The sequence below is a fragment of the Pseudophryne corroboree genome, chromosome 10 (assembly GCF_028390025.1).
Source record: "Pseudophryne corroboree isolate aPseCor3 chromosome 10, aPseCor3.hap2, whole genome shotgun sequence".
Classification (NCBI taxonomy): Eukaryota; Metazoa; Chordata; class Amphibia; order Anura; family Myobatrachidae; genus Pseudophryne; species Pseudophryne corroboree.
In genome coordinates this window covers 15263261-15551618 of record NC_086453.1, presented here as the reverse complement: position 1 = coordinate 15551618, position 288358 = coordinate 15263261, and the positions used below count along the sequence as shown (strand labels likewise).

Genomic DNA, 288358 nt, shown 5'->3' with positions numbered 1-288358 from the left:
ATTACATACATGCACACTTACAGTCATACATACTTACCTATGTTGACACGAGGCTCGGTCCCCTTGTCCACGTAGAATCCATGGGTGTGCGTCATGCACACTGCCGGGGAAAAAACCTCTGCCCACCAATGTATATAATATATCCCCTGGCCACCAATGCATTATGTCCCCCGGCAGTGTGCATGCAGCATGTGTTCTCAGTACACAGCATGTCAATATGCATGCTGTGTACTAGGAACACATGCTGCATGCACACTGCCGGGGGACATAATGCATTGGTGGACAGTGGATTTTATCAAATTCATTGGTGGCCAGTGTTTTATACATTGGTGGCCAGTGTGTCATTGGTGGCCAGTGGTTTACACATTGGTGGCCAGTGGGTACACTGTCCTATACTTACCGAAGACGCGCTGCTCCTCTCTTCCACGATGCTGCGGCTGGCTGTGCTGCGGCTGCGCTCCTCTTCACTGACGGCCAGGAGTTCCTCTGATGACGGACGGACAGGCGTGGCGTTCCGGCGGCGGGGCGGAGGATCGTGAGGATCGTGAGTATCGTTCATCGCTGATACATACACAATGAACGATACCGCACATTGTATATGTCGGTATCGTTCAGATTGACTTGCATGTATCAGCGATGATAGACCAGCGATGAACGAGCGCGGGGTCGCGCATCGTTCATCGCTGGTATATACACACTGCACGATTTGAACGAGTTCTCGTTCATTACTGAACGAGATCGTTCAAATCGTGCAGTATTATCTACAAGTGTGTAGGGCCCATTAGTGGCCCTACACACTGGCCGATTTTTGGAAAGATATGAACGATCTCGTTCATAAATGAACGAGAACTCGTTCATATCTTTCAGTGGGGAGACTGAAGCGATGAACGATGCGCGTCCCCGCGCTCGTTCATCGCTGGTCTCCCGTCGGCTGTGCATGCAGGCCAATATGGACGATCTTGTCCATATTTGCCTGCACTTCAATGCAGCCGCGTGACGGGGGGAGTGAAGAAACTTCACTCCCCCCGTCACTGCCCCCCCGCCGCCGGGTCGCTCGTCGGCCGTATCCGCCGTCGGGCAGCTCGGCGGCGGGTCGGCCAGTGAGTAGGGCCCATAAAATGCAGTAATACTGAGCGATCAGTCAGATGTTATAGGCCCTACACACTGGCCGATTTTTTAAAAGATATGAACGATCTCGTTCATAAATGAACGAGAACTCGTTCATATCTTTCAGTGTGGAGGATCCTGCGATGAACGATGCGCGGCCCCGCGCTCGTTCATCGCTGGTCTCCCGTCGGCTGTGCATGCAGGCCAATATGGACGATCTCGTCCATATTTGCCTGCACTTCGGAGGTCATTCCGAGTTGTTCGTTCGCAAGGCGATTTTAGCAGAGTTGCTCACGCTAAGCCGCCGCCTACTGGGAGTGAATCTTAGCTTCTTAAAATTGCGAACGAAAGATTCGGAGTATTGCGATTACACACCTCTTAGCAGTTTCAGAGTAGCTTCAGACTTACTCGGCATCTGCGATCATTTCACTGCTTGTCGTTCCTGGTTTGACGTCACAAACACACCCAGCGTTCGCCCAGACACTCCCCCGTTTCTTCAGCCACTCCCGCGTTTTTTCCGGAAACGGTAGCGTTTTATCCCACACGCCCATAAAACGGCCTGTTTCCGCCCAGAAACACCCATTTCCTGTCAATCACACTACGATCGCCTGAGCGATGAAAAAGCCGTGAGTAAAAATACTAACTTCATAGCAAAATTACTTGGCGCAGTCGCAGTGTGGACATTGCGCATGCGCACTAAGCGGAAAATCGCTGCGATGCGATGAAATTTACTGAGCGAACGACTCGGAATGAGGGTCTTCAATGCAGCCGGGTGACGGGGGGAGTGAAGAAACTTCACTCCCCCCGTCACTGCCCCCCCCGCCGCCGGGTCGCTCGTCGGCCGTATCCGCCGTCGGGCAGCTCGGCGGCGGGTCGGCCAGTGAGTAGGGCCCTTTAGAGGGGGAGGCTGTACCCAAGAGCTTACGTTTAGTGTATAGTTACTAAAAGTCGATTTGAACGATTTTTTGGTCGATGTGTGGACGATGTTTGGACGATTTTAGTAAATGTATTAGTAAATCACGCATTAACTAGCAGATGATTTTTGATATTGTTTAAATTTTTTTTTATAAATAATCTATTAGTAAATATGGAATTTAGACCCTGAAATATAAAATCGACCAAACAGCGACCATTAGTAAATATACCCCTAAAACCCACATTTACTAACAGATGAAATTTATTTTTGTTTTTTTAAAAGGATGTCAAAAATCTTCTGTGTGATTTAGACCCTGAAACACAAAGTCGATCAAAACATCGACCCCCCCCCAAAAAAAAAATGTTTTTATCAAAATCGACCCAATTCGCCTTTTAGTAAATATACCCCCCAGTGTCTTAATTATCAGTTTTCTAAATGCACTTAGCACCCTTCCCCCTCCCCCACACACGACGTCCCGCTTTCTATGTACTGATAGACCGCGATGACCTTGTCCTATGTTTGTCATTTCTTTGTCACAGCTGACGACCAAAGTGATTGTGGCAAAAAGACGTGTGAGTGTGACCGGGAGATTACGCTCTGCTTCCAGAAATATAACGTCACCTACTCCGACAGGAATAACTATTATGACAAGAAAGGCAAATGTAAAGGACTCGAGCCCAACTGCTGATGCCGCGGCCTCAGCCTACGGCTCCAGAACCGGGATGAGTCAACATCCCAGTTACAGCGTCGGCGCTTCCGTATTGATTGATACTTGTGCTTAATCTTACCGCTGTCTAATCACACTAGAATAATAATATTGTACGATGTAATCCTCGGCAATGCCTTGGGTTTACTCCCTCCCTCTCTCTCCCCCTCTCTCTCTCCACCTGTCCCCCTCTTCCCCCCTCTTTCTCTCTCTCCATCACGCCCTCCGCCTTTTTCTGGGGTGTGGATCGTTGGGTCAAACCCATATGGTCGATATGGAACAGGTAGACACATGAAAAGGTCGACAGATACCAAAGGTCATCAAGGAAATGGTTGACAGAAAAAAAAAAAAGTTGACAATTTATTTTTATTTTGTTTTATGGGTGTCATTTACCATTTTAAGCCACGTCACCCCAATAGTGCACCGCTTCCCTTCGATGGCTCCCTGCACTCGCCACGATTCGGGCAAGGTTACTGTTCCCAATCGTAGTCCACGTGGATGGTGAAGTATGAAAAAGTGTAATAAAAAAAGAAAAAAAGTCGTGTCGACCATTGTCATGGTCATTACCATTTCAACCTGTCGACCTTTTGTATCTGTCAATCTTAAGCACTGTCGACCGTATTGGGTCGACTTTTTGACTGCCGACCTATCATCCACCATTTTTCTGCTCCTCTCCCTCCCCCTCTTTCTCTCCTTGTACGTCTGTTTCTCCGTAGCAGCGCTTCGTTTTATTATATAGATTAACCCTTTCAATCTTTTCATCTGTATTATTGTACTGTATGGGACGTCCTGGCCTTTTCTCCTGTACAGAACGGGTTTTCACCTCTGTACGCGGGCTGCGCATCCCTCTGCGCTTTTTCCTTTCCTGCTACGCTGTTATGCACGCTTGGTTGTAGCGAACGCTTTGATATAGTGATTGGGTGATTATCAGGAGTGTCTGTGATGTCACCATGAGTTACCCTGGGTTCCAGTGCGTGGCGAAGTGGTGACATCATTCGTGTCACTCCAGGTTTAGATAGATATAGATTTATCCTGCTGATTACATGGAGGCCGTGTTCATGGAGACGCATGGAGATAACCATTCATTACAATAAAGTAGAAATTGCATTCACCGCCTTGTTGTCATGTCTCATTTCACTGTGTGGCTTTCTGATACGAACGCGCAGTGCTGTATCTACCAATGGTCCATTCTGGTTCTTTAGACCAAAAAAGTATAGGCCCCACCCCTTCCTGAGGCCCCACCTCTTTCTAAGAAGCCGCGTCCCCTTTTAACGACGCATGCGCATGAAGTCATGCAACCGTACTGGGTGTCACCAAGGCACGTGACCAGTGTCGGACTGGGGTAAGAAGGGCCCACCGGGGTATATGCAGTGGTAGGGGCCCATGCTTAAGGGTGTGGCCAGGCAATAGTGGAGGTGTGGCCAACCACCACAGAAGCCCGGCTAACCATAAGAGAGTGTATGGGCTGGGCCCATAGTCCTGTGCAGTATACAGTAACATATGTATAATGTATAATTAAAGTGCACTAGGATACAGTCTGGCACCTAATCCCTAGAGGAGGAGGTGGGCCCACAGGCAGTCGGGCACACCGGTGGTTTCCCCTGTTCCCCTGTGGGCCAGTCCGACCCTGCACGTGACACCTTTGAGACATGGCGGCATACCTTGTTGGACTTTATAATACAATTTAGTACCTACATCAGCAATAACAACGATGACAACACAGAAGATTCTCGACATAATGTATTATTTGGGCATTTACATTTGTGGCTCAGTGACCCGTGGATGTGGCTACTGGTCCGCAGCTTTCGCACCGTCACATGTGACCTAAGCCACTCATCTGATAGGCTAGATCTGAGATGATGATTTTTATCTTATCTCTGATTGTCATGAGAACCAGCTCAGCAGATGCAGACGTTACTCCTGATGCAATCTTCCACCTAGTGCTAAGGTCATGGGTTCTCATGTTATTCTCTCCTTTCATTGCAGCACTGGGGACACCGTGTGGTCATGTTTGGGATTGCATCCCTCCGATTGCGTACAAAGCTGACAACAGTCTCTCGTTTCCAGGGGGGTAATTCAGACCTGAACGCTGCTGTGCGTTTTCACACAGCGGGCGATCAGGTCCAAACTGCACATGCATATGCACCGCAATGCGCAGGCGCTTTGCACGTGTACAAAGCGGATGGCCGCTCAGTAGCGGGTTTGTGCGACGGATCCATTCGCACGGGCGTAAATTCCGGTCCCGGACAGGCTGAAGTGATCGCTGCGGCTGAGTAAGTCCTGGGCTGAGCAGAGACTGCACAAAATCTGTTTGTACACATGCGTTCGCACACTTGCACAGCGAAAATACACTCCCCTCATTGGCGGCGACTATCTGATCGCAGCAGTGCAAAAATCGCCCGCTAGCGATCAGGTCTGAATTAAGCCTTACTTACCAGCCCGTCAAAATAAGGGAACAACATAACAGTAATGTCAGCCCTGTGCAAAACACTTGAATTCCGCCTGTAGAGGTGAGGAGCAGCGTTAGATTTTTATTATATAGAATATGTCCAGTAATAGATTGTCCCTTCACAGCAGGTGGGTCTATCAATCAATTCTTCACTTCCACAGATGGGCAGTGCAGATCCGTAGAGGAGGCATAGATGTGGTTAGAGCTTCAGTCCAGGCACAGCAATATCCGTGTGGAGTTTGTATGTCCTCTCGGTACTTGCATGGGTTTCCTTCAGGTGCTCCAATTTCCTTCCACGCTCCAAAAATTTATATTGGTAGGTTTCTCGGGTCCCTACAAAAATTACCCACGGTGTGTACTGTATGTGTGTGTACATGTGATAGGGAATATAGATTGTAAGCTTCACTGGTGCAGGGACTGATGTGACTGACTGATATATTCTCTGTAAAGCGCTGCGGAATATGTAAGCGATATATAATACCTGATGATGCAGACATCTGTACATTTTAGCGGCCCTCTAGAAAACCAGGACAAAATTATAACTAACTTTCATTTTGGGAATTTTCCAAGTCGCAAATCTAACGCAATGATCATATTAACGCTACAAAATGTAAATTCTTATATTAAACTGCGCGGGTGGCTGTGCCCTATGTATGTATGGCGGAGTTATCTGTGAGGTATCAGAAAGTTACAGACTGGGAAATATTATGGACTATTTTTTTACTAATTATAATTGACACGTCATGGAAATGTCCTCCCACACATTAACACCAACACTGCCCCCGGATGGACGGCCCAGTGGGAGATGTTTATATGCCCTGCAGATAAAACAGCAGTTAGACATATCTGGGGATTTGATCGAATTGAAGAGCTGTGCATTTTATTTCCGCCAGAGATTATACTGTGTACGTTTTGTGTCTCTGACATTTTTTAAAATCCTTTTTGCCATTGACTGTATCTGCAATGTTCTACAGTATATCCAACTCCCTGTACTTCGTTATATTGGGATTCGGTTAAGATGGCGGCACTCGGGATCCCAGCAGTTGCAATACAGACGCCGGAATCCTGAACCCCTGTCAGAATGTCGACGCCGGAATCATGACAGGGTGAGGAAACTGACGCTGGAGTCCCAACCGTAAGTATAGTTGAGGGGTTAGGGTCGTGGGAGGGTGATTAGGTTTAGGCGCTTCCCCGGCGGACTTAGAGTTAAGCTGCCGGGGGAGGGTGGATAGGGTTAGACCTCCATCAGGGGGGAGGTTAGGTGTAGGCACTAGGGGGGGAGGGTTAGGGTTAGACTGCGGAGAAGGGGTGGGGTTGGGTTAGGTACCACAGGGGGGAGGTTAGGATTAGGCACTAAGGGGGGAGGTTAGGGTTAGGCTGCGGGTGGAGGTGGAGGGGTGGTTAGAGGTTGGCACCACTGGGGGGGAGGTTAGGTGTAGGCACTAGGGGGGGAGGGTTAGGGGTAGGCAGCGGGGAAGGGGGTGAGGTTGGGTTAGGTACCACAGGGGGGAGGTTAGGTGTAGGAACTAGGGGGGAGGGTTAGGGTTAGGCTGCGGGTGGTGGGGGAGGGGTGGTTAGAGTTTGGCACCACCGGGGGGAGGTTAGGTGTAGGCATTAGGGGGGAAGGGTTAGGGGTAGGCTGCGAGGAAGGGGGTGGGGTTGGGTTAGGTACCACAGGGGAGAGGTTAGGGTTAGGCACTAAGGGGGAGGTTAGGGTTAGGCTGCGGGTGGAGGGGGAGGGGTGGTTAGGGTTTGGCACAACCGGGGGGGGGGGGGGGGGTTAGGTGTAGACACTAGGGGGGAATGTTAGGGGTAGGCTGCGGGGAAGGGGGTGGGGTTGGGTTAGGTACCACAGGGGAGAGGTTAGGGTCAGGCACAAGGTGGAGGTTAGGGTTAGACTGCGGGTGGAGAGGGAGGGGTGGTTAGAGTTTTGCACCATCGGGGGGAGGTTAGGTGTAGGCACTAGGGGGGGAGGGTTAGGGGTAGGCTGCAGGTGGAGGGGGAGGGGTGGTTAGAGTTTGGCACCACCGGGGGGGGAGGTTAGGTGTAGGCACTAAGGGGGGAGGTTAGGGTTAGGCTGCGGGTGGAGGGGGAGGGGTGGTTAGAGTTTGGCACCACCAGGGGGGAGGTCAGGTGTAGGCACTAGGGGGGGAGTGTTAGGGCTAGGCTGCGGGGAAGGGGGTGGGGGTGGGTTAGGTACCACAGGGGGGAGGTTAGGGTTAGGCTGCGGGTGGAGGGGGAGGGGTGGTTAGAGTTTGGCACCACCGGGGGGGGAGGTTAGGTGTAGGCACTAAGGGGGGAGGTTAGGGTTAGGCTGCGGGTGGAGGGGGAGGGGTGGTTAGAGTTTGGCACCACCGGGGGGGGGAGGTCAGGTGTAGGCACTAGGGGGGGAGTGTTAGGGGTAGGCTGCGGGGAAGGGGGTGGGGGTGGGTTAGGTACCACAGGGGGGAAGTTAGGGTTAGGCTGCGGGTGGTGGGGGAGGGGTGGTTAGAGTTTGGCACCACCGGGGGGGGGGGGGGGGGGGGGAGGTTAGGTGTAGGCACTAAGGGGGGAGGTTAGGGTTAGGCTGTGGGTGGAGGGAGAGGGGTGGTTAGAGTTTGGCACCACCGGGGTGGAGGTCAGGTGTAGGTACTAGGGGGGGAGTGTTAGGGGTAGGCTGCGGGGAAGGGGGTGGGGTTGGGTTAGGTACCACAGGGGAGAGGTTAGGGTTAGGCACTAAGGGGGAGGTTAGAATTAGGCTGCAGGAAGGGCGGGTTAGGGTTAGGGGGTAGGGGAGAAGGGGTAACATACTTACCACGCTCCTGTTGGGATTTCAAACATCGATATTCCAGCATCGGTTTTTGTGACCATCGCCATCCTGTCCATTATATCACATCAAAAATAGAATAATTTTGTCCTTGTTATTCTAATGAATCCATATTAATGACTTGGCCGTGCTATACCTTATCTGTAGTAACTCTTTACATGCCAGGACAGTGTTAACACCATGAGCGCTGGTCTGGTAACTAAGAAATAGCATAGAGTGTATCAGTGGGTACATTGGTGTAACGGAGCTTTTTGGGGTGATATCAAGGTGTGGCAGATAATAGGGGGTAAGGATGTGACAGAACTGTAATGGGGGCGATTCAGCAAATCTGTAACTTGGGTTGAAGGTCAAGGCAGGTGCAGAATTCTGTGTAACCCGTTACAGTCAGCACCCGCGTCAGGGCTGCAGGAGGGGCGTCCTTTTGTGACGTGAATGTTTGCAACTTTGGGGACGTCACGCAGCCACTGAAGCCCGCTCCCCACGCACGGTCCGGCCACACCTGCACCTGCGTTGGCCGGACCGCGCCCACAAAATGACCGCCGTGCTGCCCCCCCTCCCGCCTCAGACAGAGGCGATTGCTGGGCTACGACAGCCGTCGGCTGTCTGGCATGCGCCGGCGCACTGCGCAGTTCCGTCAAGGTCGGCCGCTGTGCGAAATAGCACAGCACCGATCAGCTCGGAATGACCCCCCTATTTGCGAAACAGACGCTTATCACAGAGATAAGAGAAATTGCGTATTGCCAGGGGTAACGTTGCTTTAGTTGTGGTATCAAAAAGATAACAAGTTACTTTTATGACCCTCGCCGCCCCATGCATCTGCCGTTTGAGGGCCTGATGCCAATGTGTGTGTAAATGGCGTCGCAGCTGGGATACAGTACTCAGCCTCTGTGGGAACGTTTGCAAATGTCGCAGCCGCCAGGATTTGTAGCGAGACGCACATGGCCCTCGGATAATTGTATATTTAATGAAAATCCAGCAAAATTTCACCTCAGACCATTACACAGAAGGAATTATTAGCTGTAACGAGTATCAGACGCAGTTATCTGAGGACGGTCTCTCCAGCCTCCCGGTGTAACGTAACGTCATACAGATCAGCAGCACCCACAGCGGAACGTAGCATTCTACAATAACAAAGATGTCTCCTGTTCTTGCAGGGTCCACCTGTCCCCTGCTACAGGTGGAACATGGCTCCCTCACTGATTCTCCTCCTCCTCTGCCCAGGTAAGCATCTCCTGTCCCCCGGACAGTGCTTCCAGTATCTGAGGCTGGTGAGACACAGGGAGCATGAGGCTGGTGAGACACAGGGAGCATGAGGCTGGTGAGACACAGGGGGCATGAGGCTGGTGAGACACAGGGGGCATGAGGCTGGGGAGACACAGGGGGCATGAGGCTGGGGAGACACAGGGGGCATGAGGCTGGGGAGACACAGGGGGCATGAGGCTGGTGAGACACAGGGGGCATGAGGCTGGTGAGACACAGGGGGCATGAGGCTCGGGAGACACAGGGAGCATAAGGCTGGGGAGACACAGGGGGCATGAGGCTGGGGAGACACAGGGGGAATGAGGCTGGTGAGACACAGGGGGCATGAGGCTGGGGAGACAAATGGGGCATGAGGCTGGGGAGACACAGGGGGCATGAGGCTGGGGAGACACAGGGGGCATGAGGCTGGGGAGACACAGGGGGCATGAGGCTGGTGAGACACAGGGTGCATGAGGCTGGTGAGACACAGGGGGCATGAGGCTGGGGAGACACAGGGGGCATGAGGCTGGTGAGACACAGGGGGCATGAGGCTGGTGAGACACAGGGGGCATGAGGCTGCGGAGACACAGGGGGCATGAGGCTGGAGAGACAAATGAGGCATGAGGCTGGGGAGACACAGGGGGCATGAGGCTGGGGTGACACAGGGGGCATGAGGCTGGGGAGACACAGGGGGCATGAGGCTGGGGAGACACAGGGGGCATGAGGCTGGTGAAACACAGGGGGCATGAGGCTGGGGAGACACAGGGGGCATGAGGCTGGGGAGACAAATGGGGCATGAGGCTGGGGAGACACAGGGGGCATGAGGCTGGGGAGACACAGGGGGCATGAGGCTGGTGAGACACAGGGGGCATGAGGCTGGGGAGACACCAGTGGTAGAGAAGCGGCATACTACATGGGCCAAGTGGTTCTTATCTGCATCAAATTCTATGTTTCTACATGGTGGAGTCACATTCTTATGACCACCTCCTACATGTAACGCCGGTAGCGCGTAGCCCATGAAGTGCGTCGCGTGTCGTGCGCTGGCTTGGTGGGTATATAAGGCGTGTGATAGGCCGTCTGCACACATATCACTCGTTGCTGTCATGGGTAAAAGGGGCGATTTATTTGACTTGCACAAAGGGATAAATATCGGCTTTCTGGCCAAGGGTGGCGGTATTTCTGACAGCGCAGTGTGTGACCTGTCCGTGTGCTGCTGCGGTGAAGGTGTATCATGACTGGAAAAATGGCGCCATTGCGAATAGCCGACGTGGAAACTGTGGAGCACCGCGCGCCAGTGATGTGAGAGGTGAATGTTGGCTAGGAAGGTGCGTGAGGGCCGACACGCTACAGTGGAGCAGCTCACCGACATAATGAGCCTGGGGGCTACCACACGTGTGACTAACATGACAGTTCAGCCCATCTAGCTGCTGTCCGTGCCGCACACGGTGGTTACTCCGGCTATTAACTGGCGGTCTTAATAATGTGACTCCACCATGTATATATATATATATATATATATATATATATATATTTATATATTAGGTGATTCATCGCGCCCTACGGGCGCTCTTCACTCTGTCGTGAGGGGCTTTGCCCCCTTTACCCTTGCACGCTCTTGTGGCGTGCAATATTTGTATTATATGGAGTATTACCTTCAATCATAATTGTGTGAGTGGTTAAATATTGAACGGACAAAGGGCGTGTAATGGTTAAGGGGTCGTAGCCCCTTGCAACGGCGTTAACAGCGCACGCAGGGCCTGGTGAATCATCTAGTAGGTGCTGTGGTTGTGGGAGTGGCGAGTGCTGAGGAGATGCGGATCGGGGAGGGGGGCCGGGGTGCCGCGGGTGGGGGAGGGGTGGTTGCGGGGGTTGTGCGGGTGGGAGAGGGGCTGGTTCGGTGGTGGGGGAGGGGCAGGTGCCGCGGGTGGGTGTCCGGAGATGGGGAGGGGCGGGTGCAGGGGTGCTGCAGGTGGGGGTCCGGAGCCACCGTGGGTGGTGGAGGAGCAGTTGCGGGGGTGCCGCGGGGGTGGGAGGGGCGGGTGCGGGGGTGATGCGGGTGGGGGAGGGGGTCCGGAGCCACCATGGGTGGTGGAGGGGGTGTGGGGGTGCCGCGGATGGGGCCCGGAGGTACTGTGAGTGGGGGAGGGGCAGGTAATGCTTCTCCTGCTTCTCCTCCTGTTGGCAGCTAAGCTGCTGTCCTCCCTTTGGCAGTGGCTCTCCCGGAGACTCGCACAGCAGCCAGTCACTATTGTTGTCACCAGTGTCCCAATGCGCCGCATTACAGGGAAGAAGATGCACTCAATAAACTACAGCTCCCAGCAGCCCTAAGGGCTGGAATGCTTTGGCGCTAAGGGCTGCTGGGAGCTGTAGTTTATTTAGTGCGTCTACTTCCCTGTAATGCGGCGCGTTGGGACACCGGCGGTAACAATAGTGACTGGCTGGCAGAACTGACTGACTGGCTGAATCAATGTAAAAGGTGAGAGTGCTGTGCAGTGTCAGTGATACTGCACACCCACTGCACTGCACAGCACTGTCACCTGTTACATTGATTCAGCGTCCAGACATTACCCTCCGCGATATCACCCACTCTATCCGTTACATTAGCCATCTCGGGGCTTCCAGGCCGGCAGCCCAGGTGCTGTGTTGCGGAGTCAGGGTCTCTGGGGATCTGGGCGCGGCTGTGGCTGGGAGGCACTTCTGTGACATCACAAGCAGAGGAGGCTCCGGGGCTCAGAGAGTATGCGGCGCAGGGAGTGCTATGAAAACCTTCCACTGCGCCGCTTTCATACACATCTATGCCGGTGGCCGCAGCAGCTTTTGTTCCACCTGCGGCGCGGCTAGGGAGTGGGGATTGTTGATGCCGGAGGGGGCAGGTGGACTGGCAGCAGGACATAGGGGGTCATTCCGACCTGATCGTAGCTGTGCTAAATTTACTTACACTGACATGTGGGGGGACGCCCAGCACAGGGTTAGTCCGTTCCACATGTCAGGCCGCCCCCCCTCCCCCCGCACAAGTACAAAAGCATCGCACGGCAGCCATGCTTTTCTACTTGAAGAGTAACTCCCAGCCAGCGCAGCTCCGGCGGCTGGCCAGGAGTTACTCGTCGCTGCCCGGGTCGCAGCGGCTGCGTGTGATGTCACACAGCCACTGCGGCCCGCCCACCTCACGGTCCGGCCACGCCTGTGTTGGCCGGAACGCGGCCACAAAACGGCGGGCAAACACCACCGTGCCGGCCCCTCCCGCCCAGCGACCGCCTCTGCCTGTCAATCAGGCAGAGGTGATCGCTATCGGCTGTCAGCCATGTGCCTGCGGCACCGGTAGTTCTGACTGCAGCGAGCGATCAGGTCAGAACCGATTTTTGACTCTCCAAGCTTTCATTGAAAGTATAGGAAAAGGGGCGTGACCACGCCACTGTACCCGTGGTCACGCACCCTTTTCGAATTTGGGCCTATTTTGGGGTGTGGGCCTAGAGCTGCAGCTCCATCAGTCCCATTGTTAATCCTGCTCTGGGTACACACAGCAGCCAAAGGGCAGAGCCTCCCATTGGATGTCACCTGTGTGGGAGGGCGTTTCTCGCCCAATCAGCTGTGGACTGGGTGTGATAGACCTGCTGCTAACCCAATGAGAGCTCCTAGCCACGCCCAGTGTTAGAGGACCAGGCACAGAGTCACAGGGCTATTATATAGGAGATTAGATAGACAAATAGATGTATCTGACATCTGACCCTTCTCTCCATATATAGCATTTGTGTGGGAAACATATGGTAACCTTATACAGTTCGGGAGAATGGTAAATTGTGTGACCGGGAGAAATGCGATCCTTTCATATTCATACTATGGATGCTACTGTGGACTTGGCGGCAGCGGCTGGCCGGTAGATGACACTGACTGGTGAGTACACAATGTTTGGATTTTGTGAAACCTACTCTTTAGATAATGTGGGTCAGAATTGTTGAAAGAGGAATGCGCTACTGTGCAGACTCCAGTCTTAAGGCCCATACACACTGGGCGATGTTGAGCTGAAAGCAGGTCACTTTTGGTGTGTTGAGCTGCTTTCAGCTCAAAGCCGCCCAGTGTGTATGGACAAGCGATGAGCGGTGAGCGCTGATGCGCGCTCCCGCTTCATCGCTGGCAGCCGCCGGTCATCTGCTGGTATTACCAGTAGATGAACGGCATGGTGAGCGGCTTTCCATAGCGTCCTGCTATGCAAAGCCGCTCACCCCCGCTGACATCGCTGGGCAGCGTGGGAAAAGCGCTCAGTGTGTATGCACCTTTACTGTTCTCAAGGGAGACATCATGCCCTGTCCCAAGATGGCCACCGAGATCTCTACTGAGTTTTGGCGGGAGCCATCTTAAAACTGTGCAGAGTGAAATGATGGGAGACAGAAGTCAACTACTTAGCTTCTACGAAAGACCTGGTTAGTACCTGCTATTAAGCTGTTCCAGTATCCCTGCCCGTTAGCAGCATACACTCACTACCTGGGGAGCTGCATGTATCCCCACTCCGCTACATCTCTGCTCCATCACTAGTGTGCATGTAACAGTGAGTACAGCTGTACCGGCTATCTGTCAATAAGCCAACACCCAGGGCCGCCATCATGGGGGTACAGGGGGCACATCTGTCCCGGGCCCGCCCTCACATGCCAGCAGCTCTGTATTAAAAATGTCCCTCCCAAAATGGCCACCGCCACAGAGGAGGCAGTTATTCAATATACTAGAGGGGCCCTCTAGCATATTTAATAACTGTCTCCTCTGAGGCAGTGGCCATTTTGGGTGTAGGAAGGTGGCAGATGGCAGACCCTCAGCAGCAGACCCACAGTGGCGGTGAAGGGGGGGAATTAACTGACAATGAGCAGAACCCCTGACAACGAGCAGGTACAGTACTTGCAAAATTATTGTGTGGCCATAATATGGCGACAAGGGCATTAATGTGGGGGCATAATATGGTGTTAGGGGCAGTACTGTGTGAGGCATAATATATATATATATATATATATATATATATATTAGTATATATTTATTTTGATTTAACTCTATATATATATATATATATATATATATTTATAACTTTTTTATTATAATTTTTTTGGGGGCGGGGCTATTTTGTCAGTGCCAGGCCCCACCGTTTCTTAATAACAGCACTGCCAGATTGTGTTGCCATGTTCAGTGCACAGTACAGTACCTGATTGTGTCGCCATGTTCAGTGCACAGTACAGTACCTCATTGTGTCACCATGTTAAGTGCACAGTACCCTCATCTGAATGTTCCATCTCCCTTGGAGCCCTCTAGCTGGTGGCACTGCATCCTGTTTATGCAGCAGTGGCGATAAGGGACAATGATCTAGAATATTAGAATTGGTGGGGCCACCAAAAGACCTTCACCCAGAGGTGAGCGATAGTGACAGAGACAGCATTATGTTAAAGCAGCTATCAGCCATTTTGTATAATGGCAGCCATTCTAGATGTATTTCAAGCTATTTTTATAGGTTTATAAGTAATGCTGACATTTATATGATATATGCATGAGATCCTTAGCCCTAGCAACCTGTATAAGAAATATGCACTCCAACATATTGATAATGGTCAAGGATCAGCTCAGATGCATATATGGGTTATTAATCCTACCTACCCCTTTAAGAATGTATTAAGTGAATTTTTGTACTTGCATAAATGAAACTTATTATATGATAAGAAGTCAGTAGCTTGTTAAAAATGATGACCTGATAGGGGAGAGACTCCCTACATGTATATGTAGCTTGTTAGGCTAAGGAATTCACACCTGCAGATTTATAGTTGCTAGATAGTATTTTTTGGCAAGATTCACAGATATTAGCAAGATGCCCAGAAAAGGACCTTCAAACATTTTGAAGGAAATAGAACAATTATAAATATAAAAACATCTTAATAACTGTTGTAAGCTTTGTATTTAATAACTAAAAGCATGTATAATGCTATATGATAAGTTTCAACCCAACAAGCTATGTTTTGGTATTGATTAGAATGTTCATTGCAATAATCAATGAACATAGCCAGCTAGTATTTGTAATTTCCTTAAATGAATTACATAGATATTTCTGTGAGAAACTATTTTGTTAAGAGCAATATGATTTCTCCAGCTGCAGTCACAAGGACATTTAGTTAACTCCCAGGCTAAGATAAAACTTCAATTGCATGATGAGAACATTAAAGTAGTATGTTTTGGAATGTCCAGGTGACAATGGAAAGAAGGCTTTCAAGATTAATGTCCAGATGGCGCTTAGAGAAAGGCCTTCTCATTAAATTAATGAGCAAACAGTGATAAGAATATATATACAGGAATGCTATAATTGGTTTTATTAAATCATTGTTTATCTTTGCACACGGTGTACTTTGATTGGCTAACACACTGCCATACCTTTATTCCTTTGTTCATTTGTGTATAAATAAAGGCTCCTAAAGCAACGGGTCCGATCAGAAATGACTTGCAGAGCTTCTACATATCTCCTGTGTGTTGTCTCATTATTTCTGGTCTCCAGCCGGCTGCTAAGTACAGAACCATTGACTGATATTCAAGGGTATTAAACAGACGACCGAAGGACATTGATATACGGAGTCTATCTCCAACAATAGCTTAGAGGAAAAACTTAATTTTAAGTGAAGTGCTTTAAAATAGAAGAAAGAATGAATCTACGGCACCAATTAATGACACATTTAAAAACAAATAAATACATTGGATAGATTTAGAATTAGTTTGCAAAGTTTCCAAAAGAAGGAAGAAAGAAATCCATATAGGTGCACACAAGTACCTTCTGAAATACAATTGTATATAACTTTTATTGTTTTTAGAAATTAAAACATTCCCATGTGTTACTTTAAAAACTGTTCAATTGCTCATGGCAAAATAAAAACAAAGAATTAGGGGGCAATTCAATTTGCGGCGGGGCCAACTCCACCACTAATTGCTGCCGCATCGGACTGAACGTCGAAAGGCACAAAATCAGGTCGCGCATGAGAATAAAAACTGCACTGGATCCGCAGTTTACATGGAAGCATTGGTTTTCCGCACGTGAATTTCCATTTTTTTCATCGCAGGTATAGGCTACTTTACTGAATAGCCTTTCCCTGCATCACGATTTTTGCTGCAATTAGCCGCGGGGTTATGAATACCCACCTTAAAGTGAAGATAAATAAAGATCGTAATTAAAAAGATTTTTCCACAGGACAAATAACTATTTTTATTTTTCTTCACTTCAAGTCTTTGGGGGTCATTCCAAGTTGATCGCACGCTGCAACTTTTTGCAGCCCGTGTGATCAGAGTCGCCGCCTATGGGGGAGTGTATTTCAGCTGTGCAAGTGTGCGATCGCTTGTGCAGGGGAGCTCTACAAAAACATTTTGTGCAGTTTCTGAGTAGCTCTGAACTTACTCAGCCGCTGCGATCACTTCAACCTGTCAGGTCCCGGAATTGACGTCAGACACCCGCCCTGCAAACGCCTGGATACGCCTGCGTTTTCCCTACCACTCCCAGAAAACGGTCAGTTGACACCCCGGAACGCCTTCCTGCTGTCAGTCACCTTGCGATCGCCGCTGCGATCGAAATCTTCATTAGAACATTCGCTGCCTGGCGTTCCCCATCGCTGGACAGCGAAGTGCCTGCGCATTGCGGCTGCAGTGTATGCGCATTACAGACCCGATTGCACGACGGCGAAAAACTGCAGCGTGCGATCGAGTTTGGAATGACCCCCTTTGTTTTTATTTCACTATGAGCAATTGAACAATATGAGAATGCTTAGTACATCTGCCCCTTAGTCACCATGCGTAATAAACTATATCCTCTTTAGCTCTATGGCGGCGATTGAATTGTTTTATTGGGCGCCAGAATTAATGGACTCCCTTCAGACCAATTCAATTATTGCTCCTATCGGGCGCCCATTACCAAAAGCACAGAGTTTAGCTGCGCAAAGTGGCGAAACCCAACTGAAATACCGCCCGCAAAGTGAAAAGTCATCTAGACGCCCAAACAGGACACTCTTTGCGCATTTCTGCTTGCCACCTCATGACCAACCAGCAGAACAATTCTATTGCCCCAGTGGCGGGCTCTCAAATATCAACTCGCCCCCTAAGTGTTTCAGGTTTATACATTCAAGACCTTTACATTAGTCTGTATTTTTATTTGCGGTTCTAATAGGAAACGTTTTACGTTCCGTGTGTCCCGCCAGGTGCTGCCACGCCCATGACTGCTGCTACAGACGTACCTCCACAATCCTCTGTGATCCCTTCATGGTGCATTATAAGTTCTCCTGCAGGAACGGGGACATTACATGCGGTAATACTCATCATTCAAGTCTTGGTAGGAGGAGAGCCTGTACCTAATGTGGCCCATACATCAGACCTACGTTCCTCCAACCATCCAACTGACCAGCCGTCCAACTTGTCTGTCCACCTAAAACGCTGCTCCACACACCTAACCAACATTTCCATCAGAGCAGCCATCTTCTCTCCAACTTGTGATGTCACAGAAGAGTGCGGACAGAGGGGCTTATTCAGGAGTGATCCCCTGCGCAGTTGAAGCGTGTGAGCAACGGCTGATTATCATTTGCTCCCACACACTACCAGGGTATCATTCCAGACAACTAGTTGGCTGGTTGGGACGATATATTCCTGATGTATGGCCAGCATAAGAGCTTACGATCAGCGTGCATAGATATTATATCAGTACAGACATGATGCGGGTTGCTAAAAGGTGGGACTTACCTGTAGACAATGAGAGGCTCCATATTGGGTCACAAGTTTACCAAAACATTTCCAAAACGGCAATAGGACCAGCACCCCCTGTCCACTACTTACCCCAGACATCGCTCACACATAACGATACAGAAACATTTATCACCACGACTGAGGGATTGGCAGTAAGCAGGTCCCCAAGTACCATAAACCCGTTCTCATGCAGTATTTGCCTTTGGCAGTGTGATCTATAAGCAGGGCCGGACTGGCCCACAGTGGGACAGGGTAAAACCCCGGTGGGCCCTACTGACGAGAGCCCACCCCTCCTCTAGGTATCAGGTTCCAGACAGTGGTAAATTATCTTGCATGGAATATATTTATTAAGGGGCCCAGACCACACACTCTAGTAGTTAGCCAAGCCTCTGTGTTGGCTGTCCACACCCCCTCTGGAGGCTCATAACACCATTCAGCATGGGCCCCTTCCACTGCATTCCCCGATGGGCCCTTCATCCCCAGTCCAATACTATCTATAAGCAATGCTTCCCCTCACACAACGTCCCACCTCCAAAGTAGTGGAAGATCTAAATGGCCTTGTCCTTTCTTTCCCGCAGGTAACAAGGACCTGGATGGATGCGCCAGGCGGACCTGTGAGTGTGACCGGCGGGCCGCCCTCTGTTTCCGGAAACACAACGACACGTATTCTGACAGTAATAACAACTACAACAAGATAACGCAGTGTTTGGGGAATGGACCACCCTGCTAATCCCCATAGGGTTCCGGTTCTAGATCACGTCTGCGTGTCCTGCTGATTAAATGGGATTATAAATAATGTTTGCAAACACCTGTAAAAAGAAATAATTAATGAAATGTTTACAGCACTTTTATGTGCTAGCGCAGAAGTCCGTTTGTGGGTTCCGTTCATTAGCCGGTGTTGCGTCCCGCACTGCGGCGGTGGTCAGAGGCTGACTCACTATCTTTCCCTGACACTGCCTACCTTGAAGCGGAGTCTTCAGTCTTTAGGTCTTTCTCCGCCCGGCTGGTTCCCGAACGCTGTCTTTCGGTTCTCACACCCGTCGGCGCAGGCTGAGTGACGTGTTCGGATACCGGACTCTCCTGCTGTCGCTTTCCAACGCGTATCGGACCCGAGGGTCCTTAGTCCTGGATAGCGTCTATGTGCTCAATTTCTTCTTTTATGCTGAGTCTTTATTGGTTAATTGGCTAAATTAAAATCAATTAAAATGTATTTTGAACGTTACTATCTTCTTTGTTAGTTTAAATTCTGTTATTTACCGGTGTTTGCATTAGATATTACTGTGTCTAAAAGGTTTAATAATTTTTAAAGAATAAAATTATATAATAAATTAGTAGGAATGAATTGAAGTCAAAATCTATATTAAGCCCTGTGGGTTCTAACGTTTTCAGAAATATTTCCTCCTCTCCAGTTGGGGATAATTTTTTGTATTCCCATAAATTGGAGGTCAGAAGGGTTTTTGTTGTGGGTATCAGAAAAATGTTTGTATACGCTGTGCGTCTGTAGACCTATTTTAATATTGGTAATATGTTCTGCAATGCGGATTTTCATCTCTCTTTTTGTTTGTCCTACATATTGCAGGCCGCACGGGCACATGGGGACATTCACAAATTCACAAATATTGTGTGTGTGTGTGTGTGTGTGTGTGTGTGTGTGTGTGTGTGTGTGTATTAGAGATGAGCGGGTTCGGATGTAACGCCAGAATTAACGCCGGTTCGGTTTTATCTGGATGTTTCTTATTGGCTATCCAAAACACGTGACATCCGTGAGCCAATAAGATGCCATTTTGAGAACCGAGTAAATCCGAATAAAACCGAACCCGCTCATCTCTAGTATATATATATATATATATATATATATATATATAAGAAAAGTTTTTCCACATGCTTCAGAAGCAGCATCTCACACGTTAGTAGTATTGTAGAAACCAGAGGGCGCTATGAGTTCGAATGATTGTCCACAAAGAAGTTCCTTACAGAATTTGAAAAAATAAATGTTCAAGTGTATTCCAAAAGGACTTGATTGAGACCCCAACCTGGGACTGTTGTTAGATGAAATCATAAACCACCAATTGGATTATATTCAACCGAGCATTTGAATTCGCATCAGAGTAAACACCCAAAACACAGCACCAAAAACATCTGAAGTTTATTCATGACATTCAATACAATAGTACCTAAAAAGTTTGATCTTACATCATAAAAAGGTGTTTTATAGGAGACCAACGCTACATAGGAACAGATGTCAGAGAATGCCACCAACCACCCTAGGGTGTGAGCTCAGTGGTGGGTGATCTTAATGTAGGCGGTGGGTCCAATCACCTAATACCCTACGCGTTTCGTCCTTTACACAGGACTTCTTCAGGGGTAAAATCTTTAGAGAAATGGGTGTCATTAGATTTTGAATTATTATTCTACTGAAGGTAATTTCAGGTACATACCAAAATATGGAAAGAAAGGTAGATGACTACAGACTCCACCAACCAAACACTGTCCTTAGGTCTGTAAATGAGGCAGAGGGGATTTTTTTTTATTCTGTCTGCTTAAGGTGGAGAAAATAGAGGATGCTTATAATACATACCCAAATACGAAGAGAAAAAGTGGATGACTACGGACTCCATTGGCCAAAAAAATATCTTAAGGTGAATCCTTCATAATTCAATGGGACATAATATTCGTAGTCTACGTAGACAGGACCTAAATAATGGATATCAACAGAATAATCACTAAAGGGGACCACTGGCCAACCGTATCCCATATATATATATATATATATATATTGTCAAAGTCGAAAAATATTGTAATGCATACACCATGTACTAACCCCACACACATGCCCGCTGCGCATGCACTTGTTCTGCCGTGCGTGCACATATCCGCAATTTGCGTATGATCGCTCCCGCATTCCTGCGCGTGGTATGGGTATTTACGGCGGAGTTTGTGAGCGCATAGAGGGTTATTAGAACATTACATATTTAACCCAAATAGTGCACATTTTAGATATAGCTCCCTTGCACCACATCAGCGAGTATCAACAGTTTAAATGATTCCAGGACTAAGGGATTCACCTTTGCATGATAGGAAGGGACAGACTAAGGTTATAGGGTGATGTCTAGTATCCAGCTGTAGGGTATTTTAAGGGTAACATTCCGGTGTTGGTTAGAGGAAGATCGCATGTTCCAGTGTATAGTTATGTGCAGAAGTAGAATATAGATATAAACTGTATTTACTGTATATTATGTATGCGGCAGGAATCCAGAGGATACCACCCCCAAGAGCAGTTGAGAAAGACATCGCCCACCTTTTCAAATCAACCTATGACCTCTCCTGTAATGTAAAGATGCATCTCTGTGTCCAATGGACAATGAGATTACAGTAACCATTGTATTGTGTATGGAAGTTGTGTATAAAAAGCCTGTTGTTGCCTGGCCGGTCAGAAGACTCTGAACGCTATCATCCTGATGAGCGGAGGACTGGTCCAGGTTGCGCAAGCGATTATTCTCACGTATGTACATTTTCTGTAGCCATTATTCTGTTGTAGATTTCTCTTGTTAGCCTGTAGTGTATAATTTGTACTGTTATCCCTTTTGAAATAATCCACTGTGGCCTTAGAACCCTGTGGTTAACTACATATCGGTGTTGTGTCCTCATTTCCCTGCTAGGGTTTAAAGCATATTTAACTGTATAAGGTTTAAGAGTATATTGATAAGGTGTACGCACTGCGGGTACTTTATACCGTCAGCGCTACTTAAGGTTTAAGGTATAACATCATTGCAGTACTTTGCTGCATAAAGGTTTAAAGTATAATCACATCATTACATTGTATTACTAATAAGGTTTAAAGGTTATCAATTGAGTGTGCGCGCGCTGTGTGTACTTTGTACCCCCAGCGCGGCATTGGTACGCTAAGACCATACAACTTACGGGACTCTGTACGCAAATAGCGTGCAAAGTGCGTAGCGTGTATATTCAGTCTAGCGGCCGTAGCGGCTCCAAGGTAAAAGTGTATTTAGAGGTATAGCTTTATGGTTTAAGATAATATCGACATTATCAATATATATATATATATATATATATATATATATACACAGGTTGAGTATCCCTTATCCAAAATTCTAAAACCCACATTTTTGGGTCCCCTACTGAGATAATGACACATATCTATATATATTATATTATATATCTATATAATATATCTATATGTACACATAATATTCATATTGATGCTGTGCAGGTCAGTGTGTTCCTGTGTGTATTTGGTTATATGAATGTGGACGTCACAAAGGTAAGATTGAGATTTGAAAACTAAACATTTTTCCTTCTTTGTGCTGTTGCAGTCTGATCCAGAGTCGCACGCAACCCGCACGCAACCTACACACGATGCCAGTGTTCATGTATGTGAGTGAATTATTTGCAATTGATACATGTGCAAAAAACTTTATAACCCCCTACAGCGCCTGCGTTACCCTGAGTGAACACACAGAGGCGCTGTTGATGATTGAGATGCATGTTATCGGAAATGTGGCGGATAAGTGACAGGCGTTCCCAGGCGGTGACTGGGAGGTGGCTAGTAGTGCACGCAAGCATGGGCAGCTCAGTGGGTGTGGTCGGCCCCCGGAGAGATTAGGGTTAGGCTGCGGGAGGGGGGAGGTTAGTTAGGCTGCGAGGAGAGGGGGCGAGTTAGGTATAGGGTACGGGGAGGGTTCAGTTAAATTTAGGCTGCCGGGATACTAAGTGCCGGCATATCGTACTGATTCCGTGCGCAGTTTCATATTATACGAGATGACATAAGATTCCCACCAGCCCCTGAATCAGTGACCTGGTCTGTTAGTAGCCGGTAGATCAGCCTGTGTGGAGAGTTGGGCCAGCTGTTCGCTGGGATGGGCTCTTATCGGACCCCGTCTCCCGGCAAGAGACTGACATATGGGGAATTAACATTTTCACATTGCGGATTTGGGTGAAAATGATTTATCACATTCGCATAAAAAATGTGGATTGTGATAAATCCGTCGCTCTGTGTGTAACCCTGATCATGGTTAGGGGGGGTGATAAAGCAATGGGAATGAGTGTGGCTGCCAGCTATAGCACTTAGGTAAACGACACCCACCAGAGGTTGGGTATGAAATGTCGGCTGTCGGGAGATGCCGTCAGTACCGACAAGGGGTGGTATTAAATAGTGTAACCCTCCCCCTACCCCTGCCTTTTAGGTGCCTAACCTAACCTCCCATTCCCCTCCCCTTAACCCTAAGTCCCCCAGGGGTTGCCTAAACCTAACCCCCCATCCCCGGCGTAGTACTTACCTGCTTTGTGGTGTCGACCATCGGCATCCCGGCGGTTGAGATTCCGGCGCCGTGTCCTGTCGCCTGGTGTCGGCATTCCGTCGTGTTTCAGGATTGTGGCGCAGATATCCCCGGGATCCCGACCGTGGGGATTGTAACGGCATCCCCCCACCAGTGCAGCGCCCAGTACAGCGGGCATCCATCATCAACTCATCTCTAGCACTCCCCCATCTCCTGGGATTATTGTGGATTCTCATGAAATGTCTTGTGCTTTGTTCCTGTATTTGCTTTCTCTGTGTGTAATCAGCCACTATTTACCTTTCTCTATTGTGTACCTTGCTAGTGACAGGTCAGGCAGCGTTATTACACACCAGCTTATAATGGCTCTATTGTTACAATTCTGTGAACAGATTTTCTACTGCGTTGCGCTCTGAATTTGTAACGTTACTGCGCGTTCAGCTCTGGGCTCGGCTATTTACACCTGGTCTGATTTACACATCATATTCCACATGAGGGATTTCCCTTTGACGCCTGGTGATACATTCAGGAGCTGGGTGATTGGCACCAGTCCGCCGACTCCGCCTAGTGATAATTTGGGTATGCGGCCAGAATGTCTCCGGAGGGAAATACAGACACAAAGAGGTAGATTTTCTTAGGTGGGAGTTTTTTTTAGAACTGGTGACGTTACTCATAGCAACCAATCAGATTTTACTTAACATTTATCTAGCTGCAAGATAACAGACAGAATCTGATTGGTTGCTATAGGCAACATCACCAGTTCTAAAAAAAAGCTCCCACCTTAGTAAATTTACCTCAATGTCTGCAGCAGAAGCTCAACACTGATGATGTGGACATGTTAAAATGTCATTAATGATATTCTCAGGGACCCAGAATTGGACACCTGGCTTCCTGACCCGGCAATATATATAGCGACAGGGGCGGAGCCGGCATTGGGAGCGGTGCCGCCTCACCCTATGTAGTGAACGGGTCCCGGGTCCACTGATAACGCTGCCACTGACCCGGTATTCAACCTGAGAATAACACTGCTTTATTCCCGGGTTGAGTCACAGGCGACCCGGAAATTTGCCAGGGGGCCCTTTCAAACCGCACAGTGATCCGTGTCGACCCAGCAATATGCCGCGTCGATACCGGGTTATTTGTGCGGTGTGAAAGGGGTATTGGTGAGTTCTCTTTTTGCGAGTGTGGGTGGATGGAGAGGGGGAGACGCGGATCCGGATTTACCTATTTCCTGCCATCATAACTCATCCTTTCTGTGACGTTGATTTGCACAATGGTATTCTGTTACTTATATCATATATCAGAGACTTATGTTTCATGTGTAATGCTGAGATTCTATTGTATGTTCTCTTTATGTATCTGTCAGGCTTCAATACAGCAAAAACTTGCTTGCAAAAAAAAACTAAAAAACAATGTCATATTTGGCAAATGCTGATATTTCTATTGAGGTTACAGTTTGTGTTGAGGTTAGTGTTAGGATTAGCATTGAGGTTAGAGTTAGTGTCAACATTGGGGTTAATGTTAGGATTAGCATTAGGGTTAGTGTTAGGATTAGCATTGGGGTTAGTGTTAGGATTAGCATTGAGGTTAGAGCTAGTGTCAGCATTGAGGTTAGTGTTAGGATTAGCACTGGGGTTAGTGTTAGGATTAGCATTGAGGTTAGAGTTAGTGTCAGCATTGAGGTTAGTGTTAGGATTAGCATTGGGGTTAGTGTTAGGATTAGCATTGAGGTTAGAGTTAGTGTCAGCATTGAGGTTTGTGTTAGGATTAGCACTGGGGTTAGTGTTAGGATTAGCATTGGTGTTAGTGTTAGTGTCAGCATTGAGGTTAGTGTTAGGAATTAGCATTGAGGTTAGTGTTAGGATTAACATTGAAATTAGAGTTAGTGTCAGCATTAGGGTTAGTGTTAGTATTAGCATTGAGGTTAGAGTTAGTGTCAGCATTGGGGTTAGAGTTAGGGTTAGCATTGGGGTTAGAGTTAGGATTAGCATTGAGGTTAGAGTTAGTGTCAGCATTAGGGTTAGTGCTAGGATTAGCATTGGGGTGAGTGTTAGGATTAGCATTAAAGTTAGAGTAAGTGTCAGCATTGGGGTTAGTGTTAGGATTAGCATTGGGGTTAGTGTTAGGATTAGCATTGAGGTTAGTGTTAGGATTAGCATTGGGGTTAGTGTTAGGATTAGCATTGAGGTTAGTGTTAGGATTAGCATTGGGGTTAGTGTTAGGATTAGCATTGAGATTAGTGTTAGGATTAGCATTGAGGTTAAGGAGGGTACACACATAGCGATTTTTTTATTCTAAGCAATCTGACTAGATTGTTTAGAAATGAAGCACACATCGCTTCGTGTGTATGCCCCAGAGCGATAGCGATGTGCGGCCCCGCGCGTAGCTATCGCTGACTCTAGATTGTCCTGCATGCAGGCACAATATAGTCAGATTGCTCACTTTACCCGCTGGGTGAAGTGAGCGTCCCCCACCCCTCGCTCAGCACACATCGCGCTGGGCTGAGCGGGGGGAGAGATGTGTGCTGAGCGTTCTGTGATAGATCTCTCAGCACACATCTCCCCGTGTGTACCCCCTTTCAGCTTTAGTATTAGCATTGGGGTTAGTATTAGCGTTGGGGTTAGTGTTAGGATCAGCATTGAGGTTAGAGTTAATGTTAGCATTGTGGTTAGTGTTAGTGTATTAGCATTGAGGATACAGTTTGTGTTGGAGTGTTAGCGTTAGGATTAACATTCAGGTTAGAGTTAGTGTTAGTGTTGGGGTTAGTGTTAGCATTACGGTTATTGCTAGGGTTAGAGTTAGTGTTAGAGTTGGGATTAGTGTTAGCATTAGGGTTAGTCTCAGTGTTGGGGTTAGTGTTAGCATCAGGGTTAATGTTAGAGTTAGTGTTAGCATAAGGGTTACAGTTAGTGTTAACATTGGGGTTAGTGTTAGTATTAGGGTTAGAGTTAGTGTTAGCATTGGGGTTAGAGTTAGTATTAGCATTGGAATTAGTGTTAGCGTTGGAGTTAGTGTTAGCATTGGGGTTAGTGGCCCTCATTCCGAGTTGTTCGCTCGCTAGCTGCTTTTAGCAGCATTGCACACGCTAAGCCGCCGCCTACTGGGAGTGTATCTTAGCATAGCAGAATTGCGAACGAAAGATTAGCAGAATTGCGAATAGAAATTTCTTAGCAGTTTCTGAGTAGCTCGAGACTTACTCCTACACTGCGATCAGTTCAGTCAGTTTCATTCCTGGTTTGACGTCACAAACACACCCAGCGTTCGCCCAGACACTCCCCCGTTTCTTCAGACACTCCCGCATTTTCCCCAGAAACGACAGCGTTTTTCCGCACACTCCCATAAAACGGCCAGTTTTCGCCCAGAAACACCCACTTCCTGTCAATCACACTACGATCACAAGAACGATGAAAAAACTTTGTTAGGCCGTGAGTAAAATTACAAACTTTTGTGCTAATTTACTTGGCGCAGGCGCACTGCGAACATTGCGCATGCGCAGTTTGTGACTAATCGCTCCGTTGCGAAAAAATCTAACGAGCGAACAACTCGGAATGACCCCCAGTGTTAGCATTAGGGTTAGAGTTACTGTTAGCGTTTGAGTTAGCGTTGGAGTTAGTGTTAGCAATAGGGTTAGAGTTAGTGTTAGCATTGGGGCTAGAGTTAGTATTAGCATTGGAGTTAGTGTTAGCGTTGGAGTTAGTGTTAGCATTAGGGTTAGAGTTAGTGTTAGCATTGGGGCTAGAGTTAGTATTAGCATTGGAGTTAGTGTTAGCGTTGGAGTTAGTGTTAGCATTAGGGTTAGAGTTAGTGTTAGCATTGGGGCTAGAGTTAGTATTAGCATTGGAGTTAGTGTTAGCGTTGGAGTTAGTGTTAGCATTGGGGTTAGTGTTAGCATTAGGGTTAGAGTTACTGTTAGCGTTTGAGTCTGTGTTAGCAATAGGGTTAGAGTTAGTGTTAGCATTGGGGCTAGAGTTAGTATTAGCATTGGAGTTAGTGTTAGCGTTGGAGTTAGTGTTAGCATTAGGGTTAGAGTTAGCATTGGGGCTAGAGTTAGTATTAGCATTGGAGTTAGTGTTAGCGTTGGAGTTAGTGCTAGCATTGGGGTTAGTGTTAGCATTAGGGTTAGAGTTACTGTTAGCGTTTGAGTCTGTGTTAGCAATAGGGTTAGAGTTAGTGTTAGCATTGGGGCTAGAGTTAGTATTAGCATTGGAGTTAGTGTTAGCGTTGGAGTTAGTGTTAGCATTAGGGTTAGAGTTAGTGTAAGCATTGGGGTTAGAGTTAGTATTAGCATTGGAGTTAGTGTTAGCATTGGGGGTTAGTGTTAGCATTAGTGTTAGCGTTTGAGTTAGTGTTAATGTTGGAGTTAGTGTTAGCAATAGGGTTAGAGTTAGTGTTAGCATTAGAATTAGCATTGAGGTTAGGGATAGAATAAGACTAAAAGTACAATGGGGGTCCTTCAGACCTGATCGCTCGCTAGCAATTATTTGCAGCGCTGCGATCAGATAGTCACCGCCTATGGGGGAGTGTATTTTCGCTTTGCAAGTGTGCGATCGCCTGTGCAGCCGGGCGGTACAAAAAAGTTTTGTGCAGTTTCTGAGTAGCTCAGAACTTACTCAGCTACTGCGATCACTTCAGCCTGTCCGCTCCCGGAATTGACGTCAGACACCCGCCCTGCAAACGCTTGGACACGCCTGCGTTTTTCCAGACACACCCAGAAAATGGTCAGTTGACACCCACAAACGCCCTCTTCCTGTCAATCTCCTTGCGATCGGCTGTGCGAATGGATTCTTCGTTAAATCACTCAGCAACGATCCGCTTTGTACCCGTACGACGCGCCTGCGCATTGCGGTGCTTACGCAATTCTGACCTGATCGCAGCGAAAAAAACTAGCATGTGATCAGGTCTGAATGACCCCCATTGTCAACAGTTCAACAATGTCAACATTGTATCAGTGCGACATGGCTCATATAGACATTAGGAACATGTCATCCTGTTCAATGTCAACTTTACAACCATGTCGGCATAATGAGTGTCATCATTGTGAACTTCGACAGAATCTACCACACCCATAAATCACATGTAAGACAGGCGTGGTCTTCTGCATGACTCTGGGAACTCTCTGGAGATTGTATGAAGCTTTGCTGTCCTGTGCCCCCTGTATTCCCTCTGCGGGAGTTATCTGACTAGTAATTTGGTCACCGTGCCCCCCCTACCCCTCTGCCTGTTGTACTTACCCATTTCCCGAGGCAGTGGTCTGTCTCATCCAGGGGCGGCTTAAGAGAAGAGGGGACCCCGTGTGCAGACTTCTCTCTGTGGTGCCAAAGACACTACGCATGTACAGGTCTCCAGAAACATGGCGTCCGTTGTGTTTCCAGAGACTAATTTCTAGTGTGCATGTACGGGTCTCTGAAAATATGACGCCTGCCATGCTACCGGAGACAAATCTGTGCATGCGTGAGTCACTGGGAAAATGGCTGACGTGGACAGCGCACTCACTGCATCCATTATGGAAACATCTATGGTCTCATCGCTGCAGTGGGGTACCGTTAGAGCGCACCACACTCCTCCCACCGCGCTTGTTGGAGACATGACGGGCCTCAGACAATTATTGGCCCTCATTCCGAGTTGACCGCTCGCTAGCTATTTTTTGCAGAGCAGCGATCAGATAGTCGCCACCCATGGGGGAGTGTATTTTCGCTTTGCAAGTGTGCGATCGGATGTGCAGTGGAGCGGGACGAAAATGTTTTTTGCAGTTTCTGAGTAGGTCTGATCTTACTCAGCCGCTGCGATCACTTCAGCCTGTCCGGTCCCGGAATTGACGTCAGACACCCGCCCTGCAAACGCCTGGACACGCCTGCGTTTTCCCTACCACTCCCAGAAAACGGTCAGTTGCCACCCACAAACGCCTTCTTCCGGTCAATCTCCCTGCGATTGGTTGTGCGTATGGATTCGTTGCTAGAAGCATTGCACAGTGACGATGCTGTTTGTACCCGTACGACGCGCGTGCGCATTGCGGTGCACATGCATGCGCAGTAGTAACCTGATCGCTGCGCTGCGAAAACCGTCAGCGAACAATCAACTCGGAATGAGGGCCATAGTGCAGATGATAATATGATTGATGTGAAAATGTCTATCAACAGCTGACTTTAGTGAAAGTCAGTGTAGCGCAGCCGTCATTGCGGAGGTTTCTGCGGCACATGAGTATACATATAATATGTGACTATCCTGTACAGGGCAAGGAACAGGCTGGTTCCACCTGATGTCTTCCATCAGCCAGTGCAAACATCGGCTCCTCCGCCAACGCGGAAACCTCTCTCCGTAAACCCACTGTAATGGAAATCTAGTGTGAGTGCAAATATTCCTCGTATTACCACATAAACTGGCACCAAGTGGCCGCGTCCTCAACTGACCCAGAGGTTCAGTAAGATATTCTGCCAATCACAAGCGTTGTCTCACGCCGGCAGCTTGTGATTGGATGCGATTAAGACCCCTGAATCACTTCCTAAATGAGCAGTTGCATCTAGACTGCCGCACCCAGCGCAAGCTTGTGTCTGCGCAGGTACCTGCTGGGGATGCGGTCAATTTACCTACAATCAAAATTCCGACGGTCAAAAATACCCACAACCATTGACCGACGGCCAATATGCCAACAAGGTCAAAATACCAACATTTAAAATGTTGACGGGTCAAAAAGTCGACATGAGTTTTTCATGATTTCTTCATTGAAACCGACTTGTTCATACTTTTATCATTTCTGTGGACCTGGAGGGGGCCACACGAGGGGACACGGTACACTTATATGGTGTCCGTGCTGACCCATGTCGACACACACACACACACACACAAACAATGAAAACTCGTGTCGACTTTTCAAAAAATGTAAATGTCGGTATTTTGACCTTGTCGGTATTTTACATGTCGGTATTTTGACACTGTTGGGATTTTGACCGTCGGTCAGTTGTTCTTGGTATTTTGAACGTCTGGATTTTGATTGTAGGTATTTCATACTGATCCCAGCTGGCCTGGGCCGTGGAGTACATTGTATTAGCTGAGGAAGAGACACGGAGGGAGTTAAAGGCTCCTTATCCTGCTGTGACATTTGGGAGAACTCCGCCCAGCTGCAGACTGATACCTTTGGCAGGACTGCCCGGCCGGAGCCAGGGATGAGCTGGAAGGATCTGTCAGGGCTCAGGTGAGGAACACTCTACCTGTGACTCATTATCACCGTCTCACCTACGGGGAGATGAAGCCGTAGCTGCTGCAGGAGGACAGACAGATGGTCAGTATCAGAGCATAAATGCATTGCTGGCATCAGATTCACTGTATAATTCTGTAGCTTCATTTATATTCTGAGATATGAAGCAATGACCACGAGCAGCTCCTCGGATATAGGGGGCAATTCAGACCTGATCGCAGCAGCAAATTTGTTAGCAGTTGGGCAAAACCATGTGCGCTGCGGGTGGGACAGATGTAACATGTGCAGAGAGAGTTAGATTTGGGTGGGTTATATTGTTTCTGTGCAGGGTAAATACTAGCTGCTTTATTTTTACACTGCAATTTAGATTTCAGTTTGAAAACACCCCACCCAAATCGAACTCTCTCTGCACATGTTACATCTGCCCCACCTGCAGTGCACATGGTTTTGCCCAACTGCTAACAAATTTGCTGCTGCGATCAGGTCTGAATTAGGCCCATAGGACTATGCTGTGACCCTGACACTTACAGAATAACAATGTAGCTTCTTGTTGCAGCGGTGTCGTCCCATCTGCTGCTATTGGTGGAACATGGCCCCCTCTCGGCTTGTCCTCTTCCTCTGCGTAGGTAAGACCAGGAGTGTGGGCGGATGGTGGTGGATGAAGACCATCTAACCAATCCGTAGTCTGGGAACTGACCCTTCTCTTCTTCATATTTAGCGTTGGTGGGACAAACGGATGGTGACCTCACACAGTTTTGGAAAATGGTATATGAAGTGACCGGGAGATGGCCAATTCTTACCTATGCGTTCTACGGGTGCTTCTGTGGTGTTGGTGGCAGCGGCTGGCCAGTAGATGACATTGACTGGTGAGTACAGAATGTCTGGATTTGGGGAAAGCTTCCACTTAGAAACATTACACAACCCGTCATACCTCCTTGGTTAAATACTTTTATTCTCCTATTAATCCATTTTTGGCATCAGAAAAGATTTTGCAGGACATCTGATGCGTCTGTGTGCCGCTGCTCTCCTGATACACTGACTGCAGAGCAGAGCCTGGCTAAGGGGTGTATGTACTAAAGGCTTGGAGAGAGATAAAGTGAATGGAGATAAAGTACCGGCCAACCGGCTCCTGTCAGTTTTCAAACCCACCCTGTAACATGGAGGAGCTGATTGGCCGGTACTTTATCTCCTTCCTTTCACTTTATCTCTCTCCAAGGCTTAGTGCATAAGGGTCTATTTGCTAAGACTTGGTGAGTTATAAAGTGGAGAGAGATAAAGTACAAACCAAAACAGAAAGGAATACTGGCGCCGGCTGGATCTCAGAATAAAGAACGGATACAATTTTATCAGATAAAAAATTAATCATACATTTATTAAAATTATTCTAAAAAATAAATGAATAGCATGTGTGTTATCAAGGGGGTAATCAATGGAAAAAGTTGAGAGTCTCTCAAATTATCTAAAGACCACTTAGGTTTCCAATGGGGCAATATGCACTAATATTCTGGCTAGAACTCAGTCCTCCAAGGTATCCTCATAGGTTTCGGGTATAAATATTACCATGGTCTCAGAAGAAAGTCCCCTTGGTTCTCAATTGCAGATCGAGGTCCAATAGCTCCTGAGGAAGCTGGCGGTGATATAGACCAGCGAAACGCGTTGAGCCCTTCTCCATTTGACCACGGGCACTGCACCTGTTTTCACTTTGAACTATCTGGCAATCTTTGGACTTTTGGATCCTCCAGGACCTCTACAAACATCATTGATTTGGAGTCTCTGCCTATTCCCCTGCTGCTATTGGACCTCGATCTGCAATTGAGAACCAAGGGGACTTTCTTCTGAGACCATGGTAATATTTATACCCGAAACCTATGAGGATACCTTGGAGGACTGAGTTCTAGCCAGAATATTAGTGCATATTGCCCCATTGGAAACCTAAGTGGTCTTTAGATAATTTGAGAGACTCTCAACTTTTTCCATTGATTACCCCCTTGATAACACACATGCTATTCATTTATTTTTTAGAATAATTTAAATAAATGTATGATTAATTTTTTATCTGATAAAATTGTATCCGTTCTTTATTCTGAGATCCAGCCGGCGCCAGTATTCCTTTCTGTTTTGTTTTTTAACTCTTTGGGACTAACCATCCCTATACAGGCTGCCGTTGACAGCGCACTCACCAATTGTCTCGCTACTCTTAAAGTACAAACCAACCAGCTCCTGTCCGTTTTCAAACACAGCCTGTAACATGACAGGAGCTGATTGGCTGGTATTTTATTTCTCTCCACTTTCTCTCTCTTCAAGGCTTAGTAAATACACCCCTCCATTTCCGTCCACTTTATCTCTCTACAGGGTAAATAGATCCCAAAGTAATAACCAATCAGCTCCTAACTGTCACAGTACAGGCTGGGTTTGAAAAATGACAGCTAGGAGCTGGTTGACTGGTATTTATCTCAGTCCACTTTATCTCTCTCCAAGTCTTAGTACATAGATCCCTGGGTCCTAGAAGATACTAGTTTGAGCCCCTTTCTTCACTCTCAGCTGAGGTGACAAAAATCAGAGCCCAAGGGGTATATTTACTGAAGTTTTTAGAGGTGGCCCATAGCAACCAATTAGATTCTACTTCTCGTTTATCTAGCACCTTCTTGGAGATAATAGCTACAATCTGATTGGTTGCTATGGGCAACATCTCCACTTCTAAAAACCGTCGCTTTAGTAAATATACCCCCTAGAATAAAAAAAAAGAAAAATACGATTAGAGCAACCTGGGCCTTATGTGGGAAGGTTAGCGACCCCTAACCAGGTGAGCTTACAATCTAAAGCATATGGGGAATATGTGAGGTATAGGGTGTAAGAGGGACAGAAAGTCTCCAGAAACAGACCAGGTTTGGGTGCCTCTAACCTCGAGAGAGAGGCAGGAGCCACCGTTTTGCCACCGTTCCGTCCCACGTTTGCTGAAGAGAGTCAGATAATGACGATTGTACGCTGGAACAGGTGCCTGACTGTTTCTCCACATTCAGTGCCCAATGCACACGCCTTAGTGGTCCATCTCCCGTGGACAGATAAGTATTGGGTGGGAGAGGGTCTAATTATTGTGTTTTTATTTCCCATGGTTAATAAATGATATGGTATTTCAGCTGTTTGTGTATTAAGGTTATACATTTAGATGATACTGTATATCTGTCGATTGTTCTATGTTCCCCGCCAGGTGCTGTCACATTCACGATTGCTGCTTTGAAAACGTGATGTGGCGAGGCTGTAATCCGAAGACGGTGCGCTATAAATTCAACTACGGGGATGCCACATGCGGTAATGCTGATCAATATGGTGCTAGGGAGAGCCTAAATCCAAGAGCTTACAATCAGTGTGCACAGATCACTGAAGACATTATGCAGGCTCCTTATCTATTCTTCTATATAAATCTTATAAATGGCACATGTGGGGGCATCTTAAGCTCGTCAGAACACAATCGTTATAGTACTGACATGCGTGGGTGACAATAGCTCCTATGTAATGAGATTTAGACGGCCAAGCTCACCCATAAGACAATTAAATAAGACGAACATACAGCTGAAGGTTGCCGATCCTACACCTGTCCTGTGCTGCACATAGGGCCTGACTCGTGGTTGTAAGTAAAGCAAATTATAAAGCAGCTGGGCAAACCCATGCTGCACTGCAGGTGGGGCAGATGTAACATGTGCAGAGAGAGTTAGATTTGGGTGGGTTAAATTGTTTCTGTGCAGGGTAAATACTGGCTGCGTTATTTTTCCACTGCAATTTAGATTTCAGTTTGAACACACCCCACCCAAATCTAACTCTCTGCACGTTACATCTGCCCCACCTGCACTGCAGCATGGTTTTGCATAATTGCTTGATAATTTGCTTTACTTACAAAAATGAATAATGCCTATAAACAGAAAATGTCTTACGTGTGTCAGGTCGTTCCATTTGTACACAAAATGCAGGCGTCTCAGTTACACACATTTGCAAATATCAGATAAGCCGCCTGTCACGTGCAAGTACAGAGAGGACCTAAAGCTAAGCAATGGCAGTCCCTACATTGGAGTTTATCGATAGCTAAATTACCTGGAAAAACCATACAAACCTCCAAAATGGCAACCAAGGACAGCGGTCAAGCAGGGTGTCCTGGCAGGAGACGTCTGAAGACCCCTCCGGGTGGCTCTACACACTGCAGGGTGCATGCAGAATGTCCCTTAGATGCCTCGAACAGCAGTACTACTGCCTGTGGGGCAGCGGTGGTGCCACCCCCATGGTCCAACATGATGGGACTGCCTACGCACCCCACCCTACGCCCCTGACTGTGGGGCCATCACTCCCTCAAACAATACAGACACTTAATTACTGCTACAATTGGGGGACTAATTCTGGCTAATATCTTCTAGAAGGTGCTAGGAAAATGATAAGCAAGTTGTGATTGGTTGCCATCTCCACGTCTGAAAGCCCGCACCTTAGTAAATATACCAGTCAGTATATACTTATTATCTGATTGGTTGCTGTAGGCAACATCTCCATATCTGAAAACCCGCACTTTAGTAACTATACCTCATAGTACCCACTCTCAATGCGTAATTCATTGTCATCATTTAGTGAGGTGTAGTCGTGGTGTAAAGGATAGAGTGTGATTCCTGATTAGTAAAAAAACAAAAAAAACCAACAGAGCAACATCACCAAACAGGTAATTTCAACTTTAAACTTGTCATTTATTTTGTACTGTCTGGACATGGCTACTAATAACAGATGCATAGACACAATTCTTAAAAAGCTATGTGTGCAAATGCTAGGAGCTTAGGAGACAAAGGGGGTAATTCCAAGTTGATCGCAGCAGGAAATTTTTTAGCAGTTGGGCAAAACCATGTGCACTGCAGGGGAGGCAGATATAACATTTGCAGAGAGAGTTAGATTTGGGTGGGTTATATTGTTTCTGTGCAGGGTAAATACTGGCTGCTTTATTTTTACACTGCAATTTAGATTGCAGATTGAACTCACCACACCCAAATCTAACTCAGTCTGCACATGTTATATCTGCCGCCCCCCTGCAGTGCACATGGTTTTGCCCAACTGCTAAAAAATTTCCTGCTGCGATCAACTTGGAATTACCCCCAAAATACCAGAGCTAACTGCGATAATGACAAGGGATAACTTGGATTTTGTGGTAATTACAGAGTCATGGTGCAATGAGAATCATGACTGGGACATAGCTATACCAGGATACAATTTATTTAGGAAGGATAGAATGGGAAGAATAGGAGGAGGGGTAGCAATGTATGTGAAAAAAAGCATAAATGCTACTTTAATACAAAATATTGAAGATAAAACTGAGGCCCTTTGGGTCACCATAGAAACCGGGGAGAAGGACATTATTCGCACTGGGGTGATCTATAGACCACCAGGCCAGGGGCCGGATTTGGACAGGAACCTATTGTTGGACATCACTAAAATGGCTTTAAAGGGAGAAGTCATAATCATGGGAGACTTTAATTTACCTGATGTAAATTGGGAGGGGTCTTTTGTAAGTTCAGCTACAAGTGGTAAATTTCTACATTCCTTACAGGGAGCATCTCTCAAGCAATTGGTGAGGGAGCCCACTTGCAAAGACTCAATATTAGATTGAATTCTTACAAATGGTGACAGGATATCCAACATATATGTGGGTGAGCACCTGGGATCCAGTGATCATCAAGCAGTATGGTTTAGTATAAAGACAGGAACAAACTCCTGTCACACAAAAACAAATGTGTTGGATTTTAAAATGCTGACTTTATAAAAATGGGGAGATGTTTAAGTGATTCATTGGCGGACTGGAGGAACTTGGAAGGGGTGCAGGAGAGGTGGGAAAAACTGAAAAGTGCAATACTAAGTGCAACAGACATTTGTATCAAAAGGGTTAGGAAAAGCACCAGGAAAAGGAAGCCAGTGTGGTTCACAAAAGAAGTATCAACTAGTGTGAAAGCAAAAAAGATGGCTTTTAGGAAATACAAACAGACTCAAAATAATAATGACAAAGAGATATATCTTGACAGATGGAAGGATGTTAAGAAAGTGATCAGACGTGCAAAGGCAGAAGCTGAGGAGAAAATGGCCCAGTCAGTAGATAAAGGGGGCAAAACTTTTTTTAAGTATATAAGTGAAAGGAGAAAATCAAATGGAAGAATAATAAGACTTAAGACAGAGAGTGAGCATTTGGTGGAGGGAGACAAGGCAATAGCAGATCACCTAAATAATTATTTTTGATCAGTATTTACTACAGAAGGAGAAGGGATGGGGCCACAGTTTAGTTGCAAGGACATTCATAAAAATAAGGCAGATGAAAGTACATTTACAGAGGAGAAGGTCCTAACAGAACTTTTAAAACTAAAAGTGTATAAATCAATGGAGCCAGATGGGATACACCCAAGGATACTCAAAGAGCTAAAAGATGTGCTGGTTACACCTTTAACAGAATTATTTAACCAGTCACTAAATACAGGTGCCATTCCAGAGGACTGGAAAAGAGCAAATGTAGTCCCACTGCACAAAAGTGGAAGCAAGGAAGAAGCAAGTAACTACAGACCAGTAAGCCTTACATCAGTAGTAGGGAAAGTAATGGAAAAACTATTAAAAGACAGAGTTGTGGAATATCTTAAATCAAACAATTTACAGGATCCAAAACAGCATGGATTTACTGGTGGGAGATCATGCCAAACAAATCTTATTGACTTTTTTGACTCTGTGATGAAAATAATAGATCAAGGGGGAGCTGTATATGTAGCATATCTAGACTGTAGTAAGGCATTTGACACTGTCCCACATCGCAGACTGCTAAATAAACTTGAAAGCGTGAGAGTGGATTATAAAACAGTTAAATGGATAAAAACCTGGTTGCAGGATACGAAACAGACAGTTGTAGTAAATGGATTGCAATCTATGGAGGGAAATGTTACCAGCGGAGTACCCCCCAGGGATCTGTACTTGGTCCAGTTCTCTTTAATATCTTTGTTGGTGACATTGCAAAAAGTATTGAAGGGAAAGATTGCCTTTTTGCAGATGATACAAAGATATGCAACAAAGTAGACACACCGGGAGGGGTAAAACAAATGATTGATTACCTAGGTAGGCTTGAGAAATGGTCAAGAACGTGGCAACTACAGTTTAATGCTAAAAAAAATGCAAAATCATGCACTTGGGTCCCAAAAACCCAAAGGCTAAATATAGTATCACGGGTACTATAATGCAAACTACTGAGGGATTTAGGAGTCACTATTTCAAGTGACTTGAAGGCAGGAAAGCAATGCAACAAAGCAATGAGAAAGGCATGTCAGATGCTTGGTTGCATAACCATAGGAATCAGTAGCAGGAAAAAAGAAGTGATAATGCCACTGTATAGGTCATTGGTACGGCCCCATCTGGAATACTGTGTCCAGTTCTGGAGACCATATCTCCAGAAGGATATAAATACATTAGAGAGTGTACAAAGAAGGGCAACTAACATGGTGCATGGCCTACATCGCAAAACATACCCAGAAAGGCTAAAAGATCTTAACATGTATAGTTTGGAGAGAAGGGAAAGGAGGGACATGATAGAAACTTTCAAATATACCAAGGGTCTTAAAAAAGTTCAGGAGGGAAACATTCTTCAAAGGAAGAGAAGTATTAGAACTCGAGGACATACACTGAGACTGGAGGGGGGGAGGTTCAGGGGAAATTTAAGGAAAAATTACTTCACAGAAAGGGTAGTGGATAAGTGGAATAGCCTCCCATCAGAGGTGGTAGTGGCTAAGACTGTAGAGCAATTTAAACATGCTTGGGATAGGCATATGAATATCCTTACAAAGAATTAAGGTTCAAACAGGGTTGAGATTAACTAAAGGATAAAAAAAAGGGGGCAGACTAGATGGGCCAAGTGGTTCTTATCTGCCGTCAAATTCTATGTTTCTATGTATCACTCACATTCGCCTTTAGCTGTGCAACTCTAAATGCAGTAACGTTTCCCCCACAAGACGCCTCTCCTATGTGATAAAAGATCTACAGGGGCAGATGTACTAAGCCTTGCAGAGTGAAAGTACCAGCTAATCAGCTCCTGTCATTTTTTCAAAGACATAACACTGTAACATGTCAGTTTGGAGCTGATTGGCTGGTACTTTATCTCCACTTTATCACACTCCAAGGATTAGTACATATCCCCCCCCCCCCCCCCAGTGTCTAGTCCTAAGTGTGTAATTTCTTTGTTACAGCTGACAGCGACCTGTACGGCTGCGCCAGACAGACCTGTGAGTGTGACCGGCAGGCCGCCCTCTGTTTCAAGAACAATGACGAAAAATATTCCATGAGCAGAAACTTCTATGCTAAGAAGATCAAATGTTATGGGTTCCAGCCCCTATGCTGACACTTCGTCGTCTCCAGCGCTAGATGGAGTCAGCATGACAGCGATCGCGGCGGTTCCGAGTTACTTCCAGTTTTCAAATAACTTTATAATATTTGTCCTGCTTCTTAGCTTGGGGCGTTCCCGAGCTTGACCAATGTGTTGTTCGACAATTATCTGCGTTTCGGCCGGTCATTTACAGCTGGACAGTTTATTACAATAAAGAAAAAAAGCCATTTACCCTCTGTTGTGGTTTCGCACCTGGCCAGGGCAAGATGAACAATGGCGCAGATGGTACCGCACGGCCAGGCCTTCACGGGAAAACAGGCCCATCATGAGAGGAGAACAAAGACCAGTCTGCCATAAAACATAAGTATTAAAACTGTCACTGGCCACACCCACACTGTACAGGCCACACCCATGCAGTACTGGTCACGCCTATGCAGCACTGGACATACCCCTGCAGTACTGGACACGCCCATGCAGTACTGGTCACGCCCCTGCAGTACTGGTCATAGACCCTGCTCTTCTCACAATAGGTTCTTCATAATTTTCAGCTCCAGGCCCACGTGGCCCTTAATTCGGCCCTTCCACTAATAAACACTGCGTTATGAAGACTTGATTTTAGCAAATTTATCAGATTCATTATTTTCATAACCGCAACTCGTTTTTCCCATGTATTACTGTTGAGCCTAGCACTTTTAAATAAGAGTAGTTACCAGCCCGTCAAAATGACGGAACAACATAAAAGTTATGTCAGCGACGGCGGCTGTGCACTCCCAAATCGAGCAACACTTGAATTCCCCCCATAGAGGTGAGGAGCAGCACTAGCCTTTTATTATATAGGATAATAGTGAATATTTTAACCAACTATTCCTAAAGGTTTTCAATAGAATGGTGATCCAGCGACAGACACTCTCACCTATGAGGACAGAGGGCAGTTTCCTTTAATTGTTAAATGAAATATCTCTAACACATGCACTAAAAACAAGACGTGAACTCCGCATGGCGGTTACGTGTGTATTACACTACCTGCTACTGGCTCGCACAGATCACTGCTAATCTTTTAGTAAAGTGAGGAATAACATATAGACGATTTAACACTCTGAGAACATAAAGCCAATGGGTAAAGCATTTAATGTATCTGGTGCTGGGTGAGACCCAGCTAGAGTTTATTTTACATGTTAATGCAAATATCTAATCAGTCAATCATGTGGCAGCAACTCAATGTACCAAAACGTGTAGAGATGGTCAAGAGGTTCAGTTTTTCATCAACCTAAACACTAAGAAGGAGAAAAAATGTGATCTATTTAGATTTTTTTGTTTTTGTTCCTAAGAAGCCAAAAGGGTTCCACAGCGTCACATAAGGGGAATAAAACTGGTAATACACCAACTTTGACTGCCAAAATGCCTTGTTAATGGTCAGAGGGAACTGGTGAGAATGGTTCAAGCTTACAGGTAAGTGACAGTGACTCAAATAGCCACGTTCTAAGCAGAAGAGCATCTCTGACCACACAGCATAGTGTGCCTTGAATGGGAAGGGGTTCAGCAGCAGAAGACCCCACCGGTTCCCACTCCTGCCCGCTAAGAACAGGAAACAGGACAGACCGCCAACACCGGACAGACAGGAGACATGTCACCTGGTCTGACGAATCCCAATTTCTACTACGCCATGCTGAAGGGTAGGGTGACCCTGCCGTGGGGCAACAGTACAGGCTAGTGGTAATATATGGGAGGGGAATGTATTCTTGGTGCACATTAATACCAACTGAGCATCAGTAAAATAGAAACATAGAATTTGACGGCAGATAAGAACCACTTGGCCCATCTAGTCTGCCCCTTTTTTTTTTATCCTTCAGGCAATCTCAACCCTGTTTGAACCTTAATTCTTTGTAAGGATATTCATATGCCTATCCCAAGCATGTTTAAATTGCTCTACAGCAGGGGTTCTCAAACTCGGTCCTCAGGACCCCACACAGTGCATGTTTTGCAGGTAACCCAGCAAGTACACAGGTGTATTAATTACTCACTGACACATTTTAAAAGGTCCACAGGTGGAGCTAATTATTTCACTTGTGATTCTGTGAGGAGACCTGCAAAACATGCACCGTGTGGGGTCCTGAGGACCGAGTTTGAGAACCTGTGCTCTACAGTCTTTGCCTCTACCACCTCTGATGGGAGGCTATTCCACTTATCCACTACCCTTTCTGTGAAGTAATTTTTCCTTAAATTTCCCCTGAACCTTCCCCCCTCAAGTCTCAGTGTATGTCCTCAAGTTCTAATACTTCTCTTCCTTTGAAGAATGTTTCCCTCCTTAACTTTGTTAAGACCCTTGATATATTTGAAAGTTTCTATCATGTCCACCCTTTCCCTTCTCTCCTCCAAACTATACATGTTAAGATCTTTTAGCCTTTCCAGGTAAGTTGTGTGATGTAGGCCATGCACCATTTTAGTTGCCCTTCTTTGTACACTCTCTAATGTATTTATATCCTTCTGGAGATATGGTCTCCAGAACTGGACACAGTATTCCAGATGGGGACGCACCAATGACCTATACAGTGGCATTATCACTTCTTTTTTCCTGCTACTGATTCCTCTCCCTATGCAACCAAGCATCTGACTTGCCTCTCTCAATGCTTTGTTGCATTGCTTTCCTGCCTTTAAGTCACTTGAAATCGTGACTCCTAAATCCCTTTCCTCCTCAGTAGTTTCCATTATAGTACCCTTGATACTATATTTAGCCTTTGGGTTTTTGAGACCCAAGTGCATGATTTTGCATTGTTTAGCATTAAACTGTAGTTGCCACGTTCTTGACCATTTCTCAAGCCTACCTAGGTCATCAATCATTTGTTTTACCCCTCCCTGTGTGTCTACCCTGTTGCATATCTTTGTATCATCTGTAAAAAGGCATACTTTCCCTTCAATACCATCTGCAATGTCACCAACAAAGATATTAAAGAGAACTGGACCAAGTACAGATCCCTGGGGTACTCCACTGGTAACATTTCCCTCCATAGATTGCACTCCATTAACTACAACTGTCTGTTTCGTATCCTGCAACCAGGTTCTTATCCATTTAACTGTTTTATAATCCACCCCCATGCTTTCAAGTTTATTTAGCAGTGTGCGATGTGGGACAGTGTCAAATGCCTTACTAAAGTCTAGATATGCTACATCTACAGCTCCCCCTTGATCTATTATTTTCATCACAGAGTCAAAAAAGAAAATAAGATTTGTTTGGCATGATCTCCCACCAGTAAATCCATGCTGTTTTGGATCCTGTAAGTTGTTTTATTTAAGATATTCCACAACTCTTTCTTTTAATAGTTTTTCCATTACATTCCCTACTACTGATGTAAGGCTTAATGGTCTGTAGTTACTTGCTTCTTCCTTGCTTCCACTTTTGTGCAGTGGAACTACATTTGCTCTTTTCCAGTCCTCTGGAATGGCACCTGTACTTAGTGACTGGTTAAATAATTCTGTTAAAGGTGTAACCAGCACATCTTTTAGCTCTTTTAGTATCCTTGGGTGTATCCCATCTGGCCTCATTGATTTATCCACTTTTAGTTTTGAAAGTTCTGTTAGGACCTTCTCCTCTGTAAATGTACTTTCACCTGCCTTATTTTTATGAATGTCCTTGCAACTAAACTGTGGCCCCATCCCTTCTTCTGTAGTAAATACTGAGCAAAAATAATTATTTAGGTGATCTGCTATTGCCTTGTCTCCCTCCACCAAATGCCCCAAGCTTACCAGAGTATCGCTGCTGACTGTGTGCATCACCTTATGGCCAGTCTCCCCATCTTCTAAGGTGACTTCCAGCAGCACAATGCCGGTCACACAGCGCACGTCATCCAGTGCGCTCCAACAGCCGCCACAGTCATCGGGTCTCAGTACAGCACCTCTGGGATGTGGGGGATGGGAGCCCCACATTCACCCACCTTCACCTCCCGCACCGCCATATACTGCCCATTAAGTTGTGATGGCAGAAAAAAATTACGTAAAACTCCTGGCCCCATCTGGCCAGCAGCAGAGAAGATCTCAGTGAAGCCTGCTGTGCGCCCCCAAGCAAGGGGTGTCTCTATGCAGGTGCCTAATGGGAAACCGCCACTGGTTGTCCTCCTAAGGTTACGTTTTATTAATTAGAAAGGATTTTACTAAAGAACATTGGGTAATTGAGTAAGGGGCAATTATTATGACCAGTGGCAGGAGAACAATGGTTTATGAGGCCAGACGGGAATAATCGGACCCGTGTCTGGTCTCTGCTCATTACGTAATAACGTAATAACCTATAAATTAATGGAAAGAGGAAACCTCAGGAAAGTCCACGAGACTATGTCCTTCAGCATCAGGGCACAAAAGTCCAGTATGAAAGGCAATGTCCTTGACCCAGTGTTTTACTATTCTGCCGAGGCCACCAAGGGACCATACAACGCATCATGGCCAACCCAAGTGTGACGTTACCACACTGTGCTCCACCCTAGGTACAATACTGAATGTTGATAAGACACTGACTGCACTGAGTCATAGGGTTGTATGTCCTCATCTCAGCCTGAGGAACGTCATCATGACAGCCCCAACCAACACCGAGATCATACACATTCCATCAATCTCCTAATCATCCGAATAAACGTGCTTTACATAAAGTCTTCCCAGTGATTGTGTTACAGCTCTACCCAACGTCATGTCATTATTCTGAGGTTACATATCAATTAGGGAGGATGTTGGATCTGCGAGGAAGGACGTGGGGATCCCAACAGCCGGTATATTAACTACTTCCCGCGAGGAAGATGCTGCAATGATAGCCAAGCGTCGTAATCCGCTCATTGCAAACCCATGCGCTAGAGAAGGTCTCACACTGGGCCGTAGCCACCTCACATGACAGATGGTGGCAGGATGGGACAGGACAGGGCACGGTGCTGGGTCTCGGCACACGATGCACCCTGCTGACAGGCATCGACCGAGGTTCTGGGACTATCAAGGAGAAGTTGAACCAAATAAAAATGTAGAACTATTCCCATCACTTTTGTCTAATGATTTCACCTATAAGAGCCTGACCTTACTTTTGGACCCCTGCTCTCCTCCCTCACACTCCGGGCTCCCAATTCTTAGAAGATAAACCCGGAAATCAGGATTTTGGTACTTACCGATAAATCCCTTTCTCCGATTCCACAGGGGCCACTGGAGCGCAGTTACAATGGGGAAATAGTAGGCAGTAATTGGGAGCTGGCACTTTAAAACTCAAACACTGTGGCTAGCTCCTCCCCTACTATCTCCCCTCCAAGCCAGTCTACGTAAAACTGTGCCCGAGGAGAGCTGGAATAAACCAACGTTAAAGTAGGAAGTGGTTAACGCCGCCATGTAAACCAGGATAACACGAAACAAACCTGGAACCTAACCTAACAAAAGGTTAACCTGAACCCAACAAGCAGTCACATAGTGATCTGCGAACCGTTAGGTGAAAAAGGAGGAAACAGCGCTGGGTGGGCGTCCAGTTGCCCCTGTGGAATCGGAAAAAGGGATTTATCGGTAAGTACCAAAATCCTGATTTCTCCTTCATCCACTAGGGGCCACTGGAGCGCAGTTACAATGGGGACGTCCCAGAGCTCCCAAAACGGGTGAGAGAGCGCTGAGAGTCCTGTAAAACCGCTCGGCCAAACTGCGATGCAGAGGCCGCAAAAGTGTCAAACCTGTAAAATTTGACAAACATATGTCGGCCCGACCAAGTAGCCGCCCGACAAAGTAGTCATGGAGACCCCGTGGGCAGTCGCCCACGAGGGCTCCACAGAGCGCGTAGCATGCTTCGAAAGTGAAGACGGAGATTTCTGAGAAGCTGCAAATTAAGCCTGTCTGATGGTCAGCCGACTCCATCGGGACAAAGTCTGCTTAGAAAACCGGTCAACCACGGCGGGCAGCATCGTATAGAACACATAAAGAGTCCGACTTCCGAATGTCCGACGACCTATCCACATAGATCTTGAGCGCCCTGACAACGTCCAATGATCTCGAATCCGGAGAGTCCACCGAGAGGGCCGGAACCCCAAGAGGCTGATTGATATGAAAATCAGACACCACCTTAGGTAGAAAAGACATGCGAGTACGGAGCTCGGCCCTATCAGCATGAAACACCATGTAAGGAGGTCGACAAGAAAGAGAGACCCAAGTTCCGACACCCGTCGACCGAAGCCAGAGCCAGGAGAAGGACCACCTTCCAGGTGAGATATTTCATCTGCACCGATTCCAGAGGCTCAAACAACGAAGACTGCAGAAAAAAGAAGACCAGATTGAGGTCCCATGGTGCTGTTGGAGGGCGAAAGGAAGGCTGTATCCGTAGAAACACCCTGAAAGAAAGTCTGAACTTCCGGCAGCAAGGCTGACTTTTTCTGGAAGAAAACCAAAAGAGCAGAGACCTGCACCTTTAGTGAACCCAGTCTTAAGCTTGCCGAGAAACCCGCCTGCAAAAAACTGAGAAGGCGGGCCAAGCGAAAAACTGAAGGAGAAAACTGTCGACGTTCACACCAGGCTACCTAAGTCTTCCAAATGCAGTAGTAGTGAGACAATGTGACTGACTTTCTAGCCTGAAGCATAGCAGGTATAACCGTACGAGGAAACCCCTTCCTTTTCAAAATGGCCTTTTTAACAGCCACGCCGTCAAACGTAGCCTGCGTAAGTCTGGATAAAGAAAAGGACCCTGTTGTAGTAGACTGTCCCGTAGTGGCAGGGGCCAAGGCTTGGCTACTGACAACAGGTGTAGGGTGGAGTACCAAGCCCTGCGTGGCCAATCTGACGCCACCAGGAGGACCAGAACGTTGGCTCTCTTGATGCGTTGCAGAACCCGAGGCAACAACGGGAAAGGAGGAAAGAGGTAAATGAACTGGAAAGTCCAAGGAGCCGTGAGGGCATCCACGGCCGCCGCCGGTTCCCACTTTCGAGAGTAATACCGAGGCAGCTGATGGTTCAGGCGGGACGCCATCAGGTCAATCTGTGGTTTTCCCCACCGGAGGACCAGCTGACAAAACACCTGGGAATGGAGTGACCACTCTCCCGGGTGCATGTCCTGTCGGCTGAGGTAATCGGTTTTCCAATTATCCACTCCGGGGATGAATATCGCCGAGAAGGACAGAGCATACTCCTCCGCTCAGAGAAGGATGTTGGTGACCTCTCTCATCGCCGCACGGCTGCGAGTGCCGCCCTGACGGTTGATGTACGCTACCGTCGCGGCGTTGTCGGACTGAACTCTGACCGCTCGACCGCGCAGCAGGTGATGTGCCTAAAGTAGGGCGTTGTATACCGGCCGTAGTTCGAGAATGTTTATGGGGAGAGAGAGTTTGTGAATCGACCAGCGCCCCCGAAACCGATGTTGGAGGGTCACTGTCCCACAGCCTCGCAGACTTGCATCCGTGGTGAGGAGAGTCCAATCTCAACGCCGAACCGCCTTCCTTCCAACATATGCGCCGACTGGAGCCACCAGAGAAGCGACGACCGTGCCTTTGGAGATAGCGTCACCCGCTGATGAAGGAATAGATGAGATCCTGATCACGGATGTAGAAGACGCAGCTGGAACGGTCAAGAGCTGAAGCGACCGTACGGGAGAGCTTCGAACGCCGCTACCATCTTTCCCAGAGGGCGAATGCAGAGATACACTGACACCCGACGGTGTCGAAGTACCGACCTTAACAGCGTCTGCAGAGACAGGATCTTGTCCTGAGGAAGGAAAGCCTTCTGATTGGCCGTGTCGAGAATCATCCCCAAAAACAGCAACCGTTATGAGGGGCATAAGTGAGACTTCGGGAAGTTCAGGATCCACCCATGCCGAATCAGAAGCTTCTGCGTTATCCGGATATTCTGAAGTAACAGATCGTCCAGATAGGGAACAATCGTCACACCCCGCTTCCGAAATAGGGCCATCATGACCTTTGTGAACACTCTGGGAACACACGAGAGACCGAACGGAAGGGCCTGGAACTGGAAATGAGCGTCCTGTATCGCGAACCGGAGAAAAGCCTGATGAGGAGGCTAAAGGGGAACATGTAAGTATGCATCCCTGATGTCCAAGGACGCCAGAAACTCGTTCTGCTCAAACCCCGCAATAACAGACTTGAGGGACTCCATCCTGAACCTGAATACCCTCAAATACGGATTGAGATCCTTCAAGTTCAGGATTGGCCTGACCGAACCGTCCGGCTTCAGTACGATAAACAGGCTTGAGTAATAGCCCCGTTTCTGATGAACAGGGATCAGTACCTTTGTGGAAAGAATCTTCTGGACCGCTGCCTGCAAGGCAACTCCTCTGTTGCCCTGAAGTCCCACAGACGAGCTCCCACCCTGCGGTCTCACAGGTGGGAGGGAAGCCCGTCATGCGGTAGTAGCGGTGGAGGACTTAACCTCTGACTGGGTTGAGGCTGTGGAACCTCTGCCTCAACCCCTATGGCCACGGGAGGTGGAAACTCCTCCCCTGCTGGAAGGGGCACGAAAAGATCGAAAGGAGAGACCCCTATATGGCCTGCGAGGGGCTGGAGCAGCAGAAGGAAGATAAGTTGACTTACCTCCAGTGGCCTGAGAAATCCAGGCATACAGATCCTTACCGAACAGGACCTCTCCATTAAAGGGCAACGCTTCTGCTGCCCTTTTGGACTCCGTGACCACCTGCCACTGCCAGAGAGCTCTGCGGGCTGAAATTGCCAAGGCGAAAATCCTAGCTTCTAGAATACAGATGTCCTTGGAAGCCTTGCAAAGGGCTGATTCACGGATGTGTGCCGCCAACTGTATCAGTTTATCCACCGGCAAAACATCACGAATTCCAGAGGACAATTTCTCCGCCCAAGCTTCCATCGCCTTGTGGACCCAACAACCTACCTGTGCCGGGCGATGTAATACCCCCGCCGCCGAGTAAAGTCGTCAAGGTGGATTCCAACTTCCTATCTGACACTTCCCTAAGCGAAGTCGCTCCAGGAACCGGCAGAGGAGACACCTAAGGATCCACAATCGGAGAGGTCTCATAACGCTTCCTGCTATCTGCGGGAAAAGGATAGGAGGACAAAATTTTCCTTGATACCTGAAACTTCGCGTCTGGATGTTTCCAGGCTGCTGTTATGAGCGCATCTAGCTCCTCCGAAACTGGAAAGGTCACCGGCAGGCATTGGTTGGTGCCAAACCTTGAAGGGCGTAAGGCGTCCTACTCCGTCTCCTCCACCTGTAATACTGAGCGAATAGCAGTAATAAGAGCCTCTATACCCTGCTACTAGTTCAGAGTCCTCATACACCTGATCATCAGTATCCTGTATATCTATATCCTGTATATCTACCACCGCCTCATCTAATAGAGGAATATCATCGTCAGATTCGTGTAACAGAGGCTAGCAATCTCTGTAGAAGCCTGTGGAGGGGAACTAAAGGACGGGGCTTGGGAAGAGACCACTTCAACCGATTTCGCCAGTGAAACAGCCCATCACATAAAAGGGAATTATCAGACTGTCCCTGGGTGAATTTTACAGAACACTTGTGACATTGTAACATTTTCTGTGCTGCCTTGGAGCTGATGGCAGCACCCGTCACCCTCCCCCATACACACAGTAAACCTCCCCATTTGGGAATCAAACCCCAGTCTCCCACATGACAGACAGACAGACAGGGATATCCACCACTGTGCTAACAAAGATTAGCTTAGAAATAGGCAGAAGGGGATGGAGGGAGCGGGGAGCAGCGTAGCCACAGCAGCTATATGTATCCTGCACGTTACTGTGCAGAGGTAGTACACTATACACAAACTATGCCACTCTAGTTTGCCCCCTGCCCCACTGAAAAAGCTCACTGTGTCCTCTGATTGTCCCCTTCTCCGCGCTGCAGCGTTGTAACCTGGCTGCCAGCGCGCGCTGATCCCGGCGGTACAGAGCGGGATCAAGCTCCGCCCCCCTGTAATGGCGCCAGATTTAAAACTGCAGAGCGCTTCTGAACATCCCCGCGCCGGCTCTGTGAGCCGCGCTAAGCGGGGATCTGTCTGCGGGGGGAGCGGGGGAAGTGAGCCGCGTGGGCAGCGGGGGGTGAGCGCTGTAAATAAACTGAGTGCGGGGAGCGGTGATGCGAGCCGCCGGAGCCCAGAGCGGGAAGCGGGCAGGGGGGGAGGGGGGGGCACGCAGCGGTGTCCGGCCACATATACTCACCGCTGCCATGATGCCGGAATCTTCTGCAGACGGAGCGGCCCCGTCACGCCCCGCACGCAGCGGTGTCCGGCCAGCTCCGGAGAGTCTGCGTCTCCTTCAGCCGGGGCCCATCCCGAGCCGCACGCAGCTGCGATGGGACCCCGCCGGCAGCTTCCCACGGTGCAGACTGGCAGTGGCAAAGCTGCCAGTCTGTGAGTGTAAGAAAGAAAAATAAAAAATAAAAAATTCTTCAGAGAAAACCCAAGAGTGAACCAGCTCCCTTGGGCACAAAACAAAGGCTGGCTTGGAGGGGAGATAGTAGGGGAGGAGCTAGCCACAGTGTTTGAGTTTTAAAGTGCCAGCTCCCAGTTACTGCCTACTATTTCCCCATTGTAACTGCGCTCCAGTGGCCCCTAGTGGATGAAGGAGAAATATACATGATGAATTACAGCAACATAAGCATTAATAGCTTAAGGGCCTAATTTAGACCTGATTGCAACAGCAAAATTGTTCTCTAATGGGCAGAACAATGCACACTGCAGGTGGGGCAGATGTAACATGTGCAGAGATAATAAGAATTTACTCACCGGTAATTCTATTTCTCGTAGTCCGTAGTGGATGCTGGGTACTCCGTAAGGACCATGGGGAATAGACGGGCTCCGCAGGAGACTGGGCACTCTTTAAAGAAAGATTAGGTACTATGGGCGGGATGTATTAACATACATCGCCGCACCTCGCCGGTTACCGCAGCGATGTTGATCGCGTATGTACTAACATATGCGATCAACATCGCGATGCGGTGACGGAGGCCCCCCGCGATACCTGTTAGGTGGTCTGCGGGGGGTCTCCGTCACCTCCATGGGGTCCCCACACTGCCTTGATGCCGGGTAGCAGCAGCAGGCTGCCCCCGGCGCCTCCTCCCCCCTGCAGCCGGAAGGACGTCCGGCTGCGTTGCTAGGGCGAGGAGGAGATTACCTTCCGGGTCCGGGGCATCATGGAGGAAGGTAAGCTGGGGGGGAGGGGGGTCGGCGTCTGCGGCGGTGTCGGCGGGTTGCGGCGGTCGGCGAAAAGAAGCCCATAGGCTTCTATAGGGTATCGCCATCCAAAGATGGCGATACCCTGGACGCCGAAAACGCGGCGGTAGGGTGTTAGTAAATATGAAAATGCGGTAAAACCCCCGTTTTCGGGGGTTTTACGGCATTTTTGCTTTAGTACATCCCGCCCTTTATCTGGTGTGCACTGGCTCCTCCCTCTATGCCCCTCCTCCAGACCTCAGTTAGGGAAACTGTGCCCGGTAGAGCTGACATTACTAGGAAAGGATTTGGAATCCAGGGTAAGACTCATACCAGCCACACCAATCACACCGTACAACTCGTGATAACTATACCCAGTTAACAGTATGAACAACAGCTGAGCCTCATTCAACAGATGGCTCAGAACAATAACCCTATAGTTAAGCAATAACTATATACAAGTATTGCAGAAGTCCGCACTTGGGACGGGCTCCCAGCATCCACTACGGACTACGAGAAATAGAATTACCGGTGAGTAAATTCTTATTTTCTATGACGTCCTAGTGGATGCTGGGTACTCCGTAAGGACCATGGGGATTATACCAAAGCTCCCAAACGGGCGGGAGAGTGCGGATGACTCTGCAGCACCGAATGAGCAAACTCAAGGTCCTCCTCAGCCAGTGTATCAAACTTGTAGAATTTTGCAAACGTGTTTGATCCCGACCAGGTAGCAGCTTGGCAAAGTTGTAAAGCCAAGACCCCTCGGGCAGCCGCCCAAGAAGAGCCCACCTTCCTCGTGGAATGGGCTTTTACTGATTTAGGATGCGGCAGTCCAGCCGCAGAATGCGCAAGTTGAATCGTGCTACAGATCCAGCGAGCAATAGTCTGCTTAGAAGCAGGAGCACCCAGCTTGTTGGGTGCATGCAGGATAAACAGCGAGTCAGTTTTTCTGACTCTAGCCGTCCTGGAAACAGATTTTCAGGGCCCGGACTACGTCCAGCAACTTGGAATCCACCAAGTCCCGAGTAGCCGCAGGCACCACAATAGGTTGGTTCAAATGAAACGCTGATACCACCTTAGGGAGAAATTGGGGACGAGTCCTCAATTCTGCCCTGTCCATATGGAAGATCAGATAAGGGCTTTTACATGACAAAGCTGCCAATTCTGACACACGCCTAGCCGAAGCCAAGGCCAAAAGCATGACCACTTTCCACGTGAGATACTTCAACTCCACGGTCTGAAGTGGCTCAAACCAATGTGATTTTAGGAAATCCAACACTACGTTGAGATCCCAAGGTGCCACTGGAGGCACAAAAGGGGGCTGAATATGCAGCACTCCCTTAACAAACGTCTGAACTTCAGGCAGTGAAGCCAGTTCTTTTCGAAAGAAAATAGACAGGGCCGAAATCTGGACTTTTATGGATCCCAATTTTAGGCCCATAGTCACTCCTGACTGTAGGAAGTGCAGAAATCGACCCAGCTGAAATTCCTCTGTTGGGGCCTTCATAGCCTCACACCAAGCAACATATTTTCGCCATATGCGGTGATAATGATTTGCTGTCACATCCTTCCTAGCTTTTATCAGAGTAGGAATGACTTCAACCGGGATGCCCTTTTCCATCAGGATCCGGCGTTCAACCACCATGCCGTCAAACGCAGCCGCGGTAAGTCTTGGAACAGACAGGGCCCCTGCTGTAGCAGGTCCTGTCGGAGCGGCAGAGGCCAAGGGTCCTCTGAGATCATTTCTTGTAGTTCCGGGTACCAAGTTCTTCTTGGCCAATCTGGAACGATGAGTATAGTTCTTACTCCTCTCTTTCTTATTATCCTCAGTACCTTTGGTATGAGAGGAAGAGGAGGGAACACATAAACCGACTGGTACACCCACGGTGTCACTAGAGCGTCCACAGCTATCGCCTGAGGGTCCCTTGACCTGGCGCAATATCTTTTTAGCTTATTGTTGAGGCGGGACGCCATCATGTCCACCTGTGGCCTTTCCCAACGATTTACAATCAGCTGGAAGACTTCTGGATGAAGTCCCCACTCTCCCGGGTGGAGGTCGTGCCTGCTGAGGAAGTCTGCTTCCCAGTTGTCCACTCCCGGAATGAACACTGCTGACAGTGCTATCACGTGATTCTCCGCCCATCGGAGAATCCTTGTGGCTTCTGCCATTGCCATTCTGCTTCTTGTGCCGCCCTGTCGGTTTACATGGGCGACCGCCGTGATGTTGTCTGACTGAATCAGCACCGGCTGGTTTTGAAGCAGGGGTTCTGCTTGACTTAGGGCATTGTAAATGGCCCTTAGTTCCAGAATATTTATGTGTAGGGAAGTCTCCTGACTCGACCATTGTTCTTGGAAGTTTCTTCCCTGAGTGACTGCCCCCCAACCTCGGAGGCTTGCATCCATGGTCACCAGGACCCAGTCCTGAATGCCGGATCTGCGGCCCTCGAGAAGATGAGCACTCTGCAGCCACCACAGCAGAGACACCCTGGCCCTCGGGGACAGGGTGATCAACCGATGCATCTGAAGATGCGATCCGGACCACTTGTCTAACAGATCCCACTGAAAGATCCTTGCATGGAACCTGCCGAAGGGAATTGCTTCGTAAGAAGCTACCATCTTTCCCAGGACTCACGTGCAGTGATGCACCGACACCTGTTTTGGTTTCAGGAGGTCTCTGACCAGAGATGACAACTCCTTGGCCTTCTCCTCCAGGAGAAACACCTTCTTCTGTTCTGTGTCCAGAATCATACCCAAGAACAGCAGACGCGTCGTAGGAACCAGCTGCGACTTTGGGATATTCAGAATCCAGCCGTGCTGTTGTAGCACTTCCTGAGATAGTGCCACTCCGACCAACAACTGCTCCATGGACCTCGCCTTTATAAGGAGATTGTCCAAGTACGGGATAATTATAACTCCCTTCTTTCGAAGAGTATCATCATTTCGGCCATTACCTTGGTAAATACCCTCGGTGCCGTGGACAGACCAAACGGCAACGTCTGGAATTGGTAATGGCAGTCCTGTACCACAAATCGGAGGTACTCCTGGTGAGGTGGGTAAATGGGGACATGTAGGTAAGCATCCTTGATGTCCAGTGATACCATAAAATCCCCCTCTTCCAGGCTTGCAATAACCGCCCTGAGCGATTCCATTTTGTGTTCAAGGATTTCAAATTTAGAATGGGTCTCACCGAACCGTCTGGTTTCGGTACCACAAACATTGTGGAATAGTAACCCCATCCCTGTTGAAGGAGGGGAACTTTGATAATCACCTGCTGGAGGTACAGCTTGTGAATTGCCGCCAGTACTACCTACCTTTCCTTGGGAGTAGCTGGCAAGGCTGATTTGAGGTAACGGCGAGGGGGAGACGCCTCGAACTCCAGCTTGTATCCCTGAGATACCACTTGTAGAACCCAGAGATCCACCTGTGAGCGAACCCACTGGTCGCTGAAGTTCCGGAGACGGGCCCCCACCGCACCTGGCTCCACCTGTGGAGCCCCAGCGTCATGCGGTGGACTTAGTGGAAGCAGGGGAGGATTTTCGTTCCTGGGAACTGGCTGTCTGGTGCAGCTTTTTCCCTCTACCCCTGCCTCTGGGCAGAAAGGACGCGCCTCTGACCCGCTTGCCTTTCTGGGGCCGAAAGGACTGTACTCGATAATACGGTGCTTTCTTCGGCTGTGAGGGAACCTGAGGCAAAAAGTCGACTTCCCAGCTGTTGCTGTGGACACGAGGTACCGAGAGACCGTCCCCAAACAATTCCTCACCCTTATAAGGCAAAACTTCCATGTGCCTTTTAGAATCAGCATCACCTGTCCACTGCCGAGTCCATAATACTCTTCTGGCAGAAATGGACATTGCATTAATTCTAGATGCCAGCCGGCAAATGTCCCTCTGTGCATCCCTCATATATAAGACTACGTCTTTAATATGCTCTATGGTTAGCAAAATAGTATCCCTGTCAAGGGAATCAATGTTATCTGACAGGGAATCAGACCATGCTGCTGCAGCACTACACATCCATGCTGAAGCAATAGCAGGTCTCAGTATAGTACATGAGTGTGTATACACAGACTTCAGGATAGCCTCCTGCTTTCTATCTGCAGGCTCCTTTAAGGCGGCCGTATCCTGAGACGGCAGTGCCACCTTTTTTGATAAGCGTGTGAGCGCCTTGTCCACCCTAGGGGATGTCTCCCAGCGTAACCTATCCGTTGGCGGGAAAGGGTACGCCATTAGTAACCGCTTAGAAATCACTAGTTTCTTATCTGGGGAACCCCACGCTTCTTCACACAATTCATTTAACTCATCAGATGGGGGAAAAGTCACTGGCTGCTTTTTCTCCCCAAACATAATACCCTTTTTTGTGGTAACCGGGATAATGTCAGAAATGTGCAACACATTTTTCATTGCCGTAATCATACATCGGATGGCCCTTGTGGATTGTACATTTGTCTCATCCTCGTCGACACTGGAGTCAGACTCCGTGTCGACATCTGTGTCTGCCATCTGAGGTAGCGGGCGTTTTTGAGCCCCTGATGGCCTCTGAGACGCTTGGGCAGGCGCGGGCTGAGATGCCGGCTGTCCCAAAGCTGATACGTCATCGAACCTTTTATGCAAGGAGTTGACACTGTCGTTTAATACCTTCCACATATCCATCCACTCTGGTGTCGGCCCCGCAGGGGGCGACATCACACTTATCGGCTCCTGCTCCGCCTCCACGTAAGCGTCCTCATCAAACATGTCGACACAGCCGTACCGACACACCGCACACACACACACAGGGAATGCTCTGACTGAGGACAGGACCCCACAAAGTCCTTTGGGGAGACAGAGAGAGAGTATGCCAGCACACACCAGAGCGCTATATAACAGAGGGATTTACACTAATACAAAGTGAATTTTCCCCCCAATAGCTGCTTATTATCACAATTGCACCTAAATTTATGTGCCCCCTCTCTCTTTTTTACCCTTTCCGTAGTGTATACTGCAGGGGAGAGCCTGGGGAGCTTCCTTCCAGCAGAGCTGTGAAGAGAAATGGCACTGGCTGTGCTGAGGAAGATAGCCCCGCCCCTTCAACGGCGGGCTTCTCCCGCTTTTTATAACGTTAATGGCGGGGGTTTCTGCACATATACAGTGTTAAACACTGTATTATGTGCTTTTTATTGCCAAAAGGTATATTAATTGCAGCCCAGGGCGCCCCCCCCCCCCAGCGCCCTGCACCCACCAGTGACCGGAGCGTGTGGTGTGCTGTGGGAGCTATGGCGCACAGCTGCAGTGCTGTGCGCTACCTTATTGAAGACCGAAGTCTTCAGCCGCCGATTTCCTCCGGTTTCTTCCGTCTTCTGGCTCTGCAAGGGGGACGGCGGCGTGGCTCCGGGAACGGACGATCGAGGTCGGGCCCTGTGTTCGATCCCTCTGGAGCTAATGGTGTCCAGTAGCCTTAGAAGCACAAGCTAGCTGCAAGCAGGTAGGTTTGCTTCTCTCCCCTAAGTCCCACGTAGCAGTGAGTCTGTTGCCAGCAGATCTCACTGAAAATAAAAAACTAAAATACTTTCTTTTCTAGGAAGCTCAGGAGAGCCCACTAGGTGCATCCAGCTCTGGCCGGGCACAGATTCTAACTGAGGTCTGGAGGAGGGGCATAGAGGGAGGAGCCAGTGCACACCAGATATAGTACCTAATCTTTCTTTAAAGAGTGCCCAGTCTCCTGCGGAGCCCGTCTATTCTCCATGGTCCTTACGGAGTACCCAGCACCCACTAGGACGTCAGAGAAAGATAGATTTGGGTGGGTTATATTGTTTATGTGCGGGGTAAATACTGGAAGTTTTATTTTTACACTGAAATCTAACTCTCTGCACACGTTACATCTGCCCCACCTGCAGTGCACATGGTTTTACCCATTAGAGAACAATTTTGCTGCTATCAGGTCTGCATTAGGCTCTAAAGATTGTTCCTGTGCTAACTGGGAAAAGCAGAACACCAGAGACCTATTCAAGGAGGGTCATTGAGTAACATCAGATGAAGACGCAAGTTCTCAGAGCACAGCAGCCAGGTATTTGCTTCATTATCTAACATGCAGACGTCAGATAAAAGCCAGCTGCTGATTGGATACTGCGGATTAGGTAGGAATTTCCATAATGTGGATGTGCTGGTCCTCATTTTTATTCTACAGCAAATATTCCCTTAGTTCGAAATTCTCTGGGTCCATATAGACAACACAGGGGGGCAGGTAATCGGAGCATTCTAGCAGTTGGGCTTCAACACAGGTGGTCTACTTCCATTACGTGTATTACTAGGAGGTCTGTACCCATGATCAGGATTATTCTGTGAATGGCCCCATCACCATGAAATGAATTACTAGGCATGTTTGGGGTTAGTGTAATGTGCGCTTTGGACGAATGAATGAATGAATGAATGAATGAATGAATGAATGAATGAATGAATGGGTAACTATGGGGTGACCGACCGCGTTCCGTGCAGACATCCTGCTCAAGCAATTGACCAAAAATAAATTGTTAAACATTACGTTTATTTAAAAATATATATTTTCAAATACTATTCTCTCTGTTCCGACAACCTGCAGCCCAGCAGGTCGCGGTCATACATGTACAGTATTGGTGATTGGTGTGTGGCTGCGCAATCTCACAGCCGGAACCACAAACACTCAGGGGAGGGGAAAACATGGCGGACACGGACAAGGCACAGGAGATGTCAAACGAGTATCTTCATCCGTCTGCCCTCGTTGAACGAATGAGGCGACAAAGCAGATGAAGAAAGATCCACACACAAGATGATGATGACCAAGCAGATGAAAAGATCCACACACAAGATGATGATGACCAAGCAGATGAAGAAAGATCCACACACAAGATGATGATGACGAAGCAGATGAAGAAAGATCCACACACAAGATGATGATCGCTTAGCCGTTAGAACGGATGAGTCAGCGGCAGTCAATAATCATCAGATATTGAGGGCTTCAAAAGCCTTTATGACCGTTACACGTGAGGGGTCGCTGTCCTCCTGCTGGTTATTGTCCGTGTTATTGCTCCGGAGGTCCTGCACCTTCTGCCGGTGCCTCTCCTCCTGACGTTTCTTCTTCTGTTGTCTCTGTTGATCTTTTCGCTGCTTGTTGCTCACCTGGAGAATCCAATGAACAGTAACAGTTGGGTAAAACTCCTTAGATAGGCAGGCATGGTATATCTCATTTACAGATTACTCACTGCATACTACCAGATTACAGAGAATGCTCACCACTCTAATGTACAGCGATATAGCCAATCACAAGGCCGATTACAGCGGCAGGTGGCAGAGGCGGAGCTTCTGCAACCGATTTATTGGTGCTGTGAAACGTGCAATGACTCTTATGGAGCTTTATAGCGTTGGTGTCTGGTTCCCTGTACACACACGTGTTCCAGCCATTTAATTCCACTTTCCCTATAACTGTAATATACGCTGGAATCTGCCACATGGAGAACCTGCAGCGATGTCTCTATACTTCAAGCAAAGGCCTTTACCTTCTGGCTCCGCCGGTCCCTGTTCTCCTCCTGGGTGTTTTTATCCTCTGCGCAGTCCTCCTCTGGCGGAGCGATATTTGCGTCGGGTCTGGTCTGTCTGCTGTGGTTACTCAGCACCGTGGATACGGGGCTGCAGTTCTCTGTATATTCTGGTCTCCGTTGGGTTCGTGTCCTTTCACGATCATCGGAGTCCAAAGATACATTCGTGTGCGGACACTGACATCCTTCGTCTGCAGAGCCTGCGTTGCCAGCTGCGGAGGATAGACGGCAACATTTATTACAGTGGCTCCATTCTCTTCCCCACATAACGCACAAACTTATTACTACATCATCACGGGGCAAAATATTCCAGATAAAAAGGGTTCTCTACTTCTAATCCCTCATTAACTATGCCTCCTACATATAACATAAGCAGGCTCCCAACCCCATCACTGATGACAATAGATCATTTTCCTCCAAAGATAACGCGTTTCGCACACCGAACAGCCCTAATCCAGAACCATAGCCCTTTGCCCAAGAGCCACGGTGCCAACCTGGCTCATTGCATCAGGTAACGGAGGCGGGGTCTTGAAATTAATAAATCTGGAACTTCTAGAACTGCCAAACAACAACAGACAAGGGAAGGTCGTGTTTTCAAAATCTATTTAAATTTCTACACAGTTCCACGTCGGCTTTCCCCCAGAATAACCAGATCTCGGGTCCCCTGCTCAGTTCTCTGGGAAGTCTGTTCCGTCATCTGTCACTTTGTACAATCACATTTACCGATGCGTTTCCTTTGCTGCTAATCCAACATCAGTCCGCTTCCAATAATTTATTCTGAATAAAGGAGGGGCGTTACCAGAAGTTCCGCTACCACCGGACTATACAACGTTATATTAACGTCCCCAGCTGTCCCGAGGGAAAAAACACTCACCGATCTGTTTCAACTCCTGGATCTGCAGAATGACGTGGATGGCCGACTCTATGTCGTAGCTCTCAGCCTCCAAACTCTGCAGGATGAGGCGAGCGTCCTTATAGAAGAACAACACATATACAGAATCAGTCAAGCCTGCACAAGCACACTGTATACAGATGACGCAGTAGCAGATTAGCTAAATATATTCCCCAAGAATCTGACAGGGGAGGACACGTCACCTTCTACAGCGTGGAGAAATGGATAAGTTGCCCAGAGCGGCCAATCAGCTGCTTGTTAACATTTTATAGCATGTACCTGATTAATGCTACCGGAAGCTTTGCTATGGACAGTTTCTCCACTCTTTATGAGGCTGGATACACCTCCCCATATGGATGTCTGCAGGGAAATTGAAGAGGGCAGTCCCACCGCCTGCTCTATAAGGTTCCACGTTCATTAGCACTGAACCATACAGCACTCATCCACCACCTAAAACACTTGGTTGTATTTCTCCATTTCAGCCTTACAGGTCTATTCAATTGCTGTCGGATCCCCTCTGACGGAGAGGATCCAACAGTTCACTATTCAATTAGCGAGCAAATCCGACAGGTTTTGGCCGCTTCCGACAATGCCAATCCAACTTTTTTGACATTGTCAGAAACGGGACTAAAACCAGTCAGATTCGGCTGCTAATCCGACAAAACACGTGGATCCGCGGCTAATCCGCGTGTTTTCTGACAAGTCAGAATTTCTGACTTGTCCGAAAAACGGCAGTTTAATTGAATAGGTCGAATCTGGATTCGACCTTAAAATGTCAGAAACTGCAGTTTTTCCGACAAGTCGGGAATTCAGTCTTGAATTGAATAGACCCCTTAGTGTAAGAACACAAGTTACCGTGCATCCGGTGGCGTTCTGTACTTTCTGGACGGCATCCCCCTGCCGCGCCGAGCGCTCATTTGGCAGACTGGACTTCTGTTTGCCCTTCCGATTGGACTCGTCCTTGGAAAGCATCTGCACGCGGATCAGAATGACACAATTAGGAAGTATTATTAATAATAAGTCTGGAGTAGGGCTGACAGTGGTCATAATATGTAATTCACTGCAGGGATTCAATCAGGGGGGGTGTTATTTATAATAGCCCCTGCCACTAGGATCCGGGCTTGCTGTCAGCATTGCGGGAACGGGATGATGTCACTCAGCCCCGCCCTTTCCAAACAAGCGATTGCATAAACTTCTACAAGCCAGGAAATAGTGGGGAGGGCAATTAAAGTACCAGATCTACCCCATCCAGGCACCCACAGATTCAGTGGTACCATCGCTTCCAAATGATGTGGATCCTCAGTAATACTAGTGAGAGTGGTGAGTGGCAGAAGACACTTAACATGCTCAATTTTGGCCAATTATACACGTGTGTGAAAGAGGGACACCCTCCACTACAGAAAGCATTTGGAAATCCAAAGATGGGGGTAATTCTAATACACAGACCTCCCCCCATCCTGCAATCCATAAAAACAGGGGCCAACTCAGTTACTGTGGTAGGTTGTCAGTTTTTCAAAAAGGACACATCTTGTTGGGCCAGTGGTCATTCCGAGTTGTTCGCTCGCTAGCTGTTTTTAGCAGCCGTGCAAACGCTATGCCGCCGCCCACTGGGAGTGTATTTTAGCTTAGCAGAAGTGCAAACGAAAGGATCGCAGAGCGGCTACAAAGTTTTTTTGTGCAGTTTCAGAGTAGCTCAAAACCTACTCAGCGCTTGCGATCACTTCAGACTGTTCAGTTCCGGATTTGACGTCACGAACACGCCCTGCGTTCACCCAGCCACACCTGCGTTTTTCCTGGCACGTGTGCATTTTTCCGAACACTCCCTGAAAACGCTCAGTTGACACCCAGAAACGCCCACTTCATGTCAATCACTCTGCGGCCACCAGTGCGACTGAAATGCTTCGCTAGACCCTGTGTGAAACTACATCGTTCGTTGTAATAGTACGTTGCGCGTGCGCATTGCGCCGCATACGCAGAAGTGACGATTTTTTTGCCTCATCAACAACTTTGAATGACCACCCTGATCCCTACACATTTTATGTGTTTCATTAAAACACCCAGAAATAAAAAAAAAAAAAATCAGATGCAGATTTTATTATGAAAACCTGGGTGTAAAGTTGGTCTTTTGCGGTGTTGGAAGGGTGAATGCAGATACAAGAACCACAAAGTATTTATTGGTGACAGGTAGAATAAAAATACACATTTGCTTTTAATTCACTTTCTGGCTGTTTTATTGAAAAGAAAAACACAGACTATTCCTGGGAATCTTTTCTGGGGAAAACAAGGAATAATTTGTGTGGATCCGCATACATAATAAGAGGATGTTGGAATAAGACCAAAGTAGGCTCAACAGCGAAGGGGTTAAAAAAAAGAAAAAAGTGAATTTTAATTGCCATTAAAAAAATAAATCATTTGAAACTCTATTTCATAACATTTAATATACTTCAAAATGTGTTCGGAGCAGCAATGACCAGCAGAAAAGTGGGCGTCCCCAACATTAGCTCAATACCCCTGCAGAACAGCACCCAGAGAGTTAAACCATCCAGGGTAGATGATCATTGGGAAACAGGAAGCACAAAAGGTTTTAAACAGGTGGGGAGCAGTGACTGGATGCTGCAGCGGCCGACCAATCGGCGCTCTCTCCGCCTCATCCCGCACCAGTGAATTATTCAGCTGGTTTACCAATCAGGGTACAGTTCTTAAACTATACAGTTGGCAACTCCTGAATAGCAACTCTGGAGGAAATCTCCAACAGGGAAAACACAGAGTGGCTGACAGTCTGGCGGACTTGCTTTGTAGAATTGCATTGTGTGACTGCATATACATAAGGAGGATCGCATCAAACTGTCCTAATGTGGATAAGATCACTGTCGGGGGCCTGGAGATCCTATGGCGGCAGTGACTGAGCAACAATTCCTGCATTTCTGTGATAATGGAATCAAAGGTAAAATAAGATTTTACTCACCGGTAAATCTATTTCTCGTAGTCCGTAGTGGATGCTGGGGACTCCGTAAGGACCATGGGGAATAGCGGCTCCGCAGGAGACTGGGCACAGCTAAGAAAGATTTAGGACTACCTGGTGTGCACTGGCTCCTCCCACTATGACCCTCCCCCAGACCTCAGTTAGGATACTGTGCCCGGAAGAGCGGACACAATAAGGAAGGATTTTGAATCCCGGGTAAGACTCATACCAGCCATACCAATCACACCGTATAACTCGTGATATGATACCCAGTTAACAGAATGAACATAACAGAGCCTCTCAACAGATGGCTCAACAATAACCCTTTTAGTTAACGATAACTATATACAAGTATTGCAGACAGTCCGCACTTGGGACGGGCGCCCAGCATCCACTACGGACTACGAGAAATAGATTTACCGGTGAGTAAAATCTTATTTTCTCTGACGTCCTAGTGGATGCTGGGGACTCCGTAAGGACCATGGGGATTATACCAAAGCTCCCAAACGGGCGGGAGAGTGCGGATGACTCTGCAGCACCGAATGAGAGAACTCAAGGTCCTCCTCAGCCAGGGTATCAAATTTGTAGAATTTTGCAAACGTGTTTGCCCCTGACCAAGTAGCAGCTCGGCAAAGTTGTAAAGCCGAGACCCCTCGGGCAGCCGCCCAAGAAGAGCCCACTTTCCTCGTGGAATGGGCTTTTACCGATTTAGGGTGCGGCAGTCCAGCCGCAGAATGTGCAAGTTGAATCGTGCTACAGATCCAGCGAGCAATCGTCTGCTTAGAAGCAGGAGCACCCAGCTTGTTGGGTGCATACAGGATAAATAGCGAGTCAGTCTTTCTGACTCCAGCTGTCCTGGAAACATATACTTTTCAGGGCCCTGACTACGTCCAGTAACTTGGAATCCTCCAAGTCCCAAGTAGCCGCAGGCACCACAATAGGTTGGTTCACATAAAAAACTGATATCACCTTAGGAAGGAATTGGGAACGAGTGCTCAATTCCGCCTTTCCCATATAAAATACAGATAAGGGCTTTTGTATGACAAAACCGCCAATTCTGACACACGCCTGGCCGACGCCAAGGCCCACAGAATGACCACTTTCCACGTGAGGTATTATAGCTCCACGTATTTAAGTGGCTCAACCCAATGCGACTTCAGGAAATCCAACACCACGTTGAGATCCCACGGTGCCACTGGATCACAAACGGGGGCTGACTATGCAGCACTCCCTTAACCAAAGTCTGAACTTCAGGCAGTGAAGCCAGTTCCATTTTGGAAGAAAATCGATAGAGCCGAAATCTGGACCTTAATGGAACCCAATTTTAGGCCCATAGTCACCTCTGACTGTAGGAAGTGCAGAAATCGACCTAGCTGAAATTTCTCCTTTGGGGCCTTCCTGGCCTCACAGCACGCAACATATTTCCGCCATATGCGGTGATAATGGTTTGCGTTCACTTCTTTCCTAGCTTTAATTAGCGTAGGGATAACTTCCTCCGGAATTCCCTTTTCCTTCAGGATCCGGCGTTCAACCGCCATGCCGTCCAACGCAGCCGCGGTACGTCTTGGAACAGACAGGCCCCCTGCTGCAGCAGGTCCTGTCTGAGCGGCAGAGGCCATGGGTCCTCTGAGATTATTTCTTGGAGTTCTGGTTACCAAGCTCTTCTTGGCCAACCCGGAACAATGAGTATAGTTCTTACTCCTCTCCTTCTTATTATTCTCATTACCCTGGGTAAGAGAGGCAGAGAAGGGAACACATACACCGACTGGTACACCCACGGTGTTACCAGAGCGTCCACAGCTATTGCCTGAGGGTCCCTTGACCTGGCGCAATATCTTTGTAACTTTTAGTTGAGGCGGGACGCCATCATGTCCACCTGTGGCCTTTCCCAACGGTGTACAATCATTTGGAAGACTTCTGGATGAAGTCCCCACGCTACCGGGTGGAGGTCGTGTCTTCTGAGAAAGTCTGCTTCTCAGTTGTCCACTCCGGGAATGAACACTGCTGACAGTGCTAACACATGATTTTCCGCCCATCGGAGAATCCTTGTGGCTTCTGCCATCGCCATCCTGCTTCTTGTGCCGCCCTGTCGGTTTACATGAGCGACCGCCGTGATGTTGTCTGACTGGATCAGCACCGGCCTGACTTAGGGCATTTAGTTCCAGAATATTTATGTGTAGGGAAGTCTCCTGACTTTTCCATAGCCTTGGAAGATTCTTCCCCGTGTGACTGCCCCCCAGCCTCGAAGGCTGGCATCCGTGGTCACCAGGACCCAGTCCTGTATGCCGAATCTGCGGCCCCCTAGAAGATGAGCACTCTGCAGCCACAACAGCGACACCCTGGCCCTTGGAGACAGGGTTATCCGCCGATGCATCTGAAGATGCGACCCGGACCACATGTCCAACAGATCCCACTGGAAAATCCTTGCATGGGACCTGGCGAATGGAATTTCTTCGTAAGAAGCTACCATCCTTCCCAGGGCTCGCGTGCATTGATGCACCGACACCTGTATACGTATTAGGAGGTCTCTGTCTAGAGACGACAACTCCTTGGACTTCTCCTCTGGGAGAAACCTTTTTTATCCTGTTCTGTGTCCAGAACCATACTCAGGAACAGTAGACGCGTCGTAGGAACCAGCTGCGACTTTGGAATATTCAGAATCCAGCCGTGCTGTTGTAGCACTTCCCGAGATAGTGCTACTCCGCCGAACAACTGCTCCCTGGACCTCGCCTTTATAAGGAGATCGTCCAAGTACGGGATAATTATTTCGGCCATTACTTTGGTAAATACCTCGGTGCCGGGGACAGACCAACGGCCACGTCTGGAATTGGTAATGACAATCCTGTACCACAATTTTGAGGTACTCCTGGTGAAGAGGGTAAATAGGGACATGCAGGTAAGCATCCTTGATGTCCAGTGATACCATGAAATTCTCCAGGCTTGCAATAATCGCCCTGAGCGATTCCATTTCGAACTTGAACCTTCATATATAAGTGTTCAAGGCTTTCAATTTTAGAATGGGTCTCACCGAACCGTCTGGTTTCGGTACCACAACATTTTGGAATAGTAACCCCGGCCTTGTTGAAGGAGGGGTACCTTGATTTCACCTGCTGGAAGTACAGCTTGTGAATTGCCGCCAGTACTACCTTTCTCCGAGGGCAGCAGGCAAGGCTGATGTGAGGTAACGGCGAGGGGGAGTCGCCTCGAACTCCAGCCTGTATCCCTGTGATACTAATTGCAGAACCTAGGGATCCACCTGTGGGCAAACCCACTGGTCCCTGAAGATCCCGAGACGCGCCCCTACCGCACCTGTCTCCACCTGTGGAGCCCCAACGTCCTGCGGTGGACTCAGAGGAAGCGGGGGAAGATTTTTGATCCTGGGAACTGGCTGCTGGTGCAGCTTTTTCCTTCTTCCCTTGTCTCTGTGCAGAAAGGAAGCGCCTTTGACCCGCTTGCTTTTCTGAAGCCGAAAGGACTGTACCTGAAAATACGGTGCTTTCTTAGGCTGTGAGGAAATTGAGGTAAATATTTTTTTTTGTGTCCCCCCCCAGCTGTTGCTGTGGATACGAGGTCCCAGAGACCATCCCCAAACAATTCCTCACCCTTATAAGGCAGAATCTCCATGTGCCTTTTATAGGCAGCATCACCTGTCCACTGCCGGGTTTCTAATACCCTCCTGGCAGAATGGACATTGCATTAATTCTGGATGCCAGCCGGCAAATATCCCTCTGTGCATCCTTTATATATAAGACGACGTCTTTAATATGCTCTATGTTAGCAAACTATTATCCCTGTCTTAGGGTATAAATCTTATCTGACAGGGTATCAGACCACGCTGCAGCAGCACTATTTATGCTGAGGCAATTGCAGGTCTCAGTATATAACCTGAGTGTGTATATACAGACTTCAGGATAGCCTCCTGCTTTTTATCAGCAGGCTCCTTCAAGGTGGCCGTATCCTAAGACGGCAGTGCCACCTTTTTTGACAAACGTGTGAGCGCGTTATCCACCCTAAGGGATATCTCCCAACGTGACCTATCCTCTGGCGGGAAAGGGTACGCCATCAGTAACTTTTTAGAAATTACCAGTTTCTTATTGGGGGGACCCACGCTACTTTACACACTTTATTCATTCATCTGATGGGGGAACAAAACACTGGCTGCTTTTTCTCCCCAAAAATAAAACCCCTTTTATGTGGTAATTGGGTTCATGTAAGAAATGCTTAACACATTTTTCATTGCTGAGATCATGTAACGGATGTTCCTAGTGGATTGTGTATATGTCTCAACCTTGTCGACACTGGAGTCAGACTCCGTGTCGACATCTGTGTCTGCCATCTGAGGTAACGGGCGCTTTTTTTGAGCCCCTGATGGCCTTTGAGACGCCTGGGCAGGCGCGGGCTGAGAAGCCGGCTGTCCCACAGCTGTTTTACGTCATCCAGCCTTGTAAGGAGTTGACATTGTCGGTTAATACCTTCCACCTATCCATCCACTCTGGTGTCGGCCCCACAGGGGACGACATCCCATTTATCGGCCTCTGCTCCACCTCCACGTAACCTTCCTCATCCCACATGTCGACACAGCCGTACCGACACACAGCACACACACAGGGAATGCTCTGAGGACAGGACCCCACAAAGTCCTTTGGGGAGACAGAGAGAGAGTATGCCAGCACACACCAGAGCGCTATATAATGCAGGGATTAACACTATAACTGAGTGATTTTTTCCCCCAATAGCTGCTTGTATAAACAATATTGCGCCTAAATTTAGTGCCCCCCCTCTCTTTTTAACCCTTTGAGCCTGAAAACTACAGGGGAGAGCCTGGGGAGCTGTCTTCCAGCTGCACTGTGAAGAGAAAATGGCACCAGTGTGCTGAGGGAGATAGCTCCGCCCCTTTTTCGCAGACTTTTCTCCCGCTTTTTTATGGATTCTGGCAGGGGTATTTATCACATATATAGCCTCTGGGGCTATATATTGTCATATATTTGCCAGCCAAGGTGTTTTTATTGCTGCTCAGGGCGCCCCCCCCCCAGCGCCCTGCACCCTCAGTGACCGGAGTGTGAAGTGTGTATGAGGAGCAATGGCGCACAGCTGCAGTGCTGTGCGCTACCTTGGTGAAGACTGATGTCTTCTGCCGCCGATTTTCCGGACTCTTCTTGCTTCTGGCTCTGTAAGGGGGCCGGCGGCGCGGCTCTGGGACCGAACATCAATGGCCGGTTCCATGCGGTCGATCCCTCTGGAGCTAATGGTGTCCAGTAGCCTAAGAAGCCCAAGCTACCACCAGTTAGGTAGGTTCGCTTCTTCTCCCCTTAGTCCCTCGCTGCAGTGAGTCTGTTGCCAGCAGATCTCACTGTAAAATAAAAAACCTAAAATATACTTTCTCTCTAGGAGCTCAGGAGAGCCCCTAGTGTGCATCCAGCTCAGCCGGGCACAGGATTCTAACTGAGGTCTGGAGGAGGGTCATAGTGGGAGGAGCCAGTGCACACCAGGTAGTCCTAAATCTTTCTTAGCTGTGCCCAGTCTCCTGCGGAGCAGCTATTCCCCATGGTCCTTACGGAGTCCCCAGCATCCACTAGGACGTCAGAGAAATACAGTTTCCCATAAGCAGAATGTAACGGTATAGCTATAGGCCATTTACAGCCTACAGTGCATCCAGGAGGTCTCACCTCTGTCTGCACGTTGGCCGGTGTCTCTGTGTTGTCATTAATGCGTCGGACGCTGTCATAGTGTTCTCCGTAGCGGTAAGCAATGTGCAGCTCGCGGACGTTGGGCTTATCAGAGCCTCGGATCTGCGGATAGAGAGAGCAGAGCTTCCTGAGTGGTGCAAACATGACATTTCCCTGTAGCTACCAGCAGTGTGTGTATTGGCAGACAGCTAGCACCGCTAACAGATGGACGCTGGCCAACCGCAGGATAACAATCTATGCCGCTGAGGAAGGCTGACATCACGTATCATTAGAGCTACTGTTAACGAGCTCCTCTCCGTGTTCTGTTCCAGTGCAACCTGGCCTCCCCAGCAACGGGCACAGCTATTCAGTATTTCACTGTATGATAATGCATAGCAATATGTCCGCCCCTACCCAGGTACATACAAAGACAGTGTGAAAAACTATTTGGATTTTCTAAATCTGTTTCTGTAGCACAACACCCAAGTCTAGGAATGAGTTCAAACTGCGGACAAATGTATAATTACATTTTTTTTTTTTTTTAAATGGCCGTACAGTAGCTCAATGGTTAGCGTGCAGCACTGATGTCCTAGGTTCAATTTGCCACCCAGGTTCTATGCTGTGTGGAGTTTTTATGTGCCCATCCATACTTGCCTGTACTTCCTACCACAAACATCCTGGTATGGTAATCTTTAGCAAAGCCTTCCAGCACTCACCATAACCCACCGCTCTATGCCCCCCCCCCCCCCCCCCCCCGTGCCACCCATCTTACCCTCCCCTATAGAGTGTAAGCTCTCATCCCAGCCCAACTCCGCTCTATGCTCCTCGCTCACTGTCTCTCCTCTGTGTCACCCCTGTCTGTCTGCCCCTCCCCTATAGAGTGTAAGCTCTCATCCTAACCCATCGCTCTATGCTCCTCACTCACTGTCTCTCCTCTGCGTCACCCCTGTCTGTCTGTCCCTTCCCTATAGAGTGTAAGCTCTCCTCCTAACCCACCGCTCTATGCTCCTTACTCACTGTCGCTCCTGTGTCATCCGTCTGTCTGCCCTCCCCTATAGAGTGTAAGCTCTCATCCTAACCCACCGCTCTATGCTCCTCACTCACTGTCTCTCCTCTGTGTCACTCCTGTCTGCCCCTCCACTATAGAGTGTAAGCTCTCATCCTAACCCACCGCTCTATGCTCCCCACTCACTGTCTCTCCTCTGTGTCACCCCTGTCTGTCTGTACCTCCCCTATAGAGTGTAAGCTCTCATCCTAACCCACCGCTCTATGCTCATCACTCACTGTCTCTCCTCTGTGTCACCCCTGTCTGTCCCTCCCCTTAGCTCTCCTGCTAACCCACCGCTCTATGTTCCTCACTCACTGTCCTCTCCTCTCGGTCACCCATGTCTGTCTGCCCCCTCCCCTATAGAGTGTAAGCTCTCAATCCTAACCCACGCTCTATGCTCCTCACTCACTGTCTCTCCTCTGTGTCACCCTGTCTGCCTGTCCCACCCCTATAGAGTGTAATCTCTTATCCTAACCCACCGCTCTATGCTCCTCACTCACTGTCTCTCCTCTGTCTGCCCCTCCCTATAGAGTGTAAGCTCTCATACTAATCGACCGCTCTATGCTCCTCACTCACTGTCTCTCCTCTGTGTCACCCCTGTCTGTCTGTCCCTCCCCTATAGAGTGTAAGCTCTCATCCTAACCCACCGCTCTATGCTCCTCACTCACTGTCTCTCCTCTGTATCACCCCTGTCTGTCTGTCCCTCCCCTATAGAGTGTAAGCTCTCATCCTAACCCACCGCTCTATACTCCTCACTCACTGTCTCTCCTCTGTGTCACCCCTGTCTGTCTCTCCCTATAGAGTGTAAGCTGTCATCCTAACCCACCGCTCTATGCTCCTCACTCACTGGTCTCTCCTCTGGTGTCACCCCTGTCTGTCTGTCCCTCCCCTATAGAGTGTAAGCTCCCCTCCTAACCCACCGCTCTATGCTCCTCACTCACTGTCTCTCCTCTGTGTCACCCCTGTCTGTCTGTCCCTCCCCTATAGAGTGTAATCTCTCATCCTAACCCACCGCTCTATGCTCCTCACTCACTGTCTCTCCTCTGTGTCACCCCTGTCTGTCTCTCCCCTATAGAGTGTAAGCTGTCTTCCTAACCCACCGCTCTATGCTCCTCACTCACTGTCTCTCCTCTGTGTCACCCCTGTCTGTCTGTCCCTCCCCTATAGAGTGTAAGCTCCCCTCCTAACCCACCGCTCTATGCTCCTCACTCACTGTCTCTCCTCTGTGTCACCCCTGTCTGTCTGTCCCGCCCCTATAGAGTGTAAACTCTCATCCTAACCCACCACTCTATGCTCCTCACTCACTGTCTCTCCTGTGTCACCCCTGTCTGTCTGCCCCTCCCCTATAGAGTGTAAGCTCTCATCCTAACCCTCCGCTCTATGCTCCTCACTCACTGTCTCTCCTCTGTGTCACCCTGTCTGTCTGCCCCTCCCCTATAGAGTGTAAGCTCTCATCCTAACCCACCGCTCTATGCTCCTCACTCACTGTCTCTCCTCTGTGTCACCCCTGTCTGTCTGCCCCTCCCCTATAGAGTGTAAGCTCTCATCCTAACCCACCGCTCTATGCTCCTCACTCCACTGTCTCTCCTCTGTGTCACCCCTGTTTGTCTGCCCCTCCCCTATAGAGTGTAAGCTCTCATCCAAACCCTCCGCTCTATGCTCCTCACTCACTGTCTCTCCTCTGTGTCACCCCTGTCTGTCTGCCCCTCCCCTATAGAGTGTAAGCTCTCATCCTAACCCTCCGCTCTATGCTCCTCACTCACTGTCTCTCCTCTGTGTCTCCCGTCTGTCTGCCCCTCCCCTATAGCGTGTAAGCTCTCATCCTAACCCACCGCTCCATGCTCCTCGCTCACTGTCTCTCCTCTGCGTCACCCCATGTCTGTCTGTCCCTCCCCTATAGAGTGTAAGCTCTCATACTAACCCCCCGCTCTATGCTCCTCGCTCACGGTCTCTCCTCTGTGTCACCCCTGTCTCTGTCCCTCCCCTATAGAGTGGTAAGCTCTTATCCTAACCCCACCAGCTCTATGCTCCTCACTCCACTGTCTCTCCTCTGTGTCACCCCTGTCTGTCTGCCCCTCCCCTATAGAGTGTAAGCTCTCATCCTAACCCACCGCTCTATGCTCCTCACTCACTGTCTCTCCTCTGTGTCACCCCTGTCTGTCTGCCCCTCCCCTATAGAGTGGTAAGCTCTCATCCTAACCCACCACTCTATGCTCCTCGCTCACTGTCTCTCCTCTGTGTCACCCCTGTCTGTCTGTCCCTCCACTATAGAGTGTAAGCTCTCATCCTAACCCTCCGCTCTATGCTCCTCACTCACTGTCTCTCCTCTGTGTCACCCGTCTGTCTGCCCCTCCCCTACAGAGTGTAAGCTCTCATCCTAACCCACCGCTCTATGCTCCTCACTCACTGTCTCTTCTCTGTGTCACCCCTGTCTGTCTGCCTCTCCCCTATAGAGTGTAAGCTCTCATCCTAACCCTCCGCTCTATGCTCCTCACTCACTGTCTCTCCTCTGTGTCACCCGTCTGTCTGCCCCTCCCCTATAGAGTGAAAGCTCTCCTCCTAACCCTCCGCTCTATGCTCCTCACTCACTGTCTCTCCTCTGTGTCTCCCCTGTCTGTCTGTCCCACCCCTATAGAGTGTAAGCTCTCATCCTAACCCACCGCTCTATGCTCCTCACTCACTGTCTCTCCTCTGTGTCACCTGTCTGCCCCTCCCCTATAGAGTGTAAGCTCTCATCTAACCCACCGCTCTATGCTCCTCACTCACTGTCTCTCCTCTGTGTCACCCCTGTCTGTCTGCCCCTCCCCTATAGAGTGTAAGCTCTCATCCTAACCCACCGCTCCATGCTCCTCGCTCACTGTCTCTCCTCTATATCACCCGTCTGTCTGCCCCTCCCCTATAGAGTGTAATCTCTCATCCTAACCCACCGCTCTATGCTCCTCACTCACTGTCTCTCCTCTGTGTCACCCCCTGTCTGTCTGTCCCTCCCCTATAGAGTGTAAGTCTCATCCTAACCCACCTCTCTATGCTCCTCACTCACTGTCTCTCCTCTGTGTCACCCCTGTCTGTCTGCCCCTCCCCTATAGAGTGTAATCTCTCATCCTAACCACCGCTCTATGCTCCTCACTCACTGTCCTCTCCTCTATATCACCCGTCTGTCTGCCCCTCCCCTATAGAGTTTAGGCTCTCATACTAATCGACCGCTCTATGCTCCTCACTCACTGTCTCTCCTCTGTGTCACCCCTGTCTGTCTGCCCCTTCCCTATAGAGTGTAATCTCATCCTAACCCACCGCTTCTATGCTCCTCACTCACTGTCTCTCCTCTGTGTCACCCCTGTCTGTCTGTCCCTCCACTATAGAGTGTAAGCTCTCATCCTAACCCTCCGCTCTATGCTCCTCACTCACTGTCTCTCCCCTGTCTGTCTGCCCCTCCCCTATAGAGTGTAAGCTCTCATCCTAACCCACCGCTCCATGCTCCTCGCTCACTGTCTCTCCTCTGTGTCACCCCTGTCTGCCTGTCCCTCCCCTATAGAGTGTAAGCTCTCATCCTAACCCACCTCTCTATGCTCCTCACTCACTGTCTCTCCTCTGTGTCACCCCTGTCTGTCTGCCCCTCCCCTATAGAGTGTAAGCTCTCATACTAATCGACCGCTCTATGCTCCTCACTCACTGTCTCTCCTCTGTGTCACCCCTGTCTGTCTGTCCCTCCCCTATAGAGTGTAAGCTGTCATCCTAACCCACCGCTCTATGCTCCTCACTCACAGTCTCTCCTCTGTGTCACCCGTCTGTCTGTCCCTCCCCTATAGAGTGTAAGCTCTCCTCCTAACCCACCGCTCTATGCTCCTCGCTCAGTGTCTCTCCTCTGTGTCACCCCTGTCTCTGTCCCTCCCCTATAGAGTGTAAGCTCTTATCCTAACCCACCGCTCTATGCTCCTCACTCACTGTCTCTCCTCTGTGTCACCCCTGTCTGTCCCTCCCCTATAGAGTGTAAACTCTCATCCTAACCCACCGCTCTATGCTCCTCACTCACGGTCTCTCCTCTGTGTCACCCCTGTCTGTCTGCCCCTCCCCTATAGAGTGTAAACTCTCCTCCTAACCCACCACTCTATGCTCCTCACTCACTGTCTCTCCTCTGTGTCACCCCTGTCTGTCTGCCCCTCCCCTATAGAGTGTAAACTCTCCTCCTAACCCACCACTCTATGCTCCTCACTCACTGTCTCTCCTGTGTCACACCTGTCTGTCTGCCCCTCCCCTATAGAGTGTAAGCTCTCATCCTAACCCACCACTCTATGCTCCTCGCTCAGTGTCTCTCCTCTGTGTCACCCCTGTCTGTCTGCCTCTCCCCTATAGAGTGTAAGCTCTCATCCTAACCCACCGCTCTATGCTCCTCGCTCACTGTCTCTCCTCTGTGTCACCCCTGTCTGTCTGTCCCTCCCCTATAGAGTGTAAGCTGTCATACTAACCCCCCGCTCTATGCTCCTCACTCACTGTCTCTCCTCTGTGTCTCCCCTGTCTGTCTGCTACTCCCCTATAGAGTGTAAGCTCTCATCCTAACCCTCCGCTCTATGCTCCTCACTCACTGTCTCTCCTCTGTTTCTCCCCTGTCTGTCTGCTACTCCCCTATAGAGTGTAAGCTCTCATCCTAACCCACCGCTCTATGCTCCTCGCTCACTGTCTCTCCTCTATATCACCCGTCTGTCTGCCCCTCCCCTATAGAGTGTAAGCTCTCATACTAATCGACCGCTCTATGCTACTCACTCACTGTCTCTCCTCTGTCACACCCCTGTCTGTCTGCCCCTCCCCTATAGAGTGTAAGCTCTCATCCTAACCCACCGCTCTATGCTCCTCACTCACTGTCTCTCCTCTGTGTCACCCGTCTGTCTGCTCCTCCCCTATACAGTGATCGCGCTGAACCGAAAAAAAAGTGGGTCCCAGGGACCCCTCACTTTTAAAAATTGGGGTCCTAACTGTCCTTTTTTGGGTCCCATCGGAATGAAGGTTCTTATTAATCTTATTAATGATTTAAATATAAAAACACGGACTTGATTTGGACACAACAAAAGTGTTGCAAGGGGGAGGATGGGGTGACGATGCTGCTGGGCTGTGTAGCATACAGGACACCCTGCACCAGAGCTGTAACTAGACATTTTGGTGCCCTTTTGGCAGAAAGTGAATTGGTGCTCCCCCTCCCATACTACAAAGCATGGATAGTGCGCGCCAAAGGCGCGCACCAAAAACGTAGGGGTCTGGCTTTGTGGGGAAGGGGGCTTGGCCACATAATAGTGCCAAATTACACCACACAGTAGTGCCGCTTATACACATTGCACCAGGTAGTACCTCCTATACACACTGCACCAGGTAGAGCACATTATACACATTGCACCAAGCAGAACCACCTATACACATTGTGCCAGGCAGAGCACGTTATACACTTTGCACCAGGCAGAGCACGTTATACACTTTGCGCCAGGCAGAGCACGTTATACACTTTGCGCCAGGCAGAGCACGTTATACACTTTGCGCCAGGCAGAGCACGTTATACACATTGCACCAAACAGAACCACCTATACACATTGTGCCAGGCAGAGCACGTTATACACATTGCACCAAACAGAACCACCTATACACATTGTGCCAGGCAGAGCACGTTATACACATTGCACCAAACAGAACCACCTATACACATTGTGCCAGGCAGAGCGCGTTATACACTTTGCGCCAGGCAGAGCACATTATACATTTTGCGCCAGGTAGAACCAGCTATACACACTGAGCCAAGCAGAGCACGTTATACACATTGCGCCAGGCAGAGCACGTTATATACATTGCGCCAGGTAGAACCAGCTATACACACACTGAGCCAGGCAGAGCACGTTATACACTTTGGACGGGGAGAAGCTGCGGGCAGCGCTATTGAATGGGGAGAAGCTACCGGTGGTGATTTGATGGCAAGAGAGGCACTGAAACAGTATTATTAGCAGAGACGCACTGGTCACTTAGAGACCTCTCTGCTTGTAGTGCGTAAAATGCGCTATAGCGCATATTTTGTGATCACTGGGTGTAGTGGGAAGAGAGTGAGGTGGGTGTAGGGGGAAGAGAGAAACTGACAGAGGGGGGGGAGACTGACAGAGAGCGGGTTGACAGAGGGGAAGAGAGAGACAGACAGAGAGAGGGGGCGGGACAGAGAGAGAGAGAGAGGTGGGGAGACAGAGAGGGAACGAGGAGACGGACAGAGAGAGAGAGAGAGAGAGAGAGAGAGAGAGAGAGAGAGGGAACGAGGAGACGGACAGAGAGAGAGAGAGAGAGAGAGAGAGAGAGAGGGAACGAGGAGACGGACAGAGAGAGAGAGAGAGAGAGGGAACGAGGAGACGGACAGAGAGAGAGAGAGAACGAGGAGACGGACAGAGAGAGAGAGAGAGAGAGAACGAGGAGACGGACAGAGAGAGAGAACGAGGAGACGGACAGAGAGAGAGAGAGAGAGAGAGAGAGAGAGAACGAGGAGACGGACAGAGAGAGAGAGAGAGAGAGAGAACGAGGAGACGGACAGAGAGAGAGAGAGAGAACGAGGAGACGGACAGAGAGAGAGAGAGAGAGAACGAGGAGACGGACAGAGAGAGAGAGAGAACGAGGAGACGGACAGAGAGAGAGAGAGAACGAGGAGACGGACAGAGAGAGAGAGAGAGAGAGAGAGAGAACGAGGAGACGGACAGAGAGAGAACGAGGAGACGGACAGAGAGAGAACGAGGAGACGGACAGAGAGAACGAGGAGACGGACAGAGAGAGAACGAGGAGACGGACAGAGAGAGAGAGAGAGAGAGAACGAGGAGACGGACAGAGAGAGAGAGAGAGAGAGAGAGAACGAGGAGACGGACAGAGAGAGAGAACGAGGAGACGGACAGAGAGAGAGAGAGAGAGAGAGAGAGAGAGAGAACGAGGAGACGGACAGAGAGAGAGAGAGAGAGAGAACGAGGAGACGGACAAAGAGAGAGAGAGAGAACGAGGAGACGGACAAAGAGAGAGAGAGAACGAGGAGACGGACAGAGAGAGAGAGAACGAGGAGAGAGAGAGAGAGAGAGAGAGAGGGAACGAGGCGGACAGAGAGAGAACGAGGAGACGGACAGAGAGAGAGGGAGGAAACGAGACGGACAGAGAGAGAGAGAGAGAGAGAGAGAGAGAGAGAGAGAGAGAGAGAGAGGGAACGAGGCGGACAGAGAGAGAGAGGGAACGAGACTGACAGAGCGAGAGAGAAAAGGGGGGGGGATGGAAAGAGGGGGGGGGGAGACAGAGAGAGAGGGGATAGATGGAGGCAGAGGAAAGGGAGTGATTGAGAGAGAGGCTTGTACTACTGTAGCATTGCTCGTCAGTGGTGTATATAATCTAGGGCTGCTACTTTGCATGGACACGGCTGCCAGTGCCTCTGCACATTCCTCCGACGGACGTTTGGCGCCGGGGACGGTCAGGACAGGGGTGTAATAGAAGTAGGCAAGGGCTGTGAGAGCGGCCCCAGTCCTCCCCTTCCAGCCCGGTGTCCGTGTCAGCAGCAATAGAGGGGGAGTTTAGATTAGTAAAACGCAGGCAGCATTTGAGTGGGAGGAGAAGGAGAGCGAACCTTTTACTGGCCGGGAGACAGGACCCGAGTGACTGGCTGTGCAGTGGCCGTCTTCATACACAGGCTCTGGGACACTGGCGGTGGGCGGGCGAACAGGCGCAGCGCTGGTCGCGGCATTTAATGAGTCAGTGAGACTCATTGTAATGCCGTCCCTGAACCAGCCCCCACCGCGGGAACAGACAGCCCCCCTCTCCCCACGCCACTTATAACGAGCTCTTACCGTGCACCCGACCCGACCCCCCCTCTCCCCGGCCACGGACCACTGGCGGCACTCAGAAGCCAAACCCCCTCCCCAGCCGCGGGTTACCCCATGTCACAGAGGATCGCTGCCACGGAGCTGCGCTGTCATGTCCTGACTGGCAAGGCTCCACCTCCTGTTTTTAAAGCCTGCCGCCGGGCCGCCACGCCAATCAATCTGCCAGGCTAGGGATTGGCTGCAGCGGAGCGCGTCCCAGAGGACTCACACATGTTGGAAAAGTGAGTCCCTGAACATCAATACCGGGTAAAAAACGCGCTATAGCGCGTTTTTGCGAACACTGCCTATAGAGTGTAAGCTCTCATACTAACCCACCGCTCTATGCTCCTCGCTCACTGTCTCTCCTCTCTGTGTCACCCGTCTGTCTGCCCCTCCCCTATAGAGTGTAAGCTCTCATCCTAACCCACCGCTCTATGCTCCTCGCTCAGTGTCTCTCCTCTGTGTCACCCCTGTCTGTCTCTCCCCTATAGAGTATAAGCTCTCCTCCTAACCCACCGCTCTCTGCTCCTCACTCACTGTCTCTCCTCTGTGTCACCCCTGTCTGTCTGTCTCTCCCCTATAGAGTATAAGCTCTCCTCCTAACCCACCGCTCTCTGCTCCTCACTCACTGTCTCTCCTCTGTGTCACCCCTGTCTGTCTGTCCCTCCCCTATAGAGTGTAATCTCTCATCCTAACCCACCGCTCTATGCCCCTCACTCACTGTCTCTCATCTGTGTCACCCCTGTCTGTCTGCCCCTCCCCTATAGAGTGTAAGCTCATCCTAACCCACCGCTCTATACTCCTCACTCACTGTCTCTCCTCTGTGTCACCCCTGTCTGTCTGCTCCTCCCCTATAGAGTGTAAGCTCTCATACTAACCCACCGCTCTATGCTCCTCGCTCACTGTCTCTCCTCTCTGTGTCACCTGTCTGTCTGCCCCTCCCCTACAGAGTGTAAGCTTTCATCCTAACCCACCGCTCTATGCTCCTCGCTCAGTGTCTCTCCTCTGTGTCACCCCTGTCTGTCTGTCCCTCCCCTATAGAGTGTAAGCTCTCATCCTAACCCACCGCTCTATGCTCCTCACTCACTGTCTCTCCTCTGTGTCACCCCTGTCTGTCTGCCCCTCCCCTATAGAGTGTAAGCTCATCCTAACCCACCGCTCTATACTCCTCACTCACTGTCTCTCCTCTGTGTCACCCCTGTCTGTCTGTCCCTCCCCTATAGAGTGTAAGCTCTCATCCTAACCCACCGCTCTATGCTCCTCACTCACTGTCTCTCCTCTGTGTCACCCCTGTCTGTCTGCCCCTCCCCTATAGAGTGTAAGCTCTCATCCTAACCCACCGCTCTATGCTCATCACTCACTGTCTCTCCTCTGTGTCACCCCTGTCTGTCTGTCCCTCCCCTATAGAGTGTAATCTCATCCTAACCCACCGCTCTATGCTCCTCACTCACTGTCTCTCCTCTGTGTCACCCCTGTCTGTCTGTCCCTCCCCTATAGAGTGTAAGCGCTCATCCTAACCCACCGCTCTATGCTCCTCACTCACTGTCTCTCCTCTGTGTCACCCGTCTGTCTGCTCCTCCCCTATAGAGTGTAAGCTCTCATACCAACCCACCGCTCTATGCTCCTCACTCACTGTCTCTCCTCTGTGTCACCTGTCTGTCTGCCCCTCCCCTATAGAGTGTAAGCTCTCATCCTAACCCACCGCTCTATGCTCCTCACTCACTGTCTCTCCTCTGTGTCACCCCTGTCTGTCTGCCCCTCCCCTATAGAGTGTAAGCTGTCATCCTAACCCACCGCTCTATGCTCCTCACTCACTGTCTCTCCTCTGTGTCACCCCTGTCTGTCTGCCCCTCCCCTATAGAGTGTAAGCTCTCATCCTAACCCACCGCTCTATGCTCCTCACTCACTGTCTCTCCTCTGTGTCACCCGTCTGTCTGCTCCTCCCCTATAGAGTGTAAGCTCTCATACTAACCCACCGCTCTATGCTCCTCGCTCACTGTCTCTCCTCTCTGTGTCACCCGTCTGTCTGCCCCTCCCCTAGAGTGTAAGCTCTCATCCTAACCCACCGCTCTATGCTCCTCACTCACTGTCTCTCCTCTGTGTCTCCCCTGTCTGTCTGCCCCTCCCCTACAGAGTGTAAGCTCTCATCCTAACCCACCGCTCTATGCTCCTCGCTCACTGTCTCTCCTCTGTGTCACCCCTGTATGTCTGCCCCTCCCCTATAGAGTGTAAGCTCTCATCCTAACCCATCGCTCTATGCTCCTCACTCACTGTCTCTCCTCTGTGTCACCTGTCTGTCCCTCCCCTATAGAGTGTAAGCTCTCATCCTAACCCAACACCGCTCTATGCTTTTCACTCACTGTCTCTCCTCTGTGTCACCCCTGTCTGTCTGTCCCTCCCCTATAGAGTGTAAGCTCTCATCCTAAGCCACCGCTCTATGCTCCTCACTCACTGTCTCTCCTCTGTGTCACCCCTGTCTGTCTGCCCCTCCCCTATAGAGTGTAAGCTCTCATCCTAACCCACCGCTCTATGCTCCTCACTCACTGTCTCTCCTCTGTGTCACCCCTGTCTGTCTGTCCCTCCCCTATAGAGTGTAAGCTCTCATCCTAACCCACCGCTCTATGCTCCTCACTCACTGTCTCTCCTCTGTGTCACCCCTGTCTGTCTGCCCCTCCCCTATAGAGTGTAAGCTCTCATCCTAACCCACCGCTCTATGCTCCTCACTCACTGTCTCTCCTCTGTGTCACCCCTGTCTGTCTGTCCCTCCCCTATAGAGTGTAAGCTCTCCTCCTAACCCACCGCTCTATGCTCCTCACTCACTGTCTCTCCTCTGTGTCACCCCTGTCTGTCTGCCCCTCCCCTATAGAGTGTAAGCTGTCATCCTAACCCACCGCTCTATGCTCCTCACTCACTGTCTCTCCTCTGTGTCACCCCTGTCTGTCTGTCCCTCCCCTATAGAGTGTAAGCTCTCATCCTAACCCACCGCTCTATGCTCCTCACTCACTGTCTCTCCTCTGTGTCACCCCTGTCTGTCTGCCCCTCCCCTATAGAGTGTAAGCTCTCATCCTAACCCACCGCTCTATGCTCCTCACTCACTGTCTCTCCTCTGTGTCACCCCTGTCTGTCTGTCCCTCCCCTATAGAGTGTAAGCTCTCCTCCTAACCCACCGCTCTATGCTCCTCACTCACTGTCTCTCCTCTGTGTCACCCCTGTCTGTCTGCCCCTCCCCTATAGAGTGTAAGCTGTCATCCTAACCCACCGCTCTATGCTCCTCACTCACTGTCTCTCCTCTGTGTCACCCCTGTCTGTCTGTCTGTCCCTCCACTATAGAGTGTAAGCTGTCATCCTAACCCACCGCTCTATGCTCCTCACTCACTGTCTCTCCCCTATAGAGTGTAAGCTTTCATGAGGGCTTTCCTCCCTCATATGCTTTTACCTCCATCACTTACACTATCACCCCCCTCCCCTGGAACAGCACCACACCTTTGGGTCCTTCTGTGGTATTATGACTGCACATGTAGCAGGTTTCCCATGTATGTAAGGCTCTTGCATTTGTTGCTTATTGTGTGTGCACTGTTTCTACGTATGTACTGTGTAAGGCGTTGCACAACCACTGAGGCGCCATACCAATAAGGGATAATTATAATAACTCATAGATAAAAGTAATGACTTTCTAAGCATGTGGCTTCATTATAACACAAATCGTCTTCATTAAGCATGAAAGGAAGCGGAATCATTACCTGCCACAGAGGGTTATTGAGCTGGTGAATGACCACGTTCACACTGCTACTGCGAGCAAACGCCACTATGGCATCGTTACCGGCGAACGTACCGGACTGCGCCAAGTTAGAAACTACGAGAAGAGAGACATTAAAGAAAGTGGTGCCGTCAGTCTGAGTCAGGTCAGCGTCCAGCTCTGGTCATCCAGGCTCTCACCGTGACGGTCAAACGGAATATCGTCCTCCACAAAGGGTTCAAAGTCGCCGCGGTGCTTCACCATGTAATTCACCGTCTCTTGCCGGAGCCGCAGGTGGTTTCTGGAATGTCCCTCCAACTGGTCTCCCAGCGCTCTAAATAAGCAGTTCCTAATGGCGGACAGGGCACAGGTAATAACGGGGTTACCAGTAAGATGAGGCTACTGATTACTGGCTCCTCAGAGCTAATGGGGGTACACAACCAACCTCTACTGACTACTGAGCGACATGCATTCAGGACTACAGCAATGGGCAAGAGTCAGTGCTGGCTGAGATCGGATTATGTGACATGTAAATAATATGACCATATAACTGATCCTACAGGTGGTAATTAAGGAGAAAAAGGTGGCGCTAGTCAGAGCAGGGGCTACTGGTCAGAATGAGAGCACAAAGATGACGCCAGTCTGTGGATGTTGGACAGGATGAGAGTACAAAGATGGCGCAAGTCTGAGCTGAGGCGCCAGTCTGTGGATGTTGGACAGGATGAGAGTACAAAGATGGCGCTAGTCTGTGGCTACTAGACAGAATGAGAGTACAAAGATGGCGCTAGTCTGAGCTGAGGTGGCAGTCTCTGGCTGCTGGACAGCATGAAAGTACAAAGATGGTGCCAGTCTTTGGCTGTTGGACAGAATGAGAGTACACAAATGGCGCCAGTCTGAGCTGGGGCATCAGTCTGTGGCTATTGGACAGGATGAGAGTACAAAGGTGGCTAGTAGACAGAATGAGAGTACAAAGATGGCGCTAGTCTGAGCTGAGGCACCAGTCTGGGGCTGCTGGACAGAATGAGAGTACAAAGATGGCGCTAGACTATGAGAGTACAAAGATGGCGCTAGTCTGAGCTGAGGCGGCAGTCTGGGGTTGCTGGACAGAATGAGAGTACAAAGATGGCGCTAGTCTGAGCTGAGGCACCAGTCTGGGGCTGCTGGACAGAATGAGAGTACAAAGATGGCGCTAGTCTGAGCTGAGGCACCAGTCTGGGGCTGCTGGACAGAATGAGAGTACAAACATGGTGCTAGTCTGAGCTGAGGCACCAGTCTGGGGCTGCTGGACAGAATGAGAGTACAAAGATGGCGCTAGTCTGAGCTGAGGCGGCAGTCTGGGGCTGCTGGACAGAATGAGAGTACAAAGATGGCGCTAGTCTGAGCTGAGGCGGCAGTCTGGGGCTGCTGGACAGAATGAGAGTACAAAGATGGCGCTAGTCTGAGCTGAGGCGGCAGTCTGGGGCTGCTGGACAGAATGAGAGTACAAAGATGGCGCTAGTCTGAGCTGAGGCGGCAGTCTGGGGCTGCTGGACAGAATGAGAGTACAAAGATGGCGCTAGTCTGAGCTGAGGCACCAGTCTGGGGTTGCTGGACAGAATGAGAGTACAAACATGGTGCTAGTCTGAGCTGAGGCACCAGTCTGGGGTTGCTGGACAGAATGAGAGTACAAACATGGTGCTAGTCTGAGCTGAGGCACCAGTCTGGGGCTGCTGGACAGAATGAGAGTACAAAGATGGCGCTAGTCTGAGCTGAGGCGGCAGTCTGGGGCTGCTGGACAGAATGAGAGTACAAAGATGGCGCTAGTCTGAGCTGAGGCACCAGTCTGGGGCTGCTGGACAGAATGAGAGTACAAAGATGGCGCTAGTCTGAGCTGAGGCACCAGTCTGGGGCTGCTGGACAGAATGAGAGCACAAAGATGGCGGACAATGGCCCACTGGGTTTAGTAACATGTCGGCTGTTAGCCTCCCCAGTTGCCTCGGCTACTCACCCGTCTCCCGGTACCTCCCTCAGCCGGAGACCCAACACCTGCAGCTGGTTCGCGAAACTGGCGAACTCTTCCGAGCCGTCATCATCCCCCGCCCGGTTCCTGCGCTCTTTGGCCAGGGCCCGGCGCGCCGCTCTCTCGTCCCTCTTCCGCTCCACCTCGGCCTTCTTCCCGGGCCGGGTGCGGACGCTCTGCTTCCTGGACATGTCACCCGGCTGCTGAGCGCCGGGAGCCCGGAGCGTCTGAGGCCGCTGGACGGTCACTTCCGGCACCTACTGACCACGTGACGCGCGGCTGGGACCAAAGAGAGGAGAAAGAAGAGGTACCAGACACGCCTTGTTCATAGTAGTGCCCTTGGGCTCTGAGCCTCTTACAGTACTACAAATACCAGCATGCACAGTTGCACTACAGCAGGGGGGAGGCTAGTTACCGACCTCCCGGGATTGTTATCCTATCTTTCCCCTAGTAATGTTTTCAATTTACAATATTAATTCCTACATATTTATTAGTTTCTGTTCTACTCAGTATTAAATATGTTTTTTTTTTTAGATGTACTTTATAAACAAAACAAAAAATATCAGTGGGACAGCTAAGGTGACCTTTAGCCCCTGGTGATACTGACTGGGAGCAGTAAGCATAGACTTTCTGCGTTTTCGGACAGTTAGGATCCCTCCAGCTCTGCAGATCTCAGTGGAGCACTGAAGATGGAAGCCCAGTACCATGCTTCCTGGTGCATATTTGTAAAAAAATATATACATTTCTTTATACCGCAGCAGATATTGTCATGTAATAATCGCATAGGAGGGCAACTGGCAGTGCAGTTACTCTCCCTCTTAAATATGGGCTAAATAGCTTCCTCATGTAGCCAGTGTATAATCAAAGTTTCCTCCCAGACACAAAAATGCCTTCATAAAAGAGCCCCTAGAGCTTGAAATGCATCGGATTACATGGACTAACCAAGGACTTCAGCTCTCACCACTAGAAGGGACCTAATTAGGAAGAGGTTCCAGAGCCACACTCCTGATATACATCCCCTAAAGCAGAGGTTCTCAAACGTGGTCCTCAAGGCACCCCTACTGTCCATGTTATAGGTATATCCAAGGCTCAACACAGATAGTTAAATCAGATTGACTGAGTTGCTAATTAGGGACCCTAATCAGGTTAGAGTGCAGATTCTGCTAAAAAGCAGACTCTGCAACTGTTTACACTGTGTGCTGGGGGCTGCCCAACGCAGGGCAAGGCCGTACAGCATGCTACGCTCCACCAAGCCACTGCGACCGCAAATTACAATGCAGTTGCAGCATTTGCAGACGACCCCCTGCTTCGAAGGCAGGCGCACCGCGGGCATGTTTATAAAATGGTCTGGCCACGTCTGAGTTGGCCGGACCACTACGCCTAAATGCCCCCTCCCCGACGGCCACTACTGTCAATCATAGTGCAATCGTATCCTTCAGGGATGATGCAATCACACGGTGACTGTGTACACGTGCTGTGCGGTCGCAGCGCATGCATACTGTATTGAAAATCGCTCAATTGCGATTTTCGGTACACTGCGATCTGTACTAAATAACCCCATAAGTCATTAATACCCTTTTTCCACCTACGAGCACGGGTCGCAGCCGGGAGCCTGATACGGGAGCTGCCCCCTGCTGCGACCCGTGCTCGGCCCCTTTCCCATCAGCAGTCACAACCCAGCATATGCCGGGTTGGTGACGCTTCTAGTGACGCGGCAGGGGCGGCGCAGGGAGATCACATGATCTCCCAGCGCCACCCTTCCATACAGTGTAAACGGGAGCCGTGTCGCATCGACACGGCTCCCGTTTACACTACAACCCAACCCGGATCATTCCCGTGTCCTACCCAGGTAGATAGCCGGGTAGGATTCACGGATCACTTGATCCGGGTTTACCCTTTTCCACTTGCAAAAAACACGGGTAAAAAGCGCCCCCGTGCATTTACCCGTGTTTTTTGAGCTAGTGGAAAAGGGGTATAAGTCACCTGTGGCCAAGCATGGATAAACATGAGCTGTTGAGGTGCCTTAGGACCGCGTTTGAGAACCTCTGCCCTACAGGCTTGTTACCATCTACCATCTGGTATGAGTTTTGGAAAATCTTGATTTTAACTGTATCATTTGTTGTGATATTTTTATGTTGCAATAAATACGTATATGTAGTAATATTACACTATTAGTTCTTTATTTTTATTGCATATCTCAACTGATACAGAGGCAAGAATAGGAATATCCCGTTGGGGAACATCAACCCTTTATAATAAATTCAACATATTAAGAATGAAGGGAATAAGAAGAATATAACAGGGGGCCTAACGTATTGTCGAGTTAGGTATAATTTACCGGCAGACTGGATGACGGCTGTCAGTATACCGGCAGCGAGTCTCCTTGCGGGCTCGCTGCGCTCACCACGCATCGGGCCTGGTGGCTTTCTTCGTTCGCCACAAGTTCTATTCCCACTCAGTTGGTGGTGTGGACCCACCAACCGAGTGGGTATACCGGGCGGTGGTCGGGATTTCGTCTGTTGGTATTTCACCGGCTCCCGGGATTCCTGCGTCAGTTTCCTTAATGCCAGGATTTTTACTGCATCCCATATTGTCTGATGAATAATTTATGCGCATTGATTATAATTATCATCCATTAATTTACCCCTTACAGAAGTTTATACAGTTTTACCCTATGCAAACCTTTCTGTTTTTTCATGTTTTGACAACATTGATGAAGAAAGAAAGCCTAGCATGTGTTGGATCTTAAAGGAACTTGAGGAAAGTATTGTTTTATTCTCCTCCCCTATCTCTAAGACATAGCGCCAAGTGTTGGACCTATCAGCTTTAGAAGAGAGCCTTACAGGATTCTAGTTTTGGAGGCATTTACAGTGGTTTACTGGCCCCCCCTCAGCCATTTCCCGTTCCAACTCTTTCGTTTTATCTGTACTGTAAGGTTCTCCTGCTCCAAACCATTTTGGACAACTACTGTAAGTGCAAAGTCTTTCTCATTGTAACAGAAGTCAGTCTTCTTGCCTCCTTTTGACCTTTCCTCCACACTTAGGGTTTGTGCTTCTCACTAGGCTAATTTTTAGGCACCTATGAAGTTTTCTCAAGCATATGTGGCAAACAATTGACTATCGTCTCCGTTTGCTTTTGGATCAGTTTGAACAGTTCTTCATCCTGCCTGGGCACTTCTGATCGTGAAATTCACTGAGGCAGATCTCTGCCATTCCCTTCTCCTTGGTTAAAAGTAGAAATAGTCTCCTGCCCTTGCTTGGTAAATCTCTGCCTCAGTCTCTGTCTCTATTTCAGCCACTGGATTGGGGGTCTACATTGGTTTGGTGCAAATGCTTCATTGCATTGTTGCTCCACCACTCCAGAGGATATTCCACCCTTCTCTACCATCCAGTAGAATAGGTTGTCAAGCTGATACGTGTATTTAGTCAACCTGAACAGTAGGTATGTAGCTCACAGCTGGTACAACAGCTCTACATCATGGGGGTAATTCAGACCTTGTCGCTCGCTAGGGTTTTTTTGCACTGCTGCGAACAGATAGTCGCCACCTACAGGGGGAGTGTATTTTTGCTTTGCAAGTGTGCGATCGCATGTGTAGTAGAGCTGTACAAACAGATCTTGTGCAGTCTCTGCGCAGCCCAGGACTTACTCAGCCGCTGCGATCACTTTATCCTGTCCGGGGCCGGAATTGACGTCACGCTTAGGCGCGCCTGCGTTTTTCCAACCACTCCCTGAAAACGGTCAGTTACCACCCAAAAACGCCTTCTTCCTGTCAATCTTCTTGCGAACAGCTATGCGAATGGATTCTTCACACAAACCCATCGCTGAGCGGCGATCAGATTTGTACCCGTGCAACGCGCCTGCGCATTGCGGTGCATGCGCAGTTCTGACCTGATCGCAGCGCTGCAAAAAACGCTAGCGAGCGATCAGGTCTGAATTACCCCCATGTTCCATGGCCCCATAGATGTCTTCTACAACTTTTATGGTGTCATGTTTGTTATTAGACGCGGCAGACTGCACCATCTTCATGGCAGGACCAATCAGGCTTTCCACAAATCTCTGTTGCTTAGCATTTTTTGAACTTTTCCGCTCCTCCAAGTACTCATTAGCGGTGTCTCACTATGACATTTATGCTTCTTGTTCAGCTGAAACAGGCGTGTCCCTTGAAATGTACAAAGTCACTTGTAGCCTCCCTCGATAGAATCTCTACAAGTTGACCCACCATTTCACTTATTGGCATCGTTGGTAGGGTAAGCATCATTGATGTCTCACCATAGTATAGAGATGGAAGGTGATACTATCGGGCTTACTCTGGCATTGGGTTTGGTATTTGGTGAGTTGGAGCCCCAACAACAGCACTTCCTAGCAACATCACTTTCCCACAACGTTGGTGTGGCCAAAAGAGCGTGTAGATATTCTCTGTATGAAATGTTCTCCATTTCCAGCAGTAGGACCATTGAAGCTGTCATTACCCATCCCCTTCCAATCAGTCACCTTGTTCCTCATGACCTTATACTTGTCTGAAGCATCAGTATGCCAATGTCATCTGGCCTTTGTATTGCTACATTTCAGAAATGGATTTTCCATCACACCAGGCCTTGGCTTCTTCATCCACCACTCAGCCACAACCATAGCAGATGCATATCCCTACACAGTGCCTCCATAGTACACACTATAACCCAGTGCCACCTGGTACCTCCCCATATCTGGCGGGTGGTAAATTTCAAAGTTTCACTTCTTCTCAAATGCAGTTCCTCTACTCTTGTTCTCTCTTGTAGATCTGGGCCAAACTCATGGTAAAGGAGTGGAGATCACACACACACACACACACACACACACACACACACACACACACACACACACACACACACACACACAGAGCATTTGTTAAAATCATTTAGAAGATAAGTAATAAGGAAATAGGACTTTGTCCTCAACAAAGATCATGTTTACTAGCGTTAGGATATACTAATACAACACAGGTGGGTTCCTGGTCTCAGTGCTGTCAGGAAGCCAAGTTAAATAGTTGTTTGACTGGAAGACATCAGGGAAATGATTAAAACAGGTCTGTGGGTTATCTTATTCTCAGTTAGGGGGATATACAACTCTGTTAGCCCACGTGCAGTACTGGGAAGAACGCAAACTGGAAAGTATTCTGCAGAAGGTTCCTTTCTATAAGACAACATTATAGACCTGATTCTCAGGTGGGCATTACAGCGTTCGCAGTAGCGGCCACCATCGGAACACGGAGCATTAATATACAGATGCTAATGTCAGCCTTCCCCTTGTGCACTAGCGTGTGACGGAGAGCACAAGTGCTGAGAAGCCCACTTCCAATGGCCGTGCACACAACTGCGTCGGTGGTTCTGAGCACTCCACCACCAGTGCACCATCACCAGTTGTGGCAGCCTATGGGCCGCTCAGCGATTCCTTCTGAAATTCCTCTAAGCGTGGCGTCTGTGGCTCTGCGTTTGGGAACCCAGGTGTTCTGGAGTTATAGCTCATGCATAGTAGTAGCAAATTATCACTCAACTGGCATTGCGCCCACCTCCGAATCGGGGAATATATGTATACAGTTATTAAAACAAATGAAATTTATTGATATACATTAAAAGCTAAATACAACATAACAATAACTCTATAAGGAGTAAACACACATACTGTATAAATAAAGTGAAGTCCAACATATGAGGTCAAAAATACCTCAACAGCCACTCAAGGTACAAAGGATACATCATGCATGATAGTCCGGGTGTATATATATATATATATATATATATATATATATATATATATATATATATATCCAGTAATTGTGGGAGTAATGCTGATTGTAAGCTTGTGAGCAGGGCCCTCCTACCTCTGTGACTGTTTGTTTTTACACAGTTTTGTCTTCTTCTAATTGTATGCAATTGCTGCACTATATAAGAAACTGTTAATAAAATAATAAAATGTGACATCGAAAACAATTTCCCCCCCAAAAAAAACAATAGCGTCCCTGCACACTGAACAATATCGTCCCACGGCCACATCCAGAAGTAAGCAGGCTTTCCCAATATCTTTAGAGCTGAAGCTAAACACTAAAGCTATCGGACATCGTTAACGACCTGCGGGCGCGCTCATTGTGAACGATATAGGGGGTCATTCCGAGTTGATCACTAGCTGAAAATGTTCGCTGCGCAGCGATGAAGCAAAAAAACGTCACTTTCACAACGGTCGATGTAGTTTCACATACGGTCTAGCGAAGCTTTTCAGTCGCACTGGTGGCCGCAGAGTGATTGACAGGAAGAGGCCGTTTCTGGGTGTCAACTGAGCGTTTTCAGGGAGTGTTTGAAAAAACACAGGCGTGCCAGGAAAAACGCAGGGCGTGTTTGTGAAGTCAAATCCGGAACTGAACAGTCTGAAGTCATCACAAGCGCTGAGTAAGTCTGGAGCTACTCTGAAACTGCACAATTTTTTTTTTGTAGCCGCTCTGCGATCCTTTTGTTCGCACTTCTGCTAAGCTAAAATACACTCCCAAGGGGGCGGCGGCATAGCGTTTGCACGGCTGCTAAAAACTGCTAGCGAGCGATCAACTCGGAATGACCACCATAGTGCATACACACTGCACGATGTGACCGATATATTGTCCGATCCACCGCATATCGTCAAGTGTGTACCCAGCCTAAAGTTAGGTACACAATGGAGTGATGGGGATTCATTCCGACATAGGAACAAATCCCCGTCAGCCCGAATTGCTTGTACGCCCTGGGGCAATTTTACTGAAGGATGGAATGACCACATTCCACCATATATTAACATAACACAGGATGCTAGCAACGGACGCTTGGTTTGATGTGCAGCACATCAAACCAAGTGTCTGTCGCATGCGACCGTGGGAGCGCGCAATCCTGGGTACACACTGCGCGATGTAAGCAATATGTCGCACCAAAACGGCATTTTGGTGCGACATCGCTCTAGTGCAGGCCTGGCCAACCTGTGGCTCTCCAGCTGTTGTAAAACTACAAGTCCCATCATGCTTTGCCACAGTTTTGGTGTTAGGGAATGCTAAAACTGTGGCAAGGCATGCTGGTATGTGTAGTTTCACAACATCTGGAGAGCCACAGGTTGGCCAGGCCTGCTCTAGTGTGTACCCAGCTTAAGGGGTATATTCAATTAGGGTCGAAAAGACGGCAGTTTTCGACTTTTTAAGGTCGAATAGTGATTCGACCTATTCAGTCCCAGCTGTTTGTTTTTTTTGACAAGTCTGGGAATTTAATTTGACTTGTCGAATAGTACGTGAATCGCCGGTATAGCTGCCGATTCATGTACCTTTGAGTGAAACGGGGCCAAATTTGACAGGATTTGGCCCCGTTTCCGAACATCTCAGTCCGACATGAAAAAATTTTTGTACTGAGATGTTGGACCCAGAGGAGGAGAGGGGGGAGAGCCACAGGAAGACGGGGGGGGGGGGACAGCCGCGGGCATACAGGGGAGAGAAGCGCTGCAGCAGGATGTCACACAGCCGCGCCGCTCACGGCAGCTTCCACCCGGCTCCAGCAGGTGAGGTCACGCTTGGTGGAGGTCACGCTTGGAGCTGGGTGGACACTGCCGTGAGGTCGGGCGGCTGTGTGACAGCCTCCTGCAGCACTACTTGAAAAAGTCGAATTGAGATGAGATTGAATAGGGGTTGTCGGATCCATTCCGACAAATGCATGTCAGAATGGATCCGACCCTAATTGAAAATACCCCTAAGAGAGTAAAGGATAAATTCCTAGATTATATCAGACAGTCCTCCAACTGATCTATCACAAACAACTCCTTCTGTGTCACATCAAAATGTTCAACTGATTTGTCATTATTCATTTGACACACAAAATATAAATGAAGAAACACATTGTTATCTAACTAGAAGCAGTGCGAGGTTATTCTCGCACACATGAATCAGGCTACAGAGGATCTACCTGTGTATACACAACAATCCTTTGTAGCAAATAGCTTGTAATAAGTATCAATTAGTCCATTATATTTGGGCTTGTGACAATAGCACATTACCATACCTCCCATTTGATGTCTCTTGTGAATAGGGAAATGCCGCGCCAAAGGGGGTGGGGACTCGGGTTCAGGGACGGGTCATCGGGTGGGGCCTAGCACCGTGACCCCCGTTTTCATAATTTTGGGGGCGTATCCAGCACTCCCTCAGTGGCTGGACAGCCCCCGGCTCCGCTCTTTGCACTGATAGATGCCTGGCTCTCTCATTGGCTCTCCCAACTTCTACCCCCCCATCTACAGGACACTGTAGCCCGTGAATTGGACAGCGGGACTGTCCCGCTAAATTCGGGACAGTCGGGAGGTATGAATTACCCACCATCATATGTGGATCAGTAGTAAAGTAGACTCAAAATATAAAGCCTTCCATAATTAGCAAATTAGCATAATCAATCATAGAGGCCCATTTATCAACGAGTGATAAAACTTGCCTATGATCAATGGCGCTCCAGCCAATCAGCTCCTAACTGTCATTTTACAAACACATAACAGTTAGGTTCTGATTGGCTGGAGCATCATTTATAATATACAATGGGCAGTATTCAATTCTTTTCACCAACCGTTCTGTTTCTGCTGACGGGTGTGGAATAATAATTTCAGCTCGCTACCCCAGGGGTATTGAGGGCACCCAACCCGTTACGCAGCTAAACCTGATTACATGGGCGTGATATACGCAATAATGGGGATCACTTTAGAAAGGAGATTGGGTGTGATATATTGTTTAAATACCACCCAATGGGTTTTATCATTCACGAGTTTTATTTCTCATTGATAAATGAGCCTCAGAATACCTGACTTGGAGAGAAAGTGTGCCGCCATCTGTTCTGTAGGTCTGAGTGGGGTAATCCTTACTGTGTGCACAACAGGAAACTCGGCCTAATTCAGACCTGATCGCTAGCAGGCGATTTTTGCACTGCTGCGATCAGATAGTCGCCTCCTACAGGGGAGTGTATTCTAGCTGTACAAGTGTGTGATCGCATATGTAGCAGAGCCGTACAAACAGATCTTGTGCAGTCTCTGCGCAGCCCAGGACTTACTCAGCCGCTGCGATCACTTCAGCCTGTCCGGGACCGGAATTGACGTCAGGAACCCTCCCTGCAAACGCCTGGACACGCCTGCGTTTTCCCTACCACTCCCAGAAAACAGTTGCCACCCACAAACGCCCTCTTCCTGTCAATCTCCTTGTGATCACCCGTGCGATCGCTTTTTTCGCACCATCCCATCGCTGCCCGGCTCTCCCCGTCGCTGCGGACCGACGCGCCTGCGCATTGCAGTGCATACGCATGCGCAGTTCAGACCTGATCGCAGGCTGTACGAAAACGCAGCCTAGCGATCAGGTCTGAATTACCCCCCTTCAGTGTGTCCAATTAATCGTTTCACCTGTCTGGTTTGGTGACAGGTAAAATTATAGCCCTCTTGGAGTCATCATGTTTCGTATGTGCATAAAAATACACTAATATGTTTAAAACAGATTTTGTGTCTGGCATTATTTTTCTTCCTTTATAGACTGATGGTCTATCTGGAATTTTACACCTTTGAACTGTGTGAATTCTTATAGCATTTGGATGCGAGGTCATTTCTCATATGCAGTAAACAAATCTGTCACTAGATGGCAGCACCTGCAAGCACTAGATGAACTGGTATTTTTTTTATTAATTTTGTAATTTTAATAAATTATTATCCTTTATTTATATGGCACCACAAGGGTTCCGCAGCGCCCAATTACAGAGTACTTATGCACTTAATCAAAACAGGAAAACAGCAACTTACTGTTGAAGACAATATAGGACAAGTACAGGGTAACTAAGCATAACTACACCAGAAGACGACATAGAGATAAGTTCCAGGTGGCCGAGAACTGCAGGATTTTGGGTAGTTGAGGATTATTAAAGTAAGAGAAGAATAAGCACATGAGGGAAGAGGGTCCTGCTCGTGAGAGCTTACATTCTAAATTAATGAATAAAGATTTTCTGTTTTACAAATACAATAAAAGAAAAACTGGCATTGTAAAGGAAACAGATCACCGCCATATAAAGTAATAAGAATGTTCCCCGTCCATCAAATATTTCTACATATTAAAATAAAAATAAAAAATCTCAAAAGTACCAGGGATACAGAAATTAAGAGACATTGGTGCCAAGGGAACGTGAGAAGGGATCCATATAACAAAGGAATACAATAATGGGAGTCATTCCGAGTTGATCGTAGCTGTGCTAAATTTAGCACAGCTACGATCAGTCACACTGACATGTGGGGGGACGCCCAGCACAGGGCTATCCCGCCCCGCATGTCAGTCCGACCCCTCCTCGCAGAAGTGCAAAGACATCGCACAGCGGCGATACCTTAGCACTGCAAGAGTAGCTCCTGACCAGTGCAGCTTTAGCGTGCTGGCCGGGAGCTACTCATCGCTCCCCGGCCCGCAGCGTCTGCGTGTGACGTCATGCAGCCGCTGCGGCCCGCCCCCCGTTCGGTCCGGCCACGCTTGCGTTGGCCGGACCACTCCCACGAAACGGCGACCAAACGCTGCCGTTCCGCCAGCGACCGTCTCTGCCCGACAAACAGGCAGAGGTGATCGTAGCGGCCCGACGGCCTTCGACCCGTCTGGAATGCGCTGGCGCACTGTGGCGCCAGCGCATGCGCAGTTCTGACCCAATCGCACCGCTGCGATAAACTGCAGCGTGCGATCGGGTCAGAATGACCCCCAATATACAAAAGCAAACATCCCAGTCAAATTACTAAGTTCCCCCATGCACAGTGTAAAGGCCCATACACACTGAACGATGAACGATATCGGTGAACGATTTCCCCAGAGCTTCCAGACATACTTGATGAAAGATATTGTTAACACATTACGAAACTTGCCTACATGGCGGCAATGCGCGCCCCATGCAAAATGCAAGATTCCGTTAGAAATGGGGATTTTCTAGGACTCGTGGTGAGGTTACGCAACTTTTCTACAAGAAGCGACCAGGCAGAAGTGCATAAAAAGTGGGAGAACCATCCTGACCCCAATTAAGTGGCAACTAAGATAGCGGGACCGTATAGAAGGCTGATAGTGGTCATAAGGAAAATAGTGCAGGTTCTTAAAAGGTGTCAATTGGCTGATTTTTACATTGTTTATATTAACCACTTGCCTGGCATGGACGCATCAGATGCAACCAGTCAGAAACGCCCACTAGGTGGCTGCTAAAAGATGATCTTTCAGTGGTCGCCTATATCAGGGGGACCGTGCACCCATGGCCCGTATCCTGTATGTTCCGATCACTGCTGGCTACAGTGACCGGGCATGTTTGTGGCAGCCCCCCTCCCCAGCCGGCTCTGTTGTGCAGCTCTCTCGTAGCCGTGGCTTTCCCCCCAGGGTGTCCCGATCACTGCCGAGCACAGTCCCCTGCACCTCCGGTGGCTATGTTGCCCAGCACATGGTCCTCGTCATGCCAGCTTCAGTCTCCACAAGTGCAGAACGGATCTCCTCTGGCTACCCGGATCCCCCAGCAGTGATGTCGGCAGTCTCTGACCGCCGACATCACTGCTGGAATTGCGCCCCAGAATGCCGTGTGGCCGGCATTCTGGAGCGCAAACACCAGGGAAGCACTCCAAGTACTATTTGACCGATCACTGCGGATGCAGAGAACAGATGCACCCCCCCTGGCGCATGCTCCGCTGCGCTCTGCATGTGGGGGAGGGGGGGATGTATGCCCATAGAGGTGGAGAGGGTGGGGTAGATCACTAATGGGGGAGGAAAAAAAAAGTAAAATGATGCTGGAGGGGGGGGGGGGGGGGGGGTTAAACTAATAATACATAAATAAATAAAACATTGGCCCCAGGGTAGGAGGAGGGGGTACAAAAAAAAAGGGGCTTTAACAGGGTGGGGGTTGAGGCGGTTGGTTTATACTGTAAACGTGGATTTTTTTTACTATTAAGGGGGTGGACGGGCACTATTACTAGGATTTAAGACCATTCGGGGGTCTATGCCATTGGGGGTGGGAATATATTTTATAATGGGGCCCTATGGAAATTGGGGGATTGGGGGGGGGGGTGCAAAACACCTTCTAGCTATATATATATTTTTTTTTATATATAAAATATTTTAATATATTATTCAAAATACTTTTTAAACTTTATTAAGTAATAATAAAAAATAATAATTTCTGAGCGATTTTGTGGGGTACAAATCGTCGGTTAAGTGGTTAATGGTGGAACTATTCCAGGCAAAACATGTTTTGGGTTTGTTTTTTTTTAACACATTTATGACTTTGCAGTATTATGGGTGCAGAACAATATCTGTATATTTCTGCACCTGGGCCCACCTGTCGCTAGTTCTGCCGCTGACCGACTCCTCTACATACCTGTCCCACATCATGTCGACCATTATTGAACATTTTAGAGAAATTCACCTGAAAGCTGACTATAATCCCCTCCAATTATTATTCATAGGAAGGGGTGCACCAGCGGTTCTGCACTGTGTCCTGATATTTTCACCTTGGCGTAAAGATTTTCTCCACCTTTTCACCTGCCCAGGGGGCATCGTCAAGATGCATTAAGTCGACAGGTCCGAAAGGTCACCAGGGGTTAGGCGACAAGCACAAAAGGTCGACCTGAAAGGTCACAAGGGGTTAAGCAAGGTCAACATGAAAATGGTCAACACAGAAATGGTCGACACAAGGTTTTTTGTTTTTTTGGGGGGCCACATGGTGTATACCGCATGTTATGTGACCACCATCAGTACAAACGTCTGCGCACAAAGTGGCAGCTGCGGATGCTTTAGCGCACATCTCTGTGTCAGCGGCAGCTCTGTCGGGCCAGGCCGGGTGCTGACACGCATCGCACATCTACAGCGGCAGTCATTTATCTGCGTCCCGGGAGAATGCATCGGAGCCTGGAAGGACACAGTAAGGGAGCGGTTAAGGGACGATGAACAGCTAATCCGCCGCACATGTAATTATCGCATTCCCACTGTATCTTATCTGATCATTTATTGCACACACACATACAGTAGCAATTACCGTACAAACCTACCTTGGACTGAAGACAATAATCTGCCTGTATATTGCCAGAGTCAGCACCGCGGAGAATCCGAAGTCTCATCAATAGAGGGATGTGACTATAGCCAAGGGCATTCTGATTGGACACTTAGGGTTCTGTGTACTAAGCCGTGGAGAGAGAGATAAAGTACCAGCCAATCAGCTCCCACCTGTCATTTTTCAAACACAGCATGTAACATGACAGCCAGGAGCTGATTGGCTGGCACTTTCGCTCTCTCCACTTAATCTCTCTCCAAGGCTAAGTACATCTCCCCCATAGTAACCCACAGCAGGGAATGTGCGACACACCGCACAGTGGGCTCTATACAGCAGCATGCGCTGCGATCGCATTCTCACTAGTCTCACCATAGTGTGCGCACACACAGGACCCGCACTGCGTATGTACAGGCCAGGGAGATACGATCGCATCTCACTATAGTGAGCGCCTCTGCCTGATTGACAGGCATAATCGGCGGCGGCGGTGATGCGCCAACACGCGGTTGCTGCAAGTGAACACATGCCCGCTCTGCACATGCCTTGGCAGCCAGACTGCAAAGGCAGGGGGCATCCACAATTCAGCGATGCAATTGCATTGCGATCGCATCGCTGCCGGGCGTTTGCACGCTGAGCGGCCTTGCCCTGTGCTGGGCGATCGCAGGCCGTTGCAGTTTTGCTAAAATAGCAAAACTGAAGCTCCCGTGTACACACCGCTCCCCAGATATTATTAATAGCAGACTTTGCTCATTATTTACAGCCCTGTGTATCTAATAATAACTTGGCTTCCTCAGCAGATATCATTATATTATTATTAAAGCTGTCTGCCCTTGTATTCCCGCAGTGATACATCATCATTGTGACACCGCCAGGGTAACGACAGCTTATACGCAGGACACTGGAACTCTGCTGTCATGTGACCTTCTTCCTTCTATTTACCACTATGTGCCATGTGCGGTATACCTGCCCATTTGCCCACGTAGTCGCTATGGGTCTTGCGATATTATTGACACCCGGCACCGTTCTTCAAAATGGGGGCCTGTTGCCCCAGCTTTGAAGGCCGTGACAGGTCCAGGGTCTGTGTCGCCGGACGCTGGACCCGGGTGTCTGGATCCCACGGCCAGCATGAGTAAGCTTCAGATTCCGCAGGTTGGCTGCTGCGATGGTGATGCGAGGACGCCTCTCGGATCCTCGCTAATGCTAACGAGAGGCGTCTATCTCCTACAGGCGTCTCCTGTTAATGACACGGAATTCCGCAGCCGCTTCCTTACATCTGTGCAATTCCTTACATGGATTGTCCGGTCATGCAGGAAATGTCATGTTCTGTATATGGCAGCTTCACACCATTATAATTATAAAACAGTAGTATATCTCTTCTCTATGGATTGCACAGCTAAGAAGAGCGGAGGGAAAAACAACAAATCACAGTTCATAAAAGTTCTACTTCACATCATTATAAATAGGCAAAGTATTAGACAGCTGAATTACGGGAAGATATTAGAAGATATATAATAGACAAAGGACAAAAAATACCCTTCCTGCGCTGAAATTTAGCGGCACTGCTGAAAGGTCCCCTGTTAGTAGGATCTTAACAAATAGAAATATACAATGGAAACAGAGGGGGTAATTCTGAGTTGATCGCAGCAGGATTTTTTTTTAGCAGTTGGGCAAAACCATGTGCACTGCAGGGGAGGCAGATATAACATGTGCAGAGAGAGTTAGATTTGGGTGTGGTGAGTTCAATCTGCAATCTAATTTGCAGTGTAAAAATAAAGCAGCCAGTATTTACCCTGCACAGAAACAAAATAACCCACCCAAATCTAACTCTCTCTGCAAATGTTATATCTGCCCCCCCTGCAGTGCACATGGTTTTTCCCAACTGCTAAAAAATTTCCTGCTGCGATCAACTTGGAATTACCCCCAGAGTGCGCTATAACAATACAACTGGTTGAAATGTATCACTTCTAGAAGAGGGACTTCTCTTGAGTTCTTTTACCCTTAGGAAACTCCTGATTGGGGCCTAAAGAGAAACCTACTCACCAGAAAAAATCACCCGACAAAAATTCACAGTTTAGTAAATGAGTACTTTACATAAAAGAAATTTTAATCCATATTCAGGAATTTGACATTATAAAACACCATAAAAAACAATGTTACAGTTGTTTAGTACACACATCGAAAATGCTTGAGATGTTATAATGACAGTCCTCCTCACCTTAACTGTGTGAGCTCTTGGAGGAATAGTCACAGCAAGAGGGATAGTGTACAATAATTGATAAATCCTATGCGTTTCGTCCAATCTTTTATTCTTCACGATTTTCATTACTTTCCTACATATCGCTTTAAGGCGAATGTTTAGGTTCAGCTCTGTTTGGGACATAAGGGATTCCAAACAAATCACTGCAAAACAAAGATATCCCTATTAGAGACATCGATATTGGAATTGTATATATTATAATTTTAGACAAATTTTACCCCTGAAGAAGTCCGATTGGACGAAACGCATAGGGTTTATCAATTATTGTACACTATCCCTCTTGCTGTGACTATTCCTCCAAGAGCTCACACCGTTAAGGTGAGGAGGACTGTCATTATAACATCTCAAGCATTTTCGATGTGTGTACTAAACAACTGTAACATTGTTTTTTTATGGTGTTTTATAATGTCAAATTCCTGATTATGGATTAAAATTTCTTTTATGTAAAGTACTCATTTACTAAACTGTGAATTTTTGTCGGGTGATTTTTTCTGGTGAGTAGGTTTCTCTTTAGGCCCCAATCAGGAGTTTCCTAAGGGTAAAAGAACTCAAGAGAAGTCCCTCTTCTGAATCTAGAAGTGATAAATTTCAACCAGTTGTATTGTTATAGCGCACTCTGGCCCTCATTCCGAGTTGTTCGCTCGCTAGCTGCTTTTAGCAGCATTGCACACGCTAAGCCGCCGCCTACTGGGAGTGAATCTTAGCTTTGCAGAATTGCGAACGAAAGATTAGCAGAATTGCGAATAGAATAGCGATTAGAAATTTCTTTGCAGTTTCTGAGTAGCTCGAGACTTACTCTGCCACTGCGATCAGTTCAGTCCTTTTCGTTCCTGGTTTGACGTCACAAACACACCCAGCGTTCGCCAGACACTCCCCCGTTTCTCCAGCCACTCCCGCGTTTTTCCCGGAAACGCCAGCGTTTTTTCACACACACCCATAAAACGGCCAGTTTCCGTCCAGAAACACCCACTTCCTGTCAATCACACTCCGATCACCAGAACGATGAAAAATCTTCGTAAAGCCGTGAGTAAAATACCAAACTTTTGTGCTAATTTACTTGGCGCAGGCGCACTGCGAACATGCGCTAAGTACTTTCACACAAAACTTTGTAGTTTTACACAAGCTCGAGCGATGCTTTTCAGTCGCTCGAGTGTTTGTTGTTTGATTGACAGGAAGTGGGTGTTTCTGGCTGGCAACTCAGAGTTTTCAGGGAGTGTGGTAAAAAACGCAGGCGTGCCAGGTAAAAACGCAGGAGTGGCTGGAGAAACGGGGGAGTGGCTGGCCGAACGCAGGGTGTGTTTGTGACGTCAAACCAGGATCTAAACTGACTGAAGTGATCGCAAGCTAGGAGTAAGTATCGAGCCACTCTGAAACTGCATGACATTTTTTAGTAGCAGAACTGCTAACCTTTCGATCGCACTTCTGCTAAGCTAAGATACACTCCCTGAGGGCGGCGGCCTAGCGTGTGCAATGCTGCTAAAAGCAACTAGCGAGCGATCAACTCGGAATGAGGGCCCATATACGTGTGTGTGTGCATGTAGCTGCTGCGTGGCTGCTATATCGGATATTTCACTCAGCGTGCTGCTCCTATATTCTATAACCTGAAGGGGCTAAGTGTGTCAGGTTTCTAATCAATATAGGTATTTCACAAGACATACTTGCTGTGTATTTTTCCTTGTGATTTATAGCCACTTTCTATATAGATTTATATATCTCCTGAATTACTGTTTGTGCTGATAAGAAAGTCACACTACACTGGGAATTCTTGCTAGGTATATTGCTGCTAAACATTGTACCAGGTCACGGCCGTAACTAGGGGGGGGGGCTAAGGGGGCATGCATGTTTGTTTTTTACCGGCAGTGCTGTGCTGCTCCAGTGAGACAGCAGGCAGCTCCCAGGGCAATGTATCTGACCCACCTGTCTGCCCACAGCTGGCTCCAACGATGTGCGGTGAGCTCCAGTACTTGGGATCTCTCCCATGTCGGCTACTGTCTTAAACTCTCCTCTTTGCCATGCAGTGCTGCAACTAGCGTGCGGTGCACCATGCAAGCTATAGAAACGCACTGTGCTCCCAATTAGCAGTATCAACCTCCGCTTTGCCTCCCAGATGCGGGGATTTGGTGTATTGCAGTGATGTAGTGTACCATATAGGGTATGTAGTGTAGTAATGTATTGCAGTATATAGGGGCCTGAAGTGCACTGATGTGGCGTAGCATATGTGGTATGTAGTGCAGTGTATAGGGGCATGTAGTGTAGTTATGTAGATCAGCGTGTAGGGGATGTAGTATAGTGATGTAGTGCAGTGGATAAGGGAATGTAGTGCAGTGATGAAGTGTTATGATATAGTGCAATGTATGGGGACACACAGAGAGAGAAGCATGTAATTGAACACGCTGGCAGGGCATGTGACACATAGGGCATTTGAGGCACATAGGGGAATATTGTCCAGTGGTAACCCCTACTGCCATGCCCCGGGTGACGAAAATCCTAGTTCCGGCCCTGACCAGGTTGCCTGATACTGTGCTTATATTATGTCAGCTACACGAAGCAACGGAGCTGGGGCTTTTCCCACATTGTGTGGTGGTGATGCCACAGATGTGTTGGAGGAAAATATGGCAGCAGAGAGTTCAGGTTCAGGGGGTTCCTTACCCCCCAGTGGGTCTGTAGCACCGGGGGTAACAAATGACCCACCTTGGGATACCTTTTCCACACTGTTGAATACGCTAGTAACTAAACTGACGCCCCCTGTGGGACCACCTGTGCCACTGCAGCAGTTTATGGTCCCTGCAGTTAATCCGCCATGGGCAGATCAAATTTCCACTCAGTTACAGCACTTGAACCGGTCACTGACTAAGTCCAAATTTCACTCTCGCCCACCTAAGACTAAGATGTCTTCTAAACGGGCCGCTACTTCCTTACAATCCACTGCTATCCCAGACACATCCTCTGAGGAGGATGGGGCATATACTGACCCCACAGACACTGACTCAGATGCTTCTGATGGGGAAGGGAAGTCAATGGTGGATGTCCCTGATTTGATTGAGGCTATCAGTCTCATTTTTCAGCTCTCTGATGAGCCCGGACAGATTTAAACTTAAGAAAGTGGTTAAACAAGTTTTACCTCATTCTCAACACCTGGCTGACATTCATCAGGAATCCTGGGAAAACCCGGGAACAAAATTCACACCGCATAAGAGACTGTTGGCTCGCTATCCTCTCTCTGCAGAGCTATGTAAAAATTGGGAAACTCCTCCGCCTGTAGATTCTCATGTGGCACGCATGGTAGTTTCCTCTGCTCTGTCAGTAACTACCGTCACCTCTCTGAAGGAACCGACGGATAGACGTGTGGAGGGTTGTTTGAAAGCGATTTACACCCTAACGGGGGCTGTGCATAGGCCAACCATTGCAGCGACATGGGCTGCTGAAGCTGTTGATGCGTGGGCTCAGGAGCTTGAGGCGGAGCTGCCTTGCAACGCATCTGAGCATGCTCGACAATGTCTCTCATATATTACCACGGCTATTCTGTACCTTATGGAGGTGGAAACCAATGCCGAGGTGCTGGCGGCCAAGGCTGCTACTATGTCTGTCTTGGCCAGACTTATCCTTTGGTTGAGATCCTGGTCGGTGGATATGGATTCCAAGAAAACCCTGGAGGTACTTCCTTTCAAGGGAGACATTCTCTTTGGAGAAGACCTCAACAAGATTGTGGCTAATCTGGCTACTGCTAAAACAGCTTGCCTACCCAGTACGGCTCCTTCCGTACAGAAGGCTAAAAGTACTTTCCCTCGGCCCTTTCGTCCTCCAGGTAAAGCAAAAGGTCAGGCGTACCCAAAGCAAGCTCGTGCTTCCAGATCTGCAAAGCCCAGACCAAAGCGAGCCTGGGCTGCCTGTCAGCCTGCTTCCAAAACTGACAAGCCTGCCGCATGACGGGGCGGGCCTCCCTCTGGGGGATCCCAGGGTTGGGGGCCGACTTCTAGGTTTTTCCAGGAATGGTTGAAGACCACCTCAGATACCTGGGTAAGGGAAGTCGTCACTCGAGGTTACGCCGTACCCTTCAAGAATCGTCCCCCTCATCGATTTTGCCTGACAGATGTTCCTCTGGACTCGGCAAAAGCAAACACTCTGCATTCGGTGGTACATTCCCTCCTGACCACAGGAGTGGTAGTACAGGTGCCTCTGGCTCAGAGAGGCAATGGGTACTATTCACCGCTGTTTCTAGTCCCGAAACCCAACGGGTACTCGCGGCCCATTCTCAATCTGAAGTCCTTAAACAAGTATGTGCGAGTCTCCAAGTTTCGTATGGAAACTCTGCACTCTATTGTTCTGGCCTTGGAGCCTGGGGACTATATGGTCTCCCTGAACATACAGGATGCTTACCTGCATATTCCTCTTGCAGTGTCTCATCAGCAGTACCTGAAGTTTGCAGTGGGCAACCTTCACTACCAATTTCGGGCGTTATTCTTTGGTTTGACAACGGCTCCCCGAGTTTTCACCAAAGTAATGGCGGTCATGATGGCTACACTCCGCCATCAAGGGGTCAGGATCCTACCAAACCTAGACGATTTGTTGATCCTGGCGAAATCCCCAGAAATTCTCCTGTGTCATCTGGATCTGACTGTCCAGGTCATGACAGCCCACGGGTGGCTTGTCAACTGGAAGAAATCATCCCTGGTTCCTGCTCGGAGCATGGTACACTTGGGAGCATTATTGGACACCCACAACCAGCGGTTGTTCTTGTCTCAGGAGAAAGTCCTGAAACTTCAGGACAGTATTCGATGTTTCCTATCTCGTCCGCAAGTGTCGATACATTCGGCAATGCAAGTGCTAGGTCTCATGGTGTTGGCTTTCGACATGGTGGAGTATGCTCAATTCCATTCTCGCCCTCTGCAGAAGTTAATTCTGTCCAAATGGGACGGCCTGCCTCACCGGATCAGATCTCACATGATCTCCTTGTCTCTGGAGGTCCGCCTATCGCTGAGCTGGTGGCTGCAGGACCATCGATTGAGCAGGGGCCATCCCTTCTGGATATCCAACTGGGTCTTGCTGACGACGAAAGCCAGTCTGAGAGGTTGGGGCGCGGTGTTGGAACAACACTCTCTCCAGGGTCGGTGGACCGAGGAAGAGTCTCTACTCCCGATAAACATTCTGGAACTGCGGGCAGTGTTCAATGCGTTGACAATGGTCCAGCATCTGATACAGAACAGACCTGTTCAAGTACAATTGGACAACGCCACCACGGTGGCGTACATCAATCATCAAGGCGGTACTCGAAGCCGCATGGCAATGAGGGAAGTATCAAGGATTCTTCAGTGGGCAGAACGCCATCTGCCGGCCATATCCGCAGTGTTCATTCCGGGGGTCCTAAACTGGGAAGCGGACTATCTCAGTCGTCAGGACGTACAAGCTTGAGTGGAGCCTCCATCCAGAAGTGTTTCAACTTCTCGTGGACAAGTGGGGCCTTCCAGATGTGGACCTGATGGCGTCTCGACACAATCACAAGGTTCCGGTCTTCGGAGCAAGGACAAGAGATCCTCAAGCAGCGTTCGTGGATGCTCTGTCAATCCCATGGAACTTTCGGCTGCCGTATGTGTTCCCTCCAGTGTCATTACTGCCCAGAGTAATACGGAAGTTCAAGCATGAAGGAGGAAACCTTCTTCTAATCGCTCCAGCGTGGCACTGGTTTTCCGATCTACAGGGCCTCTCGTTGGATCATCCTCTTCTACTTCCACAACGACCAGACCTCCTCGTTAGGGCCCTTGTGTTTACTAGGACTTGGCCCATCTGGCTTTGACGGCGTGGCTCTTGAAGCTTCCGTCTTGAGGGCCAAGGGTTTTTCTGAGGCGGTCGTTCGAACTATGTTGAAGGCCCATAAGCTGGCTTCTGCTCGGGTCTACCATAGGGTCTGGAATGCTTACTTTACTTGGTGTGCGTCTCATAATCATGACGTTTTCAAGTTTAGTACGGCCAAACTATTGGCCTTCCTTCAACAGGGCCTGGACTTAGGCCTTCGTCTTGCCTCCCTCAAGGTTCATATCTCTGCCTTGTCGGTTTGTTTTCAGAGAAAGATTGCTGCCCTACCTGATGTTCATACATTCACTGAGGGCGTGTTGCGGATTTAGCCTCCTTATATGCCACCTGTGGCCCCTTGGGATCTGTCGGTGGTTTTGGAGGCCTTGCAAGAGTCTCCGTTTGAACCTCTTGCCTCTGCTGACCTTAAGTGGCTTTCACTTAACGTGCTATTTTTGCTGGCTATTGCTTCAGCTAGAAGGGTCTCAGACTTGGGTGCCTTATCCTGTAAGTCTCTCCATTTGATTTTTCACCGTGACCGGGCGGTTCTTAGAACGCGGCCAGGTTATGTACCCAAGGTGGTGTCTTCCTTCCACCTTAACCAGGAGATTGTGGTTCCGGCCTTTAATTCTCCTGAGTTGTCTTCCAAAGAGCGGTCTTTGGATGTGGTACGGGTTCTCCGTATCTATGTGAAGAGAACATCCTCCGTTAGGAAATCTGATTCTCTTTTTATACTGTTTGGTTTTCACAAACGTGGCTGTGCCTGCTTCCAAGCACATTGGCCAGATGGATTAGAATGGTGATTGGACATGCTTATGTACAGGCTGGTCGTCCGGTTCCTGCTACCATCAAAGCCCATTCTACTCGGTTGGTTGGACCTTCTTGGGCGGCACACCGTGGTGCGACCCTTGAACAGTTGTGCAAGGCGGCTACATGGTCCTCAGGGAACACGTTCATTAGGTTCTATGCCTTCAATACTTCCGCCTCCCAGGATGCTTCCTTTGGACGCCAGGTTCTTGTACCCGCTACAGTGTGTCTGCTCCCATAAGGAACTGCTTTAGGACATCCCTGATGTTAATGCTTGTGGAACCCAGTGTACCCCGCAGCAGAAAACGAGATTTATGGTAAGAATTTATCGTTGTTAAATCTCATTCTGCGAGGTACACTGGGCTCCACAAGGGGCCCACCCTGACGCACTTAGCTTCTTTGGGCTGGTGTGGAATTAGACACTGACACCCTCTGTTGTGGTGAGTGTGTGGTGTAATTGGCTATGAGCGATTGTCGTCTGTAGTACCTGCTACTGCATTGGGCTGGTTAACTAAAACTGAGCTCCTATGCAGGGAGGCGGGGTTATAGAGAAGGCGGCGCTGTGCATCTTGGGAACAGTCAAAGCTTTGAGCCTGTTGGTGCCTTGGATCAAGATCCTACTCTACACCCCTATGTCTTTCCTTGTGGAGCCCAGTGTACCTTGCAGAAAGAGATTTAACAACAGTAAGTTCTTACCATAAATCTCGTTTTATTAGGCCCACAGTTCTTCAAATCCCACATATTCATCCAGTGCTGTGACGGCACTAATGCACCCAGAAAACTGTCCTAACACACCACCAATTTCAGCGTGATCGGTAAAAATAGGGTAGCTTCCTGCCAGCGCAGTCTAGCTGCGCCGGCAGGAGGCCCGCTGCGATTTTAGTGATCGATGGCGATAAGAAATTGCCCGTAAAACTGGGGCACAATAAATCTCTTCTATGGGGACGTCTGGGGTCATTACACTCCCATGGATTGCCACACAGCTTCTCTTGATGTGCCTACAAAGGTGTGGATGTACCGTGTGCCGGATATTGGAGACATACTGTCCACACCTTCCTCTGTGCCATTATATCCTTCCTATTTCCCTGACAACCCCTGCAGGGGAACTCTGCGAGCTGCTGTATAAACAACCCATTCCCCCACCTCCCGTGAAGAAGTGGTGTTCCCACCAGAAGCAGCCAGTGGCCTTATCTGGGCCCATAATAACACATCAAATACTGAGTTAATGTGTAAACCGCCTTTGATAAGAGGCCGTTGCTGGGCACCTGGGAGGATATCATGCTCCGCTGCCTGATTTCCCTGCAAGAAGGAAGAATCCAAAGAAACCTGTTCTAGGACTGGATGGTTCACCCTGACAGAGACACCTACTGTACCCATCGCATGGACGCAGAGGACCTGGCATATGATTGCTACTGAGGAGATATGGAGCCCGCAATGAATGCAGAACTCTGGGCATCCAATAAATGGTTGTATACAGCAGAACCCGCGGCTGACGGACCACCCATTCCACCTCCGTGCCCGGGATCTGTGGTTGCACAGCAGGCCTTACCCGCACTCACAGTAGATGTGCAAACACCCACGGTCAAGGCGGATGACCCCAGTTCTTCTTATCTGACCAATATGGACTGTCCTGTCTGCTTCAGCAGATATGACATCTACCGGGTTCCCAAGGAGCTGTCCTGCAAACATAACTTCTGCGCTGTATGTCTTAAGCTACTGATCCGCAACGATGGTGGAACCTGGCTCATCTCGTGCCCCATCTGCAGAGCTTCCACCGCAGTATTTGGGGGGCTCGTATGTACTTTGCAGAACAAAGAGTCACTAATGAGCAGACTGGAGAACCCTGGACCCAAATATGGGGTTCCCTGTGGAGGCTCTGAGACACCAGAGAGTGCTGTGAGACTGCGCAGTGATGGCCACGGAGTCTCGGATGATGAAAGTCATGGAAACCTGAGAATGGCGGCGAAAAGACTGGTCGTCCTCTTCATGATGCTGCTCATCATTCTCATCATCATCCTCCAGTTTGTGTATACAGGAATCATGAAGTGGGTGCTGGGGTTCCTACTGGGGGTGGTCGTCATTATCACTGTCCTGCTCTGCTTCAACCCAAACTGCAAGATGAGGCTGTCAAAGACAGGGAGCCAACAGAAAGATATTGTCATAATGTCACTGCCTGATACGTGCACTGCGTGATACATGGACTGAAACGTGCGCTGTGTGATATATATACTGTAACGTGCACTACAGAATGTGATACATGGACTGAAACGTGCACTGTGTGATAGATATATACTGTAACGTGCACTACAGACTGAAACGTGCACTATGTGATATATACTGTACATTCACTACAGTATGTGGTACGTGGACTGAAACGTGCGCTGTGTGATATATATACTGTAACGTGCACTACAGAATGTGATACAAGGACTGAAACGTGCGCTGTGTGATAGATATACTGTAATGTGCACTACAGAATGTGATACAAGGACTGAAACGTGCACTGTGTGATATATATACTGTAACGTGCACTACAGAATGTGATACAAGGACTGAAACGTGCGCTGTGTGATAGATATACTGTAATGTGCACTACAGAATGTGATACAAGGACTGAAACGTGCACTGTGTGATATATATACTGTAACGTGCACTACAGAATGTGATACAAGGACTGAAACGTGCGCTGTGTGATATATATACTGTAACGTGCACTACAGAATGTGATACAAGGACTGAAACGTGCGCTGTGTGATATATATACTGTAACGTGCACTACAGAATGTGATACATGGACTGAAACGTGCACTGTGTGATAGATATATACTGTAACGTGCACTACAGACTGAAACGTGCACTATGTGATATATATACTGTAACATTCACTACAGTATGTGGTACGTGGAGTGAAACGTGCGCTGTGTGATATATATACTGCAACGTGCACTACAGTATGTGATATATGGACTGCAACGTGCGTTATGTGATATATATACTGTAACGTGCACTACAGTATGTCATATATGGGCTGCAACGTGTGCTATGTGATCTATGTATAGTGTAACATGCACTACAGTATGTCATATATGGGCTGCAACGTGTGCTATGTGATCTATGTATAGTGTAACATGCACTACAGTATGTCATATATGGGCTGCAACGTGTGCTATGTGATCTATGTATAGTGTAACATGCACTACAGTATGTGATGTATGGACTGAAACGTGCGCTATGTGATATATACTGCAACGTGCACTACAGTATGTGATACATGGACTGAAACGTGCGCTATGTGATATATACTGCAACGTGCACTACAGTATGTGATACATGGACTGAAACGTGCGCTATGTGATATATACTGCAACGTGCACTACAGTATGTGATGTGTGGAATGCAACGTGCGCTATGTGATATATATATATATATATATATATATATAGTGCAACGTACACTTCAGTATGTGGTACGTGGACTGAAACGTGCGCTGTGTGATATATATACTGCAACGTGCACTACAGTATGTGATATATGGACTGCAACGTGCGTTATGTGATATATATACTGTAACGTGCACTACAGTATGTCATATATGGGCTGCAACGTGCGCTATGTGATCTATGTATAGTGTAACATGCACTACAGTATGTGATACATGGACTGAAACGTGCGCTATGTGATATATACTGCAACGTGCACTACAGTATGTGATGTGTGGAATGCAACGTGCGCTATGTGATATATATATATATATATATATATATATATAGTGCAACGTACACTTCAGTATGTGGTACGTGGACTGAAACGCGTGCTGTGTTTTATATATATATTATATATATATATATATATATATATATACTGTAACGTGCACTACAGTATGTGATGTATGGACTGAAACGTGCGCTGTGTGATATATATACTGTAACATGCACTACAGTATGTGATATATGGACTACAACATGCACTGTGATATAAATATATATATATATATATATACTGTAATGTGCACTACAGTATGCGATATATGGACTGCAATGTGCGCTATGTGATATATATACTGCAATGTGCGCTATGTTATATACTGCAACGTGTGCTATGTGATATATATACTGCAACGTGCGCTATGTGATATATATACTGCAGTATACGCTATGTGATATATACTGCAATATATGCTATGTGATATATATACTGCAACGTGCGCTATGTGATATATATACTGCAACGTACGCTATGTGATATATATACTGCAATATACGCTATGTGATAAATATATATATATAGTTATATATACTGCAATATATGCTATGTGATATAGATATATACACTGCAACATGCGCTATGTGATATATATACCGAAACGTGCACTGTGATATATATACTGCAATGTGCGCTACAGTATGTGATGTATGGACTGCAACGTATGCTATGTGGATATATATACTGCAACGTACACTATGTGAAATATATACTACAATGTATATGATACATTGACTGCAATGCGTGCTATGTTATATATGTATATAGATATATATATATGCTGCAATGTACAGTACAGTTTGTGATATATGGACTGCAGTGTGCGCTATCTGATATATGGACTGCAATGTACGCTATGTGATATATATATATACTGCAACGTACGCCGTTATATACTGTAACATATGCTATGTGATATATATATATAGGCTGCAATGTGCCCTATATGATATATAGAATGCAGTGTGCCCTATGTGATATATATAGTCTGCAGTGTGCCCTATGTGATATATATGTATGTATGTATATGGAAGAGAAGCGTTATATGTCTCATTTTGAGGCACGATGCCCAATGTTTCCAGATAGAGGACTTATATTTATGGCTACTCACTTGCCCCACTCGGATAGTCATGCACTTTTCCACTCTAAAGGACTTTAATTCCGTAGCAGTACAAACCTTGCGGCCATCAGGGCTTGTCCTATACTTTTACTGGAAATTGTTTGAACCATGTTGCACAACAATGGCGAAACGCGTTTCCAGATGTACTCTGGGCAATGCAATAAAATGATTCAGATACACAAAACTGCCGTCTGTAGTAAGCACCATCCTGATTTTGGTAACAAGCCACAGCTTTTGGGGTGAGCAAAGAGTGCGCTGCATAAGCGATCTCCTCTGTGTACTGTGTAATACAGTGTTTCCCAACCACGGTCCTCAAGGCACACTAACAGTCCTGGTTTTAGTGATATCCAGGCTTGAACACAGGTGACTTCATTAGTACCTCAGTTATTTTGATTTAACCATCTGTGCTGAAGCCTGGATATCACTAAAACCTGCACTGTTGGTGTGCCTTGAGGACCGTGGTTGGGAATGCCTGGTGTAATATATGGGATGTAATCAGCACTCTCCAGTATAAATACTACACACAATGTGACTTCTTCAGGTTTGTCTATTGTCAATAAAGCAAATATTGTAACGTAACAATAATCAGTTATATGGCCACTGAGATCAGTCTAATACGTGTCAGACTAAAACAAATTACTGGTAGCAGTAATTGAGGTTGTGGTGTTTTGTCTTTTTAAATACTTAGTATTGATTACTAGTAAACATATTAAGTGTTTAGTTAAGAATATAGTGCAAGTAGAAACCAGGGCCTACATATAATGTACAGAAAGCATTCTAGTGCCCGCCATACAACATACAGAGATCATTCTAGTGACCGCCATACAGTGTACAGAGAGCATTCTAGTGCCCGCCATACAACATACAGAGCTCATTCTAGTGACCGCTGTACAGTGTAAAGAGAGCATCCTAGTGAGCACCATACAGTGTACAGAGAGCATTCTAGTGATGGTCATACAAAATACAGAGAGCATTTTAGTGATCACCATAAAGTGTACAGAAAGTATTCTAGTGACTGCCATACAATGTACTGAAAGCATTCTAGTGGCATCAATATAATGTAGAGAGCATTCTAGTGACCGCCATATAACATACAGAGAGCATTCTAGTGACCGCCATATAATGTACAGAGAGCATTTTAGTGACTGCCATATAATGTACAGAGAGCATTTTAGTGACCTCCTTACAATGTACTGAAAGCATCAATATAATGTAGAGAGCATTCTAGTGACCACCATATAATGTACAGAGAGCATTCTAGTGACCGCCATATAATGTACAGAGAGCATTTTAGTGACTGCCATATAATGTTCAGAGAGCATTTTAGTGACCGCCATATAACGTACAGAGAGCATTCTAGTGACTGCCATATAACGTACAGAGCATTCTAGTGACCACCATATAATGTACAGAGAGCATTTTAGTGACTGCCATATAATGTACAGGGATCATTTTAGTGACTGCCATATAATGTACGGAGAGCATTTTAGTGACCGCCATATAATGTACAGAGAGCATTCTAGTGACTGCCATATAATGTACAGAAAGCATTCTAGTGACCGCCATATAACGTACAGAGAGCATTCTAGTGACCGCCATATAATGTACAGAAAGCATTCTAGTGACCAGAAAGAGAATGAAAAGGGTCTATTGGCGCCTGTGCAGACAGATGAGTTACTATATCTGATGGTTAGCAGCCACCTGGTGAAGAAGTAGCCAGCCTCTTCTATTGACAAACCAAGAGAAAAAAAAAATAAACCAGGTGTGTGCGTTTGACCATACACAATAAAAATATTACAGGTTGACCACCATTGATGCCCCAGAAATTCTACCATTAATAACTTAGATGGCTTTTGGTGCAAAAGTCACAAATCACAGCAAATTTCATTGAAGATCAGAACACGCGATAAAAACAAAATAATCTCCCCTGTCACCAGCACGGTCCACATTTCACTGCACTGGTGCTGAAAAAGAGCACACCTCTTCCCGAATTCCCTGGGCTGTGGTGGAATGGGTAATTCATAACAAAGTGAAAAGGTATTTGGAAATTAGGGGCAGATGTATAAAAGTGTGCTGTGGTTTCTGCTGTCCACAGCTCACGTAAAGCCTGCAGTTACCGCATCCCATTAATGTATCAACGGCGTGTTAACGGCGTGTGCTGTGGCTGCTGCGCGCCACCGCCGCTTCCCGCTTCCCTGCAGACGACAATGGGAGACGAAGAGCAGAGGCAATGTATGATTGCCTCTGCTGTCACTTTTCGTCTCGTAAAGCCGCCGGGCCGGAACGCCTCTCCAGGCAAGCGATGTGTGCAAAATGTGCACTGGCTTAGTTTTTTTTCATTATTTTTTAAAATAAACTTTATTGAACGTGGACATTCTTCTGCTGGTCCACAAAGCCTTACTGCACATGCGCCGGGGGCCTCCGGCGGCGCAGACAGGACGCAGGTGAGAAGGACACATGCACACACACTGCGTCGCCGAGCCGATGTGGAAGGTGTGCTATCGCAGGACAGGTAAGACAACGCCCTCCCACATTGGCGGCCACACTGGTGATACACGATAATGTGGTGATACGGCCCCAGGCACATAACGTCCATTAGGACGTTTTTCATACATCTGCCCCTTACTTCTGTATGTGCTTCCAAAAGGCTCCCAGTGTCTTACATGTAGAACTGGGTCTTCATAGTACCCTAGCATGGGCGTGTGAAGAAGGAAAGCTTCAAGTTAGAATGCAGTACCTAATCTGAATTGCCAGAAGTCATGGGATAACATTATGTAAAGGTAATGGTAGGTGGCGCCACCGTACTGTGAAGACTTGGAAATTGCCAGACCTGCATCTGTTGTAATCTGACAGCTCGTGAGTCAGTTTGAACCCCAGCTAGGCTGCTCATGGCTAGGCAACGTGAATTATCGGAGTTTGAACGGGTCATGATATGAGGTGCCTGACGTATGGACATTCCATATCCAAAGTTGTGCATTCTGCATTCCTCGATCTATGATGTCACATGTTTACCTCATGGAAGGCATCACCACCCACCGTGGAGAGCGCAGTGGCTGACAGCAGGTGCTTAATGATCGTGATCAGCAGTGTCTGGCCAGAGTTGTCCATAGTAATAGACAAGCGACACTGGCTCATATCACATCCACATTCAATGCAGGAGGTTCCAGATGCATATCCAGCAGGTCAGTGCAGTGTTCTTCAGCTTCCATGGGATATGGGAGCAGAAGACTCATCAGAGAGCCCAACATCGCACATAGCGCCTCACCTGGGCTCGTGACGTAGCTAATTGGAGTCTGGGGGAATGGCAACATGTGGCATGGTCTGATGAGTCACAGTTCCAGTTGTTTTGGGTTGATTGTAGGGTTCAGGTGTGGTGCAGATCCCATGAAGCCATGGACCCCAGTTGTCAACAAGTCAACGTGTAGGCTGGTGGTGGTTCCATAGTGGTGTGGGTTGTGTTCACATGGCATGGGTTGGGTCCGCCTGAACACATCATTGACTGGTAACCGCTATGATAATGCACTGTGTTATTGGTCCCAAGTTGTGCAGTGTTGGTTCGATGAGCATTCTGGAGCGTTCCGATGAATGGTGTAGTCACCACGTTCGCCCGACATGAACCCAATCCAGCATTTATGGGACATGGCGGAGAGGTCCATTCGTACCCAAGCTCCAGGACTTACAAATATCAGGCAGCTGTGGGAAGCTATCGAGATGACATGGGTCAACATCTTTCTTCCGTTCACTTGTGGAATCAATGCCATGTTGAGTTGCTGCACTTCGCTGTAGCCAGACGGGGTCTTTCACGATACCAGGCACCTACCCCATGACTTTAGGCACTTCAATGTATTGTATAGCATCACTTGCAAGATAACACATGTAGCTGCTCATTACACGTTAAATCCACTCAATTCATTGAGAGAGAGAGAGAGAGCACATGACTGTGTGAAACGCGTCAAAGCAAGCACTGCTGGATTGCAGCTGGAAGGCAGGGGAAAGTGGACAATCCTACCAATGTCTTCGCTGCTTTACCTCATCATTCGTAATGAGCGGCTAAAGATATTGGTGGTCATTCCGAGTTGATCACTCGCTAGCAGTTTTTAGCAGCCGTGCAAACGCTATGCCGCCGCCCACTGGGAGTGTATTTTAGCTTAGCAGAAGTGCGGACGGTTGTATCGCAGAGCGGCTACACATTTTTTTGGTATAGTTTCAGAGTAGCTCAAAACCTACTCAGCGCTTGCGATCACTTCAGACTATTCAGTTCCGGATTTGACGTCACAAACCCGCCCAGCGTTCGCCCAGCCACGCCTGCGTTTTTCCTGGCACGCCTGCGTTTTTCCACACACTCCCTGAAAATGATCAGTTGCCACCCAGAAACGCCCACTTCATGTCAATCACTCTGCGGCAACCAGTGCAACTGAAATGCATCGCTAGACCCTGTGCAAAACGGCATCGTTCGTTGTGCCCGTACATGGGGGGGTCATTCCGAGTTGTTCGCTTGTTAGATGCTTTTAGCAGCATTGCACACGCTAAGCCTACGCCTACTGGGAGTGTATCTTAGCTTAGCAGATTTGCTAACGAAAGCTTCGCTAATTTTCTCGTAACGATTAACCCGCAGTTTCTGAGTAGCTCCAGACTTACTATGCCACTGTGACCAGCTCAGTCCTTTTCGTTCCTGGTTTGACGTCACAAACACACCCAGCGTTTGCCCAACCACTCCCCCGTTTCTCCAGCCACTCCCACTTCCTGTCAATCACACTACGATCAGCAGAGCGATGAAAAAACTTTGGCCCTCATTCCGAGTTGATCGCTCGCAAGGAGAATTTAGCAGAGTTGCTCAGGCTAAGCCTACGCCTACTGGGAGTGTATCTTAGCTTCTTAAAATTGCGACCGATGTATTCGCAATATTGCGATTACAAACTACTTAGCAGTTTCAGAGTAGGTTCAGACTTACTCGGCATCTGCGATCAGTTCAGTGCTTGTCGTTCCTGGTTTGACGTCATAAACACACCCAGCGTTCGCCCAGACACTCCCCCGTTTCTCCGGCCACTCCTGCGTTTTTTCCGGAAACGGTAGCGTTTTTATCCACACGCCCCGAAAACGCCGTGTTTCCGCCCAGTAACACCCATTTCCTGTCAATCACACTACGATCGCCGGAGCGAGGAAAAAGCCGTGAGTAAAAATACTATCTTCATTGTAAAATTACTTGGCGCAGTCGCAGTGCGATTATTGCGCATGCGTACTAAGCGGAATTTCACTGCGATGCGATGAAAATTACCGAGCGAACGACTCGGAATGAGGGCCTTTGTTACGCCGTGAGTAAATTACCAAACTTTTGTGCTAATTTACTTGGCGCAGGCGCTCTGCGTACATTGCGCATGCGCAGTTTGCGACTAATCGCTCCGTAGCGAAAAAATAACGAGCGAACAACTCGGAATGACCCCCTTGGTGCGTGCGCATTGCGCCGCATACGCATGCGCAGAACTGCCATTTTTTAGCCTGATCGCTGCGAACAAATGCAGCTAGCGATCAACTCGGAATGACCCCCTTTGTCTCTTCTTAGTAATATTATTTGTATTGCTGTACAACAGAAACGGCATCATAATCTTTGCCCACTGTTTTCTTTCCTTCAATATATGTATTTAACAACATTCTTGGTCTATCGTAACCCACATGGAGGGTAAAAATAAGAATTTACTCGCCGGTAATTCTATTTCTCGTAGTCCGTAGTGGATGCTGGGTACTCCGTAAGGACCATGGGGAATAGACGGGCTCCGCAGGAGACTGGGCACTCTAAAAGAAAGATTAGGTCCTATCTGGGGTGCACTGGCTCCTCCCTCTATGCCCCTCCTCCAGACCTCAGTTAGGATACTGTGCCCGGAAGAGCTGACACTACAAGGAAAGGATTTGGAATCCAGGGTAAGACTCATACCAGCCACACCAATCACACCGTACAACTCGTGATAACTATACCCAGTTGACAGTATGAATAACAACTGAGCCTCACTGAACAGATGGCTCATAACAATAACCCTTTAGTTAAGCAATAACTATATACAAGTATTGCAGACAATCCGCACTTGGGACGGGCTCCCAGCATCCACTACGGACTACGAGAAATAGAATTACCGGTGAGTAAATTCTTATTTTCTCTGACGTCCTAGTGGATGCTGGGTACTCCGTAAGGACCATGGGGATTATACCAAAGCTCCCAAACGGGCGGGAGAGTGCGGATGACTCTGCAGCACCGAATGAGCAAACTCAAGGTCCTCCTCAGCCAGGGTATCAAACTTGTAGAATTTTGCAAACGTGTTTGATCCCGACCAGGTAGCAGCTCGGCAAAGTTGTAAAGCCGAGACCCCTCAGGCAGCCGCCCAAGAAGAGCCCACCTTCCTCGTGGAATGGGCTTTGACTGATTTAGGATGCGGCAGTCCAGCCGCAGAATGTGCAAGTTGAATCGTGCAACAGATCCAGCGAGCAATAGTCTGCTTTGAAGCAGGAGCACCCAGCTTGTTGGGTGCATGCAGGATAAACATCGAGTCAGTTTTTCTGACTCTAGCCGTCCTGGAAACATAGATTTTCAGGGCCCGGACTACGTCCAGCAACTTGGAAGCCTCCAAATCCCGAGTAGCCGCAGGCACCACAATAGGTTGGTCCAAATGAAACGCTGATACCACCTTAGGGAGAAATTGGGGACGAATCCTCAATTCTGCCCTGTCTATATGGAAGATCAGATAGGGGCTTTTACATGACAAAGCCGCCAATTCTGACACACGCCTAGCCGAAGCCAAGGCCAAAAGCATGACCACTTTCCACGTGAGATATTTCAACTCCACGGTCTGAAGCGGCTCAAACCAATGTGATTTTAGGAAATCCAACACAACGTTGAGATCCCAAGGTGCCACTGGGGGCACAAAAGGGGGCTGAATATGCAGCACACCCTTAACAAACGTCTGAACTTCAGGCAGTGAAGCCAGTTCTTTCTGAAAGAAAATAGACAGGGCCGAAATCTGGACTTTAATGGATCCTAATTTTAGGCCCATAGTCACTCCTGACTGTAGGAAGTGCAGAAATCGACCCAGCTGAAATTCTTCTGTTGGGGCCTTCATAGCCTCACACCAAGCAACATATTTTCGCCATATGCGGTGATAATGTTTTGCTGTCACATCCTTCCTAGCTTTTATCAGCGTAGGAATGACTTCAACCGGAATGCCCTTTTCCATCAGGATCCGGCGTTCAACCGCCATGCCGTCAAACGCAGCCGCGGTAAGTCTAGGAACAGACAGGGCCCCTGCTGTTGCAGTTCCGGGTACCAAGTCCTTCTTGGCCAATCCGGAACGACGAGAATAGTTCTTACTCCTCTCTTTCTTATTATCCTCAGTACCTTTGGTATGAGAGGAAGAGGAGGGAACACATAAACCGCCTGGTACACCCACGGTGTCACTAGAGCGTCCACAGCTATCGCCTGAGGGTCCCTTGACCTGGCGCAATATCTTTTTAGCTTTTTGTTGAGGCGGGACGCCATCATGTCCACCTGTGGCCTTTCCCAACAATTTACAATCAGCTGGAAGACTTCTGGATGAAGTCCCCACTCTCCCGGGTGGAGGTCGTGCCTGCTGAGGAAGTCTGCTTCCCAGTTGTCCACTCCCGGAATGAACACTGCTGACAGTGCTATCACGTGATTTTCCGCCCATCGGAGAATCCTTGTGGCTTCTGCCATCGTCATCCTGCTTCTTGTGCCGCCCTGTCGGTTTACATGGGCGACCGCCGTGATGTTGTCTGACTGAATCAGCACCGGCTGGTTTTGAAGCAGGGGTCTTGCCTGACTTAGGGCATTGTAAATGGCCCTTAGTTCCAGAATATTTATGTGTAGGGAAGCTTCCTGACTCGACCATTGTCCTTGGAAGTTTCTTCCCTGAGTGACTGCCCCCCAACCTCGGAGGCTTGCATCCGTGGTCACCAGGACCCAGTCCTGTATGCCGAATCTGCGGCCCTCGAGTAGATGAGCACTCTGCAGCCACCACAGCAGAGACACCCTGGCCCTCGGGGACAGGGTGATCAGCCGATGCATCTGAAGATGCGATCCGGACCACTTGTCTAACAGATCCCACTGAAAGATCCGTGCATGGAATCTGCCGAATGGAATTGCCTCGTAAGAAGCTACCATCTTTCCCAGGACTCGCGTGCAGTGATGCACCGACACCTGTTTTGGTTTTAGGAGGTCTCTGACCAGAGATGACAACTCCTTGGCCTTCTCCTCCGGGAGAAACACCTTCTTCTGTTCTGTGTCCAGAATCATACCCAGGAACAGCAGACGCGTCGTAGGAACCAGCTGCGACTTCGGGATATTCAGAATCCAGCCGTGCTGTTGTAGCACTTCCTGAGATAGTGCTACTCCGACCAACAACTGCTCCCTGGACCTCGCCTTTATAAGGAGATCGTCCAAGTACGGGATAATTATAACTCCCTTCTTTCGAAGGAGTATCATCATTTCGGCCATTACTTTGGTAAATACCCTCGGTGCCGTGGACAGACCAAACAGCAACGTCTGGAATTGGTAATGGCAGTCCTGTACCACAAAACGGAGGTACACCTGGTGAGGTGGGTAAATGGGGACATGTAGGTAAGCATCCTTGATGTCCAGTGATACCATGTAATCCCCCTCTTCCAGGTTTGCAATAACCGCCCTGAGCGATTCCATTTTGAACTTGAACTTCCTTATATAAGTGTTCAAGGATTTCAAATTTAGAATGGGTCTCACCGAACCGTCTGGTTTCGGTACCACAAACATTGTGGAATAGTAACCCCGTCCCTGTTGAAGGAGGGGAACTTTTATTATCACCTGCTGGAGGTACAGCTTGTGAATTGCCGCCAGTACTACCTCCCTGTCCTGGGGAGTAGCTGGCAAGGCTGATTTGAGGTAACGGCGAGGGGGAGACGTCTCGAATTCCAGCTTGTATCCCTGAGATACCACTTGTAGAACCCAGAGATCCACCCGTGAGCGAACCCACTGGTCGCTGAAATTCCGGAGACGGGCCCCCACCGCACCTGGCTCCACCAGTGGAGCCCCAGAGTCATGCGGTGGACTTAGTGGAAGCAGGGGAGGATTTTTGTTCTTGGGAACTGGCTGTATGGTGCAGCTTTTTCCCTCTACCCCTGCCTCTGGGCAGAAAGGACGCGCCTTTAACCCGCTTGCCTTTCTGGGGCCGAAAGGACTGTACCTGATAATACGGTGCTTTCTTAGGCTGTGAGGGAACCTGAGGTAAAAATGTCGACTTCCCAGCTGTTGCTGTGGAAACGAGGTCCGAGAGACCATCCCCAAACAATTCCTCACCCTTGTAAGGCAATACCTCCATGTGCCTTTTAGAATCCGCATCACCTGTCCACTGCCGAGTCCATAATACTCTCCTGGCAGAAATGGACATTGCATTAATTCTAGATGCCAGCCGGCAAATATCCCTCTGTGCATCTCCCATATATAAGACGACGTCTTTAATATGCTCTATGGTTAGCAAAATCGTATCCCTGTCGAGGGTATCAATATTTTCCGACAGGGTATCGGACCAAGCTGCTGCAGCACTACACATCCAAGCTGAAGCAATTGCAGGTCTCAGTATAGTACCTGAGTGTGTATATACAGACTTCAGGATAGCCTCCTGCTTTCTATCCGCAGGCTCCTTTAAGGCGGCCGTATCCTGAGACGGCAGTGCCACCTTTTTTGACAAGCGTGTGAGCGCCTTATCCACCCTCGGGGATGTCTCCCAACGTAACCTGTCCTCTGGCGGGAAAGGGTACGCCATCAGTAACTTTTTAGAAATCACTAGTTTCTTATCGGGGGAAGCCCACACTTCTTCACACACTTCATTCAACTCATCTGATGGGGGAAAAACCACTGGTTGCTTTTTCTCCCCAAACATAATACCCTTTTTAGTGGTAACCGGGTTAATGTCAGAAATGTGCAACACATTTTTCATTGCCGTAATCATGCAACGGATGGCCCTAGTGGAATGTACATTAGTCTCGTCCTCGTCGACACTGGAGTCAGACTCTGTGTCGACATCTGTGTCTGCCATCTGAGGTAGCGGGCGTTTTTGAGCCCCTGATGGCCTTTGAGACGCCTGGGCAGGCACTGGCTGAGAAGCCGGCTGTCCCACAGCTGTTATGTCATCGAACCTTTTATGCAAGGAGTTGACACTGTCGTGTAAAACCTTCCACATATCCATCCACTCTGGTGTCGACCCCGCAGGGGGTGACATCACATTTATCGGCACCTGCTCCGCCTCCACATAAGCCTCCTCATCAAACATGTCGACACAGCCGTACCGACACACCGCACACACACAGGGAATGCTCTGACTGAGGACAGGACCCCACAAAGTCCTTTGGGGAGACAGAGAGAGAGTATGCCAGCACACACCACAGCGCTATATAATCAGGGATTTACACTAACACAAAGTGATTTTTCCCTATAGCTGCTTTACATACACAGTTTGCGCCTAAATTTAGTGCCCCCCCTCTCTTTTTTACCCTTTGAGCCTGGAAACTGCAGGGGAGAGCCTGGGGAGCTGTCTTCCAGCGGAGCTGTGAAGAGGAAATGGCGCCAGTGTGCTGAGGGAGATAGCCCCGCCCCCTTATCAGCGGACTTCTCCCGCTCTTATAGTAATATTATGGCAGGGGATTTTTGCACATATATAGTTTTTTAGACTATATTATGTGCTGTTTGCCAATAAAAGGTACTCTAATTGCAGCCCAGGGCGCCCCCCCCCAGCGCCCTGCACCCATCAGTGACCGGAGTATGTGGTGTGCATAGGGAGCAATGGCGCACAGCTGCAGTGCTGTGCGCTACCTTAATGAAGACCGGAGTCTTCAGCCGCCGATTTCCAGGATGTTCTTCTTGCTTCTGGCTCTGCAAGGGGGACGGCGGCGCGGCTCCGGGACCGGACGACCGAGGCTGGGCCTGTGTTCGATCCCTCTGGAGCTAATGGTGTCCAGTAGCCTAGAAGCCCAAGCTAGCTGCAAGCAGGTAGGTTCGCTTCTCTCCCCTAAGTCCCTCGTAGCAGTGAGTCAATTGACATGCTCATTCCTAGCTATAGCGTACATAACTAACCTAAGCCACACTGGCCGTCTGTCCCAGAGTGTCTGTGTGACCCCAAAATATCTGTGAGCTCCCCCAGAATGCCATTGATGTAGCCCAGTCTGACGGAACCTGCCCACTTCCTCAGTGGCACAATTTGGAACTAGTTCTAAGAATTAAAAATGTCACCACATAAAGGTCATAACAACATCGCTATGACTTGAGACGACGCTTCATGGTGGAGACTTCGAGGTGACCTGAAGCGGTTGCATCGCAGCGTCACATGATCTGCCTGCACTCCGGATCAGTCCCTGGGTGTCAGTATGGGGTGGGCTGTAAGATGCAGACATTGCAGCGGGCTTGATTCAGAGCTGCAGCTTTGTTTGCAGTGGACTAATGGCTCAGCCGCCGTCTTGCGCACAGAGCCACCCACCACCAGCGTCTCACGTACACTACTCACACACATAAAGCAGGAGATTCAGGCGCACAGCGGTCAGTCAGACCACCGGACCTCTGAGCACCTATACTGTCTTAGGGCTTGATTCACAGATGTATGCAAACCTGTTGGTCTATGTACATTTCCGGTGTTTGTGGGATTGCGCGTGTGCTACACACGTCCTGCGAGATTGCTCGCAATTCCCCCAAGCCGTTTCATGGCCGACGTGCTGCAGACGTTTGAAGGTCGAGATGGGGCGGCGCTGCCTTTGCTTCCAGAAAACAGGGGGTGTCGGCCCTGTTTTCTGGGAGAGGCGAGGCCAGTGCCTGCGTCTCCCGCATTGCAAGCGTGCAGTAGGTGGCCATTCTGAGTGCGCTTAGGCTCATATGGCCGGACGCATTGTCTGTGATGCTGGCAGGAGGCGTATTTTTGCACAGCAACCGTATCCGCAGAAGCAGCTGCTGTGCGAATCGGTCATCTCTGACAGGCGTCCCTAGCTGCGAGCGGATTCGCAGCGGGTGACTATGCAACGTCCAGAAAACGGTTCTGACATGCCCGCGTTATACTAGCACTCCCGTTACCTCCCCAAGACGCCGGCTACCTGCCACTGACTCTGCGAATAAATCCTCTGTGCGTCCGCAATCGCTAATTATTAGCTGGTGCGGCTTTGGCGCATACGCAGGGGCACACAAATCGCCCCACAGCGCCCGACATTGCATGCACATCTGAATCAGGGGGGGGGGGGGGGGGGGGGTGTGTGTGTGTGTGTGTGTGTGTGTGTGTGTGTGTGTGTGTGTGTGTGTGAGTGTGTGTGTGTGTGTGTGTGTGTGTGTCTCATAATAACATGCTGGCAGATTATAGCACCTGTGCCAGGTGTCGCAGCAGCACCAGGTGAAGTCACCTGTCCCCATGGCAACCGCCCAGTGGAGGCTCAAAGTCCTCCCGCAGCGTAAACAGCGTAACTCTTCCCATTCTACAAACCCAGCGCGGCGTCCGCCAGGCATTTGGCGTAACCTCGGGCCGCGGGGAACGTGTCAGCGGCTGCTCTAAGAGCGTAGCTTTGGGATTCCCGGAGAGTTACGCTGATTGCGCAGATGCGGCCTGGTGTGCCGGGCAGCGGTTCCGGGACGGTGTGAGCGGGGGCACAGCGGTGGTGACGGGTGAGATGCGGGAGCTGTGTGATGGTGCGGGGCGTGTGATAATACAGAGGCAGGTGCTGTGTATAGGAGCCGGGAGGTCACACGTTACGCTGTGTCTGGGTGTAATATCGTAACACTGTATCATATTGTGATATATTTTGACCCTGTCGCCCTAATGTCTGTCTAACATATGGTGTCTATTTATCATCCGGATACCGCCCTGGGTAACTCCTCTTCATTACAGTGCTGGGAGGAGACGTGCTGTATATAGTGTGTACAGTGCTGTGTATACAAAGTGTCACCTCCACACGCTGCCATATACACTGTCACCTCCGCACACTGCCATATACACTGTCACTTCCGCACACTGCCATATACACTGTCACCTCCTCACACTGCCATGTACACTGTGTCACCTCCGCACACTGCCGCATACACTGTCACCTCCACACACTGCCATCTCCGCACACTGCCATATACACTGTCACCTCCACACACTGCCATATACACTGTCACCTCCACACGCTGCCATATACACTGTCACCTCCGCACACTGCCATATACACTGTCACCTTCGCACACTGCCATGTACACTGTGTCACCTCCGCACACTGCCGCATACACTGTCACCTCCACACACTGCCGCATACACTGTCACCTCCGCACACTGCCATATACACTGTCACCTCCGCACACTGCCATATACACTGTCACCTCCGCACACTGCCATGTACACTGTGTCACCTCCACACACTGCCGTATACACTGTGTCACCTTTGCACGCTGCCATATACACTCACCTCCGCACACTGCCATATACACTGTCACCTCCGTACACTGCCATGTACACTGTGTCACCTCCACACACTGCCGTATACACTGTGTCACCTCCGCACACTGCCAAATACACTGTGTCACCTCCACACACTGCTATAGACACTGTGTCACCTCCATACACTGCTATAGACACTGTGTCACCTCCATACACTGCCATAGACACTGTGTCACCTCCGCACACTGCCATGTACACTGTGTCACCTCCGCACACTGCCATATACACTGTGTCACCTCCACACACTGCTATAGACACTGTGTCACCTCCACACACTGCCATAGACACTGTGTCACCTCCGCACACTGCCATAGACACTGTGTCACCTCCGCACGCTGCCATAGACACTGTGTCACCTCCGCACGCTGCCATATACACTGTGTCACCTCCACACACTGCCAAATACACTGTGTCACTTCCACACACTGCCAAATACACTGTGTCACCTCCACACACTGCCATATACACTGTGTCGCCTCCATACACTGTCACCTCCACACACTGCCTTATACACTGTGTCACCTCCACACAATGCCATATACACTGTGTCACCTCCATACACTGCCATATACACTGTGTCACCTCCATACACTGCCATATACACTGTGTCACCTCCACACACTGCCATATACACTGTGTCACCTCCATACACTGCCATATACACTGTGTCACCTCCATACACTGCCATATACACTGTGTCACCTCCACACACTGCCATATACACTGTGTCACCTCCACACACTGCCATATACACTGTGTCACCTCCATACACTGCCATATACACTGTGTCACCTCCGCACACTGCCATATACACTGTGTCACCTCCACACACTGCCATATACACTGTGTCACCTCCATACACTGCCATATACACTGTGTTCCCCTCCACACACTGCCATATACACTGTGTTCCCACACACTGCCATATACACTGTGTCACCTCCACACACTGCCATATACACTGTGTCACCTCCATACACTGCCAAATACACTGTGTCACCTCCACACACTGCCATGTACACTGTGTCACCTCCACACACTGCCATGTACACTGTGTCACCTCCACACACTGCCATGTACACTGTGTCACCTCCATACACTGCCATGTACACTGTGTCACCTCCATACACAGCCATATACACTGTGTCACCTCCATACACTGCCATATACACTGTGTTCCCCTCCACACACTGCCATATACACTGTGTCACCTCCATACACTGCCATGTACACTGTGTCACCTCCATACACAGCCATATACACTGTGTCACCTCCATACACTGCCATATACACTGTGTTCCCCTCCACACACTGCCATATACACTGTGTCACCTCCATACACTGCCATGTACACTGTGTCATCTCCACACACTGCCATATACACTGTGTCACCTCCATACACTGCCATGTACACTGTGTCACCTCCATACACAGCCATATACACTGTGTTCCCCTCCACACACTGCCATATACACTGTGTCACCTCCATACACTGCCATGTACACTGTGTCACCTCCACACACAGCCATATACACTGTGTTCCCCTCCACACACTGCCATATACACTGTGTCACCTCCATACACTGCCATGTACACTGTGTCACCTCCACACACTGCCATATACACTGTGTCACCTCCATACACTGCCATGTACACTGTGTCACCTCCATACACTGCCATATACACTGTGTTCCCCTCCACACACTGCCATATACACTGTGTCACCTCCATACACTGCCATGTACACTGTGTCACCTCCATACACAGCCATATACACTGTGTCACCTCCATACACTGCCATATACACTGTGTTCCCCTCCACACACTGGCCGGCACGGCAACACAGAACAGTACATAATGAGATTTCCTTTGGTTGAAGTGATAATAGACATGAGCTAAAGCGGTGAAGACGTTTATGTTTTAGGGGCGTTGTCTTGCTGTGCGGTGCGCATGGAGTGCGCTTGGTGCCCAAAGCGCAGTGTGTTAGTTCCTTGTATACTTATTTACAATGAATAATTCCCAGGAACACTGGGCCTGATTTAGGAACAAAGTAAGAAAAAGCAGGTCATTGTGGACCTGGAAAACCGTGATACAGTGGAAGAAGTGCGGATACATGCAGTTATTTTGCATGTAGGGTAAATACGGTCTGATTCTACATGTAGCCCACACATGCTGGGCAGCTTTATTCTTGCACTGCAATTTTGATAGCAATTTGGACACACCCCACCTAACTCTCTGTGCATTATAAATTTGGCGCACCTTCAGTGCAACATTTGGCTGTGCCGGTATGGCGGTTCACCTGACGTCGTACTGTCTCAGTAGGCCTCTGTAACTTCCCACCTCATCATATATTCACTGAGCTTAGTCCTGATCATTTTGCTTTATGCGTAGGTGCGGTCACCTGGGTGACATCATGGAGGATGAGTCAGACGGACAGAGCGCGCTTCCCCGGGTCGTGCTGGGGAGGTCGTTAAGCGAGCCGTCTCGGTTTGCCTATGCCGGCCTCTGTGGCCTGTCACTGGCCCAGCTGTACCCAGAGAAAGAACAGAGGTACGATGTTATCCCTGAACCAATGAAAGGAATCGCCGCCGTCACCCTATTGTCAGCCCTCAGCCGTAATATAATGATACGTTGTCGCCATGTGCAGGGATTTCTGCTTGAAGTTTGTGGGAGACTTGGCGCATTGGCTAGCCCTGTGCCCAACCGTCATTCCCGCCATGGAGGCGTTCGCCAGCGGGTTGGGGAGAGAAGGAACGGACACGTTCGCACAGGTTCTCCTGGAAGATTCCGTCCTGAAGGCAAACCCGGCTATTATCACTCAGGTAACGGCGTACACTGCACATCATCAGGTGTCGCGTAATTCCCGTCTAATCCAGAGAAGCGGCTTCCTGTCCTCTTGCAGCCTACAGGGCAGGTTTAGGGGTATATTCAATTGAAGTCGAAACTGCGTGGATCGGCGGAATAGCTGCTGATCCGCGTGCTTCTGTCAGAAGCGGGGCCAAATCCGACCATCTCTATCCGACTTTAAAAAAAGTCGGATGGAGATGAGGGTGCGGGGAGCCGGGGGAGAGCAGCGGATACAGTAGCGTAGCCGGAGGATGGGGCACCACCGACGCTCACGCCAGCGTCCTCCCGGCTACAGCAGACGAAGTCCCGCTAGCTGGAGCCGGGTGGACGCTGCTGCGAGGTCTGGCGGTGGAACCCCATCTTATGGCTACGCTGCTGTATCCGCTGCTCTCCCCCGGCTCCCCGCACCCTCATCTCCATCCGACTTTTTTTAAAGTTGGATTGAGATGGTCATTGAATAGGTCCTGTCAGATCCATTCCCACAAATTCATGTTGGAATGGATCCGACTTTAGTTGAATATACCCCTTAGTCTCTCGCCTTACAAAGTGGGGGCTGCCTTCTCACGTGGGTGTGTCGTCATGATTAGAATGTCTGCAAAATGTCTCTGGTGGCAACTTACCTGGTATAGCAGGTCCAGCAGCTCCAGCCATGTATTTTGGGTCTGGCGGTCAGCTGATGAGACATCCGATGAAAACTCTCATCCTAACCCTACTCTCCCGCAACCTAACCTTACACTCCAGCAGCCTAACCTTACCCTCCCCTCCCGCAGCCTAACCATAACTCTACCCTATCATAGCCGAACCCTCCCCTCCCGCAGCCTAACCCCTCCCCTCCCACAGCCTAACCCCTCCCCTCCCACAGCCTAACCCTAACCCTCCCCTCTCACAGCCTAACCCCTCCCCTCCCGCAGCCTAACCTTAACCCTCCCCTCCCACAGCCTAACCCTAACCCCTCCCCTCCCACAGCCTAACCCCTCCCCTCCCACAGCCTAACCCTCCCCTCCCACAGCCTAACCCCTCCCCTCCCGCAGCCTAACCTTCCGCAGCCTAACCATAACTCTACCCTATCATAGACGAACCCTCCCCTCCCGCAGCCTAACCCCTCCCCTCCCACAGCCTAACCCTAACCCTCCCCTCCCACAGCCTAACCCCTCCCCTCCCACAGCCTAACCCTAACCCTCCCCTCTCACAGCCTAACCCCTCCCCTCCCGCAGCCTAACCTTAACCCTCCCCTCCCACAGCCTAACCCTAACCCCTCCCCTCCCACAGCCTAACCCCTCCCCTCCCACAGCCTAACCTTCCGCAGCCTAACCATAACTCTACCCTATCATAGCCGAACCCTCCCCTCCCGCAGCCTAACCCTCCCCTCCCACAGCCTAACCCCTCCCCTCCCACAGCCTAACCCTCCCCTCCCACAGCCTAACCCCTCCCCTCCCGCAGCCTAACCTTCCGCAGCCTAACCATAACTCTACCCTATCATAGCCGAACCCTCCCCTCCCGCAGCCTAACCCTAACCTTCCGCAGCCGAACCCTCCACTCCCACAGCCTATCCCTAACCCTCCCCTTCCACAACCTAACCCCTCCCCTCCCGCAGCCTAACCCTAACCTTCCACAGCCTAACCCTAACTCTACTCTATCATAGCCGAACCCTCCACTCCCACAGCCTATCCCTAACCCTACCCTCCCGCAGCCTAACCCTAACCTTCCGCAGCCCAACCCTAACTCTATCATAGCCGAACCCTCCACTCCCACAGCCTATCCCTAACCCTCCCCTCCCGCAGCCTAACCCTAACATAGCCTAACCCTACCCTCCCACAGCCTAACTCTAACCCTCCCCTCCCGCAGCCTAACCCTCCCCTCCCACAGCCTAACCCTAACATAGCCTAACCCTACCCTCCCGCAACCTAACCCTCCCCTCCTGCAGCCTCACCCTAACCCTAACGCTTTCCTCCCAGAGCCTAACCCTACCCTCCTACAACCTCACCCTAACCCTACCCCCCCCCCACACAGCCTAACCCTAACTCTCTCCTCCCGTAGCCTACCTTTAACCTCTCTCAGCCTAACCTTCCCCGCCCGCAGCCTAACCCTACCTCTAAAGTCTAATCTTATCCTAACCTTCCGCACCGCAAACCTCCGCTTCAAGTCCATGCTGAATGTCGGCATTTCACACGTTAAGATTGTGAACATGTCGACGGTCTGCACATTCGGACATGCTTAATGTTTAAATTTCAACAATGTCAACATTGTAATATTAACATTATGACTGTCCACATTGTAAATATTAACGTTTCTCTATCGTCCTAGTGGATGCTGGGGTTCCTGAAAGGACCATGGGGGATAGCGGCTCCGCAGGAGACAGGGCACAAAAAGTAAAGCTTTAGGATCAGGTGGTGTGCACTGGCTCCTCCCCCTATGACCCTCCTCCAAGCCTCAGTTAGGTTTTTGTGCCCGGCCGAGAAGGGTGCAATCTAGGTGGCTCTCCTAAAGAGCTGCTTAGAAAAGTTTAGCTTAGGTTTTTTATTTTACAGTGAGTCCTGCTGGCAACAGGATCACTGCATCGAGGGACTTAGGGGAGAAGAAGTGAACTCACCTGCGTGCAGGATGGATTGGCTTCTTTGGCTACTGGACATTAGCTCCAGAGGGACGATCACAGGTACAGCCTGGATGGTCACCGGAGCCTCGCCGCCGGCCCCCTTGCAGATGCTGAAAAGAGAAGAAGGTCCAGAATCGGCGGCAGAAGACTCCTCAGTCTTCTTAAGGTAGCGCACAGCACTGCAGCTGTGCGCCATTGCTCTCAGCACACTTCACACGGCAGTCACTGAGGGTGCAGGGCGCTGGGGGGGGGGGCGCCCTGGGCAGCAATGAAAATCCTTTTTTTGGCAAAAAATACCTCACATATAGCCTCCGGGGCTATATGGAGATATTTAACCCCTGCCAGAATCCATTTTTAAGCGGGAGACGAGCCCGCCGAAAAGGGGGCGGGGCCTATCTCCTCAGCACACAGCGCCATTTCCTCACACAGTTCCGCTGGTCAGGAAGGCTCCCAGGCTCTCCCCTGCACTGCACTACAGAAACAGGGTTAAATCAAGAGAGGGGGGGGCAAAATTTGGCGAAATTGTGATTTTATAAAAGCAGCTATAAGGGAGCACTTATTATAAGGCTATCCCTGTAAAATATAGCGCTTTGGTGTGTGCTGGCAAACTCTCCCTCTGTCTCCCCAAGGGACTTTGTGGGGTCCTGTCCTCTATCAGAGCATTCCCTGTGTGTGTGTGCTATATGTCGGTACGTGTGTGTCGACATGTATGAGGACGATGTTGGTGAGGAGGCGGAGCAAATTGCCTGTAATGGTGATGTCACTCTCTAGGGAGTCGACACCGGAATGGATGGCTTATTTATGGAAATTACGTGACAATGTCAACACGCTGCAAGCCGGTTGACTACATGAGAGGGCCGGCGAACAAATTAGTATCTGTCCAGGCGTCTCAAACACCGTCAGGGGCTGTAAAATGCCCATTTACCTCAGTCGGTCAACACAGACCCAGACACGGACACTGATTTCAGTGTCGACGGTGAAGAAACAAACGTATTTTCTTTTAGGGCCACACGTTAAGGGCAATGAAGGAGGTGTTACATATTTCTGATACTCCAAGTACCACAAAAAAGGGTATTATGTGTGAGGTGAAAAAACTACCTGTAGTTTTTCCTGAATCAGATAAATTAAATGAAGTGTGTGATGATGCGTGGGTTTCCCCCGATAGAAAATTATTGGCGGTATACCCTTTCCCGCCAGAAGTTAAGGAGCGGTGGGAAACACCCCTCACGGTGGATAAGGCGCTCACACGCTTATCAGAACAAGTGGCGGTACCATCTACGGATAGGGCCGTACTTAAGGAGCCACCTGATAGGAGGCTGAAAAATATCCTAAAAAGTATACACACACATGCTGGTGTTATACTGCGACCAGCGATCGCCTCAGCCTGGATGTGCAGAGCTGAGGTGGCTTGGTCGGATTCCCTGACTAAAAATATTGATACCTTTGACAGGGACAGTATTTTATTGACTATAGAGCATTTAAAGGATGCATTTCTATATATGCGAGATGCGCAGAGGGATATTTGCACTCTGGCATCAAGAGTAAATGCGATGTCCATATCTGCAAGAAGATGTTTATGGACACGACAGTGGTCAGGTGATGCAGATTCCAAACGGCACAAAGATGTATTGCCGTATAAAGGGGAGGAGTTATTTGGGGTCGGTCCATGGGACCTGGTGGCCAGGGCAACTGCTGGAAAATCCACCGTTTTTTACCCTAAGTCACATCTCTGCAGAAAAAGACACCGTCTTTTCAGCCTCAGTCCTTTCGTCCCTATAAGAGTCATATCTGCCCAGGGATAGAGGAAAGGGAAGAAGACTGCAGCAGGCAGCCCATTCCCAGGAACAGAAGCCCTCCACCGCTTCTACCAAGTTCTCAGCATGACGCTGGGACCGTACAGGACCCCTGGATCCTACAAGTAGTATCCAAGGGGTACAGATTGGAATGTCGAGAGGTTTCCCCCCTCGCAGGTTCCTGTAGTCTGCTGTACCAATGTCTCCCTCCGACAGGGAGGCAGTATTGAAAACAATTCACAAGCTGTATTCCCAGCAGGTGATAATAAATTTACCCCTCCGACAACAAGGAAAGGGGTATTACTCCACACTATATGGTGGTACTGAAGGCTAGGTGAGACCTATTCTAAATCTGAAAAATTTGAACACTTACAAGGGTTCAAATCCAGATGGAGTCACTCAGAGCAGTGATAGCAAAGAACAAGGGGACTATATGGTGTCCCGGGACATCAGGGATGCTTACCTCCATGTCCCAAAATTTGCCTTTTCTCACCAAGGGTACCTCAGGTTCGTGGTACAGAACTGTCACTATCAGTTTCAAGACGATGCCGTTGGATTGTCCAAGGCACCCCGGGTCCTTACCAAGGTAATGACCGAAAGGAGGATTCGTCTTCAAAGAAAATGGACGACCTCCTGATAAGAACAAGGTCCAGAGAACAGTTGGAGGTCGGAGTAGCACTATCTCAAGTAGTTCTACGACAGCACGGGTGGATTCTAAATATTCCAAAACCGCAGTTGTTCCGACGACACGTCTGCTGGTCCTAGGGATGATTCTGGACACAGTCCAGGAAAAGGTGTTTCTCCCAGAGGAGAAAGCCAGGGAGTTATCCGAGCTAATCGGGATCCTCCTAAAACCAGGAAAAGTGTCAGTGCATCATTGCACAAGAGTCCTGGTAAAAATGGTGGCTTATTACGAAGCGCTTCCATTCGGCAGATTTCACGCAAGAACTCTTCAGTGGGATCTGCTGGACAAATGGTCCGGATCGCATCTTCAGATGCATCAGCGGATAACCCTATATCCAAGGACAAGGGTGTCTCTCCTGTGGTGATTACAGAGTGCTCATCTTCTAGAGGGCCGCAGATTCGGCATTCAGGATTGGATGCTCGTGACCACGGAGGCCAGCCTGAGAGGCTGGGGAGCAGTCACACAAGGAGTGTGATCAAGTCTGGAGAATTCTCTCCACATAAATATAATGGAGCTAAGAACAAATTTATAATGCTCTAAGCTTAGCAAGACCTCTGCTTCAAGGTCAGCCGGTATTGATCCAGTGGGATAACATCACGGCAGTCGCCCACGTAAACAGAAAGGGCGGCACAAGAAGCAGGAGGGCAGTGACAAAACTGCAAGGATTTTTCGCTAGGCGGAAAATCATGTGATAGCACTGTCAGCAGTGTTCATTCCGGGAGTGGACGACTGGGAAGCAGACTTCCTCAGCAGGCACGACCTCCACCCGGGAGAGTGGGAACTTCATCGGGAAGTTTTCCGCATGATTGTGAACCGTTGGGAAAGACCAAAGGTGGACATGATGGCGTCCCGCCCGAACAAAAAAAAAAAAAAATGGGACAGGTATTGCGCCAGGTCACGAGACCTTCAAGCGATAGCTGTGGACGTCCTGGTAACACCGTGGGTGTAACAGTCGGTGTATGTGTTCCCTTCTCTGCTTCTCATAACCAAGGTATTGAGAATTATAAGACATAGAGGAGTAAGAACTATACTCGTGGCTCCGGATTGGCCAAGAGGGACTTGGTAACCGGAACTTCAAGAGATGCTCACAGAGGACTAATGGCCTCGGGAGCTAAGAAGGGATTTGCTTTCAGCAAGTACCATGTCTGTTCCAAGAGGAACCGTGGCATCGGCCTTTAAGAAAGGACCTGCTCCAGCAGGGACCTTGTCTGTTCCAAGACTTACCGCGACTGCGTTTGACGGCATGGCGGTTTGAACGCCGGATCCTAAGGGAAAAGGCATTCCGGAAGAGGTCATACCTACCCTGGTCAAAGCCAGGAAGGAGGTGACCGCACAACGTTATCACCACATGTGGTAAAAATATGTTGCGTGGGTGAGGCCAGGAGGGCCCCACGAAAAAATTTCAACTAGGTCGATTTCTGCACTTCCTGCAAACAGGAGTGTCTATGAGCCTCAAATTGGGGTCCATTAAGGTTCAAGTTTCGGCCCTATAGATTTTCTTCCAGAAAGAATTGGCTTCAGTTCCTGAAGTCCAGACGTTTGTCAAGGGAGTATTGCATATACAGCCCTTGTGTGCCTCCAGTGGCACCGTGGGATCTCAACGTAGTGTTGGGATTCCTCAAATCATATTGGTTTGAACCACTCAAATCTGTGGATTTGAAATATCTCACATGGAAAGTGACCATGCTGTTGGCCCTGGCCTCGGCCAGGCGATTGTCAAAATTGGCGGTTTTGTCTTACAAAAGCCCATATTTGATTTTCCATTCGGACAGGGCAGAACTGCGGACTCGTCCCCAGTTTCTTCCTAAGGTGGTGTCAGCGTTTCACCTGAAACAACCTATTGTGGTGCCTGCGGCTACTAGGGACTTGGAGGACTCCAAGTTGCTAGACGTTGTCAGGGCCCTGAAAATATATATATATATATAATTCCAGGACGGCTGGAGTCAGAAAGTCTGACTTGCTGTTTATATTGTAGGCACCCAAAAAGCTGGGTGCTCCTGCTTCTAAGCAGACTATTGCTCGTTGGATTTGTAGTACAATTTAGCTTGCACATTCTGTGGCAGGCCTGCCACAGCCAAAATCTGTAAATGCCCATTCCACAAGGAAGGTGGGCTCATCTTGGGCGGCTGCCCGAGGGGTCTCGGCTTTACAACTTTGCCGAGCAGCTACTTGGTCAAGGGCAAACACGTTTGCTAAATTCTACAAATTTGATACCCTGGCTAAGGAGGACCTGGAGTTCTCTCATTCGGTGCTGCAGAGTCATCCGCACTCTCCCGCCCGTTTGGGAGCTTTGGTATAATCCCCATGGTCCTTTCAGGAACCCCAGCATCCACTAGGACGATAGAGTGCGGATTATCTGCAATACTTGTACATAGTTACAAAAATCGGGTTATTATTGTTGTGAGCCATCTTTTCAGAGGCTCCGCTGTTATCATACTGTTAACTGGGTTCAGATCACAGGTTATACGGTGTGATTGGTGTGGCTGGTATGAGTCTTACCCGGGATTCAAAATCCTTCCTTATTGTGTACGCTCGTCCGGGCACAATATCCTAACTGAGGCTTGGAGGAGGGTCATAGGGGGAGGAGCCAGTGCACACCACCTGATCCTAAAGCTTTACTTTTTGTGCCCTGTCTCCTGCGGAGCCGCTATCCCCCATGGTCCTTTCAGGAACCCCAGCATCCACTACGGACTCCGAGAAATAGAATTATCGGTAAGTAAATTCTTATTTTTCTCTACATCCCTCTGACGCTGCGTCACATCCATCCTCTTTTCTTGCAGGATCTGGTGTCTTTTTGCCTCCAGGATGGTAAGTTTTGGATTTTCAATCACATTTTTTTGGCACTGATATCCGAATAGCTCGCTGCAGTCTGACTCTACGCACGACAATGCCGGTACAAGTGCCATCGCCCAGTTATAATTGCGCAGCGCTTGGTAGATCGGCAGCGGATCCTATAGTAAGAGCCGCAGCATTTATGGGATGTAGACGTTAATTCTGAAATCCATCTGTTGTCAGTCAGCTGCACCCAACGTATATTGTTCTTTTATTCTCACCAATAAACAGCTCAGCGTGGAAGATGGAGCCGCTATTATCACGAAATCCATTTCCGCAAAACTCGCTCAACTTGTCAGCCAAAACTGTTTCTCAAGCGTGAGAGTCGATTACGTTTTTAAGGGGAAGTGTCGATTATACAATAGGTTATTCGTAGTAATAAAAATAAAAGGTGAATAAAGTGTCATGAAGGTTTAAATAAAACATTTGTGGCAGCGTCACAGAAGGGACACATCACGAGCCCCTCCCACAGCCGTAAACGCTCCTTTTCATCTCTGGGAGACGATAGACCGTTACTAAGCAATGGAATTATAAATCCTAAGGACGGGAAAAAGAATAAAGGTTGTATAACACGGTATAAGAAGACAAGGGGGGTCATTCCGAGTTGATCGCTCGCTAGCAGTTTTTAGCAGCCGTGCAAACGCTATGCCGCCGCCCACTGGGAGTGTATTTTAGCTTAGCAGAAGTGCGAACGAAAGGATCGCAGAGCGGCTACAAAATAATTTTGTGCAGTTTCAGAGTAGCTCAAAACCTACTCAGCGCTTGCGAGCACTTCAGACTGTTCAGTTCCTGTTTTGACGTCACGAACACACCCTGCGTTCGCCCAGCCACACCTGCGTTTTTCCTGGCATGCCTGCGTTTTTCCGAACACTCCCTGAAAACCGTCAGTTGACACCCAGAAACGCCCCGTTCATATCCATCACTCTGCGGCCAGCAGTGCGACTGAAAAGCTTCGCCAGACCCTGTGTGAAACTACATAGTTCGTTGTAATAGTACGTCACGCGTGCGCATTGCGCCGCATACGCAGAAGTGCCTTTTTTTTAGCCTCATTGCTGCACAGCGAACAAATGCAGCTAGCGATCAACTCGGAATGACCCCCAATGGCTGTCACGGTCATTAGTAGAGATTCTTGCAAGCCCCAACATAAACGTATGTCCTGCAATTATATAATTATGTAAGCTGTAGTCTTGTATTGTTGCTGTAACGGATACTAAATTTATTTATTTACTAAAGGTCGATTTTCATTGATTTTTTTTATCAATTGTAAATTACTAGAAATCATTCTACAGTAAATCAGTGTTGTGTTTCAGAGGCTGAAGGTGGGTGCACACTAGGCGACGTGCTCTATGAGCGACGTCGCCTAGTGTTTCCCCACCCGGGCCGGTCGACGGCAGGGCGTACACACTGAGCGATATGACGTTCATATCGCTCAGTGACGTCACGCAGCGGCCGGGGGCGTGCAGGCAACTCTTGGATGACAGTCCAAATTGAGCTGCGTGCACGGCCGACAGCGAGGGTCATTAACGACCCACGGGGCCGCGCATCACTAGGCGACGGCGGCATACAAACTTGCCGAGAAAGTGAACGACGTCGCTCAGGAAGGGTGAAAATGAGCGATGGCGTTCATTTTCTCGGCAAGTGTGTATGCCCCTTAAGACACACATTTACTAACTTGATTTACTCTATCGTCCTAGTGGATGCTGGGGTTCCTGAAAGGACCATGGGGAATAGCGGCTCCGCAGGAGACAGGGCACAAAAAGTAAAGCTTTCCGATCAGGTGGTGTGCACTGGCTCCTCCCCCTATGACCCTCCTCCAAGCCTCAGTTAGATTTTTGTGCCCGGCCGAGAAGGGTGCAATCTAGGTGGCTCTCCTAAAGAGCTGCTTAGAAAAGTTTAGCTTAGGTTTTTTATTTTACAGTGAGTCCTGCTGGCAACAGGATCACTGCAACGAGGGACTTAGGGGAGAAGAAGTGAACTCACCTGCGTGCAGGATGGATTGGCTTCTTGGCTACTGGACATCAGCTCCAGAGGGACGATCACAGGTACAGCCTGGATGGTCACCGGAGCCTCGCCGCCGGCCCCCTTGCAGATGCTGAAACAAGAAGAGGTCCAGAATCGGCGGCAGAAGACTCCTCAGTCTTCTAAAGGTAGCGCACAGCACTGCAGCTGTGCGCCATTTTCCTCTCAGCACACTTCACACGGCAGTCACTGAGGGTGCAGGGCGCTGGGAGGGGAGCGCCCTGGGAGGCAAATGAAAACCTATTTGGCTAAAAAATACCTCACATATAGCCTCCGGGGGCTATATGGAGATATTTAACCCCTGCCAGAATCCACTAAAGAGCGGGAGACGAGCCCGCCGTAAAAGGGGCGGGGCCTATCTCCTCAGCACACAGCGCCATTTTCCTTACACAGCTCCGCTGGTCAGGACGGCTCCCAGGTCTCTCCCCTGCACTGCACTACAGAAACAGGGTAAAACAAGAGAGGGGGGGCAAAATAGTGGCAAAAATTATATTATAAAAGCAGCTATACAGGGAGCACTTATTATAAGGCTATCCCTGTCATATATATAGCGCTTTGGTGTGTGCTGGCAGACTCTCCCTCTGTCTCCCCAAAGGGCTAGTCGGGTCCTGTCTTCGTTAAGAGCATTCCCTGTGTGTCTGCTGTGTGTCGGTACGTGTGTGTCGACATGTATGAGGACGATATTGGTGTGGAGGCGGAGCAATTGCCAAATATGGGGATGTCACCTCCTAGGGGGTCGACACCAGAATGGATGCCTTTATTTATGGAATTACGGGATAGTGTCAACACGCTAAAGCAGTCGTTTGACGACATGAGACGGCCGGACAATCAATTAGTGCCTGTCCAGGCGCCTCAAACACCGTCAGGGGCTGTAAAACGCCCTTTGCCTCAGTCGGTCGACACAGACCCAGACACAGGCACTGATTCCAGTGGCGACGGTGACGAATCAACCGTATTTTCCAGTAGGGCCACACGTTATATGATTTTGGCAATGAAGGAGGCGTTACATTTAGCTGATACTACAGGTACCACTAAACAGGGTATTATGTGGGGTGTGAAAAAACTACCTATAGTTTTTCCTGAATCAGAAGAACTAAATGAGGTGTGTGATGAAGCGTGGGTTGCCCCCGATAAAAAGATGCTAATTTCAAAGAAGTTATTGGCTTTATACCCTTTCCCGCCAGAGGTTAGGGCGCGCTGGGAAACACCTCCTAGGGTGGACAAGGCGCTCACACGCTTATCTAAACAAGTGGCGTTACCCTCTCCTGAGACGGCCGCACTTAAAGATCCAGTAGATAGGAGGATGGAAAATATCCAAAAAAGTATATACACACATACAGGTGTTATACTACGACCAGCTATAGCGACAGCCTGGATGTGCAGTGCTGGAGTAACTTGGTCAGAGTCCCTGATTGAAAATATTGATACCCTGGATAGGGACAATGTTTTACTGTCTTTAGAGCAAATAAAGGATGCATTTCTTTATATGCGTGATGCACAGAGGGATATCTGCACACTGGCATCACGGGTAAGTGCTATGTCCATTTCGGCCAGAAGAAGTTTATGGACGCGACAGTGGTCAGGCGATGCGGACTCAAAACGGCATATGGAAGTTTTGCCGTATAAAGGGGAGGAGTTATTTGGAGTCGGCCTATCAGATTTGGTGGCCACGGCTACAGCCGGGAAATCCACCTTTTTACCTCAAGTTACTCCCCAACAGAAAAAGACACCGACTTTTCAACCGCAGCCCTTTCGTTCCTTTAAAAACAAGAGAGCAAAGGGATATTCATATCTGCCACGAGGCAGAGGAAGGGGGAAGAGACAGCAACAGGCAGCTCCTTCCCAGGAACAGAAGCCCTCCCCCGCTTCTACAAAAGCCTCAGCATGACGCTGGGGCTTCTCAAGCGGACTCGGGGGCGGTGGGCGGTCGTCTCAAGAATTTCAGCGCGCAGTGGGCTCACTCGCAGGTAGATCCCTGGATCCTGCAGATAATATCTCAGGGATACAGGTTGGAACTAGAGACAGATCCACCTCGCCGTTTCCTGAAGTCTGCTTTACCAACGTCCCCCTCCGAAAGGGAGACGGTCTTGGAAGCCATTCACAAGCTGTACTCTCAGCAGGTGATAGTCAAGGTACCTCTTCTACAACAAGGAAAGGGGTATTATTCCACTCTATTTGTGGTACCGAAGCCGGATGGCTCGGTAAGACCTATTCTAAATCTGAAGTCATTGAACCTGTACATAAAGAAGTTCAAGTCACTCAGAGCAGTGATAGCGAACCTGGAAGAAGGGGACTTTATGGTATCCTTGGACATCAAGGATGCGTACCTCCACGTTCCAATTTACCCCTCACACCAGGGGTACCTCAGGTTCGTCGTACAAAACTGTCACTATCAGTTTCAGACGCTGCCGTTCGGATTGTCCACGGCACCTCGGGTCTTTACAAAGGTAATGGCCGAGATGATGATTCTTCTTCGAAGAAAAGGCGTATTAATTATCCCATACTTGGACGATCTCCTGATAAGGGCAAGGTCCAGAGAACAGCTAGAGATGGGATTAGCACTGTCTCAAGAAGTGCTAAAACAGCACGGGTGGATTCTGAATATTCCAAAATCCCAGTTAATGCCAACAACTCGTCTGCTGTTCCTAGGGATGATTCTGGACACGGTTCAGAAAAAGGTTTTTCTCCCGGAGGAAAAAGCCAAGGAGTTATCCGAGCTTGTCAGGAACCTCCTAAAACCAGGAAAGGTGTCTGTACATCAATGCACAAGAGTCCTGGGAAAAATGGTGGCTTCTTACGAAGCAATTCCATTCGGCAGATTCCACGCAAGAATTTTCCAGAGGGATCTGTTGGACAAATGGTCAGGGTCGCATCTTCAGATGCACCAGCGGATAACCCTGTCTCCAAGGACAAGGGTATCTCTTCTGTGGTGGTTGCAGAGTGCTCATCTATTGGAGGGCCGCAGATTCGGCATACAGGATTGGATCCTGGTGACCACGGACGCCAGCCTGAGAGGCTGGGGAGCAGTCACACAAGGAAGAAACTTCCAGGGAGTGTGGACGAGCCTGGAAACGTCTCTTCACATAAACATTCTGGAACTAAGAGCAATCTACAATGCTCTAAGCCAGGCAGAACCTCTGCTTCAGGGAAAACCGGTGTTGATCCAGTCGGACAACATCACGGCAGTCGCCCATGTGAACAGACAGGGCGGCACAAGAAGCAGGAGTGCAATGGCAGAAGCTGCAAGGATTCTTCGCTGGGCAGAGAATCATGTGATAGCACTGTCAGCAGTGTTCATCCCGGGAGTGGACAACTGGGAAGCAGACTTCCTCAGCAGACACGACCTTCACCCGGGAGAGTGGGGACTTCATCCAGAAGTCTTCCACATGCTGGTAACCCGTTGGGAAAGACCAATGGTGGACATGATGGCGTCTCGCCTCAACAAAAAACTGGACAGGTATTGCGCCAGGTCAAGAGATCCGCAGGCAATAGCTGTGGACGCGCTGGTAACGCCTTGGGTGTACCAGTCGGTGTATGTGTTTCCTCCTCTGCCTCTCATACCAAAAGTATTGAGAATTATACGGCAAAGAGGCGTAAGAACGATACTAGTGGTTCCGGATTGGCCAAGAAGGACTTGGTACCCGGAACTTCAAGAGATGATCACGGAAGATCCGTGGCCTCTACCTCTAAGGAGGGACTTGCTTCAGCAGGGTCCCTGTCTGTTTCAAGACTTACCGCGGCTGCGTTTGACGGCATGGCGGTTGAACGCCGGATCCTAAAGGAAAAAGGCATGCCGGAAGAAGTCATTCCTACTTTGATTAAAGCAAGGAAGGAAGTAACCGTGCAACATTATCACCGCATTTGGCGAAAATATGTTGCGTGGTGCGAGGATCGGAGTGCTCCGACGGAGGAATTTCATCTGGGTCGATTCCTACATTTCCTGCAATCAGGATTGTCTATGGGTCTCAAATTGGGATCTATTAAGGTTCAAATTTCGGCCCTGTCGATTTGCTTCCAGAAAGAATTGGCTTCAGTCCCTGAAGTCCAGACTTTTGTTAAGGGAGTGCTGCATATACAGCCTCCTGTGGTGCCTCCAGTGGCACCGTGGGATCTCAATGTGGTTTTGGACTTTCTAAAATCTCATTGGTTTGAACCACTAAAAAATGTGGATTTGAAATATCTCACATGGAAAGTGACCATGCTACTAGCCCTGGCTTCGGCCAGGAGAGTGTCAGAACTGGCAGCTTTATCTTACAAAAGCCCATATCTGATTTTCCATTCGGACAGGGCGGAACTGCGGACTCGTCCGCATTTTCTCCCTAAGGTGGTGTCAGCATTTCATCTGAACCAGCCTATTGTAGTGCCTGCGGCTACAAGTGACTTGGAGGACTCCAAGTTACTGGACGTTGTCAGAGCATTGAAAATATATATTGCAAGGACAGCTGGAGTCAGAAAATCTGACTCGTTGTTTATATTGTATGCACCCAACAAGATGGGTGCTCCTGCGTCTAAGCAGACGATTGCTCGTTGGATCTGTAGCACAATCCAACTTGCACATTCTGTGGCAGGCCTGCCACAGCCTAAATCTGTAAAGGCCCACTCCACAAGGAAGGTGGGCTCATCTTGGGCGGCTGCCCGAGGGGTCTCGGCATTACAACTTTGCCGAGCAGCTACGTGGTCAGGGGAGAACACGTTTGTAAAATTTTACAAATTTGATACTCTGGCTAAGGAGGACCTGGAGTTCTCTCATGCGGTGCTGCAGAGTCATCCGCACTCTCCCGCCCGTTTGGGAGCTTTGGTATAATCCCCATGGTCCTTTCAGGAACCCCAGCATCCACTAGGACGATAGAGAAAATAAGAATTTACTTACCGATAATTCTATTTCTCGGAGTCCGTAGTGGATGCTGGGCGCCCATCCCAAGTGCGGATTATCTGCAATAATTGTACATAGTTATTGTTAACTAATTCGGGTTATTGTTGTAGGGAGCCATCTTTCAGAGGCTCCTCTGTTATCATACTGTTAACTGGGTTTAGATCACAAGTTGTACGGTGTGATTGGTGTGGCTGGTATGAGTCTTACCCGGGATTCAAAATTCCTCCCTTATTGTGTACGCTCGTCCGGGCACAGTACCTAACTGAGGCTTGGAGGAGGGTCATAGGGGGAGGAGCCAGTGCACACCACCTGATCGGAAAGCTTTACTTTTTGTGCCCTGTCTCCTGCGGAGCCGCTATTCCCCATGGTCCTTTCAGGAACCCCAGCATCCACTACGGACTCCGAGAAATAGAATTATCGGTAAGTAAATTCTTATTTTTTAAATATTAATTTTATGTTGCTAAATGTGTGTTTTTAGCCCTGGAAACACAACATCGTTTTAGATCGCGTTTCATCGATTTGAAATTGCTAAAAATCGACTTTTTAGCAAATATACCCTTTGGTGTAAAAAGCAACTACATCCACTGTGGACAATATAATATATACAATCACTGATTATTTCCTATTAGAAAAAGTGGCATAACTCACCTCGTGCTACAAGATTTATAGCGGGAACTGGTTAGTTGACAGATGTGCTTGCTTTCCGCGGCAGATTGCCGACATTCGGGGTAATTCAGAGTTGATCGCAGCAGCAAATTTGTTAGCAGTTGGGCAAAACCATGGGGGTCATTCCGAGTTGATCGCACGTAGCAACTTTTTGCTGCTCGTGCGATCAACTAGACGCCGCCTATGGGGGAGTGTATTTTAGCATAGCAAGGCTGCGATCGCTTGTGCAGCCCTGTTATGCTAAAAAAGTTTTGTGTAACACAAGACTAGCCCTAGACATACTTACCTGGTGCGATGCAGGTCCCGGAATTGGCGTCAGACATCCGCCCTCCAAACGCCTGTACACGCCTGCATTCGCCAAACCACTCCCGGAAAACAGTCAGTTGATGGCCCGGAATGCCTCCCTCCTGTCAATCTTCTTGCGGTCGCCGCTGCGATCGCTTTCTTCATGCACGGCGTCGCTGCAAGGACTCGCCTGTGCAATGCGGCCGCCACGCATACGCAGTTCCGACCCGATTGCACGGCTGTGAAGAAGTGCAGCGTGCGATCGGGTCGGAATGACCCCCCCATGTGCACTGCAGGTGGGGCAGATGTAACATGTGCAGAGAGAGTTAGATTTGGGTGGGGTGTGTTCAAACTGAAATCTAAATTGCAGTGTAAAAATAAAGCAGCCAGTATTTACCCTGCACAGAAACAATATAACCCACCCTAACCTAACTCTCTCTGCACATGTTACATCTGCCCCCCCCCTGCAGTGCACATGGTTTTGCCCAACTGCTAACAAATTTGCTGCTGCGATCAGGTCTGAATTACTCCCGCTGTTAGAATGTTGTATAAAGCATTGTAACGTTGTGCCGACATGATAACTGTTAAACATGATCATAAAGCATCAAAGTTATCATGCCGATACTGTTACAATGGCTTATATAACGTTACAACAGTGTCGGCAATCTGCCGTCGCTATCATGCTGTCCACAGCAAGTACATTGAGCAGACCTATTTATACCTTTTATAGGAGCTTCCCTGCCCCGGATAAGTGCATGGGTCCCGATTCAGCTTCACACGCAATAGTCCGAAAATAGCAAACAGGCGATTTTCTGACTATTGCGCGTGCGCTGCGGCCACACAGCGTGTGCGCGGACTTAAACAGTGTGATCGCATCCCGACAGGAGGCGACTTACCAAGTGAGCACTTTATCCACTGTCGGCACCTCTGTAGCAGTGTCCTCTCTGCTGTGTGTATCTTGCACTGCCCCGATATCGCATGCTGTATACCATTTACAGTCTAACAATGCTACAATAGGGCATAGTGGTACCGCTGGCTCACAGATGGCAATGTATGGCATTAGTTGCCCTTTAGTACATACGGTTTGGTAACAGAAACCCTAAAGCTTTATATTTGCTCTCTCGGTGTTTCCCTGCCCATGCGGCGCTGTGTAAAGCGTGTGACTGTGTTTGTGCAGGATACTACGATGCGCGGAGCCGGGTGCTGATCTCCCACGTCTCCTGGCTGCTGCGCGTTCCCCCGGAAACCATGGAGGTGAGCGAGGAGTCCCTGATGCAGAGCCTGAAACACTACACGGATGAGCCGTCAGAGTAAGCACCGGTGTATACCGTACAGTGTAACGTGCACTATGTGCGGGGCTCTCAGCCGCACCACTGCAGCTCATCTGGCTGCGTATACAGAGGCCGACCTCTATTTGCCGCTTTCTGCAATGCGATCGCAGTTGATTTGTGGGGCGGCTCTGCGCGGCCCCCGGCATGTGACTTTATCCGTAGAAGTTTTTGCTATTTTAATAAAAAATGCTATTAACTCTGAATAACCCCCATTACCTTCTAGAAAGTGTGAGATAAACGATAAATATGATCTTATTGGTTGCTACAGGCAACATCTCCACATTTGAAAACCTGCACTTTTTAATAAATATTCCCTTAAGGTCCTGGTGTAACGGTGTGAGACAGTAAGTGTGCGGCTGTATTGTGCTGCGCTGTGTGTCACACAATCCCTGTAGCTGATGTGTTCTCCTCTCGCACCATCCTCTTTTATTCACCGCGCTCTTCCATTATTCCCCAGACTCCTCCATAATGTGACAGTGACTGTAATCTCAGGGCTACGCTCTATTAATAGTCTTTATAGCAGTGTTTACTGTCTGAGTCTATAATGTGACATTTCCCATCAGTCTCTGTCATCATTCATCACTGGGACTGTCACCGTGCTGTCTCTTATCTGAGATTTACTGCCAGTCTAATACCCGGGAGCTGAGGCACACAGCAGCCTGGGAGTCTGATACAGCAGATATAGAGTCATATACCCCGCACACAGCAGCCTGGGAGTCTGATACAGAGTTATATACCCCGCACACAGCAGCCTGGGAGTCTGATACAGAGTTATATACCCCGCACACAGCAGCCTGGGAGTCTGATACAGAGTTATATACCCCGCACACAGCAGCCTGGGAGTCTGATACAGAGTTATATACCCCGCACACAGCAGCCTGGGAGTCTGATACAGAGTTATATACCCCGCACACAGCAGCCTGGGAGTCTGATACAGAGTTATATACCCCGCACACAGCAGCCTGGGAGTCTGATACAGAGTTATATACCCCGCACACAGCAGCCTGGGAGTCTGATACAGAGTTATATACCCCGCACACAGCAGCCTGGGAGTCTGATACAGAGTTATATACCCCGCACACAGCAGCCTGGGAGTCTGATACAGCAGATATAGAGTCATATACCCCGCACACAGCAGCCTGGGAGTCTGATACAGAGTTATATACCCCGCACACAGCAGCCTGGGAGTCTGATACAGAGTTATATACCCCGCACACAGCAGCCTGGGAGTCTGATACAGAGTTATATACCCCGCACACAGCAGCCTGGGAGTCTGATACAGAGTTATATACCCCGCACACAGCAGCCTGGGAGTCTGATACAGAGTTATATACCCCGCACACAGCAGCCTGGGAGTCTGATACAGAGTTATATACCCCGCACACAGCAGCCTGGGAGTCTGATACAGAGTCATATACCCCGCACACAGCAGCCTGGGAGTCTGATACAGAGTTATATACCCCGCACACAGCAGCCTGGGAGTCTGATACAGCAGATATAGAGTCATATACCCCGCACACAGCAGCCTGGGAGTCTAATACAGAGTTATATACCCCGCACACAGCAGCCTGGGAGTCTGATACAGAGTTATATACCCCGCACACAGCAGCCTGGGAGTCTGATACAGAGTTATATACCCCGCACACAGCAGCCTGGGAGTCTGATACAGAGTCATATACCCCGCACACAGCAGCCTGGGAGTCTGATACAGAGTCATATACCCCGCACACAGCAGCCTGGGAGTCTGATACAGAGTTATATACCCCGCACACAGCAGCCTGGGAGTCTGATACAGAGTTATATACCCCGCACACAGAATAGCTATAAAGCATTAAGCTTGTTTCAGAGTTGAACATTTGTTGATATCATGTGCGCCCTCGGCATCAGCTCCTATACGATCACAAAGGTTTTCTTTGTATTATATTAACCATTCTGTTGCAATGTCCTTTTAATAACCATTTCTCTATTCTGTCTGCTGCATGGCAAGGAGCTATGACTCAGGTATGTAACTGGGTTTTTTTTATTGTTCGCCATAAATCTGGCTCAGTCATCATCTGTTATTTACTCATGTTCCGTCTGTCTGTTCTCACGGATGCTACATTTAGGAGGATGACCTGTTTTAGGCAAATTCACAGTTGTGCTATATTCTCTCTGTGTCTTTATGACAGACTTGACAGTTTATATATCCTTCCCCTGATTGGCGCATTTCAGTAACCTTTTGTCTTTGAGATTTCCTTTGCCTTGCTCTTTGAACTTCATGATGAAGCTCTAATTTGCAAATGCACTAATCAAATGTACAAAATCTCACAGCCTGGGGCTGTTTGTCTTAAATCAATTTAAACGCTTTCATTATACACTGGTAGACTCCAATAAATTAATTGTGCAGCCTCTGAAGACAACTAATTGCACTAGGGTGCAGATAGGTGTATTTTAGCAATGGAAGTTAATATCTAAATTTGTTAGGTTTCATTTGTGGTTAGGAAAAAGTTTTACATGACAGACTATTTTTTGTTGATCAGTTGTTTCAACCCCCCCCCCCCCCCCCCCCCCCCAAAAAAATAATCTATTTTATGAGAAAATCAAATGTGAAAAATCCCAAAGCGGTGAATATTTTTTTGTAGTCACTCGTGTTACAGAAAACCTTCCTGTGTATATTCCGTGTACGGCTGGCTTCCTCCGTGCAGAGCGATAATAGTGTTGGAAAACAACACGCTGCTTTGTACAGTCCTACTGCTTTGTTCTGTTTCTTGCTGAGCTCTAACTGTGCGTTATAAAGACGCAGCGTGATTTGTTCTCGTAATTATTTTCTTTGTTTTTACCTTTATTTCTGCTGGGGGGTTTTGCGCTGTTGTTTGCGTTCAAGACTCGAACCGATTCTTGCCACCGGGCAGGCTTCTGTAAAAAAAGCAATCCTCATTATTGATTTACATGAAGTCTTAACGCTGTGACTTTACACTGCATCTTCACCTTTACCTGAAAATCTTCTCTCACCTCGGGGAGAACTTCTGTGGTCGATAATCTGTCTCCAGAAGCCGGCAAACATTTGCTTAGCGAAACTGATCTAATTCTGTCTTTTGTTTTAGAATAAACTGTTATTGTATAAATTATTCCAATGTTTCTAACAGAAAAATACGTATGAATTTAGAGTGAGGAAAAACATCATTCAGCCCGTTTCACTGGGAGTTTTAGACATCACTGAGCCGAGGCACTCTGTGCCCCGTGCCTCTGTGAGTTTTTGTTTAAAGGACCCCTGAACATAAAACACAAGATTATCCACTTGTTCTATAGGGATCGGTATGAAATACCTCCAATCAAAATCCCGACGGTCGAAATCCCGACAGCAATTGACCGACGGTCAAAATCCCGACAAGGTCAAAATCCCGACATGGACAAAATACCGACATATAAAATACCAACAAGGTCAAAATACCGACATGTAACATGCCAACAGGTCAAAATACCGACATGCGGTTTTCATTTGTGTGTGTGTGTATGTCGACATAGGTCGACATGGACACCATATAAGTGTGCCGCGTTCCCTCGCATGGCTCACTACGGTCGCCATGCTTCGGGCACGGTGCCTCGCTGCGCTCACACACTATTATATTCCCCCTCCAGGTCCACTGGGATGGTAAAGTATGAACAAGTCGGTTTCAATGAAAAAAATCACGAAAAACTCATGTCGGCATTTTACATGTCGGTATTTTGACCTTGACGGTATTTTAAATGTCGGTATTTTGTCCTTGTCGGGATTTTGTCTGTCGGTCAGTTGCTGTCGGGATTTTGACCGTCGGGATTTTGATTGGAGGTAAATTGACGGCATCCCGTTCTATAAATGTAATTTCCTGCATTTTGCTTCCAAAATCTCCTGCCAGATTGCTACCTCTTGTTTTCCTTGGTATAGACACAAAGATGATTCTCTCTAATTATCCATTAGACGGTTAATGGTTCTTTCCTTCGTCAGGATCACATGTTTCTGACACATATTCCCTCAGTATAGAGGATAAAACGTTTATGGTATCTGGGATATATCTAATTTACTCCTCGTTTTCTTCTGCCAGGTCCATCCAGGCCTCCCGCCGCAAAAAGGAGCTTAGGAAGAAGATAAAGAGATACCTGCTCATTGGCCTGGCCACTGTGGGAGGAGGGACAGTAATAGGTGAGGGGTCTGTTATAATCTACAGCGCTATGACCAGCTGCCCAGGTAACCGCCAATGTGGTCTCAACGTCTTCTTGTGACACAGGGCTGACCGGGGGTCTGGCAGCCCCCTTAGTAGCTGCAGGAGCGGCCACCATCATCGGAAGCGCGGGAGCCGCAGTCTTGGGGTCTACCGCCGGCATTGCCATAATGGCATCGCTTTTTGGTGCAGCGGGAGCTGGGTTGACGGGTGAGTCTTTGGCTGCTTCATCTAAGATAGATTTGCGTAAATGGATTAACTTAATTAATTCTCTCAGGCTGTAGAATGGATTATAACATGAGGCTGTGTGATGTTAAATGAGAGTCCAGTAATTGCATTGTCGTTCACATTACAAGGCTTTAGACTTATTCTCTTTTGTCTCAACTGTGCTAACAAGATGGCCTCCTTCATGTTTGTGTGAGGTAGACTCTGCTCAATAGACTGTCATGTGACCATTTTCCCATCTTACAAGATGGCCTCCTTCATGTTTGTGTGAGGTAGACTCTGCTCAATAGACTGTCATGTGACCATTTTCCCATCTTACAAGATGGCCTCCTTCATGTTTGCACAAAGTAAACTCTGCTTGATGAACCCTTATATAACCAATTCTCCCTTCTTACAAGATGGCCTCCTTCATAATAATAATAATAATAATAATTTTATTTATATAGCGCTCTTTCTCCAGTAGGAGTCAAGGCGCTTAACAGATACAGAGCATAATATAGTACAGAAAATAATGAAGTACAGAAAAGCTTTTCGTAAAATACAGAAGCATGAAGATACTAAAAGGGACATTATGGAAATGCTGAGTAAACAGGAAAGTCTTGAGTCTACTTTTGAAGGATTTTATAGTTGAGGCCTCTCGCACTGTGCGAGGAAGTGAGTTCCATAGAGTCGGAGCCACATGACTAAAAGCTCGACCCCAGATGAATTACGGTAGATTCTAGGTACTGCTAAAAGTCCTTCATCTACAGATCGCAGTAATCGAGTGGGGCAGTATGGGGTCAGAAGCTGCTTCAGGTACCTTGGGCCCTGGTCATGTAATGCTTTGAAACTCAGTAAGCCAATCTTGAAGATGATTCGCCATCTTACAGGCAGCCAGTGAAGGGAGTAGAGGATGGGTGTTATGTGGCTAGAACGGGGCTGGTTGGTTAACAGCCTGGCCGCTGTGTTTTGCACCAGCTGTAAGCGGTGCAATTCTTTTGCTGGGAGACCAAGGTAGAGGGCATTACAATAGTCTAAACGAGATGATACAAATGCATGTATGACTTTTGGCAGATCATCTGAGGGAATTAAGTGCTTGATTCTGGCTATGTTCCTCCGGTGAAAGGATGAGGATTTGATTGTGGCTGATATCTGATGTTTAAGTGTCAGGCCACCATCCAGGACAACGCCAAGATTCCGCACACGATCACTGGTCTGTAATTCTGAATCCCCGAGTGTAAGTCCGGTTGGTTGGCTATGCTGCAGTCTTGTCCTTTTGATGTTGCGGTCGTATCATAAGGACCTCTGTTTTATCTGGGTTCATTCGCAGCCAACTGGCGCTCATCCACTCCTGTAGTTCAGCTAGACAGCCATTTAGGGTTGCTATTGGGTTATCAGTGCCCGGAGCAAAGGACAAGTACAGTTGTGTATCATCTGCATAGCAGTGGTAGACCAGGCCATGGCGCCTGATTATTTCAGCCAGCGGGAGCATGTATACTGCAAAAAGCATGGGGGATAGTATAGAACCTTGTGGGACACCACATGGCAATAGCACTGATGGTGATGAGTATACTCCAGATGAAACTCTCTATGACCTGCCTGTGAGAAATGATTTGAACCAGCTTAGGACTGTGCCGTCCAGTCCACAAAAATGTATTAGTTGCTCAGTCAGAAGCCCATGGTCCACGGTATCAAATGCTGCCGAGAGATCCAGAAGGATTAATATTGAACAGTCACCTCTGTCTCTTGCCATCAGAAGTTCATTTAACGCACACACCAGGGCTGTTTCAGTGCTATGTCTTCTCCTGAATCCTGATTGTTATGGATCATAGATATTGTGGGTTGTCAGGCGGGTTTCCAGTTGATTTGCAACCACTTTCTCAATAATCTTTCCTAGGAAAGGAAGGTTTGATACCGGTCTGTAGTTGGTCATGCAGTCAGGATCTAAATTAGTTTTTTTAAGAAGAGGTCTAACAATTGCTTCCTTTAGGGGTCCAGGAAAAATGCCTGTCTGCAAAGAGCATTGAACAATTTTTGCAAAGACAGGACCAATTATATCCATACAACCTATTAGAAGCTTGGTTGAGGCTGGGTCCAGATCACAGGTGGTGGGACGCAAAATCCGAGCAATTTCAGCAGTGTCCTTTACATCCACTGGGTCAAAGCTGGTCCACGAAGGCAGGTAGCTTATATTGGCAGGCTTTGTAGTTTGGCACTCCTTTGATGGCACTGTGGAGATTCCAGCCCGGATGGTGGATATTTTATCTGCAAAGAAGTTTGCAAACTCGTTGCATCTTGCCTGGGAGAGGGTCTCATCAGTCTGCAGGCATGCTGGCTTGCAAAGCATCTCCACTGTGCGGAAAAGTTGAGCTGACCTATTGTTTGCTGCTGTGATCTCATTTGACAGGAACTGTGATTTCTTACGGGTGATTGTCGATTGATATTCTTCGTTATGCTTCATTAGTTTTATTTTGTCATCCACTAGGTTAGTCTTCCTCCCTCGTCTTTCCAGTCTACGCCCCCAGTTCTTGAGCTCACTAACACTGTTGTCGAACCAGGGAGCTCGACGTTGTGGTTTACAAGGTCTTATACGCACAGGGGCGATAATATCAATTGCAGCCATAACATCCCTATTATAATAACGGACTAGGGAACAGGGATCTTCACAGGCACCCAGTATAGCAGAGAGATCCAGATTTGCTGCAGGAGCCTGGGGAGTCATTCCCCTCCTTGGATCATACCTGGTCAACTCCACGGGCAGAGATCTTGGTGGTCATTCCGAGTTGATCGCTCGCTAGCAGTTTTTAGCAGCCGTGCAAACGCTATGCCGCCGCCCACTGGGAGTGTATTTTAGCTTAGCAGAAGTGTGAACGAAAGGATTGCAGAGCGGCTACAAAGTTTTTTTGTGCAGTTTTAGAGTAGCTCCAGACCTACTCAGCGCTTGCGATCACTTCAGACTGTTCAGTTCCTGTTTTGACGTCACGAACACGCCCTGCGTTCGCCCAGCCACGCCTGCGTTTTTCCTGGCACGCCTGCGTTTTCCCGCACACTCCCTGAAAACGGTCAGTTGACACCCAGAAACGCCCACTTCATGTCAATCACTCTGCGGCCAGCAGTGCGACTGAAAAGCTTCGCTAGACCTTGTGTGAAACTACGTAGTTCGTTGTAATAGTACGTCGCGTGTGCGCAGAAGTGCTGTTTTTTTGCCTCATTGCTGCACAGCGAAAGAATGCAGCTAGCGATCAACTCGGAATGACCACCCTTATTTGAGGGGTTGCAACTGAGAACCAAAGGGAGTGGTGGTCTGACCAGATGACTGGGTTTATTTTTAGGTCAGTGACTTCTAATCCAATCTGAAAGACAAGATCAAGAGAGTGACCACTTTTATATGTGGCAGAAGGAATGACCTGTGTGTGTGAAGCCCAGACCATTCATTGTGCACAGGAGGTCTTGGCCAAGGCTTGAAACACTTCATGCTTGTGTGAGGTAGACTCTGCTCAATAGAATGTCATGTGACCATTTTCCCATCTTACAAGGTGGCTCCCTTTATATTTGTGTAAGGTAGTCTCTGCTCAAAGGACCCTCATGTGACCAATTGTCCCTTCTTACAAGATGGCTTCCCTACTGTTTGTGTGAGGAAGACTCTGCTCAATAGAATGTCATGTGACCATTTTCCCATTTTACAAGATGGCTCCCTTTATATTTGTATAAGGTAGTCTCTGCTCAAAGGGCCCTCATGTGACCAATTGTCCCTTCTTACAAGATGGCTTCCCTACTGTTTGTGTGAGGTAGACTCTGCTCTGTGGACCGTCATGTGACCGATTCTCCCATCTGACACAATGACCTCCTTAGACTCTTGTAAATGAACTAGTCAGTGATTTGAGACTTTTTTTGCAGGTTACAAAATGAAGAAACGAGTCGGAGCTATAGAAGAGTTTGAGTTTCTCCCACTAACTGGTGGACGTCAGCTCCACATCTGTATTGCTATCACCGGATGGCTCTCTACCGGCAAATATGGTGACTATCTCAATTCATAACAATGTTATACTAAAATGAAGGTTTTTTTTGCTGATTAAAACAGTACAGTGATTTCTTGGCAGGTAGTTTTGCCGCCCCGTGGCAGAGTCTGTTCCACTCCACTGAGCAGTACTGCTTAGCGTGGGAGTCTAAGTACCTCATGGAGCTCGGAAACGCGCTGGATACTTTACTTAACGGCCTGGTGAACATTGTCGCACAAGAAGCCCTGAAATACACCATCCTGTCAGGTAAAACCTTCAGCGAGCACCAAACTCCCCCCATACTGACCGGCCGCTGCCACATTTTTCTCACCCTCCCTCTTCTCCTCACCGCAGGGATTGTGACGGCTCTGACGTGGCCAGCCTCGCTCATCACTGTGGCCAGTGTCATCGACAATCCCTGGGGGGTGTGTCTCAGCCGATCGGCAGAAGTGGGGAAGCATTTGGCGCACATACTGCTCAGCAGACACCAGGTAATTTGTGTCTCCCGGTCATGGCTACACCCGGCTGCTACGTAGCCTGAGGATCGTCTCATGTTTTAGGATAGCTGCTGTGCAGCCTGTCTGTCTCTACCAGCTACAGTATATGCAGGGCAGCAGCTGATGCCGCCTTCTAATGGCAGCTCCCAGTGTAGAAAATCATCCTACATAAACCATGAGACAGTGCTGCCATCGCCTGCATGTAGCTCTCGACACTGTCTCTATCCCACTTCTTCTTGTCTCTTCCCCACTTCCTGCTATCATCCCTTCCTGATTTCTTGCTGTTTCTTCCCCACTTCCTGCTGGCTTTCTTCCACTTCCCGCTGTCTCACCCACTTCCCGCTGCCTTTTCCCAACTTCCTGCTTTCTCTTGCCCACTTCTTGCTGGCTTTCTCACACTTCGCTCTGTCTCTCCCACTTTCTGCTGTCTCTTGCCCACTTCCCACTGTCTCTTGCCCACCTCCCGCTGTCTCTTGCCCACCTCCCGCTGTCTCTCGCCAACTTCCTGCTCTCTCTCTCTCCCACTTCCCGCTGTCTCTTTAGTTCTCACTTTCCCGGTTCCCTCCGTCTTTCACTCCCACTACCATAATGTCTCTCACATCCTGCTTCTCCCCTCATACCTTGTTCACCTTTAATAAAGGCCTGGATTAATGTGTGTGTGTGTGTGTGTGTGTGTGTGTGTGTGTGTGTGTGTGTGTGTGTCATGTAATGGGCATCTGTGGGGTCAGATGGGTCATGTGTGGGGTCAGATGGACTTGCAAGGGTCATGTGTGGGGTCAGATGGGTATGTAAGGGTCCTGTGGTGGTCAGGTGGCAATGTAAGGGTCTTGTGTGGAGGTCAGATGGGCCTGTAAGGGTCCTGTGGTGGTCAGGTGGCAATGTAAGGGTCGTGTGGGGTCAGATGGTATGTAAGGGTCCTGTGGGGTGGTCAGGTGGCAATGTAAGGGTCTTGAGTGGAGGTCAGATGGGCCTGTAAGGGTCTTGTGGGGTCAGATGGGCCTGTAAGGGTCTTGTGGGGTCAGATGGGCCTGTAAGGGTCTTGTGGGGTCAGATGGCCCTGTAAGGGTCTTGGGTGGAGGTCAGATGGGCCTGTAAGGGTCTTGTGGGGTCAGATGGGCCTGTAAGGGTCTTGGGTGGAGGTCAGATGGGCCTGTAAGGGTCTTGGGTGGAGGTCAGATGGGCCTGTAAGGGTCTTGTGGGGTCAGATGGGCCTGTAAGGGTCTTGGGTGGAGGTCAGATGGGCCTGTAAGGGTCTTGTGGGGTCAGATGGGCCTGTAAGGGTCTTGTGTGGAGGTCAGATGGGCCTGTAAGGGTCTTGGGTGGAGGTCAGATGGGCCTGTAAGGGTCTTGAGTGGAGGTCAGATGGGCCTGTAAGGGTCTTGTGGGGTCAGATGGGCCTGTAAGGGTCTTGGGTGGAGGTCAGATGGGCCTGTAAGGGTCTTGTGTGGCGGTCAGATGGGCCTGTAAGGGTCTTGTGTGGAGGTCAGATGGGCCTGTAAGGGTCTTGTGGGGTCAGATGGGCCTGTAAGGGTCTTGGGTGGAGGTCAGATGGGCCTGTAAGGGTCTTGTGGGGTCAGATGGGCCTGTAAGGGTCTTGTGGGGTCAGATGGGCCTGTAAGGGTCTTGTGGTGTCAGATGGGCCTGTAAGGGTCTTGTGTGGAGGTCAGATGGGCATGTGGGGAGTTTTGGAACACGTGTAGAATGCAGGAGCATGTGGTGGTATTTTAGAGCTGGTGGAGGCCGGGTGGGTTCCAGCATCTGTGATTGCATCCCTGTACACACATGTAATTGAGTAGTATATGCTAGAGGGTAGGAGGGATGAATCACTGTGTGCGAGGGGAGGGGGGCACAGATCTACAAGTGGGGGCTGCTTCTCCGATATCAGGCACACGGATGAATGTCATTCTGGACAGTAATCCCTTTAATGAGCGTGTGTCCTTTTAGCTGCAGACTGGTAATTGTTGCTGCTAAGTGTGGATTAGAGGCAGCCCCTTCATCACGCTCATTGTGCAGAACGTGGCAGCCTGGCACATCTCCGCTACTCACCATGTAGCTACTTGGTCAGGCACAGCCGTGTGGGTGGCTGGAGAACCAGAGTTAGACCCGTGTCGGGGGATTCGTGAGCATTTCACGCTGCGTGGAGAAGAGCTGTGTGCCCCATTTATAGAAGACGGCAGAGGGGATCGGGGGGAATGGTTAATAACTAACCCGTTATGGATAAATGCTGCAATATTATGGCTCTAGCATGTTAGCGAAACCTCCATTCACACACTGTAACCTGTATTCACCACCTGGCCCTGGCCACACATGCAGTGGTGGACGTAAGAACCCCACCTGGTGCCTATGTCATACTCCTGTAATTGCGCCTATTTACGCCCCCGCAATGTTAAGTGAAATTCAGCCAACTGAGCATAAGGCCGCAGAGTCCATTTTCAGCAGCGGGTGACAGGGACAGCGGAGGCAGCTGCTTAGGGGACATCCCCCTACCCCATGCGTAGAGCCCCACCCTCGCCTCTCCCAGCGGACGCACTCTGGAGTACTGTTGGTGATAGCAGCTTCATCCTCTCTCTTCCTCCAGAATATTCTCTGTGTGGTTAGCTTTCCTGTCCTGCACCAATCTCCCTCTGTCTGCCAGCGTTGGATAATGGGGCTGCTGGTAAGAGCTCTGGGACCAGGCAGGAGCGCTCAGGGTGTCTAAGTGCCTCAGCGACCCAAGCACTCCCAACGGCACTTGTGGTCCTTGTTCTGTATTGTGTACTAGGCACTAGATAGCGGTATTTCTCTTTCATCCACTAGGGGACACTGGACAGTACTTAGACATTGGGGTGTGAAGCTTGCAACCGGAGGTGTGGCACAATCTAAAATTAGCATTGTCTGCACAGCTGATTCCTCCCCCTTCACAGCCCTCCTCCCTCAGTTTGGAAAATTGTGCCGAAGGAGGTGCACGTACAGAAGGGAGCTCCTGCTCCTTGAAGATTTCTTTGATTATTAATTGATTTTCTTCTTTCTTTTTCCTTTTTATACTGACCCAATCCCTCCTAACTAAAGGGAGGGTGCAGGTTTTTAAACTAAAAGATGGTAAATGCCCGATCCCACCTAAGTGAAAGGGGGTGCAGGCTTTACCAGATAAAAAGACTGCGTCCCCCTAATAAAAGGGGGACAAAGTTCAGGAGTGGAGACAATGATTCCAGATGAAGGGGTCTGCATCTCCTTACCAACAACGGTAAGTACAGATTGTTTTTAAAATGGCCCCCGCAGCAGTTAGGTAGTATATTGATTTTATTTTCCCTATAACAGCTATATACAGCGATATGTAGCCACTGTGGCTCAGTATCTAATAGCCAGTGCTGGGTTTTGAATCCTACCCAAATATAAATTTTGATAATTAACTTCCCACTGTGCAGGCAAAGGAGGCGCCGCTACGGGACTGAGTGAGATTGGTCCCGTAGCGTCCATCACAGGTAGACAGGGGCGCCGCTGCGGGACTGAGTAAAATGGTCCCGTGGCGTCCATCAACACACAGTGGCGCCGCAGCGGGACTGAGTGTAACGGTCCCGTAGCGTCCATCAGACAGTGGCGCCGCTGCGGGACTGAGTGAAACTGTCCCGTAGCGTGCGTCACCAGGAGAGACAGGAGCGCCGCTACGGTACTTGGTAAGCGATCCCGTAGCGTGCAGAGAGCCACATAGAGGGGGCAGACATAGGACCCTGCGCCACTGCGGGTCTTAGAGAAGCGGTCCATAGAGTGCAGAGAGCCGCGCAGAGACAGCGCCGCTACGGGACTTGGTATGAACGGTCCCGTAGCGCGCGCCATAGACACTGCAGTTTCAGAATGGCTGAAGAGACCATTCAGCCCGGGTGAACGGTTTAATCTTAGATGACCCTGGGATAAAAGAAAAATGGAGGGCACTCAGTACATAGGCGCGCCTCCCCATATGTTTAACTCATATCACTGAAACTAGTGGCCAGTACATAATGAAGTGTCATAAAAATTTCAATGTCGGCCATTTTATTAATCCCTATCTGGCGCCTTCTACAGGGAAGGGTAAGCCCTCCCACTAGTAAAACTATCATGAGGGATGTGCATGTGTAGCACTAGCTCCCTCTACTGGTGCCAACATATACTCAGAAATGTGAGATCTCCTGAACATATAATTCTACTATACTAATTATATTTTCAACGGACTTCTATTATAAAGATCCTAACGAAAATACTAAGAAGCAAGCGGATACAAACCCTACCATCGCAGCATGGAGGTCGCATGTCGGCTGGTGTTTCACTTATTTTTTTTTTAATTATTATTTATTTATATAAATATATTTTTGTCCTGTTCTTGTTTCTATATAAAGAAAGGAATAGTAATTCCAGCCGGATCCGATAACTTTGCTTCCGTCATTTCTCGCAGCCTTTCTCTTCCTAGTTAAAGGGTGAAAGCGCCACGAAATATCCTCGTAGGGGGTTTCCATGACAGATTTCTGTTAAAGACCTCCAACGGGAAGAGACCTGATATGTTTGTACATAATGTATCAAGAAGAGCACACGGGTTCAAGCCCGAGGAAGGCAGTCCCGGGGTGTGCAATTCCTACTTAGACGCTCCACCCGGGAGCAGTGCTCCAGCTAGGACAAGGATAACCTTGTAGATAGGATCTCCAATGGGATACCGGAATCCCGCACGTAACAATCAGTGCTGCGGGATTCTCACAGACGATGGATGAATTTCTCATCAGATTAACGCCTCTCACACAAGCGGTAACAATGTGCAAGGCGGTTAGACGGGCCTCTTCCTCTCGTACCGGAAACAAGAAGGAAGCGGGTCTTCTCATTGATACAATGGGTGAGTACATTGAATCTAACCTAGACGCCGATTTTCCAGAAGAGGACACGGCAATCACAACAATCTGTGATCCTAGACTTTAAGGTCCAATAAGTAAAGGAGCCCGTAGATTCGAATTGTTCGAATTCCAAAAGCGTTTTCCACTTCCTAAATCCCTCCAGTCTCGAATGGAGGAGGTTTGGGAACCAACCTGACTAACGTTTTCAAATTCCAAAAGGGGTTTCCAGTAACCTATCCCCTTCCTGAGAGTATAAGCATAAGTGGGAGTTTCCGCCGCGTGTGGGTGTTTTCCTAGGAAGGTTGTCGAAGAAGACAATCTTACCGTTACCTCATATAACGACCATTAGAGGTTGACGCAGCTTTAACGTCAAAATTTTGTGACAGTTGCAGCACAGAGGCCTACGCTCGTCTGCCGTGGGTTGACAAGGCCATGGGAGTATGGTCGGGACGCATAGTACAGGCTATTTAGGGGGAAAATGGCTTGGAAAAAGTCACCTAACTGGCGTAACACATTCGAGATTCAGCCTCACACTTGTGTCAAGCCTCACAGAATAGCATCGCGCATCTCTACATTAGCCAGATCGGCTAGAAGGTGCGGTAGAATACCACCCTTTGAGGATGAGCTGTTTTTCGGTCCAGTGTTGGACAAGTGGATTCGCAAGCTACAGCGTCCACTTGTCTGCCTACTCCTTATACAAGAACCATTACACAGGTTAGGAAAGGTTATCGGGACCAGCGTGTAATTCCTTTAGAGCTCAGTCCTTCCGTGCCCGAGGAAGAGTTTTTGGTACACAAGTACGTGGGGGCAGAGGTAGAGGCCGCTCACAGGCAGCCAGTAAGCGGGATAAATCTGCTGACAAGACCGTGGCAGGACGGTCTCACGGCTCACCTGGGATTCCCCTTGGTGGTCGAAGGTCTGGAGTTGCCTCGGTGCCCTCAGGTAGAATAAGAGCTACTGCCGACAATGGAAAGAATGCTACGTTCAGAGGTCATTCTCCCGGTTGCCGCCTCTCAGTGAGAAATGGCTCTCTACTCCAATCATTTTGTCATACCAAGTCAGACAGGACAGTCCGGCCGATACTCAATTTAAAAGTTTTAAGCCGGTTGCTAAGTGTCTACAAATTCAAGCTGGAATCAATCCAGTTGATCATTGCTGGTTTAGAACATGCATATCTGCATATCCCAATCTGGGCCCCTCACCAGGCTTTCTTAAGGTTTGCACTGCTGATGGATAGCTACCAATTCAGGGCCTTACCGTTCAGTCTCTCACTGGCTCCAAGACTCTTTACAGAAGATCATGGCATTCATGGTTGCAGACTCGGGACTGTTAAAGTCACGATAGGTCCTTATCTACAGAAGATCAGGGCATTCATGGTTGCAGACTCGGGACTGTTGAAGTCACGATAGGTCCTTATCTAGGCGACCTGCTAATTAATGCATCCTCTTGTGACCAGTTGATCAGAGATGTTCAGACATCCCATCCATTTCTCGTTCAACTTGGGGAGATTATGAATTTCCAGAGATCCAACCTCTGGCCAGCTCAACGGATTCAATTCCTCAGTCTCCTATGGGACAGGGTACAACTGAGAGGATTCCTACCAAATAACAAGGTCCAGGACCTACAGAGATTAGTGGTTCAGGTACTGAGGTCACAGACGATTTTCTACACCTCTGTGTGGAAATTTTCGGGCAGTTGGTGGCAGGCTTCATTCCCGTCCATTACAGACGAACCTCATTGCTCAGGGAACAAGGTCAGACTCCGACTTCCACCACACATACACGCTTCCTTACTTTATTTGTCATTGCACAGGAATCTCGCAGCAGGCTAGAGATTCGGCAGTTGGAATTTGTGGTTCCTGCCAACAGACGTCAGCCTCAAAGGTTGGGGTGCCGTCTTACAATAGCATTAGTTTCAGAACAGTTGGACGCTCCTGGAGAATACCTCTTTCTTGGTCAAAGGTCCAAGTCATGGGTCAACACATAAGGATGCAGTCGAACAACGTCACGACAACGGCATACGTAAATCGTCAAGGAGGAAAGAGGAACGGAATGGCGTTAGAGGAAGACACAAAGGCTGTGTCCAGGACAAGTGATCCAGCAGCTAAGGGAGTGGACACATTAACACTTTCTTACAGGTTACATCATCCTTCAGAAAGTCGGACTATGTCTTGGTTCTTTGTGATGAGCCTCAAAAGCGTTAGCCAGCATCTCAGCAGTCTGGGTCTAGTCTTGCCTTTCGGCAAACTTACATTCCATGTGACAAACAGGTTCCGTTTCAGACGGGTGCTTCTACCACCCGACCAGTGGGCGACTCATGGGCGGCGGCCAGAGGGGTTTCCAAGGCTCAACTTTGCAGGGCGGCATTGTGGTCCTCAGCCCACATGTTCGCAGGATTTTACAGGTTGAGGCTTTTTGCGTCCGGGGACTCTAAGTTCGGACGTTTAAGTTTGCAGCCAACCGACAGCACTCCCTCCCTGGGAGTAAACTTTGGGACGTCCCCTAATGTCTAAGTACTGTTCCAGTGTCCCCTAGTGGATGAAAGAGAAAAGAGGATTTTGGTACTTACCGATAAATCCATTTCTCTGAATCCTCTAGGGGACACTGGACGCCCGCCTCGGTGCTGTCAGTCTGCTGGGTTCACACTTCCTGTTCAAAGGACTCTTGTGACCCACGTAGTTAGTCCCAGGACTTTGACAAACAAGGTCATAGGATCAAATCACATTGTGGCTCTGTGCCTAATATGGATTTTACAAAGTTTTTCCAAACAGCGTTGATTTTCCAGTTAAGAGTTATTGGTTGCTGTTTGATAGGTTGTACTGTTCGGTTCCTCGCCATGTGCTCAAGTGTCATGTCCTATTCTCTCAGTCAAATTTTCCAAACTGAGGGAGGAGGGCTGTGAAGGGGGAGGAACCGGCTGTGCAGACAATGCTAATTTTAGAATGTGCCACACCTCCGGTTGCAAGCTTCACACCCCTAATGTCTAAGTACTGTCCAGTGTCCCCTAGAGGATTCAGAGAAATGGATTTATCGGTAAGTACCAAAATCCTCTTTTTGTACTAGGCCTAGATAGCGTGATTGTATTGTGTACTAGGCACTAGATAGCGGGATTGTATTGTGTACTAGGCACTAGATAGCGGGATTGTATTGTGTACTAGGCACTAGATAGCGGGATTGTATTGTGTACTAGGCACTAGATAGCGGGATTGTATTGTGTACTAGGCACTAGATAGCAGGATTGTATTGTGTACTAGCCACTAGATAGCGGGATTGTATTGTGTACTAGGCACTAGATAGCGGGATTGTATTGTGTACTAGGCACTAGATAGCGGGATTGTATCGTGTACTAGGCACTAGATAGCGGGATTGTATTGTGTACTAGGCACTAGATAGCGGGATTGTATAGTGTACAAACCACTAAATAGCGGGATTGTATCGTGTACTAGGCCTAGATAGTGGGATTGTATTGTGTACTAGGCACTAGATAGCGGGATTGTATCGTGTACTAGGCCTAGATAGTGGGATTGTATTGTGTACTAGGCACTAGATAGCGGTATTGTATTGTGTACTAGGCACTAGACAGCGGGATTGTATCGTGTACTAGGCACTAGATAGTGGGATTGTATTGTGTACTAGGCACTAGACAGCGGGATTGTATCGTGTACTAGGCACTAGATAGCGGGATTGTATTGTGTACTAGGCACTAGACAGCGGGATTGTATCGTGTACTAGGCACTAGATAGCGGGATTGTATTGTGTACTAGGCACTAGATAGCGGGATTGTATCGTCTACTAGGCACTAGATAGCGGGATTGTATTGTGTACTAGGCACTAGATAGCGGGATTGTATTGTGTACTAGGCACTAGATAGCGGGATTGTATCGTGTACTAGGCACTAGATAGCGGGATTGTATTGTGTACTAGGCACTAGATAGCGGGATTGTATTGTACTAGGCACTAGATTGCGGGATTGTATTGTGTACTAGGCACTAGATAGCGGGATTGTATTGTGTACTAGGCACTAGATAGCGGGATTGTATTGTGTACTAAGCACTAGACAGCGGGATTGTATCGTGTACTAGGCACTAGATAGCGGGATTGTATTGTGTACTAGGCACTAGACAGCGGGATTGTATCGTGTACTAGGCACTAGATAGCGGGATTGTATTGTGTACTAGGCACTAGATAGCGGGATTGTATTGTGTACTAGGCACTAGATAGCGGGATTGTATTGTGTACTAGGCACTAAATAGCGGGTTTGTATTGTGTACTAGGCACTAGATAGCGGGATTGTATTGTGTACTAGGCACTAGATAGCGGGATTGTATTGTGTACTAGGCACTAGATAGCGGGATTGTATTGTGTACTAAGCACTAGATAGCGGGATTGTATTGTGTACTAAGCACTAGATAGCGGGATTGTATCGTCTACTAGGCACTAGATAGCGGGATTGTATTGTGTACAAACCACTTGATAGCGGGATTGTATCGTGTACTAGGCACTAGATAGCGGGATTGTATCGTGTACTAGGCCTAGATAGTGGGATTGTATTGTGTACTAGGCACTAGATAGCGGGATTGTATCGTGTACTAGGCCTAGATAGTGGGATTGTATTGTGTACTAGGCACTAGATAGCGGTATTGTATTGTGTACTAGGCACTAGACAGCGGGATTGTATCGTGTACTAGGCACTAGATAGCGGGATTGTATTGTGTACTAGGCACTAGACAGCGGGATTGTATCGTGTACTAGGCACTAGATAGCGGGATTGTATTGTGTACTAGGCACTAGAAAGCGGGATTGTATTGTGTACTAGGCACTAGATAGCGGGATTGTATTGTGTACTAAGCACTAGATAGCGGGATTGTATCGTCTACTAGGCACTAGATAGCGGGATTGTATTGTGTACTAGGCACTAGATAGCGGGATTGTATCGTGTACTAGGCACTAGATAGCGGGATTGTATCGTGTACAAGGCACTAGATAGCGGGATTGTATTGTGTACTAGGCACTAGATAGCGGGATTGTATCGTACTAGGCACTAGATTGCGGGATTGTATTGTGTACTAGGCACTAGATAGCGGGATTGTATTGTGTACTAGGCACTAGATAGCGGGATTGTATTATATATATTGTGGTTATTTGCCTTACAGAGCTGTAGGGTTACTGTACGTGTGGGGTGTGGATCATAGGGTCGACCACAATTAGGTCAACAGTGTCTAGGTCGACCACTATTGGTCGACAGTAACTAAGTCGACACCCAGAATAGATCAACACAAGCATTAGGTCGACATGAGGTTTTTCTGGATGTTTTTTGGTGTCGTTTTCTTCGTAGAGTGACCGGGAACCCCAATTGGTGCACCGTGTCCCCTCGCATGGCGAGCGAACTTCGTCGTGTCGACCTATTTCCTGTTTGGACCTACTCAATGTCGACCAATTGGTGTTGACCTAATGTGTGTCGACATAGAGTCCGGATACCGTCCTGCATCACAGTAATTTATCTCTGTACAGTGCAAGTAACACAGTCATTAGCCCCTGAAGAGTGCCAGTAACACTGTCATTTCCCCCTGTACAGTGCCAGTAACGCTGTCATTTCCCCCTGCACAGTGCCAGTAACACTGTCATTTCCCCCGGTACAGTGCCAGTAACACTGTCATTTACCCCTGTACAGCGCCAGTAACACTGTCATTTCCCCCTGTACAGTGCCAGTAACACTGTCATTACCCCCTGTACAGTGCCAGTAACACTGTCATTTCCCCCTGTACAGAGCCAGTAACGCTGTCATTTCCCCCTGTACAGTGCCAGTAACACTGTCATTTCCCCCTGTACAGTGCCAGTAACACTGTCATTACCCCCTGTACAGTGCCAGTAACGCTGTCATTTCCCCCTGCACAGTGCCAGTAACACTGTCATTTCCCCCTGTACAGTGCCAGTAACGCTGTCATTTCCCCCTGTACAGTGCCAGTAACACTGTCATTTCCCCCTGTACAGTGCCAGTAACACTGTCATTACCCCCTGTACAGCGCCAGTAACACTGTCATTTCCCCCCTGTACAGTGCCAGTAACACTGTCATTCCCCCCTGTACAGCGCCAGTAACACTGTCATTTTCCCCTGTACAGTGCCAGTAACGCTGTCATTTCCCCTTGTACAGTGCCAGTAACGCTGTCATTTCCCCCTGTACAGTGCCAGTAACGCTGTCATTTCCCCCTGTACAGTGCCAGTAACGCTGTCATTTCCCCCTGTACAGTGCCAGTAACGCTGTCATTTCCCCCTGTACAGTGCCAGTAACGCTGTCATTTCCCCCTGTACAGTGCCAGTAACGCTGTCATTTCCCCCTGTACAGCGCCAGTAACGCTGTCATTTCCCCCTGTACAGCGCCAGTAACGCTGTCATTTCCCCCTGTACAGTGCCAGTAACGCTGTCATTTCCCCCTGTACAGCGCCAGTAACCGCTGTGCCAGTAACACTGTCATTTCCCCCTGTACAGTGCCAGTAACACTGTCATTTCCCCCTGTACAGTGCCAGTAACGCTGTCATTTCCCCCTGTACAGTGCCAGTAACGCTGTCATTTCCCCCTGTACAGTGCCAGTAACACTGTCATTTCCCCCTGTACAGTGCCAGTAACACTGTCATTTCCCCCTGTACAGTGCCAGTAACACTGTCATTTCCCCCTGTACAGTGCCAGTAACACTGTCATCTCCCCCTGTACAGTGCCAGTAACGCTGTCATTCCCCCCCCCCCCCCCTGTACAGTGCCAGTAACGCTGTCATTTCCCTCTGTACAGTGCCAGTAACGCTGTCATTTCCCCCTGTACAGTGCCAGTAACACTATCATTTCCCCCCTGTACAGTGCCAGTAACACTGTCATTTCCCCCCTGTACAGTGCCAGTAACACTGTCATTACCCCCAGTACAGTGCCAGTAACGCTGTCATTTCCCCCTGTACAGTGCCAGTAACGCTGTCATTTCCCCCTGTACAGTGCCAGTAACACTGTCAATTCCCCCTGTACAGTGCCAGTAACGCTGTCATTTCCCCCTGTACAGTGCCAGTAACGCTGTCATTTCCCCCTGTACAGTGCCAGTAACGCTGTCATTTCCCCCTGTACAGTGCCAGTAACACTGTCAATTCCCCCTGTACAGTGCCAGTAACGCTGTCATTTCCCCCTGTACAGTGCCAGTAACGCTGTCATTTCCCCCTGTACAGTGCCAGTAACACTGTCATTTCCCCCTGTACAGTGCCAGTAACACTATCATTTCTCCCTGCACAGTGCCAGTAACACTGTCATTTCCCCCCTGTACAGTGCCAGTAACACTGTCATTTTCCCCTGTACAGTGCCAGTAACACTATCATTTCCCCCCTGTACAGTGCCAGTAACACTGTCATTTCCCCCTGTACAGTGCCAGTAACACTATCATTTCCCCCCTGTACAGTGCCAGTAACACTGTCATTTCCCCCTGTACAGTGCCAGTAACACTATCATTTCCCCCCTGTACAGTGCCAGTAACACTATCATTTCTCCCTGCACAGTGCCAGTAACACTGTCATTTCCCCCCTGTACAGTGCCAGTAACACTGTCATTTCCCCCTGTACAGTGCCAGTAACACTATCATTTCCCCCTGTACAGTGCCAGTAACACTGTCATTTCTCCCTGCACAGTGCCAGTAACACTGTCATTTCTCCCTGCACAGTGCCAGTAACACTGTCATTTCCCCCCTGTACAGTGCCAGTAACACTGTCATTTCCCCCTGTACAGTGCCAGTAACACTATCATTTCCCCCTGTACAGTGCCAGTAACACTGTCATTTCCCCCTGTACAGTGCCAGTAACACTATCATTTCCCCCTGTACAGTGCCAGTAACACTGTCATTTCCCCCTGTACAGTGCCAGTAACACTATCATTTCCCCCTGTACAGTGCCAGTAACGCTGTCATTTCCCCCTGTACAGTGCCAGTAACGCTGTCATTTCCCCCTGTACAGTGCCAGTAACACTGTCATTTCCCCCTGTACAGTGCCAGTAACACTGTCATTTCCCCCTGTACAGTGCCAGTAACACTGTCATTTCCCCCTGTACAGTGCCAGTAACACTGTCATCTCCCCCTGTACAGTGCCAGTAACGCTGTCATTCCCCCCCCCCCCTGTACAGTGCCAGTAACGCTGTCATTTCCCTCTGTACAGTGCCAGTAACGCTGTCATTTCCCCCTGTACAGTGCCAGTAACACTGTCATTTCCCCCCTGTACAGTGCCAGTAACACTGTCATTACCCCCAGTACAGTGCCAGTAACGCTGTCATTTCCCCCTGTACAGTGCCAGTAACGCTGTCATTTCCCCCTGTACAGTGCCAGTAACACTGTCATTTCCCCCTGTACAGTGCCAGTAACGCTGTCATTTCCCCCTGTACAGTGCCAGTAACGCTGTCATTTCCCCCTGTACAGTGCCAGTAACACTGTCATTTCCCCCTGTACAGTGCCAGTAACACTATCATTTCTCCCTGCACAGTGCCAGTAACACTGTCATTTCCCCCCTGTACAGTGCCAGTAACACTGTCATTTTCCCCTGTACAGTGCCAGTAACACTATCATTTCCCCCCTGTACAGTGCCAGTAACACTGTCATTTCCCCCTGTACAGTGCCAGTAACACTATCATTTCCCCCCTGTACAGTGCCAGTAACACTGTCATTTCCCCCTGTACAGTGCCAGTAACACTATCATTTCCCCCCTGTACAGTGCCAGTAACACTATCATTTCTCCCTGCACAGTGCCAGTAACACTGTCATTTCCCCCCTGTACAGTGCCAGTAACACTGTCATTTCCCCCTGTACAGTGCCAGTAACACTATCATTTCCCCCTGTACAGTGCCAGTAACACTGTCATTTCTCCCTGCACAGTGCCAGTAACACTGTCATTTCCCCCCTGTACAGTGCCAGTAACACTGTCATTTCCCCCTGTACAGTGCCAGTAACACTGTCATTTCCCCCTGTACAGTGCCAGTAACACTGTCATTTCCCCCTGTACAGTGCCAGTAACACTATCATTTCCCCCTGTACAGTGCCAGTAACACTGTCATTTCCCCCTGTACAGTGCCAGTAACACTATCATTTCCCCCTGTACAGTGCCAGTAACACTGTCATTTCCCCCTGTACAGTGCCAGTAACACTGTCATTTCCCCCTGTACAGTGCCAGTAACACTGTCATTTCCCCCTGTACAGTGCCAGTAACACTATCATTTCCCCCTGTACAGTGCCAGTAACACTGTCATTTCCCCCTGTACAGTGCCAGTAACACTGTCATTACCCCCTGTACAGTGCCAGTAACACTATCATTTCCCCCTGTACAGTGCCAGTAACACTGTCATTTCCCCCTGTACAGTGCCAGTAACACTATCATTTCCCCCTGTACAGTGCCAGTAACACTGTCATTACCCCCTGTACAGTGCCAGTAACACTGTCATTTCCCCCTGTACAGTGCCAGTAACACTGTCATTTCCCCCTGTACAGTGCCAGTAACACTATCATTTCCCCCTGTACAGTGCCAGTAACACTGTCATTACCCCCTGTACAGTGCCAGTAACACTGTCATTTCCCCCTGTACAGTGCCAGTAACACTGTCATTTCCCCCTGTACAGTGCCAGTAACACTATCATTTCCCCCTGTACAGTGCCAGTAACACTATCATTTCCCCCTGTACAGTGCCAGTAACACTGTCATTACCCCCTGTACAGTGCCAGTAACACTGTCATTTCCCCCTGTACAGTGCCAGTAACACTGTCATTTCCCCCTGTGCAGTGCCAGTAACACTATCATTTCCCCCTGTACAGTGCCAGTAACACTGTCATTACCCCCTGTACAGTGCCAGTAACACTATCATTTCCCCCCTGTACAGTGCCAGTAACACTGTCATTTCCCCCTGTACAGTGCCAGTAACACTATCATTTCCCCCTGTACAGTGCCAGTAACACTATCATTTCCCCCTGTACAGTGCCAGTAACACTGTCATTACCCCCTGTACAGTGCCAGTAACACTGTCATTTCCCCCTGTACAGTGCCAGTAACACTGTCATTTCCCCCTGTACAGTGCCAGTAACACTATCATTTCCCCCTGTACAGTGCCAGTAACACTGTCATTACCCCCTGTACAGTGCCAGTAACACTATCATTTCCCCCCTGTACAGTGCCAGTAACACTGTCATTTCCCCCTGTACAGTGCCAGTAACACTATCATTTCCCCCTGTACAGTGCCAGTAACACTATCATTTCCCCCCTGTACAGTGCCAGTAACACTATCATTTCCCCCCTGTACAGTGCCAGTAACGCTGTCATTTCCCCCTGTACAGTGCCAGTAACACTGTCATTTCTCCCTGTACAGTGCCAGTAACACTGTCATTTCCCCCTGTACAGTGCCAGTAACACTGTCATTACCCCCTGTACAGTGCCAGTAACACTGTCATTTCCCCCTGTACAGTGCCAGTAACACTGTCATTTCCCCCTGTACAGTGCCAGTAACACTGTCATTTCCCCTGTACAGTGCCAGTAACACTGTCATTTCCCCCTGTACAGTGCCAGTAACACTATCATTTCCCCCCTGTACAGTGCCAGTAACGCTGTCATTTCCCCCTGTACAGTGCCAGTAACACTATCATTTCCCCCTGTACAGTGCCAGTAACACTGTCATTTCCCCCTGTACAGTGCCAGTAACACTGTCATTTCCCCCTGTACAGTGCCAGTAACGCTGTCATTTCCCCCTGTACAGTGCCAGTAACGCTGTCATTTCTCCCTGTACAGTGCCAGTAACACTGTCATTTCCCCCTGTACAGTGCCAGTAACACTGTCATTACCCCCTGTACAGTGCCAGTAACGCTGTCATTTCCCCCTGTACAGTGCCAGTAACACTGTCATTTCCCCCTGTACAGTGCCAGTAACGCTGTCATTTCCCCCTGTACAGTGCCAGTAACACTGTCATTTCCCCCTGTACAGTGCCAGTAACACTGTCATTTCCCCCTGTACAGTGCCAGTAACACTGTCATTTCCCCCTGTACAGTGCCAGTAACACTGTCATTTCCCCCTGTACAGTGCCAGTAACGCTGTCATTTCCCCCTGTACAGTGCCAGTAACACTGTCATTTCTCCCTGTACAGTGCCAGTAACACTGTCATTTCCCCCTGTACAGTGCCAGTAACACTGTCATTTCCCCCTGTACAGTGCCAGTAACACTGTCATTTCCCCCTGTACAGTGCCAGTAACACTGTCATTTCCCCCTGTACAGTGCCAGTAACACTGTCATTTCCCCCCTGTACAGTGCCAGTAACACTGTCATTTCCCCCTGTACAGTGCCAGTAACACTGTCATTTCCCCCCTGTACAGTGCCAGTAACACTGTCATTTCCCCCCTGTACAGTGCCAGTAACACTGTCATTTCCCCCTGTACAGTGCCAGTAACACTGTCATTTCCCCCCTGTACAGTGCCAGTAACACTGTCATTTCCCCCCTGTACAGTGCCAGTAACGCTGTCATTTCCCCCTGTACAGTGCCAGTAACACTGTCATTTCCCCCTGTACAGTGCCAGTAACGCTGTCATTTCCCTTGTACAGTGCCAGTAACACTGTCATTTCCCCCTGTACAGTGCCAGTAACACTGTCATTTCCCCTGTACAGTGCCAGTAACACTGTCATTTCCCCCTGTACAGTGCCAGTAACACTGTCATTTCCCCCCTGTACAGTGCCAGTAACGCTGTCATTTCCCCCTGTACAGTGCCAGTAACACTATCATTTCCCCCTGTACAGTGCCAGTAACGCTGTCATTTCCCCCTGTACAGTGCCAGTAACACTGTCATTTCCCCCTGTACAGTGCCAGTAACGCTGTCATTTCCCTTGTACAGTGCCAGTAACGCTGTCATTTCCCCCTGTACAGTGCCAGTAACACTGTCATTTCCCCTGTACAGTGCCAGTAACACTGTCATTTCCCCCTGTACAGTGCCAGTAACACTGTCATTTCCCCCTGTACAGTGCCAATAACACCGTTCTCCTCCTGTTTTAGGGAAAGCGTCCTGTGACTCTGATCGGGTTCAGCCTGGGGGCTCGGGTCATTTACTTCTGCCTACATGAGCTGGCGCAGGAGGCAGGTAATGGGGACATGTGTGTAAGTAGTGCTGCTGCGGGTGAATCCATGTCTCCCTCATTGAGCTGGCTTGGTGGAATTGCAGCGTAAACGTCACACAGCAATGTTTCGGGGTAATTACAGATTATAAGGAGATGTAAGCGCTTTCTTTGCCTCCGGCAGGTGCTGAGGGGATCATTGAGGATGTGGTGCTGCTGGGGGCCCCTGTGGAAGGTGATGTGAAGCGATGGAAACCATTAACGCGGGTTGTAGCTGGACGGATCATTAATGGCTACTGCAGGTGCGTAAATGATCTGGAATAGGTCAGGAGGAAATGAGTAATGTGCGCCCCCTTGTGTTTACTTATATAGCGGGTGGTGCTGAGCTGGATGCAGTAGTACCTCAAACCCCAGGTGTAAAATGCAGTGACTGAAAAAGCAGCAGTTGCGTGCAAATACAAAGCTGCATCCAACGCGAGATGCCTTTAGGTTGTTACAAGTAGCGTGTGTGCCCGGTGTGTGTTACTAATTCACAACTTATGCATATTAGTCTTGCAGTGTCTCAGTGAGGTCTTAGGTGAATGGATGGGGCCCCATTGCTGTGTGTACTGCATCAGTATAGGGAATGGATGGGCTGCATTGCTGTGTGTACTGCATCAGTATAGGGAGTGGATGGGCTGCATTGCTGTGTGTACTGCATCAGTATAGGGAGTGGATGGGCTGCATTGCTGTGTGTACTGCATCAGTATAGGGAGTGGATGGGCTGCATTGCTGTGTGTACTGCATCAGTATAGGGAATGGATGAGCTGCATTGTCACGTGTACTGGATCAGCATAGGGAATGGGTGGGCTGCATTGCCATGTGTACTGGATCAGCATAGGGAATGGGTGGGCTGCATTGTCACGTGTACTGGATCAGTATAGGGAATGGATGGGCTGCATTGTCACGTGTACTGGATCAGTATAGGGAGTGGATGGGCTGCATTGTCACGTGTACTGGATCAGTATAGGGAATGGATGGGCTGCATTGTCACGTGTACTGGATCAGTATAGGGAGTGGATGGGCTGCATTGTCACGTGTACTGGATCAGTATAGGGAATGGATGGGCTGCATTGTCATGTGTACTAGATCAGTATAGGGAGTGGATGGGCTGCATTGTCACGTGTACTGGATCAGTATAGGGAGTGGATGGGCTGCATTGCTGTGTGTACTGCATCAGTATAGGGAGTGGATGGGCTGCATTGCTGTGTGTACTGCATCAGTATAGGGAGTGGATGGGCTGCATTGCTGTGTGTACTGCATCAGTATAGGGAGTGGATGGGATGCATTGTCACGTGTACTGGATCAGTATAGGGAATGGATGGGCTGCATTGCCATGTGTACTGGATCAGTATAGGGAATGGATGGGCTGCATTGTCACGTGTACTGGATCAGCATAGGGAGTGGATGGGCTGCATTGCTGTGTGTACTGCATCAGTATAGGGAGTGGATGGGCTGCATTGCTGTGTGTACTGGATCAGTATAGGGAATGGATGGAATGCATTGTCACGTGTACTGGATCAGTATAGGGAGTGGATGGGCTGCATTGCCATGTGTACTGGATCAGTATAGGGAATGGATGGGCTGCATTGTCACGTGTACTGGATCAGCATAGGGAGTGGATGGGCTGCATTGCCATGTGTACTGGATCAGCATAGGGAATGGATGGGATGCATTGTCACGCGTACTGGATCAGTATAGGGAATGGATGGGCTGCATTGTCACGTGTACTGGATCAGCATAGGGAGTGGATGGGCTGCATTGCTGTGTGTACTGCATCAGCATGGGGAATGGATGGGCTGCATTGCCATGTGTACTGGATCAGCATAGGGAATGGATGGGCTGCATTGCCATGTGTACTGGATCAGCATAGGGAGTGGATGGGCTGCAGTGTCACGTGTACTGGATCAGGATAGGGAATGGATGGGCTGCATTGTCACGTGTACTGGATCAGTATAGGGAATGGATGGGCTGCATTGTCACGTGTACTGGATCAGCATAGGGAATGGATGGGCTGCATTGTCACGTGTACTGGATCAGCATAGGGAGTGGATGGGCTGCATTGTCACGTGTACTGGATCAGCATAGGGAATGGATGGGCTGCATTGTCACGTGTACTGGATCAGCATAGGGAATGGATGGGCTGCATTGCCATGTGTACTGGATCAGTATAGGGAATGGATGGGCTGCATTGCCACGTGTACTGGATCAGTATAGGGAATGGATGGGCTGCATTGCCATGTGTACTGGATCAATATAGGGAATGGATGGGCTGCATTGCCATGTGTACTGGATCAGCATAGGGAATGGATGGGCTGCATTGTCACGTGTACTGGATCAGTATAGGGAATGGATGGGCTGCATTGCCATGTGTACTGGATCAGCATAAGGAATGGATGGGCTGCATTGCCATGTGTACTGGATCAGTATAGGGAATGGTTGGGCTGCATTGTCACGTGTACTGGATCAGTATAGGGAGTTGATGGGCTGCATTGCCATGTGTACTGGATCAGTATAGGGAATGGATGGGCTGCATTGTCACTTGTACTGGATCAGCATAGGGAATGGATGGGCTGCATTGTCACATGTACTGGATAAGCATAGGGAATGGATGAGCTGCATTGCCATGTGTACTGGATCAGTATAGGGAATGGATGAGCTGCATTGCCATGTGTACTGGATCAGCATAGCGAATGGATGGGCTGCATTGTCACGTGTACTGGATCAGTATAGGGAATGGATGGGCTGCATTGTCACGTGTACTGGATCAGTATAGGGAATGGATGGGCTGCATTGTCACGTGTTCTGGATCAGTATAGGGAATGGATGGGCTGCATTGTCATGTGTACTGGATCAGTATAGGGAATGGATGGGCTGCATTGCCACGTGTACTGGATCAGCATAGGGAATGGATGGGCTGCATTGCCATGTGTACTGGATCAGTATAGGGAATGGTTGGGCTGCATTGTCACGTGTACTGGATCAGTATAGGGAGTTGATGGGCTGCATTGCCATGTGTACTGGATCAGTATAGGGAATGGATGGGCTGCATTGTCACTTGTACTGGATCAGCATAGGGAATGGATGAGCTGCATTGCCATGTGTACTGGATCAGTATAGGGAGTTGATGGGCTGCATTGCCATGTGTACTGGATCAGTATAGGGAATGGATGGGCTGCATTGTCACTTGTACTGGATCAGCATAGGGAATGGATGAGCTGCATTGCCATGTGTACTGGATCAGTATAGGGAATGGATGGGCTGCATTGTCAAGTGTACTGGATCAGTATAGGGAATAGATGGGCTGCATTGCCATGTGTACTGGATCAGTAAAGGGAATGGATAAGCTGCATTGTCACGTGTACTGGATCAGTATAGGGAATGGATGGGCTGCATTGCCATGTGTACTGGATCAGTATAGGGAATGGATGGGCTGCATTGCCATGTGTACTAGATCAGCATAGGGAATGGATGGGCTGCATTGCCATGTGTACTGGATCAGCATAGGGAGTGGATGAGCTGCATTGCTGTGTGTACTGGATCAGCATAGGGAGTGGATGGGCTGCATTGCTGTGTGTACTGCATCAGTATTGGGAGTGGATGGGCTGCATTGTCACGTGTACTGGATAAGCATATGGAATGGATGGGCTGCATTGTCACGTGTACTGGATCAGTATAGGGAATGGATGGGCTGCATTGCCATGTGCACTGGATCAGTATAGGGAATGGATGAGCTGCATTGTCACGTGTACTGGATCAGCATAGGGAATGGATGGGCTGCATTGTCACGTGTACTGGATCAGCATAGGGAATGGATGGGCTGCATTGTCATGTGTACTGGATCAGTAAAGGGAATGGATAAGCTGCATTGTCACGTGTACTGGATCAGTATAGGGAATGGATGGGCTGCATTGCCATGTGTACTGGATCAGTATAGGGAATGGATGGGCTGCATTGCCATGTGTACTGGATCAGTATAGGGAATGGATGGGCTGCATTGCCATGTGTACTAGATCAGCATAGGGAATGGATGGGCTGCATTGCCATGTGTACTGGATCAGCATAGGGAGTGGATGAGCTGCATTGCTGTGTGTACTGGATCAGCATAGGGAGTGGATGGGCTGCATTGCTGTGTGTACTGCATCAGTATTGGGAGTGGATGGGCTGCATTGTCACGTGTACTGGATAAGCATATGGAATGGATGGGCTGCATTGTCACGTGTACTGGATCAGTATAGGGAATGGATGGGCTGCATTGCCATGTGCACTGGATCAGTATAGGGAATGGATGAGCTGCATTGTCACGTGTACTGGATCAGCATAGGGAATGGATGGGCTGCATTGTCACGTGTACTGGATCAGCATAGGGAATGGATGGGCTGCATTGTCATGTGTACTGGATCAGTAAAGGGAATGGATAAGCTGCATTGTCACGTGTACTGGATCAGTATAGGGAATGGATGGGCTGCATTGCCATGTGTACTGGATCAGTATAGGGAATGGATGGGCTGCATTGCCATGTGTACTAGATCAGCATAGGGAATGGATGGGCTGCATTGCCATGTGTACTGGATCAGCATAGGGAGTGGATGAGCTGCATTGCTGTGTGTAGTGGATCAGCATAGGGAGTGGATGGGCTGCATTGCTGTGTGTACTGCATCAGTATTGGGAGTGGATGGGCTGCATTGTCACGTGTACTGGATCAGTATAGGGAATGGATGGGCTGCATTGCCATGTGTACTGGATCAGTATAGGGAATGGATGGGCTGCATTGCCATGTGTACTAGATCAGCATAGGGAATGGATGGGCTGCATTGCCATGTGTACTGGATCAGCATAGGGAGTGGATGAGCTGCATTGCTGTGTGTACTGGATCAGCATAGGGAGTGGATGGGCTGCATTGCTGTGTGTACTGCATCAGTATTGGGAGTGGATGGGCTGCATTGTCACGTGTACTGGATAAGCATATGGAATGGATGGGCTGCATTGTCACGTGTACTGGATCAGTATAGGGAATGGATGGGCTGCATTGTCATGTGTACTGGATCAGTATAGGGAATGGATGGGCTGCATTGCCATGTGCACTGGATCAGTATAGGGAATGGATGAGCTGCATTGTCACGTGTACTGGATCAGCATAGGGAATGGATGGGCTGCATTGTCACGTGTACTGGATCAGCATAGGGAATGGATGGGCTGCATTGTCATGTGTACTGGATCAGTAAAGGGAATGGATAAGCTGCATTGTCACGTGTACTGGATCAGTATAGGGAATGGATGGGCTGCATTGCCATGTGTACTGGATCAGTATAGGGAATGGATGGGCTGCATTGCCATGTGTACTAGATCAGCATAGGGAATGGATGGGCTGCATTGCCATGTGTACTGGATCAGCATAGGGAGTGGATGAGCTGCATTGCTGTGTGTAGTGGATCAGCATAGGGAGTGGATGGGCTGCATTGCTGTGTGTACTGCATCAGTATTGGGAGTGGATGGGCTGCATTGTCACGTGTACTGGATCAGTATAGGGAATGGATGGGCTGCATTGTCACGTGTACTGGATAAGCATATGGAATGGATGGGCTGCATTGTCACGTGTACTGGATCAGTATAGGGAATGGATGGGCTGCATTGTCACGTGTACTGGATAAGCATATGGAATGGATGGGCTGCATTGTCACGTGTACTGGATCAGTATAGGGAATGGATGGGCTGCATTGTCACGTGTACTGGATCAGTATAGGGAATGGATGGGCTGCATTGTCATGTGTACTGGATCAGCATAGGGAATGGATGGGCTGCATTGTCATGTGTACTGGATCAGCATAGGGAATGGATGGGCTGCATTGTCACGTGTACTGGATCAGCATAGGGAATGGATGGGATGCATTGTCACGCGTACTGGATCAGCATAGGGAGTGGATGGGCTGCATTGCTGTGTGTACTGCATCAGCATGGGGAATGGATGGGCTGCATTGTCATGTGTACTGGATCAGCATAGGGAATGGATGGGCTGCATTGTCATGTGTACTGGATCAGCATAGGGAATGGATGGGCTGCATTGCCATGTGTACTGGATCAGTATAGGGAATGGATGGGCTGCATTGTCACGTGTACTGGATAAGCATATGGAGTGGATGGGCTGCATTGCTGTGTGTACTGGATCAGTATAGGGAATGGATGGGATGCATTGTCAAATGTACTGGATCAGCATAGGGAATGGATGGGCTGCATTGTCACGTGTACTGGATCAGTATAGGGAATGGATGAGCTGCATTGTCACGTGTACTGGATCAGCATAGGGAATGGATGGGCTGCATTGCCATGTGTACTGGATCAGTATAGGGAATGGATGGGCTGCATTGTCACGTGTACTGGATCAGCATATGGAATGGATGGGCTGCATTGTCACGTGTACTGGATCAGTATAGGGAATGGATGAGCTGCATTGTCACGTGTACTGGATAAGCATATGGAATGGATGGGCTGCATTGTCACGTGTACTGGATCAGTATAGGGAATGGATGGGCTGCATTGTCATGTGTACTGGATCAGCATAGGGAATGGATGGGCTGCATTGCCATGTGTACTGGATCAGCATAGGGAGTGGATGGGCTGCATTGCTGTGTGTACTGGATCAGCATAGGGAATGGATGGGCTGCATTGTCAGGTGTACTGGATCAGCATAGGGAATGAATGGGCTGCATTGTCACGTGTACTGGATCAGCATAGGGAGTGGATGGGCTGCATTGTCAGGTGTACTGGATCAGCATAGGGAATGAATGGGCTGCATTGTCACGTGTACTGGATCAGCATAGGGAGTGGATGGGCTGCATTGTCACGTGTACTGGATAAGCATATGGAATGGATGGGCTGCATTGTCACGTGTACTGGATCAGTATAGGGAATGGATGGGCTGCATTGTCACGTGTACTGGATAAGCATATGGAATGGATGGGCTGCATTGTCATGTGTACTGGATCAGCATAGGGAATGGATGGGCTGCATTGCCATGTGTACTGGATCAGTACAGGGAATGGATGGGCTGCATTGTCACGTGTACTGGATCAGCATAGGGAGTGGATGGGCTGCATTGTCATGTGTACTGGATAAGCATATGGAATGGATGGGCTGCATTGTCAGGTGTACTGGATCAGCATAGGGAATGGATGGGCTGCATTGTCACGTGTACTGGATCAGTATAGGGAATGGATGGGCTGCATTGTCACGTGTACTGGATAAGCATATGGAATGGATGGGCTGCATTGTCACGTGTACTGGATCAGCATAGGGAATGGATGGGATGCATTGCCATGTGTACTGGATCAGCATAGGGAATGGATGGGCTGCATTGTCATGTGTACTGGATCAGTATAGGGAATGGATGGGCTGCATTGTCATGTGTACTGGATCAGTATAGGGAATGGATGGGCTGCATTGCCATGTGTACTGGATCAGCATAGGGAATGGATGGGCTGCATTGCCATGTGTACTGGATCAGTATAGGGAATGGTTGGGCTGCATTGTCACGTGTACTGGATCAGTATAGGGAGTTGATGGGCTGCATTGTCACGTGTACTGGATCAGCATAGGGAATGGATGGGCTGCATTGTCACGTGTACTGGATCAGCATAGGGAATGGATGGGCTGCATTGTCATGTGTACTGGATCAGTAAAGGGAATGGATAAGCTGCATTGTCACGTGTACTGGATCAGTATAGGGAATGGATGGGCTGCATTGCCATGTGTACTGGATCAGTATAGGGAATGGATGGGCTGCATTGCCATGTGTACTAGATCAGCATAGGGAATGGATGGGCTGCATTGCCATGTGTACTGGATCAGCATAGGGAGTGGATGAGCTGCATTGCTGTGTGTAGTGGATCAGCATAGGGAGTGGATGGGCTGCATTGCTGTGTGTACTGCATCAGTATTGGGAGTGGATGGGCTGCATTGTCACGTGTACTGGATCAGTATAGGGAATGGATGGGCTGCATTGTCACGTGTACTGGATAAGCATATGGAATGGATGGGCTGCATTGTCACGTGTACTGGATCAGTATAGGGAATGGATGGGCTGCATTGCCATGTGTACTGGATCAGTATAGGGAATGGATGGGCTGCATTGCCATGTGTACTAGATCAGCATAGGGAATGGATGGGCTGCATTGCCATGTGTACTGGATCAGCATAGGGAGTGGATGAGCTGCATTGCTGTGTGTACTGGATCAGCATAGGGAGTGGATGGGCTGCATTGCTGTGTGTACTGCATCAGTATTGGGAGTGGATGGGCTGCATTGTCACGTGTACTGGATAAGCATATGGAATGGATGGGCTGCATTGTCACGTGTACTGGATCAGTATAGGGAATGGATGGGCTGCATTGTCATGTGTACTGGATCAGTATAGGGAATGGATGGGCTGCATTGCCATGTGCACTGGATCAGTATAGGGAATGGATGAGCTGCATTGTCACGTGTACTGGATCAGCATAGGGAATGGATGGGCTGCATTGTCACGTGTACTGGATCAGCATAGGGAATGGATGGGCTGCATTGTCATGTGTACTGGATCAGCATAGGGAATGGATGGGCTGCATTGTCACGTGTACTGGATCAGCATAGGGAATGGATGGGATGCATTGTCACGCGTACTGGATCAGCATAGGGAGTGGATGGGCTGCATTGCTGTGTGTACTGCATCAGCATGGGGAATGGATGGGCTGCATTGTCATGTGTACTGGATCAGCATAGGGAATGGATGGGCTGCATTGTCATGTGTACTGGATCAGCATAGGGAATGGATGGGCTGCATTGCCATGTGTACTGGATCAGTATAGGGAATGGATGGGCTGCATTGTCACGTGTACTGGATAAGCATATGGAGTGGATGGGCTGCATTGCTGTGTGTACTGGATCAGTATAGGGAATGGATGGGATGCATTGTCAAATGTACTGGATCAGCATAGGGAATGGATGGGCTGCATTGTCACGTGTACTGGATCAGTATAGGGAATGGATGAGCTGCATTGTCACGTGTACTGGATAAGCATATGGAATGGATGGGCTGCATTGCCATGTGTACTGGATCAGTATAGGGAATGGATGGGCTGCATTGTCATGTGTACTGGATCAGCATAGGGAATGGATGGGCTGCATTGCCATGTGTACTGGATCAGCATAGGGAGTGGATGGGCTGCATTGCTGTGTGTACTGGATCAGCATAGGGAATGGATGGGCTGCATTGTCATGTGTACTGGATAAGCATATGGAGTGGATGGGCTGCATTGCTGTGTGTACTGGATCAGTATAGGGAATGGATGGGATGCATTGTCAAATGTACTGGATCAGCATAGGGAATGGATGGGCTGCATTGTCACGTGTACTGGATCAGTATAGGGAATGGATGAGCTGCATTGTCACGTGTACTGGATAAGCATATGGAATGGATGGGCTGCATTGTCACGTGTACTGGATCAGTATAGGGAATGGATGGGCTGCATTGTCATGTGTACTGGATCAGCATAGGGAATGGATGGGCTGCATTGCCATGTGTACTGGATCAGCATAGGGAGTGGATGGGCTGCATTGCTGTGTGTACTGGATCAGCATAGGGAATGGATGGGCTGCATTGTCATGTGTACTGGATCAGTATAGGGAATGGATGGCCTGCATTGTCATGTGTACTGGATCAGCATAGGGAATGGATGGGCTGCATTGCCATGTGTACTGGATCAGCATAGGGAGTGGATGGGCTGCATTGCTGTGTGTACTGGATCAGCATAGGGAATGGATGGGCTGCATTGTCAGGTGTACTGGATCAGCATAGGGAATGAATGGGCTGCATTGTCACGTGTACTGGATCAGCATAGGGAGTGGATGGGCTGCATTGTCACGTGTACTGGATCAGTATAGGGAATGGATGGGCTGCATTGTCACGTGTACTGGATCAGCATAGGGAGTGGATGGGCTGCATTGTCACGTGTACTGGATAAGCATATGGAATGGATGGGCTGCATTGTCACGTGTACTGGATCAGTATAGGGAATGGATGGGCTGCATTGTCACGTGTACTGGATAAGCATATGGAATGGATGGGCTGCATTGTCATGTGTACTGGATCAGCATAGGGAATGGATGGGCTGCATTGCCATGTGTACTGGATCAGTACAGGGAATGGATGGGCTGCATTGTCACGTGTACTGGATCAGCATAGGGAGTGGATGGGCTGCATTGTCATGTGTACTGGATAAGCATATGGAATGGATGGGCTGCATTGTCAGGTGTACTGGATCAGCATAGGGAATGGATGGGCTGCATTGTCACGTGTACTGGATAAGCATATGGAATGGATGGGCTGCATTGTCACGTGTACTGGATCAGCATAGGGAATGGATGGGATGCATTGCCATGTGTACTGGATCAGCATAGGGAATGGATGGGCTGCATTGTCATGTGTACTGGATCAGTATAGGGAATGGATGGGCTGCATTGTCATGTGTACTGGATCAGTATAGGGAATGGATGGGCTGCATTGCCATGTGTACTGGATCAGCATAGGGAATGGATGGGCTGCATTGCCATGTGTACTGGATCAGTATAGGGAATGGTTGGGCTGCATTGTCACGTGTACTGGATCAGTATAGGGAGTTGATGGGCTGCATTGCCATGTGTACTGGATCAGTATAGGGAATGGATGGGCTGCATTGTCACTTGTACTGGATCAGCATAGGGAATGGATGAGCTGCATTGCCATGTGTACTGGATCAGTATAGGGAATGGATGAGCTGCATTGCCATGTGTACTGGATCAGCATAGCGAATGGATGGGCTGCATTGTCACGTGTACTGGATCAGTATAGGGAATGGATGGGCTGCATTGTCACGTGTACTGGATCAGTATAGGGAATGGATGGGCTGCATTGTCATGTGTACTGGATCAGTATAAGGAATGGATGGGCTGCATTGCCATGTGTACTGGATCAGCATAGGGAATGGATGGGCTGCATTGCTGTGTGTACTGGATCAGTATAGGGAATGGATGAGCTGCATTGTCACGTGTACTGGATCAGTATAGGGAATGGATGGGCTGCATTGCTGTGTGTACTGGATCAGTATAGGGAATGGATGAGCTGCATTGTCACGTGTACTGGATCAGCATAGGGAATGGATGGGCTGCATTGTCACGTGTACTGGATCAGCATAGGGAGTGGATGAGCTGCATTGCTGTGTGTACTGGATCAGCATAGGGAGTGGATGAGCTGCATTGTCACGTGTACTGGATCAGTATAGGGAATGGATGGGCTGCATTGCCATGTGTACTGGATCAGTATAGGGAATGGATGGGCTGCATTGTCATGTGTACTGGATCAGTATAGGGAATGGATGGGCTGCATTGTCACGTGTACTGGATCAGTATAGGGAATGGATGGGCTGCATTGCCATGTGTACTGGATCAGTATAGGGAATGGATGGGCTGCATTGCCATGTGTACTAGATCAGCATAGGGAATGGATGGGCTGCATTGCCATGTGTACTGGATCAGCATAGGGAGTGGATGAGCTGCATTGCTGTGTGTACTGGATCAGCATAGGGAGTGGATGGGCTGCATTGCTGTGTGTACTGCATCAGTATTGGGAGTGGATGGGCTGCATTGTCACGTGTACTGGATAAGCATATGGAATGGATGGGCTGCATTGTCACGTGTACTGGATCAGTATAGGGAATGGATGGGCTGCATTGTCATGTGTACTGGATCAGTATAGGGAATGGATGGGCTGCATTGCCATGTGCACTGGATCAGTATAGGGAATGGATGGGCTGCATTGCTGTGTGTACTGGATCAGTATAGGGAATGGATGAGCTGCATTGTCACGTGTACTGGATCAGCATAGGGAATGGATGGGCTGCATTGTCACGTGTACTGGATCAGCATAGGGAATGGATGGGCTGCATTGTCATGTGTACTGGATCAGTATAGGGAATGGATGGGCTGCATTGTCAAGTGTACTGGATCAGTATAGGGAATAGATGGGCTGCATTGCCATGTGTACTGGATCAGCATAGGGAGTGGATGAGCTGCATTGCTGTGTGTACTGGATCAGCATAAGGAATGGATGGGCTGCATTGTCACGTGTACTGGATCAGTATAGGGAATGGATGGGCTGCATTGTCATGTGTACTGGATCAGTATAGGGAATGGATGGGCTGCATTGTCAAGTGTACTGGATCAGTATAGGGAATAGATGGGCTGCATTGCCATGTGTACTGGATCAGCATAGGGAGTGGATGAGCTGCATTGTCACGTGTACTGGATCAGTATAGGGAATGGATGGGCTGCATTGCCATGTGTACTGGATCAGTATAGGGAATGGATGGGCTGCATTGTCATGTGTACTGGATCAGTATAGGGAATGGATGGGCTGCATTGTCAAGTGTACTGGATCAGTATAGGGAATAGATGGGCTGCATTGCCATGTGTACTGGATCAGTAAAGGGAATGGATAAGCTGCATTGTCGCGTGTACTGGATCAGTATAGGGAATGGATGGGCTGCATTGCCATGTGTACTGGATCAGTATAGGGAATGGATGGGCTGCATTGCCATGTGTACTAGATCAGCATAGGGAATGGATGGGCTGCATTGCCATGTGTACTGGATCAGCATAGGGAGTGGATGAGCTGCATTGCTGTGTGTACTGCATCAGTATTGGGAGTGGATGGGCTGCATTGTCACGTGTACTGGATAAGCATATGGAATGGATGGGCTGCATTGTCACGTGTACTGGATCAGTATAGGGAATGGATGGGCTGCATTGTCATGTGTACTGGATCAGTATAGGGAATGGATGGGCTGCATTGCCATGTGCACTGGATCAGTATAGGGAATGGATGGGCTGCATTGCTGTGTGTACTGGATCAGTATAGGGAATGGATGAGCTGCATTGTCACGTGTACTGGATCAGCATAGGGAATGGATGGGCTGCATTGTCACGTGTACTGGATCAGCATAGGGAATGGATGGGCTGCATTGTCATGTGTACTGGATCAGTAAAGGGAATGGATAAGCTGCATTGTCACGTGTACTGGATCAGTATAGGGAATGGATGGGCTGCATTGCCATGTGTACTGGATCAGTATAGGGAATGGATGGGCTGCATTGCCATGTGTACTAGATCAGCATAGGGAATGGATGGGCTGCATTGCCATGTGTACTGGATCAGCATAGGGAGTGGATGAGCTGCATTGCTGTGTGTACTGGATCAGCATAGGGAGTGGATGGGCTGCATTGCTGTGTGTACTGCATCAGTATTGGGAGTGGATGGGCTGCATTGTCACGTGTACTGGATCAGTATAGGGAATGGATGGGCTGCATTGTCACGTGTACTGGATAAGCATATGGAATGGATGGGCTGCATTGTCACGTGTACTGGATCAGTATAGGGAATGGATGGGCTGCATTGTCACGTGTACTGGATCAGTATAGGGAATGGATGGGCTGCATTGTCACGTGTACTGGATAAGCATATGGAATGGATGGGCTGCATTGTCACGTGTACTGGATCAGTATAGGGAATGGATGGGCTGCATTGTCACGTGTACTGGATCAGTATAGGGAATGGATGGGCTGCATTGTCACGTGTACTGGATCAGTATAGGGAATGGATGGGCTGCATTGTCATGTGTACTGGATCAGCATAGGGAATGGATGGGCTGCATTGTCATGTGTACTGGATCAGCATAGGGAATGGATGGGCTGCATTGTCACGTGTACTGGATCAGCATAGGGAATGGATGGGATGCATTGTCACGCGTACTGGATCAGCATAGGGAGTGGATGGGCTGCATTGCTGTGTGTACTGCATCAGCATGGGGAATGGATGGGCTGCATTGTCATGTGTACTGGATCAGCATAGGGAATGGATGGGCTGCATTGTCATGTGTACTGGATCAGCATAGGGAATGGATGGGCTGCATTGCCATGTGTACTGGATCAGTATAGGGAATGGATGGGCTGCATTGTCACGTGTACTGGATAAGCATATGGAGTGGATGGGCTGCATTGCTGTGTGTACTGGATCAGTATAGGGAATGGATGGGATGCATTGTCAAATGTACTGGATCAGCATAGGGAATGGATGGGCTGCATTGTCACGTGTACTGGATCAGTATAGGGAATGGATGAGCTGCATTGTCACGTGTACTGGATCAGCATAGGGAATGGATGGGCTGCATTGCCATGTGTACTGGATCAGTATAGGGAATGGATGGGCTGCATTGTCACGTGTACTGGATCAGCATATGGAATGGATGGGCTGCATTGTCACGTGTACTGGATCAGTATAGGGAATGGATGAGCTGCATTGTCACGTGTACTGGATAAGCATATGGAATGGATGGGCTGCATTGTCACGTGTACTGGATCAGTATAGGGAATGGATGGGCTGCATTGCCATGTGTACTGGATCAGCATAGGGAGTGGATGGGCTGCATTGCTGTGTGTACTGGATCAGCATAGGGAATGGATGGGCTGCATTGTCATGTGTACTGGATCAGTATAGGGAATGGATGGCCTGCATTGTCATGTGTACTGGATCAGCATAGGGAATGGATGGGCTGCATTGCCATGTGTACTGGATCAGCATAGGGAGTGGATGGGCTGCATTGCTGTGTGTACTGGATCAGCATAGGGAATGGATGGGCTGCATTGTCAGGTGTACTGGATCAGCATAGGGAATGAATGGGCTGCATTGTCACGTGTACTGGATCAGCATAGGGAGTGGATGGGCTGCATTGTCACGTGTACTGGATCAGTATAGGGAATGGATGGGCTGCATTGTCACGTGTACTGGATCAGCATAGGGAGTGGATGGGCTGCATTGTCACGTGTACTGGATAAGCATATGGAATGGATGGGCTGCATTGTCACGTGTACTGGATCAGTATAGGGAATGGATGGGCTGCATTGTCACTTGTACTGGATAAGCATATGGAATGGATGGGCTGCATTGTCACGTGTACTGGATCAGTATAGGGAATGGATGGGCTGCATTGTCACTTGTACTGGATAAGCATAGGGAATGGATGGGCTGCATTGTCACGTGTACTGGATAAGCATATGGAATGGATGGGCTGCATTGTCATGTGTACTGGATCAGCATAGGGAATGGATGGGCTGCATTGCCATGTGTACTGGATCAGTATAGGGAATGGATGGGCTGCATTGTCACGTGTACTGGATCAGCATAGGGAGTGGATGGGCTGCATTGTCATGTGTACTGGATAAGCATATGGAATGGATGGGCTGCATTGTCATGTGTACTGGATCAGCATAGGGAATGGATGGGCTGCATTGTCACGTGTACTGGATCAGTATAAGGAATGGATGGGCTGCATTGTCACGTGTACTGGATAAGCATATGGAATGGATGGGCTGCATTGTCATGTGTACTGGATCAGCATAGGGAATGGATGGGCTGCATTGTCACGTGTACTGGATCAGTATAAGGAATGGATGGGCTGCATTGCCATGTGTACTGGATCAGTATAGGGAATGGATGGGCTGCATTGTCACGTGTACTGGATCAGCATAGGGAATGGATGGGCTGCATTGTCACGTGTACTGGATCAGCATAGGGAATGGATGGGCTGCATTGTCACGTGTACTGGATCAGCATAGGGAATGGATGGGCTGCATTGTCACGTGTACTGGATCAGCATAGGGAATGGATGGGCTGCATTGTCACGTGTACTGGATCAGCATAGGGAATGGATGGGATGCATTGCCATGTGTACTGGATCAGTATAAGGAATGGATGGGCTGCATTGTCACGTGTACTGGATAAGCATATGGAATGGATGGGCTGCATTGTCACGTGTACTGGATCAGCATAGGGAATGGATGGGATGCATTGCCATGTGTACTGGATCAGTATAAGGAATGGATGGGCTGCATTGTCACGTGTACTGGATAAGCATATGGAATGGATGGGCTGCATTGTCACGTGTACTGGATCAGTATAGGGAATGGATGGGCTGCAGAAGTGGATTTTACCTTTTAACCAACCCCCATCCCCCAGTAAAAATCTGCCTGGCCCTTCACCCCTGTAATTTGGATGCTGCTCTGTGAAAAAAAAAAAAAATATTATTCTCCTTATTCTGCTGTATCTATAAAGATGTACACCAGGTTATAAACACAGCAATAACTGATAATATTATTATTATTATTTTCTCCTTCATCCACTAGGGGCCACTGGAGCGCAGTTACAATGGGGAAATAGTAGGCAGTAATTGGGAGCTGGCACTTTAAAATTCTCACACTGTGGCTAGCTCCTCCCCTACTATCTCTCCTCCAAGTCAGTCTTAGTTTAGTGCCCAAGGGAGCTGGTTCACTTGGGTTTAGCTGAAGAAATGTTTATTTTTTCTTTATTATTTTATTTTTCTTACTTACACACACAGACTGGCAGCTCTGCCACTGCCAGTCTGCACCGCGGGAGCTGCCGGCGGGGTCCCATCGTAGCTGCGTGCGGCTCGGGATGGGCCCCGGCTGAGGGAGACACTGAGCTCTCCTGAGTTGGCCGGACACCGCTGCGTGCGGCGCGTGTCGGGGCCGCTCCACCAGCAGAAGATTCCGGTAGCATGGCAGCGGTGAGTATCAGGGGCCGGACACCGCTGCATGCGGCGCGTGTCGGGGCCGCTCTGTCGAGCAGTGTAAACACCGCTGAGTGCGGCGTGTGTCGGGAAGGACAGCGGTGAGTACAATCCCCCCCCCCCCTCCCCTCCTTCCAGACTGATTTATTATTTTACACTGTCAGTATTAAGGATATGTGGTGCTTGGACCCCTTTACTCCCCAGTAGGCTGGAGCGTATGAAGGGCGCACTTTGTATTTTAAACATTAGTGGGAGCTTCAGCCCGCTCTGTAAGCGGGCTCAGCGCTCTCCACTCCCCGGCCGCAGTATACATGCAGCCGGGTGATACATGCTCTCCGCTCCGTACGGCGGGCTCAGCGCTCTCCGCTCCCCGGCCGCAGCATACAGGCGGCCGGGGAGATACAAGGCGCTTCCCGCTTCAAGTTCAACAGCGGGTTTCATTTTTTAACTTGGCGCCAGAGCGGGGGGGCGGAGCTAACTCCCGCTCTGTACGGCGGGCTCAGTGCTCTCCGCTCCCCGGCCACAGCATACAGGCGGCCGGGGAGATACAGGGCGCTTCCCGCCGCTTCAGTTACAGCAGCGGGTTTTCATTTTTGAAGAACGGGGGGACGGAGCTAACTCCCGCTCCGTACGGCGGGATCAACGCTCTCGGCTCCTCGGCCGCAGCATACAGGCGGCCGGGGAGATACAAGGCGCTTCCCCCTTCAAGTTCAACAGCGGGTTTCAATTTTGAACTTGGCGCCAGAGCGGGGGGGGGCGGAGCTAACTCCCGCTCTGTACGGCGGGCTCAGTGCTCTCTGCTCCCCGGCCGCTACAGCACGGCTTACAAGTCCTCCGCTCCCCGGCCGCTACAGCACCGCTTACAAATCCTCCGCTCCCCGGCCGCTACAGCACCGGTTACAAGTTCCGTTCCCCGAGTCCGCTGCAATGAAGTTAGTTTACAGATAACAGGTGGGGGTGAAGCTTATTCCTGCTTGACTCAGCAGGCTCCCGGCGGCGGCTCGCAGCGCTCATTGTCAGGCTCAGCTCATTAATCATTTAAATCTAGTGTGCAATATTTATTTCTCTATCGTCCTAGTGGATGCTGGGGTTCCTGAAAGGACCATGGGGAATAGCGGCTCCGCAGGAGACAGGGCACAAAAAGTAAAGCTTTAGGATCAGGTGGTGTGCACTGGCTCCTCCCCCTATGACCCTCCTCCAAGCCTCAGTTAGATTTTTGTGCCCGGCCGAGAAGGGTGCAATCTAGGTGGCTCTCCTAAAGAGCTGCTTAGAGAAGTTTAGCTTAGGTTTTTTATTTTACAGTGAGTCCTGCTGGCAACAGGATCACTGCAACGAGGGACTTAGGGGAGAAGAAGTGAACTCACCTGCGTGCAGGATGGATTGGCTTCTTGGCTACTGGACATTAGCTCCAGAGGGACGATCACAGGTACAGCCTGGATGGTCACCGGAGCCTCGCCGCCGGCCCCCTTGCAGATGCTGAAACGAGAAGAGGTCCAGAATCGGCGGCAGAAGACTCCTCAGTCTTCTTAAGGTAGCGCACAGCACTGCAGCTGTGCGCCATTTTCCTCTCAGCACACTTCACACGGCAGTCACTGAGGGTGCAGGGCGCTGGGAGGGGGGCGCCCTGGGAGGCAAATGAAAACCTTTTTTGGCTAAAAATACCTCACATATAGCCTCCGGGGGCTATATGGAGATATTTAACCCCTGCCAGAATCCGTTAAGAGCGGGAGATGAGGCCGCCGAAAAAGGGGCGGGGCCTATCTCCTCAGCACACAGCGCCATTTTCCCTCACAGAAAGGCTGGAGGGAAGGCTCCCAGGCTCTCCCCTGCACTGCACTACAGAAACAGGGTTAAAACAGAGAGGGGGGGCACTAATTTGGCGTTAGAAATATATAAAAAAGATGCTATAAGGGAAAACACTTATATAAGGTTGTCCCTATATAATTATAGCGTTTTTGGTGTGTGCTGGCAAACTCTCCCTCTGTCTCTCCAAAGGGCTAGTGGGTCCTGTCCTCTATCAGAGCATTCCCTGTGTGTGTGCTGTGTGTCGGTACGTGTGTGTCGACATGTATGAGGACGATGTTGGTGAGGAGGCGGAGCAATTGCCTGTAATGGTGATGTCACTCTCTAGGGAGTCGACACCGGAATGGATGGCTTATTTAGGGAATTACGTGATAATGTCAACACGCGCCAAGGTCGGTTGACGACATGAGACGGCCGACAAACAATTAGTACCGGTCCAGACGTCTCAAAAACACCGTCAGGGGTTTTAAAACGCCCGTTTACTTTAGTCGGTCGACACAGACACAGACAGGGACACTGAATCCAGTGTCGACGGTGAATAAACAAACGTATTCCTTATTAGGGCCACACGTTAAGGGCAATGAAGGAGGTGTTACATATTTCTGATACTACAAGTACCACAAAAGAGGGTATTATGTGGGATGTGAAAAAACTACCGTAGTTTTTCCCGAATCAGATAAATTTAATGAAGTGTGTGATGATGCGTGGGTTCCCCCCGATAGAAAATATGGGCGGTATACCCTTTCCCGCCAGAAGTTAGGGCGCGTTGGGAAACACCCCTTAGGGTGGATAAGGCGCTCACACGCTTATCAGAACAAGTGGCGGTACCGTCTATAGATAGGGCCGTCCTCAAGGAGCCAGCTGACAGGAGGCTGGAAAAATATCATAAAAAGTATATACACACATACTGGTGTTATACTGCGACCAGCGATCGCCTCAGCCTGGATGTGCAGAGCTGGGGTGGCTTGGTCGGATTCCCTGACTAAAAATATTGATACCCTTGACAGGGACAGTATTTTATTGACTATAGAGCATTTAAAGGATGTATTTCTATATATGCGAGATGCACAGAGGGATATTTGCACTCTGGCATCAAGAGTAAGTGCGATGTCCATATCTGCCAGAAGATGTTTATGGACACGACAGTGGTCAGGTGATGCAGATTCCAAACGGCACAAAGGTGTATTGCCGTATAAAGGAAGAGGAGTTATTTGGGGTCGGTCCATCGGACCTGGTGACCACGGCAACTGCTGGAAAATCCACCATTTTTACCCTAAGTCACATCTCTGCAGAAAAAGACACCGTCTTTTCAGCTTCAGTCCTTTCGTCCCTATAAGAGTCATATCTGCCCAGGGATAGAGGAAAGGGAAGAAGACTGCAGCAGGCAGCCCATTCCCAGGAACAGAAGCGTTCCACCGCTTCTGACAAGCTCTCAGCATGACGCTGAGACCGTACAGGACCCCTGGATCCTACAAGTAGTATCCCAGGGGTACAGTTTGGAATGTCGAGACGTTTCCCCTGCGCAGGCTCCTGAAGGCTGCTTTACCAAGGTCTCCCTCCGACAAGGAGGCAGTATGGGAAAAAATTCACGAGCTGTATTCCCAGCAGGTGATAATTAAATTACCCCTCCTACAACAAGAAAAGGGGTATTATTCCACACTATATTGTGGTACTGAAGCCAGAAGGCTAGGTGAGACCTATTCTAAATCTAAAAAAATTTGAACACTTACAAAGGTTCAAATCAAGATGGAGTCACTCAGAGCAGTGATAACGAACCGGGAAGAAGGGGACTATCTGGTGTCCCGAGACATCAGGGATGCTTACCTCCATGTCCCAAATTTGCCCTTATCACTAAGGGTACCTCAGGTTCGTGGTACAGAACTGTCACTATCAGTTTCAGACGCTGCCGTTTGGATTGTCAACGGCACCCCGGGTCTTTACCAAGGTAATGGCCGAAATGATGGTTCTTCTTCGAAGAAAAGGCGTCTTAATTATCCCTTACTTGGACGATCTCCTGATAAGGGCAAAGTCCAGGGAACAGTTGGAGGTCGGAGTAGCACTATCTCGGATACTGTTACAACAGCAGGGGTGGATTCTAAAGATTCCAAAATCGCAGCTGATCCCGACAACAAGTCTCCTGTGCTTAGGGATGATTCTGGACACAGTCCAGAAAAAGGTGTTTCTCCCGGAAGAGAAAGCCAGGGAGTTATCCGAGCTAGTCAGGAACCTCCTAAAATCAGTGCATCATTGCACAAGGGCCATGGTAAAAAAATGGTGACTTCCTTCGAAGCAATTCCAGTCGGCAGATTTCATGCAAGAACTTTTCAGTGGGATCTGCTGGACAAATGGTCCGGATCGCATCTTCAGATGCATCAGCAGATAACCCTATATCCAAGGACAAGGGTGTCTCTCCTGTGGTGGTTACAGAGTGCTCATCTTCTAGAGGGCCGCAGATTCGGCATTCAGTTTTGGATGTTGGTGACCACGGAGGCCAGCCCGAGAGGCTGGGGAGCAGTCACACAAGGAAAAAATTTCCAGGGAGTGTGATCAAGTCTGGAGATTTGTCTCCACATAAATATAGCTAAGGGTAAATTTATAATGCTCTAAGCTTAGCAAGACCTCTGCTTCAAGGTCAGCCGGTATTGATCCAGTGGGATAAAACATCACGGCAGTCGCCCACGTAAATAGACAGGGCGGCACAAGAAGCAGGAGGGCAGTGGCAAAAACTGCAAGGACTTTTCGCTGGGCGGAAAATCATGTGATAGCACTGTCAGCAGTGTTTCATTCCGGGAATGGAAACTGGGAAGCAGACTTCTTCAGTAGGCACGACCTCCACCCGGCAGAGTGGGAACTTCATGGGGAAGTTTTCCACATAATTGTAAACCGTTGGGAATTACCAAAGGTGGACATGATGACGTCCCGTCTGAACAAAAAACGGGACAGGTATTGCGCCAGGTTAAGAGACCCTCAGGCAATAGCTGTGGACATTCTGGTAACACCGTGGGTGTACCAGTCGGTGTATGTGTTCCATCCTCTGCTTTTCATACCTAAGGTACTGAGAATTATAAGACGTAGAGGAGTAAGAACTATACTCATGGCTCTGGATTGGCCAAGAAGGACTTGGTACCCGGAACTTCAAGAGATGCTCACAGAGGACTTATGGCCTCTGCCGCTAAGAAGGGACTTGTTTCAGCAAGTACCATGTCTGTTCCAAGACTTACCGCAGCTGCGTTTGACGGCATGGCGGTGGAACGCCGGATCCTAAGGGAAAAGGCATTCAGGAAGAGGTCATTCCTACCCTGGTCAAAGCCAGAAAGGAGGTGACCGCACAACATTATCACCACATGTGGCGAAAATATGTTGCGTGGTGTGAGGCCAGGAAGGCCCCACGAAGAAATTTCAACTCGGTCGATTCCTGCATTTCTTGCAAACAGGAGTGTCTATGGGCCTCAAATTGGGGTCCATTAAGGTTCAAATTTCGGCCCTGTCGATTTTTCTTCCAGAAAGAATTGGCTTCAGTTCCTGAAGTCCAGAAGTTTGTCAAGGGAGTATTGCATATACAACCCCCTTTTGTGCCTCCAGTGGCACTGTGGGATCTCAACGTAGTTCTGGGATTCCTCAAAACACATTGGTTTAAAACCAGTCAAATCTGTGGATTTGAAGCATCTCACATGAAAAGTGAACATGCTCTTGGACCTGGCCTGGACCAGGCGAGTGTCAAATTGGTGGTTTTTTTCTCAAAAAAGCCCATATCTGTTTGTCCATTCGGACAGGGCAGAGCTGCGGACTCGTCCCCAGTTCTCTCCCTAAGGTGGTGTCAGGGTTTCACCTGAACCAGCTTATTGTGGTGTCTTGCGCCTACTAGGGACTTGGAGGACTCCAAGTTGCTAGATGTGGTCAGGGCCCTGAAAATATAGGTTCCAGGACGGCTGGAGTCAGGAAAACTGACTTGCTGTTATCCTGTATGCACCCAACAAACTGGGTGCTCTTGCTTTTAAGCAGACTTTTGCTAGTTGGATGTGTAATACAATTCAGCTTGCACATTCTGTGGCAGGCCTGCCACAGCCAAAATATGTAAATGCCCATTCCACAAGGAAGGTGGGTTCATCTTGGGCGGCTGCCCGAGGGGTCTCGGCTTTACAACTTTGCCGAGCGGCTATTTAGTCAGGGGCAAACACGTTTGTAAAATCCTACAAATTTGATACCCTGGCTAAGGAGGACCTGGAGTTCTCTCATTCGGTGCTGCAGAGTCATCCGCACTCTCCCGCCCGTTTGGGAGCTTTGGTATAATCCCCATGGTCCTTTCAGGAACCCCAGCATCCACTAGGACGATAGAGAAAATAAGAATTTACTTACCGATAATTCTATTTCTCGGAGTCCGTAGTGGATGCTGGGCGCCCATCCCAAGTGCGGATTATCTGCATTACTTGTACATAGTTACAAAAATCGGGTTATTATTGTTGTGAGCCATCTTTTCAGAGGCTCCGCTGTTATCATACTGTTAACTGGGTTCAGATCACAGGTTGTACAGTGTGATTGGTGTGGCTGGTATGAGTCTTACCCGGGATTCATAAATCCTTCCTTATTGTGTACGCTCGTCCGGGCACAGTACCTAACTGAGGCTTGGAGGAGGGTCATAGGGGGAGGAGCCAGTGCACACCACCTGATCCTAAAGCTTTACTTTTTGTGCCCTGTCTCCTGCGGAGCCGCTATTCCCCATGGTCCTTTCAGGAACCCCAGCATCCACTACGGACTCCGAGAAATAGAATTATCGGTAAGTAAATTCTTATTTTACCCTACAGTATTTCAGTATTTATCTACCCTGTTGGGTTCATTGTGTGTGTATAGTGTATATATATATATATATATATATGTAGGTGTGCGGATGTATGTATATATATATATTTATATATATTTATATATATATATATATATATATATGCATACAATACCATATATAGGGGGTAAATCAAACCACTTCCACAATGTTTTATAATAACAAAATGCCCCGCCTTGCCACAAGCGGAACCTCCGAAAACATCTGGGGCACCTAAATTAGCGGTACACTACATACAGGGCGGGGTGTTGCCTTCCCTTTATTATTCCTTGGTGTCACTGGGTACTAATGCTATTGGTATTTTGGGGAATGTGTATATATGAAACAGTGTGGCTCAGCACACTAATCCCCTAAACACCCAACCACAGAGGCCTGGGTTCAAGTACCACAACAGATACTTTAAGGCATCAGACAAATAGCGCTGCGGCTCAGTACGCTAGTAGCGGGTATCTGAACAGGAGGATCAGGGTTTGAACAGAGCAGCGTTACTGGTTCACCAGAAAGTTTATTTGAATCGTGTCGGTCACTACACATTATAGCGCAGACCTTACATAGGGCTGTGTTTATGTAACCCACCTTTTCTCCTTTCGTTTGTCTCACCTGGGATAGTCAAAGAATTCCCTCTTAGGTGTGAAGTATGCGGTGGAGCCATCTGCTTAGCCCTCCACGCACCTGCAGGACACTCCTGTTTGAACAGCTCAGATTATGCAGGTAATGTCACTGGTAACCAGAGACCTTGTACGTCATTTCACCTCTCCAGGTTTCTAAAGGAACCTTGCTAACCTTCCATGTTACACGACTTGGCAGTGGAAAGGCCTCTCTGGGAGGAGGCGACAGATGTCCAGGATACGGAGGATGTCTGTTTTCTGTGGAGTCTCAACCAGTGTCTCAGAATATCCAGGTGCATTATACAGCAGTTCGTCTGATACTGCAGGTAAAGGAGGCGGTCACGTCAGGTCCATCAGGGTTCGACGCTGATGACGAAATGGTCCAGTTTCGGATGAGCTGGGCAGACTCCGGTAGGCGGCTTGCAGACACCCGCATACACAATTTCAGGTATAAAACAATGTTTGTTTTCCTATCCTTTCCCCGCAGACGGAAGGAAATGGTATCAGAATCTCTCCAGGGTATACCCCTCAAGGTATCACCGGTCCAACAAGCTGCCGTTTTCCTGAGGCAACCTTGCTCAGGTATCCATCGAAGACACATATACGGCAGCGGGATTCTACCTTGTCCGGAGAAGGTAGGTGGTGGAACGATTGTCCTCTAGGTTACAATCAATTGCTACTTTGGGACAGATCAGAATCACGATTCTGCTTTAGGCTCTTTTGAGGTCTCCACGTCTGCAGACTCGGAATCTGCATTTTCGCTTGGGCTGTCTTAACCCGACGACCTCTGGGCCTGCGACAGTGACAGGTGAACATGAAATCCTACGGAGCAGATGGTTCTGGGGAAGGAACTTTCTGCAGGATTTCTTGAACCATTGGAGGTAAGTCTACTTTTCTTTCTCCTACTGCTGCCCCAGCTTCAAGACAGACCTTTACCGGTCTTTCCTTTAGATCTTTCCAGCCTTTTCAAGCTTTCGACTCCACAAGGGCGATATCTCCGTCGCCAGGGGATCTCAGGGTAACAGGCTGAAGCAGAGGTTCAGCATCCTCGGTCCAGTCTGAGTTTAGGTCATCCTATACACCTACTACAGGTCAAACCTTCCTACCACCTGGAGGGTCCCAGGGTAGGCGCATGTCGGTGGTCCTACGGGGAGTACTGAGAAGGCTTGGGCGGTTACAGACTAGATTTTGGAGTACAACCGTCTCAGGAGTCAAGAGAGTCATACTGCAGGCGGCGCTCCATATGCTTCTAACCGCAAAGGATGTTGATCCCTGTTTTTCAGATATCATTTGAATCGGGACAGTTCTCAGGCCTTTGTTTTCTTTTCACGTTCCGAAGCCAGTTGGCTCGGCCAGGCCTATTCTGGCCTTAGAATCCTTTCAGTCTGTGATTGCTAGTTTTGAACAAGATAGGGAGTTTTATGTGTCCCTTGTCTGCAGGGAGGCCTGTTTACTGATTTCCGTTGGGTTTCCTCATCGGACTTTTCTCAGATTCGCATTACAGGATACTCATTTTCACTGTCAGTCCTTTCCATTCGGTCTCTCTTCCGCTCCCACAGGGTTCAGGAAGATCACAGAATAACTCTTTTTCAAGGGCAGGAAGTACGTTGGTTCCCTAATGGGACAATCTACTGCTACTATCCCACTCTTTACATTAGGTGGCTTCTGAACATCCGAAGGATCCAGGAGCTTCTGGTTCGACACGGATCTCTCAACACGGTGCATCTGAGGATTTTTCCTTCCTCGGCACCAGGTACTCTATTTCTTCAGTCAAGCTGCGACGCAATGAGTGGTCGCCTACATTCCCCTCTGAGCGGAGGACAACCATCTTCTTTCCAGGTCAAGCCGCCAGGTCAGACTCCCGGGAGAGGGGACATTCCCTGGAGTTTTGTCAACTGGTCCGCTTTTGGAGGAGATTTCGGATCGACCTCAGGGCGTTCTGACTGACTCTTTAACCCTTTACTACTCTCGGACGTGAGCTCTGGCGGTAGTAGCCGAGGATGCCCTCAGGGCTCCTGGGAGTTTTCTGGTTATTCTATCCTGCCTCCTTTTCTATTTCTACCTCACTTTCGGTAACACAGGAGGGGAATATGCGTGCTAGTCCTCTCGGTAGGCTCCGGTTGGGCAACGCATGACTTGAAGATACAGCTACACCTGTTGTCAGTAGAGGAGCCTGGGCTCCTACCTCGACTGGACTGTCTACTTCAACAGGGTCCTTTTCTTTGTTCAATCTTACACTGGTCTCGTTTAACCGTGTGACTGTTCTCGAGGCCTCAGAAGGGAGGAGTTCCCTAGTTCGGTTAGGCCTACTGGGCCCCGATTTCAGAAGTCTGTTACCTCTTCTCGCTTTTGCCACTTTTGGAAAACTTTATGGGACATAAGAAGGATAAAAGAGTTTTTCCCTTTCAGTTACCATTCAGCCATCATCTTTGGTTTCTCTGGGAGGTTTTTTGCTCCGCTGCACTTCAAACCACATTGACCTGAATTTTAGGTCTCTGCCTTCTTCGGTTTTCTTCCAAAAGAGATTTGCCTGGCAGCCGTAAGTTCGGGCTCTCTTTCAGAGAGTACTCTATTGGCAACTCCCCCGGCTGAGCTTCGGCCTCAGCGGTCGTTTCTTCCAAAGGGGATGTCCGTTTTTCATATAAATCTGACACTAGTGTTTTTCAGTCCTCTTTTGAATGATGTCAGGGCTCGTCGACTCTCTCTACAGAGGTCTTAGGCTATTCGGCGAAGTGTTTTTCTTCTTTGTTCTGTACGATGCTCCCGTACTAAATAGCCGGGGTCCCAGCATATGCTGGGCTATTGGATACATCTGACCATCAGACAGTCTTCTTGGCGGTTGCTCGGGAGCCTCCGTTTTCCGTTTCAGCGCACTTTACGCGCGTTGTGGGACCTTCGTGGGCAGCTGCCCGTGGGGTCTCCATGAATACTTTATGTCGGGCGGCTACTTGATCGGACCGACATTCGTTTTGTCAAATTCTACAAGTTTGACACTTTTGCGGCCTCTGCATCACAGTTTGGCCGAGCGGTTTACAGGACTCTCAGTGCTCTCCCACCCGTTTTGGGAGCTCTGGGACGTCCCCATTGTAACTACGCTCCAGTGGCCCCTAGTGGATGAAGGAGAAATCAGGATTTTGGTACTTACCGATAAATCCCTTCCTCCGATTCCACAGGGGCCACTGGACGCCCGCCCAGCGCTGTTCCTCCTGGTTTTTTGCTTAACGGTTTGCAGATCACCATATGACTGCTTGTTGGGTTCAGGCTAGCCGGTTGTTTCTTAGGTTCTGTTCCAGGTTTGGTTTGTGTTATCCTGGTTTACAGGGCGTCATTAACCTCCTCTACCTTACGGTTTGTTTATTCCAGCTCTCCTCGGGCACAGTTTTACGTAGACTGGCTTGAAGGGGAGATAGTAGGGGAGGAGCTAGCCACATTGTGAGAATTTTAAAGTGCCAGCTCCCAATTACTGCCTACTATTTCCCCATTGTAACTACGCTCCAGTGGCCCCTGTGGAATCGGAGAAAGGGATTTATCGGTAAGTACCAAAATCCTGATATTATTATTATTATTAGTATTATTATCCTTTATTTATATGGCGCCACAAGGGTTCCACAGCGCCCAATTACAGAGTACATATGCACATAACCAAAACAGGAAAACAGTGACTTACAGCTGAAGACAATATAGGACAAGTAAAGGGTAACTAAGCATAACTACACCAGCAGACGACACTGAAATAAGTTTCAAGGTGGCCAAAAAACTGCAAGATTTGGGCAGTTGAGGATTATTAAAGTAAGAAAAGGATAAGCACATGAGGGAAGAGGGTCCTGCTCGTGAGCTTACATTCTAAAAGGGAGGGGCAGACAGACAGGGGTGAGACAGATGGGGTACATAGAGAGCGTGGAACAGAGGGTTAGGATGAGATTTGGCTGGGTTTGGTAAAGAAGTGGGTCTTGAGTGCCCGTTTGGAGTTTTGTAGAGAGGTGGAGAGTCTGAGGGGGAGAGGTAGGGAATTACAGAGAAATGGTGCAGCACGTGAGAAATCTTGTAGGTAGGAGTGGGAAGAAGTAATCAGAAGACAGGAGAGTCGGCGTGCATTAGCAGAGCGAAGAGGACGGGTGGGAGAGTAAAGGGAGATAAGGTCAGAGATGTAGATGGGAGAGGAGTGGGTGAGGGCTTTGTAATACACCTTTTGCACTAGCTTTAAAAACACGGGTAAATGCGCGGGGGCACGCATTTACCCGTGTTTTTTCCTAATGGAAACGGCCCCCCCTGCAAATTCCCGGATCAAGTGATCCGGGAATCCTACCACGGTAGCTTGCCGGGTTGAACACGTGTTCAACCCGGTAAGCTGTGTAGTGTAAACGGAAGCCGCGTCGATGCGACACGGCTCCCGTTCACAGTGTATGGAAGGGCGGCGCTGGGAGATCATGTGATCTCCCAGCACCGCCTCTGCCGCGTCACTAGCAGCGTCACCAACCCTGCAATATGCCGGGTTGGTGAGCGCTGTGGGAAAGGGGGCTGTAGCACGGGTCGCAGCCATGTCAAGCTCCCGGCTGCGACCCGTGCTACAGGTGAAAAAGGGGTCTTAGTGAGTGTGAGGAGCTTGAAATGGATTCTGAAAGGGAAGGGGAGCCAGTGAAGGGCTTGAAGGAGAGGGGAGGTGGACGTAGTGCGTTTGGTGAGGAAGATGAGCCGGGCAGCAGCATTGAGGATAGATTGGAGTGGAGAGAGGTATTTGTCAGGGAGGCCAGTTACGAGGAGATTACAGTAGTCCAGTCTGGAAATAATCAGTGAGTGAATAATGATCTTAGTGGCATCCTGGGTGAGAAAAGGTCTGATTCTGGAAATGTTTTTGAGATGGAAACGGCAGGTTTGTGAGAGGTGCTGAATGTGTGGTGTGAAGGAGAGGGAGGAGTCAAGGATTACTCCAAGACAGCGCACTTGGGGGCTAGAGGAGATAGTCGTGCCATCAATGGATAATGAGATTGGGGGGGGGGGAGTTGTGCTGGAGGGTGGGAAGATGATCAGCTCAGTCTTAGACATGTTGAGTGTAAGAAAGCGCTGGGACATCCAGGAAGAGATAGAGTGACAGTTGGAGGTACAAGTGAGGAGATCTGCGGAGGAGAGGTCAGGTGAGGAAACGTAGATTTGAGTGTGATCAGCATAGAGGTGATATTGGACGTTAAAAGAAATTAGTAATGAAGTGGAAGAAATAATATTTTAAATAGTTCAGAGGAAAGCGTCCGTGTGTCAGGTGGTGACAATCCCTCAGCATTTTTGTCATTATTACCACCTCTCAATATGTATTGAAAGACGGACCATGGAGAATTCCGCGATCTCTCCAGCAGCTGCTGTGTTTTTTTTTCTTTTACTAATAACCTCTAATTATAACGCCACTGAATTGTGCTGGCAACTTATCAACCAAGGAAGGGGTGGTCTTCGGTATACCGGCTGTCAGGATTCTGGCGCACAGCATACCAGCGTCGGGATCCCGACAGCCGGCATGCCGACACTTATTCTCCCTCGTGGGGGTTCACGCCCCCCCTGGAGGGAGAATAAAATAGCGTGCCGCGCAACGTGGCGAGCGTAGCGAGCCCGCAAGGGGCTCATTTGCGCTCGCCACACTGTCGGTATGCCGGCGGTCGGGCTCCCGGCGCCGGTATGCTGGTCGCCGGGAGCCCGACCGCCGGCATACCATGCTACACCCCCAAGGAAGTGCTGATCTTTCTATCACTTACTGTAATAACACGTGATAACGCTGGACCAGAGGTCATTCTGAAAGATGCACAGGGTGGGAATGCCTATACACGGTCTTATTTATTCTTGCACGTATGCACTAAAGTCGCGCACTGACTGCCACTTACGGGGACAAGAGATCACCGGTGTGGCGAGTCTGCGCAGCACCGAGCGATAGGATAAATGTATTAGGATAGGAACAGGAGTTATAAGAACCAGCGCACTGAACGGTAAATACATAAAGATGAGACGTCTTGTGTTTCTCTCTCTGAATCATTTCTTCTTGTTTGCAGTAATGATACAGAATGAATAATGCACTAAATAATTACCCTGATCAGATATATCCAGGAATAGATTTGGAAGCCAGAGATTGTGGAGGCGGAATATAAACATTATGTCATGGATTCACATTCCTCAGCTTACAAACTCATCAAAACAATTGTCTCCTGGTTCTAACAGATAATACATTCTTGTAAGAGGAGAAGATTACACATGAGAGTCTCTGCTCTCTCTCCTGCGTTACATACAGTCTCTGCCCTCTCCTGCGTTACATACAGTCTCTGCTCTCTCTCCTGCGTTACATACAGTCTCTGCTCTCTCCTGCGTTACATACAGTCTCTGCTCTCTCTCCTGCGTTACATACAGTCTCTGCTCTCTCCTGCGTTACATACAGTCTCTGCTCTCTCTCCTGCATTACATACAGTCTCTGCTCTCTCTCCTGCATTACATACAGTCTCTGCTCTCTCTCCTGCATTACATACAGTCTCTGCTCTCTCTCCTGCGTTACATAGAGCCTCTGCTCTCTCCTGCATTACTTACAGTCTCTGCTCTCCTGCGTTACATACAGTCTCTGCTCTCTCTCCTGCGTTACATACAGTCTCTGCTCTCTCTCTCCTGCGTTACATACAGTCTCTGCTCTCTCTCCTGCGTTACATACAGTCTCTGCTCTCTCTCTCCTGCGTTACATACAGTCTCTGCTCTCTCTCCTGCGTTACATACAGTCTCTGCTCTCCTGCGTTACATACAGTCTCTGCTCTCTCTCCTGCGTTACATACAGTCTCTGCTCTCTCTCCTGCATTACATACAGTCTCTGCTCTCCTGCGTTACATACAGTCTCTGCTCTCTCTCCTGCATTACATACAGTCTCTGCTCTCCTGCGTTACATACAGTCTCTGCTCTCTCTCCTGCGTTACATACAGTCTCTGCTCTCTCTCCTGCGTTACATACAGTCTCTGCTCTCCTGCGTTACATACAGTCTCTGCTCTCTCTCCTGCGTTACATACAGTCTCTGCTCTCTCTCCTGCGTTACATACAGTCTCTGCTCTCTCCTGCGTTACATACAGTCTCTGCTCTCTCTCCTACATTACATACAGTCTCTGCTCTCCTCCTGCATTACATACAGTCTCTGCTCTCTCCTGCGTTACATACAGTCTCTGCTCTCTCTCCTGCGTTACATACAGTCTCTGCTCTCTCTCCTGCGTTACATACAGTCTCTGCTCTCACACTGCTCTCTCTCTCCTGCGTTACATACAGTCTCTGCTCTCACACTGCTCTCTCCTGCGTTACATACAGTCTCTGCTCTCACGCTGCTCTCTCCTGAGTTACATACAGTCTCTGCTCTCACACTGCTCTCTCTCCTGCGTTACATACAGTCTCTGCTCTCACGCTGCTCTCTCCTGCGTTACATACAGTCTCTGCTCTCACGCTGCTCTCTCCTGCGTTACATACAGTCTCTGCTCCCACACTGCTCTCTCTCCTGCGTTACATACAGTCTCTGCTCTCACGCTGCTCTCTCCTGCGTTACATACAGTCTCTGCTCTCTCCTGCGTTACATACAGTCTCTGCTCTCACACTGCTCTCTCTCCTGCGTTACATACAGTCTCTGCTCTCACGCTGCTCTCTCCTGCGTTACATACAGTCTCTGCTCTCACGCTGCTCTCTCCTGCGTTACATACAGTCTCTGCTCCCACACTGCTCTCTCTCCTGCGTTACATACAGTCTCTGCTCTCACACTGCTCTCTCCTGCATTACATACAGTCTCTGCTCTCTCTCCTGCGTTACATACAGTCTCTGCTCTCACACTGCTCTCTCTTCTGCGTTACATACAGTCTCTGCTCTCACGCTGCTCTCTCTCCTGCGTTACATACAGTCTCTGCTCTCACGCTGCTCTCTCCTGCGTTACATACAGTCTCTGCTCTCACGCTGCTCTCTCCTGCGTTACATACAGTCTCTGCTCTCACGCTGCTCTCTCCTGCGTTACATACAGTCTCTGCTCTCACACTGCTCTCTCTCCTGCGTTACATACAGTCTCTGCTCTCACACTGCTCTCTCCTGCGTTACATACAGTCTCTGCTCTCACGCTGCTCTCTCCTGCGTTACATACAGTCTCTGCTCTCACGCTGCTCTCTCCTGTGTTACATACAGTCTCTGCTCTCTCTCCTGTGTTACATACAGTCTCTGCTCTCTCCTGCGTTACATACAGTCTCTGCTCTCACACTGCTCTCTCCTGCGTTACATACAGTCTCTGCTCTCACGCTGCTCTCTCTCTCCTGCGTTACATACAGTCTCTGCTCTCACGCTGCTCTCTCCTGCGTTACATACAGTCTCTGCTCTCACACTGCTCTCTCTCCTGCGTTACATACAGTCTCTGCTCTCACGCTGCTCTCTCCTGCGTTACATACAGTCTCTGCTCTCACGCTGCTCTCTCCTGCGTTACATACAGTCTCTGCTCCCACACTGCTCTCTCTCCTGCGTTACATACAGTCTCTGCTCTCACACTGCTCTCCTGCATTACATACAGTCTCTGCTCTCTCTCCTGCGTTACATACAGTCTCTGCTCTCACACTGCTCTCTCTTCTGCGTTACATACAGTCTCTGCTCTCACGCTGCTCTCTCTCCTGCGTTACATACAGTCTCTGCTCTCACGCTGCTCTCTCCTGCGTTACATACAGTCTCTGCTCTCACGCTGCTCTCTCCTGCGTTACATACAGTCTCTGCTCTCACACTGCTCTCTCTCCTGCGTTACATACAGTCTCTGCTCTCACACTGCTCTCTCCTGCGTTACATACAGTCTCTGCTCTCACGCTGCTCTCTCCTGCGTTACATACAGTCTCTGCTCTCACGCTGCTCTCTCCTGTGTTACATACAGTCTCTGCTCTCTCTCCTGCGTTACATACAGTCTCTGCTCTCTCCTGCGTTACATACAGTCTCTGCTCTCACACTGCTCTCTCCTGCGTTACATACAGTCTCTGCTCTCACGCTGCTCTCTCTCTCCTGCGTTACATACAGTCTCTGCTCTCTCTCTCCTGCGTTACATACAGTCTCTGCTCTCACACTGCTCTCTCCTGCGTTACATTCAGTCTCTGTTCTCACGCTGCTCTCTCTCTCTCTCCTGCATTACATACAGTCTCTGCTCTCTCTCCTGCGTTACATACAGTCTCTGCTCTCACACTGCTCTCTCTTCTGCGTTACATACAGTCTCTGCTCTCACGCTGCTCTCTCTCCTGCGTTACATACAGTCTCTACTCTCACGCTGCTCTCTCCTGCGTTACATACAGTCTCTGCTCTCACGCTGCTCTCTCCTGTGTTACATACAGTCTCTGCTCTCTCTCCTGCGTTACATACAGTCTCTGCTCTCTCCTGCGTTACATACAGTCTCTGCTCTCACACTGCTCTCTCCTGCGTTACATACAGTCTCTGCTCTCACGCTGCTCTCTCTCTCCTGCGTTACATACAGTCTCTGCTCTCACACTGCTCTCTCCTGCGTTACATTCAGTCTCTGCTCTCACGCTGCTCTCTCCTGCGTTACATACAGTCTCTGCTCTCACACTGCTCTCTCCTGCGTTACATACAGTCTCTGCTCTCACACTGCTCTCTCTCCTGCGTTACATACAGTCTCTGCTCTCTCCTGCGTTACATACAGTCTCTGCTCTCACGCTGCTCTCTCCTGCGTTACATACAGTCTCTGCTCTCACACTGCTCTTTCCTGTGTTACATACAGTCTCTGCTCTCACGCTGCTTTCTCTCCTGCGTTACATACAGTCTCTGCTCTCACGCTGCTCTCTCCTGCGTTACATACAGTCTCTGCTCTCACACGTTACATACAGTCTCTGCTCTCACGCTGCTCTCTCCTGCGTTACATACAGTCTCTGCTCTCACGCTGCTCTCTCCTGCGTTACATACAGTCTCTGCTCTCTCTGCTGCGTTACATACAGTCTCTGCTCTCTCTCCTGCGTTACATACAGTCTCTGCTCTCTCCTGCGTTACATACAGTCTCTGCTCTCTCTCCTGCGTTACATACAGTCTCTGCTCTCTCTCCTGCATTACATACAGTCTCTGCTCTCTCTCCTGCATTACATACAGTCTCTGCTCTCTCTCCTGCGTTACATAGAGCCTCTGCTCTCTCCTGCATTACTTACAGTCTCTGCTCTCCTGCGTTACATACAGTCTCTGCTCTCTCTCCTGCGTTACATACAGTCTCTGCTCTCTCCTGCGTTACATACAGTCTCTGCTCTCCTGTGTTACATACAGTCTCTGCTCTCTCTCCTGCGTTACATACAGTCTCTGCTCTCTCTCTCCTGCGTTACATACAGTCTCTGCTCTCTCTCCTGCGTTACATACAGTCTCTGCTCTCTCTCTCCTGCGTTACATACAGTCTCTGCTCTCTCTCCTGCGTTACATACAGTCTCTGCTCTCCTGCGTTACATACAGTCTCTGCTCTCTCTCCTGCATTACATACAGTCTCTGCTCTCTCTCCTGCATTACATACAGTCTCTGCTCTCTCTCCTGCATTACATACAGTCTCTGCTCTCTCTCCTGCGTTACATACAGTCTCTGCTCTCTCTCCTGCATTACATACAGTCTCTGCTCTCTCTCCTGCATTACATACAGTCTCTGCTCTCCTGCGTTACATACAGTCTCTGCTCTCTCTCCTGCGTTACATACAGTCTCTGCTCTCCTGCGTTACATACAGTCTCTGCTCTCTCTCCTGCGTTACATACAGTCTCTGCTCTCTCTCCTGCATTACATACAGTCTCTGCTCTCTCTCCTGCATTACATACAGTCTCTGCTCTCTCCTGCGTTACATACAGTCTCTGCTCTCTCCTGCGTTACATACAGTCTCTGCTCTCCTGCGTTACATACAGTCTCTGCTCTCTCTCCTGCGTTACATACAGTCTCTGCTCTCTCTCCTGCGTTACATACAGTCTCTGCTCTCTCTCCTGTGTTACATACAGTCTCTGCTCTCTCTCCTGCGTTACATACAGTCTCTGCTCTCTCTCCTGCGTTACATACAGTCTCTGCTCTCTCTCCTACATTACATACAGTCTCTGCTCTCCTCCTGCATTACATACAGTCTCTGTTCTCTCCTGCGTTACATACAGTCTCTGCTCTCTCTCCTGCGTTACATACAGTCTCTGCTCTCTCCTGCGTTACATACAGTCTCTGCTCTCACGCTGCTCTCTCCTGCGTTACATACAGTCTCTGCTCTCACGCTGCTCTCTCCTGCGTTACATACAGTCTCTGCTCTCACACTGCTCTCTCTCCTGCGTTACATACAGTCTCTGCTCTCACGCTGCTCTCTCCTGCGTTACATACAGTCTCTGCTCTCACGCTGCTCTCTCCTGCGTTACATACAGTCTCTGCTCCCACACTGCTCTCTCTCCTGCGTTACATACAGTCTCTGCTCTCACACTGCTCTCTCCTGCATTACATACAGTCTCTGCTCTCTCTCCTGCGTTACATACAGTCTCTGCTCTCACACTGCTCTCTCTTCTGCGTTACATACAGTCTCTGCTCTCACGCTGCTCTATCTCCTGCGTTACATACAGTCTCTGCTCTCACGCTGCTCTCTCCTGCGTTACATACAGTCTCTGCTCTCACGCTGCTCTCTCCTGCGTTACATACAGTCTCTGCTCTCACACTGCTCTCTCTCCTGCGTTACATACAGTCTCTGCTCTCACACTGCTCTCTCCTGCGTTACATACAGTCTCTGCTCTCACGCTGCTCTCTCCTGCGTTACATACAGTCTCTGCTCTCACGCTGCTCTCTCCTGTGTTACATACAGTCTCTGCTCTCTCTCCTGCGTTACATACAGTCTCTGCTCTCTCCTGCGTTACATACAGTCTCTGCTCTCACACTGCTCTCTCCTGCGTTACATACAGTCTCTGCTCTCACGCTGCTCTCTCTCTCCTGCGTTACATACAGTCTCTGCTCTCACACTGCTCTCTCTCTCCTGCGTTACATACAGTCTCTGCTCTCACACTGCTCTCTCCTGCGTTACATTCAGTCTCTGTTCTCACGCTGCTCTCTCTCTCCTGCATTACATACAGTCTCTGCTCTCTCTCCTGCGTTACATACAGTCTCTGCTCTCACACTGCTCTCTCTTCTGCGTTACATACAGTCTCTGCTCTCACGCTGCTCTCTCTCCTGCGTTACATACAGTCTCTACTCTCACGCTGCTCTCTCCTGCGTTACATACAGTCTCTGCTCTCACGCTGCTCTCTCCTGTGTTACATACAGTCTCTGCTCTCTCTCCTGCGTTACATACAGTCTCTGCTCTCTCCTGCGTTACATACAGTCTCTGCTCTCACACTGCTCTCTCCTGCGTTACATACAGTCTCTGCTCTCACGCTGCTCTCTCTCTCCTGCGTTACATACAGTCTCTGCTCTCACACTGCTCTCTCCTGCGTTACATTCAGTCTCTGCTCTCACGCTGCTCTCTCCTGCGTTACATACAGTCTCTGCTCTCACACTGCTCTCTCCTGCGTTACATACAGTCTCTGCTCTCACACTGCTCTCTCTCCTGCGTTACATACAGTCTCTGCTCTCTCCTGCGTTACATACAGTCTCTGCTCTCACGCTGCTCTCTCCTGCGTTACATACAGTCTCTGCTCTCACACTGCTCTCTCCTGTGTTACATACAGTCTCTGCTCTCACGCTGCTCTCTCTCCTGCGTTACATACAGTCTCTGCTCTCACGCTGCTCTCTCCTGCGTTACATACAGTCTCTGCTCTCACGCGTTACATACAGTCTCTGCTCTCACGCTGCTCTCTCCTGCGTTACATACAGTCTCTGCTCTCACGCTGCTCTCTCCTGCGTTACATACAGTCTCTGCTCTCTCTGCTGCGTTACATACAGTCTCTGCTCTCTCTGCTGCGTTACATACAGTCTCTGCTCTCTCTGCTGCGTTACATACAGTCTCTGCTCTCACACTGCTCTCTCCTGCGTTACATACAGTCTCTGCTCTCACACTGCTCTCTCCTGCGTTACGTACAGTCTCTGCTCTCACACTGCTCTCTCCTGCGTTACATACAGTCTCTGCTCTCACACTGCTCTCTCCTGCGTTACATACAGTCTCTACTCTCACACTGCTCTCTCCTGCGTTGCATACAGTCTCTGCTCTCACACTGCTCTCTCCTACGTTGCATACAGTCTCTGCTCTCTCTCCTGCATTACATACAGTCTCTGCTCTCTCCTGCGTTACATACAGTCTCTGCTCTCACACTGCTCTCTCTTTCCTGCGTTACATACAGTCTCTGCTCTCACACTGCTCTCTCTCTCCTGCGTTACATACAGTCTCTACTCTCACACTGCTCTCTCCTGCGTTACATACAGTCTCTGCTCTCACACTGCTCTCTCCTGCGTTACATACAGTCTCTGCTCTCACACTGCTCTCTCCTGCGTTACATACAGTCTCTGCTCTCAAGCTGCTCTCTCCTGCGTTACATACAGTCTCTGCTCTCACACTGCTCTCTCTCTCCTGCGTTACATACAGTCTCTGCTCTCACGCTGCTCTCTCCTGCGTTACATACAGTCTCTGCTCTCACGCTGCTCTCTCTCCTGCGTTACATACAGTCTCTGCTCTCACGCTGCTCTCTCCTGCGTTACATACAGTCTCTGCTCTCACGCTGCTCTCTCCTGCGTTACATACAGTCTCTGCTCCCACACTGCTCTCTCTCCTGCATTACATACAGTCTCTGCTCTCGCGCTGCTCTCTCCTGCGTTACATACAGTCTCTGCTCTCACACAGCTCTCTCTCTCCTGCGTTACATACAGTCTCTGCTCTCACGCTGCTCTCTCCTGCGTTACATACAGTCTCTGCTCTCACGCTGCTCTCTCCTGCGTTACATACAGTCTCTGCTCTCACACTGCTCTCTCCTGCGTTACATACGGTCTCTGCTCTCACACTGCTCTCTCCTGCGTTACATACGATCTCTGCTCTCACACTGCTCTCTCTCCTGCGTTACATACAGTCTCTGCTCTCACGCTGCTCTCTCTCCTGCGTTACATACAGTCTCTGCTCTCACGCTGCTCTCTCTCCTGCGTTACATACAGTCTCTGCTCTCACGCTGCTCTCTCCTGCGTTACATACAGTCTCTGCTCTCACGCTGCTCTCTCCTGCGTTACATACAGTCTCTGCTCTCACACTGCTCTCTCCTGCGTTACATACAGTCTCTGCTCTCACACTGCTCTCTCCTGCGTTACATACAGTCTCTGCTCTCTCCTGCGTTACATACAGTCTCTGCTCTCCTGCTGCTCTCTCCTGCGTTACATACAGTCTCTGCTCTCCTGCTGCTCTCTCTCCTGCGTTACATACAGTCTCTGCTCTCTCCTGCGTTACATACAGTCTCTGCTCTCACACTGCTCTCTCCTGTGTTACATACAGTCTCTGCTCTCACGCTGCTCTCTCCTGCGTTACATACAGTCTCTGCTCTCACGCTGCTCTCTCCTGCGTTACATACAGTCTCTGCTCTCACGCTGCTCTCTCCTGCGTTACATACAGTCTCTGCTCTCTCCTGCGTTACATACAGTCTCTGCTCTCTCCTGCGTTACATACAGTCTCTGCTCTCACACTGCTCTCTCCTGCGTTACATACAGTCTCTGCTCTCACGCTGCTCTCTCCTGCGTTACCGTTTCATACAGTCTCTGCTCTCTCCTGCGTTACATACAGTCTCTGCTCTCACACTGCTCTCTCCTGCGTTACATACAGTCTCTGCTCTCAAGCTGCTCTCTCCTGCTTTACATACAGTCTCTGCTCTCACACTGCTCTCTCCTCTCACACTGCTCTCTCCTGCGTTACATACAGTCTCTGCTCTCACACTGCTCTCTCTCCTGCGTTACATACAGTCTCTGCTCTCACACTGCTCTCTCTCCTGCGTTACATACAGTCTCTGCTCTCACACTGCTCTCTCCTGCATTACATACAGTCTCTGCTCTCACACTGCTCTCTCCTGCTTTACATACAGTCTCTGCTCTCACACTGCTCTCTCTTGCGTTACATATAGTCTCTGCTCTCACACTGCTCTCTCCTGCGTTACATACAGTCTCTGCTCTCACACTGCTCTCTCCTGCGTTACATACAGTCTCTGCTCTCACACTGCTCTCTCCTGCTTTACATACAGTCTCTGCTCTCACACTGCTCTCTCCTGCGTTACATACAGTCTTTGCTCTCACACTGCTCTCTCCTGCGTTACATACAGTCTCTGCTCTCACACTGCTCTCTCCTGCGTTACATACAGTCTCTGCTCTCACACTGCTCTCTCCTGCGTTACATACAGTCTTTGCTCTCACACTGCTCTCTCCTGCGTTACATACAGTCTTTGCTCTCACGCTGCTCTCTCGTGCGTTACATACAGTCTCTGCTCTCACACTGCTCTCTCCTGCGTTACATACAGTCTCTGCTCTCACGCTGCTCTCTCCTGCGTTACATACAGTCTCTGCTCTCACGCTGCTCTCTCCTGCGTTACATACAGTCTCTGCTCTCTCTCTCCTGCATTACATACAGTCTCTGCTCTCACACTGCTCTCTCTCCTGCGTTACATACAGTCTTTGCTCTCACACTGCTCTCTCCTGCGTTACATACAGTCTCTGCTCTCACGCTGCTCTCTCCTGCGTTACATACAGTCTTTGCTCTCACACTGCTCTCTCCTGCGTTACATACAGTCTCTGCTCTCATGCTGCTCTCTCCTGCGTTACATACAGTCTCTGCTCTCACGCTGCTCTCTCCTGCGTTACATACAGTCTCTGCTCTCACACTGCTCTCTCTCCTGCGTTACATACAGTCTCTGCTCTCACGCTGCTCTCTCCTGCGTTACATACAGTCTCTGCTCTCACACTGCTCTCTCTCCTGCGTTACATATAGTCTTTGCTCTCACACTGCTCTCTCCTGCGTTACATACAGTCTCTGCTCTCTCCTGCGTTACATATAGTCTTTGCTCTCACACTGCTCTCTCCTGCGTTACATACAGTCTCTGCTCTCTCCTGCGTTACATACAGTCTTTGCTCTCACACTGCTCTCTCCTGCGTTACATACAGTCTCTGCTCTCTCTCCTGCGTTACATACAGTCTCTGCTCTCTCCTGCGTTACATACAGTCTTTGCTCTCACACTGCTCTCTCCTGCGTTACATACAGTCTCTGCTCTCTCTCCTGCGTTACATACAGTCTCTGCTCTCTCCTGCGTTACATACAGTCTCTGCTCTCACACTGCTCTCTCCTGCGTTACATACAGTCTCTGCTCTCACACTGCTCTCTCCTGCGTTACATACAGTCTCTGCTCTCACGCTGCTCTCTCCTGCGTTACATACAGTCTCTGCTCTCACACTGCTCTCTCCTGCGTTACATACAGTCTCTGCTCTCACGCTGCTCTCTCCTGCGTTACATACAGTCTCTGCTCTCACGCTGCTCTCTCCTGCGTTACATACAGTCTCTGCTCTCACGCTGCTCTCTCCTGCGTTACATACAGTCTCTGCTCTCACACTGCTCTCTCCTGCGTTACATACAGTCTCTGCTCTCACGCTGCTCTCTCTCCTGCGTTACATACAGTCTCTGCTCTCACGCTGCTCTCTCCTGCGTTACATACAGTCTTTGCTCTCACACTGCTCTCTCCTGCGTTACATACAGTCTCTGCTCTCACGCTGCTCTCTCCTGCGTTACATACAGTCTCTGCTCTCACGCTGCTCTCTCCTGCGTTACATACAGTCTCTGCTCTCACACTGCTCTCTCCTGCGTTACATACAGTCTCTGCTCTCACACTGCTCTCTCTCCTGCGTTACATACAGTCTTTGCTCTCACACTGCTCTCTCCTGAGTTACATACAGTCTTTGCTCTCACACTGCTCTCTCTTGCGTTACATACAGTCTCTGCTCTCACACTGCTCTCTCTCCTGCGTTACATACAGTCTCTGCTCTCACACTGCTCTCTCTCCTGCGTTACATACAGTCTCTGCTCTCACACTGCTCTCTCCTGCTTTACATACAGTCTCTGCTCTCTCCTGCGTTACATACAGTCTCTGCTCTCACGCTGCTCTCTCCTGCGTTACATACAGTCTCTGCTCTCACAATGCTCTCTCCTGCGTTACATACAGTCTCTGCTCTCACAATGCTCTCTCCTGCGTGACATACAGTCTCTGCTCTCTCTCCTGCATTACATACAGTCTCTGCTCTCACACTGCTCTCTCCTGCGTTACATACAGTCTTTGCTCTCACACTGCTCTCTCCTGCGTTACATACAGTCTCTGCTCTCACGCTGCTCTCTCCTGCGTTACATACAGTCTTTGCTCTCACGCTGCTCTCTCCTGCGTTACATACAGTCTCTGCTCTCACACTGCTCTCTCCTGCGTTACATACAGTCTCTACTCTCACACTGCTCTCTCTCCTGCGTTACATACAGTCTCTGCTCTCACACTGCTCTCTCCTGCGTTACATATAGTCTCTGCTCTCACGCTGCTCTCTACTGCGTTACATACAGTCTTTGCTCTCACACTGCTCTCTCCTGCGTTACATACAGTCTCTGCTCTCTCCTGCGTTACATACAGTCTCTGCTCTCACGCTGCTCTCTCCTGCGTTACATACAGTCTCTGCTCTCACACTGCTCTCTCCTGCGTTACATACAGTCTCTACTCTCACACTGCTCTCTCTCCTGCGTTACATACAGTCTCTGCTCTCACACTGCTCTCTCCTGCGTTACATATAGTCTCTGCTCTCACGCTGCTCTCTACTGCGTTACATACAGTCTTTGCTCTCACACTGCTCTCTCCTGCGTTACATACAGTCTCTGCTCTCTCCTGCGTTACATACAGTCTCAGCTCTCACACTGCTCTCTCCTGCGTTACATACAGTCTCTGCTCTCACGCTGCTCTCTCCTGCGTTACATACAGTCTCTGCTCTCACACTGCTCTCTCCAGCGTTACATACAGTCTTTGCTCTCACACTGCTCTCTCCTGCGTTACATACAGTCTCTGCTCTCACACTGCTCTCTCCTGCGTTACATACAGTCTCTGCTCTCACACTGCTCTCTCCTGCGTTACATACAGTCTCTGCTCTCACGCTGCTCTCTCCTGCGTTACATACAGTCTCTGCTCTCACGCTGCTCTCTCCTGCGTTACATACAGTCTCTGCTCTCACCCTGCTCTCTCCTGCGTTACATACCGTCTCTGCTCTCACACTGCTCTCTCTCCTGCGATACATATAGTAACTGCTGATACCGGCATTAGCACACAGTCACAGACGCACGGCTGTACACCGGGGGAAGGGCTGATACCGGCATTAGCACACAGTCTCAGACGCACGGCTGTACACCGGGGGAAGGGCTGATACCGGCATTAGCACACAGTCACAGACGCACAGCTGTACACCGGGGGAAGGGCTGATACCGGCATTAGCACACAGTCACAGACGCACAGCTGTACACCGGGGGAAGGGCTGATACCGGCATTAGCACACAGTCACAGACGCACAGCTGTACACCGGGGGAAGGGCTGATACCGGCTTTAGCACACAGTCTCAGACGCACGGCTGTACACCGGGGGAAGGGCTGATACCGGCATTAGCACACAGTCACAGACGCACGGCTGTACACCGGGGGAAGGACTGATACCGGCATAATCACACAGTCACAGACGCACGGCTGTACACCGGGGGAAAGGCTGATACCGGCATTAGCACACAATCACAGACGCACGGCTGTGCACCGGGTGAAGGGCTGATACCGGCATTAGCACACAGTCACAGACGCACGGCTGTACACCGGGTGAAGGACTGATACCGGCATTAGCACACAGTCACAGACGCACAGCTGTACACCGGGGGAAGGACTGATACCGGCATTAGCACACAGTCACAGACACATGGCTGTACACCGGGGGAAGGGCTGATACCGGCATTAGCACACAGTCACAGACGCGCGGCTGTACACCGGGTGAAGGACTGATACCGGCATTAGCACACAGACGCACGGCTGTACACCGGGGGAAGGACTGATACCGGCTTTAGCACACAGTCACAGACGCACGGCTGTACACCGGGTGAAGGACTGATACCGGCATTAGCACACAGTCACAGACGCACAGCTGTACACCGGGGGAAGGACTGATACCGGCATTAGCACACAGTCACAGACACATGGCTGTACACCGGGGGAAGGGCTGATACCGGCATTAGCACACAGTCACAGACGCGCGGCTGTACACCGGGTGAAGGACTGATACCGGCATTAGCACACAGACGCACGGCTGTACACCGGGGGAAGGACTGATACCGGCATTAGCACACAGTCACAGAGGCACGGCTGTACACCAGGGGAAGGACTGATACCGGCATTATCATACAGTCACAGACACGCGGCTGTACATCGGGGGAAGGGCTGATACCGGCATTATCACACAGTCACAGACACATGGCTGTACACCGGGGGAATGGCTGATACCGGCATTAGCACACAGTCACAGAGGCACGGCTGTACACCGGGGGAATGGCTGATACCGGCATTAGCACACAGTCACAGACGCACGGCTGTACACCGGGGGAAGGACTGATACCGGCATTATCACACAGTCACAGATGCACGGCTGTACACCGGGGGAAGGGCTGATACCGGCATTATCACACAGTCACAGACACGCGGCTGTACACCGGGGGAAGGGCTGATACCGGCATTATCACACAGTCACAGACACACGGCTTTACACCGGGGGAAGGGCTGATACCGGCATTATCACACAGTCACAGACACGCGGCTGTACACCGGGGGAAGGGCTGATACCGGCATTATCACACAGTCACAGACACACGGCTTTACACCGGGGGAAGGGCTGATACCGGCATTAGCACACAGTCACAGAGGCACGGCTGTACACCGGGGGAAGGGCTGATACCGGCATTGGCACACAGTCACAAACGCACGGCTGTACACCTGGGGAATGGCTGATACCGGCATTAGCACACAGTCACAGACACATGGCTGTACACCGGGGAAGGGCTGATACCGGCATTATCACACAGTCACAGACGCACGGCTGTACACCGGGGGAATGGCTGATAACGGCATTATCACACAGTCACGGACACACGGCTGTACACCGGGAGAAGGGCTGATACCGGCATTAGCACACAGTCACAGACGCACGGCTGTACACCGGGGGAAGGGCTGATACCGGCATTATCACACAGTCACAGACACATGGCCGTACACCGGGGGACGGAGTGATACCGGCATTAGCATAAAGTAACAGATACAACTACGGCTGAGGTCGCTAAAGTGTTTGCAGCAGCGAGTGAGAGGGTATATGCAATGAGTGGGAAATGTGTCTGAGTTGCCGGCAGTGCGGGCATTCGGGCGAGAATGCCTGCATTTTTAAAGTGGAAATAATTTATAGGGCAAAACCAATCAGGTTGGTTTTCCCTTGTAAGTGATTGCTGCTTTAAAAATGTGGGCATTCCCGCCTTAAGTCCTGCATTTCTGGCAATCCGCACCCTGTTACATTTACCCCATAGTCTTTGTTGTCCCTCCCATGTAGCCTGCACCCAATTCTCCCATTCTGTTGTTATGTCTGAGACCCCCGGACTGTTGTGCTGAGCCCCCACCCTCTCTGCCCGCAGCCCCCTGCTAGATCCTCCCTGTAATAAAGTGATATATACGTGACCCAGAGATATATATACGTGTCCTGTGGTTCTTGCGTGTCAGGTTTTGACGTGTCGCTTTCTGTCCTGGCAGAGGGGATTGGTTACTGAGTTTCGTGTACCGCAGTTCTTCAGTGAAGCTGAATGTGGCTGGATTACAACCGGTAAACCTGGATGACAGGAGAATGGTTAACGTGGACTTGTCTTCCGTGGTACGTGGACGTTTCCTTTATTTTACTTTATCTGCCGTTAAAAAAAAAAAGCTGATGATGAAAAAAGAGGTTGTAGCGTTTATAAAAGATTCCTCCATTCTTAGGGACCTGTCCTTTTATCAGTGGTGTATTTTGGGAAGGGGGGCTATTTTATTGGCTATAATAATGTAGGTTGTTCCGCTGCTGTCATTGGTGGTCATTCCGAGTTGTTCGCTCGCTAGCAGTTTTTAGCAGACGTGCAAACGCTATGCCGCCGCCCACTGGGAGTGTATTTTAGCTTAGCAGAAGTGCGAACTAAAGGATTGCAGAGCGGCGGCAAAGTTTCTTTGTGCAGTTTTAAAGTAGCTCAAAACCTACTCAGCGCTTGCGATCACTTCAGACTGTTCAGTTCCTGTTTTGATGTCATGAACACGCCCTGCGTTCGCCCAGCCGCGCCTGGGTTTTTCCTGGCACGCCTGCGTTTTTTTCGACCACTCCCATAAAACGGTCAGTTGACACCCAGAAACGCCCACTTTATGTCAATCACTCTGTGGCCAGCAGTGCGACTGAAAAGCTTCGCTAGACCCTGTGTGAAACTACATCGGTCGTTGTAATAGTACAACGCGCATGCACATTGCACCGCATGCGCAGAAGTGCCGGTTTTTTGCCTCATCGCTGCACAGCGAACGGATGCAGCTAGCTATCAACTCGGAATGACCACCATTAGTGGCTACACCTCTTGTTGCCACAGTGTATAATAAAATATATTCCAGCCCGTGGAATTCAGCATAGCTTTGGCTTCTTCTGAGGTTGTCTTCATAAATATATATTATCCTTGAGTAAAATGAAGCACCATTCCCCGTCATGTCGGAATAAGAGCGGCCGCGTCTGCGTCACCATTCTATCAGAGTTCTTATCGGACTGCGTTCCACGTGATGGCCCGGATCTCAGGTACTGAGAGCGCAGTCTTCCATAATCCGCGCCCTTGTCATCCGGGATCATCTCTGAGAGCTGAGAGTGCAGGAGCAGGCTGTGGGTATAATGCCGCCCCCCGCCTCTCGCCCACTTCACACCGCGCGCTGTCATGATTGCATTACTCTTCTAGGAAATGAAGTAGCCTCTTTGTTTCTAGTTGCGAGCAAACCTAATTATTTTTAAATCCACTTTCCCCTGGCTTCCATCGTTATACCTTGTTATCAGCTGCAGGATTAGCCGGCACGGCACTCCACGTGTGAGTGTCTGCCGTTCTACGAGCAGCATTTCCCCCCCGTCCTAATCCCTGTATTTACCAGTAATGCAATGAGTAATGAGCGCCGCGCCAAGTCAAAAATAAATGTCCCAGAATCTTCCCACGAACGACTTTAAGTAGAAAATATAAATAGTCATTTATTAAAAAGTATTCCTACCCCACGTGATTGCAGGGTCACGTCAGCTCTGTGCCTCAAAAATCACACATAACGGACCAACGGGGGCGCTCCGTGCTCAACTTCGCCATCCACCCGCCCCAAATCAGGGCGCTCACTCCTCTGAAAGCCGCGTTAGCGCTGCAGTGCCGCCCTTTGGCACTTTGGAACGTGTTGCAGAATTGCGTCTGGTCCAAGCCTGGGCGGAGTAACGTGAATCTTGCTTTCTCCAGCTGCTGATCTCCATGCGATAAAACCATAGATTGCTGCATTTATTTAACATGAGCGCATTATGGCCCCGGAGATGCTAATGGACCGACTTGAGACTCTGTAAAGAGCGCCCAAGCGTGGCTGAGTGGGGTGTGGTTCGTTTTATCGACAGTATCTAGGTCGACAATGTTTAGGTCGACCACCACTAGGTCGACATGGATGGAAGGTCGACAGGGTTGCTAGGTCGACATGTGCTAGGTCGACAGGTCTAAAGGTCGACATGAGGATTTTTTTAAAAAAAAATTGTCGTTTTCTTCGTAAAGTGACCGGGATCCCAAATTAGTGCACCGCGTCCCCTCGCATGGCTCGCTTCGCTCGCCATGCTTCGGGCATGGTGCCTTCGCTCGGCACACTTTACCGTTCCAATCGTAGTCCACGTGGATCGTTAAGTATGAAAAAATCCACAAAAAAAAAAAAAAAGTGAAAAACTCATGTCGACCTTTAGACCTGTTGACCTAGCACATGTCGACCTAGAAACCCTGTCGACCTTCCATCCATGTCGACCTAGTGACTGTCGACCTAAACATTGTCGACCTAGACACTGTCGATCTTCAGACCGGATCCCGGCTGAGTGATGGTCCACCGGGAGATTGCCGTCAGGTGACGGGCGTAATGAGAGGACAGCTTCCAGCTAGCTTTACCTCCGTTCTACATGGGAAGCCATCGGAGCTCATCTGGGATCTGGGTAGACTGACAGCTGTGATTACATACAGTACACCGGGGGTACAAAAAAAATAAAAGTTTGCTATTTGAGTAGTTGAAGTGTTTTATGGAAGTGCCGCTGTTTCGCTGAGTAAATGTTTTCTGAGTCAGTAGAGCGGACGGACTGCGAGATGTGAGTGCTACGGGGAAAACAGTGTATAACGTTGTGGGATCTATTAATCCAGAGGCTTTATACGTTCGGATTTGCAGATAGGCGGATTGGAGCGTTCTGCCTAAATGACACTTAATGTCATGTATAAATCTCACCCACCCCACACTACCCCCCACCCAATAGCACCCAGCTAAATGTTTAGCACCCAGCTAATTGACTGTGATATCTTGTAGCTGCCGTCAGTCACCTGCTCCCACTGCCAGCGGAATTCAGCGTGGAGAAAGATACACTGAACCATGGTTTCCTGCTGTGTTTCCCCCCAGTGATAGCGACGGATGTACTAAGGTGGAATGGAGACGTGTGGTGCACTTTGTCCTTTTGCAACAAGCGCATTTGAAATGTCTGTGCAATGGGCATACATCAAAATCGTCTAACATTTCAGTGCTAAACAATTAGGACAAATTATCATCCTTGGTATGAGAGAACACACCCCAGTATTGTTGGAGCCGTGCCCCTAATCCTGCAGTAATACACCCTGGTTGGTGTACCAAAATTCTGACCATCCCTACAAAAGAGAAGTGTTGGTCGTGAACAGCATTTTAGTCTGCCCGTCACGTGTGTTGGACAACGATGCACTTACTGTGTCTTTATACATGTATATACCTCAATGACGGCGGTCACAAGGCACAGATTCCTTTGAATAGTACACAAAAATCTATTTTTTGCATGTTGTCCTGTTATATTATTTGTAATATGTATTTATACAGCCCACATGAACTGAAGCCAGCTTTTACTTGAATGTCAGTGTCCTTAAAGGAAACAAAGCAATAGGTAGACAGAAAGCATCACGACTCTTACATAATCAATAGTAAATATCAGTTTGCTTGCAGCAAGCGAGGGTGAAGTTGTGCTAAAGCTATCAAACACTGGCAGCAAGAACACACAACACACAGCTACACTCCGCGGGGCAAACTTGAGAATCACAGGTTACAGCTGAAAAGTCAATAGACAGTCTGCACTCTATAGGCTGCCAGCCTGAGGCCTAGGTGTGGCAATAACTCAGAACAGTGCACAGCAATGAGAAGAGATATTATACCATCCCGCTCACCTATCCAATGCATGAATCAGATCACATGACAAATAATGGCGCTGTATACACCGAGTAAGACAACGCATATATAGGGGGCAATTCAATTGCCGACGAAAACGCATTTTCACTGTAAAAAGATGCGTAATTATCGCTAATTGCGGTCAATTTGGCAAACGTTTTTGCAGTAGTTTTACTGCAAAGTTCAGTTCACCAACTCTGAGCAGGGTAATAAACTTGGGGAAAATCCCTATTTCTCTGACGTCCTAAGTGGATGCTGGGGACTCCGTCAGGACCATGGGGAATAGCGGCTCCGCAGGAGACAGGGCACAAAAGTAAAAGCTTTAGGATCAGGTGGTGTGCACTAGCTCCTCCCCTTATGACCCTCCTCCAAGCCTCAGTTAGATCTTTGTGCCCGGCCGAGAAGGGTGCAATCTAGGTGGCTCTCCTAGAGAGCTGCTTAGAGTAAAAGTTTTGTTAGGTTTTTTATTTTCAGTGAGTCCTGCTGGCAACAGGCTCACTGCATCGAGGGACTTAGGGGAGAAGGAGTGAACTCACCTGCGTGCAGGATGGATTGGCTTCTTAGGCTACTGGACACTAGCTCCAGAGGGACGATCACAGGTACAGCCTGGATGGGTCACCGGAGCCGCGCCGCCGACCCCCTTGCAGATGCTGAAGAGAGAAGAGGTCCAGAAATCGGCGGCTGAAGACTTCCCAGTCTTCTTAAGGTAGCGCACAGCACTGCAGCTGTGCGCCATTGCTCTCAGCACACTTCACACCAACGGTCACTGAGGGTGCAGGGCGCTTGGGGGGGCGCCCTGGGCAGCAATGAAAGTACCTATGCTGGCTAAAAATACATCACATATAGCCCCTGGGGCTATATGGATGTATTTAACCCCTGCCAGGTTGTCAGAAAAACGGGAGAAGAAGCCTGCCGAAAAAGGGGCGGGGCCTATTCTCCTCAGCACACAGCGCCATTTTCCCTCACAGAACTGCTGGTGGGAAGGCTCCCAGGCTCTCCCCTGCACTGCACTACAGAAACAGGGTTAAAACAGAGAGGGGGGGCATTTTTGTGGCGATATTATTACATATTAAGATGCTATAAGGGAAAACACTTATATAAGGTTGTCCCTGTAAAATTATAGCGTTTTGGTGTGTGCTGGCAAACTCTCCCTCTGTCTCCCCAAAGGGCTAGTGGGGTCCTGTCCTCTATCAGAGCATTCCCTGTGTGTGTGCTGTGTGTCGGTACGTGTGTGTCGACATGTATGAGGACGATGTTGGTGAGGAGACGGAGCAATTGCCTGTAATGGTGATGTCACTCTCTAGGGAGTCGACACCGGAATGGATGGCTTATTTAGGGAATTACGTGATAATGTCAACAAGCTGCAAGGTCGGTTGACGACATGAGACGGCCGGCAAACCAATTAGTACCTGTCCAGGCGTCTCAAACACCGTCAGGGGCTTTAAAACTCCCATTACCTCAGTCGGTCGACACAGACACGGACACTGACTCCAGTGTCGACGGTGAAGAAACAAACGTATTTTCCATTAGGGCCACACGTTACATGTTAAGGGCAATGAAGGAGGTGTTACATATTTCTGATACTACAAGTACTGCCTGTAGTTTTTCCTGAATCAGATAAATTAATTGAAGTGTGTGATGATGCGTGGGTTTCCCCCGATAGAAAATTAAAGGCGCTCACACGCTTATCAAAACAAGTGGCGTTACCGTCTCCAGATACGGCCGCCCTCAAGGAGCCAGCTAATAGGAGGCTGGAAAATATCCTAAAAAGTATATACACACATACTGGTGTTATACTGCGACCAGCGATCGCCTCAGCCTGGATGTGCAGCGCTGGGGTGGCTTGGTCGGATTCCCTGACTGAAAATATTGATACCCTTGACAGGGACAGTATTTTATTGACTATAGAGCATTTCTATATATACGAGATGCACAGAGGGATATTTGCACTCTGGCATCATGAGTAAGTGCGATGTCCATGTCTGCTAGAAGATGTTTATGGACACGACAGTGGTCAGGTGATGCAGATTCCAAACGGCACATGGAAGTATTGCCGTATAAAGGGGAGGAGTTATTTGGGGTCGGTCCATCGGACCTGGTGGCCACGGCAACAGCTGGAAAATCCACCTTTTTACCCCAAGTCACATCTCAGCAGAAAAAGACACCGTCTTTTTAGCCTCAGTCCTTTCGTCCCCATAAGGGCAAGCGGGCAAAAGGCCAGTCATATCTGCCCAGGGGTAGAGGAACGGAAGAAGACTGCAGCAGGCAGCCCCTTCCCAGGAACAGAAGCCCTCCACCGCTTCTGCCAAGTCCTCAGCATGACGCTGGGGCCGTACAAGCGGACTCAGGTGCGGTGGGGGGGGTCGTCTCAAGAGTTTCAGCGCGCAGTGGGCTCACTCGCAAGTGGACCCCTGGATCCTACAAGTAGTATCCCAGGGGTACAGATTGGAAATTCGAGACGTCTCCCCCTCGCAGGTTCCTGAAATCTGCTTTACCAACGTCTCCCTCCGACAGGGAGGCATTATTGGAAACAATTCACAAGCTGTATTCCCAGCAGGTGATAATCAAAGTACCCCTCCTACAACAAGGAAAAGGGTATTATTCCACACTATTTGTGGTACTGAAGCCAGACGGCTCGGTGAGATCTATTCTAAATCTGAAATCTTTGAACACTTACATACAAAGGTTCAAATCAAGATGGAGTCACTCAGAGCAGTGATAGCGAACCAGGAAGAAGGGGACTATATGGTGTCCCTGGACATCAAGGATGCTTACCTCCATGTCCCAAATTGCCCTTCTCACCAAGGGTACCTCAGGTTCGTGGTACAGAACTGTCACTATCAGTTTCAGACGCTGCTGTTTGGATTGTCCACGGCACCCCGGGTCTTTACCAAGGTAATGGCCGAAATGATGATTCTTCTTCAAAGAAAAGGCGTCTTAATTATCCCTTACTTGGACGATCTCCTGATAAGGGCAAGGTCCAGAGAACAGTTGGAGGTCGGAGTAGCACTATCTCAAGTAGTTCTACGATAGCACGGGTGTATTCTAAATATTCCAAAATCGCAGCTGATTCCGACGACACGTCTGCTGTTACTAGGGATGATTCTGGACACAGTCCAGAAAAAGGTGTTTCTCCCGGAGGAGAAAGCCTGGGAGTTATCCGAGCTAGTTAGGAACCTCCTAGAACCAGGCCAAGTGTCAGTGCATCAATGCACAAGAGTCCTGGGAAAAATGGTGGCTTCTTACGAAGCGATTCCATTCGGCAGATTTCACGAAATAATTTTTCAGTGGGATCTGCTGGACGAATGGTCCGGATCGCATCTTCAGATGCATCAGCGGATAATCCTGTCTCCAAGGACAAGGGTGTCTCTTCTGTGGTGGCTGCAGAGTGCTCATCTACTAGAGGGCAGCAGATTCGGCATTCAGGACTGGGTCCTGGTGACCACGGATGCCAGCCTGAGAGGCTGGGGAGCAGTCACACAGGGAAGAAATTTCCAAGGAGTATGGTCAAGTCTGGAGACTTCTCTCCACATAAATATACTGGAGCTAAGGGCAATTTACAATGCTCTGAGCCTAGGAAGACCTCTGCTTCAAAGTCAACCGGTGCTGATCCAGTCGGACAACATCACGGCAGTCGCCCACGTAAACAGACAGGGCGGCACAAGAAGCAGGAGGGCAATGGCAGCAAGGATTCTTCGCTGGGCGAAAAATCATGTGATAACACTGTTAGCGGTGTTCATTCCGGGAGTGGACAACTGGGAAGCAGACTTCCTCAGCAGGCACGACCTCCACCCGGGAGAGTGGAGACTTCATCTGGAAGTCTTCCACATGATTGTGAACCGTTGGGAAAGACCAAAGGTGGACATGATGGCGTCCCGTCTGAACAAAAAACTGGACAGGTATTGCGCCAGGTCAAGAGACCCTCAGGCAATAGCTGGGACGCTCTGGTAACACCGTGGGTGTACCAGTCGGTGTATGTGTTCCCTCCTCTGCCTCTCATACCCAAGGTACTGAGAATTATAAGAAGGAGAGGAGTAAGAACTATACTCGTGGCTCCGGATTGGCCAAGAAGGACTTGGTACCCGGAACTTCAAGAGATACTAAGAAGGGACTTGCTTCAGCAAGGATCATGTCTGTTCCAAGACTTACCGCGGCTGCGTTTGACGGCATGGCGGTTGAACGCCGGATCCTAAGGGAAAAAGGCATTCCGGAAGAGGTCATCCCTACCCTGGTCAGAGTCAGGAAGGAGGTGACCACACAACATTATCACCGCATTTGGCGAAAATATGTTGCATGGTGTGAGGCCAGGAAGGCCCCCACGGAGGAATTTCAACTCGGTCGATTCCTACATTTCCTGCAAACAGGAGTGTCTATGTGCCTCAAATTGGGGTCCATTAAGGTTCAAATTTCGGCCCTGTCGAATTTCTTCCAGAAAGAATTGGCTTCAGTTCCTGAAGTCCAGAAGTTTGTCAAGGGAGTACTGCATATACAACCCCCTTTTGTGCCTCCAGTGGCACTGTGGGATCTCAACGTAGTTCTGGGATTCCTCAAATCACATCGGTTTAAACCGCTCAAATCTGTGGATTTGAAATATCTCACATGGAAAGTGACCATGCTGTTGGCCCTGGCCTCGGCCAGGCGAGTGTCAGAATTGGCGGCTTTGTCTCACAAAAGCCCATATCTGATTGTCCATTCGGACAGGGCAGAGCTGCGGACTCGTCCCCAGTTTCTCCCTAAGGTGGTGTCAGCGTTTCACCTGAACCAGCTTATTGTGGTACCTGCGGATACTAGGGACTTGGAGGACTCCAAGTTGCTAGATGTTGTCAGGGCCCTGAAAATATAGGTTTCCAGGACGGCTGGAGTCAGGAAAACTGACTTGCTGTTATCCTGTATGCACCCAACAAACTGGGTGCTCTTGCTTCTAAGCAGACGATTGCTAGTTGGATGTGTAGTACAATTCAGCTTGCACATTCTGTGGCAGGCCTGCCACAGCCAAAATATGTAAATGCCCATTCCACAAGGAAGGTGGGCTCATCTTGGGCGGCTGCCCGAGGGGTCTCGGCTTTACAACTTTGCCGAGCTGCTACTTGGTCAGGGGCACACCATGGCTGAGGAGGACCTGGAGTTCTCTCACTCGGTGCTGCAGAGTCATCCGCACTCTCCCGCCCGTTTGGGAGCTTTGGTATAATCCCCATGGTCCTGACGGAGTCCCCAGCATCCACTTAGGACGTCAGAGAAAATAAGAATTTACTTACCGATAATTCTATTTCTCGTAGTCCGTATTGGATGCTGGGCGCCCATCCCAAGTGCGGATTGTCTGCAATACTTGTACATAGTTATTGTTACAAAAATCGGGTTATTATTGTTGTGAGCCATCTTTTCAGAGGCTCCGCTGTTATCATGCTGTTAACTGGGTTCAGATCACAGGTTGTACAGTGTGATTGGTGTGGCTGGTATGAGTCTTACCGGGGATTCAAAATCCTTCCTTATTGTGTACGCTCGTCCGGGCACAGTATCCTAACTGAGGCTTGGAAGAGGGTCATAAGGGGAGGAGCCAGTGCACACCACCTGATCCTAAAGCTTTTACTTTTGTGCCCTGTCTCCTGCGGAGCCGCTATTCCCCATGGTCCTGACGGAGTCCCCAGCATCCACTACGGACTACGAGAAATAGAATTATCGGTAAGTAAATTCTTATTTTTAAGGTAAAAATGACAGGATTTGAGTGGTCATTCCGAGTTGATCGCTAGCTGCTTTCGTTCGCTGTGCAGCGATGAGGCAAAAAAACGGCACTTCTGTGCATGCGTATGCGGCGCAATGCACACGCGCAGCGTACTATTACAACGAACGATGTAGTTTCACACAGGGTCTAGCGAAGCTTTTCAGTCGCACTTGTGACCGCAGAGTGAAGTGATCGCGCTGAGACAAAAAAAGAGTGGGTCCCAAGGACCACACACTATCAAAAATTGGGGTCCTACCTTACATTTTCTGGGTCCCATCAGAATGAATTAATATTAGTCTCCATTATTCAAATTACGCTGCACAGTAGCGCCACTACACCAGGCAGAGCCCTTTTTACACATTACGGCAGACAGCGTCCCCTTTTTACACATTACGGTAGACAGCGTCCCCTTTTTACACATTACGGCAGACAGCGTCCCCTTTTTACACATTACGGTAGACAGCGTCCCCTTTTTACACATTACGGTAGACAGCGTCCCCTATTTACACATTACGGCAGACAGCGTCCCCTATTTACACATTATGGCAGACAGCGTCCCCTTTTTACACATTACGGCAGACAGCGTCCATTTTTACACATTACGGTAGACAGCGTCCCCCCTTTTTATACATTACAGCAGACAGCGTCCCCCTATTTACACATTACGGCAGACAGCGTCCCCTTTTTACACATTACGGCAGCCAGCGTCCCCCTTTTTACACATTGTGGCAGACAGAAGAAAGAGATAGAGAGAGATATTTACCATCTCTCCCCGCTGGCAGTTAGGCTCCTCGTGCTGGCAGATCCATTCCCGGGCAGCGGAGAAGGAGGAGGAGGGAGGGGGACTGGAGCTGCAGCAGCGCTATGTAATTGGTGGAGGCGCCGCTGCAGCAGCCCCCTCTCCTTCTGCATTGGCTGCCCGCCGCTGTGATGAGGGAAGTGCATCCCAGCATTCACAGCAGCGCCAGGCAGCCAATACGGGAGGAGAGGGGAGTGCTGCAGCGGCGCTACTACCAATTACATAGCGCTGCTGCGGCTCCAGTCCCCCTCCCTCCTCCTGCTTCCCTGCCTCCGGCGCTGCTGTTCTCCTTCAGCGCCGCGCACAGAGAACAGGCGGCTTGTAATGAGTCAATTTGACTCATTACAAGCCGCTGGCCGTGCACCCTCAGGGTAACTGCGCTGTGTGCCAGGCACACAGGTAGTTACGGCGCTGTATGGCGTAACAGTACTAGCACCGTTACTGTCTGGGTCGGATTCAGTATGATATCCTGACAGCCCCTCCAAAAGTACCCAAACCCTCCCCTGTGGGTGCCTAACCCTAACCCTCCCCGCTTAGTGCCTGACCCTAACCTCCCCTTGTAAGTGCCAAACCCTAACACCCCCCCTCATTGGTACCTAACCATAAACTTCCCTGCACCCTAACCTTAACCCCTCTTCTAATGCCTAAACCTAACCTCTCAGACGCACTTGTGTCCTGCTGGAAGAACGATCGGGATTCCGAGGATTGCTATTTTATTGCCGGTATCCCGAGCTCTGTCGGGATTTTGGCGATGGCCTTAAGCCGTTGTTTGGGACTCCTGCGTCGGTATTTTTTCGACCGCTGTGATCCTGTCCAGCGGCATTTTAACTACATCCCTCTGGGGCAAGTATTAAAGAGGGCACTTATGTGTTACACTGCATGAAGCTGAATGTTGTCCCTCTTGAACAGACTTAACCTGTGGCTCTGTTGTGGAACTACATGTCACACAATGCCCTGACATTCTGTGCCTAGGGCTGTACAACATAGTCTCTGCACTACTGTAATGTTTTTGGACGTCAGATGGCAACTAAAGTATGAGCCTTGGGGGTGATATTGTATCTGACGCACGTATTGCCACCACTGAGCATCCACACCCCACCCCCACGGGAAAACTATGCACACAGACTACCCCTACCCCCGCCAGAGTGCTGAGCATCCAGACCCCCCCCCCCCCTCCCGGCCGCCCGCAGGAAAACTAGTCACATAGCCTCCCGCCGGGGAACACCAGGCCCATCATAGTCTGTCCGTCCCGCCGGAGCGCTGAGCATCTGGGCCCCTCCCAGCCGCAGTAACACAAACCACACACAGACTTCTGCCGCTAAGAAAATACCCTGCTGCGGGAGGACTCGGTCCCCGTCGCCGCCGCACAAAGTCCCGCCGGCGCTCCACCAACAGTTACTGAACATAATCTCACCCCTGCTGCGGCTGCCACGCCAGGGCTCCACCCTATCATTTTTATAACCAGACAGCATCCGATTGGCTGTAGCGGAGCGCGTCCCTAGGGACCCGCCTACTTTTAAAATGTGAGTCCCTGGTCATCAAAACGGGGTAAAATACGCGCTATAGCGCGTTTTTGCGGACAATGAGTGATTGACATGAAGTGGGCGTTTCTGGGTGTCAACTGACCGTTTTCAGGGAGTGTTCGAAAAAACGCAGGCGTGCCAGGAAAAATGCAGGCGTGGCTGGGCGAACGCAGGGCGTGTTAGTGACATCAAAACAGGAACTGAACAGTCTGAAGTGATCACAAGTGCTGAGTAGGTTTTGAGCTACTCTAAAACTGCACAAAAAAACTTTTGCCGCCGCTCTGCGATCCTTTCGTTCGCACTTCTGCTAAGCTAAAATACACTCCCAGTGGGAGGCGGCATAGCGTTTGCACGGCTGCAAAAAACTGCTAGCGAGCGAACAACTCGGAATGAACCCCTTGGTTCTGAATCCTGGGACAACTCCCAGATTGACTAATTAGGCACTTTAAAGTTTTTAATTATTTTTAATTGGGCAGTAATGACATCATTTTTATGGTGAAAAAGTGCACAATGATGGAAACTGGGGTACAAGGTATGGAACAGGTATATTGGGGTGCTTAATGAGTGGGACAAGTGTTTTTAGACTTGCAGATGGGAGTAATCTGTCTGTTTCCACTTTTTTTCCTCTAAAATTACCCAAATACATACTTATACCCATTTTTATGTACCCTGAATTTAATTTTAGCACTTATTTTGCTGAAAAAAATAGCTTTGTATAATTTTTTTACATTTTCAGAAAAATGCATATATTTGATCCAATTTAATTACCAGACCAAACTTTTATACTGTTAACCGATGTTAGGTTAACTTTTTTTGGGGGTGCAAAAAGATTTACCCATTTTTCACTTTTCACTTTCGGCACCAATTTTCGCGGCAATCCCGTTTTCGCAAATTTGCATATGAATAGGGCAAATTGTGGGAGCGCGTATTCCCATGAAAATTTACTTTTAACGGCAAAAATGACAATCGCTGTAAGTTGCCTCGATTTCGCCGCTAATTGAATACACCCCATAGTATTAAGTCTGTTGCATCTCTATAAAAATCAGTCTCATTGTGGAAGACGAGGCAGATATCCTTCAGATTGATCAGTCTCTGAGCCAATTGGAACGGACCGGGAATCCGCTAATAGAGCGCAGACGCCGTGTTGACTTTTCATTTTGAATTTGTGGTTTGCAGTTTGCCCAGCGCAGGGTTTTGCTTTTTCTTAGTATCATTAAGCGGCCGGCGTATTTATCATCGGACACATCTTGCCCCATTGCAGTTACCTCTGGTATCCATGCTGTTTGCAGCATTGCTGGCGCCCCATTTATTTCGCTGCCTGCTGATCGCTGTGATGGTGAAAGATGTCTTTACACGCGCGCACAGTCCAGGCGGCCAATAGCTCAGACGGTGAGCTTGATAAATTGGGGCATTGGATTAAACCTGGAGAAGTGATGAAGCAGTGATACACATCAGCCAATCAGCTCCAATATGTAAATTTGCATATTGTAGCTGATTGGCTGGTGCATTATCACCTTGCACTGCCTTCTCTCTTCTCCAGGCTTCTTACATCTGCCCCCATTGCGCCATATCTCCGTCTGTGGCACTGCGTTGTTCTGTATTAGTCTGGCTAATGCGGGAAATATCGCTCAGGCTTTTCTGAAATAACCCCGATATATACTTTTACCTAAACCATCTGACAACTGGGACTTCTGCATTATTTTAGGCTGGAGAAATGGGCCTCTGTCTCCCCAGGATTATATAACATTACAGAATACAAAAGCTGTTTCGGGCAGATGTGAAGGGGCACTACTGTCCCAGAGAGTATAGCAGGCAGATGTTATGGAACTATAAGTCCCAGCACATCTGGTTAGATTTTTATATCTACCCTAGAACCTCTTAACATCTGTGTCACCTCTGTCCTAGATATGACACGCTGTGTTTCATCAGGTTTGGTAGAACTACAAGTCCCAGCATGTCCTGCCAGCCAGAGCAAGTGATACTAAGGGGGTCATTCCGAGTTGATAGCTAGCTGCATTTGTCCGCAGCCCAGCGATCAGGCTAAAAACGGCAGTTCTGCGCATGCGTATGCTGCGCAATGCGCACGCTCGTCATATGGGCACAACGGACGATGCAGTTTTGCACCGGGTCTAGCGATGCATTTCAGTCGCACTGCTGGCCGCAGAGTGATTGACATGAAGTGGGCGTTTCTGGGTGGCAACTGACCGTTTTCAGGGAGTGCTCGGAAAAACACAGGCGTGCCAGGGAAAAGCGCAGGCGGGGCTGGGCGAACGCTGGGCAGTTTGTGACGTCAAATCCGGAACTGAATAGTCTGAAATGATCGCAAGCGCTGAGTAGGATTTGAGCTACTCTGAAACTACACCAACATTTTTTGCAGGCGCTCTGCGATACAACCGTTCGCACTTCTGCTAAGCTAAAATACACTCCCCGTGGGCGGCGGCATAGCGTTTACACGGCTGCTAAAACTGCTAGCGAGCGATCAACTCGAAATGACCACCCTAAGAGCGTTTGTTCAGTGTTAGATCTACAATGAACATAGTATACTATATATTATACAAGATTCAGTTGATTTTACTCCGCAGCTCGCGGCTGACTCCGGCTTTTTTTTATATCTGTTTTCCACAGCCAGGAGTTTCTGTAGATTGCTCCGCAGCGCTGTCACCGAGTTAATGCTGAATGGCAAAGATCACAGCAGTTAATTAGCGGAACACCCCCACCTCGCAGAAACTAATTACACCTTGAGGTTAACCCCTGACCTGCTGTCTTTTTCGCAGCCCCTTAGATGAGGGGGGGATTCATCCCCGCAGGTCTCTTGGCATTTGTTTAGCGCCAGGCAGGGAGCAGCTGCTCTGAACAACGAGGCACCAGCCTCTCCCCCGTAATTACCAGCCGTGCGCAGAACTCGGTTCCCTCTTTTCTTTATTACTGTAAGCACTTGATTTCCTATTATTTCATTTTTCATACTTTTGTGTTCTCGGTGGTGGAGTATCAGCTGCGCTACATTGCAGCGTCGTACATATATTGTCACATACAGAAATACAAAGCTATAAGGGCCCCCGATAGATGACGCCCGTCTGTTAGGAGGAGCCGGTGTCCTTTGGTAACTGCAGAGAAGATTTGCACATATGCAGAACAGCCGGATATCATTTTGCGGGACCGGATTATTGCAATGACTTGAATGCGGCAGAGGTCGTGCATTTAGGGGGTCATTCCGAGTTGTTCGCTCGCTAGCAGTTTTTAGCAGCCGTACAAACGCTAAGCCGCCGCCCACTGGGAGTGTATTTTAGCTTAGCAGAAGTGCGAACGAAAGGATTGCAGAGCGGCTACAAAGTTTTTTTTGTGCAGTTTCAGAGTAGCTCAAAACCTACTCAGCGCTTGCGATCACTTCAGACTGTTCAGTTCCTGGTTTGACGTCACAAACACGCCCTGCGTTCGCCCAGCCACGCCTGCGTTTTTCCTGGCGCGCCTGCATTTTTTTCAACACCCCCTGAAAACGGTCAGTTGCCACCCAGAAATGCCCACTTCATGTCAATCACTCTGCGGCAGCCAGTGCGACTGAAAAGCTTCGCTCGACCCTGTGTGAAACTACATCGGCCGTTGTAAAAATACGTTGCGCGTGCGCATTGTGCCACATGCGCAGAAGTGCCTTTTTTTGCCTCATCGCTGCACAGCGAACGATTGCAGCTAGCGAACAACTCGGAATGACCACCTTAAGGATGTGGTTCCTGCTGTAGGGAGCACCTAAGCTTCTGTGATCAGTGCGTAGCATTAAGGAATGTTTTACATTAATTGCTTCCGCCTGTATATGTGACGCTCTGCGTTCCCTGCTTATTCGGTTTGATCATATATGGAAGGCGGGCTGTATGCTTCTTTATACCAGGCTACTTGAATGTCTCTGCTTTCCTCCGCAGGTGAACGGACACCTGGACTATATGAAGCAGATGGACACGTTACTGAAAGCCGTCGGCATTAAGACCAAGGAGTGTCGGCTGGAAGAACAGAACGGGCTACTCCACCCGCTGGTGGCATTCGGCGAGCCGTCTAAGATTAGCCAGGCTGCAAACGGAACGGATCCCGAGGACAACTGGGACTGGGAGCCTGTAACCACTGATCCGCAGAGCAGTGATCCGGCACCGCAGTCCTGCTGCACCACGTGTAGCTCTGCAGAGGAAAACGCAGCGCTCTGCGGAGACTGCGCAAATAATAACACCACCAGCACAACGGATCCAGCACGCCGCAGTGTAACAGCCAGCAGTGACGCGTCTAATTACTCCTATGCAGACACCAAGAGTGAGCGTCAGACCCCGTTCAGTGTGGGATGATACTGAGTAGACTGTGATGTCCTAGCAGGCACCGTGGCCCACTTACTGGCCACTTACCGGACGCCGGGAGCCACCGTAACTCGGGTCATTCTGACATGAGACTGTATCTGACAATGTGACATCTCTATTGCACAATCTCGCTCAATCACTGGCTACGTTCTGCGGTACGGAGATTGTACATGGCTCCGAGACTTGAAAGTATTTCTATATAGCTATGCTCCCTATTAACCCCTCCCCCGGCGATCTATCTATAAATCCGCAATAAATGACATGGTACTGAGACTGCCATGACAGTATCTGTATATAGCCATGCCGCCTGTCCCCCGTTATCTATCTACAAATCAGCAATCAGCTATTTCTCCCCTTCATGTAAGACCCCCCCCACCTGCACCGCTGTAATGTAGCATCTGACATTGATGACCTCTGTGTAACTTGTCAGGACACCAAGGGGCTGAATTCCTCTCTCGCCACCCTTGCGTTGGTGACGCATCTGAATGTGCAAGAGCTGAGATACCCGCTGCCAGCGCCTATTGTACGGCCTCCTGTGTGTGCGCTTCAGCGTTCTTCTATGCAATTGCTTTCAGCAAATTGCCAGAAGACGCAAAATCTCTGGGCATCTTTCTAGACACCCCTCCCCCCGTTTACCTCCCAGTCATGATCTAGGAACGTCCCGTACAGTTCAGATTCCGTGCGTCTGAATTAAATCTCCACTCGTACAAATTGATGCGCTGAAGAACAGACATCAGCGTTTGCCTGGATTTCGGCACAGCGTGTGACCGTGACTCCTTTATCCTGGACCAACCAAACTTAATGTTGAACAATAAAAAATGAAACTCTATCCAATGTGGTAACTCAGACCCGGCTGTTCGGTAATACCCAGACGGCATGTGTGGTCAGTGATGGGTCCGGTGATACCCAGTCGGCATGTGTGGTCAGTGATGGGTCCGGTGATAGCCAGTCGGCATGTGTGGTCAGTAATGGGTCCGGTGATACCCAGTCGGCGTGTGTGGTCAGTGATGGGTCTGGTGATACCCAGTCGGCGTGTGTGGTCAGTGATGGGTCTGGTGATACCCAGTTGGCGTGTGTGGTCAGTGATGGGTCCGGTGATACACAATCGGCGTGTGTGGTCAGTGATGGGTCCGGTGATACCCAGTCGGTGTGTGTGTGTGGTCAGTGATGGGTCCGGTGATACACAGTCGGCGTGCGTGGTCAGTGGTGGGTCCGGTGATACCCAGTCGGCGTGTGTGGTCAGTGATGGGTCCGGTGATACCCAGTCGGTGTGTGTGTGTGGTCAGTGATAGGTCCGGTGATACACAGTCGGTGTGTGTGTGTGGTCAGAGATGGGTCTGGTGATACCCAGTCGGTGTGTGTGTGTGTGTGTGTGGTCAGTGATGGGTCCGGTGATACACAGTCGGCGTGTTTGGTCAGTGATGGGTCTGGTGATACCCAGTCGGCGTGTGTGGTCAGTGATGGGTCCGGTGATACACAGTCGGCGTGTGTTGTCAGAGATGAGTCCGGTGATACCCAGTCGGTGTGTGTGTGTGGTCAGTGATGGGTTTCGGTGATACACAGTCGGTGTGTGTGGTCAGTGATGGGTCCGGTGATACCCAGTCGGTGTGTGTGTGGTCAGTGATGGGTCCGGTGATACACAGTCGGCGTGTGTGGTCAGTGATGGGACCGGTGATACCCAGTCGGCGTGTGTGGTCAGTGATGGGTCCGGTGATACCCAGTCGGAGTGTGTGGTTAGTGATGGATCCGGTGATACCCAGTCGGCATGTGTGGTCAGTGATACCCAGTCGGCGTGTGTGGTCAGTGATGGGTCTGGTGATACCCAGTCGGCGTGTGTGGTCAGTGATGGGTCCGGTGATACACAGTCGGCGTGTGTGGTCAGTGATGGGTCCGGTGATACACAGTCGGCGTGTGTGGTCAGTGATGGGTCCGGTGATACCCAGTCGGTGTGTGTGTGTGGTCAGTGATAGGTCCGGTGATACACAGTCGGTGTGTGTGTGTGTGGTCAGAGATGGGTCTGGTGATACCCAGTCGGTGTGTGTGTGTGGTCAGTGATGGGTCCGGTGATACACAGTCGGCGTGTGTGGTCAGTGATGGGTCTGGTGATACCCAGTCGGCGTGTGTGGTCAGTGATGGATCAGGTGATACCCAGTTTGCATGTGTGGTCAGTGATACCCAGTCGGCGTGTGTGGTCAGTGATGGGTCTGGTGATACCCAGTCGGTGTGTGTGTGTGGTCAGTGATGGTCCGGTGATACACAGTCGGTGTGTGTGTGGTCAGTGATGGGTCCGTTGATACACAGTCGGCGTGTGTGGTCAGTGATGGGTCCGGTGATAGACAGTCGGTGTGTGTGGTCAGTGATGGGTCCGGTGATACACAGTCGGCGTGTGTGGTCCGTGATGGGTCCGGTGATACACAGTCGGTGTGTGTGTGGTCAGTGATGGGTCCGGTGATACCCAGTCGGCGTGTGTGGTCAGTGATGGATCCGGTGATACCCAGTTTGCATGTGTGGTCAGTGATACCCAGTCGGCGTGTGTGGTCAGTGATGGGTCTGGTGATACTCAGTCGGTGTGTGTGTGGTCAGTGATGGGTCCGGTGATACACAGTCGGCGTGTGTGGTCAGTGATGGGTCCGGTGATAGACAGTCGGTGTGTGTGGTCAGTGATGGGTCAGGTGATACACAGTCGGCGTGTGTGGTCAGTGATACCCAGTCGGCGTGTGTGGTCAGTGATGGGTCTGGTGATACCCAGTCGGCGTGTGTGGTCAGTGATGGGTCCGGTGATACACAGTCGACGTGTGTGGTCAGTGATGGGTCCGGTGATAGACAGTCGGTGTGTGTGGTCAGTGATGGGTCCAGTGATACACAGTCGGCGTGTGTGGTCAGTGATACCCAGTCGGCGTGTGTGGTCAGTGATACCCAGTCGGCGTGTGTGGTCAGTGATGGGTCCGGTGATACACAGTCGACGTGTGTGGTCAGTGATGGGTCCGGTGATACACAGTCGACGTGTGTGGTCAGTGATGGGTCCGGTGATACCAAGTCGGTGTGTGTGTGGTCAGTGATGGGTCCGGTGATACACAGTCGGCGTGTGTGGTCAGTGATGGGTCCGGTGATACACAGTCGGCGTGTGTGGTCAGTGATGGGTCCGGTGATACCCAGTCGGCGTGTGTGGTCAGTGATGGATCAGGTGATACCCAGTTTGCATGTGTGGTCAGTGATACCCAGTCGGCGTGTGTGGTCAGTGATGGGTCCAGTGATACACAGTCGGCGTGTGTGGTCAGTGATACCCAGTCGGCGTGTGTGGTCAGTGATACCCAGTCGGCGTGTGTGGTCAGTGATGGGTCCGGTGATACACAGTCGACGTGTGTGGTCAGTGATGGGTCCGGTGATACACAGTCGACGTGTGTGGTCAGTGATGGGTCCGGTGATACCAAGTCGGTGTGTGTGTGGTCAGTGATGGGTCCGGTGATACACAGTCGGCGTGTGTGGTCAGTGATGGGTCCGGTGATACACAGTCGGCGTGTGTGGTCAGTGATGGGTCCGGTGATACCCAGTCGGCGTGTGTGGTCAGTGATGGATCAGGTGATACCCAGTTTGCATGTGTGGTCAGTGATACCCAGTCGGCGTGTGTGGTCAGTGATGGGTCCAGTGATACACAGTCGGCGTGTGTGGTCAGTGATACCCAGTCGGCGTGTGTGGTCAGTGATACCCAGTCGACGTGTGTGGTCAGTGATGGGTCCGGTGATACCAAGTCGGTGTGTGTGTGGTCAGTGATGGGTCCGGTGATACACAGTCGGCGTGTGTGGTCAGTGATGGGTCCGGTGATAGACAGTCGGTGTGTGTGGTCAGTGATGGGTCCAGTGATACACAGTCGGCGTGTGTGGTCAGTGATACCCAGTCGGCGTGTGTGGTCAGTGATACCCAGTCGGCGTGTGTGGTCAGTGATGGGTCTGGTGATACCCAGTCGGCGTGTGTGGTCAGTGATGGGTCCGGTGATACACAGTCGGCGTGTGTGGTCAGTGATGGGTCCGGTGATACACAGTCGGCATGTGTGGTCAGTGATGGGTCCGGTGATACCCAGTCGGCGTGTGTGGTCAGTGATGGATCCGGTGATACCCAGTTTGCATGTGTGGGCAGTGATACCCAGTCGGCGTGTGTGGTCAGTGATGGGTCTGGTGATACTCAGTCGGTGTGTGTGTGGTCAGTGATGGGTCCGGTGATACACAGTCGGCGTGTGTGGTCAGTGATGGGTCCGGTGATACACAGTCGGTGTGTGTGTGGTCAGTGATGGGTCCGATAATACCCAGTCGGCGTGTGTGGTCAGTGATGGATCCGGTGATACCCAGTTTGCATGTGTGGTCAGTGATACCCAGTCGGTGTGTGTGTGGTCAGTGATGGGTCCGGTGATACACAGTCGGCGTGTGTGGTCAGTGATGGGTCCGGTGATACACAGTCGGCGTGTGTGGTCAGTGATGGGTCCGGTGATACCCAGTCGGTGTGTGTGTGGTCAGTGATGGGTCCGGTGATACACAGTCGGCGTGTGTGGTCAGTGATGGGTCCGGTGATACACAGTCGGCGTGTGTGGTCAGTGATGGGTCCGGTGATACCCAGTCGGCGTGTGTGGTCAGTGATGGATCCGGTGATACCCAGTTTGCATGTGTGGTCAGTGATATCCAGTCGGCGTGTGTGGTCAGTGATGGGTCTGGTGGTACTCAGTCGGTGTGTGTGTGTGTGGTCAGTGATGGGTCCGGTGATACACAGTCGGCGTGTGTGGTCAGTGATGGGTCCGGTGATACACAGTCGGCGTGTGTGGTCAGTGATGGATCCGGTTATACCAGTCGGTGTGTGTAGTCAGTGATAGGTCCGGTGATACACAGTCGGCGTGTGTGGTCAGTGATATGTCCGGTGATACCCAGTCGGTGTGTGTGGTCAGTGATGGGTCCGGTGATACCCAGTCAGCGAGTGTGGTCAGTGATAGGTCCGGTGATACCCAGTCGGTGTGTGTGGTCAGCGATGGATCCGGTTATACCAGTCAGTTTGTGTGGTCAGCGATGGATCCGGTTATACCAGTCGGTTTGTGTGGTCAGTGATGGGTCCGGTGATACACAGTCGGCGTGTGTGGTCAGTGATGGGTCCGGTGATACACAGTCGGCGTGTGTGGTCAGTGATGGATCCGGTTATACCAGTCGGTTTGTGTGGTCAGCGATGGATCCGGTTATACCAGTCGGTTTGTGTGGTCAGTGATGGGTCCGGTGATACACAGTCGGCGTGTGTGTGTGGTCAGTGATATGTCCGGTTATACCAGTCGGCGTGTGTGGTCAGTGATGGAACCGGTTATACCAGTCGGCGTGTGTGGTCAGTGATGGATCCGGTTATACCAGTCGGCGTGTGTGCTCATTTACAGGGATCTCAGTTGTTAGTTTAAAAGTTTGGTCCTAACTGAAGGGCGACTGCGAGTTCTCAGGTACATGGTGTATAATATACAGGTATCCTTATCTACATTCCTGATCCATCCGCGTCACGCTTCTATTTACACGTAATCTGCGTCACGCAGTTCTCGCCCACTCTCCGGTATACGAGATGCACGCCATTAATCACTCAGTCTGTAATCGGTAATGAGATCCTCGCTGGTACCGAGGTATAATCTGATCTTCTGCATTCTCCTAATTCCGTGTTGTGATTCAGCAAATATCACTGGATGTATTATAAGAAAAAATATTTTAATACAGAATTAAATGAACAGAACATGGCGTGGATTCAGTCATTCAGCTCTCAGTGTCCTCGTCCCTTACTCTGGAAGCCTGAGGACGGTAAGAGTATTAGGGGTGTAGAACAAAGTGCTGCACAATTATTGAAGTGAGAGTCATCCCAGACTCATAACCACAAATACATTTTCTGACCAGCTCATTTATCGTTTCGCCAGTCGGGATGGGACAAAACCTGATTTATCCTAATCCCAGCATGTGTCGTCCTTCCCTGGGCACTGTACCTTCACACTTCCCTTCATGTGACCCCACGTAAGACTTCCCTTCTGCGGACTACACTCCGGCTGTTGTTTGTGCGGACGCGGAATCTGGTCAGTCACTTATCTCTTTGCACCCAACCATTACGTGTGTTTGGGGGTTGATCTGACTTGGATTCTACAACTTAACTTCCCCAAAAAGACTCAGTCCATGGGAGTGTTCAGCTGGTGGACCTGCATTTCCTGTTCCAGGTCAAAGAGATTTACAGAGTCGGCGGCGGTGACCGGCAACGGGTCGGTGCTATGGTCCTTATAATTTTGTAGCAGGTGCTCGTTTCCCAGAGTGGCGGAATACAGAGAGTCCGTCTCTCCGCGTAGGGTCAGCACGTTCCTCAGGGATAGCCCCAGCCGGGGGGCACTGTTGGAGTTACGCATGGATAATGAGATGACCCTGGACCGCCTGCAGCATGGCAGATACTTCCCCATGGCCCGCTTGAAATCTCTCATGAAGAGTGGGTAGATGATCGGGTTCATTGTGCTGTTGCAATAGCCCAGCCACGTGAGCACGTCAAACAGACCGGAGGGGACGCAGTCACAGACAGCCTGTGTGACAAAAAGACAGAACATTGTAGTAAGATCTTTTGTTATCCAAACATCTGCGTTAACTATAGCATTACAAAATAACCATGCGCTGCCTAGTGCATGAATATGTTTAATAACACGACAATAGAATCTAATAGCAGGTGTTTAATATGACAAAAATAGTCACAATGCTTCAGATAAAAAATTAAATATAATAACAAAAAAAGAATAGTAATACATTGCACATGTTCACAATAAAACCGAATATTAGCCTAGGTTTCAGTTCTATACCCAGTTGCCTGAGAACAGCGGATAAAGAGGGACAGCTTAATTGAGTGGCCAGATTTTCCCCCAAATTACTACTTCCTTTAGAATAACTGGGATTTAAAAACTTTTCTGTCTACACTCCATAAATAGCGACATGAAGTGCATGACTGAATATCTGCGCTGTCTTCATGTTGGCGATAACAAGCAATAAGTGCATACACGCATTCAAAGTAAAGAAGGGGTGGGCGATATTGAGTTCCTTGGGCCCTGTTGGCTTCTGCTTATTTATTTTGGGATCCACTGTATTCAATATATTGTTTAATTACTTTAGTCATTAGTACATACAGTACATTACTAATAAGGCTTAAATCAACCAATCAGCAATTAGCTTGTAACTGTCTCCAGCAAGCTACACCATGTCAGCAACAATCTGATTGGCCACTATTAACGTTCTTGCACTGAGCATGCTGTAGGCCTCGGGTTACGTCTTCCTGGGAGGGTTAGATACTATATAGTGAATATTTTGACTGTGATGGTCTTATTTACTAATCTAGACTCAATGGGGTATATTTACTAAGGTCCCGATTTTGACCGAGATGCCGTTTTTTCTTCAAAGTGTCATTTCGGTAATTTACTAAGCAAAAATCTCGGCAGTGATGAGGGCATTCGTAATATTTTGGAAGTCCTAGGAAAAAATCACGAATCAATACACCATCGGTCAAATACGCCTGCAATTTGGTAGAAATCGGGAATTTACTAAAAAGTGCAAATCACAAACACTGCCGACAATAGCCAAACACTGCCGTGCTGAAATACAATTCGTGAAAAAGTGCTAAAAAAAACCAGACCTGCTTTTTTCCCCCGTGTTTGGATAGGCATGCAGGGATCCATGAGATCCGTGCATGTTTATCAGTGGGAAGGGGATGGGAAAGTGTTATTTTTAGGGGGAAAAAATGCGTGGGGTCCCCCCTCCTAAGCAAAACCAGCCTCTGGCTCTTTGAGCCGGCCCTGGTTGCAAAAATATGGGGGGGGGGGGGAATGATAGAGGTTCCCCCATATTTAAACAACCAGCACCGGGCTCTGCGCTTGGTCCTGGTTCCAAAAATACGGGGGACAAAAAGCGTAGGGGTCCCCCATATTTCTGAAACCAGCACCGGGCTCCACTAGCCAGATACATAATGCCACAGCCGGGGGTCACTTTTATATAGCTCCCGGCGGCCCTGGCATTACATAACCAACTAGTCACCCCTGGCCGGGGTACCCTGGAGGAGTGGGGACCCCTTCAATCAAGGGGTCCCCCCCCTCCATCCACCCAAGGACCAGGGGTGAAGCCCGAGGCTGTCCCCCCCCCCCCCCCCCCCCATCCAAGGGCTGCGGATGGGAGGCTGATAGCCATTGTGTAAAAAAATGAATATTGTTTTTAGTAGCAGTACTACAACTCCCAGCAAGCCTCCCCCGCAAGCTGGTACTTGGAGAACCACAAGTACCAGCATGCGGAGGAAAACCGGGCCCGCTGGTACCTGTAGTACTACTACTAAAAAAATACCCCAATAAAAACATAAGACACACACCTTGAAAGTATAACTTTAATGCATACATCCACACCTCCATATACACATACTTACCTTATGTTCACACGAGGGTCGGTCCTCTTCTCCATGTAGAATCCATGGTGTACCTGTGGAAAAAATTATACTCACATACTCCAGTGTAGAAGCCTCTTCTTCTTGTAATCCATTTGTAATCCACGTACTTGTCAAAATAAAAAAACGGACACCCGACCTCGCACTGAAAGGGGCCCCATGTTTTCACATGGGACCCCTTTCCCCGAATGCCAGAAACCCCCTCTGACTTATGTCTAAGACGGTTTCTTCAGCCAATCAGGGAGCGCCACGTTGTCCTGATTGGCTGTGTGCTCCTGTACTGTATGACAGGCGGCACACGGCAGTGTTACAATGTAGCGCCTATGCGCTCCATTGTAACCAATGGTGGGAACTTTGTGGTCAGCGGTGAGGTTACTTTCGGTCACCCGCTGACCACAAAGTTCCCACCATTGGTTATAATGGAGCGCATAGGCGCTACATTGTAACACTGCCGTGTGCCGCCTGTCAGACAGTACAGGAGCACACAGCCGATCAGGAGGGTGCCACAACGTGGCGTTCCCTGATTGGCTGATGGAACCCACTTAGACATAAGTCAGAGGGGGTTTCTGGCATTCGGGGAAAGGGGACCCATGTGAAAACATGGGGCCCCTTTCAGTGCGAGGTCGGGTGTCCGGTTTTTTATTTTGACAAGTACCTGGATTACAACTGGATTAAAAGAAGAAGAGGCTTCTACACTGGAGTATGTGAGTATAATTTTTTCCACAGGTACACCATGGATTCTACATGGAGAAGAGGACCGACCCTCGTGTGAACATAAGGTAAGTATGTGTATATGGAGGTGTGTATGTATGTATTAAAGTTATACTTTCAAGGTGTGTGTCTTATGTTTTTATTGGGGTATTTTTTTAGTAGTAGTACTACAGGTACCAGCGGGCCCGGTTTTCCTCCGCATGCTGGTACTTGTTGTTCTCCAAGTACCAGCTTGCGGGGGAGGCTTGCTGGGACTTGTAGTACTGCTACTAAAAACAATATTCATTTTTTTACACAACGGCTATCAGCCTCCCATCCGCAGCCCATGGATGGGGGGGACAGCCTCGGGCTTCACCCCTGGTCCTTGGGTGGCTGGAGGGGGGGGACCCCTTGATTGAAGGGGTCCCCACTCCTCCAGGGTACCCCGGCCAGGGGTGACTAGTTGGTTATGTAATGCCAGGGCCGCCGGGAGCTATATAAAAGTGTCCCCCGCCTGTGGCATTATGTATCTGGCTAGTGGAGCCCGGTGCTGGTTTCAGAAATACGGGGGACCCCTACGCTTTTTGTCCCCCGTATTTTTGGAACCAGGACCAGGCACAGAGCCCGGTGCTGGTTGTTTAAATATGGGGGAACCTCTATCATTTTTCCCCCCCATATTTTTGCAACCAGGACCAGCTCAAAGAGCCCGAGGCTGGTTTTGCTTAGGAGGGGGGACCCCATGCATTTTTTTTTTGTAATTTAACACTGATTTTTTTCTTTTTTTAAAGTGCACAATGAAGCCCAGCACGGATCTCTCAGATCCGGCCGAGATTCATTGTATTAAAGTCGGCAGTGTTTTACAAGTCACTCACGTAAAACACTGCCAAAAAAAACGAATGACATCGACATCGGTAAAACGGAAAATGCAGAATACGACAGCTTAGTAAACTAGCCGTAATAAATTCAAAAAGTTGCAATTTTACACTTGCGATGTCATTCGTGATTGAACTTTGACCTCAAACGGGAAAATACGATTCTTAGTAAATATACCCCAATGTCATGCATTCAATTTACCTGAACCACATTGGCCACAAAGAACGGAAGCCAGGCCACAAAGAACATTCCCAGTAGGATACCCAGTGTGAGACTTGCTTTCAGAGCCTTCTTACTGTGCTTCGTGACGAACTTCCTGCTCTCCACGACGGGCACGGCGAGGACCTGGCACGCCAACAGAGAGGAAGGTGAAATGGTATTAGCGGTAACGTTCAGGGCCGAGCCGTCAGATCTCTAGAAGAATTGTCACCTGAGAACCTGGTGCACTCTGGGGCCAATCCAAAAACATACGGGCAGGTTAATTGGCTGCTGACAAAAACGAACCCTTGTGTGCATGTACGTGTGCTTAGGGCAGACTAGACGGGCCACGTGGTTCTTATCTGCGGACAAATTCTATGATCATCAGTGTGTTACTTGTACCCTCCTGTAGGAGGCGCAAATATGTGAATATAAAATACAATATAATCTCCGGCGCTGACTTTAGTGTATATAAGTGCATTTTCTCCTTCATCCACTAGGGGCCACTGGAGCGTAGTTACAATGGGGAATAGTAGGCAGTAATTGGGAGCTGGCACTTTAAACAAAATTCTAACCCTGTGGCTAGCTCCTCCCCTACTATCTCCCCTCCAAGCCAGTCTTAGTTTAGTGCCCAAGGGAGCTGGTTCACTTGGGTTTAGCTGAAGAAATTTTTATTTTTTCTTTATTATTTTATTTTTTCTCACATACACACACAGACTGGCAGCTCTGCCACTGCCAGTCTGCACCGTGGGAGCTGCCGGCGGGGTCCCATCGCAGCTGCGTGCGGCTAGGGATGGGCCCCGGCTGAGGGAGACACTGAGCTCTCCTGAGTTGGCGGACACCGCTGCGTGCGGCGCGTGTCGCGGCCACTCCATCCAGCAGAAGATTCCGGCAGCAAGGCAGCGGTGAGTATAAAAAATGGTCGGACACCGCTGCGTGCGGCGCGTGTCGCGGCCACTCCATTCGGACACCGCTGCGTGCGGAGTGTGTCGGGGCCACCCCTGAAAGGTGAGTGTGTGCATACCCTCCACCCAGGCATGGGTTGAAGGGGTGACAAGGGGTTTTTTGCTGAGAGCCCTTCTATAGACTAGAGGGTTAGTGCTCCTTCTCTAGCTATAACTAGACTGTCAGTGACTACAGAAGTGCTTCTCCCATAGCCTAATGGTATGGTGCTCCGTATAGCATACACTGGGTTCCCAGCCCCATGATAAGATGTTTCTTAGCACCCTGACAACCTACCACCCCCCCAACCCCCCCCCCCCCCTCCTCGGATTATTATTATTATTTTTATTCACTAAAAAAAAAAAAAAAAAAAAGCGCTGTGCCGCGCTCACATCCGCCCGACCGCCAGCCGCCCGCTCTCCTCGCTGCTCGGATCCCTGGCAGCGCGGCTCACAGAGCCGCTACAGGGATCCGACATAGGCGCGCATTGCAGTTTTAAATTTGGCGCCGTCAAGGAGGGGGGCGGGGCTTAATCCCGCTCTGCGCGCCCGGAAGTAACAGCGCGCCGGGGACCCGTTCTTCAGCAGCGCGGGACGGAGGCCACGCGTCACGGCAAGAGAGTTACAGTGGGGAAGGGGGGGCACTCGGGGGCACTGCAAGGTACAGGTTTTGTTTATTGCAGCCTGTCACTGCACACAGTATCGTGCAGGACAGATAGGCTGCTGTGGCTACGTTCTTCCCTGCTTCCCTCCCCTCCCTCCCATTCTGCCTATAGCTGTTTACTGTGGGGGAAGGGTATCAAGTTTAGGTGCTGCCATGGCCACTAAAGGCTCCAAGGCAGCTCAAAAGCAGGGTCAGGTTTTAAGTGAGGAATCACAACAATCAGCCCAGACCTCCTCGGAACCCCAGAGCGCCCCGACATGGACGACACAACTCACAGAGGTGATGTCCCTGCTGACGGGGGAACTTAAAGCCTCTCGGAAAGATAGAGAGGCGGCCCAGTTCCGACAGCTTGTCCCGGTACCGGTGCCAGAACCTGCATGGGCAGTCTCATTGGCAAAGTCAGTGGAAGGACTTTCCAGGGCTGTAATACCTTCCCAAGCCCCGTCCTTTAGTCCCCCCCAACAGGCTGCAAAAAAGAGATTGCTAGCCTCGGTGTTACAGGACTTTGACGATGATATGCCTCAATTAGATGAGGCGGAGTTAGATGTGCAGGATATACAGGAAGTGGATATCCAGGATACTGACGATCAGGTATATGGGGACTCTGAACCAGTAGCACAGGGTATAGAGGCTCTTATTACTGCTATTCGCTCAGTGTTACAGGTGGAGGAGACGGAAGACACCTTACGCCCTTCAAGGTTTGGCACAGACCAATACCTGCCGGTGACTTTTCCAGTTTCGGAGGAGCTGGATGCGCTCATAACGACAGCCTGGAAGCATCCAGACGCAAGATTTCAGGTATCAAGAAAAATGTTGTCTTCCTATCCTTTTCCCGCAGATAGCAGAACGCGCTATGAGAACTCTCCGATCGTGGATCCTTCGGTGTCTCATCTGTCCAAAAAGACGGTCCTGCCTGTTCCGGGGGCAACTTCACTTAAGGAGGCGCCAGATAGGAAGTTGGAGTCTACCTTAAAGAATATTTACTCTGCGGCAGGGGTTTTGCAGCGCCCGGCACAGGTAGGTTGTTGGGTCAACAAGGCGATCGAAGCTTGGGCGGAACAATTGTCCTCTGGAATTCGTGACGAATTACCGGCGGATCAATTGATAGACCTGGCGGAGCACATCCGTGAATCAGCCCTTTATCTTTGCGAAGCGTCCAAGGACATAGGTGTTCTCGGAGCTAGAATTTCTGCTTTAACAATTGCGGCCCGCAGAACGTTATGGCTCCGAAATTGGCAGGCGGATACGGAATCCAAAAGGGCGGCAGAGGCGTTACCCTTTACGGGTGAGTTTCTGTTTGGTAAAGATCTGGATGCCTGGATCTCTACGGCTACGGGGGGTAAGTCGGCTTATCTTCCTTCTACTGCTCCAGCCGCTCGCAGACCATATAGGGGTCCCTCTTTTCGATCCTTTCGTGCCCCTTCCAGGTTTCGAGGACGGGCCAGGGGTGGAGCTTCTACCTTCCGTGGCCAGAGAGGTAGAGGTAGAGGCGGTGGCAGGGGTAGAGGTTCCGCAGCCTCAACCCAGTCAGACGTTAAGTCTTCTGGCACTGCCACCGCATGACGGGCCTCCCTCCCACCTGGGGGATCACAGGGTGGGAGCTCGTTTGTGGGATTTCAAGGAGGTCTGGATACAGTCCTGCCCAGATGCTTGGGTCCGGGATCTCATCACTTGCGGTTACAAGCTCGTTTTTCGGGAACAACCACCCCAGCGGTTCTTTACCACGGGTTTGCCAGTTTCCGACAACCGGGGAGTTGCCTTACAAACCGCGGTCCAGAAGCTTCTGTCTGCAAGGGTAGTGATCCCGGTTCCCTCGCATCATCGAAAACGGGGCTATTACTCAAGCCTGTTTCTTGTACCGAAGCCGGACGGCTCAGTCAGACCAATCCTGAACTTGAAGGACCTCAATCCGTATTTGAAGGTGTTCAAGTTCAAGATGGAGTCTCTCCAGTCTGTTATTGCGGGGTTGGAAAAGGACGAGTTTCTGGCATCCTTAGACATCAAGGACGCATACTTACATGTTCCCATTTGGCCTCCTCACCAGGCTTTTCTCCGGTTCGCAATACAGGACACTCATTTACAGTTCCAGGCCCTTCCTTTCGGTCTCTCTTCTGCCCCCAGAGTGTTCACAAAGATCATGGCGGTCATGATGGCCCTACTTCGGAAGCAGGGTGTGACAATTGTCCCCTATCTGGACGATCTGCTAATAAAAGCAAACACAGCAGAACGATTACTTCAGAATATCCAGATGACACAGGACTTTCTGATCCGACACGGGTGGGTCCTGAATTTCCCGAAGTCTCACTTATGCCCCGCACAACGGCTGTTGTTTCTGGGAATGATTCTCGACACGGTCCGTCAGAGGGTTTTCCTTCCGCGGGACAAGATACTTTCTCTGCAAACACTGGTAAGACTGGTCCTTCAGCACCATCGGGTGTCGGTATATCTGTGCATTCGCCTGCTGGGAAAGATGGTAGCGGCGTTCGAGGCTCTTCCGTACGGTCGCTTCCACTCTCGACCGTTTCAACTATGTCTTCTAAATCAATGGTCAGGATCTCATCTGTTCCTTCATCAGCGGGTGACGCTATCTCCAAAAGCACGGTCATCGCTACTCTGGTGGCTCCAGTCGACCCATCTGTTGGAAGGAAGACTGTTCGGCATATGGGATTGGACTCTCCTCACCACGGACGCCAGTATGCGAGGCTGGGGAGCAGTGACCCTGGGACATCAGTTTCAGGGGCGCTGGTCAATCCACGAATCCGCTCTCCACATAAACATCCTCGAACTAAGGGCGGTGTACAACGCCCTGCTGCAGGCACATCACCTCCTGAAAGGTCGAGCGGTCAGAGTTCAGTCCGACAACGCCACGACGGTAGCATACATCAACCGTCAGGGCGGCACTCGCAGCCGAGCAGCGATGAGGGAAGTCACCAACATCCTTCTTTGGGCGGAGAAGTATGCTCTGTCCTTATCGGCAATATTCATCCCGGGAGTGGACAATTGGGAAGCCGACTATCTAAGTCGGCAGGACATGCACCCGGGAGAATGGTCGCTACATCCCCAGGTGTTTGGGCAACTGGTCCGCCGGTGGGGAAGACCACAGATCGACCTCATGGCGTCCCGCCTGAACCATCAGTTGCCTCTTTACTACTCTCGGACAAGGGACCCGACGGCGGCGGGCGTGGATGCTCTAACGGCTCCTTGGAATTTCCAATTCGTTTACCTCTTTCCTCCGTTTCCGCTGTTGCCAAAGGTTCTGCAACGCATCAAGAGAGAAGACGCTCTGGTTCTCCTAATAGCTCCAGATTGGCCGCGCAGGGTTTGGTACTCCGCTCTACATCAGTTGTCGGTGGCCGAGCCTTGGACCCTACCACTACGAGACGACCTTCTACAACAGGGCCCCTTTTGTTATCCAGACTTACGCAGGCTACGTTTGACGGCGTGGCTGTTGAGAAAGCCATCTTGACAAGGAAGGGGATTCCTCGTACAGTTATACCTACTATGCTTCGGGCTAGAAAGTCGGTTACATCTTCTCACTACTACCGCATTTGGAAGGCCTATGTAGCATGGTGTGAAAGTCGACAGTATTCTCCTTCCGTGTATAGCTTAGCCCGTCTTCTCCGTTTTTTGCAGGCAGGTTTTTCAGCAGGCCTAAGACTAGGCTCACTAAAGGTGCAGGTCTCTGCTCTTTCGGTTTTCTTCCAGAAACGGTTAGCCTTGCTGCCTGAGGTTCAGACCTTCTTTCAAGGGATTCTTCGAATACAGCCTCCCTTCCGTCCTCCGACAGCACCATGGGACCTCAGTCTGGTCCTGTCCTTTCTGCAGTCTTCAATGTTTGAGCCCCTGGAATCAGTAGAGATAAAATATCTCACCTGGAAGGTGGTTCTGCTCCTGGCACTGGCTTCAGCTAGACGGGTGTCGGAACTGGGGGCTCTCTCTTGCAGGTCTCCTTACCTGGTGTTTCATGCGGATAGGGCCGAGCTTCGTACTCGTATGTCCTTTCTACCAAAAGTGGTGTCTGATTTTCACATCAATCAGCCGATTGTTGTACCGGCCCTCTCAGGGGACTCTCCAGATGTGAGATCATTGGACGTAGTAAGAGCGCTCAAGATCTATGTGGATAGGACTTCGACTATTCGGAAGTCTGATTCCCTATTTGTGCTGTACGACGCTGCCCGCCGTGGTTGGCCGGCATCTAAGCAGACCTTGTCTCGATGGATTCGACTGACCATCAGACAAGCTTATTTGGCGGCTTCTCGGGAACCTCCATCTTCTATTTCAGCACACTCCACACGCTCTGTAGGACCTTCTTGGGCGGCTGCCCGGGGGGTCTCTATGACTACTTTATGTCGGGCGGCTACTTGGTCCGGCCGTCATACTTTTGTCAGATTCTACAAGTTTGACACTTTTGCGGCCTCTGCATCTCACTTTGGCCGAGCGGTTTTACAGGACTCTCAGCGCTCTCCCACCCGTTCTGGGAGCTCTGGGACGTCCCCATTGTAACTACGCTCCAGTGGCCCCTAGTGGATGAAGGAGAAATCAGGATTTTGGTACTTACCGATAAATCCCTTTCTCCGATTCCACAGGGGCCACTGGACGCCCGCCCAGCGCTGTTCTTCCTTGTTGTTTTTTGTTTAACGGTCTGCGGTTCAATTGATGACCGTTGGTTGAGTTCAGGTTAACCTGTTTATGATTATTAGGTTCGATTCCAGGGTTAGTTTGGATTATCCTGGTTCAGTAGACGTCAATAACCTCCTCTACCTTTATAGGTTTCTCTATTACAGCTCTCCTTGGGCACAGTTTTACGTAGACTGGCTTGGAGGGGAGATAGTAGGGGAGGAGCTAGCCACAGGGTTAGAATTTTGTTTAAAGTGCCAGCTCCCAATTACTGCCTACTATTCCCCATTGTAACTACGCTCCAGTGGCCCCTGTGGAATCGGAGAAAGGGATTTATCGGTAAGTACCAAAATCCTGATATTTCTCTGACGTCCTAGTGGATGCTGGGAACTCCGTAAGGACCATGGGGAATAGCGGCTCCGCAGGAGACTGGGCACAACTAAAAGAAAGCTTTTAGACTACCTGGTGTGCACTGGCTCCTCCCACTATGACCCTCCTCCAGACCTCAGTTAGAATCTTGTGCCCGGCCGAGCTGGATGCACACTAAGGGCTCTCCTGAGCTCCTAGAAAGAAAGTATATATTAGGTTTTTTATTTTCAGTGAGACCTGCTGGCAACAGACTCACTGCAGCGAGGGACTAAGGGGAGAAGAAGCGAACCTACCTGCTTGCAGCTAGCTTGGGCTTCTTAGGCTACTGGACACCATTAGCTCCAGAGGGATCGACCGCAGGCCCGTCCTTGGTGTTCGTTCCCGGAGCCGCGCCGCCGTCCCCCTTACAGAGCCAGAAGTAAGAAGAGGTCCGGAAAATCGGCGGCAGAAGACATCAGTCTTCACCAAGGTAGCGCACAGCACTGCAGCTGTGCGCCATTGCTCCTCATACACACTTCACACTCCGGTCACTGAGGGTGCAGGGCGCTTGGGGGGGGCGCCCTGAGCAGCAATATAAACACCTTGCCTGGCAAAATAGCCACAATATATAGCCCCAGAGGCTATATATGTGATAAATACCCCTGCCAGAATCTATAAAAAAGCGGGAGAAAGTCAGTTGAAAAAGGGGCGGGGCTTCTCCCTCAGCACACTGGCGCCATTTTCTCTTCACAGTGCAGCTGGAAGACAGCTCCCCAGGCTCTCCCCTGTAGTTTGCAGGCTCAAAGGGTTAAAAAGAGAGGGGGGGCACTAAATTTAGGCGCAATATTGTATATACAAGCAGCTATTGGGGGAAATTCACTCAATATAGTGTTAATCCCTAATTATATAGCGCTCTGGTGTGTGCTGGCATACTCTCTCTCTGTCTCCCCCAAGGGCTGTGTGGGGTCCTGTCCTCAGTCAGAGCATTCCCTGTGTGTGTGCGGTGTGTCGGTACGGCTGTGTCGACACGTTTGATGAGGAGGCTTATGTGATGGCAGAGCAGATGCCGATAAATGTGATGTCGCCCCCTGTGGGGCCGACACCAGAGTGGATGGATAGGTGGAAGGTATAAACCGACAGTGTCAACTCCTTACATAAAAGGCTGGATGACGTAACAGCTATGGGACAGCCGGCTTCTCAGCCCGCGCCTGCCCAGGCGTCTCAAAGGCCATCAGGGGCTCAAAAACGCCCGCTCCCTCAGATGGCAGACACAGATGTCGACACGGAGTCTGACTCCAGTGTCGACGAGGTTGAGACATATACACAATCCACTAGGAACATCCGTTACATGATCCCGGCAATAAAAAATGTGTTACACATTTCTGACATTAACCCAAGTACCACTAAAAAAGGGTTTTATGTTTGGGGAGAAAAAGCAGGCAGTGTTTTGTTCCCCCATCAAATGAGTGAATGAAGTGTGAAAAAGCGTGGGTTCCCCCGATAAGAAACTGGTAATTTCTAAAAAGTTACTGATGGCGTACCCTTTCCCGCCAGAGGATAAGTTACGCTGGGAGATATCCCCTAGGGTGGATAAGGCGCTCACACGTTTGTCAAAAAAGGTGGCACTGCCGTCTTAGGATACGGCCACTTTGAAGGTACCTGCTGATAAAAAGCAGGAGGCTATCCTGAAGTCTGTATTTACACACTCAGGTACTAGACTGAGACCTGCAGATAGTGCTGCTGCAGCGTGGTCTGTAACCCTGTCAAACAGGGATACTATTTTGCGAACATAAGACGTCGTCTTATATATGAGGGATGCACAGAGGGATATTTTGCCGGCTGGCATCCAGAATTAATGCAATGTCCATTCTGTCAGGTGGGTATTAGAGACCCGACACTGGACAGGTGATGCTGACTTTAAAAGGCACATAGAGCCTTATAAGGGTGAGGAATTGTTTGGGGATGGTCTCTGGGACCTCGTATCCACAGCAACAGCTGGGAAGAAATTTTTTTATCTCGGGTTTCCTCACAGCCTAAGAAAGCACTGTATTATCAGGTACAGTCCTTTCGGCTTCAGAAAAGCAAGCGGGTCAAAGGCGCTTCCTTTCTGCACAGAGACGAGGGAAGAGGGAAAAAGCTGCACCAGTCAGCCAGTTCCCAGAATCAAAATTCTTCCCCCGCTTCCTCTGAGTCCACCGCATGACGCGGGGGCTCCACAGGCGTAGCCAGGTACGGTGGGGGGCCGCCTCAAAAATTTCAGCGATCAGTGGGATCGCTCACAGGATCCCTGGATCCTTCAAGTAGTATCTCAGGGGTACAAGCTGGAATCCGAGGCGTCTCTCTCCCGCCGTTTCCTCAAATCTGCCTTGCCGACAACTCCCTCAGGCAGGGAGGCTGTGCTAGAGGCAATTCACAAGCTGTATTCCCAGCAGGTGATAGTCAAGGTGCCCCTACTTCAACAAGGACGGGGTTACTATTCCACACTGTTTGTGGTACGGAAACCGGACGGTTCGGTGAGACCCATTTTAAATTTGAAATCCTTGAACACATACATAAAAAAATTCAAGTTCAAGATGGAATCGCTCAGGGCGGTTATTGCAAGCCTGGAGGAGGGGGATTACATGGTATCCCTGGACATCAAGGATGCTTACCTACATGTCCCCATTTACCATCCTCACCAGGAGTACCTCAGATTTGTGGTACAGGATTGCCATTACCAATTCCAAACACTGCCGTTTGGTCTGTCCACGGCACCGAGGGTCTTTACCAAGGTAATGGCAGAAATTATGATACTCCTTCAAAAAAAGGGAGTTTTTAATTATCCCGTACTTGGACGATCTCCTTATAAAGGCAAGGTCCAAGGAGCAGTTGTTGGTCGGAGTAGCACTATCTCGGGAAGTGCTACAACAGCACGGATGGATTCTATACATTCCAAAGTCACAGCTGGTTCCTACCACACGCCTACTGTTCCTGGGGATGGTTCTGGACACAGAACAGAAAAAAGTGTTTCTCCCGCAGGAGAAAGCCAAGGAGCTGTCATCTCTAGTCAGAGACCTCCTGAAACCAAAACAGGTATCGGTGCATCACTGCACACGAGTCCTGGGAAAAATCAAGTGGTCGGGATCGCATCTTCAGATGCATCGGCTGATAACCCTGTCTCCAAGGACCAGGGTATCTCTACTGTGGTGGCTGCAGAGTGCTCATCTTCAAGAGGGCCGCAGATTCGGCATACAGGACTGGGTCCTGGTAACCACGGATGCCAGCCTTCGAGGCTGGGGGGCAGTCACACAGGGAAGAAATTTCCAAGGACTTTGGTCAAGTCAGGAGTCATCCCTACACATAAATATTCTGGAACTGAGGGCCATTTACAATGCCCTAAGTCTGGCAAGGCCTCTGCTTCAAAACCAACCGGTACTGATCCAATCAGACAACATCACGGCAGTCGCCCTTGTTAACCGACAGGGCGGCACAAGAAGCAGGATGGCGATGGCAGAAGCCATAAGGATTCTCCGATGGGCGGAGAATCACGTCTTAGCACTGTCAGCAGTGTTCATTCCGGGAGTGGACAACTGGGAAGCAGACTTCCTCAGCAGACACGACCTACACCCGGGAGAGTGGGGACTTCATCCAGAAGTCTTCCAACTATTGGTAAACCGTTGGGAAAGGCCACAGGTGGACATGATGGCGTCCCGCCTAAACAAAAAACTAGTTATTGCGCCAGGTCAAGGGACCCTCAGGCAATAGCTGTGGACGCTCTAGTGACACCGTGGGTGTACCAGTCGGTTTATGTATTCCCTCCTCTGCCTCTCATACCAAAGGTACTGAGAATAATAAGAAAACGAGGAGTAAGAACGATACTCGTGGTTCCGGATTGGCCAAGAAGAGCTTGGTACCCAGAACTTCAAGAAATGATATCAGAGGACCCATGGCCTCTACCGCTCAGACAGGATCTGCTACAGCAGGGGCCCTGTCTGTTCCAAGACTTACCGCGGCTGCGTTTGACGGCATGGCGGTTGAATTTCGGATCCTAAAGGAAAAAGGCATTCCGGAGGAAGTCATTCCTACGCTGATAAAAGCCAGGAAAGAAGTAACCGCAAACCATTATCACCGTATTTGGCGAAAATATGTTGCGTGGTGTGAGGCCAGGAAGGCCCCAACAGAGGAAGTTCAGCTGGGTCGTTTTCTGCACTTCCTACAGTCAGGAGTGACTATGGGCCTAAACTTGGGTTCCATTAAGGTCCAGATTTCGGCTCTGTCGATTTTCTTCCAGAAAGAACTGGCTTCACTGCCTGGAGTTCAGACATTTGTAAAGGGAGTGCTACATATTCAGCCCCCTTTTGTGCCTCCTGTGGCACCTTGGGATCTCAATGTGGTGTTGAGTTTCCTAAAATCACATTGGTTTTAGCCACTTAAAACTGTGGATTTGAAATATCTCACGTGGAAAGTGGTCATGTTATTGGCCTTGGCTTCGGCCAGGCGTGTGTCAGAATTGGCGGCTTTGTCATGTAAAAGCCCTTATCTGATTTTCCATACGGATAGGGCAGAATTGAGGACTCGTCCCCGGTTTCTCCCTAAGGTGGTATCAGCTTTTCACTTAAACCAACCTATTGTAGTGCCTGCGGCTACTAGGGACTTGGAAGATTCCACGTTACTGGACGTAGTCAGGGCCTTAAAAATTTATATTTCCAGGACGGCTGGAGTCAGGAAAACTGACTCGCTTTTTATCCTGTAGGCACCCAACAAAATAGGTGCTCCTGCTTCTAAGCAGACTATTGCTCGCTGAATTTGTAGCACAATTCAGCTGGAGCATTCTGCGGCTGGATTGCCGCATCCTAAATCAGTAAAAGCCCATTCCACGAGGAAAGTGGGCTCATCTTGGGCGGCTGCCCGAGGGGTCTCGGCTTTATAACTTTGCCGAGCTGCAACTTGGTCAGGGGCAAACACGTTTGCAAAATTCTACAAATTTGATACCCTGGCTGAGGAGGACCTTGAGTTCTCTCATTCGGTGCTGCAGAGTCATCCGCACTCTCCCGCCCGTTTGGGAGCTTTGGTATAATCCCCATGGTCCTTACGGAGTTCCCAGCATCCACTAGGACGTCAGAGAAAATAAGATTTTACTCACCGGTAAATCTATTTCTCGTAGTCCGTAGTGGATGCTGGGCGCCCATCCCAAGTGCGGATTGTCTGCAATACTTGTATGTAGTTATTGCCTAACTAAGGGTTATTGTTGAGCCATCTGTTGAGAGGCTCAGTTATATTTCATACTGTTAACTGGGTATAGTATCACAAGTTATACGGTGTGATTGGTGTGGCTGGTATGAGTCTTACCCGGGATTCAAAATCCTTCCTTATTGTGTCAGCTCTTCCGGGCACAGTATCCTAACTGAGGCTTGGAGGAGGGTCATAGTGGGAGGAGCCAGTGCACACCAGGTAGTCTAAAAGCTTTCTTTTAGTTGTGCCCAGTCTCCTGCGGAGCCGCTATTCCCCATGGTCCTTACGGAGTTCCCAGCATCCACTACGGACTACGCGAAATAGATTTACCGGTGAGTAAAATCTTATTTTTTCTGTCTTTGTATTGACTTCTATGGCGGGATGTAACGGCGTCCGAGTTAACCGGAGGTGCGGGCGTTTTTTTAAGCAGCGTTCATTAACAAGGCAAAAACCGGTATCTGGACTCTGAGTCGACACCCATTGGTTGACAGTGAATAGGTCGACACGACCATTAGGTCGACCTGAAACAAGGTAAACATGCAAAAAGGTCGACCATGAATTTTTCACGTTTTTTTCTGTTTTTTTTTTTTACTTTTTCATACTTTACAATCTACGTGGACTACGATTGGGAACGGTAACCTTGTCCGAAGCATGGCGAGCGAACGCGGTGCACTAATTAGGCTACTCGGTCACTTTACGAAGAAACCGACACCAAAAAAACATGAAAAACCCATGTCGATCTTGTTCGGGTCAACAGATTTCTAGTGTCGACCAATAGGTGTTAACCTATTGGGTGTCGACCTAGACACTGTTGACCCTGAGTCCCATACCCGCAAAAACCATGCTGACTGTCACTGTAAAAAGACGTCCACGTGTGGCCGGTATCCCGCACCTTCTACACACTCGGACGCCATTACACCCCGCTGTTTATTGTGTCTATTCCTCTGGATTGTCCAATTAAACATAAAAATACATCTTAAAAAAAAAAAAGGCGAATCAGTTAAAAGAAAAATTAAGACCTAAAATAATAAAAACAGAACGAGTCTCATTAATTTGTAATCTTGCAACATTTCACGGCTCAACCGCTTCCTCGGGCGTCTGAGCCATGAAACGATGCAAGATTCATTCTGTTTTTATTATTTTATGTTTTCATTATTCTTATAACTGATTCGCATCTGTTTACACAAAGTCACATTTATATATACTAAAGGCTGGAGAGTATATTGTATTTTGTATCTCTCTTTGGGAAGCCTCTGTTTATCTCCTCGGCGGCAGCCTTTAGTTACTTCAGTTGAGTCCTGTTGGAGAAAGTGCGCTGTATAAATAAAATGATTATTACTGTGGCGCCAGCCATTTCTGCTTTCAGCAAATATATGAAAAACTGCTGGTCCGCACAAGCCACAGTTGTGTGAATATGCCCCGCTCTCTGGTGGTCATTCCGAGTTGATCGCTCACTAGCAGTTTTTAGCAGCCGTGCAAACGCTATGCCGCCGCCCACTGGGAGTGTATTTTAGCTTAGCAGAAGTGCGAACGAAAGGATCGCAGAGCGGCGGCAAAATGTTTTTGTGCAGTTCAGAGTAGCTTCAGACCTACTCAGCGCTTGCGATGACTTCAGACTGTTCAGTTCCTGTTTGGACGTCACAAACACGCCCTGCGTTCGGCCAGCCACGCCTGCGTTTTCCCTGCCACGCCTGCGTTTGTCCGAGCACTCCTTGAAAACGGTCAGTTGACACCCAGAAACGCCAAATTCATGTCAATCACTCTGCGGCCAGCAGTGCGACTGAAAAGCTTCGCTAGACCCTGTGTGAAACGACATCGTTCGTTGTAATAGTACATCGCGCGTGCGCATTGCGCCGCATACGCATGCGCAGAAGTGCCATTTTTTTGCCTCATCGCTGCACAGCGACCGAATGCAGCTAGCGATCAAATCGGAATGACCACCTCTGATCGCAAGTTATGATATGTTAAAACTGCGCACGGTTTGCCTAGCCACAAATGCGCAGTTTCACATCATTTGTGTTGCAAAGAAACGTTTTACGTGAACACTATGATTACATATTTATAATATGGGCTCACATTGCATATTAATAACATGCCAGGAAAATGTGCTGGCAGAATTTTTTCTAAAATGATTTAAAAAATTAAAAAAAAAAACTTCATAGAAAAAAACAATAGGTATTTTCAGGACAATTCTCTGCTATATTCAGAAGACGCAAAGTGATGCTTGCGAAATGCTGCACCGCGTTTTGGGCCTAATTCAGACCTGATAGCTCCGCAGTGAATTTGCAGAGGTCTGCAATCAGATAGTCGCAGCCCCGTGCAAGTCTGCGTACGCCGTGTGAAAAGCTTTGCAAACGCCAGTCAGCTGCAAATCTGTTCATAACTCACAGCAAATGATTTTTCCAGTCTGTGCGTAGCCCAGGATTTACTCCTACAGTGCGATACAAACAGGCTGATCTGGGCCGGAGCTGACGTCACACACCCGCCCTGAAAACGCTCGGGAACGCCTGCGTTTTCCTGACACTTCCAGAAAACGTCCAGTTACCACCCACAAACGTCTGCTTCCTGTCACTCAGCCTGCGTTCGCCTAGCGATAAAAAAAGACGCTGATTTCTTTCGCAGTTTGGCCTCGTGTTTGCGCATTACGATCCGTACACATGTGCACTCACTCGATTGATAATTGGCCGCCTTATGAATTTGCATAAAAGCTATCTGGTCTGAATTAGGAACTTAGTCCCTCCCATTGTGCTGCTTGTGAGATGCTGCATCACACTCAGGGCCTAATTCAGACCTGATCGGTACGCACAGCAGCCAATCAGGTCTGAACTGCGCATGCGCTACAGTGCGCCGGCGCTTGCCAGACAGCCGACGGCCGTCTCTGCCCTGCGATCGCCTCTGCCTGATTGACAGGCAGAATCAGTTGCTGGGCCGGCGGCATTTGGCTGCCATTTAGGGGGCGCGGTCCGGGCAACGCAGGCATGCCCGGACCGTCTGGTGGTCGAGCCGCCGCGGCTGCGTGACATCACACGCAGCCGCTGCGACCCTCACAGCGATGAGTAACTCCCTGCCAGCGCACAGGAGCTGCAATGGTAGGGAGCTATTCCTAAAGTACAAAAGCGCTTTTGTACTTGTGCAATGGGAGGTAGGGCCTGACATGTGGGACAGACTAGCCCTGTGCTGGGCGTCCCCCCGCATGTCTGAGTATCTGATCGTAGCCGTGCAAAATTTCAGGTCTGAATTAGGCCCTCAGGCCCTCCCATTGTGCTGCCTGTGAGATGCTGCACCACACTCAGTCCCTCCCATTTTGCTGCCTGTGAGATGCTGCACCACACTCAGTCCCTCCCATTGTGCTGCCTGTGAGATGCTGCATCACACTCACTCCCTCCCATTGTGCTGCCTGTGAGATGCTGCACCACACTCAGTCCCTCCCATTGTGTGCCTGTGAGATGCTGCACCACACTCAGTTCCTCCCATTGTGCTGCCTGTGAGATGCTGCGCTGCACTCGGTCCCTCCCATTGTGCTGCCTGTGAGATGCTGCACCACACTCAGTCCCTCCCATTGTGCTGCCTGTGAGATGCTGCACCACACTCAGTCCCTCCCATTGTTCTGCCTGTGAGATGATGCACCGCACTCCGTCCCTCCCATTGTGCTGCCTGTGAGATGCTGCACCACACTCAGTCCCTCCCATTGTGCTGCCTGTGAGATGCTGCACCACACTCAGTCCCTCCCATTGTTCTGCCTGTGAGATGCTGCGCCGCACTCAGTCCCTCCCATTGTGCTGTCTCTGAGATGCTGCACCACACTCAGTCCTTCCCATTGTGCTGTCTCTGAGATGCTGCACCACACTCAGTCCTCCCATTGTGCTGCCTGTGAGATGCTGCACCGCACTCAGTCCCTCCCATTATGCTGCCTGTGAGATGCTGTATCACACTCAGTCCCTCCCATTGTGCTGCCTGTGAGATGCTGCATCGCACTCAGTCCCTCCCATTGTGCTGCCTGTGAGATGCTGCGCCGCACTCAGTCCCTACCATTGTGCTGCCTGTGAGATGCTGCGCTGCACTCTGTCCCTTCCATTGTTCTGCCTGTGAGTTGCTGTGCTGCGCTCAGTCCCTCCCATTGGGCTGCCTGTGAGATGCTGCAGCGCACTCGGTCCCTCCCATTGTGCTGTCTCTGAGATGCTGCAGCGCACTCAGTACCTCCCATTGTGCTGTCTCTGAGATGCTGCACTATACCCAATCCCTCCCATTGTGCTGCCTGTGAGATGCTGCGTCACACTCAGTCCCTCCCATTGTGCTGCCTGTGAGATGCTGCACCACACTCAGTCCCTCCCATTGTGCTACCTGTGAGATGCTGCGTCACACTCAGTCCCTCCCATTGTGCTGCCTGTGAGATGCTGCACCACACTCAGTCCCTCCCATTGTGCTGCCTGTGAGATGCTGCACCGCACTCAGTCCCTCCCATTGTGCTGCCTGTGAGATGCTGCACCACACTCAGTCCCTCCCATTGTGCTGCCTGTGAGATGCTGCATAGCACTCAGGGGGTCATTCCGATTTGTTCGCTAGCAGATTTCGTTCGCTGCGCTGTGATCAGGCAAAAAAAAACGGCACTTCTGCGCATGCATATGCGGCACAATGCGCACGCGGGTTGTACTATTACAACGAACTATGTAGTTTCACACAAGGTCTAGCGAAGCTTTTCAGTCGCACTGTTGGCCGCAGAGTGATTGACAGGAAGTGGGTGTTTCTGGGTGTCAACTGACCGTTTTCAGGGAGTGTTCGAAAAAACGCAGGCGTGCCAGGAAAAACGCAGGCGTGGCTGGGCGAACGCAGGGCGTGTATGTGACGTCAAATCAGGAACTGAACGGTCTGAAGTGATCGCAAGCGCTGAGTAGGTCTGGAGCTACTCTGACACTGCACAAAAAAATGTTGTAGCCGCTCTGCGATCCTTTCGTTCGCACTTCTGCTAAGCTAAAATACACTCCCAGTGGGCGGCGGCATAGCGTTTGCACGGCTGCTAAAAACTGATAGCGAGCGAACAACTCGGAATGAGGGCCTCAGTCCCTCCCATTGTGCTCTCTGAGATGCTGCACCACACCCAATCCCTCCCATTATGCTGCCTATGAGATGCTGCACCACACCCAATCCCTCCCATTGTGCTGCCTGTGATATGCTGCACTGCACTCAGTCCCTCCCATTGTGCTGCCTGTGAGATGCTGCGCTGCACTCAGTCCCTCCCATTGTGCTGCCTGTGAGATGCTGCGCTGCACTCAGTCCCTCCCATTGTGCTGTCTCTGAGATGCTGCACTCAGTCCCTCCCATTGTGCTGCATGTGAGATGCTGCACTGCACTCAGTCCCTCCCTTTATGCTGCCTGTGAGATGCTGTGCTGCACTCAGTCCCTCCCATTGTGCTGTCTCTGAGATGCTGCGCTGCACTCAGTCCCTCCCATTGTGCTGTCTCTGAGATGCTGCGCTGCACTCTGTCCCTACAGTGCGCCGGCGCTTGCCAGACAGCCGACGGCCGTCTCTGCCCTGCGATCGCCTCTGCCTGATTGACAGGCAGAATCGGTTGCTGGGCCAGCGGCATTTGGCTGCCATTTAGGGGGCGCGGTCCGTGCAACGCAGGCGTGCCCGAACCGTGTGGTGGTCGAGCCGCGGCGGCTGCGTGACATCACACGCAGCCGCTGCGACCCTCACAGCGATGAGTAACTCCCTGCCAGCGCACAGGAGCTGCAATGGTAGGGAGCTATTCCTAAAGTACAAAAGCGCTTTTTGTACTTGTGCAATGGGAGGTAGGGCCTGACATGTGGGACAGACTAGCCCTGTGCTGGGCGTCCCCCCGCATGTCTGAGTATCTGATCGTAGCCGTGCAAAATTTCAGGTCTGAATTAGGCCCTCAGGCCCTCCCATTGTGCTGCCTGTGAGATGCTGCACCACACTCAGTCCCTCCCATTGTACTGCCTGTGAGATGCTGCACCACACTCAGTCCCTCCCATTGTGCTGCCTGTGAGATGCTGCACCGCACTCAGTCCCTCCCATTGTACTGCCTGTGAGATGCTGCACCACACTCAGTCCCTCCCATTGTGCTGCCTGTGAGATGCTGCACCGCACTCAGTCCCTCCCATTGTGCTGCCTGTGAGATGCTGCACCGCACTCAGTCCCTCCCATTGTGCTGCCTGTGAGATGCTGCACCGCACTCAGTCCCTCCCATTGTACTGCCTGTGAGATGCTGCACCACACTCAGTCCCTCCCATTGTACTGCCTGTGAGATGCTGCACCACACTCACTCCCTCCCATTGTGCTGCCTGTGAGATGCTGCACCGCACTCAGTCCCTCCCATTGTGCTGCCTGTGAGATGCTGCACCGCACTCAGTCCCTCCCATTGTGCTGCCTGTGAGATGCTGCACCGCACTCAGTCCCTCCCATTGTGCTGCCTGTGAGATGCTGCACCGCACTCAGTCCCTCCCATTGTGCTGCCTGTGAGATGCTGCACCACACTCAGTCCCTCCCATTGTACTGCCTGTGAGATGCTGCACCACACTCAGTCCCTCCCATTGTACTGCCTGTGAGATGCTGCACCACACTCACTCCCTCCCATTGTGCTGCCTGTGAGATGCTGCACCGCACTCAGTCCCTCCCATTGTGCTGCCTGTGAGATGCTGCACCGCACTCAGTCCCTCCCATTGTGCTGCCTGTGAGATGCTGCACCGCACTCAGTCCCTCCCATTGTGCTGCATGTGACATGCTGCACCGCATCCAGTCCCTCCCATTGTGCTGCCTATGAGATGCTGCGCTGCACTCTGTCCCTCCCATTGTGCTGCCTGTGAGATGCTGCATAGCACTCGGGGTCATTCCGATTTGTTCACTAGCAGATTTCGTTCGCTGCGCTGTGATCAGGCAAAAAAACAGCACTTCTGCGCATGCGGCGCAATGTACTATTACAATGAACGATGTAGTTTCACACAAGGTCTAGTGAAGCTTTTCAGTCGCACTGCTGGCCGCAGAGTGATTGACATGCAGTGGGTGTTTCTGGGTGTGAACTGACCGTTTTCAAGGAGTGCTCGAACATACGCAGGCTTGGCAGGGAAAACGCAGGCGTGGCTGGGTGAACGCAGGGCGTGTTCGTGACGTCCAAACAGGAACTGAACGGTCTGAAGTCATCGCAAGCGCTGAGTAGGTTTGGAGCTACTCTGAAACTGCACAAAAAATGTTTGCCGCCGCTCTGCGATCCTTTCGTTCGCACTTCTGCTAAGCTAAAATACACTCCCAGTGAGCGGCGGCATAGCGTTTGCACGGCTGCTAAAAACTGCTAGCGAGCGATCAACTCGGAATGAGGGCCTCAGTCCCTCCCATTGTGCTGCCTGTGAGATGCTGCGCTACACTCTGTCCCTCCCATTGTGCTGCCTGCACTCAGTCCCTCCCATTGTGCTGTCTCTGAGATGCTGCGCTGCACTCAGTCCCTCCCATTGTGCTGCCTGTGAGATGCTGCGCTGCACTCTATCCCTCCCATTGTGCTGCCTGTGAGATGCTGCGCTGCACTCTATCCCTCCCATTGTGCTGCCTGTGAGATGCTGCGCTGCACTCTATCCCTTCCATTGTGCTGCCTGTGAGATGCTGCACCACTGTGCTGCCTGTAAGATGCTGCACCACACTCAGTCCCTCCCATTGTGCTGCATGTGAGATGCTGCACCGCATCCAGTCCCTCCCATTGTGCTGTCTCTGAGATGCTGCGCTGCACTCAGTCCCTCCCATTGTGCTGCCTGTGAGATGCTGCGCTGCACTCAGTCCCTCCCATTGTGCTGCCTGTGAGATGCTGCGCTGCACTCAGTCCCTCCCATTGTGCTGCCTGTGAGATGCTGCGCCGCGCTCAGTCCCTCCCATTGTGCTGCCTGTGAGATGCTGCGCTGCACTCAGTCCCTCCCATTGTGCTGCCTGTGAGATGCTGCGCTGCACTCAGTCCCTCCCATTGTGCTGTCTCTGAGATGCTGCGCTGCACTCAGTCCCTCCCATTGTGCTGCCTGTGAGATGCTGCGCTGCACTCAGTCCCTCCCATTGTGCTGCCTGTGAGATGCTGCGCTGCACTCAGTCCCTCCCATTGTGCTGCCTGTGAGATGCTGCGCCGCGCTCAGTCCCTCCCATTGTGCTGCCTGTGAGATGCTGCGCTGCACTCAGTCCCTCCCATTGTGCTGCCTGTGAGATGCTGCGCTGCACTCAGTCCCTCCCATTGTGCTGCCTGTGAGATGCTGCGCTGCACTCAGTCCCTCCCATTGTGCTGCCTGTGAGATGCTGCGCTGCACTCAGTCCCTCCCATTGTGTTGCCTGTGAGATGCTGCGCTGCACTCAGTCCCTCCCATTGTCTCTTTCTGGTCAGGTCACAGGTGACTGCATGTTTGTGGACTTGTGTATTTGCACATATTTCCCAGGATCAGCGATGTGAAGGCGGCAGCCGTGTAACTAGATCCGTCATGTGTGTCACATTCTGGACTAGTGATCATGCACATAACACTTGTGAACCTGGAAGCACTACATCCCCCAGGGCTGTAACTAGGGGTGTGCGAGCGGTGCAATTGTCCAAGGTGTATAACTTGGGGGAGGCATTGTCGCTGCCCCATGGCCCCTGGATCTGGCTAGCCAGTATTGCCCCCCAGAGTGCCCTGTTACGCCACTGACAGCCCCCAGCATCCCACGTTTACTGATCTAGGTTTTAAAACGATTTTTTGTATTGCTAAAACCTAAACTGTAAGCTCTCAGGAGCAAGGCGCTCTCCCCTTGCATTAATCTTGTTTCCCAGGGCTGCCATCAAGACTGGAGTCCTGGGCCCATACAAAGCATGAAGCCCACCTCTTAGTGGGTGATATCTATCTGGAACTGCCCCTGGGGAGCTCAGATGAAGGCTTCTTGTTGGAGAAAGGTGGTGAGTCCCCGGAGCTGCAGAACTTCCAGGTGGACACAGAGACCAACATTGCGCGGACACTGCGGCTGCTGGACTGGGAGATGAAGGGGTGTTACAGCTTCGTGGCTGACACCCTGCAGGGGCACGTGGCTCAGGGGGAGATCAGGGTGTAGGATGCTTATGACTACTCTCCCACCTTCCCTGTGCCAGCCCTCCGGCTAAAGGTGTTTGAGCAGACCCTTTGTGGAACCACCTTCAGACTGCCTGGGAGCCGGACATTGGCCACTATGGGCTTCACTCGGAGCAGCGGAGAGGCAGCCTTCATCATTAACTGTGGGGATGTCACAGTCAGTGTGGGCTCTGGTGAGGATGAGGATGATGCCACTGTGGGTCAGGCAGGGGGAAGTGGAAGGGTTAATAGCTGAAGATCAACTCTAACCTTGGGGAAAGAAAGAGGAGTTTGTGCAGGAAAATATACATATATAAATGAGTGTGGGTCCAGCAGGCTTATACATGGGCCAGTAGGGACGTTTCAGAAGAGGAAACCAGGGCCGCGGGTAGCAGTGACTTGTCCAAGTTTTTGTCTAGTCTGTCAGTCCCGGGAATTTCTGATGGCAGCCATGTTGTCTCCAGTACGCTCCTCCTTACAGTCTGCAACTCTGGTCATTTCTGTCCGCCCTTCCTCGGGGCACTGGGTCATTGGGCCTATTCTAAGCTATTTCCAAGCTACGGAGGTGCTAATGTTAGCAGGAGCCATCGCAACTCATTCACGACTGCATGCACAATTGCAACCTATACGCAAAAACAAGGAACATCGAGGTTAAGGGCTAGTATATGGCTGCGCAGACTGCGCACGGCAGTAGTTAGCTGCTCAGGCGCCGTGTCTTTGGACGTACGAGCTCGCAGCCTTCAGCAGATAGACACCCGGAAGATGGGAGTGACACTCCTCGGTTTTCCCAACCATTCCCTGTAAACTTCTCGTCACCACCTCCAAACGGTCACTTCCTGTCAATCACTTTTCCATCAAATCCTCACTGCGAGCGGGATCGGAGAGCATGCATTGCGGTCGCAGCACATGCGCAGTCTGCCGATAATCGTTCCGTTGTGCGATAATTGCCCATTGTGTACAAACAATACATATAATAGAGGTACGAGGCACTGTGAGGCTAGTAATAATTACCGAGTTCCCAACTGTCGCTGAATGTCTTGGATACTCCAGAATATCAGAGTTCTATTTGCCACCCTCCCGTATTTCACCCCCTCACACACACACTTCAGTAGGAAAGTGGGAGGTACTTGACACTTGTGCCTCCTGGAGGGGAGCGCCAAAAAGTCGGCAGGTATAATTACTAATTGCTGTGCCTCAGCAATGTCATAATTTCCTAAAGCAATGATTGGGGGCGCGTTCTCATTCTCCACATAAAATAGTTTCTCCATTATGCGCAGGCGACATGTACACTTAATATTCCACAACCTTAATTAACCCTTTATCTGTTTTCTCGTTAGTATTCTTTCCTGATGGGAAGAAAGATGGAAAGAAAAAAAAAAGATTTCCGGGTGTATTACGCAGTGGTAGCTCTTCTGCTCCTGGACAAAGTGTGCGCCCAAAATCGTGTGGGAGGCGGGGGCTATCTTTGGCGCAATGGCGAATGTGAAAGATTCTTTGTTACTGTATTTTACAGCAAAACGCAGGAAGCAATGGGCAGATTTTCCGTGCACTGTGTAATTACTGCATGAAGGCGGCATGAAGCTGACAGTGAATATGTCGGTTATTCTGTATATTATTATTATTATTGTGTGATGCCGACAATCGCTGCTCCCCTACCACTCACTGCGTTGGCACCAGGCAGCCTGCAAGCAGAGGGTAGAGGGGTGTGTGTGTCTTATACATGCACGGTGGGCAGCAGCCAAACCTGGCAGGAGACTGGAACCCACATGGTGATAGATTACCATGAATTTGGGGGAGGGAGACGTGAATCATCGCAGCGGCTGTTCTGCAGAGAGCGCAGGGTAAATGCCACAGACATGACTGCAGCAGCATCAAAGAGCCACCAGATGAGGAGGCACAGCTAAGAGACCTCGGTGACCGGGAAAGAGCAACTTACGTTACATGAGCAGCTGTGGCTGAGGCCCGTGTCAGCGTCACAAGATGCTCAATAGACACAAACCTGTGCCTGATACAGACATCAGTAGGCCCTGATTGGGATCTGGGGATCACTGTACGAGTTACAGTTGTGTTTTTGGCGGTCTGCAAATGCTGCTACACAGCCCCTCCCTGGTGTACCTCCGTGGGTATGAGTGTGCCAGGACTGAGACACCCACTGTCAGCGTCTGTCAGGGACGTCTTTTCATACGGGCTCAATGGGCACTTGCCCAAGGGCCTCAGGAGTATAAGGGTCCTAGGATGACAGCTGAGGGTCCCCTCTTTCCAGGGGTACCAGATTTTTTTAAATCTGCTCTGGGGAACCGGAGATATCCGACTTCAAAGCAGTGGTCCCCATCCAAGCCTGTTACTTGCTCTTCCCAGCCAGAGATCTCGGGTTCTGTCTGATTTAGAGTTTTTCTGAGGGTATACTCCAAAAGCTGGGACTCTACTCTTTTGGTGGACACTGGCAACTTGTCTTTACTATGCCCAGAACCAGAGATATCAGCCTTCAAGCAGCTGGTCCCTGCTCCAGCTCCACACGCCTAATATGCAGGTTTATATTTTCGTTAGTGGGTTGCTCTGGCTCCTGAACTCTGATCCCCAAGTCCCCAGTACCTCCTGAAAGGTATCCCCAGTACCTCCTGAGAGGTGTCTCCAGTACCTCCTGAAAGGTGTCCCCAGTACCTCCTGAAAGTTGTCCCCAGTCAAGGCTGTCTTAACAGCAGTGTAGTCCCCTGGGCACAGCAATACACTGGGCCCCCTACCCATCCTCCAGTGGTAGGGGTAGGGTGTGCTATCAGCGGCAGCTTTAAAGTCCCGCGGGCGGTAGTGGGTGTTCTATCTTTTGCTTAGAATGTCATTTCTGCTAATTATTCATTTACTGCACAGATGGGGCACAAGGGAGAACACTAAACTGTAGAAGGGGCATTAGGATGAATGAAGGGGCCCTGGTAAATGACTTCCAGGGTGGCAGGGGGTGTGTAATACGTAGGGGAGGGGTGGATAGTGGAGTGGGCTTAATATTCATCATTTTCCGGTGGAGGGCAGCTTGCTTGACTGCAAATATCTCCAGTTCCTGGAAATAGATTTCTTAACTTCCAATGGGATGAACAGCTAGAGAGTCCCACCTTTCAGGAGGTACTGGGGACACCTGTCAGGAGGTACTGGGGACACCTGTCAGAAGGTACTGGGGACTTGGGGATCAGAGTTCAGGAGCCAGAGCAATCCACCGACGAATATATAAAACTGCATCTCAGGCGTGTGGAGCTGGAGCAGGGAGCAGCTGCTGGTAGGCTGATATCTCTGGATCTGGGCATAGTAGAGACAAGCTGCCAGTGTCCACCGAAAGGGGAGAGTCTCGGATTTTGGAGTATACCCTCAGAAAAACTCTAAGTCAGACCAAACCCGAGCTATCTGGCTGGGAAGAGCAAGTAACAGGCTTGGATGGGGACCACTGCTTTGAAGTTGGATATCTCCAGTTCCCCAAGGCCGATTTAAAAAATCTGGTACCCCTGGAAAGAGGGGACCCTCAGCTATCAGCCTAGTACTCTTATACTCCTGGGGCCCTTGGGCAAGTGACCATTGAGCCCATACGAAAAGACGGCCCTGCCCGCAGTAACTAGTTTTTTTTCCATTCAAAGCTAAGAAATCTATTTGTAGGAACTTGAGATATCTGCAGTCAAGCAAGCTGCCCTACCTCCAGAAAATTATGAATATTAAGCCCACTCCACTATCCATCTCTCCCCTAAATACTAAACACCCCCTACCACCCTGGAAGTCATGTACCGGGGCCCCTTTATTCAGCCAAATGCCCCCTTCTACAGTTTAGTGATCCCCCTGCTGCCCCATTTCCCGCAGGAAATCAAAGCTGCCACTGATAGCAACCTCTACCACTGGAGGATGGGTAGGGGCCCCTGTGCATTGCTGTGCCCAGGGGCCTACACTGCTGTTAAGACAGCCCTGGCATCTGTAATACCACCAGGTGTGTCTCCATCACCTCTCTGCGAGCATTCTGGGTAACGCCTGCACTGTACGAGTTTTAGGAATATTTGCACACACACAGTAGCAAGAAAATCGCCCAACTACGCGAACAGCGGCATTGCCTGTGGCTTAGAATCAGGCACATTATATTAAATAAATACTATTTTAACCTTTTTGGAAATCTTGTTTCACCTCACATGTACCGTATTTATCAGTATACACTGTAAGGTGCTCGTTTCACCTCACATGTACCGCATTTATCAGTATACACTGTAAGGTGCTCGTTTCACCTCACATGTACCGCATTTATCAGTATACACTGTAAGGTGCTCGTTTCACCTCACATGTACCGTATTTATCAGTATATACTAAGGTGCTCGTTTCACCTCACATGTACCGCATTTATCAGTATACACTGTAAGGTGCTCGTTTCACCTCACATGTACCGCATTTATCAGTATTCACTGTAAGGTGCTCGTTTCACCTCACATGTACCGTATTTATCAGTATTCACTGTAAGGTGCTCGTTTCACCTCACATGTACCGCATTTATCAGTATACACTGTAAGGTGCTCGTTTCACCTCACATGTACCGTATTTATCAGTATATACTGTAAGATGCTCGTTTCACTTTCTAAAATTACAATTGATCAGTAAATAAAGGGGGAATTTCAATGAGTTGTCGCAGCCACACATACACAGTTGAGTCACATTATTGTGACCACCTCCTACATCTGACGCGGTAGTGCATAGCCCATGAAGTACGTCATGTGTCGTGCGCTGGCTTGGTGGGTATATAAAGTGTGTGATAGGCCGTCTGCATACATATCACTCGTTGCTGTCATGGGTAAAAGGGGCGATTTATCCGAGTTGCAAAAAGGGATGATTATCAGCTTTTGGGCTAAGGGTAGCAGTATTACTGACACAGCTCAGTGTGTGACCTATGCATCGTGACTGGACAAATGGCGCCATTGCCAATACCGACGTGGAAACTGCGGACCACCACAACCGACACGCTACAGTTGAGCAGCTCACCGTCATAATGGGGGCCAGGGGCGTAACTAGATCTTTGTGGGCCCCATAGCAAAATTTTGAAAGCTCGCCCCCCCCCCCCCCCCCAGCCCTCCGCAAGAATGAGGGGGGGGGGGGTGTTTGGAAAGCAGAGGGGGTCTTTATCTATGGGCAGGACTGCATCCCTCTAGGTAATATCTGCCACCCAGCTCACTGTCACTAAAGCCAGATGCAGTCAGTGAGACAGCACTGGCTACACTGGGATTGGTAGTGACTTCCTATTGGAAGTCCTACCTGTCAGTCACAGAAACAAAATAGCTGCAATAGGCCAGCCAGCTCCCTGCCTCGTCAGCCCTAGCCGGCTTCCATGGGCTGCAGCCGATGCAGTCCATAGAAGCTGCGGTTTTGCGCATGTGCAATACCATCACTGCGCATGCGCCAGGTCCCGGCGTCTGTGAACTGAACATAGTAGAGGTGCGTGACCCAGGCGGTGGCGGGGACAAGGAGGGGGAGACCCGGCGGCATCACCAGCAGCAGCCCCCCTCCTTCACAAAGGTAGAAGCCACCGCTGCTCCTCACAGAATTTTGCCCAATGTCATATTACAGGGGCTGTGCAAGGAGGGGAACACGGTCATACTGTACACCAAAGTATGGGGCTGATACAGCCGGGCACGGGCACCAGGTACAGTAAGACCTCTCAGCAGAGACACAAGCCTAACAGGAAGCACTGGAACAGTGGGTACAGAGTTGGCAAGGCCCAGGGGCAGACAGAGTCCTGGGCCACAAGTAAAATGTGACTGGGGAGCGCTTACAAAAACAGAATGGAACAGGGGGCCTGCCAAAAAACCCTCATTCTGTGGCCCACTACAGCAGAATACAGGGGCTGCAATCCCAACCCAGGTGACAGCAGGCAGGCGTGCAGTAAGCGTATGGGGAAGGTGGCCAGCGGGCACAATATTGCCAAAGAGAACGCTCTGGGGTGTCTCCTGACTCTGTGGACCTTGTCCTCCCAATACGGTGAGTCCCAACAGACATGTGGCGGCGGACAGGGCGCCACGCTGGGAGGACAGGAAGGTACATCCACGTGTAAGGTCACCCGGTAACGGCCTAATTGTCATAATCGCATGCAAACAATATGTATACAGCCTAATTGTCTTATAATTGCATCCACACAATATTGTTTGCATACTCTGAACTCCCGGCGGGAACCCGGCTCAATGCTGCCACTCCGCAAGGAACAAAGTGTGTTGTTTTTACCCCAAGATTTGGGATTCCAATCATTAGGAAAAAAAAATTTAGGCATAAAGTGTCTGAAGAAGCAGCCAGTGGTCCCACGAAACGCGTAACAGAAGTTTATGCAGAATTGATGCTTACTGTATAGGATTTAGGGCCGCATTAAGAGTTTGAGTGGCCCGGGGCATTAAAGACAGCCGGGCCCTGTCCCTCTTGTCGGCACTGCTGCCCCTGCATGCAGCGTATCCTGGGTGGTATACAGAGAAAGCAGATCCTGCTCCTGCAGGCAGTGTGTGCAGGCTGACTCGGTCCATCACTCCTTGGGCCTAATTCAGACCTGATAGCAGCAGCAAATTTGTTCTCTAATGGGCAAAAACATGTGCACTGCGGGGGGCAGATGTAACATGTGCAGAGAGATTAGATTTGAGGGGGTTATTTTGTTTCTGTGCAGGGTAAATACTGGCTGCTTTATTTTTACACTGCAAACTAGATTGCAGATTGAACACACCCCACCCAAATCTAACTCTCTCTGCACATGTTACATCTGCCACACCTGCAGTGCACATAGGGGGTCATTCCGACCCGATCGCACACTACAGTTTGCAGCGCAGCGATCAGGTCGGAACTGCACATGCGCCTGAACTGCAGTGCGCCGGCGCATGTCAGATGGCAAAAGGCTGTCGTTACCTAGCGATCGCCTCTGCCTGATTGACAGACAGAGGTGGTCGCTGGACGGGAGGGGGCGGCAAGGCGGTGTTTGGTCACCGTTTTCGGGGTGCGGTCCAGCCAATGCAGGCGTGGCCGGACTGTGCGGGAGGGGGGGCGGGCCACAGCGTCTGCGTGACATCACACGCAGCCGCTGCGACCCGGGGCAGCGACGAGTAATTCCCTGCCAGCACGCAGGAGCTGCGCTGGATGGGAGATACTCTTCAAGTACAAAAGCATCGCCGCTGTGCGATGCTTTTGTACTTGTGCGGGAGGAGGGGGGCTGCCTGACATGCGGGGTGGACTAGCCCTGTGCTGGGCGTCCCCCCGCATGTCTGGGAAGATGATCGTAGCTGTGCTAAATTTAGCACAGCTATGATCTACTCGGAATGACCCCCATGGTTTTGCCCAACTGCTAACAAATTTGCTGCTGCGATCAACTCTGAATTAGTAGACTCTTTAATTTGGGGAACCTGCACCAGAAAGGACTTTATCTATATTGGATCCTGTTGTAGAGGATCTGGATTCCTTATCTCCTTTCCAGGAAGCAAACACCACCTATTGGCCGGATCTTATTTCCCAAATGGTTACGGCGCTGGACCTTAACCCCTGAACAGTAATGGGGTCTCTGTTATACTGATATAGGCCGGTACAGATGTGTTGGACCCTGCGTGCGCTGCCTGCAGGAGTTAATGATTTTTCTGTGTAATAGGAACTTGGAGACACATTAACTCCACACAACAAGTACACATTGATTGTAAATGAGACGTCTCTTTGTACGCGTGGAAGTGATGAATGGGTGACCTATATATAAACAGTTTCAGTCTGCGGGGCGGCTTCTGAGTCCCACGCACAGTGGCTGCTGCTGCCGGCAGCCGTGGAAGCCCAGATTCACCGTCTCACGCCAATGCGGGTATCCAGGGATGGACTGCAGCTGTGATTCAGCCACGGCATCCCTCTGTGCTCCTGTGCCGCAGGTCACGCCTCATCTCTCCGCATGCCGGAGAGATCAGTGTGACTGTGAGCGCCCGTAATGACATCTCATAGGGGGGAATTCAATTGGGAGCGAGCCTTGCTTACCTCACACCCAATTATGGATTACCGTGGGTATGCGCGCTCCCGATACACTCGGTATACAATAAAATAAGGTTGTGGGGTTTTCAGCGCTGAAATCCCTGCGGCACATAAACAAAAATAACGGGAAAAAAATCTGATACCTCTCCGCGGCTCCCGGTGGTCTCCCCGCCATCTTCCGACTCTGGAGGTACGAGAAAAAAGACGCAGTGATTTCTATATTTTTTATGTTCTCCAATTGAATTCCAAAACCCAGAGGCTACGGGGAGAAAAACCCTGCACCAGGACTGCGTCTGCTGTTTCCGCGGACATGGTGCCTGATTGCGATATGTACGCAACGGCGGTATTTGTGCTAGCGTTGCAGCTCCCACGGCGGTGCTGCAGACCATAGACTCGCTCAGGGGGAGTTGGTCGATGTTCCTGGTTTCTGCGTCGATGCTGCGTGTGTGCGCAGTTGTTGAGGTTTTTGCGATGGCGCCGGTGCGAGTCTCCAGTCGTTTCCGGGTGGATGCATCACTTGCGAAGTTTGTCACGTCCATCGCCTGAAAAAAATCCCAGCTGCTTATACAATAGCATACAAATGGGGATGAGGCCCACGGATGCATTCTGTATGGATGAATTATCCCACAGAATTCCCGTTAACGCAAACCAACCAAATATTCCCAGTTGCCCCCAGTTTGACCTCCCCCCCCCCCCCCCCCCCCCCCCCCCCGTTTGCCCAGGCACCATGGGGGTAATTCAGAGACGATCGCAGCAGCAAATTTGTTAGCAGTTGGAGTTGGGCAAAACCATGGCCCTCATTCCGAGTTGTTCGCTCGTTCTTTTTCTTCGCATCGGTGCGATAAGTCGCAAACTGCGCATGCGCAATGTTTGCAGTGCGCCTGCGCCAAGTAAATTTGCACAAAAGTTTGGTATTTTACTCACGGCTTTAAGAAGATTTTTCTTCGTTCTGGTGATCGGAGTGTGATTGACAGGAAGTGGGTGTTTCTGGGCGGAAACTGGCCGTTTTATGGGTGTGTGCGGAAAAACGCTGCCGTTTCTGGGAAAAATGCGGGAGTGGCTGGAGAAACGGGGGAGTGTCTGGGCGAACGCAGGACGTGTTTGTGACGTCAAACCAGGAACGAAACTGACTGAACTGATCGCAGTGTAGGAGTAAGTCTGGAGCTACTCAGAAACTGCAAAGAAATTTCTATTCGCAATTTTGCGAATCTTTCGTTCGCAATTCTGCTAAGCTAAGATACACTCCCAGAGGGCGGCGGCCTAGCGTGTGCAATGCTGCTAAAAGCAGCTAGCGAGCGAACAACTCGGAATGAGGGCCCATGTGCACTGCAGGTGGGGCAGATGTAACATGTGCAGAGAGAGTTAGATTTGGGTGGGGTGTGTTCACACTGAAATCTAAATTGCAGTGTAAAAATAAAGCAGCCAGTATTTACCCTGCACAGAAACAATATAACCCACCCAAATCTAACTCTCTCTGCACATGTTACATCTGCCCCACCTGCAGTGCACATGGTTTTGCCCAATTGCTAACAAATTTGATGCTGCAATCACATCTGAATTACCCCCCATGTCCGCACAATGGCGCTGTGCTTAATGCCAGGGAGAGAGAAAATATCCAGTTAGAACTTTGTATCTGTATAACGAGATCGCGCCCTAGAGAGATGAGTCACGTCTCTGTTCTCAGAGGAGAGCGCAGGATGCATTGTGGGGTAACCGGCTCTGACTAATACAATTATAGTAACAGTCACAGAAACTGGATTTTATACCTGGTGGGGATGCGCTAATTGGCGAGAGCGAGGGGCCGCTGCGCCCCATTCAGTCCTGCGGAGTGTTCAGGAGTCACCCCTCGTTCCTGGGGGAGCAGCAGCAGATCCCAGATGCTCCGTGGACCCCTTCATTTGTAAGTAATAAGCGGGTCAACCAGGGCTGTGTCGGCTAGTCAGTAATAAAGGACTACAATATTAGGTGTGTGTGGTATGGATGGTCGACCACTATTGGTCGACAGTAACTAGGTCAACAGGAATTCTAGGTAGACCTGTTGAAGGTCAAATGGTCGACATGAGTTTTTTCATATTTTGGTGTCGTTTTCTCCGTACAGTGGGGGTCATTCTGAGTTGATCGCTCGCTAGCTATCTTTTGCAGCGCTGCGATCAGATAGTCGCCGCCTATAGGGGAGTGTATTTTTGCTTTGCAAGTGTGCGATCGCATGTGCAGCCGACGGCACAAAAAAGTTTTGTGCAGTTTCTGAGTAGGTCTGAACTTACTCAGCCGCTGCGATCACTTCAATCTTTTTGGTTCCGGAATTGACGTCAGACACCCGCCTTGCAAACGCTTGGACACGCCTGCGTTTTTCCAACCACTCCCAGAAAACGGTCAGTTGACACCCACAAACGCCCTCTTCCTGTCAATCTCCTTGCGATCGGCTGTGCGAATGGATTCTTCGTTAAATCCATCGCCCAGCACCGGTCCTCTTTGTACCCGTACGACGCGCCTGCGCATTGTGGTGCATACGCATGCGCAGTTTTGCCGAGATTTAACCTGATCGCAGCGCTGCAAAAAGTTACTAGCGAGCGATCAACTCGGAATGACCTCCAGTGACCGGGAACCCCAATTAATGCACCATGTCCCCTCACATGACTCGCTTCGCACACCATGCTTCGATCAAGGTGCCTCGCTCCGCTACCGTTGCACTCGCCATGCTTTGGGTAAGGTGCCTCGCTGCGCTCGCCAGGTTACTATTCCCAATCGTAGTCCGCGTGCATCGTTAAGTATGAAAAGTTCAAAAAAAAGGAAAAAATTGTGAAAATCTCATGTCGACCTTTTGACCTGTCGACCTAGTTACTGTTGACCAATAGTGGTCGGCCTAGACATTGTCGACCTACGTGTGATGACGGATACCGTGTGTACTGTCTTATGTGCAAAATTGATTTTTTTACAGGTGCCTCCAAGCACTTGATGTCTGCGGTACGACAAGTGGCGTCATGCTTGGGCAGACTTGCTGGTACCTGTAGTCCTTTTGTAAAAAAACAATGGCCCTCATTCCGAGTTGTTCGCTCTCTAGCTGCTTTGAGCAGCATTGCACACGCTAAGCCGCCGCCCTCTGGGAGTGAATCTTAGCTTAGCAGAATGCGAACGAAAGATTAGCAGAATTGCGAATAGAAATTTCTTTGCAGTTTCTGAGTAGCTCGAGACTTACTCTTCCACTGCAATCAGTTCAGTCAGTTTAGTTCCTGGTTTGACGTCACAAACACGCCCTGCGTTCGGCCAGACACTCCCCCGTTTCTCCAGCCACTCCCGCGTTTTTCCCAGAAACGGCAGCGTTTTTCCGCACACTCCCATAAAACGGACAGTTTCCGCCCAGAAACACCCACTTCCTGTCAATCACACTACGATCATCAGAACGATGAAAAAACTTTGTTAGGCCGTGAGTAAAATACCAAACTTTTGTACTAATTTACTTGGCGCAGTCGCACTGCGAACATTGTGCATGCGCAGTTTGCGACTAATCGCTCCGATGCGAAGAAAAATAACGAAGCGAACAACTCGGAATGAGGGCCAATATTAATGAAGCTGTCCACTATTACCTCTGCATCTAAAGCCTTGGGAGGGGTGTGGAGAAGAGCCCAAGCCTGGGGAGGGGGGTACCTCATATTTAGGGGGTCCCCACTTTCCCAGGAGTTCCGGCCCTGTGCTGACCAGTACTTTAATATCCGCCACAGGTTGAGAGCGGATTGTTGTCAGATTTGCAGCGGAATTAAAGTTACCCCATGTGCTGTAAGAACAAAGATCCCTAACACTGAGGGCCTGATTCAGCTTGGATCACAAAAGCAAAATCTTTCTCTAATGGGCAAAACTATGCTGCACCGCATGTGGGGCAGATGTAACATGTGCAGAGAGAGTTTATCGGAAAGTAATGTGTGCGCACTTATTCACATCGCAGGGACAGGCTTCTATAATAGCACCTGCCCCCGTGTGTGTATTCTAATGCAATAGGTGACGATAAGAAACTAAAACTCCATAATGAATTAATTGGGCCAACTTGTGACATTCATAGAAATATGGCATTGTTCGGGGAGGAACCTCTGAGAAAGCGATTTCCACATATAAGTAAATAAAAAATTGAACATATTCACCTTCTACAGGGTATAGAATAAAGTGTTGCTTTATGTTCAGCTCGTATAATACATTTAACCCTGCGGAGGCTGGAAAAGTGGCGCCATATGGTGGGGGTAGATTGAAGAGCGGGTTTTCGTTCAGCAAGATGATCACAATCACCCGCATCCATCTCTCCGCTCAGGGTGTGATGGGATTGCCAGCCTCAGAGACCTCTTATCACTAAGAACATGTGTTCCCTTCATCAATACGCAGCGTGTTCTATACCTGCCTGTAATGTGTCACCTATAATAGGGATTATTGTGTGGGGAGAGCTCTGGGGCACAGTATACGGAAAATCCAGCATTGGAGTGTGTGTATACAGGCAAGCTTTCCCCTCCATCACAAATACCTTTACCGGACTTTATACATCGATGTATGAATCGCTGGGATGTCACTCTGCACCAGGTACGGCAATATCCACAGGCGGGTTTAGACCTCAGGGGCCCTCAGCAAGAGACCGGTTTGGGGCCCCCTTCCTCAAACAATCCATAGCGCTATATTTTCATTCCTGATTTATCCCCCTTACATAACTTGTGGTTATTCCTCAGGGGTTGTGTGTGATCTCTACAGCTATTACTACAGTGTGTAATAATATAGCGCAATGCAATTTGCTGGCGCTGTATAAGGAACGGGATGTGGGAGCTGCTAATACGGGATGCGGTACAGACTCAGAATGTTTTATTATTTTATTATTAATTAAGGTTGTAATACATACCCACTCACCCCGCACTGTAACACATACCCACTCACCCCGCACTGTCGCACATTCCCACTCACCCCACACTGTCGCACATTCCCACTTACCCCACACTGTCGCACATTCCCACTCACCCCGCACTGTCACACATTCCCACTCACACCGCACTGTCACACATTCCCACTCACACCGCACTGTCACCCATACCCACTCACCCCGCACTGTCACACATTCCCACTCACTCCGCACTGTCACACATTCCCACTTACACCGCACTGTCACACATACCCACTCACCCTGCACTGTAACACATACCCACTCATCCCACACTGTAACACATACCCACTCATCCCACACTGTCGCACATACCCTCTCACCCCGCACTGTCACACATACCCACTCACCCCGCACTGTCACACATACCCACTCACCCCACACTGTAACACATACCCACTCACCCCACACTGTCACACATACCCTCTCACCCCGCACTGTAACACATACCCTCTCATCCCGCACTGTCACACATTCCCACTCACCCCGCATTGTCACACATACCCACTCACCCCACACTGTCACACATTCCCACTCACACCGCACTGTCACACATTCCCACTCACCCCGCACTGTCACACATACCCTCTCACTCCGCACTGTCACACATACCCTCTCATCCCGCACTGTCACACATTCCCACTCACCCCGCATTGTCACACATACCCACTCACTCCACACTGTCACACATTCCCACTCACCCCGCACTGTCACACATTCCCACTCACCCCGCACTGTCACACATTCCCACTCACCCCGCACTGTCACACATACCCACTCACCTCGCACTGTCACACAAACCCTCTCACACCGCACTGTCACCCATTCCCACTCACACCGCACTGTCACACATTCCCACTCACCCCACACTGTCACACATTCCCACTCACCCCGCACTGTCACACACACCCACTCAACCCGCACTGTCGCACATTCCCACTCACCCCGCACTGTCGCACATTCTCACTTACACCGCACTGTCACACATTCCCACTCACCCCGCACTGTCACACTTTCCCACTCACCCCGCACTGTCACACTTTCCCACTCACTCCGCACTGTCACACTTTCCCACTCAGGCCCGCACTGTCATACATACCCACTCACCCCGCACTGACACATATTCCCACTCACCCCGTACTGTCACATATTCCCACTCACCCCGCACTGTCACACATATCCACTCACCCTGCTCTGTCACACATACCCACTCATTGTAACACATTGCCACTGACCCCACACTGTCACACATATTCACTCACCCCACACTGTCACACACACCCACTCACTGTTACACATTCCCACTGATCCCGCACTGTCACACATACCCACTCACTCCACACTGTCACACATACCCACTCACCCCACACTGTCACACATACCCACTGATCCCGCACTGTCACACATACCCACTCACTGTTACACATTCCCACTCACCCTTTGCTGTCACAGATACCCACTCACTGTGACATATACCCCCTCACCCTGCAGTTCGAAAATATTGCAATTCAGCTGACCAGCCACGTCAAGGTCTCCCCTCCCGGCCTGTCCCCATCCTCTCAAAAACATGCCTATTATGTAATTTGCCCCCAGGTCTCAAACACATTTTATACACACTCAGGCATTCAGCTAGCCGCGAGGTTTACCCAGCGGCTAATTTTTGGGTAATTACCCTTCGGCGCAGGGAAAGGCTATTCAATCAAATAGCCTTAAAATCAGGGACTAGCACACAGAAAGTGACTCCGCGGAAAGTACGAAACCTGTGGGTTTTCCTGGCGGGTGAACACCAGATGTGCCCTTCTTTCTCTGACTTATCCTCACCGCTCCTGTAGCGGTGAGGAAACGTACACCATCCGTGATTCTCATGTGCGTGAGTCCCCGCTAGTTGAATCATGCTGCCTCCTGTAACTGGCTGCTGAGCTTATTGGCTTAAAGGACAGCACGGATGGTGTAATGGTTAGCATTACTGCCTCACAGCACTGAGGTCATGGGTTTGATTCCCACCATGGCCCTAACTGTGTGGAGTTTCTATGTTCTCCCTGTGCTTATAGGGAATACAGATTGTTATCTCTACTGGGGCAGGGACTGATGTGACTGGGCAGAAATTCTCTCTGTAAAGCTCTGCAGTATATGTGTGCGCTATAGAGATGGAGCCTCCGTTATCTTTGCTCCTTCTGTGACTAGGCGTACCGCCCGCCATTTGACAGGTGTACCGCCCGCCATTTTACAGGAAGTCTTCCAATTATTCATAGCCAAACGCAGATATCATACCAATTTCTTATACATAACCACAGCTGCAGCACGGAAATAATAATAAAAATAAAATAAAATTATTTTTATATATTAAAGATTATATTTCAATTGATACAATCCCACCCAAGTACGTGGCAGGAGAAAGTGTCTATTCCGCCTTCTGGGGCTCTAGAGGTGACAACAGACTATACTATTGCGCTTATTACTTACTTGTTGCATTTCTCTGAAAGTTTGTGAGCGGCTGAACAGTGTTATTACTGCACATGATCAAGAGGGGGAGGTACTCACCTGCACGTGGTCTCCAGACACGTTGGGCACGTTCGTGGTCAGAGAAGCCACCTGAACAGCCTGTTTCCTGGCTGCCAGCAGGATCCTGCAGTAGGTGAACGAGATGGCCGCAGACGGCAGGAAGAACGTCAGGCAGGAGACAATCAAAGCATAGGGTAGGCTGACCAGGAGGCGACACTGCTTCTCCTCTGACCCAGATGTCAGGTTCAACGGCTGCTCCTCAAAGCCCTGCCCGTGCCATCCCATCTCGATGGGCAGGAAAGATGCCAGAGCGGCCAGCGTCCACGTGGCTAGAATCAAGCCGAGGGCCCGACAGGAGGTCATGCGGAGCTTGTACTTGAGCGGGGAAATGATCAGAAGGTACCTGTCCAGGCTGATGACGCAGAGGTTGAGTATGGACGCGCTGCAGCACATGACATCAAAAGAGTACCAGACGCAACAAAACTCAGCCTCCAGGACCCACTTCCCGTACAGTTCGTTCAACATGGCCGGCGGCATGACCACCAGGCCCACCATGAGATCCGACATGAAGAGCGACACCAGGAAGTAGTTGGAAGTGTTTCGCAGGGACCTCTGGGTGAAGATGAGTAAGATGAGGAGAGAGTTGCCCAAGGTGGTCAGGAAGATTATGAAGCAAAGGAAAATGGCCATCCAGACTTTTCCGCCATTGGGAGGAGCTCCCAGGACCCCTTTCCCATAGAGCCCATTCCATTCTTCATCCATGAGCTGAGCCATGAAGGATCTTCCTACTGAGAGGTGACCATTGCAGGCGTCTTCTCCTTGCCCAGTCCCTCTGGTTTCTCCACTCCATCTATCCTGCACCTACACTCTCATCCCTATCCCAGCCCATGCTTTGTCTCCCTCCTCTCCTATCCACTTTTGTGTCTTCACACTTTTGTCGCCATCTCCTCGGTGCCAGCCTCCAGCCGAAGCCTTTGTGCTTCCGATATTCATGTGTGGTTTTCGTCTTCGTCTCTTTTTTTCCTCCCTGCGTCTAATAATAATCTTTCAGTAGTTCAGCTTGTGTGTGTCACTACCTCTCAGTACCCTGTCTCTTCCCCCCATCTTCCTGTCACTTCTCCTCTGTCAGCAGCCTCCCTCGGCGTCTCCGCCATGCCTCCCGCAGGAACAACAGACTTGGCACAGGATTCCAATGACATGGAAATCCCTTTTCAAAAGGCAGCGACTGTGAAATGTGTAAGTCGTCGGTGAGTGAGCAGCACAAAGCCCAGCAGCTGACGGCGAGGGTATGGAAACTCGAGTGACGCGTCCCACCCCTTCCAAGCCCCCTTCCTCTCGCAGGGAGAAATCTCATTATCTCCGGGAATGAATTGACTTTTCCACAACCGAATTCATCCTACCACGCTGATTAAATGCCAATGCACATCCTACTACTGGGGGAATGGTCTCGCAGCGTCTGGTGCCTTGGGCAGCCTTATGCTTCCCCGCCTGTGGTCCCAGCGCTGTGTATACCCAACACTTCGGGGGTCGCTAATTCTTATTACTTCCAATTGACTTACATGCACCACATTGGTATAATCTCCTGTACATTATATCGTATAAATAAATTACAACTTGCGACTTCTTCCCTTGAATTTACGCGCAGGGGTATATTATATCATACAGGTTAGATTAATATATAGGGCGGTGCAAATACTAAAAGGTATAGCATGTGTGATTGCATGGCGGCAAAGGGCTCCTGGGGTCATTCCGACCCGATCGCTTGCTGCAGTTTGTCGCAGCGCAGCGATCGGGTCGCAACTGCGCCGGTGCTGCAGTGCGCCGGCGCATAGTAATCATCGGTGCCCAGCAATCGCCTCTGAGACAGAGGCGGTCACTGGGCGGGAAGGGGATGAGGCTCAGAGGGAGAGTGCCAGTGCTTCATGTTACCTCCTTGTGAAAGGTTCTCCAGCTCTGTGCTTCCAGGTTACTTCTGGTTCCCTGGTCCTGGTTGCTCTCATCCATCGGTTACCTAAACGCTGCTGCAGTCCTGCTGTCTAAGTCCGTTGCCACTCGTGGAAGCGCTCATGGGGTTCCAGGTCGTAGAGGAGCTCCAGGTGCTAACGGCGGTTCCCGCAGACGTCTTCATTTCTTCAAAGTCCAAGTTCTTCAGCCTCGTCTTTCAATCACAAACCACAGTCCTCATTTCTTCAAAGTCCAAGTTCTTCAGCCTCGTCTTTCAATCACAAACCACAGTCCTCATTTCTTCAAAGTCCAAGTTCTTCAGCCTCGTCTTTCAATCACAAACCACAGTCCTCATTTCTTCAAAGTCCAAGTTCTTCAGCCTAGTCTTTCAATCACAAACCACAGTCTTCATTTCTTCAAAGTCCAAGTTCTTCAGCCTCGTCTTTCAATCACAAACCACGTCTTCATTTCTTCTTTACCGGAGTTCTTCAGCTTCACTCTTCAAGTCATTTAACCATAGACTCTAATTCTTCCAGTTTCTTCTCTTTCTCCAATATTCGTGTACAGCCTGATTATTCATTAAAACTGCAGTTATCTTCCTACTGAGACCTCCTTTTCTTTACGCCCACTTAGTTTGGCTTCCACCCCATGAGAAGGAATTACATTCAGCCACCTCGTTTACTCTCCTCACAGGTAGCTGTCCCTACAGCCAAAACTCGGTTGTCGGAACCCCAACTTACGCCGAGCGTGACACTCCCTCATATGGATTATACTAGGAACTAGTACATGCTCCTATGCCAGTGGTGGGGAACCTTTTTTCTACCAAGGGCCATTTGGATATTTCTAAAATCCTTTGGGGGCCATACAAAAATTATCAACTTAAAAATTACCCTGCCCCCCAGTAGTTATGCCCCTTAGAGGTACTGAGTGCAAAATGGGTGTGGCCAATTAAAATGGGACGTGATACACATATGCCCCCAATAGTGCAGTGCCAGATACGCATGTCAGTGCAGTGCCAGATACACATATGTCAGTTCAGTTCCAGATCCACAAATGCCCCCACAGTGCCAGATATACAAATGCCCCCACAGTGCCAGATATACAAATGCCCCCACAGTGCCAGATCCACAAATGCCCCCACAGTGCCAGATACACAAATGCCCCCACAGTGCCAGATACACAAATGCCCCCAGAGTGCCAGATATACAAATGCCCCCACAGTGCCAGATACACAAATGCCCCCACAGTGCCAGATACACAAATGCCCCCACAGTGCCAGATACACAAATGCCCCCACAGTGCCAGATACACAAATGCCCCCACAGTGCCAGATACACAAATGCCCCCAGAGTGCCAGATATACAAATGCCCCCAGAGTGACAGATACCCAAATGCCCCCACAGTGCCAGATATACAAATGGCCCCACAGTGCCAGTTACAGAAATGCCCCCCACAGTGCCAGATATACAAATGCTCCCAGAGTGCCAGATAAACAAATGGCCCCACAGTGCCAGATACACAAATTCCCCCACAGTGCCTGATACACAAATGCCCCCCACAGTGCCAGATACACATTGCCCCACAGTGCCAGATACTCAAATGCCCCCAAAGTGCCAGATACACAAATGCCCCCACAGTGCCAGATATACAAATGGCCCCACAGTGCCAGATACACAAATGCCCCCACAGTGCCAGATACACAAATGCCCCCACAGTGGCAGATACACAAATGCCCCCACAGTGTCAGATACGCATGTCCCCACAGTGCCAGATACACAAATGCCCCCCACAGTGCCAGTTACAGAAATGCCCCCCCACAGTGCCAGATATACAAATGCCCCCACAGTGCCAGATATACAAATGCCCCCACAGTGCCAGATATACAAATGCCCCCACAGTGCCATATACACATATGCCCCCACAGTGCCAGATATATAAATGCCCCACAGTGCCAGATATATAAATGCCCCCCACAGTGCCTGATATACAAATGCCCCCACAGTGCCATACCACTCACCGCTACTGCAGCTCCGGCTGCAGCGTGTCTCAGCTGTTGGATCAGGGCAGAGAGGAGAGCGCGGCTATGTCAGGCTGCAGGGGTGTGTAGGACCTCAAACTAGCCGCTGGTTTGTGAGACAATCAGAGCTTGCGGACCTGCAGCGGCGGCTCCTGATTGGCTGCCGGTCAGCGAGCTCTGATTGGCTCACGAACCGGTGGCTGGTTTGAGATCCTACCCACGGTGCCGGACATAGTAGCTACGCTCTCCTCCCTGCCCTGACAGCTGAGACACGCCGCTACCGGACTGAGCGGCGGCGTGTCTCGCTGCCAAACAAGCGGGTGGGCCGGAACAAACGGCGTTGGGCCCGCGGGCTGGAGGTTCCCCACCCCTGTCCTATGCAAACAGCAGGCACAATAAAAAGAGACTAAACCTTGTATACAACAGGGAGAAATATTATTGTGTTTATTTTTTATGAACGCATTAAATGGGTGGTCTTCAGTATGCCAATTGTCGGGATCCCGGCGCACAGTATACCGGCACCGGAATCCCGACAGCCGACATACCTACACTTTTTCTCCCTCGTGGGGGTCCACGACCCCCCAGGAGGGAGATTAAAATAGCGTGATAGCACGCCACTGTGCCCGCAGCGTGGCAAGCGCAGCGAGCACCCGCGTCAGTATGCTGGTCGCTGGGAGCCCGGCCACCGGCATACCATGCTACACCCCATTAAATACGTTGTCTTCAGAATTGTAAACATTCCGGGGATCATTAACAGGCAGATTTATTAACTTTTTTTTTAATTAAAATAATGTGAAAAAGGTGTTTTCCAGCCCTTTCCACATTATTTTAGTATCACTTAAATGTATTAAAGAACATTTTAACTTATTAAAGAACTTTTTGAGCAGTTTTCGTGTAAAATTGTTCCAAACCCTTTAATTCTGCACAGGACTGGCCCACAGGGGAAACCACGGGTGGGCCCACCTCCTCCTCTAGGTTTTAGATTCCAAACTGTATCCTAGTGCACTTTAATGATACATTATACATATGTTACTGTATACTGCACAGGACTATGGGCCCAGCCCATACACTCTTACAGTTAGCCGGGCCTCTGTTGTGATTGGCCACACCTCCACTATTGGCTGGCCACACCCTTAACCATGGGCCCCTACCACTGCATTACCCCGGTGGGCCCTTCTTGCCCCAGTCCGACATTGGGGGTCATTCCGAGTTGTTCGCTCGCTAGCCGCTTTTCGCAGCATTGCACACGCTAGGCTGCCGCCCTCTGGGAGTGTATCTTAGCTTAGCAGAATTGCGAACGAAAGATTAGCAGAATTGCGAATAGACACTTCTTAGCAGTTTCTGAGTAGCTCCAGACTTACTCGGCATCTGCGATCAGTTCAGTCAGTTTCGTTACTGGTTTGACGTCACAAACACACCCAGCGTTCGCCCAGACACTCCCCCGTTTCTCCAGCAACTCCCGCGTTTTTCCCAGAAACGGCAGCGTTTTTTCACACACACCCATAAGTTTCCGCCCAGAAACACCCACTTCCTGTCAATCACACTCCGATCACCAGAACGAAGAAAAAACCTCGTAATGCCGTGAGTAAAATACCAAACTTCTTAGCAAATTTACTTGACGCAGCCGCACTGCGAACATTGCGCATGCGCAATTAGCGGAAAATCGCACCGATGCGAAGGAAAATAACGAGCAAACAACTCGGAATGAGGGCCTTTGTTAGCAGTTGGGCAAAACCATGTGCACTGCAGCGGAGGCAGATGTAACATGTGCAGAGAGAGTTCGATTTCGGTGGGTTATTATATTTCTGTGCAGGGTAAATACTGTCTGCTTCATTTTTACACTGCAAATTAGATTTCAGTTTGAACACACCACACCCACATCTAACTCTCTCTGCACATGTTACATCTGCCACACCTGCAGTGCACATGGTTTTGCCCAACTGCTAACAAAGCTGCACAGGGCTGGCGTATCTCTTGCAGGTTATAAAGGGAAGGATGCAGCGATGCACAGGGCTGGCGTATCTCTTGCAGGTTATAAAGGGAAGGATGCAGCGATGCACAGGGCTGGCGTATCTCTTGCAGGTTATAAAGGGAAGGATGCAGCGATGCACAGGGCTGGCGTATCTCTTGCAGGTTATAAAGGGAAGGATGCAGCGATGCACAGGGCTGGCGTATCTCTTGCAGGTTATAAAGGGAAGGATGCAGCGATGCACAGGGCTGGCGTATCTCTTGCAGGTTATAAAGGGAAGGATGCAGCGATGCACAGGGCTGGCGTATCTCTTGCAGGTTATAAAGGGAAGGATGCAGCGATGCACAGGGCTGGCGTATCTCTTGCAGGTTATAAAGGGAAGGATGCAGCGATGCACAGGGCTTGTGTATCTCTTGTAGGTTATAAAGGGAAGGATGCAGCGATGCACAGGGCTGGCGTATCTCTTGCAGGTTATAAAGGGAAGGATGCAGTGATGCACAGGGCTTGTGTAACTCTTGCAGGTTATAAAGGGAAGGATGCAGCGATGCACAGGGCTGGCGTATCTCTTGCAGGTTATAAAGGGAAGGATGCAGCGATGCACAGGGCTGGCGTATCTCTTGCAGGTTATAAAGGGAAGGATGCCGCGATGCACAGGGCTGGCGTATCTCTTGCAGGTTATAAAGGGAAGGATGCAGCGATACACAGGGCTGGCGTATCTCTTGCAGGTTATAAAGGGAAGGATGCAGCGATGCACAGGGTTTGTGTATCTCTTGCAGGTTATAAAGGGAAGGATGCAGCGATGCACAGGGCTGGCGTATCTCTTGCAGGTTATAAAGAAGTATGCAGCGATGCACAGGGCTTGTGTATTTCTTGCAGGTTATAAAGGGAAGGATGCAGCGATGCACAGGGCTGGCGTATCTCTTGCAGGTTATAAAGAGAAGTATGCAGCGATGCACAGGGCTTGTGAGTATCTCCTGCAAGTTATAAAGGGAAGGATGCAGCGATGCACAGGGCTGGCGTATCTCTTGCAGGTTATAAAGGGAAGGATGCAGCGATGCACAGGGCTGGCGTATCTCTTGCAGGTTATAAAGGGAAGGATGCAGTGATGCACAGGGCTTGTGTATCTCTTGTAGGTTATAAAGGGAAGGATGCAGCGATGCACAGGGCTGGCGTATCTCTTGCAGGTTATAAAGGGAAGGATGCAGCGATGCACAGGGCTTGTGTATCTCTTGCAGGTTATAAAGGGAAGGATGCAGCGATGCACAGGGCTGGTGTATATCTTGCAGGTTATAAAGGGAAGGATGCAGCGATGCACAGGGCTGGCGTATCTCTTGCAGGTTATAAAGGGAAGGATGCAGGGATGCACAGGGCTGGCCTATCTCTTGCAGGTTATAAAGAGAGGGATGCAGCGATGCACAGGGCTGGCGTATCTCTTGTAGGTTATAAAGGGAAGGATGCAGCGATGCACAGGGCTGGCGTATCTCTTGCAGATTATGGAGGGAAGGATGCAGCGATGCACAGGGCTGGCGTATCTCTTGCAGGTTATAAAGGGAAGGGTGCAGCGATGCACAGGGCTGGTGTATCTCTTACAGGTTATAAAGGGAAGGTTGCAGCGATGCACAGGGCTGGCGTATCTCTTGCAGATTATGGAGGGAAGGATGCAGCGATGCACAGTGCTGGCGTATCTCTTGCAGGTTATAAAGGGAAGGGTGCAGCGATGCACAGGGCTGGTGTATCTCTTGCAGGTTATAAAGAGAAGGATGCAGCGATGCACAGGGCTGGCGTATCTCTTACAGGTTATAAAGGGAAGGGTGCAGCGATGCACAGGGCTGGCGTATCTCTTGCAGATTATGGAGGGAAGGATGCAGCGATGCACAGGGCTGGCGTATCTCTTGCAGGTTACAAAGGGAAGGGTACAGCGATGCACAGGGCTGGTGTATCTCTTGCAGGTTATAAAGAGAAGGATGTAGCGATGCACAGGGCTGGCGTATCTCTTGCAGGTTATAAAGAGAGGGATGCAGCGATGCACAGGGCCTGTGTATCTCTTGCAGGTCATAAAGGGAAGGATGCAGCGATGCACAGGGCTGGCGTATCTCTTGCAGGTTATAAATGGAAGGATGCAGCGATGCACAGGGCTGGCGTATCTCTTGCAGGTTATAAAGGGAAGGATGCAGTGATGCACAGGGCCTGTGTATCTCTTGCAGGTCATAAAGGGAAGGATGCAGCGATGCACAGGGCCGGCGTATCTCTTGCAGGTTATAAAGGGAAGGATGCAGCGATGCACAGGGCCGGTGTATCCCTTGCAGGTTATAAAGGGAAGATTGCAGCGATGCACAGGGCTGGCGTATCTCTTGTAGGTTATAAAGGGAAGGATGCAGCGATGCACAGGGCTGGCGTATCTCTTGCAGGTTATAAAGGGAAGGATGCAGCGATGCACAGGGCTGGCGTATCTCTTGCAGGTTATAAAGGGAAGGATGCAGCGATGCACAGGGCTGGCATATCTCTTGCAGGTTATAAAGGGAAGGATGCAGCGATGCACAGGGCTGGTGTATCTCTTGCAGGTTATAAAGGGAAGGATGCAGCGATGCACAGGGCTGGCGTATCTCTTGTAGGTTATAAAGGGAAGGATGCAGCGATGCACAGGGCTGGCGTATCTCTTGCAGGTTATAAAGGGAAGGATGCAGCGATGCACAGGGCTGGCGTATCTCTTGCAGGTTATAAAGGGAAGGATGCAGCGATGCACAGGGCTGGCGTATCTCTTGCAGGTTATAAAGGGAAGGATGCAGCGATGCACAGGGCTGGCGTATCTCTTGCAGGTTATAAAGGGAAGGATGCAGCGATGCACAGGGCTTGTGTATCTCTTGTAGGTTATAAAGGGAAGGATGCAGCGATGCACAGGGCTGGCGTATCTCTTGCAGGTTATAAAGGGAAGGATGCAGTGATGCACAGGGCTTGTGTAACTCTTGCAGGTTATAAAGGGAAGGATGCAGCGATGCACAGGGCTGGCGTATCTCTTGCAGGTTATAAAGGGAAGGATGCAGCGATGCACAGGGCTGGCGTATCTCTTGCAGGTTATAAAGGGAAGGATGCCGCGATGCACAGGGCTGGCGTATCTCTTGCAGGTTATAAAGGGAAGGATGCAGCGATACACAGGGCTGGCGTATCTCTTGCAGGTTATAAAGGGAAGGATGCAGCGATGCACAGGGTTTGTGTATCTCTTGCAGGTTATAAAGGGAAGGATGCAGCGATGCACAGGGCTGGCGTATCTCTTGCAGGTTATAAAGAAGTATGCAGCGATGCACAGGGCTTGTGTATTTCTTGCAGGTTATAAAGGGAAGGATGCAGCGATGCACAGGGCTGGCGTATCTCTTGCAGGTTATAAAGAGAAGTATGCAGCGATGCACAGGGCTTGTGAGTATCTCCTGCAAGTTATAAAGGGAAGGATGCAGCGATGCACAGGGCTGGCGTATCTCTTGCAGGTTATAAAGGGAAGGATGCAGCGATGCACAGGGCTGGCGTATCTCTTGCAGGTTATAAAGGGAAGGATGCAGTGATGCACAGGGCTTGTGTATCTCTTGTAGGTTATAAAGGGAAGGATGCAGCGATGCACAGGGCTGGCGTATCTCTTGCAGGTTATAAAGGGAAGGATGCAGCGATGCACAGGGCTTGTGTATCTCTTGCAGGTTATAAAGGGAAGGATGCAGCGATGCACAGGGCTGGTGTATATCTTGCAGGTTATAAAGGGAAGGATGCAGCGATGCACAGGGCTGGCGTATCTCTTGCAGGTTATAAAGGGAAGGATGCAGGGATGCACAGGGCTGGCCTATCTCTTGCAGGTTATAAAGAGAGGGATGCAGCGATGCACAGGGCTGGCGTATCTCTTGTAGGTTATAAAGGGAAGGATGCAGCGATGCACAGGGCTGGCGTATCTCTTGCAGATTATGGAGGGAAGGATGCAGCGATGCACAGGGCTGGCGTATCTCTTGCAGGTTATAAAGGGAAGGGTGCAGCGATGCACAGGGCTGGTGTATCTCTTACAGGTTATAAAGGGAAGGTTGCAGCGATGCACAGGGCTGGCGTATCTCTTGCAGATTATGGAGGGAAGGATGCAGCGATGCACAGTGCTGGCGTATCTCTTGCAGGTTATAAAGGGAAGGGTGCAGCGATGCACAGGGCTGGTGTATCTCTTGCAGGTTATAAAGAGAAGGATGCAGCGATGCACAGGGCTGGCGTATCTCTTGCAGGTTATAAAGAGAAGGATGCAGCGATGCACAGGGCTGGCGTATCTCTTACAGGTTATAAAGGGAAGGGTGCAGCGATGCACAGGGCTGGCGTATCTCTTGCAGATTATGGAGGGAAGGATGCAGCGATGCACAGGGCTGGCGTATCTCTTGCAGGTTACAAAGGGAAGGGTACAGCGATGCACAGGGCTGGTGTATCTCTTGCAGGTTATAAAGAGAAGGATGTAGCGATGCACAGGGCTGGCGTATCTCTTGCAGGTTATAAAGAGAGGGATGCAGCGATGCACAGGGCCTGTGTATCTCTTGCAGGTCATAAAGGGAAGGATGCAGCGATGCACAGGGCTGGCGTATCTCTTGCAGGTTATAAATGGAAGGATGCAGCGATGCACAGGGCTGGCGTATCTCTTGCAGGTTATAAAGGGAAGGATGCAGTGATGCACAGGGCCTGTGTATCTCTTGCAGGTCATAAAGGGAAGGATGCAGCGATGCACAGGGCCGGCGTATCTCTTGCAGGTTATAAAGGGAAGGATGCAGCGATGCACAGGGCCGGTGTATCCCTTGCAGGTTATAAAGGGAAGATTGCAGCGATGCACAGGGCTGGCGTATCTCTTGTAGGTTATAAAGGGAAGGATGCAGCGATGCACAGGGCTGGCGTATCTCTTGCAGGTTATAAAGGGAAGGATGCAGCGATGCACAGGGCTGGCGTATCTCTTGCAGGTTATAAAGGGAAGGATGCAGCGATGCACAGGGCTGGCATATCTCTTGCAGGTTATAAAGGGAAGGATGCAGCGATGCACAGGGCTGGCGTATCTCTTGTAGGTTATAAAGGGAAGGATGCAGCGATGCACAGGGCTGGCGTATCTCTTGCAGGTTATAAAGGGAAGGATGCAGCGATGCACAAGGCTGGCGTATCTCTTGCAGGTTATAAAGAGAAGGATGCAGCGATGCACAGGGCTGGTGTATCTCTTGCAGGTTATAAAGGGAAGGATGCAGTGATGCACAGGGCTGGCGTATCTCTTGCAGGTTATAAAAGGAAGGATGCAGCGATGCACAGGGCTTGTGTATGTCTTGCAGGTTATAAAGGGAAGGATGCAGCGATGCACAGGGCTGGTGTATATCTTGCAGGTTATAAAGGGAAGGATGCAGCGATGCACAGGGCTGGCGTATCTCTTGTAGGTTATATAGGGAACATTGCAGCGATGCACAGGGCTGGCGTATCTCTTGCAGGTTATAAAGGGAAGGATGCAGCGATGCACAGGGCTGGTGTATCTCTTACAGGTTATAAAGGGAAGGATGCAGCGATGCACAGGGCTGGCGTATCTCTTGCAGGTTATAAAGGGAAGGATGCAGCGATGCACAGGGCTGGTGTATCTCTTACAGGTTATAAAGGGAAGGATGCAGCGATGCACAGGGCTGGCGTATCTCTTGCAGGTTATAAAGGGAAGGATGCAGCGATGCACAGGGCTGGCGTATCTCTTGCAGGTTATAAAGGGAAGGATGCAGCGATGCACAGGGCTGGCGTATCTCTTGTAGGTAATATAGGGAACATTGCAGCGATGCACAGGGCTGGCGTATCTCTTGCAGGTTATAAAGGGAAGGATGCAGCGATGCACAGGGCTGGCGTATCTCTTGCAGGTTATAAAGTGAAGGATGCAGCGATGCACAGGGCAGGCGTATCTCTTGCAGGTTATAAAGGGAAGGATGCAGCGATGCACAGGGCTGGCGTATCTCTTGCAGGTTATAAAGGGAAGGGTGCAGCGATGCACAGGGCTGGCGTATCTCTTGTAGGTTATAATGGGAAGGATGCAGCGATGCACAGGGCTGGCGTATCTCTTATAGGTTATAAAAGGAAGCATGCAGCGATGCACAGGGCTGGTGTATATCTTGTAGGTTATAAAGGGAAGGATGCAGCGATGCACAGGGCTGGTGTATATCTTGTAGGTTATAAAGGGAAGGATGCAGCGATGCACAGGGCTGGCGTATATCTTGCAGGTTATAAAGGGAAGGATGCAGCGATGCACAGGGCTGGCGTATCTCTTACAGGTTATAAAGGGAAGGATGCAGCGATGCACAGGGCTGGCGTATCTCTTGTAGGTTATAAAGGGAAGGATGCAGCGATGCACAGGGCTGGTGTATATCTTGTAGGTTATAAAGGGAAGGATGCAGCGATGCACAGGGCTGGCGTATATCTTGCAGGTTATAAAGGGAAGGATGCAGCGATGCACAGGGCTGGCGTATCTCTTACAGGTTATAAAGGGATGGATGCAGCGATGCACAGGTCTGGCGTATCTCTTGCAGGTTATAAAGGGAAGGATGCAGCGATGCACAGGGCTGGCGTATCTCTTGTAGGTTATAAAGGGAAGGATGCAGCGATGCACAGGGCTGGCGTATCTCTTGCAGTGTATAAAGGGAAGGATGCAGCGATGCACAGGGCTGGCGTATCTCTTGTAGGTTATAAAGGGAAGGATGCAGTGATGCACAGGGCTGGCGTATCTCTTGCAGGTTATAAAGGGAAGGATGCAGTGATGCACAGGGCTGGCGTATCTCTTGCAGGTTATAAAGGGAAGGATGCAGCGATGCACAGGGCTGGCATATCTCTTGTAGGTTATAAAGGGAAGGATGCAGCGATGCACAGGGCTGGCTTATCCCTTGCAGGTTATAAAGGGAAGGATGCAGTGATGCACAGGGCTGGCGTGTCTCTTGCAGGTTATAAAGGGAAGGATGCAGCGATGCACAGGGCTGGCGTATCTCTTGCAGGTTATAAAGGGAAGGATGCAGCGATGCACAGGGCTGGCGTATCTCTTGTAGGTTATAAAGGGAAGGATGCAGCGATGCACAGGGCTGGCGTATCTCTTGTAGGTTATAAAGGGAAGGATGCAGCGATGCACAGGGCTGGAGTTTCTCTTACAGGTTATAAAGGGAAGGATGCAGCGATGCACAGGGCTGGCGTATCTCTTACAGGTTATAAAGGGAAGGATGCAGCGATGCACAGGGCTGGCGTATCTCTTACAGGTTATAAAGGGAAGGATGCAGCGATGCACAGGGCTGGCTTTTGGCATTTCTGGTTGGCTGGCTGCATATTGACCTAAGTCTAAGCTGTCCCTTTGCATTATGTAAATGACATTTTAGTTCGGATTGCTGCCGGGGAGAAAATTCCCATTTGATTTTTAAAGGGGCAGACAGATGCTTGAGTTTTTTATTTGATTTGCATTGGTATTTTGTATTCTTCATTGTTATTCCAAGGGGAGGCAAAGGAAATTAGCAAGGTCATTCCGAGTTGATCACTTTCTGACGTTTTTCACTGCGCAGCGATCAGGTAACTACTGCGCATGATCATGCACCGCAATGCGCTGGTGCGTCGTACGAGTACAAAGCGGATCGTTGCTGAGCGATGGATTTAACGAAGAATCC

General features: G+C 49.6%; 6 protein-coding genes across 12 annotated transcripts; 4 read left to right on the top strand and 2 right to left on the bottom strand.

The window, feature by feature from the left end:
• Positions 1 to 8553: 8553 nt before the first annotated feature.
• Positions 8554 to 19212, top strand: LOC134966885 (phospholipase A2-like). The gene is made up of 4 exons (XM_063943922.1): positions 8554 to 9205; positions 12967 to 13114; positions 17419 to 17525; positions 18535 to 19212. Exons 1-4 carry the CDS (start codon positions 9169 to 9171, stop codon positions 18684 to 18686), a joined length of 444 nt encoding a protein of 147 aa, XP_063799992.1. The 5' UTR covers positions 8554 to 9168; the 3' UTR covers positions 18687 to 19212.
• Positions 19213 to 29969: 10757 nt separating this feature from the next.
• LOC134966884 (phospholipase A2-like) lies at positions 29970 to 39423 on the top strand. Of its 2 annotated transcripts, XM_063943921.1 has the most exons (5): positions 29970 to 30439; positions 30999 to 31068; positions 31161 to 31308; positions 33651 to 33751; positions 38674 to 39423. In XM_063943921.1, exons 2-5 carry the CDS (start codon positions 31032 to 31034, stop codon positions 38823 to 38825), a joined length of 438 nt encoding a protein of 145 aa, XP_063799991.1. In that variant the 5' UTR covers positions 29970 to 30439; positions 30999 to 31031; the 3' UTR covers positions 38826 to 39423. The 2 variants fall into 2 exon arrangements, with proteins under 2 accessions (XP_063799991.1, XP_063799990.1); XM_063943920.1 differs by lacking the exon at positions 29970 to 30439 and having other exon boundaries at positions 30934 to 31068.
• Positions 39424 to 56450: 17027 nt separating this feature from the next.
• On the bottom strand, positions 56451 to 81834 carry OTUD3 (OTU deubiquitinase 3). 2 transcript variants are annotated; one of them, XM_063942147.1, is made up of 9 exons: positions 81632 to 81834; positions 79845 to 79993; positions 79649 to 79761; positions 67017 to 67139; positions 59244 to 59360; positions 58668 to 58748; positions 58371 to 58467; positions 57458 to 57708; positions 56451 to 57080 (listed from the first exon to the last, which is right to left on the bottom strand). In XM_063942147.1, exons 1-9 carry the CDS (start codon positions 81832 to 81834, stop codon positions 56904 to 56906), a joined length of 1311 nt encoding a protein of 436 aa, XP_063798217.1. In that variant the 3' UTR covers positions 56451 to 56903. The 2 variants fall into 2 exon arrangements, with proteins under 2 accessions (XP_063798217.1, XP_063798218.1); XM_063942148.1 differs by lacking the exon at positions 58668 to 58748.
• Positions 81835 to 81874: 40 nt separating this feature from the next.
• TMCO4 (transmembrane and coiled-coil domains 4) lies at positions 81875 to 228608 on the top strand. Of its 4 annotated transcripts, none has more exons than XM_063942144.1 (14): positions 81875 to 81950; positions 124286 to 124444; positions 124542 to 124716; positions 132593 to 132620; positions 141665 to 141797; positions 145880 to 145977; positions 146063 to 146206; positions 150098 to 150217; positions 150301 to 150465; positions 150553 to 150689; positions 167553 to 167637; positions 167796 to 167913; positions 212271 to 212388; positions 227916 to 228608. In XM_063942144.1, exons 2-14 carry the CDS (start codon positions 124308 to 124310, stop codon positions 228324 to 228326), a joined length of 1869 nt encoding a protein of 622 aa, XP_063798214.1. In that variant the 5' UTR covers positions 81875 to 81950; positions 124286 to 124307; the 3' UTR covers positions 228327 to 228608. The 4 variants fall into 4 exon arrangements, with proteins under 4 accessions (XP_063798214.1, XP_063798215.1, XP_063798216.1 ...); XM_063942145.1 differs by lacking the exon at positions 81875 to 81950 and adding an exon at positions 120468 to 120553; XM_063942143.1 differs by lacking the exon at positions 81875 to 81950 and adding an exon at positions 120855 to 121083.
• On the top strand, positions 104790 to 106570 carry RNF186 (ring finger protein 186). The gene has a single exon (XM_063942151.1). The coding sequence runs from the start codon at positions 104957 to 104959 to the stop codon at positions 105725 to 105727; it is 771 nt and encodes a 256-aa protein (XP_063798221.1). The 5' UTR covers positions 104790 to 104956; the 3' UTR covers positions 105728 to 106570.
• A 5425-nt stretch (positions 228609 to 234033) lies between the features above and the next one.
• HTR6 (5-hydroxytryptamine receptor 6) lies at positions 234034 to 276276 on the bottom strand. Of its 2 annotated transcripts, XM_063942149.1 has the most exons (3): positions 274816 to 276274; positions 238551 to 238694; positions 234034 to 234897 (listed from the first exon to the last, which is right to left on the bottom strand). In XM_063942149.1, exons 1-3 carry the CDS (start codon positions 275548 to 275550, stop codon positions 234499 to 234501), a joined length of 1278 nt encoding a protein of 425 aa, XP_063798219.1. In that variant the 5' UTR covers positions 275551 to 276274; the 3' UTR covers positions 234034 to 234498. The 2 variants fall into 2 exon arrangements, with proteins under 2 accessions (XP_063798219.1, XP_063798220.1); XM_063942150.1 differs by lacking the exon at positions 238551 to 238694 and having other exon boundaries at positions 274816 to 276276.
• Positions 276277 to 288358: the final 12082 nt, after the last annotated feature.

Excerpts from the sequence above, each read along its gene's own strand:
- TMCO4 (XM_063942144.1), top strand. The coding sequence starts at position 124,308 with ATGGAGGATGAGTCAGACGGACAGAGCGCGCTTCCCCGGGTCGTGCTG. Across the intron at positions 167,638-167,795 it reads TGAGCTGGCGCAGGAGGCAG|GTGCTGAGGGGATCATTGAG; the intron begins GTAATGGGGACA and ends TGCCTCCGGCAG. Across the intron at positions 212,389-227,915 it reads ACGTGGACTTGTCTTCCGTG|GTGAACGGACACCTGGACTA; the intron begins GTACGTGGACGT and ends TTTCCTCCGCAG.
- HTR6 (XM_063942149.1), bottom strand. The coding sequence starts at position 275,550 with ATGGCTCAGCTCATGGATGAAGAATGGAATGGGCTCTATGGGAAAGGG. Across the intron at positions 238,695-274,815 it reads TGTCTGGAGACCACGTGCAG|GTCCTCGCCGTGCCCGTCGT; the intron begins GTGAGTACCTCC and ends TTGGCGTGCCAG. Across the intron at positions 234,898-238,550 it reads TTGTGGCCAATGTGGTTCAG|GCTGTCTGTGACTGCGTCCC; the intron begins GTAAATTGAATG and ends TTTGTCACACAG.
- OTUD3 (XM_063942147.1), bottom strand. The coding sequence starts at position 81,834 with ATGTCCAGGAAGCAGAGCGTCCGCACCCGGCCCGGGAAGAAGGCCGAG. Across the intron at positions 79,994-81,631 it reads AGGGAGGTACCGGGAGACGG|GAACTGCTTATTTAGAGCGC; the intron begins GTGAGTAGCCGA and ends GTCCGCCATTAG. Across the intron at positions 59,361-67,016 it reads CGGCCAACGTGCAGACAGAG|ATGCTTTCCAAGGACGAGTC; the intron begins GTGAGACCTCCT and ends ATCCGCGTGCAG.
- LOC134966884 (XM_063943921.1), top strand. The coding sequence starts at position 31,032 with ATGGCCCCCTCTCGGCTTGTCCTCTTCCTCTGCGTAG. Across the intron at positions 31,309-33,650 it reads CCAGTAGATGACATTGACTG|GTGCTGTCACATTCACGATT; the intron begins GTGAGTACAGAA and ends GTTCCCCGCCAG. Across the intron at positions 33,752-38,673 it reads CTACGGGGATGCCACATGCG|CTGACAGCGACCTGTACGGC; the intron begins GTAATGCTGATC and ends TCTTTGTTACAG.
- LOC134966885 (XM_063943922.1), top strand. The coding sequence starts at position 9,169 with ATGGCTCCCTCACTGATTCTCCTCCTCCTCTGCCCAG. Across the intron at positions 9,206-12,966 it reads TCTCCTCCTCCTCTGCCCAG|CATTTGTGTGGGAAACATAT; the intron begins GTAAGCATCTCC and ends CTCCATATATAG. Across the intron at positions 17,526-18,534 it reads GAACGGGGACATTACATGCG|GTAACAAGGACCTGGATGGA; the intron begins GTAATACTCATC and ends TCTTTCCCGCAG.
- RNF186 (XM_063942151.1), top strand. The coding sequence starts at position 104,957 with ATGGAGCCCGCAATGAATGCAGAACTCTGGGCATCCAATAAATGGTTG.